Raw genomic sequence first — 288,358 nt, 5'->3', positions numbered from 1 at the left:
GATCTGATAAAATTCTGATAAAATGAGCATCAAACAGAAATAACCCGGCGCCGTATACATGTGGTGTTGGGCGCGCGCAGCTCTTAAAGGGGCCATACCTTATTTCCACTCGTTACAGCGTCCATCCTACTGAACAGGTACCGGTGTACAGGGGGAGGGGATCCGGCCGTGAGTGCGAGCCATCTCTGCGTGAGTGCTATTCACGACAGTAAAAGTACTCCACAGCGACTCTAGGGGTCGCTGTTTGACAAAAACGGAATTCTTACTGAGTGCTGCTTTAAATTAATTTACAATTAATGAAGCTACCCAGCTAATAGTTACATAAAAAATGAGCATCTGAGAATTGATTCAGAGTACTATTTTTGGTAAGTTGCAAATTGCAATTCTCTCACAAACCACATTTTCATGGCATTTGTTTTTTTAACTAAATCAAATAGTACCTTAAAACGCTCCCTGTCCCCGGGAAAGCCAGGAAATCAGCTTTTTGAAAATAAATTTTTGTATTCTTTATCAACAACATGAAGTGCATTACATATTACATTATGTCAGGGTTTCCCAGACTGGGGTTTGTGATGGAATTGCCGGGGGTTTGTTGGTTTAATAAAAAGCAATAAATCATATTTTTTTTTAAATTAAAAATAAATAATTTTTAAATAAAAACAATTAAAATAAAACACTAAAAAGATCAAATATTTTATTTGTTTACTTGCATGTCATGTGACCATTAGCCAACATCAGAAAACAGTGGACTTAATTGTATTAGTTATTACTAGTATTATTGACTTAATTTTATTAACTTAAAACGTATTAACTTAAAGTCTCAGGGTACTTTAAGTAAATAAATCAAGTCAAAGAGGTTCAGCTGTCAAAAAAGTTGGGGAATCCCTACATTGCATATTAAAATGAACAAATTCACGTCATTTCATATTTACGTGTTTTAAAGACAAAAACCTTCCAAAGACCGCAATACATGGTTAAATGACTCACTGAGTGATAATTCAAATAGTAATTAATGTGTTTGTCAGAAGCTGATTAGATGGTGCAATGTTGAGAAAACACTTCTCAAAAGTGAAATGATTTCAATAAATCTAGTGATCAAATGCTGTGGTTCTTAGTTTTCATTGATGGTCACATGACTAGTGGCTGGTCTGTGTGTGTGTGTGTGTGCAATTCCACATACATGGAAGACCTTCTGAACGTTTATAAGCTGTAGGGTTTTTATTTTTAGAAAGGAACATTTAAAACAAGTGCTTAATTTTTGGAATCTGATTTCACGTAATCATGCACTGATCACAGTTTACTGAAATACAGCTTTTGAGTTCGAAGGTGCAGCAGCTGTGTGAGGAAAGTGTGAAGATGAACGTGGTGTGTGGTGTTCTCTCTTCTTCATAGTGTTTCACAGCTGAGTGAATATCCTGTTAAAAAAAGAAAAAAATCACACCCACAGTTGAGGATTCCCCTCTGCAGAACATATTATGAATAATAAAGAAAGAGATGGTTTCTGTGCTGTTGGTTCTGGTCTATATTTATTAGCATTTTGAAAGCTTCACTGTTCATGTCTTGGAGTGCTGTTCCACATCGAAACATCTGATACTTAAGCTTGTGTATATACGTCAGTGAAAGTTTAGTGCTTTCAGTGCCCATTTTATTGTAATCAGCCAGGAGGAGTATTTATATGAACAAAACACAAAGTATGCATGTACATGAGGAAATTATCCCAAGGGCATCTGTTCTTTTGAAACAGTTACTGCCTGTTAGTTTAATGCAGAATCCGTGAAAATGGCTTATTCAGTACATTGGCTCCAAGCAGGACCTACTAATGGAGCCCTGTCTCTATTCCCCCACGCCGGCTCTGATCTGCAGCCAAAGGATGCAATGATATGGATCACAGCCTCCTTATGGGCCAATTCTGGAGTATTCAGGCTCATATACAAACACCATCAGTCTCTGCCTTTGAAGTGGGCCAACAACAAGCCTCAAATTGAGGAACCACCCCTATTATAGCCCACATTATTTGATTTACTTTTATTGCTACATTTTTAAGATGTGCCATTTTGAAAGTCTTGTTCTCCAGTCCTTTTTAAAACACCATGAAATCTCTCGACGACGGCAGATTTTTGTCCTGTGTTTCATGCGTAATTTCCTGTTTGGGAAGGGAATATTGACTGGCTCATCACTTGCGAAGGCTTTGTCAACATCAATGAAGCTTGGTTTGTCACATGTTAGTCTGTTGAGGGGGAGGGGCATTCTCATCCTAGAGAGCAATTGATTGGACAAAAACAAATCTGAGAATTACAGCAGAGTCATCAGTCTGAATTTCAAAGAGAGGGACTTTACATTTTTATTTTGTTAATTATTTATGACTAAACTAGTGTTAGGGAAAGTTACTTAAAGTTACGTAGTTACTTTTTATGAAAAGGAATGTGTTACATTTCTTTTGCTTTACTTTTTCTCACCTGGGCTGGGCTTGGTTTGATTGTTTTTTAATTTAAAAAGTTTTGGCAAAGTTTTCACAACAAAAGTGAAATAAATAAGCTTCAGATTGAATGAAAAGGTGAGGACGCAGCTCCTTTCAAACCTTTTTTTGTGCTACCATTCTATTGCAGAAGAATAAGATGCAGGAGAAGAAAGTTCAAAACTCTTATTTCAGAAAACAAAAACAAAAAAATGAAACAAACTTGTTGTTTATCCAAAGTCATTTTGCTTATTGTATGGTGGAATTGGATCATCGAAGGTCAACAACAAAGACTTTGGTTAATAAAGTGATATAAATACATAAAGTATTTGTATTATTTAACATATTTAATTATTGCAATTCTATTTTCAGTGTGCATATTACCGTTTTTATTCATTTTAAAGAATACTGAATTTGTTTTTGTGCATGTGAGATAAATAAATACATGCTCACATTTAGTCTAGAACTACAATAACCATCATGTTCACAGACAACGCCTCCCTGAGAGAGGGAACGAGTATTGCGTAGCTATACGCAGTGGGGAAACTCCTTTTCCTCGATTTACTGAAGCCTATATGTAAAACGCATTTGCAGCTGCACAGCTAGCACACTGAGCGTCTGACACGCTCATAGGCTGTGCTGCAGCAACTGCACATCCAATGGCGCGGGCGAATCTGACACACGACCAATGAGCTAGCCCAACGTGAGAGCCCGTCGAGGGGGCGTGGCCCAGCCTATATAGACCCCCGAATTCGCCATTATAGCAGGTTTATACGACTGAAGCGACCACTTCACCAGTTACCATAGTGCGGCCGGCTACGCAATACTCGTTCCCTCTCTCAGGGAACTGAGGTTACGATGGTAACCGAGTAGTTCCCTTTCGAACGGTCACTTCGTATTGCGTAGCTATACGCAGTGGGGACGCCATGCAAAACGCCGCACCCTGAGTAACTGGTTGCACTGCAACTCAGGACCCCTGAGCTAACAGAACAAGCCAGAACCCAATAACATATGCATATACATGTATATATAACAGACCAGACACAGTCGGGTCTGAATAATATATATATAACGTCAGTAACAACTAACAGAATATACTAACCAAACCAGACACCGTCGGGATTATTAGTATAACTTTATTACCGGCCGAAGCGGGTTTATATAAATATGTATGTGATTATGCACAGTAATTTTTGTAGACAAGACCAGCCACTGACAGGTCTCCATCATACCGAAAGCACCTTCGCCTGCAGGGAAGGTACCTCCATATTATAAAACTTCATAAATGTGGAAGGCGAGGACCAGCCGGCCGCATCACAAATATCTTGAATGGGAAAACCAGATGACCAAGCCCACGACGAGGCCATACCTCTGGTTGAATGGGCCTTGACACCTATGGGGCAAACCTGACCCATTGCAGTGTAGGCCAAAGAGATGGCATCCACTATCCATCTAGACAGTCTTTGCTTAGTGACTGGATCACCCTTGGATCGGCCCCCAAAGCAGACAAACAGCTGTTCTGATTGTCTAAAAGACGCAGAACGCTCCAGATAGATTCTCAACGCCCTGACAGGGCAGAGAAGATTAACCTCCCCATCCTCGGCAGAAGGGGGAAGGGCTAATAGCGTAATAACTTGTGCTCTAAACGGCGTTGAGAGCACCTTGGGTACGTAACCATGCCTGGGTTTGAGAATGACTCTGGAGTCATCCGATCCAAACTCCAAACATGCAGGACTCACAGAGAGGGCCTGCAGGTCTCCCACTCGCTTGATAGATGCCAATGCCAACAGGAGAGCAGTCTTTAGCGAAAGTGGTTTTAGATCAACCGACTGGAGCGGCTCAAAAGGTGGTCCCCTCAGGGCCCTAAGGACCGTGGAGAGGTCCCAAGGCGGCACCGAAGGGGGCCTGGAGGGGTTAATCCTCCTAGCACCCTTCAGAAACTTTACCACCAGGTCATTCCTTCCTAGTGATTGGCCAGCCACCAGAGCATGATGCGCTGCGATGGCTGCCACATACACTTTGAGCGTGGACGGGGTGCGGCCCGCGTCCAGTAGCTCCTGCAGGAAGGAGAGCACCACCGAAACCTCACATGACTCTGGGTCAATACGATTTCTCGAGCACCAGCTGGAAAAACCCGACCACTTTAAAGCATAAAGGCGCCGAGTAGACGGGGCCCTTGCTTCAGAGATAGTGCTTAAGACCCTGCCAGGAAGGTCCCCGGATACCCGTTTAGGGGCCACACATGGAGGACCCATAAATCGGGGCGGGGATGCCACATCGTTCCGTTGGCCTGTGTGAGGAGATCCTTCCTCAATGGAACAGGCCAGGGGGTCGTGTCTGACAACTGAACCAGTTCCGGAAACCAAGGTCTGGATTTCCAGAGAGGAGCCACCAGAAGGACTGGGCATCCGCTCTCCCTGACCCGCTTGATAACCTGTGGGATCATCGAGACGGGGGGAAACGCGTAAAGGGGGCGGCTGGGCCAGAGATGAGCCAGCGCATCCCTGTTTTTCGAGAAAAACACCCTGCAGTGGGTGTTGGCTCTCGAGGCGAAAAGGTCGACTTCGGCCTCGCCGAACCTCTCCCATATTAGTCTGACCGTCTGAGGGTTCAGGGACCACTCGCCTAGGGGAGTGTTGCCCCTTGAGAGCATATCCGTGCCCACATTCTGGACGCCCGGGACATGCGCTGCTCTCAGAGAGCTCAGATTGGCTTGTGCCCACATGAGGAGGTCCCTCGCCATAGCGTACAGGTTGCCTGACCTGATGCCACCCTGGCGATTTATGTAGGCCACCACAGACACGTTGTCTGTACGGACCAAGACGTGGTGACCCCTGAGGTTTGACAGAAAAGCTTTCAGGGCCAAACCAACTGCTTTCATTTCCAGACAGTTGATATGTAAGCTCTGCTCCGTGCTCGACCAGAGGCCGGAGGCAGGCTTGCCCTCGTGCAGCGCTCCCCAACCCATGTTGGATGCATCTGTAAAAAACACTTTCCTCCTGGAAACTATCCCCATGGTCACCCCCTTGCGGTACCAGTCCTGAGCCCGCCAGGGAATCAGTGTTCTCAAACACCCCTGATTCACCATAATGCGCAGGCTGCCTGACTGCCATGCATGGGTTGGCACACGGCGTTTCAGCCAGTGCTGCAGCGGGCGCATGTGCAGTAATCCCATGTGGAGTACTGATGATGCAGCTGCCATTAGACCAAGCAGTCTCTGAAACCTCTTCAGAGGCGCGCGCTCGCGCGCCCTTAATGCGGCTACCAGTGTCTGCACAGAGAGCGCGCGCTCTTGAGTGAGCCGCGCTTTCATTGTCACAGAGTCTAAAACCGTGCCCAGAAAGACCACAGTCTGGCTGGGGTTCAGTTCGCTTTTGGCAACATTGATTGTGAGACCCAGGCACTTTAAATGGCTGAGAATCAAATCCCTGTGAACTATTAGTTCGTCTCTCGACTGCGCTAGCACCAGCCAGTCGTCGAGATAATTCAGCACACGCACTCCCTGGCTTTTCAGCGGGGAGAGCGCTGCATCCATACATTTCGTGAATGTACGGGGTGCCAGAGCCAGACCGAACGGCAGAACGGTGTATTGATATGCCCTCCCCTCGAAGGCGAATCTCAAAAATGGCCTGTGACGAGGGTCGATCTGAATATGAAAGTATGCATCTTTCAGATCTATTGAAACAAACCAGTCCCCCGGGCGAACCTGCGCGAGAATTTGTTTGAGTGTTAACATTTTGAAAGGCTGTCTCATGAGAGCCCTGTTCAAACGCCTCAGATCTAGTATGGGTCTGAGTCCGCCGTCTTTCTTTGGAATTAGAAAATAGCGGCTGTAAAACCCCGAATACATTAGCGCGGGAGGGACTGACTCTATCGCTCCTTTTGCTAATAATTCCTGAACTTCGGTGCGAAGCACGTGATTCACGCCGCTTCTCACCGATGTCTCGATAACCGCCTGGAATTTCGGGGGTTTGCGAGCGAATTGGAGCGAGTAGCCTCGCTTTATAGTGTTTATGACCCAACTTGACACACCAGGGATGGCTTGCCAGGCCATCACTCATGTGGCTAGGGCGTGACACACGGAATGGGGGGGACCCCCTAACATAGGGGGACCTGATACCCTTATAATGTGATTTGTGCACATACTGAGTGTTTGACTGACTGTATAGGCTTTTGCCCGGGGGGAAGTCAGTGTTACAACAGGGCGGGGGCCGCCTAGTGAAGGGGGGACCGTGAACCCGTGTGTTGTGATTGTGAAACATGCTCTTTTTGTGCTTTATTTGGGTCGCCGTGAAAACGGCGTTTGTTTGCAGAGACGCGCTCACTGCTGTGGGCCTGTTTACAATAATAAAATCCCCAGCCGCCTGAACTGAACAGGGAGCTGTGGGAAGTTTTGCTGGTTTCTTCGAGGGTGGTCCGGCAAGCGCGAGACACGAGCCCTCTCTCTTTCCCCTCCGTGCTAGGACGACTTCGGAGGCGCCTGGTCGGCCACGGCGCTGGGTCGAGGGCCTTGACGCCTGGGGAGCGGGTAGCGCTTCGCGGGCCTTGACTGGCGCTGGCTATCAGCCGCAGGGCGGGGCTGAGAGGCCTGTTTCGCCGGCTTGGCTGGATGAGGCGAAGGCGGCGGCTTGGGCTTGCTGGACGCGGAGCTCGAACGTTTCGGCAGGAAGTGTCGCATGGCCTGGGACGCTTTCTGTGCCTCCGTGTACCTCTCCGAGAATCCCTTCACCGCCGGACCGAAGAGACCGGAGCTGGACACCGGGGCGTCGAGAAATCTCATTTTGTCGGCCTCCTTGATTTCGGTGAGGTTAAGCCACAGATGGCGCTCGAGCACGACCAAACTAGCCATATTTCTGCCGATGGCCTGTGCTGTAGACTTAGTAGGACGCAGCGCTAAGTCCGTAGCACTCCTCAGGTCCCGAAAGGTCTCCGGGTCCGGGCCAGCCTCGTCCATGGACCGGAGGAGTTTGGCCTGGTAGACCTGCAACACGGCCATCGTGTGCAGGGCCGATGCAGCCTGACCGGAGGCGGCGTACGCGCGTCCAGCGAGGGCTGAAGTGTTACGGCAGGGTTTGTTGGGATGAGCGGCTCTAGCTCGCCAGATAGCTGCAGTGTTCGGGCAAAGATGAGCTGCCACGGCCTCTTCGAGGGGCGGCAAAGACTCATAACCCTTTTCCTCTGCGCCATCCACGGAGGAGAGCGTCGCGGAAACTGCGGATCCCACACGTGCTGAGTATGGAGCGCGCCAGGCCTTGGTTAGCTCCTCGTGGACCTCGGGGAAAAATGGCGCCGGTTTGTGACGCGGGGCCTGCTGGCGCCCCTCCAGAAACCATCCATCCAGCCGACTACGAGGCGCATCCTCGGGCGAGGCCCGCTCGAGGTCCGCGACGGCCTTCGTCAGGATCCGAAGCATTTCGGCATCGGAGTTCGTCCTGGTCGCTAATCCACAGGCCACCGATTGAGAAGCGGTGACGGGGTCGAGAGAGCCCGGCCACTCGTCCTCAGAAGCGGCGATGGAAAGGCTGTCGTCGCGCTCGAGAGATCCACCGAAGAGACGAGGCCCGCCACGTGTGTGTGTGGGGGGGCGCTGGTCTCCTGCGAACAGGACCGGTGATGGCGTTTGAGTCGGAGAAAGTGAAGCACGCGGGGACGTGGCCGGCGTGCGTTCACAAATCTCCATACCCTCCGGTTGCCGTTGGCTGCGACGCTTCTTCTTCCTCGGAATGGAAAGCGTGGTTGAAGCGGCCTCGCCGTCCCGGGAGAGAGCTAGCCGATTGCGCAGCACGGAGATAGGCATGCAGTCGCAGGCCTCACATCCGCCGGCAGAGAGAGCATTCTCTGCGTGGTCGACACCCAGGCAGGAAATGCAGCTCGTGTGCTGGTCTGCCTCGTGCAGACGGCCTCCGCACGTGGCGCAGGATGAACGAGGCATACTGAAAAGAATACAAAATAATAATACAAAGGATATAGGATGTCGCCGGATAGCCACAGGTAAGACGGCGTCAGGAGACAATCGACGTGCAGGCGAAGTCTGCTGAAGAGAAGCTCGCTCAGGCTGAAAGGCTTGTTCGGCGGCGAATACACAGTAAAAAGCTCAGGGACATGTGTACTGTCGCTGAAGGAGTAAAATCTGCTATAATGGCGAATTCGGGGGTCTATATAGGCTGGGCCACGCCCCCTCGACGGGCTCTGACGTTGGGCTAGCTCATTGGTCGTGTGTCAGATTCGCCCGCACCATTGGATGTGCAGTTGCTGCAGCACAGCCTATGAGCGTGTCAGACGCTCAGTGTGCTAGCTGTGCAGCTGCAAATGCGTTTTACATATAGGCTTCAGTAAATCGAGGAAAAGGAGTTTCCCCACTGCGTATAGCTACGCAATACGAAGTGACCGTTCGAAAGGGAACTTGTACTACTTATTTTAAAAAGCAATTTTGTTGTAAATTTAAAAGTAATGCGCTACTTTAGATACTTGGAAAAAAGTAATCTGATTATGTAATTTGCATTACCTGTATTACCACCAACACTGGACTAAACCAATATAGCAATGAATTGTTTTACATTTATTGATCATAATATTAAACTGTGTGTGTGTGTGTGTGTGTGTGTGTGTGTGTGTGTGTGCGTGTATATATATATAGAGAAAATATGTGCAGGACTATACATCTTATGTTAAAAGTTAATTTTGTCAACCTATTTATACAACTATGAGACTAAACTAATATATCAAATATCAATAAATTATTTTGTTACCTTAATTTTAAATTCATTGAAATAATAAAAAAAATGAGTTAATACAATGGAAATTGGTCTAATAAATTTAAAATTTAAAATATTGTTATCTGAATCACATTAATAATTATCCAAGTTGATTTGACAAAAGAAAAAAAATTGTAGTAACAAATCATGAAAATAATTTATTACAGTGTATTGATCGTTGAAGAAAGAATAAGTACACCCCTAATTTTGATTTCATAGAGATCACCTCATAGCTTTAAAACATAATCCAGGCTGTTTCAGAAACACTTATTTTTTTGTCATGGTTTTCTGTATAAAAAACGCTGCTTGTATGTAACTGTGTTTGACCTCTGTGAGACAGACAAGGCGTGTGTGCAGAATAAACACTGTGGTTACGTTAGTTAATCATACCAGCACACCGGTTCTGTCAGCGTTCAAATGAATTACACTCGACCTGAGAGAAGATCAACAAAGTAACGTGTGGTTTTAAGGATGTGTTGAGTCTTTTTGTTGCCTTGTCACTTTTTCTAAATGCACAAATTATCACTCTTTAGTGTTTCTTCCATGTAATGTTGAAATAAACGGATTAAAGCAGCTGAAGTGTTCTTAAGATGCAAGCAGTCAGTATTTTCTAGAGATTTGAGCTGGATTTACACTAGAGAGGACGAGATGTCACTTCAGCGAGGTGAAACCAAGCAGCAGTAAGGTGTTCTCCCGTTACCCTATGCAACGGTTCAATATGTTGCCATGGCAACCAGCCTCCTCAATTAGAGAAATGTCCTCAACCCCCACTAGAGTAAGGCTTTGCCGTCTTTGCAATGCATTTTGAGATTCAAATATCCTGGTAAATTCATATATCCTGTGTTGTCATGCTTCTCTTGTCTGCAGTTGTCTCAGGCAGCGTGAAGGTTAAACGGGGGTTTGATGGAGCCGTCCACATGGGCTGTTTTGGTGTGGATGACAGGAGGACAAGCGGAGTGCGTCTGCCCTCCAGGGCAAGAGAATGCCGGCTGAATGGAGAGCAGAACATAACCAGTGCGTTGCCAAGGTAACGTGGAACAGAACACCACGGTGAGAGAAAGGGAGCAAGGGATGAGGGGGAAGGGGGATGTTGGGACAGGTAGGAGTGAAATAAGAGAACGGTGGTCACCCTCTGCATAGGCTGTTGTATAATGATCGCAGTCCCACAATTTGAGGGAAGTCCTGCTTCAAGGACACAAGGTGAAGAGCGCAGCACATCGCAGTTTTGTCAAAATGTGTCCTGCTCTTCTCTAAGGAACTCAGTGTGTCACTACTGAATAAGAGCTTGGCCGAGCTTGCGGTGATCTTGTCCTTGAAGTATGTTGTGAGTTCCTCCTTCATGTGAGCTTTTCTTGGATAGTACACACTGTTCGCTGGTTGACTTGTAAAGCTGTGTCCTATTTATTTGAGCTTTGATCTCAATGTACAGGTTTTTTTTTTGTGATGTTTTGATGAATATGGATCAGCTTGCAGAAGTGAACCATTTCATGTTATTCTGCATGTGTGTTTACTTTGTTTTTAAATTACAAACTGAACATTGTAACAAAAATATTTTTTTTTGTGCATTGTTTCCCCTCCGCCCCGCCTTTTTTTGTTGTTGTTTTTAGTACATGCAAATATAGTAACTTCAACAATATAAATCACATAAATGTTTTATTTTTAAATTTTTTTTTGATTTAGGGCTAGATTTACTAAACAAGGCAAATTAGCATGAGAGCGCAATTCCAAGAAAGCTCAGATGGGAGTGGAAAGTTCTGCGCGTGATCTACCGCGTAAGAACACAGACGCCGCCGGATCATTTCCACACAGAGCTGGACTTTTACCGTCTACAAAATCTTGCAATATCACAAAACTTTGCCAGTCACAACGACTGAATTCATTCTAAAGACCCGTTCACACCAAGGACGATAACAATAAAGATAACGATAAAGATATAGTTCTAAAAATCGTTCTCAATATTAAAGAATAGCAGAGTTCACACCACAGTTATAACGATAACGGCACAGAGAAACGATATCGTTGGGATCACTCTCCGAACGATTTTCTCTAGCTGATGAACGATAAAAACATAGACAGCCAATCAGAATCCATCTTGCTGTCACAAGCTCGAGCATTTAAAGTGACATACAAGCACGCGCTTAGAATAAACAGAACAATATCGTCCGCTGGTGTGGACGCTAATATACTTATCTTTTATAGTTATCGTTTTTTGGTATGATCGGGCCATAATAATAGACCTTCAGTCCGTTTGGCGCTCTAGCGGTTATAAACAGAACTCCATGCGTCTGTTTAAGTCCATGTATGACGAGTCACGCAGGTACTGTTAGTATGACCTGGACCAGTCTAAAATAGTCCCAATATAAACACTTATTATAGGTGTACCGTAGTGATTCAGGATGAGACAAAAACACGGTTTGGAAAATGGATTCATGTACTCGCTTATTATATAGCCTACATTTAGTCAATTTTGAACACAAAAAAAGTTACAGACTGCAGCTTTAATTTCATGACAGCAAGAGAGAGTCACATACAGTAGAAAATAACTTCTGTGTTTACATGATGTCTATCATTTAGATTTGTTCCACCATCAAACCCTTCTGTGCGATTGCTCCGGGCCTGGGAACGTAACCTCAGTGTTGATGGTGCTACCTGCTGTTAGCGTCATAGCGGTTTCTCTGTGTGATCACAGGCTGAAAAATTACTAGCATTTGGGACATGCTAAGTGTATAATAACATTCAAACTGTCCGTTTGGAGTGCTCTGCCAGAGGAATCAATTATCACAAAGAGTTTCAGATGGCTCAGATTGCTATTAAATGATGTCTTTCAGTGGTTTTGATGGGAGAATTCAGCAGGCATTTATCTCTATTAAAGCAACGTGTTGAAATGATTGGATAATTTGGGGTCAAGTTTGCCTAGCCTAACTGGAGAACACAAGATAAACAGTTAAAGATTGTGTTTTGATTTTCAGCGGTGTGTGCAGCAGCTGTGTGATATCGGTGATAAGTACTGTATTATGTTCTTGTTTACAAAGCCAAGCTGTTCTTTAAATTAGTAAAGATTAATACTTCAGCCATGCTGGAAAACTATAGCTTTGTTTCCCATGGTGCCTGTTGATATTTCCCAAATGCAATGATATTATTTTCATTTGTGTAACACACTATGCAATATAATAGTTACTTTCTCTGTGGGGGATCACCAGCAGCCCTGCAGGGAAACAGAAAAACATATTTCTCATTTTCTCTTAACCACAGTCTAATTTGTTTGCATTGCTTCTTTTTTAGTTCTGGAGTTTTGTCACAATGGTGGCTAGAGACATGAATAGAGTGTTAAAAAGTTACAAGAGTTGGAAGAAGCCAAAGAAAACAGGCTGCTGATGCTTTGTGGTGATGGATCATACAGATTCTTGGCATTGGGAAGGGTGTGCTTTGTCCTGGTTATTAATCTGTGGTGTTTACATTTGGTACAGAGAACCTTTCCAAAAAAAATCTACTTATGATTGGATTTTGATGTTTTTTTTTGTTTGCTTGTTTGTTTGTATTTGGCAGGGAGTGTTTAACATGGGTAAACGTGATTTCACCAAGTACCACATGTTCCTGGATCAACATCTTTGTTGATCCTGGATCAACTTTCCAATCAACCAATCAGATTTGAGGGACAAGTTTACAGTGTATGTCAAGTTTAGGCTTAGAACCAGGGTGAAGTACTTAAACATCAGTGTTATTCACCTATCATTACCCTATGATTTTAGGGAAAAGTTATGGGTAGGGTTAGGTTTAGGGGTAGGGATTGGGTTAGGACTAGATTTTGGGACAGGAATAATGATCCAGGATCAACACAATATGTTGATCCAGGATCATGTCTTACTTGGCAAAATCACGGTTACGCCGATATGCACCAGAATCAACCAAATAAAAATACCGAACCCAAATGATATCCGTATAAATGTTGTCGCATGTTTATTTTTATACTGATGTGGATGGAATTCCGTGCTAAAATAGTTTCTTGTGCGACGCTGCTGCAAGACCCCTACTGAATCTACAGCGTGAAACACAACAACCAAGCCAGTGTAGTCTGATTCCCAAATGAATTACTCTTATGAACCGTTTCGGTTTAGTTAATCAAAGACATTCAGTGCAGTCTGATTGTAGAACAAATCGCTTTTATGAATCGGTTCGTTTTGTGAATCAAATACATTCTGTACTTTCAACTAAAGCCCTGTTAACACCTTGTATTAAGATGTGGATCACAAGTGGATGATGCTGAATACAGGTGTAAACGGGGTCTAAAACGCTTTGAGCTTGTCCACTTTCGACCGCTTCCAGAGGTAGAAATGCCAGAGGTAAAATTACCTGCATCTCACTATAGGCTCCGCTCATTGGCGTTCAGTCACTTAACAGCTGACACTTGCTACACTGGAAGTGAGTGTCGCGTCAAAAGCAAATAGAACTCATTATAATCACTTACGCTGTCTACACTAAATATGCATGTTTTACGCTTCAGTCTGCCGACAACAGGACAAATGGAAGCGTAAAGGAACGTTCGTTTTGACGTGTCCAGTTTTAAACAGCTTGTTTATGTCTTCAGAAGGATCCCAGCATCAGGAGCAAGTGGATGGTTTATTTTTTATAGCGTCCTGGATCGCGTTGGATAATTATGTTTTTTCAGAGAATTTGACCACAGATTGTTTTGTAAATGAGGCACAGTGTAATGGAGTTCGCAAAAAAACTTTTGCTGAAAGATGAAGCAGTCGACTGTATTGAATCTGACAGCAGCTGCATCACACACCATAAGCAAATGGTTTCATAATGCTTTGTCTGCAATGACGTTAGCCAATCATAACAGCAGCCGTTTACTGACCAGCCTTAAAGGAGCCGCCTTTAAAAACTTTATTAACATTAAGTAAACCTCAAGGAACTTTTTAAAATAATAAAATAAATCCATGTCATGACCCCTTTATCGAACCGGAATCATTCAATTGTTTATTATTGCAAATCTATCCCATATCCATCATTCAAAATACCAAAGAGGAGACTCTCTGAGAGCTTTGTTTCGTAAATAAAACATTTTTAATTGATCACATATTCGCATGGCTTTCACGTCACATTTTTGTCATTCTTGTCTCATGCAGGACAACAGAAGATCTTTGACCCTTTTGACCTTTGGTGCCATTTTAAGTTGGAAAATCAGTGCATGAATCAGACGAAGCAATCAACTCACGCATGCAAGGGTGGATGCCATTCTTGCATGACGAATATCCAGAGATTTGATATGATCATTTTCAGCCCACATCCTCTTTTATAGATTAAAGAGTGCATCACACACAAAGTAAGATTGTCAGCCGATCTGATTTGTCTTGGCAGTGTTGAATGGACACAAAAGGGGCCAGCTCTTTGACCTCTGACCGTGTAATTAGCGAAATGCTTTTGGGAGAGGGCAGTCACACTGCCACTGCTAAATATAATCAATCAGCACCATACTTCATGCCTGAGAAGACTGGACTCCCTTTGTGTGAGTGCATTTTTGTAATTACTTTACAATTAACCAACATTTACGGCACTCTAAGGCTGTTTAAAATGGTGTGTATAGGAATCATTAATGCATATTTAAGTTTGAATGATGTGATGAGTTCTTCTGTGTTCTTTCATCCAATGGCTGGCTTTTAGGAATTTGGATGATCACATAGTTTATTTCTTAGTCACAGTGCATGCTAGTTTCAAATCGATTTATTGATTTAAATTTGGATATGAATGTCATTTAAAAAGCAGATTTTGAGTGAACTGTACTGGTATAGTTTAAATGAATATTACATACACTACCCTTCAAAAGTTTGGGGTAAGTACGATTTTTTTTCTATCTTTTTTTTTTTTTTTAAAGAAATTAACATATTTATTCAGAAAGGGTAAGTCAAATTGATTAAAAGCATCAGTAAAGATGTTTATAATCTTTCGAAATATTTCTATTTAAAATAAATGCTGTTAATAAAAACTTTCTATTCATCTTAGAATCCTGAATACAAAATATCAGGATTTATAATTTTAGGCAGCAATTGTTTTCAATACGAATAATAATGAGAAATGTTACTTGAGCAGCAAATCAGCATGTTAGAAAGATTTCTGAAGGATCATGTGACACTGAAGACTGAAGTAATGATGCTGAAAATTCAGCTTTGGCATCACAGGAATAAAGTACACTTTTTAAAATATATAAAAATAAAATACTGTTATTTAAAATGGTAATAATAATAATAAATGCAGCCTTGGTGAGCATTAAAAACGTACAGACTTCAAACTTTTGAACGGTAGTGAATAAATACAATTATATTAAAATTATTTTTTTAATACTTTTATTTTGATTTTTTTTAAACCTGTATAATAATTCCAGAAATTATGCCATTTAATTTAAAGTGTAATTTATTCCTGTGCAAAGCTGAATTTTCAGTGTCATTACTCCAGTCTTCAGTGTCACATGATCCTTCAGAAATCATTCTAATATGCTGATCTGCTGCTCAAGAAACATTTCTTATTATTATCAATGTTGAAAACCGTCACTGCTTAATATTTTTGTAGAAACCTGATGCATTTTATTCAGAATTCTTTGATGAATAGAAAGTTTAAAAAACAGAATTTATTTGAAATATTGTGTCTTTACTGCCATTTTGAATCAAATGAATGTGTGCTTGCTGAATAAAAGTAGTCATTTCATTATATTTGAACAGTATAGTGTAAATATGTATGGTTTTAGTTTGGTAGGTAATGTATTAAGTAATAGTTTGGATCATTTTTGCGTTCTTTTGCCATCCTTTGTGTCTATTCCCTCCTGAACCGAATCTGTTTTGTTTTCCTATTTTTCATGCAATATCATGCCAGAATTTAAGTGTAACCATTGTAACCGCATTCAACATATAATATCTTACTCATACAGGTCAACTCGAAGAGGATGGGTTTCCCTTTTGAGCGTGGGTTCTTCCCAAGGTTTCTTTCATAGACTAAGGGGCTTTTCCCTGCCATGGTCAGACATTGACACTACTTTAGAACAATCTGTAATCTGAAGCTGAAGAACTGGCACCAAGCAGAATGGCCATAATAGCAGAAAACACTGTAGCCCTCTGTTCCATTGTATTATCTCAAGGATTTTAGGCAGGACAAATCTTCACAGCTAGAGGTCAACTTCTTTTTGCCATGGTGTTTGTATTCCTGGAGCTTCTCTCTTTGCCTAAGGCATCGCCCTGTATGAGAGTTTTTGTACATGATGGAAAACAGTACAGTCTGATCCGCTTTCTGCATTCCAGTCAACCTACAACACGACATATTTGGAATGTCATTCATGGGCTCTCAAAGACACTAAGGGACTCACAAAAGACATTGGACTGTATTTTGTACCATCCTCGTCATACGTATTAAGTCCAATACGAAGCAGACAATGTTCCATTATTATTCCGGTCTGTTTGGGCGTACATGAACAACGATGTTTTATACAGTTTTGATGTGGTGAAGGGCAAACCAGCCAGTTATAATAGTCGTGGGCAGAAAAAGTCACTTAATATAAAAAAAATGACCATCAAATATAAACCATTTTTTTTAGGTCCCACGTTATATTAAATGTCTTTAACTTATTATGTGCTAATATTTAAATTAATCATTTGATGCAATGCACTTATTGCAATTTGTGCTTATATTTAAAAAATAATTTCTGACTAATTACAAGTTAATCTTTAAAGAACACTTATGATTTAATAACACTGTAAATGTAATCTTTAGCAAATCTCAACCTGAATTGCCTATCCATTTTTCATATTGTACTAAATTCACTTGTAGCATTTACAATGACTGATTCTAGTTTGTTTATTTGAATATATTTAGACAAAATAGTCATTTTATATTATCAGTTAATTCATGAAAACGATTATAATTATGACCTGGCTTTGTCTTACAATAATAGATGCAAATCGGGCCTTTTCATTGACATCAATAATGCATTGCACAGCAAGGACAGGTAGCATAAAGGTGATTGTTTTGCATCATGCTGTGAACTGATAGAACAGAGCAAAGAATGCATAACACGCTACATTCCACAGAGGACACTAAACCCCATCAATATCGTCCTCTATCTCAGAGAGTTTGAGCAATAGCATCTGCCGTTTACCCAGTCAAGAGTGCACTGCAGCAAAAGGCCATGATTTCTTCTTCAAACCCTCCATCGATTGACCAACAGCTGCCACTATTGAGAAAAATCGTTTCTATGAAATCAAGTGCCAGTGAAAACAGCGGAGGCCATTCATCAGAAGCAGGCCTGCTCTATTTGTTAGTGAGATTTTGCTTGCTGTGAATCAATGGTTTTTTTTGTGAAGGGTGTGGAATTAGCGCAAATAAATCATGATCACTTAGTTAGGTCTGCTGCAGAACAAGAAGTACTGTGTTTTCACTGGCTCAGACTCAGACAGCAGCTTGTCTTCTTGTCCCGAAAAGCAGGAGCCTCCGTTTAATTGCAAAGCCGAGCAGATTGAGGGGAACACAAAACATTAGGAAGACTTGTTCGGAGGTCTGCGTGGAGATGGACCTTTTAAATGGAATAATAGCAGAGCTCACTGGTTTTCAGCTCTCGTCACTTTTGTTTTCTTTTTCAAATGTGTATCACTTTGATGTAAAGTGGTTTTGCTCTAGCAAAGACAACTCTGAAATCTGTTTGTCAGTACTTGGCTGCAATCTGCAGATAATAGCCGGGGTCTGCTGGGCTCTTCGCAGTGCCAATCGCAGCCAGGCTCCTCCAGCTGGGAGAGAAAATTGTGTTTTTTTGGGTTTTTTTTGGTGCCGGACAAAAGGTGCTGTCAGGCTCTTCCCAAATCCCCTGTCTCTCAGTATGTGAGGTTGTGTATACACGTTGTTGTCGGAGAAGTAAATGAGTCAATATACTGGTGTGTGTATATACTGACTTGGGGAAATTAATTATTCAAACAATAAAACAAATTATTTTATTATATTTTTTATTTGTTGATTATTTGAATGTCAGTAATTAATTTCCCAGCCAGGATTTTTTAAAAATGTTTTTGAAAGTCTCTAATGCTCACCAAGGCTGCATTTTGGTTCATTTTTATTTATTTGATGAAAAAAATACAGTAAAAACAGCAATATTTTCAGATGTATTTTACTCCAGTGATGGTCATTCTAATATGTTGCTCAAGAAACATTTCTTAATTATTATCAATGTCAAAAATCGGTTTTGCTGCTTAATATTTTCGGTGGAAACTGTGATACACCAAAGAATCCTGAAAAAAGATCTGTAACATTTCCTCAAAAATATTAAGCAGCGAAAACTTTTTCAACACTGATGATAATAATATGAACCATTATTAATAATTGTAAGCAGCAGATCAGCATATTCTGAAGGATCATGTGACACTGAAGACTGGAGTAATGATGCTAAAAAAATCAGCTTTGCAACACAGGAATAAATCACGTTTTAAAATATATTCAAATAGAAAACAATTATGTTAAGATGTAATATTTCACAATATTACTGTATATACATTGTGAGCATGAGAGGCTTCTTTCAAAATCATTAAAAAAAATCCTTATTATTCAAAACATTTTTGCAATAGTGTACTAACATCTGCTGTTTCCTTTCCCAAAATGTGCTGTTTGTTTGCAACTGTAAGCAAACAGGATCAGCCTATGTCTTATACATGCGCCGTCTTATGTATTGCACAACTATAGTTTTCCCTTTCACATTCGGTTTGAAAGAGAGTTGAAAAGAGTTCATGTCCCGGTAAACTCTCATGTTCTTGTGTGGCAGTGGGTGGGGATGGAAAGGCAGTGAGTGTGGACTGTCTCTCAGGACCATCAGCCAACCACTGTGACCACATGCTCCCACATCGGCCCCTCGCTGGTCTGAAGCTACTCTAGATCCTGGGAGCCTCTTTGGCAAGAAGACTGTAAAACAGGCCACTCCTGATTCCATTTAAAAGCAAAGCAGATTTTCGAGTAGTGCTTGCCCGCCCAAAACTCGCCAACAAAATACCAGGGTGTAGTGGGTGGTTGCCAGAGCGTTGCTAGGTGGTTGTTCTGGTGTTCTGACTGAGTTTTAGTATGTTGCTATGACTTTGGTAGGATGTTTTGAATTTGGTTTTTTAGTGTTTCTATGAGAACTACCACTTTGATGCTACAAAAAGTTCATAAAGAGATCATAAAACTAATTGATATGAATTGAGCTGGTTTAGTCAAAATTTTCTGAAGAGACAGGGTCGCTTTATATGATGAACAGATTGAATTTTAGGCTTTTATTCACATATAAATATTCATCAATCTCACACATCAGTTGTGGAAAACAGAAGCTCAAGCATGTTCGCCTGACGTGCGAGAACCAATGAGGTTCATTCTCGTGTTACGCAGCACGTTTGAGCTTCAGCAAGAACCAATGAATGAATAAAGAGGAATTTATATAGCGCTTTCATGTGTACTACTGTACACCCAAAGTGCTTTACAATCATATCAGGAGAATCTCCAGCCCGATCTCACGGCAATTCGTACGAATTTTACGAGGTGGCTAATTCGTACTATTTCATACGACCTCACTCGTACAAATTCGTACGATTTTTGCTAATTCGTACATATTTTACGAGTTACCAAATTCGTATGAATTCGTACGAATGACCTACCCGTGACCCCGCCCCTAAACCTACCCATCACATGGGTTTAGACAAATCGTACTAATTCGTACGAGTGAGGTCGTATGAATTAGTACGAATTAGCCACCTTTTAATCACTCGTACGAATTCGTACGAATTGGTCGTGAGATAGCGTTGGAATCTCTCCTCAACCTCCACCAGTGAGATTATTTCTCGTGTTACGCAGCACGTTTGATCTTCCGCAAGAACCAGTGAGGTTTGTTCTTGAGTGTCAAGCAGGTTCGGTTAAGCCTCTGTTTATGTTCGCTGATCAATGTTAATATATGAATAAAAAGCCTAAATTAAATCTTTTCATCATATAAAGCGATCAAGTCTCTTCAGAAAATTTGGACTAAACCTCTCAATCTCTTTGTGAACTTTTTGAAGCGTCAAAATGGTAGTTGCGGAGCTGTCAATGGACGCACAAAAAAGTTCTCCGATTTCATCAAAAAGATCTTTATTTGTGTTCCGAAGATGAACGAAATTCTTACGGGTTTGGAACGACACGAGGGTGAGAAATCGATGACAATATTTACATTTTTGGGTGAACTATCCCTTTAGGTTTGTGCGTGTATCTGCCAATTTTTACTTATCAGACCAGCAAGCATCTCTAAAAATGTAAAGGACTGTTGTGATTTATCCAGTAATAAATGTTCCTTCTCACTGAGGGTTAGATTGCAAACTGAAAGAGATTAATATAACTGCATTATTGCATTTTCACCCGGACATCCATTATTGATGCCAAAAAGGGTGTGTGCACATATGTAAAACCATTGTGCACAGCCGTAAACACCCGTCTCAATCCGATGATAATCCATTTGACAATTCCAGTTTGAGATGGTTGCGGTGTATTTTTCCTCTGCAGGTTGTTACGTTATCAGACAGAAGGTGTAAAGGGGAGTGCCTCCTCTCCTCTCCACAGCTCTGCCTCCTCAGGAGTGGAAAGCAATGATGTAATGTGCCTGGCTGCCCCCCTCTGCTGCGTTTCATTCCCCCTTTCTCTCTCTCTCTCTCTCTCTCTCTCTCTCTCTCTCTCTCTCTCTCTCTCTCTCTCTCTCTCTCTCTCTCTCTCTCTCTCTCTCTCTCTCTCTCTCTCTCTCTCTCTCTCTCTCTCTCTCTCTCGTTCTCTCTCTCTGCCGCCGCTGCTGCTGGTGTTGGTGTTGGTGGCTGGCGTTTGTGTGAGCTGCAGCCCTGGGCATCTCTGGGGATCCCTGTGACGGCTGGGGCTCGCCCGCTCGCGGAAAAGACCCTCTCTTGTCGACCGAGGTAATTTCTCTCCAGCCTGACAAATGGCATGTGTTCAGGTTTTAAAAGAAGGAGAGCGAGGCAGGACAGCGGTTTGGGCTTAGGGTCTGGTGCACAGCTGAATGAAAAGGTCTGCGTCCCGAACGCCTGCTGTCACCGCAGCACCGGGTGCCATGGCAATAGATTGAATTTGGTTTCCCGAGGCTGCCGCTGTCAGTTGTTCTCTCGCGCGGCTCTCACACACGCACGCACTGCTTCTAGTAAGGTGTTGGTTACCATGGTTAGCGAAGGATGGATTCCTGTGCTGGCTCATAGCTGGGTCAGCATATCACCTGGAAGACTGCAGCCTTTCCAAAGGGGATTGTGCTCTGAATGGATCTTCATTGTGGCTTGAAAGTAAGAATGTCTGTTTTATTCTGTAGGCTTTAATGAACAGGTGAACTTGCGGCTGAGGTTGATTCTTGTGCTCTTTATTACCTTGTCCACTAAGATGTATAAATTATGCTGAGCTTGTGTGGGAAATATGTTCCTGTCCAGCATGAATGTGACATGTAGATTGATTTTCCTGCATATTTATGCATGAGGGACTGGGTGTGTGCGTGGACAATGCTTCATAGTATGGACAGGGTAAGCCCCTCTTGCAGCTCTTGCGTGTTCCCCATTTATGATGTGGACAAAATCTACTTAAACCCAATCGATAATTTCTAATGATTCCAGAATCGCCAGTAAATGTTTTTTTAATTATACTACAGTTGTATGAAATGCATTTTCTATCTATCTATCTATCTATCTATCTATCTATCTATCTATCTATCTATCTATCTATCTATCTATCTATCTATCTATCTATCTATCTATCTATCTATCTATCTATCTATCTATCTATCTATCTATCTATCTATCTATCTATCTATCTATCTATCTATCTATCGTAAAAGTTAAAATTGTTTCAGGGGTAGCTCACTGTAAAATCGCATACTTTGTCTTTTGCAATTTTTTAATATTTAATGTGTCTGGGCTGCTCCACGTGCATATGTGGTCATGACTAATTTATCCAAAGGATTTTTTTCCCCCCTGTTATATCAAGAGACGGAAAATACCAGCAGCCTCCATGTCAATTTTGCATAAATAATTGATTTGCTAAGTTCGAGTAATTACTGCACTGTGTGAATATAAATCCATGCATTATAGTCGTAGTGTCTAATCTAGTCTTTCATAGTCTTAATTTGCGCTCTTTCAGCCTGAGTAATTGTAGATTTCAAATAGATTAAGGGTACATGCATTTTAAAAGTCCTCGGGGGGGTTATTAAAGAAACAGTAGGCTCGTCTCAATGTCAGAATCAAATAGTGTAAAGATTTTCTTTTGTGATGAGGATCTGTGAAATCTGCAGACCTGAGAAAAATGGCCCACTGTGATTGGTGGAATGGGACCATGTGGGCTTGTCGGGGGTCAATTTATGATTTCCCAGCGGGGAGAAGGTTATGTTTACTCAGGATGTGGTTGGCTCCTGAAGCTAGCATGCTTTATCTGTGAGCAGCTGGAATATGTGAGCGTTGCTTATTCCAACGCATCAATAAATTGATCCAAAGGGAGCACACTAACCTGAAACCTCTCTCTTTTTTAAAAAAAAGATAAAGCTTAGATTTTGTCACTCTGTCCAATGAGCAAGACATGAAATGGCTGTGGCCGGAATGTTCCCTAAATGATAAGCCCATGTATCATGCGGTGCCTCAAAAAACAGTTTTCTCAGTGAGTGTTTTTATTGATTTATTTGAGTCTGAATAAAAAAAATAAAAAAAAACAGCCTTCCCCCAGGAAATGTCTAAATTTCACACAGTCGAAATGTTGCACTTGAAGGATTCCGACAGACATTTTGACTCTAAGTCGCTTAGCGTTCCTTTGCGAAGATGCGAATGCCAGGCTTTAGCTCCTCAGCAGGTGATTTCAACTGCAAAGAAGTTGCTGGAGATCTTAAAATAGAGCCGAAGGAAGGGGGTGTCCTCCAGTGAGTTCACTTCCACAGTAGGATTGTGTGTCCCCTAACACTGAGCAAGGTCAGGGAAACTCTGGAGGAATGCTGTTTGGTCTGGCTGAAGCTATGGCTCATATGGCCCTTCGTGTAGATTTGTTAGCTGAGTGGACATGACACAGTCTTTGTCTTATTGCTGTATTGTTTCTCTCACACATTCACAAACTATAAACCAGGACAAAGGCCTCTGAAAGGACAGACATAGTTGTGCGTAGTAAATTCCGAATTTGTGTGTGAGCATTGCGTTGAGCAATAAATCAGTTCTGTTAATTATAAACCTCAACTCTTTAAAAAGAAACTGCTGAATTCAGCCTCAACTGCTGTTTTAGCTGTTCAAAAGAGCCCTAAAGTGCCTCAAACCCCTCTAAAACCAGTCAACAGACCAGGCTGGGTGACTAACTAAGACCAGCAAACCAGTTTAGGATGGGGTACGATGTTCTTTTTAAGGGAGGAAGTCAAGTGACCCATTTGAAACACTACATAGGCAGAAATCCTGTGCCTCATACAAATTACACTCTGCACATAAAATGCATGAGAGTCCAACCCGATCTCACAGCAATTCGTATGTATTTTACGAGGTAGCTAATTCGTATGAATTCGTACGAATAACCTATCCTTGACCCCGCCTCTAAACCTACCCGTCACTGGGGTTTAGACGAATCGTACGAATTCGTACGAGTGAGGATGTACGAATTAGCCACCTCGTGAAATACGTACGAATACGAATTGGTCGTGAGATAGCGTTGGAGAGTCAAATGATTTCAATTCCCAGCTGAATTGGGTCACACGGTCCGCGTGCAGCCCGGACTTGTTCACGGACAACAGCTGTAGAAAAACAAAGGTTGGTTACACTTTATTTTACAGTGTCTTTGTTACATGTTACATTTAGTTACTTTTAGTAATTGTGCTTAATTACATGGAACTTAACCTAATCCTAACCCTATAGTAAAGAACATGTAGTTAATTATTATTACTCAGTGCTTAAATGTGTAATTCCACCATACCTTAAAATAAAGTCTAACCCAAAGGTGTACTTTGAATGGCTTGCACAAATACACTGAACAGAGTATCGGATGAAACAGAAGTTGTGATCGTCTTTTTCCCCCTATGTGACGTATGTCCAAGTGAAACAGCTTTTCAACTAGAAAAAAATATAGGGCGGGACTTTTGTCTATCAGAATTGATTGGATTGGTTATTGTTTGCTATTGGTGGATCTCATGTGAGTGACAGTTTGTCCCGCCCTCACGCCAGTAAACACGCCATCAGAGAAGAGAAGATATTAGCGGCAAGATGGAGGGGAAGTTACTTTGATTAAAGTTTACGTGGGCACATGAATTAAAAAATAATAATAATGTGCACCGATAAATCATTTTATATAAATACTGCAATTTGAAATATTGAAATAATGTGTCACAAAGGGGAATGTAGAGACAGTCTGCTGTGACTGAGTGACAATATGTGGGTTATAAATGATCCGTTTTGCGTTTAAAGGATAATGTAAAAATATTAGTTAGAAGAAAACAACATATCAATAATATAGAACTTGTCATCGCAAAGAGAAAGTCTCTAAAAACTCCAATAAGACCATGCATTTTATCTGCAGCACTGTGCCTTCTCTTTGTGTGTGTGTCCTTGGCGGTAATATGAATATTAAGAACTAATATTGACTGCCCAAGATTTGTTTAGTCACAGTTCATTGCTTGCCCAGGTTCATAGCTGTGCTGAAACAAAACAGATGCTCTTTTTACAGGCTCAGCACCAGAAGAAAAATGCCTGGCTACACTTTTTTAGACACGTCCTGTTTATTGGAACCCTGTCCAATTTTGCTTAAATCATACCAGGCAACAGTGTGCCAAAGTTCTTCGATTCTTTTTGTTTTCATATGATAGAGATATTTAGTGTTTTATTTGACGCCCCCCTGAGGTCTGGCTCAAATACAAGACTTCTGTTTGCTCTTGGCCCTTCTGAATGACTTGAATGGCAAGTCATTTCTCTGAGCTGTGTCCTCACCACACTGTACAGGGAGATGGAGGTCAAGTACAACCTTTTTTTACAACAAAACTTGCTTAAAGTTGTTGTCTCACACCTCAAGGCCAGTTTGTTCTGAAATTCAAACATGTTTTGCTCAATGCAGATATTGCCATACACTGAAAATCTGTCCGTATGCGTTCACTGCTGATGAATAGGGAAGCACTTAACTGACACAGCTATTGTCTGATCATTATTTTTACTGACAGGAGGGGGAGGGGGGACAAATGATCTATTACACACTGTCAGGGGAATTGTCCTGGCAGACACATGAAAGCAAATCATAGTTCCTTTGATATGGACATTTAGAGTCACCTGAGGAGAAGTGTGTCTGCTTTACGCTTGGCTTTAGTTGACTCTTTCTCCATTTCTCTGTGAACAGCAGACATTTCTCAACTCAATATTTCATATTTAGAAAAGATACATTGTGTACAGCACACTTTTCAGACAGTGTTTTGTAACAAGTGTTTGGCAATATCTTGATTTTTTTTAAAGATCTAATATTGTCGTATTTCTGTTAGGGTTTCATAAAATATCCAGTTTGGTGCTGAAACAGAAATTATTATGTATCAATTAATTAGTGAACAAGTGATTTATAATCCTTTAAAACCTTGATAATATTAAAAGTAGAGTAGTAGTTAGTAATACACACACACACACACACACACACACACACACACACACACACACACACACACACACACACACACACACACACACACACACATATATATATATATATATATATATATATATATATATATATTAGGGCTGTCAAACAATTAATCGCGATTAATCGCATCCAAAATAAAAGTTTGTTTACATAATATATGTGTGTGTACTGTGTATAATTATTTTTAATACATAAATTCCCACGCATGCATGTGTATTTAAGAAATATTTGCATGTATATACTGTATATAGACTGAATGTAGCCTATATGTAATGTATATTTTATATAAATATAATCATTTTATATATAAATAACATATTTTCTTAAATATATACATGTGTGCATTTATATACAAAATAATTATACACAGTACACACACATATAGTATGTAAACACAAACTTTTATTTTGGATGTGATTAATCGTGATTAATCATTTGACAGCCCTAATATATATATATATATATACTTTTAACATTTTATTATAAAATGTGTTAGAATCAAAATAGTATATATTATATTATCTTATAAGAGTATTTTATTATAAAATATATAAAGAATTATTTTATCATATGTTGTTTTAGTCTAATTGATAAATATTAATTTTGTTCCACCACCACACTTGGTATTGCAAATATAAAATTGTATCATTCATAACATATATACAGTACATAATTTTTTTTGCATATAAATAATTATTTTATATATGCTGTTTTTGTGCAGATATTTAAATAATTTCTTTGTTTCAACACCAAATATTGTCAGAAATACAACCATTTAATTTTGCCAGCTGACTTGCAGAAATGCAGTGTTTGCACAAACGTTCAACCAATCACGTGCTTCACGAGGAGATAAGAGACAGAAACGAACGGCTGGAGGGCTCTCGATGAGTACTGGCGTCTGCACAGGCTGATGGCAGAGCTTGTGAGGTTTTATGAGTGTCGGACATTAGTCATCCAGATGAAAGTAAATGTGAGAAGTCTTTTTTGATCTTTCACCAGTCAAAATTTAATCTGGACCCCGGGAGGCATCCTCCCTCAAATATGCTGGAAAAATAGATTAATGCCACTATATATGAAAGGAATTTTCATGATTTACACACTGCTTGTCACACAGTAAACATGAGCATTTTAAAGCAATGTGATGTACCAATTTCACTTTCTGATTCCTGTAACCAGTGTTTCGACTCTGTAATCAATGCAACCTGTAATTATTGTTTAGTGAGCAAACTTGTCCGTAGAGAATACTACAGACGTTCAGTTACTGAAGTTATGGTTTATCAATCTATAAAACTGAATCTAAATTGATTTGACTATACTTAATTTAAACAACATTAATAACAACAACAAAAGGCTGTATTTAAACATGCCGATTCAGCACGTTTCAGGCTGAAGCTGTCATCAATGTTGTGCTTTATACAACATAAGCCAAGCGTCTTTATTTGTCTCATTCTCATAATCCTGTTTAGAAGGAGCTTTGCCGTCACCTCCTGTGGTGTTGGCTATCTGTTAGTCTGTTCAGAGACACTATTGTTGATTCAGATTTAGCGAGGAGAATGGCACTTCACATCAGAACAAACTCAATGTAAAACCTATGCACAAATTTTAGCCGTTCTCAGGCTGAGAATGCGCTTGCGAGAGCAGCATTCTTTGCTAAAAGAGTAACATTCATGATTTCACAAGTCAGAGCACACTGAGGATGATTGCAATACCCATTCAAATCTATAGAGGTCAGAATAACTATTTGTCCCTGATAAGAATATTGATGCTTAGGTTATTTCAGTGTGCTTTTTTGATGGCTTATTTAAGAAAGTAATATACTTAAGTGAATACATGTTACTTTGAGAAAATACGTTTTTTAAATTAAAATATTAAGAAAATAAGCATCGCTTCCCTGGTTAAACAAGGCAGGCTTACAATGAAGATTGTTTATTTAAAACAAAATTTTTAATAATTTACTCCTGTGGGACTTTCTTCTTCTGTGGAACACAAAACAAGGTATTTTTAAGAATTTGTCTGCCCATACAATGAAATTCAATGGGGTCCAACACAGTATTGGACCCCATTGATTTATTGTTTGGCTCAAAAAGACTGAGAATGTATATATTTTTAAATATCTTTTGTGTTTTGCAGAAGAATAAATAAAGTCATACAGGTTTGGAAGGACATGACGGTGAGTATATTTTCAGAATTTTTAATTGTGGGTGAACTATACCTTTAAAGATGTCAGTTCGGAATAATCTAAACAACTCTAATCTGTGTTCCAATTTAGGGGATTACACACCCCCTATAGAGAGATTAACAGAGCCGAAAACTTTTGTGCCAATGCTTCCCCTTGCTGGGTGCACATGAAGCCCTGGGAGTTTAACTTCAGATGACAAATGAGGCCGAGGGGACCACGGCAAAGCTGCCTGGAAGATGTTCACGCCACATCAGTCAACCAAGAGGTTCAGAGGGCGGAAATACACTCGGGTGATCTGTAGGGTGCTGATGAAGTTTGCATGATTTTAGCTGCTCGTAAGTCAAATGACAAAATCTTTATGGGTGAATCCTTATATGCGAATCCTGATATGCAAGTCTAAAAGTCATGATATGTCATGATTCATGATTTGGCTTGTATGGCAAGCCACATAAGTTCTGTCCATGTTTAATTACAAAAAGTGATTAAAGTTTGCAAATAACAAAATATTTAACTCACAGCTAAATGCAAACTTGATGGGAAGGAAGTGGATGGAAATGAGTTTAGCCCACGAAAATGCATCATGACTTAGGAGAAGTGAATTTAATCATAGTGAATCATTTATTTTTTCACTTATTTTCTTAGGTCACATTATCAATTGATTATTATTATGACATATACACTCTTTAAGAGTGAAAATCTTAATTTTTCACCCAAAAAATGAAAATTCTGTCATTAATTACTCGCATTCATGTCGTTCCAAACCTGTAAGACTTTCGTTCATCTTTAGAACACAAATGAAGATCTTTTTGATGAATTCTGAGCTTTCTGTCCCTCCATTGACAGCTACGCAACTATCACTTTGACGCTTCAAAAAGTTCATAAAGAGATCATAAAACTAATCCATATCAATTAAGCAGTTTAGTCCCAAATTTTCTTAAGTCCAAATTTACCCTTTAAGGTTTTATTTGTCGTTGACGGTTCCGTAAAAAAACCTTTTACATCAATGTAACGTTTCTGTGGCGAGCAGGACGAGGCCGAGGGCTTAATTCTAAGAACTTAATTCTTTTTTTCTATCATTTTTCTTTCTTTGGTAACACTTTATTTCGATAGTCTACTTTAGACATTCTACTAACTATAACTTTGCAACTGCATGTCTACTAACTCTGATTAGGTGTTAGGATTCGGGTTGACATGTAGTTGCAAAGTTACTTATAGACAGCAGAATTTCTATTGGGGCATCAAAATAAAATGTTACAGAAGCAGATATTAAGCAGACAGTCTACTAATACTCCAATGAAACGTAGTAGACATGTAGTTGCAAAGTTACTTATAGTTAGTAGAATGTCTAAAGAGGACCATCAAAATAAAGTGTTACGCTTTTAGATTGTACTTTTTTTTTTTGTTGGTAACTACATTCAGTTGTTTTTTAAAATGACATGCGTAATGGTAGACCAGGGCTGGCTGGCGTAAAGGGGCGGAGTCTGGCGTCTGTAAGTAAGAGGCTGAAAAGTGTCTCAGCTCTGCCTCCCGGTTCTCTCGACATGCTTGTGTCTGCATTTGGCTCGTCCCCCGTCTCCTAATGACGGCATCCCGAAGCCTGACACCCCAAACCTACCATTCCATCTGCCTGCTTAGCATTTCCCCTCAATACATAATTAGCGGCGGCACTATTTCAGTCACAGGGATTCCCAACTGTGACTGTTCCTCTATTGTGCTCTGTAGTTCTCTTCCCTTTGTTAACTAGGGCATGATTAGACGATCTGTCACTGATATCTTTCAGTTGTTCTAGCACCCTCCATTTTAAGCATATAAGTGACATTTTAAGTACCGGTTTTAACACCTATGTGAGTCTTCTTTAACAACCGACATAAAAAGAAGTGTCTCTCTTTATGCTGTGATTGGAAATACTGTTTAGGGAGAAGGCTTTGTAATGCATAAGATCAATAAATATTGTCGCTTGTGTTAGGAGGTGATTGTCACTCAACCAGGAATAACACTATTCACTGAAGGTGTAACGTGAGCCGAGAGCCGGAAGTGCCAGTTGCACTTTAGGTGTATTTAGTTTCAATTAATGACCTTTATTGGTGTCTTGCAACTCATATGATGTTTAATAAAATGTTTCAGTATCTCTTTTCTTGTGGGACTGTAACACAAGCAAGGCAAGTTTATTTATTCAGCAATTTTGTTCACAGAGTAATTCACCTTACATTCACATACATCAATTAAATATATAAATTTTTCTTAAATTATAATAATAATAATAATATTAAATGTAATGATTATTTACTATAATTTACTATAATTATTATATAATTACATTTTAAATTATTTATAATAATTATTATAATAATTTAAATAGTTTATTATAATAATTATAATAGTAATTTGGATAATTTAATCATTTTGACATCGAGGGGGATAAACAATATTGAAATATTTAATTACATTTTTTAGGTTAGTGGTCGTTCAAAGTTTACATTTTTATTTTATTTTACATTTAGTTTGCCTGTAATAATAATATAAAGAAAATAAAGATTTATTTTTCTATTAATTAATTATTAATTCTTAATTAAATTAAATGAATAATTCTTTATAATTTCATTTATTCATAAATATCCCCCATTCAAATATTTAGGGTTGTGGACGGCCGATCATTGTTTTCCAAAGTTCTTAAACTTTTACATTTACTCACCAACATCGAATATTTAATTATTTTGTTGTTTGTAAGTCTTTCGTATCATAAACTAAACTCTTTTTAGTTTATTAGAGGCTCTGCCTCTAAACAGCGTGAACAATATTCAGCTTTTAGTTCCAGTTTGAAAATACTTCTGTTTTTTTTCTTCCATTCATGCAGTGTAAAAAGTGATCAGTAACTTAAAAAAAGTGAGGAAACCCATTCCCTTAAAATTATTAATTAAATAAACTCCGTGCGTAATAGAAAAAATTAAGTTATGTGGAATTGTCAAGTTCACATAACATAATTTTTCCCATTACACATGAGGTTTATTTACTCAATAATTTTAAGGCAATGGTTTCCTCACTTTTTTTAAGTCAACTGATCACTTTTTACAGTGTGATGAATGCTTTCAACTAGTTCTGCTGTCTTAATCATTTAAGCTTAGAAAGATTAGCATTGTTGAAAATTCCAGTTTAAGTAGTGTAATTCATGTTTAAGTAACCACCGGTACTGAAACTATGGCCCTGTTTACACCTGGTATTAAGATGTGTTTTGGTAAATCGGATCACAAGTAGACGAGGGAGATACATACCCGTTTACACCTGGTGTTTTACTCTGTCTCTTTTGTCCACTTTCAACCTGTCCTGATTTCTTTGAGATGAGGGTCTATGGGCGGGTAATTGTATGTTTTTTTATTTTCAGATCTTTCGATCTATAAAGACAAAATAAGCTTATGCAATTTGCATTATGAACATGCCCGAAGACGTTGGAAAAACACACGGAGATCAGCAGCTTTCGTGTCTGCTCTGACAGCCAGTCAGTTAGAAATCAGAAATGGTGAGAGAACATTGTGCTTGGTACATTTTTTGTCTTCAAACCAAACCTGGGTCTCCAGCCAACAAATTTTAAATCCCGTCTGGCTAGTGCGCTTCCCATAATGTTTATGCATTAGGTCAGTAGGCGGAGAGTAGCCATCTTTTGTGGCAGTTCGAACGCATTCGACCACATGAGCGTTTATGAAAGCAATCCGATTGAATGCGTTTTCAACTACCTCTGGAAGTGGTTGAAAGTGGACAAGCTCAAAACGGTTTAGATCCCGTTTACACTTGTATTTAGGGTCATCAACTTGTGATGCGATCGACCAAAACGATAATACCAGGTGTAAACAGGGCCTAAGGTTAGCAAGTATTCTTGTGGTTTCCCTTTAGTCTTTGTAATGATTATCAAGGGCAGTGCTGTCTACCACCCCCCTCTCTCTCTCTCTCTCTCTCTCTCTCTCTCTGCTTCTCGTACTATGTGAGCGTGAGGGGAGGAGCAGTGATTAAGCCAGAGGGAGGCTTTACTACACCAGCGTGTCAGATACACACTCAGTCTCAGACAGAGCGGGTGTGTGAGCGCTGTTCTACCAATCCCACATCCAGACATATAAACAGCTGATACTGGCAGTCTCAAAGCTGGATCTATTGACAATCCTTAAGGACTCTGATTTCCATTGGGATTTCTTTTTTTTTCTTGTGAGGAACGTGCTGGAAAACTGTGTCTGAAAGAGAGTAAGTAGTCAGCGCTACTTGCTTCAATGCCTTTAACCGGCTGCTGTTAATGATTGATTCGTGTCTGCGGGAAGTGTTTGGTTAGTGTGCAAATGAAAGGGTTTTATAGCGCCGCTCTCCTGTTAGACGCTCTAGGCGAGTGGCGTTGCTGCACGGGGGTTTGTTATTGCAAGGGGCTGCTGGGACGGGACGGGAGGGATTGAGGGGGAGGGTGTGTGCTGACACATGACAATCCCTCTACTGTAAGACCTTATCTGCAAGGTGATAGCCAGCTGTAGCGGATCACAGGACAGCGAGCTCAGTCTGCTTCTGTTTGCATGCGTGCCTCAGTTTGTTTGGGTTTGGTTTCAAGCGATTGCAGTTTGGTTTGGCCTGTATGTACGAACTCTTTGGGAGTTTGACTTGGAGAAGCTTAAAGCTCTGTCTCTTGATCTGTGGAGTTTGTATCTTTGCACACACTCTCTGCCAGCGGACGGGAGCGTATATGTGGCAGGCGGTGGTGTCGGCGTGGAGGAACTTTCCATGAACTCAGAACGGGTCTTTGCAAGTGAAGGGAAAAATTGGAAAGTGAGAAGTGTGAGGTTCTCCATTAAAAGCTTGTGTGGTTTTGGCATCTTTAGAGATCTGTGATTTGGTCAAGGGCATGTAGGGGAGTGAACACTACAGGTGTTTGTCAGGAAATGCAAACTTCTAGCCTCTTTAGTCATTCATAGATTAGTGACTATCAATGTATTACTAAAAGCCTCCCACAGAAGTAAATATGACACCATTTCAACGAAATATGGTCTTTTTTTGACATGTGGGTTGGTTTTCTCAGTAAAAAAGTATTTAGGGTGGAATATTAATTTGAAATACTGAAACTGAAATTAAACCATTACCCTCGTGAAAAAACCCCAAAAAACTTTAGCATGCCTTTACTTATTACGGAAATAATCTACTTTAAAATAGTAATTAAATGAAAATATATTATAGTTAAAATTCATATTAAATGCAATAAGCTGAACTTTGGAGTGCTTTCTGGAGTCAACACATCAAAATAAGTGTACTTTTATAAAGCGTGACAAAAGATTATTAAACCGTAATGATTTAAAATGTACTTTAAAGTAAAACGTTTAATTTTACATTGTTACAAAGTATAAAGCTTTTTAAAAATGTGTTAAGAAACATGAAAGTGTACTCTCTTTAGGTACAATTAAGTGGCCTTTTATTTCATTCATATTATATTATCTTTAAATACAGTTTTGTTTAAAACATACTTTTAAGACGTGACGTACATTGCAAGTGCTCATTCAATACAATTATGAGCACTTCTTTTTCTCAAGGGTAGTTCAAAACATTTTCATCATTATTCACCCTAATGTCATTCCTAGCTTGTATGACTTTCTTTATTCTGTAGAACACAAGAAGATATTAAGAAAAAATTTCTTTTTTTAATGTTTTAAAAAAGAATTTATTGGAAATGTCAATGGGGTCCAACCTTGTTATTTTGGACCCCATTGACTTTCTTTGAATGCACAAAACTGTTCTTCAAAATATCTTCTTCTGTGTTCCACAGAAGGAGGAAGGTCATAGAGGTTTCGAACAGTTTTGGTTTGCGCTTTAATATAAAGACCCCAGCATTGGTAGTTACTGTAGCAGGTCGTCATGAATGACCATATTTGTATTCATGTGAGCATGTGCAATAAGTGCAAATCTGCACATTACACTCATGTCCAATGAGAGATTTCTTTTCTTTTTAGCCAGCAGCTTGTTGGACAGCTGCACATGGAAGATAACCACTCCAGTCTGAGAATTGAAGGCAACGGTAACAAACGCAGCAATTTTAGCCATCTTCAAAGAGCTGAAAGTTTATGCCTTTGCAATCTAGACCTACTTCTCTGTGAAGACTTGGAGGGAATGGTAATTTTTGGAAAAGTTTTGTAAAGTTTGGAGCCTGACAGTAGAGGTGGAAAAGATGAGATGAAAGAAGAGCATCAGGGAGAGAGGGCTGACTGCACTGGTTAGCCTTTCCCCTGTGTTTTTCTTTGCTCTGATCCATAAAGACAGTAGCTGGCAATAGCATTCTGGCTACAGGAGCCTTGACAATGGTCGGCCTGTGTGAGGCTGTCAGAACGTGTTTGGCTAGTTGGTAAAAACCGGTGCCTGTTATATCAATAGCGCACAGCTTGACTGCAGCTTCTGTCACACACAATACAACACCATAAACTACCAGTGCATAAGTCTTAGACAAAGTTTATAAGTCAGGGAGTGCATTTGAATGGGTATTTGGACAAGTTACCTGGCCCTTCTGAAACATATAGACATTTAAATAACTGCCTTAACCATTTTAAGCTGGTTTGCTGGTCTTACTTGATCTCCTAGTCTGGGCAGGCTAAAACCAGCTTGGAGCAAATAAGAATAAGATGATGTACAGAAAAAAGAACCTGCTGACTTTGTAGCATTAGCCTGTTACATATTATGTCAAGGCAGGCTGTATCTCTTCGTAGTATCTTTACAGAATATAATGCTCCCCATTCTCTGGCCTCTACGCACCACCTGTTTCTCATCCCCGTCATCAGATCCCAAGGCTATTTTTCCAGCTTTAGCTTTGATTCCTCCTGCTTGGCTGGCTACTATATACCTGCCTCTGCATGTGTATATGTGTGAGTGTAAGATGGATTAAAGAACTGGGTCAGTTATCGGCTCTGGTAGTAAAATCAAGGAATGTAAATAAGCACTAGTCTTATTTGCTTCTAGATTCTTCTGGCAGGAGCTCAAACTGAGAGTTGCGACACACTCTTGAGGGACAGACACAAAAACACACAAACACAATGTCTGACAGTTATAAGTCTGTGTGACACTTCCCAACAATCTCCGCCCAAATAAACATCTTGTGTACTGTGAGTTTCTGTAATGCGTGATGTTTCGTTTCATTAAAACTGAGCAATTGTACTTAGAATGATGCTGTATATGATTGTGCCATACCGGCCAAAAAAAAAAAAAAAACCCAGCTGGTTTGCTAATCTTAGTTGGTCTCCCAGCCTGGTCAAGCTCATCTGTTGGCTGGTTTTAAAGAGGTTTTGGGCAACTAATCAGGCTGGGAAAACTAGCTGGCCACCCAAATGAAACCAGCTAAGACCAGCAAATCACCTTCGGCTGGTTTATTATTTTTTATTTTATTCAGCAGGGACAGTTGGATGAGTGTGCCGTCCCCCACTGAAAAAAAAAGAAATCAGCTTAAGGTGGTTTGCTGGTCTTAGCTGGTCTCTCAGCCTGGTCAGGCTCGCCTGTTGGCTGGTTTTAGAGTGGTTTGATTACTTTTCTACTGGTCATACCAGTTGGCTACTAGCTCCAGCTTTAACCAATTAAGACCAGTGAAGCAGTTTTTTTTCCTGCATTTTTTCCATGATGGTCTTTTGACTGGTTTTAGAGGCGTTTGGGCACTCTTTAGCTGGTCAGTCTGTAAGACCAGTTTAGCTAAACACCAGTTTGGCCATCTTAAACCCGCAAACCAGCTTAGCCTGGTTTATCAGTTTGTTTGTTTTTTAAGCATTGAGAGCTGGCAAAAACATCCTTTTGGCATCTTTTTGGTTTTGCTGATCTTATATGGTCTCCCAAGGCAAGCTGGTTTTAGAGGGGTTTTGTGCACTTTTCAGCTGGTCAGTCTGTAAGACCAGTTTGCTGCTTGGCAAGGCTGGTTTTGCTAATCTTATATGGTCTCCTATGCTGGTTTTAGAGGGGTTTTGTGCACTTTTCAGCTGGTCAGTCTGTAAGACCAGTTTGCTGCTTGGCAATACTGAGACCATCTTAAACCAGCTAAAACCAGAGAGATGAATGATTGTGCTAACCATCTTAGAATTTTTTTTGTTTTTTTTTTACCTTTTAAGCATTGAGAGCTGTATGATTGTGCTATCCCTGCAAAAAAAAAAAAAAAAAATCTTAAACCAGCCTTAGCTGCTTTTCTGGTCTTAGGTGGCCTCCCAGACTGTCTTTTGAGTAATTTGGGGTTTTGAGAACATTTTTCAGCTGGTCTGGCTGCGAGTCCAGTTGACCATCCAGCTAAATTAGCCAAATACCAACTAAAAGACTATCTAAAACCAGTTTAGACTGGTTTAATCTTTTTCTTCAGCAGAGATAACATGCATAACCCATTGAAATAACTAATAAACGCATGGTGTGTGGGTGGCAGAGAGTGGGAACGAGCGTCAGAAGCTCTGATAGGGTTCATGTGTTTGAGTCTTGTAAAGCAAGCAGTGCTTGAGGCCTGGGGGGAGATCAGCCACTGTGTTTTTACTCACTGCTGGGAACTCTTTAAACATGCGTCTTTAAGGGACGTCACAAGCCTTCCCTCTGGTTTTCCCGGTCATACTCTCTCTCCCTCCCAGGGGCTTTTACGTGGGAAATTGCTCTGGAGCTGGAAACCGACCAAAAGTTAGCATTTGCCTGCTTGTCTTTCAGTGGCTTCTGACCCTGATAAGAGAGAGCGAGCTGGAAAGAAACAGAAATAAATCCCATCAGCAGAGGGAGCTTTTTGCCATGACACAATATTGGATTTTTAAGTACTCAAACTTTTGGAGTTTTAATGGTCGTTCACTGGCACATTTGAAGGGGGCAAGAATGTCTGTTTTCTTAGTCCGCTGCTGCTGCTGTCACACACACACTTTGACACCTTCTGCCTCACACCTGTTCCTCTTGCGTGTCTGCGTTTCATGTATTATGCAGGTCTATTTTAAACAGACCGGGACATTGAAGCGTGTCCGTGACTCTTACACCAATGAGAATGTGGTATGTGTGTGCGAATCTTGTGTATTAGTTTGCATGTGTAGTTAAAATGGCATTCGTTAGTTAGTCCAGTTGATTAATGGACTTTAGCCTAGTCGTAACCCCACTAAGGACACTGACACATACACAGACGGCCTGTGATCTGATATCTTCTCAGAGCATTCCAGATTGTGGCCTTTACTCCACTAATGGCTTCTCATACCTTACCCTGACCATGCAGAGATTCACACCACAACTGTTCTGCTCCCCTTCAGCAAGCCACTTTTTATGCTACGCTACTTTTGTTTTTTTCCCCCTCTGATACCTGATCTGAGCTGACAGGTTTATTTTGGAGATATTTAATGATTTAAAGCCACTATAACCTTGCTAGTATGTATTCTGATCATGTGACTGTGAGAGTGAGTAAAGGGATGATCGGAACTGTAGCGTTTAATATTTGCTTAGTCAGTGCAAGTTAGGACGCCTGCATGCTAAAGTTTACATTCTATTAGAGAAAACTGCAAATACATTGATTTCAGAGATATAGAATGTTTCTCATCCTTTTTACTCTTGTTGTCCAGCACAACATTTGAATATACAATATTCGTTCTTCAAGGTGCAATTTCATTTACCATTGTTCATCAAATTTGTCTGTGAGCAAAATCAAGGTTGTAAGATTTCCCCAACCAAATTTTGGCATTGCCACGTTGACCAACAGAAAGCTGTTTGGTTTGAAAGTGACTTCTGTTTGATTGATATTTTTTTTTGCTTGCAAAATTTTGCTAAAGGTTTTCTAATGTGGCTGACAATTTTCATATATTAATAATCATTTATGAATGTAAACACTTAAATTAATAAGTCATTCTGTGGCCCTCTTGGAAGTTTGCTGAGGCCCCCAATTGGACCCTGGGCCCCTGGTTGAGACATAGCGGAAAAAGTTGTGCTTTTCAAAACCCATATGGCCACAAAAGAGTCCAGCAATGCCCCATTGTCACATTTTTTTAAGGCAGCCATTCACCATTTTTCTACCTATGCAGAAGCTTGAGCGTGTGTGTGTGTGTGTGTGTGTGTGTGTGTGTGTAACTGTACAGTATGTGAAGGGAAGCCAACTGGAACAATGTGCTTTAAACCAACAACAGCCTGAAAGCTTCCTGCGTGAAAAGTGCACTGCAGTCCAGGCATCCCTAACTTGTGTTTCTATAGAAAGAGGCGAGAGAGGTAGAGAGAGAGGTAGGATATGCTTGCTGTTTGAATGATTTATTAAAGTGGATCAAAGATGTGGCATGTTTATGGAGGCCGAGGTCCTGTGCTTGTGCTTTAGATGTCGACGAACAGCTTCATTCATTCTGTTGCAGCGATGACAGCATTTTGGCCTCTGCTGCTCATCATCATGAACAGGCATGGGTTCGCATGTTTATATTATATTGTTTATATTTGCATCCTTATAATTTCACTAATGTGACTCCACCTTTAGATTAATTTAACATATCAATAATCATTTAATAATTAATCTTTTCTTTTAAATATCTGTGGAAGTTTGCTGTGATTAAGTTTTAATTTTTAAGTTTAATTGAATAGGTTTTTTTATTATTATTATATTTTATATATTCAGACTAGGGGTGGGCTAGCAAATTTAGATTTGCTCTGAAAGTTAGTCTGGCAAAGAGCTCATTTAAACCCATTTCCAATCCGTCGAAATCGCGGCACCAATCAGAAACGTTGGGGCGGGCTTTACACGATGACGACAGCGCTGGGATTTTGAAGCAGATTTTGTAGCCTACATTACAAAGATGGATGCCGCCGTCGAACATCACTCGTTCCAATCAGCTATCGCGTCTGTTTTAAGCGATTTGAACGTTTCCTTTTTGTTAAAAACCCGAGCAAAGAACAACACTCGGAGATGTTTCTCCACCGCTCTGCATATGTCATCTCCTTCATCGCTCTGATTGGGTTTAGGTCTATCCACGACGTCCGTTGGTGACGCCCCTCTGGAAAGGATTTGTCTATGACGCTTTGCCAGACCATAACTCAGTTACAACTGAGAATGGTCTGGTTTTAACCAGGCTAGCAGTAAGCAGCAAAATAACTCATTCCCCAAATGAGATTGTCAGAGATTGTTTCTCAGTTCTGTCTAAGACGCACACATGAAGCCACTGCTCATAAAGCACTTAAGAACTGAACTGAGTGTTTATTGGGCTTGAACGGTTAAATACACATACTTATTTGTCAAAGTGACCATGTCTTTACAAGTAAACACTGTCATTTATGCCTTAAGTAAACAGAAACAGTTGAGAAAGGAAACACACGAGTATATTGGATCGGTCTTAAAGTGACAGCATCCAAATTTATTTTGTTACTCAAACAACAAGAAAGAGAAAAACTTAAGAATAAGTGTATATTTAATTTACACAGTGAAGACTATGCAGTGTTTTATTATACATTTGATCATTTTATACAATTTATATACACTCACCGGCCACTTTATTAGGTACACCTGTCCAACTGCTCGTTAACACTTAATTTCTAAGCAGCCAATCACATGGCGGCAACTCAGTGCATTTAGGCATGTAGACATGGTCAAGACAATCTCCTGCAGTTCAAACCGAGCATCAGTATGGGGAAGAAAGGTGATTTGAGTGACTTTGAACGTGGCATGATTGTTGGTGCCAGAAGGGCTGGTCTGAGTATTTCAGAAACTGCTAATCTACTGGGATTTTCACGCACAACCATCTCTAGGGTTTACAGAGAATGGTCCGAAAAAGAAAAAACATCCAGTGAGCGGCAGTTCTGTGGGCGGAAATGCCTTGTTGATGCCAGAGGTCAGAGGAGAATGGCCAGACTGGTTCGAGCTGATAGAAGGGCAACAGTGACTGAAATAACCACTCGTTACAACCGAGGTATGCAGCAAAGCATTTGTGAAGCCACAACACGACAACCTTGAGGCGGATGGGCTACAACAGCAGAAGACTCCACCGGGTACCACTCATCTCCACTACAAATAGGAAAAAGAGGCTACAATTTGCAAGAGCTCACCAAAATTGAACAGTTGAAGACTGGAAAAATGTTGCCTGGTCTGATGAGTCTCGATTTCTGTTGAGACATTCAGATGTTAGAGTCAGAATTTGGCGTAAACAGAATGAGAACATGGAACCATCATGCCTTGTTACCACTGTGCAGGCTGGTGGTGGTGGTGTAATGGTGTGGGGGATGTTTTCCTGGCACACTTTAGGCCCCTTAGTGCCAATTGGGCATCGTTTAAATGCCACGGCCTACCTGAGCATTGTTTCTGACCATGTCCATCCCTTTATGGCCACCATGTACCCATCCTCTGATGGCTACTTCCACCATGTCACAAAGCTCTAATCATTTCAAATTGGTTTCTTGAACATGACAATGAGTTCACTGTACTAAAATGGCCTCCACAGTCACCAGATCTCAACCCAATAGAGCATCTTTGGGATGTGGTGGAACGGGTGATTTGCATCATGGATGTGCAGCCGACAAATCTGCGGCAACTGTGTGATGCCATCATGTCAATATGGACCAAACTCCCTGAGGAATGCTTCCAGCACCTTGTTGAATCTATGCCACGAAGAATTGAGGCAGTTCTGAAGGCAAAAGGGGGTCCAACCCGTTACTAGCATGGGGTACCTAATAAAGTGGCCGGTGAGTGTATATATCAACATATAGTTTTTTTTTTTTTACCATGACAACTCTCATTTCTAGGTTAGCAAATTTGTAGGTCTCAGTTCATCCATTCAGGTGTAGGTCTTCTAGCCTTATTATAGCCTTATTTTCTAAATAATCAAACTGTTGGTTGATGGTGTTTTCCAAATTCCTTAAGTCTGAAAGACCTTTTTTTTTTCGGTGTGTTTTGAACATTTTCTGCATCATCCATGGCTAAGAGCTCAGTGCTGCTTCAAAGAGCTGTAGAGAGATGGGCCTTTATCCTGCTATCAGGACTGTAATATGAGTGAGATCAAAGCATACGTACTTATATGTCTGGCAGCTGAAAATGTCTCTCATGTCTGTTTAAAAACATTCTGCTAAGATTTTAATTTCCCTTTTGATGTTGCATGTTCTGCTGAAAAGGATCGGTTGTACTGTACCCAGCTTAATTTTGGGATCGAAGCAACGAAAAGCTCTATATCTTCTGAAAATGATCCAAATTTGTCTGATTTTCAGATTAACCTAGAAATGAGAGTGATAAAAACAGGCTACGACTGGTCCTCAGTGCAATCTCAACACGCATCTTCGGATTCCTGGCAATCTGAAGTGTTGGATCAGCTCCTATGGATCTTAAACAAAAATGATCAGCCATGTGAATCAGGTTGAGTTGTCGATTGGCAAAGAAACACCAGATTCGTATGCCTGTAACGCGTAATTTCATTTTCATCTTCCATCCCATCAGCTCTGACCTGCATAACCTGAGCTGGGTGGTGCAATCACTATTGAATTACAAACTCAGTCACACCTCAAAGGTGAAACTAGAACATGTACTGCGGTGCCTTTCACAAAAAGCACTTCATTTAGTATTTTGCTTCCTCACACCTCTAAACAATAATATGCTCATGAAAAGCGTTTCCTTTAAGCGGCTTGTTTAAGAGGTGGTGTTGGAACTTGTTGTTTCGTACTGGATTAACTGGACTTTCATCACGTCTCAACTTGAGCTGTTGTAAATCTTTCTGAACACCTACCCACCAATTAGACATCAATGTTTTGTAAATTGCCATCTGAGGGTCCGTTTACACAACACTGTCTTCAACTAAAAACTTAAAACTTTTTTTTAATATGTTTTGGCCATTCATTTACACAAAAACAGCATTTTGGGGGCCTGAAAATGCAAACTTTTGAAAACTGAAATTTTGTGCAATTCTGCTGTCAGAAAGACTGGACACACCGATCCATTATAATGTTCCATTATACACATGTGTTTTCTTTCTCAATTGTTTACATTCACTTAAAACATAACTGACTGTGTTTTGTGTATATTTGATGTATATTCAGATGTCTTTTAAAAAGACTACAATTGAAAAATGTATATATTATATATAAAATTCACCCAGCCAAAGTGGCTAGTAGGAGTTACTGCGTTACACGCCACTGCTGAAATCCACTGACCCGCATTTGGTGGGTTGGTGGGTGTTAATGTCAAGCCCTGGAGCCCCTGGAGCTCCTGGAGCCCTTTACAGTCTCTGTGCAAACTACAAAAACGTGAATTTGTGAAAACGGTGACGTCATGCACTTACGCGTTCAGTCTATAGGCATGCGCAAGTAATTGACAACCAAAACAACATGGCGGACTACAGGACTGTGTTTGTGCTGCTCAAGATTCAAGCAATCATAAATAGTAGTCTTACTTCTGGTTATGTGGCACTTTGTTTTAAAGAGGCTGTGGTGCAGCCCCTTATTAAAAAACAAAATCTGGACACTTTAGTTCTCTCAAATTATCGTCCGATTTCTAAACTTCCTTTTGTGTCCAAGATTTTAGAGAAGGCAGTTCTAGTGCAGTTGCAAGCCTATTTAGATCTCCATGGTATTTTTGAGGTGTTCCAGTCTGGTTTTAAAGCTTTTCATAGCACAGAGACTGCACTTATAAAAGTTTTTAACGATCTTTTGATTTCAACAGATTCTGGAGATTCTACAATTCTGATGCTTTTAGATCTTACAGCAGCATTTGATACAGTTGACCACAGTGTTCTTATCTCGCGTCTCGAGCACAGCGTGGGGATTAAAGGCACTGCATTAAAATGGTTTAGATCATATCTCTCAGAGAGAGTGTTTAAAGTTGAGTATGGGAGCTCTACTTCACCAGTTGCACCAGTGACATGCGGAGTACCGCAGGGCTCTATTTTGGGACCGATTCTCTTCTCCCTTTATTTGCTTCCTTTAGGATATATCTTAAAGAAGCATAATATTAGTTTCCATCTGTACGCAGATGATTTACAAATCTACCTGCCTATAAAGAGTAAGGGTGAGGATTCGACAAAAAGAATGTTAGATTGCTTTTATGACATTAAAGCATGGATGGCTCTAAATGTTTTACATTTTAATGAAAGTAAAACTGAAATTATGATTTTTAGACCTAGCAGTTCTACTAGCGCCTCCAAATTGCACCTGGGACCCCTGACGCCCTACGTCAAGTCTATTGTAACGAACCTTGGTGTAAAGATGGATATTGATCTTAACCTAGAGAAACAGATAAACTCTGTTGTAAAAGGTTTTTTTTTTTTTCAACTTAGGCTACTCACCAAATTGAAGCCATTTTTTTCTTTCAAAGATTTGGAGAGGGTTATACATGCTTTTATCACCACCCGCCTGGATTATTGTAATGCTTTATATATAGGAGTTAACCAGGCCTCTCTCTCTAGATTGCAAATAGTTCAGAATGCTGCTGCTCGACTCCTTACAGGAACCCGTAAACGGGAGCACATTATGCCAGTTCCTGCCTCTCTTCATTGGCTACCAGTTTGTTTTAGAATACAGTTTAAGATTTTATTGTTTGTTTTTAAATCTCTTCATGGGCAAGCTTCAGCTTACATAGATGACCTACTGATGATGCATGCTCCATGCTCGTCTAGGACTCATTAAGGTCTGCTGACCAATTACTCTTATCTGTTCCTAGAACAAGACTTAAAAATAGGGGAGATCGAGCTTTTTCAGTCGTGACCCCTAGGCTGTGGAATGATTTGCCTATGTGTGTCAGGGTAGCTCCCAGCCTTGACACTTTTAAATCACGACTTAAAACTCACTTTTATTCATTGGCTTTTAAACCAGCCTGAGAGGATTTTTTTTTTTTGTCTTGTCACTTGTTTAACTGTGTCTTGTCCTCTTGTCATGTGTTTATAATTTGTCTGAAATTATGTCAGTGTTCAGCACTTTGGCGAACCTCGGTTGTTTTAAATGTGCTTTACAAATAAAATTGTATTGTATTGTATAAGATACTGAGTTTATTAACGTTTATCCAGCAAAGTGTAGATTTACTGCAGCACTACTACGACCAGCAGAGACGCATTTTTAACATACGCCAAATTCTAACATCGTCAACTACACAACTCTGTGTGAACAGAGATCGTTTTGCCAACATAGATGTCTATATATATGAAAAACATGAAGGAAAAACCTTTCCATTTTTAAGTACATCATTGTCGTGTAAGCACCCTGATCCGCTGCTAATTTCCTCTGTAAATTTGGCTGGTAATAAAGCTACCTTAATTCAGTCTCCGTAATAAGTAAAAGCACTTATTCTTCAGAAGGGGAGGTAACATTCTTATGGATGCAAACATACATATCTCTAATTAATGTTTCCTCACACGGAGAAACGTGAATCGTATATTTTTCAAGTTAGAGGTTAGCATTATGCTAGTGAGCTGCCAACTTGATTGACATGACCCAAGTCGGCCCTATTAATTATGGGTCAGCCCGTCCTCCAGGGTCACAGCCCGTCGTCTAGGACTTAAATGTGCGTGGAGTGGAATTTACTCAAAATATCTTGTAGTTGTGAGGGATTGTTTGGATCACAGGAATGAGTGAGATGCCACTGCCTTGGTGACATTGCGCTCTTTGGCCCTAGAATGAGTGCGTTTCATTGAGCCGCCTGCAATGAGATCACCCACCAGTCAGTGTTTTAGTTAGGGCAGAGTAAAACCCCAAATGACCCTCTGGTTTCTTTTGTAACGGCATGAGCACTGCATGAATAAATTCCCACTACCGGTGAATCAAGAGCTCCTGCTAATAGTCAAAAATGCTGATCCAATTGCAAAGTGCTGTTGATAGATTTTGCATGCATGGTTTTGAGGGAAATGTTCCGAGATTTAATCTCAGTAATGGGTATTTGAAGTTTGCTGTCTGAAGCAGAGTGCATTTCATCTCATCGACAAGAGCTCTTGTCAGGCAGAGCACAGACTGACTGCAGTGTCGGGACTCACAGCCATAGAAACGGCTTGCCGCAGTCTTTCCGCCTCAACTCTGTTGGGGGATTATGTCATGCATTCAATCGTTTGGATGCTTTTGGGTTGCTTCCAAACGAAGGGCAGTAATTAATGGTCATCAATCTTTGATTAACAGTAACGGGGTATCTAGCTGCATGTGGAAAACCCCACATGAAATGCTTTTTAGATTTAGATCAACTATCAGATTCAGCAGAATGTGAAAATAGAGATCTAAGAGATGAGTGTGCTCTGATCCACGTAGAAAAGTGTAGAGCATCACTTAGATAAAGGTCAGGATCCCAGGTATAGCGGTTTTTTTTTACATCATTTTATTTGATTATCAAATAAAATAAAATAAATTTAATAAATTTTAGTGCTTTTTTTATTATTTTTATTTTATACATTTATACATTCAGTTGTTTTTAGTGATCAGGTGAACCTGAAGTAGCCTTTATAATTTAATTTCATTTAATTTCATTATTTAATTTCATTTTATATATATTTTTTTATTATTATTTTTATTATTTTAGTGTTTGCTGGAGTCACAACACAACTAGCATTACTATACTGCTTTATTTACATAGTGTGTAGATATATATATATATATATATATATATATATATATATATATGTGTGTGTGTGTGTGTGTGTGTGTGTGTGTGTATATATATACTGTGTATATATATATATATATATACACACACACACACATACATACATACATACATACATACATACATACAGTACACACACACACACAAACATATATATATATATATATATATATATATATGTATATATAATCATATCAAACATGTTAAATATTGTTGAAGAGCAAGTATGGCCATGGGTCTTTAGTCGCTGGGGCTTTTAACACCCACTTGCTGAGAGAGGTGTCCGTGCACACCGACTCCCTCTGACTCTTGAGTGACTAATCAAGCTCACCACTGTGACTAGCACTAATACTATAAGAGTGAAGATATTAGAAATACTGATGGCCATGGAGTTAGAGCTCCATCTGTTAGGAGGGTTCAGGAGGCACTGGCAGGAATCTGACTTACTGTGAAAGACAGTTTGAGTGATGGTGGAGATGTTGACGGCCATTAGGAGGGGCCGAGAGCTCTAAGGACCCCTCACACACACCGTGCTATTGGCCCTTTGATGTGATTGATGGGTGTAGCACACTTACCAGCACCCTAAACATCTGTCTTCTGCATGTTAAGTCCCAGGAATGCAGGCATTTTCTCCACGCTACACCATAGCAGAAAACAAACAATAAAAGAATACCCAGCATGCTTTGTTAGAATCATCAGTTGTAGGTCTGTACCCACAAAGTAATAACAAAGTGTGAGATAAAAAGAAGGAATAAGTTACAAATCGTTTGGATGATCACGCATGTATTAAAAATCACAAGCAGCCAGTGAACATAATTTTTCCTGCCTCGGGCCCTCTGCAAAAACATTATCACACACTAATAGAAAAATAAGATTGTTTTTCAACAGATTATTTTCTATGAAAAGATGTCCCAGAAGGATTTATTGTCTTGATTTAACTTTGATTAACTATATTCTGAAGCCTTTCTTAGTATGCTTTAATTTTTTGAATATACTAAGTGGTAGAAATATAAAAAATATATAGAACGTATTGGTCTATAAATATAACTATTATAGTACTGCCAGTATAGCTCAGGCATAACAGGAAGCAGTAGCACAGAACTTCTGTAGTTTGCAGTGCCCTTATCAGCTCTCAGACCAATATTACCACCACCGTAAATGATGGTGAGATAATACTGAACAATTGGAAACATTTAGAAATGGAAGTAAAGTGGTAAAGCAGCCTGTGAGCTACTTTTAAAACCAGACCACTTTTACAGATCTCCTCACCTGTGTCACGCAAACTTCACTCCATGTGTTTAAATCTGGGCTTAACTTCTAAAACAGCTGGCTCGAAACTGTGGATATCACGTAAATGCTAATGTCTATCCATTCCTCGAATCTAATTTAAATATGATGATTTTTATTTATTTATTTTTGCTTTTTATTTGATTAAATAACAAATGCAATATATAAATAATTACTTATTATTCATTTTAATATTAAAACGTAAAAACGTTTTCCTTTTGTCTGCACAAGAAACTCATGACGTGTCTGATTTTTCTGTATTCATAAACAAGTATTTATTATATTAACTTCACCACAGACACAGTGGGAGGCCGGTAGATTCCAAGACTGCAGGGTACTGGCATTCTTCCAGACTGCTTTGTATGTAATTATACCGGGATTCCAGGAGGATCTAAAGCAGAAACTTTAGTCCCCTGATAGCCATTGCATGACCCACATGTCATATCTATGCATTATATAGCAAACAGCGCAGGGAAAAAATGTGCTGACAGCTCCATGCCCAAGCTTTATTAGTGACCGTCTCTGTAATTTCCAAGTGCTCTATCGCCTCTATTGATGTTAGGCTACAAGAAAATGAACTGCCTCCACAGAACATCATTACTGGACGTGAGACCTCCGAGCACTTTTCTTCTGTCCCTGCAGTGCTTTTAAAATGCCGCTGACATAGTAATTGCGCAAATGAATTCTGTGCGAGTTAAGATTCTCAGAAGACAGATGTTTGACTTGTGCAACAGCTGTATGATGTGATTTAGAGCAGTAAGAGTTCGATACTGGCTGAAAACACGGTTTAAACGCTTCCTTAGGAGATGCCTTTTTATACGTTGCCTGTGAAGGCATTGCCTGACTGGGTAGCGATGCAGCTGCCTCTGGTTTTCCTACAAAGCCACTGTTTAAAAAGGTCCAGCTGGCATGAGAATCCTATTGGACCAAAATCACAGTGGTCCTTTAATTGAGAGAAGGCAGGTCTCTTTTCTGTATGTAAAGATGGATGTGTTAAAACTCCCATACGGTCATTGCTTATTTTAGAAATAGTCATTTGAGCAGATAGGTTATCTTCGCAGGGAATCCTCCTAGAATCCCATTGTACAGACACGCTGAAGTTGCACAGCTGTAATCAATGTAATTAAACCCTGCGCAGTGTAGATATCAAAGCAAATGTCGTCATGCATTATTTACTTGAGTAATTACACACCAACACTTATGCCAGCTGCTCCAGCACAGAAAGAACAGTCGTTGTTCATAAAATAATAAACATAGTGAGATTTGACCCAAGAACAAGACAATGTTGTAAATAATGTATGGGAGGCCCATTTTGCATCTTCATTTGAACTAAATATGGTTAAATTCATATCTGAAAACCTTCAAGTGGTGTTTTTTTTTTTTTTTAACAACTGGCAACCCCGAGAGGCTCTAATTGTATTGATGGCTTCCGTAGAATAGATTAGATTACATCAAAAGAAACATACAACCCAGGTCTTGACTTTTATAAAGGAAATCTTTTGTATTTGAGGTTGACATTCTATGCATCATGTCTCAAAGGACCCAGTGCAGAATAGATCAACTAGAGATGAGGCATAGATACTCCCTTTGCTCAAACAGGGCTGTGAGAAAGAGAGAGCTCCTCATGGATTAAGACCACTTCCAGAAAACCATCACGGTTACTTCCCTTAAGGACGATCCACTTACAGAATTACTCAAAGGATGGGGTTAACTAATAAGTGTCCCCTTTTGTACATTTTAGGATTTTTAAAGGAGCACAGTCACTTCTTTGTTTATTTTGGTATGACATGGCAGTCGTCCTGGGCTTATACTGACACGTAGCACTTATTAGTGACATTGGGCTTGTGGATTTTACAGTATTTCACAATTGCTTGAAAACTGCACCCATTTTCCCACTGTCTTAAACACTCCAGGCAAAGGAAAAACCCCTCTGGTGTGCCAGACCCAGCCTTGACAACACTCTCCACACCTTGCTCTTTCTCGTCCTCATCATCTTCCTCCTCGTCCGCCACCTCTTACACGTATACTCTTCCTTCTCTTCCTCTCAGATCGTTTCCATCCATTGTTGGCAGACACATTCAGTGCGCCTCTGCCACCTGTGCGCTCTGAGCTGGCTTATATTTTGTACAGTTGGTTTGAACACATCATTAGAAGCAAGTGTGAATAATTTCGAATCGTTGTGTGTAAACAACGTTTACCGTTTTGCAACACAACTGACTGACTGCTAATAATAGCAACTGTCAAATCTCCACACCTGTTGTTCAAGTCGCACTTTATATAACAGCATTTGTAATTGTTGTAGTTAATTTCCCCTTCTCTTCGATGTTTCTGCCCTTTTATTTTTTATTTCATTTATTTATTGATTTAGGTAAGTTGGTTGTGTGATAAAAAGAGTAGCATTTGGCTGGTCATGTGATCCCATCATGTGTGTGCCCATGATATTTTTTTAAACATGCTATTCATTTCTCTAATGTAATGCAATTTTTTTTTAAATGTTATATATAATATTTGTAATAACACACACACACACACATATGTATATATATATATATATATATATAGTACTTTTGTTTGTGTAATATTACACTTAACCCTTGTGTTCTGGTCGAATTCTGTGTACTCCCCTTATGGACCGGGTCAAATTGACCCTAATTGGATTCAATACAATTCCTCAAAAATCACACTATGAAAAACAACAAAGATTTAGATACAAACTGTAAACTTTTAATATCAGCATTTGTCAAACATTACAAAAACATTATATCTGAAGATATGATTTATGAAAATGTTTTTAAAACAGTTTTTAAAACAGTTTTGTTTTGACAAAATTGGAAAATAAACAGTATACTGATTTTTTTGCATATATTTTTTTTTCCCTTTTTTACATATTTGTTTTGTAATATGTTTTACATATTATGCTTTGAACATCGTAACTGAACAAAAAAAAATGTGCTGTATAATGAACATTTTTCATTTTCCTAAGTTAACTTTCCCTAGTTTCCTAAGACCTATTTTCCTAGTTTCATTATTCACTCACTGGGAAGTGAGAAACCAAACATAACAAAAACATACATCAAATAAATGTTTTTTATTTATTTTTTGGCTCTGTGAATCTGCCTTTGAAAATCCTACATAAAAGTTTTGGTTAAAAGCTAGGTATTTTAGATATTTTGAATATTGAAATGAGAGCTTATTTTACTATCTGTGTCTGACAAAGATTTTAATCTGTAATTTGCAAATAATTCTGAACACTGTAATTTTATCTTTTTCAAGTGTGTTTGGTTTGGATTAGAGCACTTTTAGATGCACTTGCACGTTAGAACTGGAGTTGAAGTGCCCTGACATACAGAAAATAAATGTTTTTATTTTGTGTCTGTACAGTTGCTTTTGAATGGCTGCCTATGAGGGTCAAATTGACCCGCGAACATCACGAACGTAACAGTAATTTTGTTTGTATATGTCAAAACACATCAGCATGTTGAAACTTTGAATGCATGTTCATCATGATAAATGAGAAAAAGTAAAAAAATATTAAGAAAAAAAACAAAGGTTAACCAGTATTTCCAACAACTTGAAAATCGAAACGGGTCAAATTGACCCGCAACATAACACAAGGGTTAAAAAGTCTTAATATGAGTTATAGGCTGACTTTGACTCTGAGATTTTGTCTGAGTGCCTGGAAAAAAAGGCAGAAGAAGAGAGTCAGTGCCAAATCACACTCTATCTACACTATCATAATCTTAGAAATCAGGTCACTAACACAATCTAATAATAAGTGAGACGCTTTATATTATCATCCTGTTTTAATTTAGCACTTGCGGGGGAAAATGTAAAACACATTGAATGGTGAAATGGCAAAACTCCACCTGTTGCATTCTGCTCATTGAGATTCTGGCTTCTCCATCTGAGGAGCTGTTTTATATATCCTTTTCTGAGAATTGCATTTCTTTGTAACAAATTCCAATGAGGCTGATTTCTTGGAAAACCATGGCGGTTCTTCCATGTGCTGCATGTTCTCTTTCTTTGTTTCTCTCAAAATAAATCTGAAAGAAGTGGGGATGCCATCAGAGATGAGTCAATGCTGTGACACTAGTAGCATTGGAAGTCTAATTATATTGAAATTGCTCAAATTACCCTTTGGCATTCAAGTAGGCCTACATCCCTTAACAGTCCACACATTGTTTCTGTCCTGCATGGAGCAGTAAGTAGTATTAGCCTAAAGACCTGAGTGGAGAACACAACTGTAACGGCCTGTTTCAAGAACAATAACTATAACATTAGCTATATTAGCATCCACACCAGTGGTCAATTGTACATGTATGTGTATCGTTCTGTTTATTGTAAGTGCGCACTGCAGTTTTGTTGTTTGCCACTTTAAATACTTGAGCTCATTAAAGCAAGATGGATTCTGATTGGCTGCCAGTTCATTTATTGTACATCAGCTGGAGATTTAGAGTAACTTTTAGAACTATGTCATAGTCATACCTGTCAACACTCCCGTTTTTCCCGGGTTTCTCCCGTTTTTTAGCCCTGTCTCCCGGACCATTACATTGCATTATATTCACACAATCCACACATCATATACAGTACAATTTCAACCCGTTTGTCATCTCAACCTGGCAACCTATACCCCAGTTGCGCAGTCGCGGAAAGCTCAACCCGAAAGCCAGCATTTGGTTTTCAACATTTGAAAACTATTAGTTACTCTATTCTTCTCCCTGTTTACCAGACACACTTTCATGCCTCTTGGGAGAAATAGACGAATTTACGTGTTGTAAATCCGACAGGCTCTGACTGCACGGTAGCGCACACAGTTGATCGCTAGGTGCAATTATATTTTAGCAAATGAAATAAAACCATGTTTCCTCTCTTAAAATTGCATTCCAATGACTTGTTTTAGACTTGAAGCTTAAAGTTGAGGACTTGCGCGTTCTGGGATCGATCCCGGGACGTGTCCGCGTTCACACAGAAGGCACTCTAGCAATTCTATGGCAATTTTCTTGGATCAACGCTCTGTGTGAAAGGGGATAATGACTTTGTCCCGTGTGGGTATGTGTCTGTGGATGTGTGAGTGCAGAAGCACATGTGTGAGATGAGGAATGTGTCGTGACTCAGGGGGACTTTAAAGAATAACTAGCACATGTGTGACAAAACTATGACTCATTGCTCTCAAAGTGCCTTTTGAAACAGTCCATTTCAGAAGTTCTGCAAACTTTGAGATCATATACATATGGACAGCTATGAATCAGAGAACACAACCAATGTGACTCAGTAGCACAGGTACAGAAAGTAATGCTGACACCTGTTCACATGCACTGTGTCATCAGAGTAAAGTTCAAAATTGGTTTCTATTTGACTTCATGTGCTGTATGGAAACAGTGAATCATGAAGTGCTGGATCTGAGATGGTGAAGTTTTCCTCTTTCCGCGTCTCTGAGCTGATCCCCAGACCCAGCTTAGAGTAATTAATGGCCCACTCCTCCCTGGGTGATCGGGCCAGCCTTAATTACATCCATATGTTCCTTCACAGATCTTTAATAGCCTAATTAAAATCTTATTAAATAGCCAAAGCAAAATGGAGAAAAAAAATCGAACTCAATTCAAGGCTACGTCTACATTAATCCAGAGACATTTGTCCACACTAGCGTTTTCAAGCATTTTCCAAAACTTTCTCATCCACACTGAAACGTCGGAAAACGCTAAATTCGCCTTACTGCGCATGCGTAAACCCTCAGAAAAGCTCACTGAGATGATACAGACGGAACAGACATCATAAAGTTCTCACGCTATTCTTCCTCAGGATCATTTTATTTAGCAAAATATCTCACCATTCACTGATGCGTCCAGGTCCCACTCACTCACCATTATATGTTTGGTCTAAAATGCAATTGCTCTCATGTTTTGTCGCAGGACAGCAATTGCGAGTTAAATTTTCTGTCAACTTTGCAGGACTGTGATATGAAGAGTGTGCACAGTAACACATCTTTAGCAAAAGTGTGAAAGTGAATAGCACATAACAGGCACAATAACGGTATAAACACACATATATCGGTTCAATTTTTTTTTACACAGTGACCATTTTCAAAAACGTACACTTTGAAACCCGTTTTCAAAAGTTTGCGTTTTCAGGCACCCAAAACGGTGTTGTCGTGTAAACAGCCCCTCAGTGTGAACCGAACGCCAAAACAAAGATAAAAAGATGCTTTTTCAAAAGAAAACATATTAGTGTGGACAAGGCCCAAGGTTAAAAATGTTAAAAAAGGAGCTTCCACAAATGATCAGGCTAATTTTTTAAGGCAAGACTTCTCAGATACAGTTTATATCAATGAAATGGGTGACCTAACCAGATAAATGTGGATAAAATGTAAAATATGACCATGAAATGGCCCAGGAATATCATTACCTCTCGCTCTAAAAAGGAAAATACTTCTACCAGGGACAGAGTCAGATGTGCAAATATTTCTAGCTGAGATTCATTTTGTCCTCTCGCTCCTGCCTAGAAATTTCCATAACAGATGTGAGGTCTGTGAAATGTAGAACAGCACAGAAGTGGCTGCGAAAAGACCTGCTAATGCCATCATCTCTTTGTCAGGTAAAATGATATTTAAATGAAAAGCTGTTTCTGGTATGCTCTTAATTCTGCTGCATATTTAATCATCTTTCTGGTTGAATTAACATGATAATTGCTTCCAGATCAGCATTCTTAAAGGGATAGTTCACCCAAAAATCTCAATTCATATGGAATAGTTTTTACTTTATTAAGTTTTTGTAAGTGGTAGTTGCATAGCTGTCAATGGAAGGACAGAAAGCTCTCAGATTCCATCAAAAATATCCTCATTTGTGTTCCGAAGATGAGTCTTACGGGTTTAGAAATGACATGAGGGTGAGTAAATAATGACAGAATTGGGTGAACTATCCCTTTAAGGCCCTTTTACACCAAGGATGATAACTATGATCATAGCTGTCAACATTTGGTTATCTATACATGTGTTTAATGCAAAAAAACCATTGCTTGTTCATATTTTGTCCGAAAGGTTTATTATTGCCCTTTCCATAGACATCAGTGTGTAGGCCTTTTTTTTTTTTTATTATAAAAGTTTTGTTAGTACTAATGTGTATTTAAATGTCAGAAACATAAAAAAAAAACATTATGTGGTTGAAAACGATGAACAGTTGTAATTTATGACAATTTTACTGTAATTTATACTGAGAGAGTCCCTCTCTGGCTCAGTGTCAGCCAAAGGTCGAAATCAGTGCTAATCTTTCCGGTTTTATCATATGGTATAGGGACTAGAGAGTGATCACATCTCTGATCTTTATGGTTTTCAAGGTATAGGCCATAAAGTCAAGTCTCGAGTCATTGTTGTCAAAGTTTAAGTCGAATCGCCTTCTTTAATTATGTAGTCGAGTCACAAGTCATCAAATTTGGGACTGAGTTCAAGTTAAGTCCAAGTCATGCGACTCGAGTCCACAACCCCGCCACACGCACAAACGCTGCTGATTTGGTGAATTGAGGAATAAATACTCATATTTATTAATATTTTTTATGTTATTTTTTATTTAATTTTTGTTTTAATTTGTTTTTAGTACTTATTTAATTTCTTAAGTGTTTTATCTAATATGTATATTTTCTATTTTATTTCAGCTTTAACCATAAAAAAAAAAAAAAAATAGTTTTATGTTTAGTTTTAATTAACAACACTGGTGTCTAAGGGTGCAGTGCTTTTTAGTAAATTATTATTATTATTATTTTCCTAGAAGAGGAAGATACTGTTGCATACTGCACAAAAGAAAAGCATTAGTCCTCTGGTCTTGCTTCAAGATAATTTTATCCCATCTGACAAACCTGATAATCTGGACAGCTGTTTCTGTAGTAAACCATTTCTATTTTTATGACATACAGGAAGTGACATCTGATGCCATCGTCACATATGGCTCACGTATCAGGAGAACACAGAATTATTGACTGGCCGTTGGCTGAATAGAGATTATTTATGTACTTTGTAACATTTGCTATTATTTTAATTATTCTTTGGTCAGAGGATGAAAGTTTCCTACTTTATGATGATGCAAACCATTTGGCTTCTATTTTTTTATCAGGAATTGTTTTTGCGCAATTGATAGCTTTTTACTATTTGAATAAAAATAGGACGCTTTGTCCCCAGATCCTTCCAAGAAATACCCTACAAATTATTTATTTGTTTTGATATTACAAATCATATAAAGACATTTAAGTCATAGGGTTTGAGTCCTTTTTACTGGTTTTCCTGATTAAAAATCTTAAAAAGTACCAAACAAATGTATCAATTTAGTCCAAATTAGTAGTTGTTTTACAATTGGTTTTATCTGAATGATTAACATTTAAACATCATGCTTTCTCATTGAGGTTGTTAATTTTAGGATTTGTGGATTATAAATCATTTTTCACGGTTGAGGATGAGTATTGAGATGATGTATGTCTCCTGCATTAATCCAACAGTAGAAAGAATGGGGAAATATGTATTATATCTCTGTGATGACAGAGACCTTTAGCGTCCTACTTCAGCTTCTTACGTATAGGCAGCATTTATCCTCTTCCTGTCAAAACTTGAAATTAATGAGATCACATTGCCATTGGTCAACTGGGACGTCGCTCCAGCGTTCCCAGCTCTAGGAAGGCTAATGGTGCTTGGTGAGCAAACCTCCCACACCAATATGGCTGAAGCCACAGCCTTGACCAGTGCAGGACACATTCCAACCCCAGCATATGGACAGTAGCAGGAGGAGTTTGACCTTGTAAACATATCTCTTGTCTGAGCTGAGATAGAATGCAGGGGAAGGTTGTGAAACACTGTATGCAAAATACAGCAAACACATGAAGTTTGTGAACTTTTCTAAAGGGAAATTAACTTTTTTGTGGTGGTTGTTGATGTATTATCACCAGATTATACAAAGATTGTTCTTTGGAGGCTCCATATTTTCTGGATGCGAATATAGGTTAAACTTGCTGAATCATTTGTTGTTCATAGGTATCATAGATGTCAAATATACTGCTTATCAGACATAAACATCAAGTAGTAAAGTGTTTTGTTGCTTTAGGACTTGTCTGATGTTGATAAACCCACAATCATCAATGATTCAGCAGTTCTTCAGAAACTCACTTGTGGAAACCTAAACCATATTCAATTGTAATCAGTTTATCTCCTCGTGCTGTGCCAATATGTTTTTGAGATGCTGTTTAAACAAGCAGCAGTTTTCCCGTTTGGGAGGTGAATCTTTCCTGTGGGAGTCCAAGGTCTGTCGTGCTCCAGATGGAAAAGTAGCCTTGTTTTTGTCTTCTTTTTATTTAGGGACTGTCAGCTTGTGCTGTGCTCTCATGTTGTCTATATTAGAGCAAAGCATCCTTGCTTTTTTGGCAGTTGTACAATGGTTGTAAATTGGCCTGGAGTATCACTCTTAGAGCTTGATGCCAAATTACATTAGAGTTGACGTTTAAAGTTTTGTTTTAAAGCACAAATATGGACCATCTACATATTATGTACTAATAGATTTTTAAAAGGGTTCACCCCAAAATTGAAAAATTCTGTCATCATTTACTCTCCCATAAGTTGTTCTAAACCTGCATGAAGTTCTTTCTTCTGTTGAACATAAAGGAAGATATTTTGAAGAATTTCGGTAACCAAACAGTTACTGTTCCCCATTGACCTCCGTTGTATATTGAGAGAGAGAAAAATGGGGACCAGAAACTGTCTGGTTACCAACATTCTTCAAAATATCTTCTTTTGTGTTCAGCACAAGAAAGAAATGAATACAGGTTTGGAACAACTGAGTAAATGATGATAGAATTTTCATTTTTGGGTCAACTATTCCTTAAAGCTTACATCTTTCACAATTAAAACTTAATAATTACACCTTTTAATATTTAACATACTTGTGACGTATATGTTTTAGACATATGTTACATTCTGTCTGTTGAAAGCCAGACTGCATTTTCTTCTACTTCAAATACTGATTTTATACCACATACCATTTGTTAGCCCTTAACTGTTGGCAGTTCATAACAATAAAGTATACACATTTGATGTTGATATTAAATCCTAAACCTAAATGGGTATTGAAATTGGATTAACTTTGTGGTTGTGCTTAAAAGGCTCGTCTACGTAGCCAGAGTAATGAAAACCACTTAAGTGTTCGCCCACTGACATATTGGGCTGATGACAGGGTTGGGTTCTGTGCAGTAACTATAGATCACATATCAAATGCAAAGCTATTCAACTTATTTAAAGTCCATTTCATTTGCCTGGAAGTCAAACCCCACGCCTTTATGTTTCTTATCTAAATGGGAGCAAATCAAGGTCATCTTAACAGGAGGCTGGAAATTATACATTGTATGGCATTATGTTGAAAATCCATTCTTGGAACAGTGCTTTATGAAACGGAACTGATGAATGATGATAGGTGATTATGGCAAACAACTGTTCTCCGAACTTTGCAACTTAACATGTAAACAGAAAATGAGGCATATTCCATAGTCTAATAAGCGATACCACCATTTCCAGGAAGTACTTATTTATTGCCTTATCATCCTTACACCAGAAGACCGGCTTACGTCAGAAGGATGTTGGTTCAGACTGGTTCATTTTGTTCACCAACAAATGCTAGTGCACCAGCATGATCTTTCCTGTGATATTGGTTGACCAAGGAATGGTTAGTTGCTAACACTAAAACGCAACATATTCCAGTGACCAGCAGTGGAGGTCTTTTAAACAGGGCAGTTTTCTACAAACTTTGACCCAAACATGCTCACCTAAGCGATTAGAGCTGATTAAGCAGACATAGAGCCCTGCTGATCAGTGAGTAAATATTGTGTAAATCTGTGTCCCTTAAGCCTCGCTCACACTACAGGAGTTTTAAAATCCTAACCGATTTTGAAATCTGGTTGCAGCTCACACTTAAGGAGAATCTTTGCAGATTTTCTTACCTCAAATCTTAAACATGCTCACACTACAAGATTTGAAAATCATGGCGCATCACACACTACACAATGTTATTAAGATTCGTGCCAGAGAAAGCGCCTCACGTGATCTCACGCAACAGATCGGAAGCGGAAAGGTGGATGTAGGCTAAACAAAATATCTGTCCTTCATAACAAGTCATATTCGTGAAAAGGTTGCCGTGTGACTAAGGAAAGCGAAATCTTTAAAAAAAAAAAATCATCCTTTTAATAAGGATATTTCTAATGAATGGCGTCAGCTCTGTTCAATACAATGAATCAATGCCATAGATCTCTATAAGGTAACGCATCAGCAGCGTTGCTCAATGCCCATTGCTGCACAGCTGAGCATTGTAAAGTGGAGCTCAAAGTTAAAATTAAAATAATTAACAGCTGGTTTCATTTAACCTATCTTTGAATGAATATAACTTTATAATGAATATAAATATTTTATAATGAAAATATTTTTGTGTAGGCCTAGGCCTAATTCTGTGAATTACACTGTGCAAACCAAAGTAATAGCCTACAGTAGCTACTACCCACCGGATGAAGAAAGGGCTCTCAGTCTCCACAGAACATAAAATATTCATATTATTTTATTTTTCGTGTTGGCATTTGAGGAAAAAACAATGTTACGGACATGACCGCTCTAAGCGACTTTAAAATATGCTTTAAAACTTTCACAAAGACATCAAACAGAAAGCACAAAACCTTTCTTTAAATCGAATTTCGTTTTGTATTAATTGTATCTTAATTTTAAACAATGTTTCATCAACCAATTGCCTGGATTTTTATAAATAAGAAGTAAATATAGCAGACGATAGATAATCACGAAACGGAGGCGTCGGCGATACTTGATAAATTAACCGAAACTCAGCGTATAAGATAGCCTACTTGCCTCACAGACATGTCTACTTTTAAACAGAACAATTCAAAACGAAAGAAAACAGACTACAGACTGCACTCTGCTTATGTAATCCGTATGAAATGTGCATTTCTCTCTGGCGCGTTCACTACTGAAGATCGCGAGCATCCTGCGGAAGACGGAAGAGTTGCAGATGGTTCAGGATCGATATCGAAAAATCTATATTTTTGACAACACTAGATTGTAGGCTACTTATTATTTCAGATGCCTTTATTATGCATTTAGTATTTTATTATTATTTATTATACTGTATTATGCTTATTTATTTAGCAATAAATGGATAAATGGAGATAATGCGCGCCTCGCGCTGTTGAGTCACTCAAAATTACCTCAATGGAAATTCCTTCACCATGACAGCCCTACTTATTGGCTATTGTGACAGTACTGACGTAATCACAATCTTGCTCATCCCGATAAATATCAAACATGTTTGATATGATCGGGGCGAGCCCGATTTATGTAAGAGCAGATCGGGAGGTGCAAGATTCGATCTGTGAATGCCTCACATTACCAGATAATCTGTGCCGAACATCGGAACCGATCGAGGTCCTCGACAAGATTTTTTCTCCGATTCTCGGGAGGGGAAAATCGGGCATAAATCGGCCTAAAACTCCTGTAGTGTGAGCCAGGCTTTAGGGCTACATATTCTCAATCATGCGGCAATTCTTGGCACATCCAAATCTTACTGATGATTTTCAGCGATATAACCCCACACGGAGAGTTTACCATACAGGTAGGAGACGGCTGGTTTGAACTCCCACGTCTCCTGGTGCTTTCAAGCGTGACATATTGCGACTATTTCACATCGTATTGTTGGTTTAGCGTAGCATGAAGAGGATGTTTGCTTCATTTAGAAATAGATAAACACGGACTCTATGCACATGGTCTTAATTAAGTCAAAGTTGTTTGTCAGTTTTAAAGGGGTTTTGGGCACTTTTCGCTTTTCAGCCCTTCAGCTGGGAAACGCTTTGGCTACCTTAAAGGTAGGGTAGGCAATTTGTTTTATGAACACTTTCTGTTATACTGGTTGAAACTCTCTTTACATCCTGATAGCAATCAATAATAGAAGTGGTCTAAATATTAAAACCCGCCTTTTACAGTTCCTCCTAAACCAAAACAACAAGCTTATGCTGCGTACATGTCATGTCGTAACCGTAATTTAGAGACGGGAACCCCTCAGACCCGGATTTATGCGTTTATATGTCAACACTATCAATGCCGAAATGAATCTGCACCAGTCAGGTGGTACAACTAGAGCTCTGTAAGTTGTTTACGTTCATTATTATTGAAATGTTATGTGCTTTGAGACATGAGGTAATTTAACGCCGTCTCATGTCTCGTAACGCTTTGCAGACACAGCTGTGTGTGTTCATGCGTTTTGAAGGAGACGCTCTGAAGGGAGGGTCTCATGCTTTCAAAGTTAGCTTGCTATTGCTAGCCTGTCCGAAATTGCCTACAAATGCCTGACAAATTCACACTGCACCGGCAGATGCCGACCAATGAGTTTTGTCGGATCAGTGTGTTACCCCTGTCGTTATCTTCTACAGTTGGTCGGCGCTTGTTTTCGCCGATTGAATGCGTTGAGTCGGCGTTTGTCGGGTCGTGGAATGTCTGAGAAGTGATGTATTGTAATTGTTTGTCTGCATTGGTCCGCGTCTTTCGGTGCAGTGTGAATTGGGCTTTACAAGATAATATTATTTCAGTTTGTCTACTTAAAAATGTCACGTTTAATTCAATGTGTTACGTGCCATTTCTTTGTAATTGTTCGTTCCAACCTTTGAAATATACTAGCAATGTCTGAATGAAATTGGTTTCTACACCAATTTTTTTTGATGAAACGGCTCCCACCAGTAATACAATTTTATCTCATTTTAATGTGACAATTCTTGTCTTGTTTGTTTCAGATTGTGTGAGTCTACACAAGCACATGGAGACTGAATTGGGCCGTATCGTCGTCCTTGAGGACTTGTTTCTTAGTGGAAATCCACCATTGTGAGGCCCTGTGAAGGTGACCACCGGTCATCACATCAATACGCTGCTCTCATTTCAGGAGCTTGAGGAGAAGAAGAAAAACAAACAAGCAAGGGAAAAGATCTTCATGAGCGCCAGAAAATCCAGAGACAGAACACACTGAGACACAAGGAGCAAAATGTGGACACTAAACATGACACGGTTCTCTTTCCTGTTCCTCCTCATTGTCCTCCTGGCTGGATGGGGTCAAGCAGCAGAAGACGACGTCACCCCTCGCCTGAGTTTCTCTTACAGTAAGTGCACGGACACGCACATGGACAACTCACTCTGTCCATTTACTGAAAGTGTGTAAAAGAGCCGACTGGTTCGAGACTATAAATAAAGGCTGGTGTGGAGTCGACTTAAGAGCTCTGAGGAGGCTACGGGCTGGAAACCCTGTCATCTCCCATGCACAGTAACACTTGCTGAACTGTTGATAAACAGAAAGCAGATATCAAGAGCTGATTGGTTCATGCTGGCCTCTGGCATGTTTGTATGGAGGTGGATTACCGCGTTTACATAACCACTGTGCCACTGCGAACATAATGTGCAACATACACGTGCATCTCCACGTCAGTCATCGAACAATAACAAAGCTTCTATTTAAAATTTCTGAGCCGTCTCATTATTCTCCAACAACATAATACGTCCCCTCTCTTTCAACATCTGTCATGTTAAAGACAAACCACTTCCTCTCGCGTGAATCGCTGGCACTTTTGGGTGCGTCCATTCGTGTTTTTGCAGGCTGGAGGGAATTGTAAAGAGAAGGGCCACAATGAGTCTGTAAACACAGCATACTATGGCTTTATTAAGTTACTATGGCACTATTGATCATATTAGATGATCGCTTTCATCACTAAGGTACAAAGTCTTTTGTGATGGAGAATGTTGACGCCTTTTAAGACAAAAGTGTGGTTTTGTTCAAGCAGTGGCGTGCGGCACGTGGTTGTTTTTCATTTAATAAATACAATTGCACGCTGCATTGTCAGAAAAGTAAATGAAACTAATTGTTGTTGCCATTTCCACAAATCCTCTTTGTGCAGAGACACAGACGAAATGGGCTTGCTGTGTTTGTTCTATGTTTCTTCACTCATTTATCCGAGTCACCTTTCCTCATTTATTTCTCACCTTCATTTAAACTGGCTCAGGTTGTGATGGGGGGTTACACTAAACCTGCCTGAACATGCCGACTAACTCTTTTGAGGGTCTACCTGTCCTGCATGGAGGTCTTGTTCATTTGCCAACATATCCAAAGACCATCCCGTCCTTCTCTTCTCTTCTCTTCTCTTCTCTTCTCTTCTCTTCTCTTCTCTTCTCTTCTCTTCTCTTCTCTTCTCTTCTCTTCTCTTCTCTTTTCTTCTCTTCTCGACTCGACTCGACTCATCTCGTATCGTGTTGTCTTCTCACCTTGACTCGTCTTGTCTCTTCTCATTTTATCTTGACTTCTTGTTTTCTTGTTGTGTCTTGTCTTCTCTTTTCATCTTTTCTCATTTTATCTTGACATTTCATCTCGACTCGTCTCGTTTTCATCTCATCTCATCTCTACTCTTCAAGTCAAGTCAAGTCACCTTTATTTATATAGATACTCTTCTCTTTTTTGTTTTTCCTTGACTTCTCTTCCTTTCTCATTTTGTCTCTTCTTCTCATCTAGTCTCTCTTTACTTGTCTGCTCATCATATCATTTTTTTTCTCATCTTTTTCATGTTTCTTCTTTTCCTTTTCTCTTCTTGTCTCATGCCTCAGCTCTTTCTACTGACCAGTATTTTCTTGTTGCACTTTGTTCCTTCTGTCCTTCGCCGTTTGTTCTTGTGTTGTCCTCAGGATCATGCTGTATTGTAAGAAAGAATGCAACTGTTCTTTTAACTGGTGTTTCTCAACTGTCTATCTAATAGCACGAGGAATCCTGCTCATTCTCTCCGTTTGAGTGTGTTCCGGTGTGTCTTTGTCTCTGTATACACTGTCACTCACCCTAATGGCAAATGTCATGTAGGTAAACCTGAATGAACGGAAAGTGTCCAGGGTTGAATTCACTAAACATTTGTGACCATTTAGCACACAAGCCTGCGTCTTATTCACTAAGTCAAGTTTAACCTGTCGTACATTTGCACAACAATGTAACTTGCGCTCAGCAGAGAGTTTCGTTGGTATTACCTGATTAGCATTATTATAAGTGAATTGAACATGTGCCATATAAAAACTGCTACCAGAGAGTGCGGTTTATTCTTAGTGAGTCAGTATTTTGTAGTAGACTTCTATATTTGGCTCACACTTATAATAAACAAAGCGTCTACTGTTTAAATGGCTCAAATTACTGCCAATGAACTGTTCAGTGTGCAACACTAGTTAAGTTAAATTCAGGAAACTGCTGTGGTCACACTGACTCCAGCTCACTGGTGACAAGTCTCTGCAGTTTCAAAACCTGTACAGTGATATAAAACACACTCCGATCTGTAGAACAGCACACACTTCACCAAGGGAAAAGAGCCAGGCTGTCCCTCCATCCCAATGGCACAAACATTCTCCTCGCTTTGCTGGTTTCCACCTTCCCACTATTCGAATAAAGAAGCTAATTTGGCATGAATAATGAATGTGTGTCTGTGTTCCGGTGTGAACGCTGGTCTGCTTCTCATTATGTGCCTATCAAGAAGGATCACGGGTTGAAGGAGAAGAAACTACATCTGCTCAGCCTCTCTTTTGTTCCTCTCTTTGATACACACCATGCTGCAGTGCTTAAAGCGCATTAGAAAGCTATTTAAAAAGACACCTATAAGTGGTTTACACTAGAGCACTCTGCTTATCTAGCCATTTTCTCCTGGTAAAGCTAGGAAATGGTTTTACCGAAGTAATCTCCAGGATGCTACCTGGTCTGTTTAAGCAAACCTTGGTTTACGCACTTGTAATACTTGATTTATCACCATAGCCTAAAAATCTAAATTACTGCATAGTGTGATCCACCGTATAGCATGCACAATTCATGCACATGGTATGGGGATCAAGCTTTGTGCAGTGTTTGATTCTTTAAAGGATTGTGTCTGGAGGTGATCAGACATGCCTGAAGCGGCAGAGACCTGCACTACGTTGTCCATGGAAGGTTTCCAAAACGTGCATCAAGTGTCCATTCATATCCAGCCACATGCATCACGTAGCTTCTCCGGTGGCACATTGTAACATGAGAGGAAGGAATGTCTCTTGTTTACTTGCTTAGAGATGCTGTTTTATTAACCCTACAACCAAAGTAACAAATTAACCTATACACGCTGTGCCATGTGACATTAGCTTCGTTTACATGAACCATAATAACCAATTGTAATCGCACTATAGCACAGTCGGAATAGAAAAGTCACATGTAACCATGTCAGTCGTAATGATTTGTCCAAATCTGAGTAAAAACTCAAAGGAAGGCTGCGAGTGTTTAGGGTGCCATTTGGGACAGGGCCTATGAATGAAATTCGGACGTACTACATGAGCCATGTTGTTACTGTCACATGACCTACCAGCATCAGTTATGACGCTTCACTTCTATTCATAAATCCCCCATCAAGTGTCCATCAAATGCCCACTTCAGAATCTCGGTGGAAGTAGTATGTCATCCGGGGACCTAATACTATGCATTCGGACATCCTACTCATTTGGCGTATTATTTTTTGCATATAGTAAGTAAGTGTTCGGTTTCGGACGCTGTGCGTCTACTTTTTAAAAACCAAACTATAGTATGTATAGATTGATTGACAGCCCTGTTTTTCATGCTGATCAATGCTATGAAAACTAGACTTAAGCAACTTCAGTCTCAGTACAACATTGAGGAATTTTACAGACTGCTGTGTGAGCTGCAAAATAGACGCCACTCATTTTCATTGCGCTTCCAGTGGGATTGGATTGATCTTGGCACGACTGGAGTATATTAGAGCCACATCGTGAAATGCTGTTAAGTTCTACTGATAAATCAAATCTGTCAGACAAAGCAACCACACAGACACCTACACAAACAAATATAAGTATTTCCTTGATCATTGTAACTAACTGCATACATTTATTTATTTGTTTATTGGAACCTGTTTCACGTTGCCATGGTGTCCCAAAAGCCATCTGAAACTGGACCATCCTGTACATTTTGATATATAATTATATCATACTTCTAGTGACTTTTGCAAACTGCAGGTTTGTGTAAATACAAAAGTTGTTTTGTTGTTTCATAGGGAAGATTAATCAGCCTCTATTTCCTAGGAAATGTAACCACACGGCTCATGAAAACCCTAATTACACCTTTCTTTGTGGCTTTCGAACCCTTTCTGCTATGTGAATTGCAGTAAATTCATTTAACACATATTTTTTGATCAAACCTTTAACTGCAGCACTTGGCGTCATGCACATTCATCCTCTTTCGTTTAGTTTCAGAGGCCCCCTCTGTTTGAACCAGGAGTGTTTATATGGGTTCTACTCGCAAAACTCATGTTTGACCTACCCAGAATTCCAGCGGTCACCATGGTGTCGGTGCAAGCTGCCACTTCTGTACTTCTCATGCTAACAAGAGAGACGTTGTGCCAGCTCACTAAACAAACACTAACCTCTCTCCTGAACGTCTCCACAGATTTTACTTGATGTCTTCATTTTTTTCCGTCTCTCCCTTTCTTGTCCTTCCCGTGACTTCAAACTGCTCTCTTATTATATCATCTGTTTTTTTAATATTTCATGCTGGGTGTCTAACTTTGGAGCAGGCAGACCCAGCCACGCAGGCAGGTGGAAAGAGAACACAATGTTTCTGAAGTGTAAACCGAGAGTTGCGTCATTCCTTTCTCCTCCTCTGGAGAAACTCGACAGTCATTTCTCATCAACGCAGAGCATTAATGAAAACAGAGAAGTGTGAGAAGTTTTTTTTGGGGAAAGCGGTTTGTCCTTTAAGGGGAACGACAGTAAGAGCTCACTGTAATAGAACCTAGAGTTTCCCAGGAGAACTTTGCTGACCACTTCCTTTGGAAGGAAGGGAGCATTTGAGAACAACATCAAATGTAACTTTACTGTATTTACTTTAAACTGAAATACGTTTTTGTATGATTACATCTAATATTATGGTATGAATGTGTTTGAACCAAGCGTGCCGCACAAGCCCTGAAAAGTGAAGCCAAAACGTCTCGATCGCCCCCCCCCCCCCCCCGGTGGCCGGTCCTAGTATAGGTCATAAACCCCGCCTCCCCATGTTATTCAGCGGCACGTGAGACCAACTAAACAATTAAATTACACTTCAAATATCGTTTTTCCAAATATGGTTTCTGTCATTTACTGTAGTTTTTATCACGCTGATGTAATATCAAGTGTTTGTTTCTAAAATAAGTTTGTTTTTAGTTAGTTATTTGATGCGGTGGTGGTGACGTCATGATTGACAGCTGTGATTGACAGGTTCTCTGAGCAAAGTAGTCACTGAAGCACCAACAGACTTTTTTTCGGGATCTTCGGAGGACTGAGGAGATTGGAGCTTTACATTTAATATCTAAACTTCTGGACTTTAAAAAAAAATTTAATTATATGAGCGTGTTCTTGCGATTGATTCTGCTAAAGTGAGGGCGGGGCCTTGATTTCACGGCTTTACTTCCTGCTCACTACTGCGCATGTCTGGTCCCGAAATCGCTTCTGCGCAGACTCAAGTTCCAAGATGTCAGCGCCATATCGGGATCCATCTTTTTTTTTTACAGTCTATGCTTTGAACACATGGGGCCAGATTTACTAAACAGGGCAGATTAGCTTGAGAGCGTAATCCCATAAAAGCGCAGACGGGAGTGGAAAGTTCTGCGCGTGATCTAATGACGACACAGACGTATCATTTCCAGAATGACCAACGCAATCTACCAAGACCAACGCAAATTAGTGTCTGGTTTTAGACATGCTTTTTTGGGTCGTTAAATAATGCAAATACCAGTAAATTAACGAGCGCAAACCACAGTAAATCACCTTGCATGATTCATCCTCTCATAAATTTTGCGTCTGAAAAGTATACAAATGCATATGCAATAAGGTCAGCCGTAAAAAATAACCGTCCACACCTTTTCAGCGCTAATTTTTCACTGCGGTTCTTTAGTAAATCCTGTAGTTTTTTAACGCCAAAAGAGGTTTTGTAAAGCTGTTAGTAAATCTCGCCCAGAAATTTTGGTTCAGTAAGATTTTCCACATGTTTTTGAAAGAAAAAACATCTTGTACTCATTAAGGCTATATTTATTTGATCAAAAATACAGTAAAAACAGCAATATGTGAAATTACTGCAATTTAAAATAACTAACAATTATATTTTAAAATATGATTTAATTTCTGTGATGCAAAGCTGAATTTTCAGCATCATTACTTCAGTTTTCGGTCACATGATCCTTCAGAAATCATTCTAATATGCTGATTTGCTGCTAAAGTAATATTTCTAATCAATATTGAAAACAGTTGTGCTGCTTAATATTTTTGTGGAAACCATGATCAATTTTTTCATGATTTTTGATGAATGGAAATGTCAAAAGAACAGCATTTAGTTGAAATATAAATCTTTTGTACCATTATAAATGTCTTTTACTGTCACTTTTGATCAATTCAATGCTTTCTTGCTAAATAAAAGTATGAATTTATTTCAAAACAAGTCTTACTGGCCCCACAGTACAAGTAAGTTTTATATAATTGAATTGTACTGTACAGTATACAGTATATTACGGTCTGCAGAACTCGACTAGTCAGTGAATCAATGTTTATTTATGTAAATGACTCCCGAGCCTGTGTAGCATCAGCTGTCCGGCCAATCCAGCAATGCTTTAATGGAGAATGTGTGAGTGAAGAGAACGTCCACACAGCTGAGATGAGCATGCATATGTTCTTGCCAGATTCATGTGGTTTGCATTATCATAAAAACAATGCAAAAACAGTCATATTCCACTTGCTTTTAGTTTCTGTCAACCTTCAGGCAACGATTTTCAATTCAGGGTGGTTAGCAAGAATTTTAACTCGAACATATATGAGCATTATAAATGATCTCAGATGCCTTCAGGACCAATACAGTTTCCTTATAATGTACTTTGTGAATCCAAACCGCTCGAGTGTTGACCAGCCCCTGCGTTCAAGGCTTTTATAGGATACAGGCACTATTAAAAATGTACAGGCTCTACTTAAACAATGCAAATGTTAGTTACAAACAAGGTATTAAGATCCTTCTCTGGTCTAAATCCATTCTGTTTGGGGTCTGACAAAGCCCAATAAAAAGATGTTGAAAGTGTTGTAGACAGATCGCACTGGGGATCTAAAGGCTGTTAGATGAAATTGAGATGTTTCTGTTTCAGATACACTTAGCAAACCTCAGCGGTTCAACACAACTCTTTATTTGTATTTGTTTTGTACTTAATATGAGAGCTGAAGCCTTGTATTAAAAGACGAGAGTACAGCTTTAATATTTTATTATCTAATGCAATGACATTTCTTTCATTTAAAAATGTAGTTTAAGTGTCCTTAAGTTGCTTTTCCCAACATCAAACGCAGCATCAACAGTCCTCACTTTGTCATTAAGTTAACAGGGGGCTTGGTCATTCTCCTGAGACCTGGAGATGACATAATCTCTCCTTCACCTCATACGTTGTTTACTTGGCGCTCGAGAAGGTGAGGAAAAATTCCAACTGATTCTCATCCTTTGGCGTCATATAGGTGACGCCATATGACATTTCGTCGAAATCTTACTCACATGGCATCCTTTAGCGTCAATATAACACGCACTGTTATGGGTAGGTCTGGGGTAGGGTACGGTTATAACGCCTTGGGATCTGCATCTCATATTCACGCTAAACGATGCCATATGCGTTGGATTTAGACGAGCGTCACCTGTATGACACCTTTGGTTCTGCGTCTCATATTGATGCTAAAGGATGCCATGTGCGTAAGATTTCAACGAAATGTCCAAAGCGTCACATGTATGACGCCAAAGGATGAGAATGGGCTGAAAATTCAGACACAACTTACACTTAGATTTGTCTGCTTCGCTGTTTAAAGTCATGGAACGGAAGTTGCTATAGTTTTCTTCCCTATTGTGACGTATATCTTTTCGCTATCCTTTCGTATAGCGTTTCACTCGGCTTCTTGACATTTTTTTTTTTTTGAGGGCAGACTTGCACAATGGCAATTGATTGGATCGTTGAGGTTTGCTATTGCTATGATCTCATGTTGCCCCGCCCCCGTGCCAGTAAACACATCAGAAGAGAAGAGAATCGCTGCGTCCCAATTAGCCTACTTATACTACGCCCTAAAAGTATAAGAAAAAGGACATACTTTTGAGTGTGTAGCAAAAGAGTGGGCAAGCTTTGGGACATACTTGCTACTTCATAATAATCTTTAACGGACAGATCTGTAACTATAAACTGCCCTGTCAATCATCTCGTCACAGTTAAAATCCTTAATTTCTTACTGTTTCGGAGAGAAATGTAGTAGCACGTTCACCTGCCAGTCGTGGGTCTTCCATGCGGAGACTCTCCTCGTGTGTTTGCAATTTGAATAATGATGCATTTAAAAGTTAATGGCTAAACGTATCTTTACAAAAGTTCACAATGCTGCTGCAGATGCAATATAATGTAGCAAACATTGAATAGATTAATTTTCGTGAGGTTAGATACTGATAATTAATCACTCAAACCCCTTTATCTAAACCTCTTTACACAACCGCCGGACTCGCGCATCCTCCATGTCTGTAGTTTTTTAACACTTTTCACTCGTTTTTGTAGTTCTAACCCAATCCTCGTCCAACACGCGATGGGTTGTGGGCAATATTAGCCGTTAGAGTGCGCATCGATCTGCACTCTACACTCATTTCAACATACTACGATTTGGGATGTACTAATTCTATTTTCGAATACTATTTAGGATGGATAGTATGCGAATTGGGCCGCAGCAAAGTTGTTGCCAGAGGGAGGGGAAGTTATTTTGATTAAGGATTATGAGGGCTTATTGATTTAGGATTATGATTTAAAAAATAATAATGTGCAAGTCAAGTCAAGTCAAATATATTTATATAGCGCTTTTCACAATACAGATTGTATCAAAGCTGCTTCACAGTATCAATCAAAACAACTTAACAGTGTTTGTTTATTACTGGAAAAAGACATCCAAGTTTGGTAGAGCTGATCAGTGGTATGATGGGTCATTTAATTTGAATATCCCCAACTGAGCAAGCCAAAGGCAACAGTGGCAAGGAACCGAAAAACTCCATCAAGTGACCCGATGGTGTCCTAAAACTCCATCAGATGACCCAATGGAGAAAAAAAAACCTTGGGAGAACCCAGGCTCAGTCGGGGCCAGTTCTCCTCTGGCGTTTATTAAGTAGAGGCCGAATTTACAGTAACTGTAAGATAAAATTGATATGAATGCCTGGCTAAATAGATGCGTCTTTAGTCTAATTTTAAACTGGAAGTACGAGTCTGAGCAACGAACAATATCAGGAAGGCTATTCCAGAGCTTCGGAGCTAAATGTGAAAATGCTCTCCCTCCTTTGGTGGATCTGGATATCCTAGGAATGACCAAAAGCCTCGAATTTAGTGATCTTAAAGAGCGTGATGGATTATAGGGCGATAGAAGATCCGTCAAATAGACTGGAGCTAAACCCTTTAGAGCTTTATAAGTCAAAAGCAAGACCTTGTAATTAATACGGAACTTTATAGGTAACCAATGAAGTGATGATAGAATCGGTGTTATATGATCATATTTTCTTGATCTAGTAAGAACTCTAGCGGCTCATTTGGACACAATCTCTTGATATAAAAGATGAAGTGCTTCTCACAGGCGACAACTATGAATCAACGTCAAATGCTAGTCTAAGACACTCTTCTTTGCTCACATTGAGCATTAAGTAAAGAAATCGCTGTACTTATTCAAAGAACAAGTTCTTTATTTACCCTTGCATTGCAAACAAGCAGTCCAAAATGCTTGCGGCACTTCATTCACGATAGAGGCGGGCTGGGGTTAAGAGGTTTTACCGACAGCTTGAGGCTCTTTTTAATACTTTTCATTGGTTAAATATTTACAAAACCCACAGACAGACGTAAAAAGGATGTCCAATCGTAATGATTTAGGGAAAAAAAGACGAAATTAACATGTTAGGTTTCTGCCCGACAGCGATGTCATAATAAGTTCTGAATTGTCGATTTTGATTTCATGGTGACTTTAATAGTTCAGCATTACCAGCTATACAGTGTGACTAAAAAAAGTTTTGTGTAGGATTCTAATAGGCATTTAACTTCAGAGCATTTTCCTCTGAAAGCTCAACTCATCAGATCCACTATTTACTTAAATGAGCCGTCTACTGAGGCCTAAACAAAACCGAGCTTTGATCTTTCACACTGACGGCCAGTCGCTCTTTTCCACGGGACGCTCTCGTCTCTAATTAACTTCGGGCATGTACTGTTAGCGCAGCCGTAGGGAATTCCGCTCTGAAAACCGAACATGGAAGGGTTCCCTAAAAGCCTGCATAATTAATTTCTCACTAAATGGATTAGAAGCAAATCGCTGCGGATATGGCAATCCATTTAGTAGTGGCTTTCTCCAAAAAAAAATGACATGTAATTGCATAATGGCAGTAATGATCTCATATTGCTCACAGCAACACAATAATCTAACATGGCTATAGAATACAGTAGAGTAGATGGAGGAAAAGAGACTCTGAAGATAGATGAGGGTCAACAAGACAAGGACGTACAAGTTATGATATCAGCACAAGAGACAATATCTACTTGCTTCATAAGTACCTCTCTCTCTTGTTGACACTCTCAGCCCTCTTTCCTCATGAGTGGGAACAGGATAAGCCTTTTCCCAGCATGCAACGGTGCAGTTTTGAGGAAGCAAATCTCAGCTGTCGTCATGGAACTGCCCTATGGGAACTGACCTCAGTCAACTCAAACAATAACACCACAGACTCATTGAGAGAGAGACCGTATTGTCTGTGTGGGGATTGGTAATGTTTCAAGACATGGAAATCGATGAGCAGGGCATTAGAAATGTTGGGGTTAGCCTGGGTCATTCCGCCACCCCAAGCTTATTTAAAGTTATTATAGTTCATTCGCTGGAACTGCATTCCATGTAATTCTTAATCAGTTTTGTTTGTTGCAGTTCATTTTCAATGGCGCAGTTCTTTCCTTGCGTTTCGCAATTGCACCTTTTGAAAACCACATAAGTGGTTACAGGCAGACATCTTGAACTTAACGTGCAAGCACTCAACACAAAAACTAAAACAGCCCAATATTGCCAAAGATTTTTCTTATTTGAAGTGGTCTGCATTTAATTAGTGCTGGACGTGAGCAGGTGTTTATACAGCTCTGTATATGTTTTATAGCTTGTGTTGCACCATGTAATTCCTTTAAGACATCATACAATGACTAAGACAATACTAATAGTAAATAACTGGTGCTTGCATTACTTTTACACTTGGTCATATTTAAGCCGCCTTTTTCACTATCTCAGAGGGAACTAACTGGAAGTCATTCATTTATTTATGTAGTAGGACAGGAGCTGTGTGGAGTAATAAAAAAATATTAATATAATATAAATATTAAATAAATACTTTAAGATAAAAGCTTTTATTTTATATTAACATTTGAATATAAATTGTATTATATTATTATTAATACTTTAATGTTAAAATTAAAATTGAAGCATTAATATTTAGTAGTGCTGTCAAATTGGTTAATCGCATCTAACAAAAGTTTGTAAATATATATATATAGATGTGATTAATCTATTTGAAAGCACTAATATTTAGATATCAATTTGTGATTTCCTATAAATGTGTGTATTATGGAAGCTTGTTTCCGCCAAGCTTCCATAATTCCATAATTGCGAGATAAAAAGTCGCAATTATCTTTTAAATTGTTTTATTCCGTGGCGGAAAAAACTTCCAAAGTGTTTGTATGTATGTGTATATGCACTCACCTAAAGGATTATTAGGAACACCATACTAATACTGTGTTTGACCCCCTTTCGCCTTCAGAACTGCCTTAATTCTACGTGGCATTGATTCAACAAGGTGCTGAAAGCATTCTTTAGAAATGTTGGCCCATATTGATAGGATAGCATCTTGCCGTTGATGGAGATTTGTGGGATGCACATCCAGGGCACGAAGCTCCCGTTCCACCACATCCCAAAGATGCTCTATTGGGTTGAGATCTGGTGACTGTGGGGGCCATTTTAGTACAGTGAACTCATTGTCATGTTCAAGAAACCAATTTGAAATGATTCGAGCTTTGTGACATGGTGCATTATCCTGCTGGAAGTAGCCATCAGAGGATGGGTACATGGTGGCCATAAAGGGATGGACATGGTCAGAAACAATGCTCAGGTAGGCCGTGGCATTTAAACGATGCCCAATTGGCACTAAGGGGCCTAAAGTGTGCCAAGAAAACATCCCCCACCCCATTACACCACCACCACCAGCCTGCACAGTGGTAACAAGGCATGATGGATCCATGTTCTCATTCTGTTTACGCCAAATTCTGACTCTACCATCTGAATGTCTCAACAGAAATCGAGACTCATCAGACCAGGCAACATTTTTCCAGTCTTCAACTGTCCAATTTTGGTGAGCTCTTGCAAATTGTAGCCTCTTTTTCCTATTTGTAGTGGAGATGAGTGGTACCCGGTGGGGTCTTCTGCTGTTGTAGCCCATCCGCCTCAAGGTTGTGCGTGTTGTGGCTTCACAAATGCTTTGCTGCATACCTCGGTTGTATCGAGTGGTTATTTCAGTCAAAGTTGCTCTTCTATCAACTTGAATCAGTCGGCCCATTCTCCTCTGACCTCTAGCATCAACAAGGCATTTTCGCCCACAGGACTGCCGCATACTGGATGTTTTTCCCTTTTCACACCATTCTTTGTTAACCCTAGAAATGGTTGTGCGTGAAAATCCCAGTAACTGAGCAGATTGTGAAATACTCAGACCGGCCCGTCTGGCACCAACAACCATGCCACGCTCAAAATTGCTTAAATCACCTTTCTTTCCCATTCTGACATTCAGTTTGGAGTTCAGGAGATTGTCTTGACCAGGACCACACCCCTAAATGCATTGAAGCAACTGCCATGTGATTGGTTGATTAGATAATTGCATTAATGAGAAATTGAACAGGTGTTCCTAATAATCCTTTAGGTGAGTGTACATATACACACACACACACACACACACACACACTGCGTACTGTATATACACATTTTTTACTGAAATAATTCCTAGTAATTTTTTTTTACAAATAATTACAAAGAAATGGCAGGTAAAACATAATTAAACAGAAAATGTTAAAGTAAAATTAAAAATATATATTTTTTTACAATATACTGTTAAGTAAAACTTAATAGCTGAACCACAACTCACTGTCATCATGTCGTTTTTACAGGAAAGTGTTCAGTAAAACATTCACATATGTGATTTTTCCCTGATGGGGGCCAATTATTTGCCTCATTGTGTGAGCTGCAGGGAGAAGCGTTACAGCTGTGCCACTCTGGAGGATAATCGAGGGAACGCTTTCTGTCTGTACAAATCCCACTTAAGCCCTGTTTGGTTGCAGATATTGCCCTTTGTCCTTGTCTCACTAAATCGCCATTAAATTTCTCCCCAAACCCTCTGAAATGAACGCTGCCAGTGCTGAGTGGTGCCCTGTTTCATCCTGTAATCAGAGAGAGGGGAAACACGAGACACACGGAGGCAGAGACCCCAGTAGCGTGCCACTAATGTGCCGTGTTGATCCCCTCCTGCGGTTTAGCAGACTGGATTCAGTGGTAATAAGCCCTTCTGGTTGAGGGCTGATGCCCTATTATTACCGCATTGTCTCCCCCGGGACTAAGGAAGTGAGCGCAGACCTTCTGCAGCAGCTCCCAGAGACACGGACGCTTTTAGAGTCTTACCTCAGCCCAAAGTCACCCACGGGAACATATTCATATTCAGTGTAATCATTACTTGCTCTCCAAGTAAGACCTACCAGGAGTGGATGGATTTCTAGGACTCTTTAAATTATGTAAATCAACAGCATAGGTTGTATATATGTATTACACATGGCTTGACATTAACACCCGCCAAATGTGGGTGGATTTCAGCAGTGGCCTATTCATTTCAATAGGCCTGTTTATTGATACTGAAACTCTCCGAATACTCATTATTTCCCGCAGAATAGATACACGATATCAGCTGCGCTTTCTCTCTCTCTTATCTCTCCGACAGCGAGTCGACACACAAACCCGCCTCTCCTGCACTCACTGGTTTCATTTGCTCCGGATCAATATTGTTGGTCTTACAGGGCTTGAATTTGGCATGGAATTGATCGTGTCATCGTATTGCACATAATTTTACTCATTCACGCATATTTTGTGCTCACACCCAAATTGCGCGCACATAAAGCCGCCTCTCAGTACTAAATTGAGTTCTTTTTCGCTGCTTATTGCACTTAAACAGTCAAATACACACACAAATAATGTCAAAATGCTGGTCTTGGTGAGTATTCACTTAAACACAGTCAGTTATGTTTTAAGTGAACATAAACAGTTGAGAAGGAAAATGCATGTGTAACAGTATAATGGATCTGTGCGTCAGGTCTTAAAGTGACCGCAGCCCAATATTCCTGCTGTTAATATTTAACATATCTACATGGCAGTTTTTCCCCATGGTATCAAAATTGTGGCCAGTGAAAGGATGAGTGTCTAATAACTTTTGTCATTTTTTTGGAACAGTTTTCCTTAATACTCCTTAATTTGATTTTATTTCAGAATATTAAACTGGGGAAAAAATACAGTTCAAATGTAAGCTTAATAAGATTCAAGCTTTAAGCCAATGACAGATGAGGAGAACACTGTGTTTGCCATGCAGTGCTGAAGGTTGTATTTACAGCCTGTTGACATTGATTCGACATGCATCTTAAGACCTGAGAAGCTGGTATCTTGGAATGATGTCATTGCAGCATGAGAGTGCTTGGTTATGACAGCCTATGGAGAGACATTATTTCCACACATTTCATTTCACACACATTCTGAATCACCACCAAATTCTCAAGTGGCTTGTCTGAAGTCATAAAAAGCCATGCAAAAGTATGATTTGGCATTCTGAAGGGGATTTGAGCCAATCACAGTGCCACTAACCCTCTTAGCAAACACCCCCTACTGGTAGGAAATATACTACTTTTTATTGATGCCGTTGTCACGGGAACAGAGAAACAGCCTGCAGGAGCTGCCATGATAATGATGCAGTGCAATATCTTTGATTAAGAGATGAACATCTGGCTCTGAGCTATATGTGGCCACACACAAATGCTCATTCAACAGTGATTCAGACACTGCTGTTGCAACAGGTTTTAGTTTTCTCACTGCCAGCCAGTAAACATTTGACGTTATTGTCTAATACCCTAAAGCAGGGTTTCATAACGGGTACGTCATGAACTAAAGGTGAATCTAAGGTTTGTTCAGGAGGGGGGAAATTAAATAAATAAATAATAGTGAATATATAATATCAAAACAAATGCCCTAATTAAAAATTGATTAAAAAAATATGCAAAGTATAAGAAAATACGACCTACTAAACTACTGTCAGTTTTACAGTTTTAAACTAAAAAAAAATAGAATCCAATTGCTACTAAAATCTGTTTTTTAACTTTAACATATACTGACATCCATCATAATAACACTGGTGGTAAAGAGAAAACCATAATAAATCAAAGTTCATCACCCTTAGGTTTTCCACAAGCTGAGGTAAAATATAGAAGTTAAACAAATACAAATACAAAACACATTCATGCAACACACACGACACTAATATAGTGCAATAAACATTCATTCAACAACATAAAACACTAATATACATAACTGATATAAAAAAAAAAACTAAGAACAAACATTAATTTTTTTTTTTTTTTAAACATCAAATGTGGGAAATTTCAGTTTACGGCTTTTCATTGTGAATTATTAGATCACTTGTTCTTTTTTACCGTAAAATTATCTATTATAATAGATAATAATGATCTATTACAGTTTTTACTCCGTATGGGAACTTACGTAACTTTTTAACCAATGAACAGGTTTTTACCGTTGCATTTTTACAGTCTTGGTTAAAATTGCAATCGATTTTTCGCAGTTGTAAATAAAACATTTAGATTATTGGGTTGCTTTTTACAAGACAATATCAGTTGAAACCAGCTGAAAAGCACAATCACATATCTGACTTTTGCACATTTATCTTATTTCCAGTAGTAAATCTTATTGGCTGGGTTTTGCTGACATTCCACCCTCTCCCCTCTCTTTTTTCCATATCTACTCATAGATGCAAACGAGAGGTCGGCCAAGAGATTTTCACCCAATGGAGTCTTCAATTACACCTCTCTGCTCCTCAGTAAAGAGGATAACATGCTGTACGTTGGCGCTCGAGAGACTCTCTTCGCACTCAATATCACCGATATCAGCAGAACACAGCTGCAGCGTAATGTGAGTATGTCTGTGTGTTGCATTTTGGAGAATTTATAAGCATGTGCATCAGTCTGTAATATGGGAATTATTCATTTAAGGTTCAAATGAGAGTAGAATATCATTGATGTTGAATCTAAGCATCAATTAAAGGGATAGTTCACACAAAAATTTCAATTCTGTCATCATTTACTCACCTTTATATTGTTCCAAACCCATATGACTTTCTTCTGCTGAACACAAAAGAAGATATTAAAGAATGTCGGTAACCAGACAGTTGACGGTAGCCATTGACTTTTTTCCCCCCTACTATGGAAGTCAATGGCTACTATGGAAGTCAATGGCTACTATGGAAGTCAATGGCTACTATGGAAGTCAATGGCTACCATCAACTGTCTGGTTACCGACATTCTTTAAAACATCTTCTTTTGTGTTCAACAACTCGCACACATAAGTGTAAACGCAGGTAAAGTGGGTCACTTTCTAATAATTTGTCATTGGTATTTTTAAAAAAAATATTATCCAAATGGCTACATCAATGCCATACTATGTCGTTCAATTTTGTTACGGTACATTGTATGACATTGATTATCAATGAATAATGAATTAAATTTCAATCCAATCATCACATAAAGCTTTCGTGTGATTTCAGAACACTTGAAATGTAGTGCTGAAGTCATAAGGATCACTCCTACTTTTATTGGGTTTTTGTGTCCTTTTTCATTCAGTGCAAGTGTCCTACTTTACCAGTTGTCCCACTTCCTCCTTATTGTATTTTGACATCATACTTTGCAACAAATTAACTTTTTAAGTCATAAATAGACCTTCACAGTTCACTGCAAATATTTTGTGTTGCTTGATTCATTTTGAACATAACAGAAAGGCTATGTTACAGCCAAGGTGACTCACTGAAGGCCCACTCAATGCAAATGTGCTTGTTAATGCATGATGTTTCTGTAAATGCACTATAGCTGCCGAGACCGCTCAACTCAGTCAGCTTGCGATTTTCACTTTTTCAGTTAACATGGAGCACGCCACAGAGAAAGAGAGACGAGTGCAGTTTCAAAGGGAAAGACTTACTGGTAAGTGAATGAGATATTCATCAAACCAAGTGGAGAGATGTCTGTATATTTGAACATGACGTTTCATGTCGATTCATGAACTGTAACTCAAGTAAGAAGTAGGTCTCTAAAGTAGATGTTGGGCGAAATTTGAATCTGAGAAACTGCCCGTCGCACCACTTTCAGTTCATAGGGTCCGTTATTGCCTTGACAAGTCCACACTGTAATTTCCCTGAAAGCTTGACACGGCATAAGGGCTGTTATTAGATTAATAATCCGCATGCCTAATTTGCTGCCAGATTGATTTGTCTTGAGAGCCAGGTTTGGATGGATGTTGGGACCCTGATGAAGACAGTAATAACTGCTGTTTCTTGAGGCCGATGACACGCAGCTGCCAGAAACCTCTCCCAGACTATTACAGAGGATTTAGATCAAACCTAGTGATGTGAAAACAAATTCTGAGCCACAGCCAAGCAACACTTGTGCACACAGCCTGGTGCTTAGTTACATTCACCTTTATATAACGTTCAAACAATCCTATGTAAAACAAAAAACAAAAAAAACTATGTTTTTCTTAAAGGGATAGTTCCCCCAAGAATGAAAATTCGTTATCAATTACCCTCATGCCATTCCAAACCTGTTTAATGTTTGTGGGACACAACAGGAGATATTTTGAAGTATGTTGGGAATCAAACTGAATTGGAAAATTTTTGACTTCTATTGTATGGACAAAAGATATTTAGCTAAATATCTTTTTGAAAGAAAGAAAGTCGTAAGTCTCCAACGGTGCATCCGAAATCACGTACTGAGTAGGTACTACATTTAAATTTGAACTTACTTCGTGTTTGCGACCATTAAAAAAATATAGTATAGAATTTATAGAATATATTGAATGTGTGTAGTATGAATGTAATCCAGACTATATCCGCCATGTTGTCATTATGATGTGACCTACCAGCGTCAATTGCGTCGATTCAACCCGTGGCCTCATGGGATAGTTCGGGTACTTTTCGCCTGCTGTTTTTCAAATACTATGTATTCGGATATACTCTATTGGCGTACTGTTTTCCGCATTTCCGCATTCGGGAAGTATTCGATTTCGGATGCAGCGCAAGTGATCTAATAGGTGCATCAATGCCCATCACTTTAATAACCGTCACATTCATGTCTTAAATCATTGTCTGTCTCTCCCTCTCTTATGCATTTCCTTTTTCCTTTCTCTTTCTCATTCCAGACCGACTGCTTCAATTACATCAAGATTTTACTGCGTGTGAACAGCACTCACCTGTACGTGTGTGGAACGTATGCTTTCAGCCCTATCTGCGCTTACATCGTAAGTACTGTTTCATTTTGTTCTATTCTGCTGCAGGATTTCACCACCTCCGTCCATGCTTTTAACAGACTGCAGGGGAGGAATTAATTATCCATGTAATTTACTCAGTCAATCAAAATGTCCTCAGAAATACACTCTTCCGCTTTCCCCGAGGGTAAATGCCGTTCGGATGAGAAATGATTATTGCCCTGCACTTTACTTAGACCCCTCACTCCAGAGACGATGCCTGGATTGGTCTGTGCACATGAGGGGTCGACACGGACCACTAAGATTGAAGCTTAAGGATAGTGTACTTTGCATACACAAGCTGATTCTGTGACAGCTGTCCCCTGAAATGGTTTGCAGATTTGCATTTTACCTTTATGCCCCTATAAAGACACAAACGAGAAAGTGCGTCCTGCCGCGACTCCCTCCAAACATCCTTTTTATCAGGATCCTTGGCCCACACACAGTCGATAGCACACACATCATCCCTTCGCGTTGAGTGCGTTCCCTGTTCTTGCTATCTCCTCAGACTTATCGCAATAACATGACGTTCTGTTCAGCAAAATGAGGTCCTTGTTTAGATCTGCACAGGCAGTAAGTGGTCAGGACAGTCGATACAAGAGAGTGCTGGCTGTCTTTACAAGAATGTCCCTGTGTCTTTTTCCCTCCAGAACACGTCTGATTTTTCCCTGGTGCGCAGTGAAATGGGAGAAATCGTCACCGAAGATGGTCGAAGCCGGTGTCCTTTCAACCCTGAATACAAGTCCACGGCCATCCTAGCTGGTACGTGCTACAAAAAGTGGTGTAACGTTTAGTATTTTGGCATCACTGTATAAAACTTAAACTTGTCTATTTCAGTTAGGGTGTGTTCACACCAAAAAAGAAAATGATACATTGAATCCTGATTCACTTAGGACTTCATTGAACCGCAAATGAACCGCACTGACAGAGCAATCGCACCAGAGTTTGTTTTAATCGAACCAAATCTGCCAAGTGTGAACACACTCTTAGTTTTCAAGGCAATATTTCTCATTTTTGTTTCAGTTTTTTAACTTTAATATTTATTTATTGATCTAGTATTAATCATTTATTTGATTGCAGCTTTGTTTTAATGATCCTTTAGATGATGATAGATTTAGATTTAGTTATCAATAACACTGGTCAAAGTGCATTCTTATAGATCATGCCGATACTATACGTGCTACGAAAAGTAGAGTTCGCGACACCCTTTTCTGATTTGCTTCATTAATGTCTGTTGCTTTGAATGATGGTTTTACAGATGGAGAACTGTATGCCGGGACAGTCAGTAACTTCCAAGGGAACGAACCTATCATTTACAAAAGCCTTGGCCAGGGCACAGCCTTAAAGACTGAAAACTCACTGAACTGGCTTCAAGGTAAGAGCCACATCCACTACAGACCTGCTTTTAATGGAGCGGATTCACTAACAGTCGCGCACAGTATGCTATTTAATCACTAAGTTCCCACAATTCAGTTTAACCAGGCGCTAATGTCTTAAAGGAATTTCTTCCTCACCATCGTCATTTATATTCACAGTAAAACTGCGGTCATACTCACCTTTATGTCATTCCTCTAAACCTGCAAGACTTGTGAAGATATTTTTTATGAAATCTGAGAGATTTCTATCCCTCCATGGTCCATGGAATTGTAGGGATGTCCCGATCAGGTTTTTTTTGCCCTCGAGTCCGAGTCATTTGATTTTGAGTATTTACCGATACCGAGTCCCGATCCGATACTTATATAATACATAAAAAAGAATAAAGAAGAGAGAACAAACAGATCCAGGATGTTCCTTATTTTTTATTTAATTCACCTTATTTTAACATTCAACAACTCTGTTAACAAACAGAGCACTTCTGTGAGGTAGCTTGAACAATCAAGTAATAAATAACATAAAATCTTCACTTTGGACTTTAGTGCAACAGTAAATATAGAAAAAGTCTAATATAAAAACAAACAGCACCTCAACTTAAAATACAAAAATAAAAATGTTTTAAAAGTGTATAAAAAAATAATGAGTATATATATATATATATATATATATATATATATATATATATATATATATATATATACATTCTGGGTGTAACAGTTCACAAAATTTGCGGTTTGGTTCGATACGATACAGCAAAAAAAAAAAAAAAATGCCAGAGAAATTTCCTATGAATTAAAATAAAAACTATTTTTAAATAATTTTGAGTTTTTCTACATCTTGAAACTTTCAGGTTTATAAATGGGGGTAATCATGGAAGGATGAACAAATAATGTTTTGGTAATCACATTAAAAATAACATTTAAATATATGTTTATATAATATTTGAGTTTTGAAGTGCAACATTAAATCCATGTTCATTCACAGCACAATGTTTCTCCTGGTTCCCACGTCAGCGCTGTTTGATCTAATAGAGATCTACGGTTAATAACGGAGAAATGTGAATGCTTCTCACTAGATCTCGCAGCGATGTTATTACTTCAGTGGCGAATTCAAATGTTTTCTTCACTGGATCTCTTAGCTCAGTGTCGCTTGATTTCGCGCTGCACAGATGTTGCTGGTCCGAACTGATAAATGGTCCGTTAAGCACAAAACAGGTCCTTCTCAAAAAATTAGCATATTGTGATAAAGTTCATTATTTTCCATAATGTAATGATAAAAATTAAACTTTCATATATTTTAGATTCATTGCACACCAACTGAAATATTTCAGGTCTTTTATTGTTTTAATACTGATGATTTTGGCATACAGCTCATGAAAACCCAAAATTCCTGTCTCAAAAAATTAGCATATCATGAAAAGTGTCTCTAAACAAGCTAATAACCTAATCATCTGAATCAACTAATTAACTCTAAACACCTGCAAAAGATTCCTGAGGCTTTTAAAAACTCCCAGCCTGTTTCATTACTCAAAACCGCAATCATGGGTAAGACGAGAAAGCTAATGATGTGCTCAATTGGCCTGCCATCTCTCCTGACCTGAACCCCATAGAGAATCTGTGGGATATTGAGAAGAGAAAGTTGAGAGACGCAAGACCCAACACTCTGGATGAGCTTAAGGCCGCTATCGAAGCATCCTGGGCCTCCATAACACCTCAGCAGTGCCACAGGCTGATTGCCTCCATGCCACGCCGCATTGAAGCAGTCATTTCTGCAAAAGGATTCCCGACCAAGTATTGACTATTGAGTGCATAACTGAACATAATTATTTGAAGGTTGACTCTTTTTTTTTTGTATTAAAAACACTTCTTTTATTGGTCGGATGAAATATGCTAATTTTTTGAGACAGGAATTTTGGGTTTTCATGAGCTGTATGCCAAAATCATCAGTATTTAAACAATAAAACACCTGAAATATTTCAGTTGGTGTGCAATGAATCTAAAATATATGAAAGTTTAATTTTTATCATTACATTATGGAAAATAATGAACTTTATCACAATATGCTAATTTTTTTTAGAAGGACCTGTATAATGAGTAACGCAGTTTTGTTCCGCTTTCATTACGTTTGCCATTTGATGTTGCGCAACGTTGTGGTGATCGCGCCAGCGCGGATTTTGTCTGCAGGAAAAATGGTCCTAGGAATCGCTCGGTTTGTATGCGTACCGAACCGGAAGCCTCGTACCGAAACGGTTCAATAATTACGAATACATGTACTGTACCGTTACACCCCTAATTTACCGAGTCCTGATCGGGAGGTAACGTCCGATTCCGATCGAGTCTGAAACCACGTGATCGGGCCCGATTTCCGATCGCGTGATCGGATCGGGAAATACCCAGAATTGAGTATTATTTATATACTTTTATAGTATTTATTTGTATATATAGAATGACCTGTATAGAATGTATGTTTTCAGTCTTCATTTTCTAAAAGTATTTCTGTAGCCTATTAGTTTTAGTAATTTTTGTACTTCGACTTATTTATTTCAGTTAGAAGGCAACACTACAAATTTTCATTTAAGTTTTTAAGTTTACGTTTTTCATCTAATATTTAAAATAGAATACAAATTTTGGGGGGAACTTTTCCTAAGTGACTCGGGCACTACAATAGCGCAAACAGCATGCAAGTAAATGGTTCTATAAGTCGCCCAATTCCCAATTCTGTTCTCTTTAGGCATCAGTCCCCCTGAAGTTACCACTAAGAGGCCATATTGGCACAGCAGAGAGTTATTCATATCAAGCAAGACTACAGAGAACAAAACAAATCAATTTAGTTTCAGTTTACACAGTCAAACCCTTCTCACTTTACTAAAGAGTGCTAAATAATAGCTTAATATTTTGCCATAAGTGGCAAAGTTGATGAGAGACGCGCATATGCAAAATCGATCCTGAGCACTTTGATAGTGTAACAAAAGATCTTCTATTGGGAACTACAACTAAAGATTTTCATATAAAAGGGGTTTCAGGTGGACCAGTGGCTATATTTGTGACATAAAGTCCACATCACTTAAAAACGCTGCTGTCTCGATGTACTGTCCATGGCGTGGATTGACACTTGTTTTTATTTCTCCCACAGACCCCGCTTTTGTGGGCTCAGCCTACATTCAGGAGAGTTTGCCCAAAGGCAACACGGTCGGCGATGATGATAAGATTTACTTCTTCTTCAGTGAAGCGGGAAAGGAGTTCGATTTCTTTGACAACACCATTGTGTCACGCATCGCTCGCGTGTGTAAGGTGAGGGGCGCTTCGGTGTAAACACATTGTTGAAGGGAGTTGGATAAGGGGCCATTCTCGATACAGCAATAATCCAAGTACATACACACACACCATTTATTCGGCCCTCAATTAAGTGTAAAGGAATACATGGCTTTATGTTTGTGCATGTTAATATTAGTGCACATATATGGGACATTGTGTGTGTGTGGTCACATGGCCGTGTGATCGTTTCATGTGTCACACTGAGGTGATGAGGTCCGCTGCCTTTCAGAGAGATTAGGAGGTTTGTGTTTCAAAGACACATTCCTCAATGCAGAGCTTTCCCTTTACTTGGTCCGCCTCCAATTCTTATCTCTGCTCAGCAAATATTAGCATTCATCTGTTGACTTGAGGGGCAGCTGAAAATGCGCATTGCACACACACAAAACACACATTCTTCACAGATCTTTCCAAAGAGGTCTATAATACCTGTGGAAAGCTAACCTATGGGTGCTTCCAGTTATTTTTGAGCCTATCACCAAAATCATAAATGCTGTGTGACTTATTGGCCGATGACATCATGTGTGCACAGTACCAATCTCTTCACTAGAGAATAAAAAGGGAAAAGAGCTAATATGTCATTAATATATTAGCGCAACAGCAACGGGAGTTTTCACTGTTTGTATCGCTCTGCTTGTCTGTGTATGTGTGTTTGTTTCAGACAGAATGTCTTTATGTGCAAGTCATTGAATCATTCACTCATACTAGAGCCCGAAGCCATTTGTTTTGAGAATAATGGCTGGCTGATGAAGTTATTGGCTGGCTACCCGGCTCAGCCAAAACCTAAATGGCTGCTGCAGCCGCCAAACTTTTCATAGCTGCAAATGGCTGAAGCAGGTCATTTTGAGTAAACGGGCTTTAAAGATTTATCATCAGCCAATGAGATCGCGCATTCAGTCTTTTTACTTTCCCGATTGGTTGCTGATAAAAAGGAAATGACCATATTTGGATCCAACAGGATTGTACAGAAGAGAGAGAGCTTCCTAACGGTGCATGTGATGAGAGGGTGACGGCAGAGATCTTTGTATGTTGATTAAGAACGCAAACTTTTGTTGAATTTGTGAGAAATCTACAGACGCAAACAGACGAAGTGTAGTAAAATAAAGACCTAAATGTGTATTTCGGACTTTTTTTCACCACAAGTCTGAAAGAAGACATGTTATTGAAGACAAATATCCAAAAATCTCAAAATTGACCAGTAAAAAAACCCCCGATGTTTTTGCCTGCCGTGTCTCGCCTTAATATAAACAGTACACACACTGTTATCAGTATTATTTTGGACAACGTTTTGCACATTTCACTTCAATACACTGAAGCATGCGTCGTGAATTAGCAATGTGGAAACGGTGGTTTGTTACTGCAGTAATATCACGTTCAGTGCTATATATATGTTCAGTGCTCGTGTATTGTTTATATATTTCGTGTGTGTATGTCTCTATGTGATATAATTATTATTTGATGCAACTTTGATGCAAACTTTATCAGATGGCGGCTCAATTTGGCTTATGAAATTATTGGCTGGCGGCGGCTGAAATTCTAAATGGCGCAAATGGCGGCGGCTTCGGGGTCTAACTCATACGATTTGTTCACAATACTGAATCATTCAGGAACGACACAAGTGACTCTCTTTTTGAGCGATTCAATCATTGACTTAACCAGTTTGTTCAAACCACTGATTAATTAGTGACTCTAAATAATTAAATCACTGATTCAGCCAAATTGTTCAAACCACTGATTCATTCAGGAATGAAAACTTATCTGTAAGAGTGAGTCACTGAATCATTCACTCCACCGAAACGAAACACAGGTACTAAATACAACCGTGTGCTGGATTTGTTTGAAACTTTGTTTAGCACTAAAGATAGGCAAAAACATGTCTAAAATGTAAGTACTTCTGTTTTTTACAGTGTCATAAAACCAAGCTGTTGGTCTGAATATCAGCATTGCTTGCAAAAATAAGTCAAAACTCTATTTAGTCAAAATATACACACAATTTTGAATGTCATTCAATGGAGAAAAATGCTTTTTGGGTTCAGATAGTGTATGGCATCTACTAGCAAGAGGGTGCTATGGTAACTTTGACCCGTTGATATTTTTAAACGCAGTGATGACAGTGATGAATGGAAACATTCAGCGATGGCCATGTAGCTCATTCAAATAGGCTTTTCTAACCAGCTTCACTAAGAAGAATTACCTAATGGTTTCCGTTTTCACACCAGCTAAATTACCAAGTGGCAGCCGATGGAGGGTTCACGCGCTCCAGTCTTCCTGCCTTGTAATATGGATTATCACACAGGCTGAATGAAATGCCTCCTGACAGTTAAACGGTTGCAATGCCAGGGGAACGTGTCCTGCTTTATTGGCATCCACTACCTTAAACATTATCCCAGGTTCCCTTTTTAGCATGCCCCATATTCCTCCAACCAGATCCACTGGAGCCCAGCCATGAGGAAGGGAATGCAATGATTATGTTTATAAGCTGCATTTTCTTGGTATTGTACCTTATCTCCTCTCATATAGTAAACAAACGTAATGACTCCTGCAAAGCCCATTAGTGGAGTTAATTGTTGTGCATTCTGTGATGTGACATGCAACAAAGCCAGGCTCACGGGCCGATGCACAAGCCCTTTCCTATCACATCTTTGATTTTTTTTTTTTTTTTTTTTTGATTTCCCTTTGCTTATGCTCTTCATCTCAAATCGGTGCATTTGCGCACAGGGAGTGATCTGAATCTAAAGAGAGTCTCTCTCTACGTTGCCAGTTAAAGCACTGACCCTGTCTGTTCTGAACGGTGCGGAGTGCAACATCTGCAAGATTCATTTGCCTTCTCGTCTTGCTTTTGAAGTCTGAGAATGATTTCAATTCCACTGCTCTTTCTATATTTTGGTTTCTTTTCTTTTTGACTCCTAACTTACCTCCAGTCACGTGTCACTATATGGATATTGGTGCACTTTTGCACAGATGACCATGTCAGATTCCAGTGGAAACTGTGATGCATGTCAAACTATCCATTTACGTGCTGCAACAGTTCCTTATTGTTTTAAGATTCTTTCTGAATTGCACCTGGGGTTTGGATTTGAAAGCGTACCATATCATTTGTACTCAGAATGACAATGAGCAGATCCTTTGGTTTCATTTTAAATGAATGGCATACAGTATGTGGAAGCTTCTCCTTTAAGTTTTTAAAGGTGCACTTTTCAGATACACTGTTCTGCCATTGTAGAAATACCCTAAATATATGTATATATTTATATATACATGTACATTTGATATGAATTATATATAAATAGATAAATGTGAGCATGCATTTACTCATCTCACTTGCACAAAAACAGATTCAGTGTTCCTCAAAATGAATAAAAACTGTGAATTGCAAACCTGCGATAATGAAATATGTTCAATTACACAAATGTACTTTATGTATTTAATCTCACTTTATTAACCAATGTCTTTGCTGCTGACTTTTTTGTTGTTGTTGTTGTTATTAAAAAAACAAACAAGCAATCCCAGCCCTGGTAAGAAAAAGTAATGCAAAAGTAATGTAACGCATTACTTTCCATAAAGAAGTAACAAAGTAGGGAGTAATGCAATATTGTAATGCATAACTTTTAAAAATAACTTTCCTCAACACTGAACCACATTAAAAATAATAATAATTAAAATATGTATTATATACATTCATTTGCTAATACATAATATTAAGGATTTTAACTTTTTTTAAAAATGCTTAAAATAAGCTTTGACCAAAACCAATAAAGCAATTATGGATTAATTAGCTTAGCAATTTTATATGACATTGTGAAGAACATTTACTGTATGTACGTTCATGGATTACAGTGTATCTTAGCCTTCAGCTGTTTACAGTGCTGAACTGCTGTTCAATGATGGGTGGGAGTTTCCCTTTAAAAGATTTTATTGGAATGTGTTGTTGCCGGTCCTGCTGGTATGGGAAGGCGTGCTGGATTACAATAATATTATAATTAAAGGAAAGCTCATTTTCTTTGGAGAGCAGCTGAGATGGATGAATACAAATTGTGCTTTTGGGACCTCTGCTTTACGTACCTCTGGCTGTCGTTCAGGCCATTTGTGCTTCTTGTCTGTTTCTCTGCCCTGCACTTTGCCCAAACTTCTCTTTCTGTTCCCGTCTTTGATTGTATCTCTCTGGCCATTTGTTTGTTCAGGTGTTCAGTGTGAAGTTCTGCTTGAGCGAGGGTTGACACTAATATAAAGCTTTCCTGAAGAACAAAAATATTTAGTTCTTCTTCACCTGTGTCATAGGGTTTATTATCCAACATCCCTTCCCTCAAGTTTCCACTATGAATTTTTCTTTTCCTAACTGTATTTTTATCTTTAGATCACTTTGCCTCTTATTTTTTAAACCAATATTTGTCTTACTTTTTAGGGTACTTTTTGTATAATGAACTACAGCATAGCGAATAGTGCATCATACTTAACAACAAAGGGAGAAGTCAAATCAGTATCAGATTAAGCAATTGTCTTTAATCCAAGAATTAGTTACATCATTTCCTTATATCACAACAACAGTCACATTTTCCCTTTCGTCTTTTCTTTTTTATTATGTTGAACAGCAAAACAGACCTATAATATTAATGGGGAAATTCTCATAACTGGCTGTGTTTTCTCTTCTGATAGACGTTAAAGCCCTTGAATTATTCTGCCTGTTTTGTTTAAAGGGACTTAAAAGTACCAAAGTTAAGGCCTGTACACCCTCAGGGCCTCAATTACAAAAACACACTGTCGTACTCAGTCTTAATGCACAACATGTGATAGAAGCTGCAGTCCTTGTCCAGTTTGAAATCTTTATGTAAGAGAGAAAGTTGCCATCATAATCAGCTTTTCCATTGGCTGATGCACCAGCTTGTTGGAATCGACAGCAGCTTCTAGTTCCCTCTCGTGGTCAGAAATGCTCATAACAAGTCTTTGCACATATCCTCCTCAATTTACTTTCACATTTATGGCAGACGCTTTTATCCAAAGCAACTTCAGAGTTTACATTTTGCCAGTATTTGAGTGTTTCCAGGGAATCAAACCATATGCTACCAGTTGAGCACCAGGAACACCTAACAGGGCTCATTTTTGTCAGGGTTGTCATTGTTAACTAACACTAAAACTAGTAAAAAAACAAAGGTTTTTGATCATTTAAATAAAGCTGTGGAATATATATATATATACAGTATGTATATATATTTATTTCTATATGTATAAGATGAAAAACTTAAATTAGAGATGTTGCTTTGGCAACTTACTGATAGAAATAAGTTGTAAGCTTAAGTACTAAAATTATTTTTTTTTAAAAATAATAATGTTAAAAATCTAATAAATAGATATATTAAAAATCTAATAAAAATGACAAAAGCACATAACAAAATGACTTAAACTAAAATGAAAACTAAAATTAATACTAACAAATATGGATAAATGTAATATAAAACTAAAATAACACTGATTTCGATCTGTATTTCCACAGGGCGATAAAGGTGGAGAGAGGGTTCTTCAAAAGAAATGGACAACCTTTCTGAAAGCCCAGCTCCTGTGTTCATTGCCTGACGATGGGTTCCCCTTCAACATCATCCAGGACATGTTTGTACTGACCCCCAGCAAAGAGGCCTGGAAGAGTACCGTGTTTTATGGAGTCTTCACCTCACAGTGGTAACGTATCTCCTGAAATTGCATTTAGAATACAGATAATACAGTGAATACCATTGTGGCTATGCTTGTGTTCCTCTTAAACCTTTGAGAAAAAGAAGAAATTCAGCGTTCATTTCTGTTATTGAACCCTGCCTGGCACTCAACCAGACTCCTTTTGCTGTACTTAGTGTGGGAGTTGTGGGTATTGATTGAGTGCATTAACATGGGGCACAAGAGACAGGACAGGCAGGAGATGTCAGCGAGACTCAGAATAGCCTCCCTCTTGTGTCCGCCTACGCACCTGTTATGTCTGAGGTTAAATTAGACGCTTTTGCATTTTGTGTGCACTGATTTTTCGGCTCCTGTTTCTGAGTCTTTAAGGTGTGAGTAAGTGAGGTTGTTATTTTACAGTGTGGTCATGAATATGCATATGTATACTGATTGTAATGAATGTTGTGTTTGTGTGTACAGGTACAAAGGTGCTTCAGGAAGCTCAGCTGTATGTGCGTTTACCATGGATCAGGTTGAAGAGGCGTTTAATGGACGTTACCGGGAAGTTAATCGGGAGACGCAGCAGTGGTACACCTACAACCACCAAGTACCAGAACCCAGACCTGGAGCGGTACGTTTCGTGTTATGTTAAAAAACAACTCGATGGGACGCAACAGAACCGAATGTGGGGGATTTGAGGAGTGTTTAATAAAAAAAAATAAAAAAAAACACTGCGTCAGGAAAAACACAGTGCTTAAAAGGGAAAGTTCACCCCAAAATGTCATTTCTGTCATCATTTACTCAGCCTGATGTAAAAATATTTTGAGAAATGTCCATGCGTTTTTTGTTTGCTTGTTTTGCTTATACAATGGAAGTCCAAAGCTGTTTGGTTACCAACATTCTTCAGAATATATTCCTTTGTTCCTCTGAAGAAAGAAAGTTACCGTATACAGGTTTGGAATGACTTGAAGGTGAGTAAATAATGACAGAAGTATACATATTTGGGCGAACTATCCCTTTAAGAGAAGAAACACCCAAAAAAGATACTCGAAAAAGATCTCAACAAACTAGTTTGTTGGTGGACGACTAATTGACCAAACTGACCCATCTCTTTTAAACTGTCTTGTAGCCTATATTAAAGTCGGCATGAAATAAAAATTGTGATTGTGATGTATATTCGAGTGAAATGGCTTCTCGAACGAGAAAAAAATAAGAACGGGACTTGATTTGTCCATCAGGAGTTGATTGGATCATTGTCGTTTTTTGCTGAGTGACAGGTTGCTGGAAGGGAGAGATTACTGTCCCGTTCTTGCAACGGTGCACACATCATTAGCGAATTTGGATGTTTGATGAAAAATGGGCTAAAAAATTAATGATGCATTGATAAATGCAATCCTACATACAAAAATAAGAACTGACCACATTGATTTTATAGTGACTTATAGAACATCTTCTATACTGGTCAACGGTTGTAATAAGATTTTCACATGCCAATTCTAGCTAACATATTTCATTCTAAGGCAGCATTACGCAGAGATTATTTGACCGTGAGTTCAGGTCGTCTGAGTTCAAGATCTTTGGGTCGCACTTTAGATTAAGGTCCAATTCTAACTATAAACTCCTAATTACGGCTTATTAATAGTTAGTAAGGTAGTTGTTAAGTTTAGGTATTGGGTAGAATTAAAGGATGTAGAATCTGGTCATACAGAATAAGGCATTAATATGTGCTTTATAAGTACTAACAAACAGCCAACATCCTAGTAATATGCATGCTAATAATAAGCAACTAGTTAATAGTGAGAATTGGACCCTAAACTAAAGTGTTACCGACCTTTTCAATCACACTTCCAATCTGACTTGACATTGGTGTTTGTGTTGAAAGTTACATTGATTTTGGCGTAATTAAGCTGCCACTCACCAAACATCACTGAGAAAAAGAGCGATTTAGATATTGTGCAGTGTTTCTGAAGCATCTTTTTCCATCTTCATGCAGTGCATCACCAACGCGGCCCGTGCCCAAGGGATCTCGTCCTCTCTGCACATGCCTGATAAAGTGCTGAACTTTGTGAAGGACCACTTCCTCATGGATAGCGTGATTCGCAGCCAGCCTCTGCTCCTCAAACGAAACGTGCGCTACACGCAGCTCGCTGTGCACCGAGTACAGGCTCTTCACAAGACCTACGATGTGCTCTTCATCGGCACAGGTGAAGTCTTAGAACACAGCATGTGCATGTAAAGCTCAGGAATACACCATAGCAAATCTGATTTTATACTAATATTCCTGCATTAAAGGCTTTTTGATTGTTGCCCTAATCCCCATTAAGTTTTACTATAAGGGATTTTAAGTCCAGGATATCAAACCTTTATATCAAGCAGCATGACTTTATCTGTTGCTTTACACATTCATGCTGGTTCGTAACTACCGATTCAGTGCGGGGTAGTTCACCCCAAAATGTCATCATTTACTCATTTTCTGTCAAACACAAAGAAAGATAAATGAAATAAGCTGTGAGTATGATATTTGATACATCCGGCTTTTATGATAATCACAATAATGTCTTAGTAAGATGATATTTAAATGCTTGGTTTGTATGATCAAAGCTCTGTAGATTTAATTGTGGGGGGAAAATGCAATGCAATTCAATTGTCATTGCGAGATGTAAAAATAATTGTTAATCAAAAGCATGATGTATCGGTCATCTTTGATACTCACATTTTAAGTAAACCTTAGTTGCTTCAGTCTAGTAAGTGTTAATCTTGAAATACTACTAACAATATTAAATGTATTCTTAGGTATACTTTATAAAAATCATGAAAGCTTCGTCTCACATCACTTGTGTTTCGTTTCAGATGATGGCAGGATTCACAAAGCCATCAACGTTAATCACAAGATGTATATTATTGAAGAGCTGGTGATTTTCCCCGAGCCTCTTTCTGTACAACACATCGAACTGGATGATGAGAAGGTGCCTTAAACTCATTTACTTTCTTTGTACTTGTTATGCATGCTGAAGAACATTATGCATTAGCGAAATGACAGCGCGGCCGGAAAAAGGACCCTTCAACCGTAGAGATAGCGAGGCCTGGGAGGGAGATAATTGCGTCCCTGTTTTCTGCTCTGGGGAACTGTGTGTGAACAGATGGGAAACAAACAGTGTCTGCTCTGTCTACACACTACTCAGTCTATACTTCATATGTATATGTTACACCATATGAGCTATTTTAAAAAGGCCTATTGCCTCTGTCTTTGCAATTAACATCTATTAGCATTTACAGTATGTTTTTCAAGCGTCTTTCTACACTGGATGTTTGATTGTTCTCTAGATAGATTGTCCTAAGGAGTGTCCGTCTTGAGAAAGTGTCTAATTTCTGATGTGTTTGCGCTTCCAACAGGGACTGTTGTTTGTGTCCAGCTATTCTGGGCTGGTTGAAATCCCTCTTGCCAACTGCTCCAACTACCAGAGCTGTGGAGAGTGTGTGTTGTCTAGAGATCCTTACTGTGCCTGGACAGGGAAGCAGTGTTCAAATATCAAACATGCTCCAACTAAGAGGTTAGCATATTTCCATGACTTGTTGTACTAGTATCTATTGCACTTCAATTAGTATACTAACAAGTAATAAAATAGAGTTTAAAACATTAACACATAAATTATTTTCACAAAACACACACGTACATAAATTATTAAATTATAAAATTTCAAAAGAACACCATTTATTTGAAATATAAATCTTTTATAACATTAGAAATCTATTTACAGTTACTTTTGATCAATTTAATGTCTTCTTGTCAGATTAAAGTAGTAATAAAAAAAAAACTTAAACTTTTGAAGGTTTTTTTTTAGTTTACTCTATGTATGAACTGAATTTTAGTCTCTGCTCTTTTCTTCCTAGTCAATGGCAACAAGATGTGGATGATGCCAACACTGCCATGTGCAAAATGACAATGCCAAGCCCTCGTTCTGCAAGGCCGACTCCACCACGTGAGTAAAAGCCATGCTTAAAAGCCCTTTCACACTGAGCATGACACGATAAAGCCAAGCGAATGGCTGACGAATGGCGCTTTCACTTGCCTTCAGCTAATTCACGCCGGCACGATAGGTGGCGCTGACCAAGAATACATTTCTCCTCATGTATGCATCTCGTAGGTTTTCCGCTGCACGACATACAACAGTAAATTAAGATCAATAAAGTTTGGGACTACACAGAAACCATCATCGAGTGCATGTAATAACCTCCGACTGCGATCTAAAGTGGATTTTGATTAAAGAAATGGGCAGACGTGCAGTATTTGTAGTGTTTTATAATGAACTGAACGCAACACCTGCTTAGCATTTCTCATTCTTGTTATAAAAAAGACCCCGAGCCGCATGAAAAACACAGAACATTTATCGTCGTAATCATATATTTATTTGGCTTCTCAGTTGTTTATGTGCGGAACTCAGAACGAGGAAATGAACTCAACGTCGCCATTCGGAAGGGCAGGAGTTACGATCACATAATATGATTGGAAGCTCTGGAGCGAATGAGCTCTCTGACACACTCTGTATGCTTTTCAAACTCTTCATATCGCATAATTCAGTGGAAAATGAATAGAAATGATAATCTGTATAAAGAACATGTAAGAATAAATCTGTTCCTAAACACCACTGATGACACTCAACATCCATTCATACTTTTCTTTGGTGTACACTTTTTCAAAATAGCGGCATCACTCTCACACTTTTGTGCAACAGCAGCGGCTCGGGTAAGCTGAAAGCTAATTGGACGGCTCGTTTCATCGCGGGGCAACGAAGAAAAAAAAAACGACACGCTAGCCGCGAAATCACTGCGATTGATCACTCCCGGTGGAAATAGTTCCATTGTTTCTAGAATCCATTGTTTCGATTCTAGAGCGTCATCGCGAAATACATCGCTTAATCACGCTCACCGTGAAAGGCCCTTTACAATATCTAAACAGTGTGAATCACAATTTGTAGAATTTATTTCCAACAAACCACAAAGTGCTATAGAGTGCATGAGGCTAAGGCAAGCTGTGACAGTTACAAAAGCACTGTGGCATGTGGCATGACCAAACGCATTTACATAGTGCCTCCGGCAAGATGCTCTGATAGACTGTAAGTGATTGAAGTGGTTGCGTGGTGGTTTGCTAATATGTCAGATTTATGTTTGATTTATTAGTAACTAATAAGACCATCTTTCCCACAGGTGTTCCATCATGTCATGTGGTACAAATACCTGTCAACACATTTACGGTTCTACCCTGCAAGCTGCGATCCAACTTGGCTGAGAGGCGATGGGAGTACAGTCAAACCGCCGAGCGATTCGTCTACCCTAGTCCTGACGGCGGCCTGGTGGTCGTAGCCCAAGTGGACAGGGAGGAGATCTATGAATGTTGGTCTGAAGAAGGTGGCTACCAACAACTTCTGGCCAATTATTGCGTTAAAGCAGAGCACGAAAGCACCACCCTGACTGGACGATCCCGAACGCAGCTCGTGCCCCAAGGGGAGGCGATTATCCTGCCCGGGGAAACGTGGTCGCCGCAGAAAACCAAAACGTACTGGAATGAACTGATTGTTGTGTGTGCCTTACTGGTGTTCTCCCTGGTGGTCCTGTCGCTGTTTGTGGCATACAGGAACCGAGATAGGATGAAGTCCATGCTGAAGGAAGGCGAGTGCCCCAACATGCAACAGAAGAAACCGCGAATTCCAGGGAAGCACACGGAAAGCCTTCCATTAAACGGCAACAATATCCCGCCCTCTGTGTCTGACCACAAGGGCTACCAGACGCTCAATGATAACTACATCTGCAGCACTCCAACCCACGAATGCTCCTCACCCGAGAACAGCAAGAGCTTCTCGGAATCCGAAAAGAGGCCATTGAACTTAAAAGAGAGCCACGTGGAAATCTCGCCGACTTGCCCGCGGCCTCGAGTACGACTGGGCTCGGAAATCAAAGACTCGATTGTTTAAGTTGGTTTGGGATGACTGTTAAAAAAATTAAAATAGTGGCCTCTGAACTGAACAGCACCAAGGGAGGGACAGACTGAAAATGACTGGAAACGTACCATCACTGGGTTTTATTTTGCACTTTGTCTCCTCTCATTTTGTCTTGGTGATCTGTTCACATTTCTCAGTCACTGCCAAGTCTGTGAAGCACCCAGAGCCACGACGAGCGGGACGCAAGGCCTCGGGTACACTTTGAAAAAATAAGGCGGGCATTGCGAGAGACGCCGATCCAGTCGTCCCGCCCCGGTCCTCCGTCCAAAAATGTCTGGTGGCATCTGTGTGAAAGCAATACGATGCCCTCAGGGTTCACTAACCTGTCATGCTCCCATCTCATCCCTCGGTCTGCTGCGTAGAGTTGGTCGTCCTGTGAACGAGAAGATTCAAACTTTAGTCTAGAATAGAGTCTCTGCTAAACATAGTGCCTGACGGGAGATGATTAGCTGACATTTCAACACAATGTAAGATGTAGTGGTGCATCAAAACAAAGCTTTGATGGTATATGCAAAACCTTTGCACAGTATATCATCATGACCTCAGCACATAGCAGGCATACTATGCAAATCACATAAAGGAGAAGCTTCGTGTAGAGAGCTAACAAAACAGTACACGGCTGTCCTAGTACAATAAGTGATGCCACGACCTCAGTATTCTACACCGCTTCTCAGAGGTACACATGTTAAATAAAGTATGCAAGTGAGATTGAGGCATATAAAGAGCCCACAATGGGGTTTCAATGTGTAGAGGACTCCAAAGAAGGCATGTTAGCAATACTAAGAGTACATCCCAAGGCACAAATTACATTCTGAAGATGCAGAAATATGATTCTCTCTATATTCTTTATACCCCAATCACAATCAGTTGCTAATTGATCAATGGAATTCAAAAATAATTTAAAGCAGAGGTTCTCAGCCTTTTTGACTCCAGCACCCATTGTCCACAACAAAATAAGCATTAAGCATTTAATAAATAATAATAATATTTCAAATCACACTTTTAAAATGAGGCTTTCTCATACATATATAGAGATTTTTGGAATCCTGGTTCTACAAAAAGTTTTTGGGGGGTTTATTTTTAGTTTGTTTTGACTTATTTAATTGCTTATTCAGTCTTAAGTTATCTTGAAGCCCGTTTGGTTGAGAACCTCTGGTTTAAAGCGTATAGTTCACCCAAAAATGAAAATTCTGTCATCATTTACTCACCTTTTATCATTCTCCAAAGTTCTAGCTTTTTTGTTGTTGTTGTCCTAACAATAAAAGTCAATGGGGTCCAATGTTGTTTTGGCCCTCACTGACAAAAACAGTTCTTCAAATTATCTCTATTTGTGCTCAGCATAAGAAAGTCATAGAGTTTTGGAAGAACATGAGCGTGAGTAAATGAAAGCAGAATTTTCTACATAAATATTTCTTGAATCAGTGCATAATAGTCAATAGAAGTGACCAAACGTCTCTTGAGATTGTTTACTGATACAATTTTTTTTTGTTGTGCCAAAAGATTTTAGATTCTCTCATTTCACATCTCTCAGAAGCCCAAGTGGTCTTGACGGATATGTCAAGAGCTATTCTCTTGACTCAAAAGTGTACTTCTCTCAGATTAAAGACATTTATATTGCCATGTTGTAAATTTGAATAATGAATTTGCATTCGGACATAATGAAAACGAATTTACATGCCAATTTTACGCTAAGTTATGAGACCTATGCTCCTGAAGAGTGTAAAGTGACCAGCAGATTTTTTTTTTTTTTTCATGAAAAAGTGCCATGTTCACTATAACACCTTAAGTCAAAGCAGGCTAACAGATGTTTTTGGGTGGGAGCAATGACATATAGGTATATGAAACTACGTTATAAATCATCAGCTGCCAAGAGTGACATACTGGTTCTATTTCAAACACTACATTACTTGGTTACTGCAAAGCATTGGGGATGGGGATAATAACTTCCGCGCAAATGTAAGTTAGTATAGCATCAACATAAGGATCCATGTAAAAATGTATAGTTAAGAATACACAGACACAAATAATAATTTTTAAGAAACATCTATTTCCATTATCAAATTTTCCAGGAAAATTCCCAAAGACGAGCATTGTATATTGCACCACCCAAGTGTGTAATGTTTCATTGCCATTGATCTTTAAAGATCACACAGACATTTGTATTGTGAATGTAGTTATGTATTGATTGAAAGTGTTCCAAAATTCTTCTTTCAATAGAAACATTGTGTCTTATTTAAATTTATGCTGAATGTTTGAAAGCGGGACATTTACTTTTACATGATATTGACGGACAATGACTTTGATCACAAAGTTGTACAATTGTATTTGTAAGGGAATGTTATGAACATTCTGCTTTTTTTTTTTTTTTACCAAATTGCATTACAATTCTGCTTTTTTTCCTATTGTATTTGCACAGAATGTGGCAATGGTTGGAATGAAAGTGTCTGGGGATGAATGTTCTCCTGACATTGCTGTAGCAAGTACCAACTGAATGGTTTTGTTAAAGCCTCTGAGCTTGATTTTGTGACTTAAAGGGTTTGTGGGAAAGCAAATGTAATATTGTAGCCATTTTTGTGACTAAAACACGTGAACAAAGAGCAAACCTCACATGCATGTCTGCTCTGGTGGACTACACAGTAGAATTACCTAAAGTCGAAAACCACTGTATATCTATTGGTCTTCTGTGCAACAGTCCACTGCAAGGGTATGTCTCCACTGTGCTTATTAATATCTACAGAGCTCCCCTAATATATAAATATATATATATCAATCACACAAACACAAAACACTTACTGAACATATTTCAAGCACAGAAAAAGAAAAAAACATGTATTTGTAATAATAATATAACTGTTTTACATATACTCAGACCTCTGTTTAAAAATCACATTCAAAATATCATGCAAAAATCATTTAAACTAAGCAAATTTGCTTCTGTTTTTCAGTACATCATCAGATTATTATCACTAGCGTGCCGTTTTACGGAGTAGACAATGTGAAAACTTCACTGTACATCAGCTGCTACCTACAAGCGGTAGATTTAGTTACGTATATAGATAGTCGTATAGTCACATATTTCAGTGCTGAACTGACTCGGACATAAGAGTTACTGGACTGCATTAGTCTGTTACACTCTTAAATGCTCAGATACATTCTTTATAATGGCGCACCAAGATGCTCTGATCTATTGTAAGTTAATGTCTTGTAAACTTTAATGTAAAGGTGTATTTGTACATTTTGCTGCCAATGTAAAGAAAAAAAACCTGTTGTGAAATGTATTTTTTGTATTATACATCACTACTGTTTTGTTGTTTTTATTATATTGTACATAAAAGCACTTTAATTTTAATTTTTTAAATAAAAGAAATAAACCCACTGATTTTTACTGATTCAACATTTTTCTCGGGTCAATTACAGTTTTGAAACTTGCAAACTAAAGTTTTGAGTCAAGTGGCATCAAATTATATATATGATTAATGAAAAGATATAGACCTACTGTAATATCTCATAAACACATACCACTAACGGTCAGCTTATACATTTTATGGACACTTTAGGCTTCATGGCTCTCTTTTATGAAAATATCTTTACAAATACAGTACCGGTCAAAAGTTTGGAAACATTACTAATTTTAATGTTTTTAAAAAGTATTTTATGCTCATCAAGCCTGCATTTGTTTGACCAAAAAAACAGAAAAAAACAGTAATATTGTGAAATATTATTGACATTTGAAATAATGGCTTTCTATTTTAACATGCTTTTAGAATATAATTTATTTCTGTGATGCAAATCTGAATTTTCAGCATCATTACTCCAGTCCATGATGTCTCATGATCCTTCAGAAATCATTCTAATATGCTGATTTATTATTGATGTTGGAAACAGTTTTGCTGCTTAATGTTTTTTTTTTACAACCTGTGATACTTTTCTCAGGATCCTTTGATGAATAAAAAGTAAAAAAAAAAAGAAAAGCATTTATTTATTTATGTAATAATATACACTACAGTTCAAAAGTTTAGGGTCAGTATATTTTTTAAAGAAATTAATACTTCTATTCAGCAAGGATGTGCTAAATTGATAAAAAGTGATAATAAATATTTCTATTGTTATAAAAGATTTTAATTTTGAATAAATGCTGTTCTTTTTAACTTGTTATTCATCAATGAATAAAGAAAAACTATAACCGGTTCCAAAAAAATATTTTCCAACATTGATAATAAATCAACATATTAGAATGATTTTTGAAGGATCATGTGACACTAAAGACTGGAGTAATGGCTAATGAAAATTCAGCTTTGCATCACGGAAATAAATTATATTTATAGCATATTAAAATAGAAAACCATTATTTTATATTGTAATAATATTTCACAATATTACAGTTTTTTTCTGTATTTTTGATTAAATAAATGCAGGCTTGATGAGCATCTTTCAAAAACATAAAAAATAGTAATGTTTCCAATCTTTTGACTGGTACTGTCGCCTACATAAATCTCACTTTTCAAAGGGGTTTGAGCCAAGTGCTCACGAGCGCTCTAACATTTGACCGTAATAATGCTGCCATCGTGTGGCATGTCGGTATATTAACGACTCATCCTTGATTATAGCCGTAATCGTTGTGGTCATCATCACTACCTGTTTCTTCCAGGTTAAATAAAGTAACAAACAATAGCTGACATAGTTACAACAACACGATACTCATATCCAGTTACGTAAATAATTAAGTTCCTCTGGGTTTATGCGCGTGTGTTATTTGACGCATGTTTAAAGTTAATTATGACAGAAGAACCATGTAAACACTTGAGTTAGTTTAAGGTGCGGTGCCCTGTTTGCAGAATGACACAGCCAGAGAGACAATGAAAAATAATACAATTTCATAGGCTACCTTTTTATTTAGGCTACTTTTTGATTTATTTAACCTGACCTACTCTTTAATCAGTTTGTAATTCAGAGAAAATGTCAATGAATTGTATGAAATACGAGTGTGGCTATGTGTTGTGGTGGTCATTTACCAAACAAAGGAAGGCAAATGTCCTTCAGCAGATAAAGAACAGTCCACACCTGAGAGGGAAATGCCCTCGACAGTATGAACCCACCGCGCGCAACGGCGTCTGGCGCGCGACGGAACTACGTCAACGTGACGATCATGTTCATGCTCTGTTCATTTTCATTTTGGTGATGACTTTTGCGAATTTATTTTAGATAATTTTATTGTAGTCGTTACTAAATTTAATAGTAATATAAGCTAAATGTAGGCCTATATTAGAAAAATAATTAGCCATCATCATCTATTCTTCTTTGGTTAATAACAAGCATGAAATAACATCACAAATGTGGTTTAGGGTTCTCCCAGGCTGGTCTTTTTGCTGGTTTTAAGCACTTACTAGCTGGCCAGACTGAGAGACCAATGTAAATATGGGCTGGTTCTCAGATTGTTGTACACTTTTACAGCACGCCTACCTCCACGGGTATCCAATGACACACTTACTGAGTTTAACTTGTTACACGCGAGATAATGAGCGATCATCCAATCACGCATGCCTTCATCTATAACCTGCCTCTAAGCGCGAGGTGTCCGCGCACCTGTTGGTGATGTACAGTAGGCTGCATGTGAACGCTCATTCCGCTTCACACTTTCGTCGTTTTATCACTTTCACATAGGGTATTTGGAGCGTTGTCGTTGTACACGGGTGTATTTTAAATAAGCGTTTGCTTGTCCTCGTCAAGTGAAAAGATGAACCAAACTGACCTTCGGAGACTTTTCGCAGCATGTGATGGGAATAAGTCAGGAAGAGTCGAATATGAGGACTTCACTAATGTTTGCCGAGAGCTTAATGTCCCTGCGGACGAGATCAGGACTTTGTTCAACAAGTTCGACCTGGATGGAGACGGATACATTAATTTCAATGACTTTTCGTCAAGCTTTCACGAAGTTTCCGAAGCCCTCAATCTTGCTTTGTTGGGAAACAGTTTGCAAAGTCAGAGAAGCGCTTGGGATGAGTTTGAAAACGCATTAGACGGAGATGTTGCCTTTTATTTAGGAAGGTAGGCTTATTGACTTGTGAAGTTTAGATTCACTTATTTTGTTGAGCGTTTACTTGCGTCATTAACATAAAAGGATGCACGAGACAATACAGGCTAACGTTTTAAACTTCTTAGTTTAAACTAGTTTACTTGCTAGTTTAAGGTAGCTCAAGTTCTTAGAATTAGTGTGTTTGTGTTTGTGTGGACAACTATATTTGTGAGGCTCGCTTTGAGTTTTAGACCATCGGAACGAGGACAACGAGAGTAAAGTGTAGAAATTTTTGGCTGGTCCTTACTTTCTGAGAGCTCTTTAAAGGCTTGTTTTAGGGCAACGGCTTGGTTTTATAGGGATACGGTTATAATTGGGTTTAGGGTAAAAGTTCAGTTTAGGCACTTATTTGTGATGTTAGGGTAATGAACGTCCTCCTCACAAAGATGGATGTAATGTAACAATGTGTGTGTGTGCGCGCGCACGTACATGTTTTTGGATCAGATGTGTACCCAGAAGTTAGTTAAATCTGACGACAAGCTTTTTTTTTTGGACTCCCACATTTGTAAAAAAAAAAAAAAAAAAGTATGCTATAAGTTTTTTTTGGTTCTAGCCAGTGGTGGAAATGGCCAAGATATATTTTATATTGTGGACCATATGCAGAAAATCCTACTATTTATGTATGAAATTTGCAAAGCGTTTGGAGGCTATTACGTGGATAAAAGATGGAAATCCTATGCGTTATTAACTGGGACGACTTTTCTTAATTCACTCCCTGGACTCAGTTCCTCCATATCTAGCTGTATATAAAAACAATAGTCTGTGGTTTATATCTGCCTGTTTAGATAAGTAAACTTGTGTATACACAGATGATTTTTAGTGGTTTTCATCTCCATTTAACTACCGTTTTGTATTTTTTTTTTTTTTTGCCAATGCCTGTCTTGACAACTGGCTTCATCCATCCACATAAGATGCGCTCATTCAGTCCTTGTGTTTTATTGCTGTTCCCACTTTTTTTCCTTTCTTGTCTGCAGGCAGTGCGACGCAGTGAGCGAGTTGTATGAACAAATCCACTCCACATCAGATGAGCTGTTACTGCAGCAATATGAGGATGTCATCAAAGCCTTTGTGTCCGAGAGCAAAGAACACAGGATGGAGAGTAAACAACTCGAGACAAGTCTTCGAAGGTGAGGAGCATTTCCAGGATACAGCCGGGATAGTGTGCCGATTCAAAAACAGGTTTTACAACAGCTGGTTTGGCCCTTTTTAAATTGTCTTTGCCAAGGCTGATGAGACATTATGAAAGACGATAGTAGTTGTGCCTCGATATAATTTCATGTCCCTTTATATGTTTGAAAGAATTTCTTTAGCATTTTAATTGTTTGTTATTTGAAACTTGTCATTCTGTGGCCCCTTGGAAGTTTTCTGAAGCTTTCTAGTGGGAGGAAAACTATAACAGAATTTAGTGCACAATTGTAGCAAGTACAAGAATATTGTGCTGTTCCATATCAGATTAATGAATCACTAATATTATTGTGAACTTCCTATCTACTTCATCGTATGGTGGACCGAAACACTGGCCTTTTTTTTTTTTTTGTCCAGGAAGTGTTTTTCTTTTTGCTTCTGTAAGCATTTAATGGATTCAGGTTCTAAAGCTTATTATTAAAATGAAGAAAAGCTCTTCCATTCTTAAGGAGGAAATTGAAAATTAGTGCAGAGTTACTAAGCTTGTCCTTGTATTTCTCAAGAATTTCTATGTAGGTGTGGACACAGTTTGAGGGCTCTGTTTTCTCAGTGAAACACAGTCCAGGCCTTTTACTGTGTGTTTAGCATAAGGCTGTTTGTTTCACCTCTGGTCCACCTCACACAGTTGCAGCTTGTTTTCTCAAGAGTCCTGCCTTCATTCCTCCCTTCCCTTTCGTCAGACGTTTGCTCAACTGCACCCACTTGATTATGATAAGACGGTGTAGCTTAAAGGAGTAATTCATCTCTCCAGTAGTAGCTCCTCAGGGGAACGTTTCTTTTGAGACCTGGATGCCGGTGCTCTTGGTCTTAGGAAACCCTTTAATGCATCCAAGGTTGTTTCAAACTGCTTTCTGGAGACTTTAAAGTTGCTATTTGGTTCTAAAAATTTCAGGCTATGCCTTTTGCTTTTTTGATGTCAACAGGACAGAGGAACTGACCAGCTGTCAGTTAGAAGAAATGGAGGAGGACGTGCAGCAGCAACTGGCCCGCACAGAAGAGAGGGTCAGAGAAGAGGTGAGAATTCAGACAAGCTTGATATGCAGTGACTATTTTTATTATTATGAATTGGCACATTTATGTACATTAGGGGTGGGCGCTATACCGGTATGAACGTGAATACCGGTATTATGTTGTGCCATGATATCGATTTTGCGATACCGAGGATACCGTATTCATAAATTCAAATTTTGCAGTTATATTGTTTTGTTCAATTTGGTAGCCAACTCTTTACAACTGTTAACACTAATGACGATACAGAATCGAATACGCTGTTCAAGGAAATGGCTGATTTGGCGCTTCATGCGTGAAGTTGCTGAGGCGATTAACCGCTGTCCTGTGACGCGTTCAATGAAGGACCGTAACGTAGAACACATCGCTAGTGCTAAGCGGCTGTTCATAAAGGATGCATCTTTTGCGGTGGAATGGGAAATAACAAGGTAATGAGACGCAAGTTCGACTTTTAACTTGAGCGCAGCATTTTTAGAATGCCGTTTCATTTGCGAGACGCGGGTGCAACACCAAAACAAGTTCGTCAACCACAAACAAACGTTAAAGTTTAAACGTTAAAGTACTGTATGTTTGAGATGTCATGTTTTCATGAAGGTTGAAAGCTGCTGTTATTATCTTTGTTTTTACAAAACATTTACTGCTAATAATATTATCCACGTGGAGACATTTCCCCGCAATGTAACGTTAGGCTATGAATAACAGGACACGACACACACATGAGCGCGCGCATACACACGACACACACATAAGCGCGCGCATAAACACACACTGGTCCACTATCTTTGTGGGGACTCTCCATAGACGTAATGGGTTTTATACTGTACAAACTGTAGGCCTTTATTCTGTCTCCTTACACTAATGAATTAGTTTGTATGAAAATTTTCATTGTTTTTTTTCTTACTTTTATAGTTTCTTATACTTTTAAGTTCTATTTATTTGGTGCTTTGTTTAATCTCAAACCATTATTTTATTTTTATTATTAAGATGTCTGCACAAGAGTTAACTGTAATCTGTGCAAACCTTAAACTTAAATTAAACGTCTCGCTTTGGTCTACACTGGAAGTGTTCTGCTCGCTCTGCTAAAGCTAAACTATAATTACTAAAGCTGAAACTAAATAAAATAAAAACTATATAGAAATGTGTTTGCAAAATAAAACTAAATAAAAACTAACAAAACCATTAATGAAACTAGCTAAAACTAAACTGAAATTTAAAGCAAAATTGAAAACGATATTAAAATAAAAACTAATTTAAAAAAGAAAAACTATAACAACAGATATTCCCGGAGACAGAGCACACCCAAAGACGGCTCTCACTCAGAAATCAATAAAATCTTCATTCGCTGCCGGTTCTCATTATAACAAGACGAGCAAAAAGTGGAAAGACATAAGTGCATTCAGGCCTACCTCATGTTGCACGTTTGCACTTTTTGAAAAAAAAAAAAAAAAAAAAAAAAAAAACACATTTCAGGTCTATGTCCAATGAAATGCCTCACCTGTTTCTAGTTATCTACTGTTAAAATACATATTTTGCCTGTAATTTAACTAAGGTGTACTAAAATGTGATTCCAATTTTTTTCTCATATCGCGATATAATATCGATATCGTCCGGACAGTGAAAAATATCGTGATATGAATTTTTGCTCATATCGCCCACCCCTAATGTACATTAGTTTGAATATTAACTCTTTCCCTGCCAGCATTTTTCAAAAAAAGGTGTCAGCCACTGCCAGCATTTGATCATTTTCACAATTTAATGGCCCCCAGAATATTTTGTTGTATGAATATCTAAATATGCAAACTATCAAAAGAAACACACCCTCTGCTTTTAAAGAAAACACTTTTTATTCTCGCTTAATGCATTTTTTCTATCAACACTTGTAAGTTTCATAAAAAGCAACATTTTGAGCAAAAAGCTGAGAATTTCATTTGTCAAGACCATGTCTGGATGGGATTCAGAACGATGATCAAAAAATGGCGTAGATCGAGTCCATCAACATAGCTCGTCCTCCTGGGTCGACATTTCATTTAGTAACATTAGGCAGTTTTGATTTATGTGGTTTAATGTTGATTGCCGCATTTTTACATATGTATATGCTATCGCTTGTTTCCACGTCGTTGATTTGATCAGGAGATTCAGTATTCATTCAGAAGATGCATAATTGCGCCCCCTACCGTATAACAGTGAAAACACGGAAAGCTGGAAATTTCCGTCAATGGCGGGGAAAAGTTAACAATGTAACATCTTTACATGCAGATTAAAGCAAAAGTAGGTCATGCTTTTCTGAATTCTTAATGATATTCGTTAAGATATTAGTTACTATAACCATGGTTCATACATGTAAATGTGTTTATTCTGTCTTGCTGAGTGGAAAAGAGGGATTTCGGGTTCAGCTTCTTGTTCAGTGGTTCACCTTTATTCTTGTAGCCCAGGGAGCTTTTTAACAGGAAGGCCAGCCTGACTCTGTGCACAAAGGCTTCTCTATGAGAGCTTGTAAATGCCTCTTTATTAGGCCTGTGGATATAAGGAAAACACTCTTCTTGGGTTTCATGCATACAGGAGCAGAAGAAATTGGATGAATCCATTGCTATGCTCCAAATCAAGCATGAGAATGAGCTGGCAGACCTGCAAACAACAATAGAGAGGCTCACAAAGGTTAGACAATCTGGGATTCTCATTTGAATGCATGTGGGTTTGTCTATTTTGTGTAACTTGCATTGTTTCTTACATTCTCTAATTTTAGCAGTATCAAGAGTCAAAATTAAACAGCCCCAGAGAAGATGCCATCAAATTGAGAGCACAGATTCAAGCTCTTATGCAGGTATGAATCAGATTCCTCTCCCTTCTACCACATGCAGTGCCCTTTACAAAATGTTTGAACCCTAGGGAGAGCAAGGTAAAGTCTGCCATTTTTTTTGTTTTATTTAAAATGATAGTTCACCAAAAAATATAAATTCTCACCTTCACTCCATTCTGAAACTGTATGACTGTCTTTTGTGGATAAAAAAATATTTTGAGAAATATTTTTTCTTCATTAGAAATAAAGTTCCCAACATTCTTCAACATATCTTTTTTTTTTTTTTTTTTTTTACTTGACGTCTTGAGGTGAACCATCACATAAGACCATATAAATAGAATGTGGGAATGATTTACGCGTCAAATAAAAATTTAGCAAAACAAGGGTCCTTTTTTAATGCAGTATGTGATCAAATGTAAAATTATGAACCATTTTTGTTAGAAGCACCACAGCTTATCCACTGACACATTTTAGTCTGAATTTGGTGGGGCAGATTACCCTTTATTCTGTATTTGCACCCTAAATACCAAATTGATACATTTATGACCTCTACAGCTTTCATTTGTTTCTCTGCAGGAGAATGAGGAGCTGAGGAGTTCTCTTATGAAAGCCAAAATGAATGTCTCAGTTCTCCAGGTTGAGTTGGACGGATTGAAGAATGCCTTCACTGACCAGAAACTCCAACACGAGAGGTGAGAATGCTGATGCTTCAAACTGAGTTTGTGTGTAAAGATATGATTGCTGCCATTGGTTCTCCCATACAGCCAGTGGTGGAATGTAACGAAGTACAAATACTTCGTTACTTTACTTAAGTACATTTTTCACATATCTTTACTTAAGTAGAATCAATAGTGCATACTTATTACTTTTACTTCGTTACATTTTGCAGCAATTAATATACTTTTTCTACTCCACTACATTTCTACAACGTTCTGTTTTGAAGGAGTTACACCGCACTCACGATCTTCAAGGTGCCAGACACACAAGACTAAAGATCTCAATAAATTAACTGTCCGCACACTCAAATCCTTAAAGCAAATTTAATAGACCAAGCTTTCGGTCAAAAGACCATCCTCAGGGCATCCTACAACGTTCTGTTACATTTTCGTTACATTTTCTGATCAGTTTTCCCCTCTGCCAAAACGTCATCCTGACCGTCCGTTCGTCGCACGTTTGTCTCACCAGTGAAGTTTGGTTGCCATATCAACCCGGTCACAATAAATGCGTCTCTATAGCACGCAGTGTGTTTATCGTGCAATTTATACGCGGAAATTTGTTTTTACGTGCATAGGATACGCATGGGTAGATTTAGTAGTGGTGTGGGGTGCGTGTGAAGCCTATTATTTTTGGTTAGGATTAGTATGGCAAGCCAAGAGGTTCAGAATTACGCCATAAGTTAATCACGTTTACAGCCAAACGCTGTCAAATTAAGCTTGATGTGATGTATATTGCTAATTGCAAGCTTGTTCAGAAATGGACAAAAACTTAAAAAATAACGGCTTTTCCATTATAAGTGAACATCATAATAGAAGTATTAGGTTGAATGAGTTAGAATTAACTGTTTTATTAATTATTAGAATATAGACTTTAAGAGAATAAAGTGTTATGCAAGTACTTTTACTTTTAATACTTAAGTAAAAAGTAAGAAGTACCTGATTTTAAATGTACTTTAAGTAGGGTTGTCATTGTGGTACTTCTACTTTCATTAAAGTAAATATGTCTTTGGTTATTTGTACTTTTACTTAAGTACTGAGATTCAGTACTTCCTCCACCACTGCATACAGCCTGCATAAATGTGAATTTTATTTTTCCTTCTCAGAGAAAGTGATGACCTTAAGAAGATGGTGATGGAGTATCAGTCTTATTCCAGCCATATAGAAATCCTCCAGTAAGTCAATTCAGTTGTTCTCTGTGATAGTCAAATGAATCAAAATATTGTAATGAAGAAATGGATTTCTTGCTTGCTTTGATATGAAAGGTTTGACTTTTTCCCCCTCCACATTAGGGAAGTGAACAAAACGTTGTATGACAGCAATGATGGGTTACGCTCTGCTCTGACCCAGGATAACTCCTCTACAAAAAGACGGGTAGCTATATCATTCTTTTTTTTTTTTTTTTTTAGTTGGTACTGCATTCGTTTTAACCATGGTCAAATCTTTGGATTTCCATCATAAAGGATATCAGCATTGTTTCTGGAATGCCTTTTAATGTACACTAACTATCCTCATTAAAATGTTTGCTCTTCTGTAGCTCTCACCAAAAAATGAAATTCCTCCTAGGAAGATGAAACCACTTCGACAGAGTACAATGAATCAGAGCGGGTAATTATGCCCTCTATCGTTTGCTCTGTATTGCAGTTGTACCTTGACAGAAACATATACTGAGCAAACATTCAAGATTCTTTGTTTAGGCCTGTGTCTATATTATACTATATTAATTTTATTATAAATTTTTTCCTATGGAGGATTAGATGTCTATTTAACTTGAATTTGTTTTTTTTTTTTTTGTTTTTTTTTACAGTTTTACTAATGAAGAGGATACTATGTCCTTGGTCAAGTGCTGGGCTGATAAATATTTGGACAGTGGCGTTTCCCTTCAGACGGACCCTGAGCCGATGTTAGCCAGCGATTATGACAGTGACGACAGCCATAATTCAGTGGAGACAGTGCATCATAGTTACTCTTCTCTTCCATCTGAACTGGAGGCAAGTCTTCAGCTTTCACTAGTTTTCACATTATATGGGTTGTTTCTCTGTATAATTCCTTTCTAGGTAAATAACTAATGTTTTTGTAGGTGTCGGAACTGAAGTCTGATGCTTTGGAACCTGTACCTCGTAGCAGAGTTGGCTCAATATCATCCTCACTTCGGCGACGCTTATCTGCTTTTCCTGTCAAGGTAGTTCTTGCTTACTCCAAAGATGTTTAAAAACTAGGAAGTAGACAATGTTTTTATTTAGTAAGCTTAAGGATTTGATTAGTAAGATTTTACCAGAAAGTTTTAGAATCATTTGTAAATGTAATATATCTTGTGTAATCTTAATCTGCTGTTTAAAAAAAAAAAAAAAAAGTATTTGTGCAACTCTTGTGTAACTAACTATGAAAATAGCCTCAGCTGCTGACATAACATTCAGCTCTACTACATAGTTTTGCTGAAAACTATAAAGGGCCAAAGTGTTTTGTAAAGTTATGGGCCAGTTAGCAAGTAACTAGTCCAAGGACCATTTGTAGTAGCATTTGGATCCTGTTTATAATGATCAAATGCTGTGTGTAATGTGTATAGTGATCTGGAGTCCTCAAGATCGCATAGAAACATTAAATATTATTATTATATATATATTTTTTAAATTCACTTTTTTTTTCTCTCTCTCTCTTTTGAAGGATATGATATTTGGATATGATATTGGATATGATATTTGATTTCAATACCTAGCATGAATTTACAATAATACTTGTAACTCCACGAGCGTTTGTGTACATCCTATGCGTATTCATTTCTGTAGCTATGGCAAGCTGAAAAAATATTTTATTGGCTATAAAATGGTTAATTTAATCGTTAATCTTATCTAGTAAATGACGGCACTATAAAACTGGTAAAAAAAGTAAAAAAGGTTGAGAAGCACTGTGATGGACTTTGTACATTTTGTTCTCTATAGCAAACTGAAGAAGACTTGCTTGACACAGATCTTGCTCCAGTGTATCGTCTGGTGTTGGCTGGGGATGCTGGGTCAGGAAAATCCAGCTTTTTACTACGGTTGAGTCTTAACGAATTCAGAGGAGATATCCAAACCACTCTTGGTGAGAACATGCAACCACTAATTTTGAATGAGCTTTAATGTTACCATATGAATACATTATTATGATAGAATCCAAATAGCTCAAAATTCATTCTTGCAGGTGTTGATTTTCAAATCAAGAAGATGCTTGTAGATGGAGAGAAAACAAACCTTCAGATCTGGGACACTGCTGGACAGGAAAGGTAAAGTAGTATATGACCAATTTAAGAACCAACTAGTAGGATAGTTAAAATTATGATTAAGTTACATATGAATTAAGGTGCACTGCACAGATACTAAATTTGTCTGCTGGTCCTCCCTATACGCAAAGTATGCAAGTTGTGTAAGGCCCCTGAACCACCAGGGGGCCCATTGCTCTCAAAGATGACTTGATGACTAGGGATGCTATTAATATAAATTGTTTGTTTTGATTTTGGCTTCCAATGATTATGAAAACATGATGCCGCATTCCAATCCTTTCCTGTAAAGCCGTGCACTGCCGCCCTTGCGTAACATTCAAATCAGTGAAAAACAATGAAAAATGAAAAACATTTAAAATTGTAATATTTCACACTATGGTTTTACTGTATGCTAGTTTATGCTAAAACATTGTCAACTGGGTTAGTGTTTTGAGCTGTGCCGCTATCATTTTATTGCATTCTAAGTGAGTTTTACATGGTTAAGCTAAGACTGCCCCTTCAGTCCTGTTTAACAAATACTAATAAATGTGGCATGTTGCCACAGAAAATAAATTAAACCTGTTTCCCGTTCGTTTATACATGTGATTCACAGTAAATGATGGAATATTGGCAGGCATGCAGGCCTAGGGTTTAAATGTGAAGCTTGTGTTGGATTCTTTCCCCCGGTTTCACAGACAAGATTTAAGTCTACTTTCAGACTAAAATGCATGTTTGAGCTGTTTTAACTGAAAGTAACTTGCACTGGCATATCTTTAAATGTATCAATGCCATTGTTTTGTCAAGATGAACACCAGTAATGTTTTTTTTTTTTTTTTTTTTTTAAGGCATGTTTTTAAAAGCTACTTAAATGCCCAAATTGAACTAAGGCCTACTCCTGGTTTAATCTAAGCCTTGTCTGTGAAACCGAGCCTTTGTTTGTTACTTGATCTGTAGCATAAATGTATATGTTTGAGGACTTTTTTTTACATAAAAGAATGTCTAGTTGTAAAGGGTAATTCGGGTAATGGGACGTTCAGATTTTAAGCCTTTGATTTGTCGTTGCTGCCTGGCGCCTGCTAAGTTTTCATTGTCTAATGAACCATATGCTGAAGATAAAGTACTGTTCAAATGTTTGGGGTCAGTAAGAGTTTGTTAAAAAAAAAAAAAAAAAAAGACGTGTGCTCACCAAGGCTGGATTTATTTGATCGATGCTGTAAAAAGATAATATTGTGAAATTACTATTTTATTTTTATTTTTATTAATACATTTTAAAATGTAATTTATTACATTGTTGGCAAAGCTGAATTTTCATCATCCATTGCTTCGGTGTCAGTTTTGCTGCTTAATATTTTTATGGAAACTTTTAAATGCATCTTAATAAATTAATCCTGCTGAATAAAAGTATTGAAATAAAAATATTGAAAGTTCTTACTGACCCCCAAACTTTTGAGCTGTAGTGTATGTAGACAATACTTCACTGGTAAGCACATTCATTTTCAAAAAGTTGTTACTTTTCTACAGGTTCCGTAGCATTGCTAGGTCATATTTCCGCAAAGCACATGGAGTGCTACTGCTGTACGATGTCACGTCTGAGAGCAGCTTTCTGAATGTTCGTGAATGGGTGGAACAGATTCAGGTACGGTGACAAACTCGAATGACCTTTACTTTTCCTTTGTATTATTTGTAGTCTGAATCCGGTCAATTTTCCCTCACAGGAGTCAACCGATAAGGACATCCCAATGTGTGTAATAGGGAACAAGGTGGATTTGAGGGCAGAGAGGCCAGAGGGAAGCTGTGTGAGCTCTCTCCATGGGGAAAAGCTTGCTATGGTGAGTCTCGGATTTGTGTGGAAAGACCGTATTAACCATCATGTTGTCAATTTCTAATGGCTGCTGTCCATGACAGGCTTATAATGCCCTGTTCTGTGAGGCGAGTGCTAAAGAGGGGACGAACGTCGTCGAGGCCGTTTTACATTTAGCAAGGTAAGATCAGTTCTTGCTCATTCTAAAACTGAGTAAAGATATTCAGTGTTTTGAGGTTTCAAATGTCTTCTGAAACATTTTCACAGAGAAGTAAAGAAACATGCAAAACTGGGGCGGAGGTCAGAGTCACAGGTGAATCTGAGTCTTCACAAACGGAAGAAGACACTGAGCAACTGCTGTGGAGTTTAAAACTGCTGGGGTTTAAATGTCTTCAATTTATTTTAATGTCAGTGCTTTCTAAAGTTAACTTTTTAAATAATTATTGCACCTTATAAAATGACCTTTTATTGGGAAAATGTTAATCTTTTTAAAGAATCAAGTTAGTCACTTAAGCAATTGACATCTTTTGAATGTTTTGTAAGTGTCCTTGGTGTTTTTAAGCACTGATCAAATGTATACTTGTACATTTGCCTACAAATGATCAATTCACTTCAGGGTTCAATGTTTATTTAAATGTTTTTATTTGTTATATTTGAATTACTTGTCGAAGGATGTTCATGTACATTTTGTCTAACATTGTGTTAAATAAAAGTTTTAGATGTAGTTTAAATCAACGGTCTGGAAGCCATTCTTCTGATGTTCTCTAACTCAAAATTGGAGTTTGCTGAATTTTTTTTTTTTTTTTACTTTTATTCAACCATTTTTAGTAAAGGACATAAAAATACAAAAGTATGTGATTCTAAGATGGGTCTGTTATTCTTGGTTTTTACATGGTAAATACTGCTCAAGAAAAGAGACATGATCACAGGAAAGTAAATACCCAGTCAAACTAAATTGATGTACAAAAAAAGTCTTTAAAGAAAAGTACAAACAATGGTACAGCTGTTTTTATCAGTTTTATCCGATCTTCAGATTAGCTCACCCCAAGGGCCGCTGTCTTATTACCCAACAAACCGATGTCTTTACTGTCCGGCGTCAAACTTACTCTGAAGCATCGGCAGCATCGCGAGATCTTTCGGTACAGGAGGCAATCATTTGATTGGAGGGTTAAACTGTATTAAGATTATTTTGGAAGGTTTAAACCAGAGCCGTTATATAATGGTTTAAACGGGTGTAAACTAGAAATTGTGGAAAAAATCTGGCAGCTAATGTGGTTAATACAATAACTTATATTTTGTAAATTTACAACTGACAATTAGCGCTGATTATTATTATGCATTTTATTTATAGGCGCCTTTCTTGACACTCAAGGTCACATCAAGACAATAATATTCAAGTAAAAACAAAAAGACAATGCAGTTGTGATCAGAGTGAGTAAGCTATTCTAACCAGATGGGTTTTGAGTTTGGATTTAAAATGTGAGTGAATCAATATTAGGGAGATCCGGTGAAAGCGAGTTCCAGAGCTGAGGAGCAGAGCAGCTGAAAGCTCTGCTCCCCATAGTAACAAGGTGTACATGGGGAACAGTAAAATGGATGGAAGAGGATCTAAGAGTGCGAGCGGGTGTGGGTATATGGAGGAGGTCAAAAGGGGAAAGATTATGAATGACTTTAAAAGTGAAGTGTTTTAGAGTTGATACGGTAAATGATGGGGAGCCAATGGAGCTGTTGTATAGGAGGGATGTGATGAATAGAGGGGGTACGAGTGATAATACGAGCAGCTGGGTTTTGGACCAGTTGAAGTTTATAGAGGGTTTTATGCGGGAGGCCAAACAAAAGGGAATTGCAGTCATCTAAACGAGAAGTGACTAAACTATGAACACGAATGGCAGTGGCGTGAGGAAAGGACGCAGACGGTTGATGTTTCGAAGATGGTATAGTAAGCAGACCGGGTAACATTATTAACATGAGACGTAAAAGATAGGGTGCTATTGTAGATAACACTCACTCTTAACTTGAGGGGAGGAGGAGATGAAGGAGCTATCAATGGGAATAGAAAAATTATGGAGTTTGCTTATAGGTACAAGATTAATATTAAACTGTTTTATTGCTATTTAATTTGAGGAAGTTTGAAGTGAACCAGGATTTTATGTCAAGAAGACAGTTAGTAAAGGAAGATGGAGGAAGTTTTGAATTAGGTTTGGTTGAAAGATAGAGCTGGGTGTCATCTGTGTAGCAATGGAAGTGAATCTGATATTTATGGAAAATGTAACCAAGAGGGAGAAGATAATGAACTGCAGGGGCCCCTGGACAGAGCCCTGAGGCACTCCTGTGATGACAGGGACTGAATGAGAGGTGAAGGATTTTAAATGAATGAACTGAGTGCGGCCTGAGAGAAATGAATAAAACCAGTTAAGAGGTGTGTTCGTGATACCAATAGAGGCGAGTCTATCTAGAAGGATGGTGTGTGAAATTGTTTTGCAGGCCGCATTCAAATCAAGCAGAAGGAGAATGGATAGTAAACGAGTCAGCTGCTAGGAGAAGGTCATAAGTGATTTTAAGGAGTGCTGTTTCTGTCCTACGAAGAGGATTGAAACCAGACTAGAATTGTTCTTATAGAATTGTTCATATCTATTATTGTAGGAAAGATGTTGTTTTTTTCAAGAATTTTGGAGATGAATGGAAGATTTGAAATGGGATGAAAATTAAGGTTGTTGAGATCCAAACCAGTTTTTTTTAAGAATTCCAGTGGTAAGAGGAGAGTGAATGATGTCTGTAATGAGAGGGGACAGAAAAGGGACAATGGCCTTTACAAGAACAGTAGGAAATGGGTCTAATCTGCAGGTTGAAGATTTGGATTTTTGAATGAGTTTGGAAATTAAATTTACTGAGGGTAAGGTAAATGCTGTGAGTAAGTGGGTGGGAGAAAATTAAAACTGGGACAGGTGAGTTCAGACCAGATGAAAACAAATTGCTGGTGGATGTTCAAATTTTAAAGAGAAAAAATAAAATACAGTACAAAAATCAGAAGAGTACAAGTGGTCCTGAGGTGCTGTGAAGTTTGTAATGAGGGAAAAAGGGCCTTTGAATTTCCTTTACTTTAACTGATTAAACTAGAAGAGTAAGTGGTTTTAGCTTTAGAAATAGAATCTTGTAAAAAAAAAAAAAGTGTGGTTTGAATGCATGTCCTTGTTGTGCACAGCGAGACTGGTTTTCCTGTAAAGTCTTTCGAGTTGTCGTCCTTTTGTTTTTAATTTTCTAAGAGTGGGAGTAAACCATGGTGCAGATAGAGTAAAGGAAACAGTCCTGGTTTTGAGTGGAGGAATGAAGGTTCTTGTTATGGAGGTTATGAAGGTTCTTGTTGTATTGAGAGAGCAGTTCATAGGAAAACTGTCAGTGCTGGGAAAGCTGGTGACGCTAGAGGATAAATTGTCCAAGTTGACATCCTTATTTCGGAATGTTATAGTACGTGGGAGATTCGATTTGCAGAGTGAGAGATTAACACTGAACGAGAGCAGCATATGGTCAGAACTATAGGCCGACTTCTGGGTTGGCCTACAAAAATACATAATTACTGTAGAAACTTCCTATCTTAAAAGTCTGCCATCTTCATTCCTGGTGCATGTTAAGGCAGGGAACATCAAGACACGGGATGCCAATAACGTAGCTACTGTAAGTCATAAAGCCAATATGCCTATGAAATATTTTGGGTAATATGTAGCTTGCAGAAACTCATTCTGTTATGCGTTTTGTTATTCTGTTCGCATTTAAAACAACCATTTCTGTTAAAGTCATAGTTGCACTCTAATGACCACAGCAAAGCAGAACCGACACTTCAGCCATTCATCTGAGAGAAACGCCGCCTGTGCTGTTATCAGATACAATGTCTGCATTAATAACAGTCAGGGACAGAATCTGTGATCTTCCTCCGACACGTCACACCAACAGGTTTGGCCAACAATATATTAATATTTGATCCTCTGTATGATGAGTCACTGCTCAGACTGTTTACTGGAGTGTGGAGGCGGACAGAGTAATGCTCATAGGAAACTGAACCCTGGAGTGGAACCAGAGTAATTGTGTGGGTTAGTATTCAAGGCCAGATAGAGTTCCACTTCTAAGGGCAGATGTAAAATCAACATGAAGTCAAAATAGACCTTATTTGCTTTCTTAATGCATTTCCCTGGTCTTATGAATGATTTATCGGTGCATGTTATTTGAAAGAAAATTGTCTTTGTATACTCTGATCCACTGGTTCTCAAACTTTTTTATTTGAAGGCCCCCTATAGTGCAACACTATTCAAATGACCCTCAATACAAGGGAATATATTTCCTCTGGCATTTCTTATACAAAGCTGCTTGTTTTCCAAAAAATGTAGTAACAAAAACATGTAGGGGTTGGTATTTTAACTAACCACAATTAATTTTGTTATTCCAGAAATGTTAAGAACTAAATACTTTTAAAAATTTTTTTTTTTTTTTGAATTTCAATAAACTCAGAACATATTCATCAATCTATATTGTATTAATATATTCATTTATACAATGAAACAACTTGGATAATGTGGAAGAGCAATGTAGAAGTTGTTTTACAAAAATATTAATTCCCACGTATTATTATCCAACCAATTCCTAAAGTAAAAAATAAGTGCTTCAGAATCATCTTTCACATTATGAAAGTAGAATAGGTTTAAAATAGTTCTGTAAAATCAATTAATCACAATTCATCCCATCTAACATAAAAGTGTATGTAATGTGTGTGACATTATATATTAGAAACGCACATATTATATAAACACAAACTTTTATGTTAGATGTGATTAATCGATTTGACAGCGCTGAAATGTTTACTTTAGCGGGGTGACTTTATTTGTTCTATTTTATATAATTTATTTTCCATATGTATTTTGTCATATCAATGTCAACAAATAGCTATAAAATAAAAAAAAGTTCATTAATTTTCTGCACATGGATTCATATTTAGTTTGACACACACACAAAAATCAGCAACAATTTTGTATTTCGGTTGTAATACTGATTTATTGTTATCTTAGACATTTCTCCACGCATAACTGAATCAAATATTTTCTATAATAAATAGATAACACAGCTGTTCCCCCAATCGATAATTCCATCAAGGCGCGTGATGCATTAGAAAGTGATACAAAACGCCAAACATATTAATACTTGCGTTTAAAATATTTGCCATAAAAACACATTTGCCTTGCCCCTTTTTCTGTGCGTATACTGCTTTGCATTGGTAGAGCCGCCCATGCAGCCGCTCTTTAAACAGTTCAGTGCATTTTCCCTCCGTCCCTTGGCAGCTTTGTGGAATGTTTGTTTGTGAGACTTGTAAGTTAATTTGCAAGTAGGTCGAGAGAGCTAGTTTCGTGCGGTCAGGACCACAGATGTGACTAAACTACCCAAGGCCACCACCAGAGCTCCAAGCAGAAACTTCCAAGAAATTCCCTGAAACAGAGTAAGAAACGAGATCAAACGATGGAGGCACTCGGGCGCCAGCACTGGCACACTTTGAAAGGATTTTCCCACCACTTTTATGCTCTTCACTAGGTGGTAGTCAGTCACTTACAAACGGCTTCTTTTTGGGCGGGGGTGTCAGAAAGGGCGCTATGTTTTCGCCAAACACTTGAGCTGGTTTAGCTTGCCAATTCTGGGTCTCATTTTCCCCCGCCTGTCTTTTTACCAGTTTGGACAGTTCAGCATGAATAGCCTATAAAATACATCAAGAAAAAAAAAATATCATTCAAAACCCTAATACAAGGCAAAACACAACAACTTTTTTTATCCTGTGTGAACTTTGTACAGTTCTGTGAGGAAAACATGCGCTGCTGTTGCTAACACTGACCAACAGATGGTGCCATTTCACTGACTGGAAGCTGCGTCTCAGGACAGTCATGATTGGGTTTCCACAACATGTGAAACTACACTGGCTGGCGATCGTGCTTTAGAAAAGCAACTCCACTTCATCTCAAAGGTAAAACGCATATTAAAGAGTGTTTGTTAAATAATTCTCAGAACAACATTAACTTTGTTGTTTTTGTTGTTTGTAAATGACGAGAGTGAGCTGCTCATGTTAAGTTTTAAACACTTAAAGTTCACCCAAAAATGAAAATTCTGTCGTTAATTTTTCACCCTCATGTCGTTCCAAACCCGTAAGACTTTCGTTCATCTTCAGAACATAAATGAAGATCTTTTTGATGAAATCTGAGAGATTTCTGTCCCTCCATAGACGGCGACACAACAACCACTTTGATGCTTCAAACAGTTAATAAAGAGATTGTAAAACTAATTGATATGAATTGAGTGGATTAGTCCAAATTTGATGAAGAGACTCGATCGCTTTATATGATAAACAGATTGAATTTAGGCTTTTATTCACATAAAAACATTCATCAACTCACATCAGTTGTGGTAAATGTAAGCTCATGACGTTTGAGCTTCAGCAAGAACCAATGAGGTTCATTCTCGTTTTACGCAGCACGTTTGAGCTTAATTTAAACGCTCAATTAATATTGATTATTTTTACAATCCCTTTATGAACTTTTTGAAGCATAAAGTCGTAGTTGCGTAGCTGTCAATGGAGGGACAGAAAGCTCCGATTTCATCAAAAAGATTTTCATTTGTGTTCTGAAGATAAACGAAAATCTTATGGGTTTGGAATGACATGAGGGTGAGTACTATCCCTTTAAATCTGCTTATTGTATTCTTGTAGATCAATATATTTCTTGACCTTGATTTTATCAGTTGTAGGATCTGGTCTTTGACAGATATCAGATATACTTTTTATATGCCTTATACTTTAACACCATTCAGATTTTATATCCCATTTGGAATGGGTCTGAACATTTTCCTTAGAATATAATGGGTACAGATTTGGATACATGTATAATTACAATCAAAATCCATTAGCAAAGACTGTACACTTAAGATACTGCTAACAGGCTGAAATATATAGCACCACATGTATTACCACATGTATTCGATCCCATGCCGTCTCTGACTCTATGATCTTAATTTGAATTTTGCAATGAGTTCCCTCCCGAGGAAATGTTTGCTTTGCCCTGTCTTCCAGACGGGGTGTCATTATAGCAACAGCAGATATTTTAGTTTTGTCTAGACAAAGCTCACTCTTCACCATGAGCACTCTGGGTCAAAGCTCAGTTTGGATCAAAATCCCTCCGGCCCAGATACAGTCTGTGGATTTTCTATATTATATTATTATATACAAAATATAAAATTATATAAAAATGATTAAAGCGTGAAAACTTTTATTGCATTATGGCCTTTCGTGAAGGAATCAGATCAGATATGGCATTTTGTTTTTTTGTTTTTTAACACAGAATGGGCCATAATAATTTTCTGTTTTGATTGAATGAATTGTTCTGTTTATTGATTTTCGCGTGTCATAAACATCCTCAGTGTATTAAGTGCTGATTCACTTTATTACAGGAAGGCTAGTGAGAGGATGTGTGTGTAACTTCGTGTCCATTTAGTGGCTCCAGACAGCCGTAATCTTGGTGGCTGCTCTGAGGATTTGACATAAGGCAAAGGCATGACAGAACAAGTTTTGGTTCGGTGGATTGTTGTAACACAGCACAAAAGTCATTCTCTGCTACTAGGAGTCTACCTGTAGAAACAAATATTGTTTGTATGCACTCTTACTGACTGATTTGGTGGATTTCTCAGGATGTTTGTGTTGTAAATTTATACAGACCTGTTGAAAAACTGTGATAGGGCCATACATAAAAAGAAAAAAAATGTAAGTGGCCAGCCATTTTGTTCACATCTTAACTAGGCCAAATCGATCCACAATCCTGAACAGAGCCATGAATCATTCTCTGTTCCTGGACTCATTTAAAGTATTTTTGGAAAGTACTTGTACTTATGAACACTGAAAGCTCAATAGAATCATAAGCCTAAATATTACATGCACCTTTCATTAAATACAAACACTTCATCCCTGACCCACAGTGAGTATATGAGCTGACATTGAATTTGAAATAAAACTTAATATCACTGCTCTAGTTAGGCCAGGTATTTCACAAAGGCCTTGGTTGAACTGTAAATAGCTAATGGGATTTTCTGTTGCCAGTTAACGTGAAATGTAGATGTGTTCAGGAGATACGGTGCCGTCTCTCACCTTAGTGGACGGCTCCAGTTTCAAAGCCTTCTTCAAGGTCTCCATGGCCTCCTCATAATCACCCTTGTCAGATAAAAGCTGCAGACACAGTTTACATTTCCAGATTAGGCTACAGTTAATATGACTCTGACTCATTTTAAAATGACGTTTTAGTTTCAAAACACTCTCCTTCCACAGTAATGTTTTCAAGCGTTTTCCAAATGTTTCACATCCACACTAAAATGTCAGAAAACGGCAAATTCACCTAGTTGAGCATGCGTAACAGTGTTTCCGCTACATTCATTCTGCCGTGGCGGGCCGCCACACCTAAAATCATCCCGCCACGGCTGCAGCTTCTCGGTCCGATATTGTATGTGTTATTGTTAAGCCCCACTAAAGGCATACAAAACATTGTAAAGCACCATAAAGTTTTCGCACTATATTCCAAGACTTCTAAAGTCATTCAATAGCATAATGTGAGGTAAAAATGTATATTTAAGGCGTTAAGTTAAAGTTAATGGAAACTCATCTCTCCTCAGTCATTCTCCATTCAGCATTCAAACAGCACGTCACGTTCGGGTACGACAGTAACACGACGACACTCTCTTCAAGATCAATGTTCGCATTATTATACTTTATTTATAGATAAAGATCTATAGTTTGCATAAAATTACCTTATCTTGCTAGAGTTTATAGCGCTTTCTAAATCATATTCCTTTCTCCCGGGTGTCTGTTACTACAGCACTAGAGTAGAGAGCACTATGAATTGTTCTTCAAAATGCGCACTGTAAGTTAACTGAAATTTAAAACTGTTAAAAGAAAAGGCTCAATAAATTGTTGCATAGATATAATACATTAAGCATAGATAAATATAATCTCTTCGCTTTGAACTTTTCAATGCGAAGCGCTGCACGCTGTGACTTCGCGTTGCTTCAAGTGCATCATTCTGCGCACGGGATGCGCATAATCGCTTTGCCGCTCTTATTGGCGCCTTTCATGTTATAATGCTTAGGGGAAGTTTAAACACCTGGGATAAGGGGGCGTGGCCAGTGGGAATATCACTCATGGGCCACGCCCCCTCCCCTAGCGAAATGGGCCTGCCACCACGGCTGGAAAAAATCCTAGAGGAAACACTGCGTAAAAAAGATGATACAGTCGGAACTGACGTAATGAAGTCCTAATGTTATTCTTCTGGCAGGATCATTTTATTTAGCAAAATATCTCACCATTCACTGATGCGTCCAGGTCGCACTCACTCACCATTATATGTTTGGTCTAAAACGCATTGCCCTCATGTTTTGCTGCAGGACAGCAATTGCGAGTGAATTTTCTGTCAACTTTGCAGGACTGTGATATGAAGAAACATCTTTAGCGACAGTGTGAAAGTGAATAGCAGATAACAGGCACAATAATACCGGGATAAACATAGATATCTATTGGTACAATAAGCGTTTTCAAATTCATCCACTTCGGAGTGCGTTTTCAAAATGCTCCGTCTTTGTTTGTGTGGACCGAAGGCCAAAACGGAGAGAAAAAGATGCATTTTCAGATGAAAACGTATTAGTGTGGACAAGGCTTAAGCCTGAAGGACTTGATTAGATTGATCAGGTGAGTTTAACTAGGGTAGAAGTTTAACCGTTCAGGGCTATGCATCTATCTTGTTGTTAAATAATATTCACCCATACCTTTCCTTTTCTGAATAACGCTTTGATATTCTGGGGATCGAGAAACAGCACATCTTGACTGGTGTGCAGCGCCTCATCGAAATGTCCAAGCTTCAGCTGTGCTGCGGCCAGGTTATTCAGACATTTGACCCGGTAGTCGTTCACCTCTTCTTCCTCTGCCTCACAGCTTTGACCGTCTGTAGGAGGATACAATTGTACAGACCCTCTGTAGTAATGCATAACACCAGCCATTCATTTCGAGGAAATGATAAACAATTAAAAATGTTTGTTTGATATTGATCAATCCAGCGTAAACTGTACAGTAGAATCTGATTGGTCAAGCAGTGTTCAGTCCAGCAGCACTGGAACTTTCACTAGTGATTTGAAACACTGATTTATAAAGCTTCGAAACCTTTGAAATCATTGTTTCGAAATGCATATCAAACTGCCAAAGTCAGGTGATTTAAAGGAGCTGTATGTAAGATTGTGGCCAAAACTGGTACTGCAATCACTTTCAAATTACTGTAGAGCGGTGTATCCCCTCCCCCTCCCCCCTGACTCGAGGTTGCCAGATAGGCTGCAGGATCCAGCAGGAACGTAGGCTGCTACAAGGAGCTTTCAACTAGAGCAGAGCTGGCAACCCGGATGCCGAAACACTACTGACTTCGTGATTGGTAGATAGGTGGAGGGTGGGGCTTCAGGCCAAAACACAAGATGACAACATCAACATCAGTTGAGGGCTGCAACTTCACTTTTTAAATGACAATATCGTGGCCGTACTACTGTTGTCAGTGATATAAGTATTTGAAATGAACATGATTTCTTAATGTCTAGAGACACATCAGGGCCATTTTATGATTAATTGAAATACATTTCTTACATACAGCTCCTTTAAGTTCTCTCTGAACCAATGGAGTAGTTTCTATCTGGTTTTTACCTGCCCTAGGATCAGTTTTATGCATTTTCAGACATTTTTAATGATTAAATTGTATAATTTAAAGCCAAATTTGTAGTTAATACTAATAGTCTCTTATTGGCCTGATTAACCAAACCTTTCATAAAACAAACTAAAACAAGCCCTACAATTTCATAAAATAACACATATTATACATACTCGATATTTAGATTTGAAAATTGTCATTTTAATTTTCTATTTAATAGACTACATTTTCAATAAAACATTTTCAAGTTTTGATAAAAGGTGTTTTTATGCATGTTTGGGCTGAGTTTTCATTGCTTTTACACTGTTCTTACCAGAGAATCATTTTGCAAAGCAATTGGTTCAATTGATTTAAAGGTTTGAAAAGCTTCGTTTTTCACATCATAACGTTTGACTCTTTGTTCCAGAGAGACTGTTAGCCTGTGCATTAGTGGTGGGGGATTTTTCATTGGCTCTTTCTGCAGGTTACATCATTGCACCAGTAGGTGGCGACAAGGGACTATCTTTATCATTCACTCATTCATTCAACAATGTTGATTAAGGGGGTGTTTACACGACACCGTTTACAACTAAAAACGTGAAACTTTTTATGCGTTTTGGCCGTTCGTTTACATGATAACAGCATTTTGGGTGCCTGAAAACGCTAAGTTTTGAAAACGGGGTTCAAAGTGCAAGTTTTTGAAAACGGTCTCTGTGTAAACAAACAAAAACGTGAATCTCTGAAGACGATATTACGTGTTCAGACTATAGTGTTTCATCGCCATCTAATGGCCTGGCAGCAAAATATAGCGTTTTTAGTTGTTTTTGTTGATCCTTGTGTGAATGGGAATCTTCCGTCTCTATGCGGAAGACGCAAAGTAAAAACGTATCCGTTTTAAGCATATCGTTGTCGTGTAGGCTAATCGTACCCAATTCAGGAATAAAAGTGAGCTTCTTTATGAGTGAGTCATTGAATCAATCACTTAACTGATTCGTTTAATAACACTGATTAATTTAGGAATGAAACACCTAGTGTTTGTTGCTCAGAGGCTAAGATCAAAATGCGTTCTGTGTAAATGGCCATGTGATACTGCATTAAATATATTAATGATTGATGAAATGCGATTGCTGATTGTGGAAAACATGTTGCCAACAGTAATTTTATGGATATCAGAGTGACTTACTGTGTCTTACACATAATCTTTTCCCGAAATAATTTATTAAATTCCTGCTTAGTGGGATATGTATATGAATGTAGAAAAATATTGTGTATAAAATGAAGGAGAGTCTAATATGTGATGCTTGAGTGGTCAGTGGAGACTGTGGCGATGTGGAGATCACTTCTGCATATGTGGTCATTATCAGTGTCTAACCCAGAGCGGTGCTTTGCACTTTACTGTCTCATTACTGTCAAACGTTCCTGTTAAGATGGGCCAGGCTTTCCAGCAATTACCATGATTAAGGAGGTGGAAATAACATGTAGATTTATTGCGTTTGATTAGCGTAGGGTTTAATAAGAGCGTTTCTCAGGGTGGCCACAGCTTGCGGACATGACTGAGCATTCCGATGACATGATTATTGATCAAATAGATTAGCTGAGCTGCTAGAACTGGCTGGATTGAGAGCTATTACAGGGTTTCTCCATCACCATTGAATGATTTATTAGATACCATGAAGCTGATAGAAAAATGATATAGTGTGTATGAGTATGGGTTTACTTATGGTATTGGTTAAACAGTAGTATTTGTAATTAGCAATTAGCTTAGTTTTTATAGTAATATGCAATACATTTTCTATTATTACAATGATCAAGAAAATAATACAATAATATTTATGTATAATATTAAAAATAAATATTCTATAACATAAATAGTTCTATAGCAAAATCAGTTTTATAAAGAATTTTTTATTATTATTGAGATCTGTGTCCTTATGCGTTTCTGTTTCTCCATGTACTGGCTTGTTCCTGATTAATGCATTATGTGACACAGGTGTTTGAAGGGCGCTGTGGTGTGAATTACCCAGTGTGCGTGTCGTAAGCACATCTAAAGCCATGCAGTAAGCCTGTGATGCCATGCTGTACTCTTCCCTCTGGAAGTAGAAGTTGCCTCGCTCGCGTTTCTGGTTGCCGATTCGGATCCGGTCGGGAACGGGCAGTGAAAGGGGGTCTTGCTTTTCTCTGAAGCCTAGGAGTTGCAGCTGATACAGGAGAGGTGTCCAGGCTGGTATATCAGGCTCCCTGCCAATAAAACACAAACACAGCAATGAAGCTCCATTCATTCACAAGATCTCAGACCACTGAAAGAACTCATTTTCTTTCACTAGTTGTTGAATTAGCCTGTCTGTCGTGTCTCCCTGATTCCTGGCTGTGTTTATTCTGTACTGTAGATAATTCAATTACTGTTAGACAGTTTTAGAGATGTTGGCAGTTAGTGGAAGCTATTTTTTTATTATCTCTCTTTATTTTAAATATATCGTCTTTCGAGTAAGTCTGTTATTTTTGTGCTGCGGTATTGTGGTTGTTTTTGTTTGAGAGAAGGGAAAAGAGAGAGAGGAATGGGAGAGCTGCTGTTGTGAACACTGGCTGCCTGCTGCCTTTTGAGAGGCAAAGGGCTTGTATCCTGTGTGTGTGTGTGTGTGTGTGTGTGTGCTCTGTCCTTACTTTGCCCAGATCCAGGGGCGTAGCCATCATTTCAAAAGTGAGGGGGACAGAATGTCAAGACGTGTAATACCATTTTTTTTTCAGACTTTTGTTGACAGGTTAAGTGGCTTAATATGCTATTTATTTTTAAAGCAAAACAACAGAAAGAAAGAAATGTAGATGTTCAGTACTTTATATTGCAGGGTTTTTCCTGGCTTAAATGAGGCGGAGGTGGTAAAATCCTGATCATGTATTTTAATTAGATAATAACATTTTTTTTTTTCGTAGACCATCATATAGCCTGCTGTTTTTCCCACAGTATTTTTGTAGGTGAATCTCGGTAGCCTACTTGTAGGGGGGTCCGGGGGCATGCCCCCCCGGAAGAAAATTTTGTACATTTTAAAAATAAATTCATTAATGTGGTGCACTTTGAGTCCCCCGAATCCACTGTTAAAAATAAATAAATAATCAACCGCCCAAACATATGATATTCTCTGATTTAGATATCTGATCATCGCATTACAATTATTCAAATTGTCAGTGTTACTGTTAAGCATGATAATATGGTTAAATATCACACTGAAGTAGGCTGATTTAAAAATAACATTTACTTAAAATAAAAGTTCTTCTTTTGGCAAAATAACATTTCCTTAATAGCCTATAAAGTCTGTCTTAGCCTACTAAACTAAAACTTTCCAATTGAAAACCTTCAAACGTCAAGCTTTTAAAAATACTTCAAACTTTCTAGTTAGGCTTTTTCAAGAGAACTTCAAGTTTGTCTACAAACTTTTTTATCTAATTGTAAAGTGTTACCAAATTATGGTAAACATCATAGTCTACACATGTTACTGCCTGATTCAAGCAGATTGTGGCTGTTAATGCATGAACATACAAATTCAGCATTAACAATGTTTATTCTAATTTGAACTGCTTTGATAACATATCTGTGAAAATAAAAGACATTACGAATAAAAAAAGATTGAAAATAGTGCACGTTTGTGCGGGTATAGTGAATATTTCCAATTTACAACAAAACTTGTTAATTATTCAACAAGATAAATAGACAGTTATTCATCATTGTGCAACACAATTCCGATACCACATGACAACTTACTTACAGTGCTTGACTTTTTCGTGAAAAAGGAGTGAAGAGTTTTTTTTGCCGTTTTGAACTCTATGAAACTGATGGATTCGGCGCGGCTGCGAGCATGGGCGTGTCGCACGAGCTAGTGACTGATTACCATGGAAGCGTGAAAGTCACGTATGTAGATAGACTATCCTTTCTTTGGATTTTAAATCTCGATGTAGGGCAGGCTATACACATTACACACCCGCGAAAACCTCAGCTTGTCATAGACACATTTGCCCTATGAAAAAGTGCGGGGGACGAATTTACATTTTATAAAAAGTGGGGGGGACACGTCCCCCCCGTCCCCCGCGTAATCTACGCCCATGCCCAGATCTGAACTCTAGTACTGGCAGAGGCCTCTTTAGAAGACCATATTATGCTCTGGCGGATTGAGGCTTGTGTCAAAAAAACAACAAAAACTATTCTTTCAGTATTCTTCAGGAAGGTAGAAATGAATGAAGATGACATGATGAAGAAAACATTGCTTGCTTTTCTGGTGGACTACAAATTTCACTGTGATATTCTTTGAGCATTGTTTTGAATTAACACTGTAAAAAGTTATCACACACACACACACACACACACACACACACAGTCACACAACTCTTTGAGCATTGTTTTTAATTAACTCTGTAAAAAGTTATAACACACACACACACACACACACCGGGCCACAAATCCCCACTCTTCCTCAACTGGAAAGACACATACACCAAAGTTAACCTGTATGTTTTATTGAGTTCGGCTTTTTTATGTTTGGTTCTTTGGGACTCCAATTAATTATGCGGGGGAGAAAAAAAACCTGTAATTTAAAAAAATTAACCTCATATTTTCCTTTCATATTTTAATAAGTTCCTTTCACTTCATCAAAATATTCAACACTCTAGCATTACACCTCGTAACATTTTGCCTGACTAATTATGACTTTGCATGAGACCGTGTTGGCTAATGAGGCATATTCTAAAAAAATCTAGTGAATATATTGATTATTATACATACACTCACCGGCCACTTTATTAGGTACACCTGTCCAACTGCTCGTTAACACTTAATTTCTAAGCAGCCAATCACATGGCGGCAACTCAGTGCATTTAGGCATGTAGACATGGTCAAGACAATCTCCTGCAGTTCAAACCGAGCATCAGTATGGGGAAGAAAGGTGATTTGAGTGACTTTGAACGTGGCATGATTGTTGGTGCCAGAAGGGCTGGTCTGAGTATTTCAGAAACTGCTAATCTACTGGGATTTTCACGCACAACCATCTCTAGGGTTTACAGAGAATGGTCCGAAAAAGAAAAAACATCCAGTGAGCGGCAGTTCTGTGGGCGGAAATGCCTTGTTGATGCCAGAGGTCAGAGGAGAATGGCCAGACTGGTTCGAGCTGATAGAAGGGCAACAGTGACTGAAATAACCACTCGTTACAACCGAGGTATGCAGCAAAGCATTTGTGAAGCCACAACACGCACAACCTTGAGGCGGATGGGCTACAACAGCAGAAGACTCCACCGGGTACCACTCATCTCCACTACAAATAGGAAAAAGAGGCTACAATTTGCAAGAGCTCACCAAAATTGAACAGTTGAAGACTGGAAAAATGTTGCCTGGTCTGATGAGTCTCGATTTCTGTTGAGACATTCAGATGTTAGAGTCAGAATTTAATAAAGTGGCCGGTGAGTGTATATACCGTGTATATATATATATATATATATTGTAAGGGGTATACAGTCAAAGACCCAGAACCAGATATGAAGAATGAAGACCCGGAGTCAGAATTATAAAAAATTAAAGAAAAGTTTTACTGAAGATAGTTTGCATTTTCATCAGCAGAAGTCAGCTTCAAGACTCACACAGGAGTTCGTAGGCCGCCCCGCTTACAGTTACAAAGATCACAGCAGTTATACCATTTCCAAGGTCTAAGCTACGTCATTGCTTACAGGTTGAATGATTCTCATTGGCTAAGAAACATTAAGAGCCTAAACAATTTAACACATGTGAGGAGATAGGGGTGCCTATCGCCATTAGTAAAGATAGTTGTCGTCCACTCATTGGATTTAGGCCTGTGGTGGCCTCGCAGGTTAGAGAAGGGCGCCGGGGTGTCTGGTCCGACCGTCCAGAACCTACATAGAATGTCATACGCACACACACACAAATAACAGACACTAGCAAATAACAGCTCCCATCAAGGCTGAAGAGAGTCTGAGCTCCTTATTATCAGTTAAGTATACCAAAACATACTGCTAAAACATTCACTCGTTTGGGAGAAAAACAGATCACTGGCATTTACTCCCAAGGAAGGAAATATACTGGAAAGAATACATTTTAATACAACAATTAAAGTTTGATAGTAACGCTCAATATAGCTTGACCATATGTCCAGCGAAGAATCATATGTGCCCACGCTGCCTTTAGGACCCTCTAACCTTTCTACTGATCCCAGAGAAAGAGACAAACGGCCTTGTGGGTTACGTGGCCTTCGTGTCCTGCGTGTACTACGTGCAATCTCAAAGTAAGATTGGGATGCACCTAAAAGAAACTGGTTACTTGCATCCAGAAAATATAATTTCACAGGCACAAAGAATATAAAAAGTATTATGTGATAATGAATATATTTGATTATTGATTTTTATAAAGGAAGTATATAACCATTCAAAATGATATATGATTATATATGTATTTGAAGAGGCAAGGGATTTTGACCAACCCTTCAGTCCCCCGTTTTAGACCAATGTGGGGTCCAATACCGCCACGTCTGGTCTAACCAGTGAGGTCACTACGGAAGGGAGGAGTGGTGACGCATGCTCCCCTGATGGGTCACACTTGTCTCTTCACCTCGTCATGGACATGCTGGATACTAAAAATTCCAGTCCCCATTAAGAGGCTCTCCCACCTTCCACTCACAACAGGACATCAATGTCATTCTTCCTCAGTTTATCAGTCAGGTTAAAATTTTTATAAAACACATAACTGATTACGAAACAAGTACATATTGGAAGCCAGGCTAAATAAGCAAGCACTATTGCTGTATTCCTACTAGCATGGGCTAGATCCACAGTCACTACTCAGATCCTAAATAAAGACATTGTCTATAATCATGAATACCAGAATATATGCACTAGTTTTTTTTATTTATAAAATTATGATTTCCAAATCCTTTTATTATAAACAAAGTTGGATGGTTAATCCATTATTTTCACTACCCCTTTTATAGACCCTTTAGGTTCAAAACACAATGGTTGTCTAACTAAAAATAAACAACAAACAATAAAATATGAATAATTAAGACCCATAATAATCGATGTAAGCACTTTAAGTCTTTACTGAAATCATCCTTCAGTTTACGGTCACATAGCATGTACCATTTTAATTGTATAACATCTTATACCCTTTTTTGTTTGTTTCAAAAAATAGAAATAAAATAAAACAAATTCACATCATCATTTCAGTCATTATTTTACCACTAAAATATAGGATCGTTCCCCATTCTGCTTAATAAAGCTTTTGTTCATTCCTTATCCTTATATCACTTGAATCCCTGTCAATCATACAATGTCTAACCCTAACCTTTTTCATACCATTTAAACTTAATTTGACTTCCATAAATCCTATCAGAAATTGTATTTTCATTACATACATTTTTTTTTTCTACTATATTTCTTCCATCTTGCCCTAAATGCCAGTTCCTTCTGCATCCGAGTCTCTCACCACTGTCAGCCTAGTGACACTTAAAGTTCCCTCGTTAGGGGAATCATGGTATTTTATTAATTCTTCAATACTCTTGTTTTCTTATCATTAACTTCAACTTTATTTTTCATTATAACTACTTCTCACAGTATTTGTCTCAGTTCCACTTATCTTTACAGTTTTACAGAAACCAAAATATTATGTTACTCAGATCCCAGCCCACAGCCATATAGCTGCTTTCTCTTTTTACCTTTATTACATTGTAGTTTTCTTAGACATCTAATGTCATACATACATTCAAGGGATTGAGAAATAAAACCTTTTCTTTTTAGAAGTTATATTCACTCCTTCTTTGTTCGCCCTCCGGCCTTTCAATAAAAATGAGGGAGCTCACTCTGGATAATTTGGATAGTGACTTAGCCAATGTGTCACTTTGTCTCTCTGCCGTCAAGTCTATATATATATATTTTTTTTTCCTACGTTTATCCTTATGATCCCACCTAGTTGTCTATTTAAATTTAGACCCTCAGTTGAATTTAGACAAGAGTTTTACCCCATAATGGACGGCAATCTTCTTTACAATTCCAATTTATATAAAATACTAATCCAGAGAGTAATTCAGTTCAATATCATAAATGACAAAAGCATTCATAATTACCAATAGCAGACAGAGCTGGAAAACCACTCCAATTAAAGCTCGTCCCATGTTCTGCATTGTCTTTTCATCAGATTGTCTTAGAATTATCAACTTTTTTAAAGTTGGTCATTTCACTTAACCCATCTGTAATGATAAAACACTAATTCCAGAGGTTAATGACACAATATCCTCAAAATCAGGAAATAATAGTACCCCAAACTAATACATACAAGACATAAAGTGCTGTCACCATCACACGCACTCATACTAGACACACATATGTTAACTGCTCATTTTCAATATTAATTTTTCTTTATATTATTGCTAAAAGATTTAAATTTTAAATAAGATTTTAAACTTCCCATTTTCCGGTAGCTTCTACCTAATTTTACATGGTCTCCCAACCAGTTTCAAAGCATGTCTTGTTCATTGTTCATTAGAATTTAACAAGGTCAGCTGGGTTGTTTTGTTTCATTATCATTATTTTGCTTCAGCTTGATCTAGCAGGCCAATAATGGAAAGACAGACACAGTTACCATCCCTTCCTCCGCTCAAGCAGTCTCTCTCACTATAAATAAATAATCTTTTTCAACAGCCTTCTAAGGCTGTAACTTAGACAAAATGTAATATTAAATTAATTACAATAACCTTTGACCATTCACCTTGTTATCCAGACTTTTCTCAAATCTACAAGAGCTGTCTTCATCTTTAGCCACCACCATGTCTTACGACCTTCAGGAGTTAAAACTATGTCATAGACCTATTAGTTCAAAATCAACACTATGATTTTCCTTGCCCATAAGGCAAACCAGTACATAAAAAGTTTTGCTACTGTCTCCACAACAACTAATGGGAATCACTTCATGGCCTCAGCTGGCTCTTGAAAGCCCACTCCTGTTAGCCCTTTATCTATAATCTCCATCAGGGTGTTTTCCCCTGGCATATTTGCAGACGCTTGTCACAATAAAAAAAAAACAAGCCATACAATGAATGCGGTTTCTGGTGATTGGTATTAGAGGAACACTCACGTTTCGGGGTCAGACTGTCTGTAACTCCTCACAGCGCATCCGCCCTAACGATAAAGGATGCTGCTGGCCTCACAGTCATCCGTTCCACTCTCATACCTTTCTCACATAAACACCTCCATCTTGAGATGCCCAGTGACTTTACGTGATCCACTCTGGCTTGGGTTGCCCCCTGTCTGGCCAATAGAAGGTCTTACCCGTCATTGAGTAGCCACTCGTGCCCACTGGTGACCGCTCTTTCCCATCACAGGCTGTTTGCTTCAACAGAACTCAGCTGTTTTCTAGAGCTTAGGAAAGGCACGTTCAAGAGTCACCAGAGCCATTCCGATTGCCTAATAGTGTTCACATAGGGAGACAGGTCAAAAACAACAGTATTTAATCACTTAAATCCATTAACTATCTTAAAAGCAGCAACCTAGCTACTTGGATTATACTCAGTGAATTTAGATCACAACCGTACATTCAGTGTACTTTTCCGTCGGCCCCTCCCCCGTTTCATGGTGGGGACTAAGATCAGACAAAGAAGTTACTGGTCCTAAAATAACCTAATCAAAGATGTCACTACAAATAGCTTATTATCACTTATGACACCGACTCAGGTAACAGCTTTTAGCTGACATTGACTGAGAGAGAGACATTGAATGAGGGAGGGACTGGTACACTGCACTCTGAACGTCTAACTTTATCTACCATCTTTTAACTCTATCCCAGCTTAAGGCATCTTTGCCAGATATTACATACGGTTTCAAATGAACATATTATTTATATTTGTCTTTTGCCCACACATCAGGAAATTTAGGCATTACAAATTTCCACTCAGATTGAGTCTGTTGCACTGGCAGTTTCAGCCACAGCACACATCAGATTCAGATAAGCAAACTGTTTCATTACAGCCAATAACAAACTTATCTTTTGAAAACTAAACATCAGCTTCTAGTTCTTTCATGGTCAACTTTTCAAGCTGTTTGTTTAATCAGCATTTAGCAACTGTTAATTCAGTACGGCTTCTGCTTATTTGTTTTACATAAAAATAATTATTCTAGTTCTCAATAACGTTTCACATTTCTCAATCTCAATTTTAATTGTCAAGTTCTCAACCATAGTTTAATATTTGACTTCAGTTTTCTCTTGGAGTTTATCAATCTCCAATTAGGATTCACACTAAGTTTGACGAGGCAAGCACTCTCTGCTTGTGATACTTTTGCAGTTATTGTAAATCATCTGTGAGATTAGTCTCTCTATATCATCTAAAACCTTTTTAAAATGTTTAATTACAACACAATCATCCTTTAAGTTACTTTGATATATTTTGCAACTCACATTTGTTGGAGTCATTAATTTTACATCAACCTGTATTCATCAATTCACTAAAAATTAGTATTATAGATCTTTTCTTCAAAAGGATTCACTTTAAGACTTCAATCTTTTGACCTTGTTTTATCTCTTGTTCTTTCTCAGACGACAACTTTAATATCGTCATTTAAACACTGATCTACTTTCAAACTCACATTATTACCAGAAATGTGTTGTCATTTTATCACATTTTTAAACACCTTCTCGGTGGGAATTTAGAGTTACGTATTAAATGGTCCTGATGACCACCATTAAAACACTCTCTGTCATCTGGTGGGTTCATGTGTCAGCCTCAACGGCTCCAACTTACTGCACGCCCTTGAAGCAGTGTGTCCCATTCAGGAATGCAAACAGAGCTACTGATTAAGCAGTTCTCTGTATTCTTTTACAGTCCACCAGTGGCTGATTTAATCATAATAACCCAATCATAATCTTCATCATTATTATTGGCAGAACATTAATTTTCATAAGCTGCAAAATATTCTAAGTTGTTTTCACAAAGTGTCTGTTTAACTTTAGTCGCTTGTCCAGGGAAATTATCCCTGACCCAGAATTTCTTTCACTTGCTTCTTGTAATCATCGTAAGCAATACGAGGCTAAACATTTTAATTTTTCAGTTTCTTTGTTTGTTTGTAGCCAGTCAAGTTTTTTTTTTAAATTTCCAATCAGAATCAAAATCCTGACTACCATTTACTTAATCATTTCTGCTAATTTCTTTGAAGTGAGGGCTTTAGAGCACAGCTGCTTACAGCGTTTGCTTTTCCTGACTCACTATTTGTTTCAGGACTCTTCAGGTTACTGATTAAGTTATTACATTTTTCTGCCATATCTTAATCATGGTTCATACTCACCTGAAGTTATTGCAGAAATGGAGGCGGCGATCTTTGAACAACACAGCTTGGCTTCTGCGTGATGAAACTGCAAAGTATACTCCAAAATCACAGTTACATATACTGGTCCATGCCAATTTGGGTCACAACTTTTTAAATTTTTCTCTCGGAATTGTTCCTGATGCATCCCTGGCAAACAACCCTATTATTGTTAGTATCCCTAACTGCCTGATTCACTTCACTAAGTTCGGGGATCCCCTATCTGAGATGGAAGAGATTGAGCAGGTTTACGGTGCCACTGGACCTCTAGCCCAGGGACGTGCTCTGCTGGGGTGGTGCTACACCAGTAATGCCCAGCGGGGCCCCCACAGAGCACGCTTCGCTTGCGCTGTCTGCTGCCGTTACCCTTAACGACGCTCTCAGCGACTTCTTATACTGTCAGTAGTATAATTAACTTACTCCTTCACTCGCCTCATCGGAGTGAAGCTTCACTCGCCTCATCGGAGTGAAGCTCTCCCGCTCTCCTTCAAAATCTCTTCCAGTCAGACAGCCCTAACAATTAACAAAAGCTTACTACCTTGTTTGTTGATTTGCCAGGGGTGTCACCGAGAATAATTGCCTGCGCATCCTCCACCATAACTGTAAGGGGTATACAGTCAAAGACCCAGAACCAGATATGAAGAATGAAGACCCGGAGTCAGAATTATAAAAAATTAAAGAAAAGTTTTACTGAAGATAGTTTGCATTTTCATCAGCAGAAGTCAGCTTCAAGACTCACACAGGAGTTCGTAGGCCGCCCCGCTTACAGTTACAAAGATCACAGCAGTTATACCATTTCCAAGGTCTAAGCTACGTCATTGCTTACAGGTTGAATGATTCTCATTGGCTAAGAAACATTAAGAGCCTAAACAATTTAACACATGTGAGGAGATAGGGGTGCCTATCGCCATTAGTAAAGATAGTTGTCGTCCACTCATTGGATTTAGGCCTGTGGTGGCCTCGCAGGTTAGAGAAGGGCGCCGGGGTGTCTGGTCCGACCGTCCAGAACCTACATAGAATGTCATACGCACACACACACAAATAACAGACACTAGCAAATAACAGCTCCCATCAAGGCTGAAGAGAGTCTGAGCTCCTTATTATCAGTTAAGTATACCAAAACATACTGCTAAAACATTCACTCGTTTGGGAGAAAAACAGATCACTGGCATTTACTCCCAAGGAAGGAAATATACTGGAAAGAATACATTTTAATACAACAATTAAAGTTTGATAGTAACGCTCAATATAGCTTGACCATATGTCCAGCGAAGAATCATATGTGCCCACGCTGCCTTTAGGACCCTCTAACCTTTCTACTGATCCCAGAGAAAGAGACAAACGGCCTTGTGGGTTACGTGGCCTTCGTGTCCTGCGTGTACTACGTGCAATCTCAAAGTAAGATTGGGATGCACCTAAAAGAAACTGGTTACTTGCATCCAGAAAATATAATTTCACAGGCACAAAGAATATAAAAAGTATTATGTGATAATGAATATATTTGATTATTGATTTTTATAAAGGAAGTATATAACCATTCAAAATGATATATGATTATATATGTATTTGAAGAGGCAAGGGATTTTGACCAACCCTTCAATATACACTCACCGGCCACTTTATTAGGTACCCCATGCTAGTAACGGGTTGGACCCCCCTTTTGCCTTCAGAACTGCCTCAATTCTTCGTGGCATAGATTCAACAAGGTGCTGGAAGCATTCCTCAGGGAGTTTGGTCCATATTGACATGATGGCATCACACAGTTGCCGCAGATTTGTCGGCTGCACATCCATGATGCGAATCTCCCGTTCCACCACATCCCAAAGATGCTCTATTGGGTTGAGATCTGGTGACTGTGGAGGCCATTTTAGTACAGTGAACTCATTGTCATGTTCAAGAAACCAATTTGAAATGATTAGAGCTTTGTGACATGGTGGAAGTAGCCATCAGAGGATGGGTACATGGTGGCCATAAAGGGATGGACATGGTCAGAAACAATGCTCAGGTAGGCCGAGGCATTTAAACGATGCCCAATTGGCACTAAGGGGCCTAAAGTGTGCCAGGAAAACCTCCCCCACACCATTACACCACCACCACCAGCCTGCACAGTGGTAACAAGGCATGATGGTTCCATGTTCTCATTCTGTTTACGCCAAATTCTGACTCTAACATCTGAATGTCTCAACAGAAATCGAGACTCATCAGACCAGGCAACATTTTTCCAGTCTTCAACTGTTCAATTTTGGTGAGCTCTTGCAAATTGTAGCCTCTTTTTCCTATTTGTAGTGGAGATGAGTGGTACCCGGTGGAGTCTTCTGCTGTTGTAGCCCATCCGCCTCAAGGTTGTGCGTGTTGTGGCTTCACAAATGCTTTGCTGCATACCTCGGTTGTAACGAGTGGTTATTTCAGTCACTGTTGCCCTTCTATCAGCTCGAACCAGTCTGGCCATTCTCCTCTGACCTCTGGCATCAACAAGGCATTTCCGCCCACAGAACTGCCGCTCACTGGATGTTTTTTCTTTTTCGGACCATTCTCTGTAAACCCTAGAGATGGTTGTGCGTGAAAATCCCAGTAGATTAGCAGTTTCTGAAATACTCAGACCAGCCCTTCTGGCACCAACAATCATGCCACGTTCAAAGTCACTCAAATCACCTTTCTTCCCCATACTGATGCTCGGTTTGAACTGCAGGAGATTGTCTTGACCATGTCTACATGCCTAAATGCACTGAGTTGCCGCCATGTGATTGGCTGCTTAGAAATTAAGTGTTAACGAGCAGTTGGACAGGTGTACCTAATAAAGTGGCCGGTGAGTGTATATATATATATATACATTCACTCACCTAAAGGATTATTAGGAACACCTCTTCAATTTCTCATTAATGCAAATATCTAATCAACCAATCACATGGCAGTTGCTTCAATGCATTTAGGGGTGTGGTCCTGGTCAAGACAATCTCCTGAACTCCAAACTGAATGTCAGAATGGGAAAGAAAGGTGATTTAAGCAATTTTGAGCGTGGCATGGTTGTTGGTGCCAGACGGGCCGGTCTGAGTATTTCACAATCTGCTCAGTTACTGGGATTTTCACGCACAACCATTTCTAGGGTTTACAAAAAATTGGTGTGAAAAGGGAAAAACATCCAGTATGCGGCAGTCCTGTGGGCGAAAATGCCTTGTTGATGGTAGAGGTCAGAGGAGAATGGGCCGACTGATTCAAGCAAGAGCAACTTTGACCGAAATTACCACTCGCTACAACCGAGGTATGCAGCAAAGCATTTGTGAAGCCACAACACGCACAACCTTGAGGCGGATGGGATACAACAGCAGAAGACCCCACCGGGGACCACTCATCTCCACTACAAATAGGAAAAAGAGGCTACAATTTGCAAGAGCTCACCAAAATTGGACAGTTGAAGACTGGAAAAATGTTGCCTGGTCTGATGAGTCTCGATTTCTGTTGAGACATTCAGATGGTAGAGTCAGAATTTGGCGTAAACAGAATGAGAACATGGATCCATCATGCCTTGTTACCACTGTGCAGGCTGGTGGTAGTGGTGTAATGGTGTGGGGGATGTTTTCTTGGCACACTTTAGACCCCTTAGTGCCAATTGGGCATCGTTTAAATGCCACGGCCTACCTCAGCATTGTTTCTGACCATGTCCATCCCTTTATGGCCACCGTGTACCCATCCTCTGATGGCTACTTCCAGCAGGATAATGCACCATGTCACAAAGCTCGAATCATTTCAAATTGGTTTCTTGAACATGACAATGAGTTCACTGTACTAAAATGCCCCCCACAGTCACCAGATCTCAACCCAATAGAGCATCTTTGGGATGTGGTGGAACGGGAGCTTCGTGCCCTGGATGTGCATCCCACAAATCTCCATCAACTGCAAGATGCTATCCTATGAATATGGGCCAACATTTCTAAAGAATGCTTTCAGCACCTTGTTGAATCAATGCCACGTAGAATTAAGGCAGTTCTGAAGGCGAAAGGGGGTCAAACGCAGTATTAGTATGGTGTTCCTAATTATCCTTTAGGTGAGTGTGTATAGGATTTGGTTTATAATATAGTTAAAAAAAATTGTTCTGCATATTTTTCATGTGATCATGGGTATAAATGAGGGGGTTATCTCCCCCCCAACCCCCCCATAAATTACGCCCCTGCCAATATGGCATTGATTCAATGCGTGACTCGCTGATTTTATTTCCCCGCGGCTTCCTCGTGCTGTGGAATGCTGACCAGCGCTGCTGCTGACGCGCATTTATGGTAAATACCCGTGACGTGAACGTTAAAAGGATGATACGACAAATATTTCGCTTTCCTTTGACACGGCAACCTTTTTCACGAATACATATGACTTCAAATACAGACGGAGGTAATCGCACACGCTCTGCCGATCTCTCTCATTCACTGTCTGTGCGAAGCCTCTGTAGGCTACACATCACCACGATAAACAGTCTTGTTTGTTATCATTATGAACTTGTTTAACATTCAATACACATGCATGAAGTTCAAAACAAGAAGGATATTGCCTTATAAAAAAACGTGAATATCGCGGTTGCTGCGGTTACTTGCAATCCTCTGCGGTTGACTTGTCAGTAGCGCGGTACTACAAGATTGCGGTAATCGCGACAGCCCTAATACTGCTGCTGATATACCTCTGCGTCCTCTGTCGTTTACACCAGTGCAAGTTTGTGAAAGCAGTTGTATCAACACTCTGGAAGGGGGATTGTTCTTTACAACCATCAATACTCCATTAATTTGCAGTTAAATGTCTATAATAGCCTAATAGTATCAATATGTTGGATAACTACAGTCCTGTAATTCAGGTAACAGCTGGAAAAAAACAAAAACACTTATCTAAAGATGTATTCACACCAGGAAAGTCCGATAGTTCACTTGCTTTAGTCCGGACCAAATAATTTTCGCTTTCACACTGTTCTTTTTGCAAGTGAACCAAAATTTGTAAACAAAACCACACATGTGCTAAGGTTGTCCATTCATTGTACAAGGATTATCAAGTAGGGAAATCAGGAAGTGCAAAAAAGGCTCAGCATGGAGATATTTCGTACTGCAATATTTGTTATTTTACAAATTTTGTGTTATTCTGTACAAACGCAATCTGAAGAAACTGCGCAGAAGACGGATAAGGTATAAAGTTTTCATTCATAGAGAGGGGCTATGTTCACACATTCAAATAATGAGATTCTTATTGTATATACTGCTAACAAGTGCTGTCAATGTTAACGCTTGCGATTAAGTTTGTCCAGTTTAACGCTGCATCAACCTTGTATTGTAACTATCGTTACATTATGAACTGCAAAAGCTTTTTTGCATGCGTGATTAGACTAAAGAGAACGCTCTGTATGTGAATGTCCTAATGCACACACTCATTCATTCATTCCATTCCAATGATGCACACACGACGCGCAGAAAGACGTGCAACAGTAATGGGAATGGAATTCTCTTTCGCACTTGAACAACAATAACACAAACCATTATGCCAAAATCTCCGACTACGGAAGCCTTTTAACTCAAAGGCGCAGTGCTTTCTTGAAATTGGGTCGGTTCATGTTCACACCGTAAACGAACCGTACCAGAGTTCGTTTGGAACCGTACCGAGACCACCTCTTCAGCTGGGTCTCGGTTCGGTTGTTTGGTCCGCACCCGAGTTCGATTGCTGTATTCACACTTGCCCAAAAGGTCCGCACCAAGGGGGGAAACGAACTAGAGTTCGATTCAATCGAACCAAACAAGGCAGGTGTGAATACTCGAAAATCGGATCGGATCGAATCGAATAATGATAATCGATTCAAGATCTTGAGAATCGGAATCGAATCGATTCTTGAAATTTGAATCGAAACCCAGCCCTAATAAATATATATATATATATATATATATATATTGTATATATATATTTGTGATGGACCAAGTTATCAGTTATTTGTCATTGGAATTCATAGTACATCCATGATTATTCGTTAGCCTAGAAATCTAGACGCACCCTAGCGGCAGCGAAAATTATTTCGCAGCCAGTGTGGTCTAGCAACTCTCCATAGGCTTTTGAGCTGTAAAAACCAAAAACTGGTCAGGCCAATCACATCGTGTATAGAGTCGGCGGGCGGGCTTAACACAATGACGGCACAGTTCATGACGTTCCGCGTGATTTCCATTGGTGATTTTCCTGCTACTTGAAAACAATGAAGATGCAGCGGTCTTTCGAATCGGCTTTGGCCGTGACTCTGGAGGACTTGGAGTTAAGAGAACGTCACTTAAGTCATTCTTAAAAAAGGAAGATGTGTTCGGAGTTTTACCGACCTGATACGGCAAAAGTTTAATATATCAATTAGCTCCGCTGGTGGAAAAACGCATGGGACTCACTCATCCACAACCGTTCGTTGCTCTGGTTGGTTGTAGCGCTATCCTATTGCGTGCAGAGGGATTTTGAAAGGTGACCGTTTATCCCGCCCCTCGGATTGAGGTATGTCTATGGAGAGTTCCCAGACCTAACATCTTGATGTAGGTCTGGCATGCCAGGCTAATTATTCGTGGTTGTACTATGAATTCCAAAGAAAATACCTGATAACTCGGTCCATCACAAATAGCAAGCATCCCTCTTTCCCTCTGATTGATTGCTCGATGCATCACTTCTGTCACATCTTATAGCGCATCAATACATCTGTCAATATTGGCAGTGGTTTTAAAATTGCCTCTTGCGAGATCTGTTTCATGTTTTGTGATACATCACCTACAGAACTAATTTCCCATCCACACATGGCAATGAGAATAATAATATAACCCCATGGATTTTATACCATACTTTTCTCTGCCTATAGCCAGCATTTGCTGAAAAGAGCTATATAATCCTGGGAGGCCCTGACTCTCTGTGGTCATTAAAAATCCCAGGATGTCTTTCGAAAGAGTAGGGGTGTAACCCTGGCATCCTGGCCAAATTTGCCCAGTGGCCTCTGTCCATCGTGGCCACCTAATCATCCCTATATACTAATTGGCTTTATCACTCTGTCTCCTCTCCACCAGTAAGCTGGTGTGTGGTGGGCGTTCTGGCGCAATATGGCTGCCGTCGCATCATCCAAGTGGATGCTGCACATTGGTGGTGGTTGAGGAGATTCCCCCTTCTATGTGAAGCGCTTTGAGTGCCTAGAAAAGCGCTATATAAATGTAATGAATTATTAATTATTATATAAGATCATGAGCTTGTTCGAACTGACAGAGATGTTTTAGGAGCTGAACAGGAGGATCCCAGGGGTCCGTGGGATAAACCACCTTTCCCACACAACCTAATCTGGCTTTATTATTCTCAGTACTTGGTCACATGACTGCACATAAATCAATAGACTGACAAATAAAAGGCCTGAAACTGAGTCAATTCCACTGTGCACATTTATTAAGTGTGTTCTCGTAAGATAAAAGAGGATCAAGCCTGGTGTGAAAGAGTCAGCTAACCTGTCACAGTTTGACGTTCTTCAGCAAAAACATACATGTTTGTACAGCTGGAGTTTTTCAGTACAGTTCATGGTTTTCAGTAAATTGGAGTGTTAATATCAGTCAGCTGGCGAGCTCACAAATCCAAAGCCTCTGAAACTATAACATGTAACTGTAGGTTTGTGCTGCTGCTTTGTGCAACTTAATGAGATGCACAAAACACACAATTGAACTGTTATCAGAATCAGAGTGAATGATAACTCTGTATAATATTGACTGGATAAACACCGAAGACTGGAGTAATGATGCTGAAAATACAGCTTTGCCATCAGATGAATACAAAAAACATAAATAATTATTTTTAACATTATTACACTTTTTTTTTTTTTTTTTACTGTATTTTGTAAAATGGGACTGACCACAAACTTTTGAACGGTATTAAACTACTTTTTAAATCTAAATTGTTTCATTAAAATTATTATTAAATAACAATTTAATTGAATATAATTATGTTTCTTATTATTTTAGTTCTCAGTTATGTATACATTTAATCTTGTTTAGTTCCCCATGTCTTGTTTTTGTATGATAGTCAGTGTTTCTCCTAGGATTTTTTTTCAGGGGGGTAGGACTGCTAGTGTTGCGGAGCGGGCGTGTTAGGATACGTGGTGTAAATTTTTTAGCAATCAAAAAGCATGTCTAATTAATTGAAATAGTGTATTATGAATCATTAAACGTACAACATTAAAAAAAAAATGGAAAAAAAAATTCACACTAATTCTGTGTTGTTTTTTCTGGTAATAAAATGAAGACATAAAACACAAATTTTATCATTTATCATCAATTTTAATCATATGAAATTAAATCAACTTTTTGTCAAATAACGTGCTGCACAATGAGCTTTACTGTTAAAATTAAACATGGATTGTTCCTTAAATTCAGTTTTGATGATAATTTATTTGGATTAGTGTTAGTATTATTACATTTGGGACATATCTAAATTCTACTGTACAACAGTAATATATTTCTGTCAAGTTAAACCGAACTTTTATTTTGACGGGTTGCCGTGAAGACCTTTTGAGTTTGTGTGTTTATGTCATAATGATAGTTTTTCTCAAATGAAGCGGTTAAATGATCACGAAGTGACTTTCGGAGTGGATCTAGAGAGCCTGGAGAGGAAGTTTATGCATTTGTGTCTTCATATATAGGCAAAAAAACAGCGCAAGCGTCACACGTGCTTCAGTGTGTGTGTGTGTGTGGTAAATGAAACTGCGCGTCGGCTGCACCATTCATTCACACAGAACAAGCGGGATTCGTATTTAAATAGTCTTTGTGGTTTAATATCCACACACACTTGTCTACATCGCGATTTGATTTCAAGTGTATAGGCTATGTGCACAAGCGTAATTTCGAACTTCCGCTGTTGTCAGAAGTCGGCATGTCAGTTTCCGGCTGTTCATCCGCATCCGCTATAAACGAACAAGATGAGTGCTGCTGTTGTACAAAAAAAAGATTTGTTAAACACATCTAAGTTTCTAAGAACTGTAGGTGGATCTATCATCTAACGCCCGTTTCACACATACCCCGTTTGCAGTGTGTGTTGCGGTGCAGGAGCAACGCGCGCTATAGTGCAGTTTTACATATGATGCGTTTGCAGTGAATAACTGATCCGCGGCTGTACCACAAACACATACTTACTATTTTTATTTAAAATCCAGAAGTTGTGCTGCAACTTTTATTTCAAAAAAAGTTGTCAGCATTGCGATTTGTACACACTCTTTAATGGATGTATGCACGTTTAAACACAATTTAAACAACGCAAGTTAGGGCTATTATTCCATGCATTACTTATATTAAGTTGCTCAAGCAAGTGGTCAAATTTGCTATATAAAAATGGCAAATATTTTAAATTAAAACTTAAAATTGGCAAAAACAGCCGACTCACATGCCTTTTATTTTGCATTTAAATTGTAATAGCCTATAGATCTTGCATGTCACAAAGAACTTGTTTTTCCACCTCCACGAATGAGACGAGTGTTGTTCTTTATGTCGCCTTAATTGTAGTTTTCCTTGATTTACCCCGGTTTTCACAGTCTTCAGATGACTGTGAAAAATAGTAGTACCGGTATATTAAATGCATTTATGGTGAGATTACTACATTTTATTTAATGAAACGCATTTATGGTGAAATTACTACATTTTCAGGTCAATCTTTGTGCATTTTGACCACGAAACATGCGGTGTCACTTTAATGCAGCACAGCAGAAATAAATTCGGTGCAGAAACGATCGCTGCACTGCTGTTATACGTGCCGCATCTGAAACGGTGTGAAAAGTGAAAGCCCTAACCTGTTAACATGGTGCGTTAGGAGCACTGCTGTGTGCCACTTTGCTCTGCTTCAAGTCGCTAACAGCCATTTGAGCTTCCAACGCTTCCCGAAAAACACCAACCTTCGTGCGCAGTGGCTGCACAAAATAGACATTTTGGGCGACGCGAAAAAAAAAAAAATAAGTAAGTATGTGTTTGTGGTACAGCCGCGGATCAGTTATTCACTGCAAACGCATCATATGTGAAACTGCACTATAGCGCGCGTTGCTCCTGCACCGCGCACTGCAAACGGGGTATGTGTGAAACGGGCGTTAGATGATGGATCCACCTACAGTTCTTAGAAACTTAGATGTGTTTAACAACTCTTTTTTTCGTACAACAGCAGCACTCATCTTGTTCGTTCGTTCGTATAGTGGATGCGGATGAACAGCCGTAAACCGGAAACTGACATGCCGACTTCTGACAATAGCGGAAGTTCGAAATTACGCTTGTGCACATAGCCTATACTGAACTGCTTTCTAATTATTCCTCAAAAGATTGACAAATTCCATGAAATTCTGCGTTATACAGTAAATTTCTTTTTTATGACTGGATTTCGTCAGCAATTTAGGGGGGGCGGGCCGCCCCCCAAAACAATGGTAGGGGAAACACTGATAGTGCTCTATATATTAGTCATAGTTCATAGTAAGGCCAGTTTTGGTAAACTTTAATTCATCATGTGTTCTTCTGTTTTACCAACTGTTTCATTATGTTAGATATCAGTCTAATTGAAAGTAGCCTACAAAGCAGATGTGTGTAGTTAACGAATGTTAGTACATTAACATCAGTTCATGAAATATTCCGTTATGAACTGCACCAAAATGGCTCCAATAATGTCGAAAACTGTTGTGACCAATTTCTAGCAAATTATTTGAATGTTAATTTAACAGGATGTTATTGCGCAGGAGCAGCTTTGTGTGTGTGTGTGTGTGTGTGTGTGTGTGTGTGTGTGTGTCTGGTGTGTGTATGCTTGCCAAGATGCAGTTCAGGGTCCATTTAATCAGTTAACCACTTTGGATAGTATTTGATTGGAAGGAGAGACAGAAGTAAAAAAAAAAGTTAGGTAAATATTTGATCAATTTTCCATGATCCGTGGCAGCTGTTGACAGCCATTGTTTGGGAAAACTCTTCATATATAACCTTACGAGACACAGAATAGTCTGTTTGTGCATACTGAGATTCACAGATTGCAAAAGAGGAAGTGTGTACCATATAAATCCTTATCAGTTTGTCTATATTAAAACCATTGAAGTCCAACTTTTAATGATAGCAGCTTTTCGTCTGTGTCAGTCACATTATAGAGCAGATTATAACAATAACACTTCTAAGGTTCGGCTCACTTCCTTCCCTTGCACAGTGAAATAAGATCCAGTCACTGAACTTACATTGTCATTGGCGTGCGAATCAGGGTGTAAGGTGATAGCTCTGTTATGTCACCTCATGCATATTGCAGCTACATAGTGTATTGACACATTTATGTAGGAATAGGAAATATAATAATTTGTCATTTTGACAACTTGATGTACTTTTTTTAATTTTTTTATACTTTGGTGGTCTACTTGGTGAACAATTGATGATATGAATATTTGTTTTCCTGATCAATATAGGGTTGGGTATCGTTTGAATTTTAACTATTCCAAGTCTTATTGACAATTCTACTTTCAATTCCAATTTTGTAAAAAAAACTTTGATATCATTCACATTTATTCTTATTGCAAAACATTTCATTATAGCTGAATTCCATGAACAAACATTACCAGGCTAAAGAACACTTACACAAGGAACTTTTGCCTGTATGGATTAAAGATACCATAACAAAAACAACTACCTTTACTAATATAAATTTTATGCATAATTAAAGACAAATGCTCAGTAATTAAAAAAGAACAGATAAACAAATTAGCAAACGCACATATACAACTAATATACGATTGAAATAAACAGTGTAATCAAATATAAAATAACACTGCACTTTATAAATAAAATATACATTAACAATATAGTTAGTTACAAAAGTTATTCAGTCAAGAACAGCGAGTGAATTTTCTTTGTCTTTTGTTGTTTTATTGACGTTATTATAGAGACGGCAGCAGGAATATTAGGCTACTGTCACTTTAAGAGCTGTACAGATCCAATATACTGATGTGTTTTCATTGTCAACTGTTTATGTTCACTAGGTTTTTTTCGCCACAAGAGGGCGCAGTTTCCAACAATAACAAAGGCGTAGGTTGATGACGCAGTGATGAGCTGAATGATGAGACTTGCTGTCAAGCTGATGGATCTATTAATGTTTATGGATGAGTGCAAACATTCATGTTTTTTTAACATTACAGTGGTATGAAGCAGGTCGCGATTGCTAAAGAGACAGATATCACACACGAGTCCCGCGGATATAAAGGAATAAGGACATTTAATTCTACCGAACTACCCACAAGTGCTGGATTACTCACACAGGTCAGTTTATTAGACGAATTAAACTTGTGAGGTAACGCAGCGCTGCTTCACTCGGTCTAACAGTTACACTATCACACTAAAAGGCATTTAAATGTGTGTTGAAAGTTATAATGTTATACTACGTGTTAGTTCGTTTGCTATACGAAACTACCAGTAAGCTAGATCAACATTAGAATAACATACTGACCATATTCTAACATTTCATCATGTTGAGCAAACGTTATATAACATTGATTTGTTTTATGTAGTACATTTGCTCACCTGTCTAATAAAGCTGTCAAGTCGTGACTCGTGAATCTCTGTCAAGTCCAAGTTAGTTGCGGACGTGGAGCTCTCGGCATCTCAAAAAGGGCCACGCTGATATTGATCCTAATTTTAGTTCTCCTTGTTTGTCCCAAAGTCTGCTTGCCATGGTCTATGTTGGAAAGAAACAAGAACTGCGTGCCTCTAAACATTACGCACTACGCAGTTGTCCATGTCTGTCGCCAACATGACATCATGACTTTGCGTAAACATACACGCCACTTTCAATTCAAGTGGCGTGTTATTTATACGCATTTTGAGCTATCCGCGTGTATGTCCACGCCGAAATCTTTTGCGTGTATGTCTACGCCATTAAATGTCCGAGTGATTCCGCGTGTATGTGTACGCCGTTAAATGTCCGAGCGAAACGAAACAAAATCTATATCTACATCTGTGGAGCGATATTTCTTTTCCTAGGATGGTAGGAGAAGACTCATAAATGGTATTAACCCCAGTGACGGGTAGGTTTAGGGACGGGGTTGGGGTAGGTCATATATTTATATATATACATAATACAGTAATATAACGTTAAGTGAAAGGCGTTGATAAACACGCTGAAAAGCGATTATGCGTGTTGATAGCACGCCAAAAATGGAAATACGAATTGGCGTGTCATACATACGCCATTTCATGAGATCAGTCTGCTGTCGCCATGGTTACGTCATGGCTATGGCAGTATGAACGGAAACCGAGGAGAGCGCGGATATTGCGTCAATGACAGGCGACATTTTTTTCCGGGATGGCCACTTATTTAAAATTGGAATTTCTCTGAAATAAAAAATCTTTGGAGACTTTTGGGATATTGTAAGTACACAACTGCAGGAAATATATCACACTGTGCAAGTGATTTTTGGATATTTTATTACAAAATTCTTACATATTGTACCTTTAAGACATAATCGACTGTGTTTACGGAGATATTTTGAATTTTTTTGTGTGTATTTTGTCCGTTCAAGTGCAAAAAGATGCGGAAGAGTACTCAGTTCAGTATCGCACATTATTCAGTATGAGAGTTGACTTTCTGTGCGCACGTTTTGGATGTGTGAAAACAGGGTCTTCTTGTGCTTGAATGGTTTGAAGTCATATTAAAATGCACACAAAGGAATCGATAAGAGGAATCGAAAAGTATCTATTCCTGACCTTAAGTATTCTATTCCAGAATTGGAATCGATTGAAACCCTACAGTAATAACTTCCTCTTTTTAAAAAACAAATCTTTTCCCCCCACTGATGTCAATTAGCCACACAGGTTTGGGGGCAGCATTTGGTCACGCTCCATGTAACACCCATTTTTCACTCAGAAGTATGCCACATTATAGAAATAAAATGGTTTGGAAAGTATAATTCACAATGCCTTTTTCTTAGATTTATTTTTGTTTGCTAAAACAGGTATGATACAATAGATCTGACATGGAACTCCATATGTTAGCCAGACTGTGTTGCTTTTCATTTGTTTTAATCCCGCAGATTTGATCATTTCTTTTGTAGTGCTCTTTAGTGATTTTTCATTTTTTGTTTTTCTCCCAATTAATACAAAAAGGAAGTTCATCTAAGGTACAGTTTTTGAGTAATTGATCTTTTGGCTTAGTACAACACTTCAGGCTACGATGGACTTTTATTTCAACCCTCTCTGTACAGTAGCTAATCCAGGGGGAACAATGCTTACATTCACATGAATGAGAGTTTTCCACAACACAAGCAAAACGGCCTCATATGACCATACACGACAAACAAATGCCACTGTAAATATACTTTTCTGTAAGTTAACAGGTAAATGGCCGTGAACCAGAGCAGTGCAGATCATAACATGCTGGCTAAATTTAGCTAAAGTATTCACCTCCCCTAATTTCTCAAGAGGTCAAAGTATATTCATTATGTAACATGGCACCACACTGGAACACAGCACACACTGTACTGTATTTAGATTTATCTAACAGGTTAACAACACCAATGAAATGCCCAATCATAACCAACCACTTCCCTCCTTGACCCACTCTGCAGAAAGAAACTGCCCTTGTGCCGCACAAACGTATTTGTTCCTCCGACCTTGATCCTTTTTAGCTAAGGCTAGTCTTTTATCTTTTAACTCTCTATCATTGCAGTAAGAAAAACAAGCATGCAATGAAAAGTGAAGCCTGGTCTTTGACACCGAGACATTTTGACTTTTTTTTTTTTCTTTACTTTTTCAGTGACTGTTTGTGTGGAAGTGAGTGTGTATGTTCTTTTTGTGTTTTTATCAAAGGAGGATCTGGTAACTGGAAAGAGTCCATCTCCTGTAACCACGACCCTTGCTGTGGCATGACTCGCTTCTGCCTATACTGGAGACATTACAAAACAACACATGATTTTTTTATACACGAATGAGGGCCATGTTATAGCACATAAAAAATTAAAGTAAGGTTACACGCGCTCCCAAAAGCTCATGCCGTTGACATGCAATGAATGCTTGTCCAATGTTCAGGATAATGCCGAAAGAGCTATTCTGTACTGTAATGTCATGCAAAGAGATTAATTCACACTATAGTCTCACATACATTGCCAGATCTATATAGTCTATAGTCTCAAATATACTTTATAATCAAACTATCATAACAGTTTAATTTGAATGACCTCATCTGTTGACATCGCAGAGCTGGTTCAAACAAATCTACATCACTATGATCATATGCTATTTTAACTGCTGTTCCCTTTCGATACGGTTCAGTATCTTAACCTTGACACCCTTGGGCCCTTATTCATGCGCCCTGGGCCCCAGAACAATTGTCGATCCGCAGATCTAAGCACGGCGCGTTTGGACTGGGTCTAGCGACGCAGTTCAAGTGAACCGTGTCTAAAGGGAACGTGCTTGGTTACTAACATGATCGAGTACTAACTGGAATGAGTACTGCGTCACCGGCTGTGCTTTCACGCTGCATGACGTGGCGTTCGTCGCTTCAGTCGAATTTACCTGAGTGATTCCCTATGGCAGAATGCCCGCTTATATACAGTGGTGTGAAAAAGTGTTTGCCCCCTTTGTAAATATGATCAGAGATGGCTGTAAAAAATAAATCTGCATTGTTAATCCTTTTGATATTTTATTTAAAAAATTTGAAAAAATCTAACCTTTCATTGAAGTAAAATAATTGAAAGTTGGGGGAAAATCACATTATGAAATAAATGTTTTTCTCCAAAACACGTTGGGAACAATTATTTGCCCCCTTTTATTAAATACTTTTTGCAACCTCCTTTTTCCAAGAGACCAGCTCTGAGTCTTCTCCTATAATGCCTGATGAGTTTAGAGAACACCTGACAAGAGATCAGAGACCATTCCTGCATACAGAATCTCTCCAGATCCTTCAGATTCCCAGATCCATGTTGTTGCTTCTTCTCTTCAGTTCAGCCCACTCATTTTCTATGGGTTCAGGTCAGGGACTGGGATGGCCATTGCAGATGCTTGGTTTTGTGCTCAGTGACACATTTTTGTTTTGATTTTGATGCTTGTTTTTGGATTACTGTCCTGTTGGAAGATCCAACCACGGCCCATTATAAGATTTCTAGCAGAGGCTGTCAGGTTTTGATTTTTTATCTATTGGTATTTGAACGAATCCATGATGCCATAAATCTGAACAAGATGTCCAGGACCTCTGGCAGAAAATTAGGCCCACAACATTAAAGATACAGCAGAGTATTTCATTCTACACATGGGGTACTTTTTATCCCTGTGTGCACCAAACCCATCTTAAGTGTTTGCTGCCAAAAAGCTCTTTTTTTTGTTTCATCTGACCATAGAACGTTTGAAAAGTAACTGACACTACAGGAACTTCAAATGGGATGGGTTCTATGGTCAGATGAAACAAAAAAATTAGCTTTTTTGGCAGCAAACACTTAAGATGGGTTTGGTGCACACAGGGATAAAAAGTACCCCATGTGTAGAATGAAATACTCTGCTGTATCTTTAATGTTGTGGGCCTAATTTTCTGCCAGAGGTCCTGGACATCTTGTTCAGATATATGGCATCATGGATTCGTTCAAATACCAATAGATAAAAAATCAAAACCTGACAGCCTCTGCTAGAAATCTTATAATGGGCCGTGGTTGGATCTTCCAAGAGGACAGTAATCCAAAAACAAGCATCAAAATCAAAACAAAAATGTGTCACTGAGCACAAAACCAAGCATCTGCAATGGCCATCCCAGTCCCTGACCTGAACCCATAGAAAATGAGTGGGCTGAACTGAAGAGAAGAAGCAACAACATGGATCTGGGAATCTGAAGGATCTGGAGAGATTCTGTATGGAGGAATGGTCTCTGATCTCTTGTCAGGTGTTCTCTAAACTCATCAGGCATTATAGGAGAAGACTCAGAGCTGGTCTCTTGGAAAAAGGAGGTTGCAAAAAGTATTTAATAAAAGGGGGCAAATAATTGTTCCCAACGTGTTTTGGAGAAAAACATTTATTTCATAATGTGATTTTCCCCCAACTTTCAATTATTTTACTTCAATGAAAGGTTAGATTTTTTTCAAATTTTTTAAATAAAATATCAAAAGGATTAACAATGCAGATTTATTTTTTACAGCCATCTCTGATCATATTTACAAAGGGGGCAAACACTTTTTCACACCACTGTAGTAAGATAGCCCCGCCCACTTTGGCAGGCTTTCTCCCCATAGGTTCGTGCAGCTCCGCTTCTCAGCCATTGGTAATTGGTAACACCTTAAAATGCAATCACACTTTTTTGCAATTCACAATTAGATTGATTTTAGTTCTGTTGTGACTTGCCCAGCTTGTCAAACACACAACCCTGGGCTGGTCCTCAGACAGATTGTGTTGTACTGACTGAATTAAAAGCACATTAACTAGTTTACAAAGTAGTGCTATTGAGTCTAATTGAGAAGAGGATATAAAAATGGAGGAATTTGCCTAGAATTAACCTCCATGTATTTCAAAAACAAACAAAATTCAATTTCCCGGATAAGGGAACAAACTCTGCATCGCCTCGTGTTTGCGTCTAAGAAGAGATTACCATATGACGTGACATGTAATCTTTGGCCAAAGTGCTCCCCTGGCACAATTGAAAGCATGTCTCACATGCAGATGTAAGAAGCCTTTAATGCCGCAACTAATAAGCCTTGCATTTTGCAGACAAAGCATCCCTATTAGACAAATGGCAGGAATTGGGCTTCCTCCGGGTTGAGCAAATTGACTTTGGGGACACTGGATGATTTCACTTTGATCATGAGTGTGAATCAACAGTCAGGTATTATGATAATGCTAATTGGTTTCACAGTTTAGGCTTTTAATGGGGTCTGTGATCAGTTTGAAATGAAACTCCACCTGTGAGTCATGATTTGCTGGACCATTTTCTTTGTGATGGCTTGAGTTTTTTCAATTAAAGGTTGCTGCTTCCACCTGCTTGCTCTCTCTTTTTTAAAGGTAGCTATCACATTAAACGTTTACAAACACATTAATATATGGATTTGTGCATACGATGCAATGCAAATTACTTTTAATTCACTGGAAAACACTTTAAGATATGTAGGTCAGACGAGTTAATCATTTCAAGACAGAGGATAGTAAAAATATTCAGAAAGCCACAAAAGACCTCAAGAAAGATCACACGACAAAGTATTTAAAAGTCTTTCTGCTTTTGAAACTCAACAGGTCAAAAGGCTTCAGAAGTGTGATTCTGCAACTGAACATCACAGATCTGTCCTCAATTCATAAATCTGCAAAAAGCTCCAGGCTGATAAATGAGATATTGCATAATTCCCATGGTTCGTTGCACATATTTGTTTTCCAGCCAGCATTAATGGGAAATGTGAGTATTTGATGAAGCCCTGAGGACTTGAAACTTGAGAAATTTAGGTGGCAGGAAAGGGAGGTAGTTGTAACGGCCCCGTGTATAAACCCTCAGGGCTGATTGGGCCTCTGGGGCTGATTTGAGCACAGAGGAGCCTAAAATGAGAAAGAGGTCCTGGAACTCTCCAATAAAACTGTGGCATGTCCTCTGAAACTCACAATGCTCTGTACTTTTAGCAAAGTGTGGGACCCAGAAACAAGTCCTGATTGTTCAGCTAGTTCCAAAAGATCTAAATATTTGTTATATAAAAAAAATTGTTTATAATTTGATTGCCAATACAACACTATTTTCAGGATTTTGCATGAAATCCATAAAGCTGAAGTTTACGTAATCATTTGCATTGAGACTACATAAATTGGCGTTAATGTAAAATTGCTGAAACTGGGCAGGGGATTTCTAGTTCCCCGCGTGCTTTGAATGTGACTGGATAGGAAGAGCAAATGTTGAAATATCATATTTTATGTGTTTTTGTGCAAGATGAGAAAAATGGAGACTTGTTTAATGCTTTGTTATGTTGGGATTTTATAGGAATTTTTGTTTTGTTGGAGTTAAAAAGGGATAGTTCACCCTAAAATCAAAATTCTGTCATTCATTTCTCACCCTTATGTCGTTTCAAACCCGTAAGACTATCATTCATATTTGGAACACAAATCTTTTTAATGAAATCTGAGAACTTTGTCGCTCAATTGACAGACTATACAACTACTTTAAAGCGTCGTGGTGCTCTTGTGAACGTGTGTTGGGGATTCATATTTTGTAATCAACATGAGGTTGAGTAATTAATGACAGGATTTTTGGGTGAACTATCCCTTTAAGGGATTTTGGTAAAAAGTCTCTTTCTATTTATCCTTGAACTTCCTGCCAACACCAGACGTTACATTCAGCAGGCTAATGTGCACTATTGCTATGTACTACACACTATACTGTTTTTGAAAGAAATAAATACTTGGCAGTAAAGACATTAATAATGTCACATAGATGTCTATTTCAAATAAATAGCCTACTGTTCTTTTGAACGTTCCATTTATCGAAGAATCCAAAAAAGTGTCACCGTTTCCACTCAAAAAACTGTTTTCAACATTGCAAATAATAAGAAATATTTCTTGAGCACCAAATCGGCATAATAGAATGATTTCTGAAGGATCATGTGACACTGAAGTAATGGCTGCATGAATAAATTACTCTTAAAAAGTAAAATAAACACTTATTTTAAATGTAATAATATTTTACAATGTAATAATAATTTCAGTAGTAATAATAATAAAGGTCAACTCAGTACGTTTGCATGAATGAGTCTTATGGACTGCGTTATGCCCTTTTAGGAGCCTGACAGTCCCTGGTCCCCATCCACTTTCAATGTATATGGAAAAGAGCAGCGTGAACAGTCTACAAAATTTCTCCTTTTGTCTTTCGCTGCAGACAGAAAGTCACACAGGTTTGGATAGACATGGGGGTGAGTAAGATATGACACTGAGCCTTTAAGTTCAGCCAAAGAATAATTGTTTTTCACAAGTGAGTGCAAATGACTGTTTTGGGTTATGCTGGAGCCACAACGTATCACCGCTCATCAGGAGGACGAGACTCATTCCTGCTCGGATTGCAGTCAAGGCATTTACTGGACCTTATTTTGGATGTGTCTAGGCCAGTCTGGGTAAAAACAGCCATTGTGGTTTTGTGATGGCAGCACATCAGATGGCGTGGAGTTTTCAGAGAAGGGTTTGGTTAGACACTCTGATAGTTACTCAAACAAGGAGGGGTCAGAGCTTTGTCAGTTGCTATAGAGACGAGACAGAGAGCAGCGTGGGATACTCTGGGAGAACAGATGAGCGTTTCAGGTGACGCTCGCTAACATCAGGAGGGCTATTAAAGGTGGCAGGATTCAGGTCATATTCGTATGTATTCAGGTCATATTCTTTGTGTGCTACGTATCTAGACAACCTCTTATCGAAAATATTATTGATGCTGCTCTAAAAGTAATGTAGAAATGATGTTTACATAAAATTCCGGTCAAAATATCAGGGGTTTTCTCCGAGGAGGCAAGGGAGGTAGTGTCTCCTCAAAAAAACTGGATGAGAAAATAATCGATATTACAAAAATAAAACTATAAAAATGAGTGAATTTCTTATTTATATTTGCATTAAGTAACACTGTCCATCAGAGACACCCACGGGTGAAGTTACAGCAAGGCTTGCCTCCCCTGAGCCCATTGACTTTTAACAGACCCCCTAAAGCGTGCGGTGAGTTTAAAGGGGGGTAATTGAGAATGAATGGGGGAAAGTCACGTGAGAGTAGCCAACGCCTCCATCGCGCTATGATTGGATATGATCGGTTATGATTGGACAGGATTGGTTCGTGTGATAAATCCCGCCTCTTGTTTTCATGCGTGTTCTCGCATTGGCCTGAATGAAGACAATGATGGCGTTAATGGGAAGACTAATTAAAAAGTAAGTAAACAAATCAGCAACTTAGATATCACCTCATTATGTAATGTCAAAAATCAAACTGAAAATGACCTGAAAACATGACGACTGTGTGGGTTTTTAGTGAGCAATCAGCTTGAGGAAATTAAAGGTACATCTTCGTGTCTGTGACCAGTGTGTACAAGATCGATGACTGATGAAAATAGGTTGACTATTAAAAAGATAAGCTGAACATAAGTTCACAAATAATATATATTTTTTAAATTGTTACTGCCTTTAGTTATTATTTTGGAATAAATGTTCAAATGCATAAAAACACTAACTTGATGACATTTTTTCTCGGTTTTAATAAATAGAACATAACATAGTGTAAAAATACAAAATACAATTGTATTTGGTATCTCTTTTTATGTAATGTTTATTTAACTAGGAAAATCTCTCTCTCTCTCTATATATATATATATATATATATAAATATATATGTGTGTTTGTGTATACTGTATGTATGTATATATATATATATATATATATATATATATATATACATATATATATATATATATATATATATATATATATACAGGTCCTTCTCAAAAAATTAGCATATTGTGATAAAGTTCATTATTTTCCATAATGTAATGATAAAAATTAAACTTTCATATATTTTAGATTCATTGCACACCAACTGAATATTTGAATATCAGGTCTGAAATATTTCTGCGTTGTTTTAATACTGATGATTTTGGCATACAGCTCATGAAAACCCAAAATTCCTGTCTCAAAAAATTAGCATATCATGAAAAGGGTCTCTAAACGAGCTATTAACCTAATCATCTGAATCAACTAATTAACTCTAAACACCTGCAAAAGATTCCTGTGGCTTTTAAAAACTCCCAGCCTGTTTCATTACTAAAAACCGCAATCATGGGTATGACTGCTGTCCAGAAGGCCATCATTGACACCCTCAAGCAAGAGGGTAAGACAGAAAGAAATTTCTGAACAAATAGGCTGTTCCCAGAGTGCTGTATCAAGGCACCTCAGTGGGAAGTCTGTGGGAAGGAAAAAGTGTGGCAAAAAACGCTGCACAACGAGAAGAGGTGACCGGACCCTGAGGAAGATTGTGGAGAAGGACCGATTCCAGACCTTGGGGGACCTGCGGAAGCAGAGGACTGAGTCTGGAGTAGAAACATCCAGAGCCACCGTGCACAGGCGTGTGCAGGAAATGGGCTACAGGTGCCGCATTCCCCAGGTCAAGCCACTTTTGAACCAGAAACAGCGGCAGAAGCCCCTGACCTGGGCTACAGAGAAGCAGCACTGGACTGTTGCTCAGTTTTGCATGTCATTCGGAAATCAAGGTGCCAGAGTCTGGAGGAAGACTGGGGAGAAGGAAATGCCAAAATGCCTGAAGTCCAGTGTCAAGTACCCACAGTCAGTGATGGTCTGGGGTGCCATGTCAGCTGCTGGTGTTGGTGCACTGTGTTTTATCAAGGGCAGGGTCAATGCAGCTAGCTATCAGGAGATTTTGGAGCCCTTCATGCTTCCATCTGCTGAAAAGCTTTATGGAGATGAAGATTTCATTTTTCAGCACGACCTGGCTCACAGTGCCAAAACCACTGGTAAATGGTTTACTGACCATGGTATTACTGTGCTCAATTGGCCTGCCAACTCTCCTGACCTGAACCCCATAGAGAATCTGTGGGATATTGTGAAGAGAAAGTTGAGAGACGCAAGACCCAACACTCTGGATGAGCTTTAGGCCGCTATCGAAGCATCCTGGGCCTCCATAACACCTCAGCAGTGCCACAGGCTGATTGCCTCCATGCCACGCCGCATTGAAGCATTCATTTCTGCAAAAGGATTCCCGACCAAGTATTGACTATTGAGTGCATAACTGAACATAATTATATGAAGGTTGACTTTTTTTTTGTATTAAAAACACTTCTTTTATTGGTCGGATGAAATATGCTAATTTTTTGAGACAGGAATTTTGGGTTTTCATGCTGTATGCCAAAATCATCAGTATTAAAACAATAAAAGACCTGAAATATTTCAGTTGGTGTGCAATGAATCTAAAATATATGAAAGTTAAATTTTTATCATTACATTATGGAAAATAATGAACTTTATCACAATATGCTCATTTTTTTAGAAGGACCTGTATATATATTTCCTACAAATAATTTGCATTCTGACAGACATTCATGAGACTCGTTTTTATTAAATGGAACTTAATTAAAAGGAACTGTTAGTCCCCATATGCCACAGTTATTTCTTAGACTGTTCTTTTATATAATTGATGCCAAAAATAGTTGTGTGCTCACTCGGGGTACAAATCAATGTTTTAGCTTCATCTCTTTGGAACAAATCCGATGCGTTCGCCGGTTGGGGCAGCAAATGCTCGCTGACTCATTGTGTAATCTGTCAGCCAGTCACCTTGTCAGTCTAAATGAGCTGAGTAAAAACTAATAGAGGAAGGAGGTGGAGGAAGAAAAAAAAAGATAAACAGTCGGGCCTCTGACGTCAGATGCTTTTGTCATACGAGTCTGTAAATAATGGAAATGCCCTGCAAGTGTCTCTGAGTGGTTTCCATGGCAATAACCTATCGCTGTACATGCTGGCAATAAAAATGCTAGTAGCCTACGACATGTGTTTGCTAGTACCAAGAGGGAGGACACAGGGTTTTCTTTGTGGAGCTTTGTGAATCAAATGTCACTGTTTTTTCTTCTACCGTCGAGACATGAGTTGGTTTAAGACTTAATTCCTCAATTTAGTGGCATTTACTGATGTTTTCCTCATTTTACTGTTCTTCTATTATACATTGACAACAAAAGACACAGCCTATTATCTAAGAATGGATCCTATTATCCATTCTTTACACCACAACCATATCTGAACGGTAATTTTGCTCACCAAATGCTTACAGTATTGTTTGTTTTTATTTGCTCCTCCTGCACTGAAAAAAACCCCAATACTGTGAGTAAAGTTTACTTAATTTTTCTTTGGCAAGTTTTTGCATGCATATTTTTTAAGTAAATTTCACACATGGAATTAAGTTAACTCACTAAATTAACTAAGTTAAGTGAAAGTAACACAGAAAATAAGTCATTTTAACTTGGCTAGTAAAAGGTTGAGTAATATCTATTTAGTTGAAGTTTCCTTTGCAATACATTTCACTCAAACAATATAATATTGAATTAAACCACACTTTTAAAGTATATGCTTTACTTAGAAACATCTAAGTAATTAATTCAATATATATTGTGTTAGAGACCATATCTACATATCAGAAGATATGCAACATGTGAACGCAGAGACCTCAATACTTGGTAGACAATACACAATGACGGTAACATTTGATGAATCGTTTTTGTGTTTGAATGTGTCATTTTGAGTAGAAAATGAACTCCAAATGTCACAAAATGCAAGTTAATAATCCTAACAACAAAAGCAATGATAAAACAGTGTAAATAGTAATACAGCTTGAAAACAGTGAAAAATCAACCTGATTAATTATTCAAGGCCCAGTGCATGATGGGAACACCAGTATCAGAAAAGTTGAGTAATTTAACGTTGATATTTCGTGAGTTTAGAATTATAAAGTTCTATCTCCGTTTAGGGTAGTTCTGAGATATTGAGCATCAAAGTTTTTACATCCCTGCTGTTTTGTGAGATGGAACCTTTTTATTTTATTAATAACTACTAACAACATTTTTTTTTTTACAAAAATAACACCACACAGGCATTAATAAACACCTAATGGATAAGATTATGTAAAAAACTCAATTTCGACCAAAAGTGGAGATAGAACCTTATAATTCTAAGCTCACGATTTACACTTTCAGTTCTACACGCATGAACTGAGTACTAATATAGAATTTACTTCGTTTATTTATATTATCGGCTGAACTAACTTTTTCATGTAAATTACATTGTTTTTTTTCTGTAGTATTTACTTCACCACAAAATCAGTTTTATCAGTGTGTCCGGGCAGTGAGGATGTAAACAGCAGGGATCAAGGCAGCAAAGTGCGCAGTGCCTGAGGGAGAGCTCTTCTGAAGTGCTCATAATGTGGAGCAGGCTTCTTCAGCCCTTTAAAACACAACTCAATCTCAGCCCTGCGGCCACCGGCGCCAGCTCCACTGCCTGTTTTATAGGCCTTTACTGCTGTATTTGTACGTGCATGTGTGTATGCCGCCTCTCATAAAGGCTTCTTTGAGGGCTGATTACATAGTAATCATAGATGAGGGACATGGATGTATGATGGAGGCTTTAAATATATAGCTGTCAGATTTCATGGTGAAGTGTGACCAAATGGAGTTTAAACCACAACAGATGAACAACAACAAACTAGACTTTAACTGGTCTCTTGTACATTGCTACAAAGCTGCATTTTCACTGCTGCGCTTCTGCAATGTGATTTTCTTCTTTTATACTGTAACATTTTATACAGAGAGACAAGTTTAAGTCAAAGGTTGAAAGTGTAAACACTGTGGCTCTGTGGTGCTATCAAAACATTGCTCTGTTTGTTTGACCAGCCTGACACAGCAACAGCTCAGCCAATGAGGTGCGTTCGGGCGGAGCTGTCTGTATAACTGACCAATGAATGGGGGAGTGTTCAGAGAAACCTGTTTGAAAACAACCTGATTGTTTGCAGTGTTATTTTAGTTTTTTTTTGTATTTATTAATTGGATTTTTATTTAAGTTTTAGTTTATTTGTCACTTTAATTGGTTTTTTATATATATTTCTTTTTAGCTTTATTTTAATTTTAGTTTTAGTAGTTTTAGTTAACTGCCAAGGCAACATTTCTAATTTTCATTTAAGTTTTACATCTAATATTTCAACACAGTCTCATGAAAGTGCGTATCTATACCACGAATGTCATTTCTCGTGCCATTTATACGCCAAAAATGTTTTTTGCGTGCATATGCTACGCACTGAAAACCCCTTGGGTAGGTTTAGGGGGGAGGGGGGTGGGGAGTGCGTGCGTATTACACGCCATAAAGTGCGTATCATATGCACGCGAAAACTGCGTATCATATAGACGCAAAAAACATTTTTGGCGTATAAATGGCACGAGAAATGACATTCGTGGTATAGATACGCACTTTCATGAGATCGGGCTCAATATTTATATTTTATTTTATTTTATTTTTGCTTTAATTTAGTCAACAAAAAATAATTATTTTTAATTGTTTCAGTTTAAGTTACAATAACAACACTGATTCTGCGTCTGAATATGCTTACTTCCTAAAAAATGGTATGTGAAAAACTATATGCTAAATGAGTTGTATGCCCAAAAACACAGTATTCATAAACTGCAAAAAAATAAAATAAAATACTCAGATGACCCATATTTCTGTTAAGATTCTGAAGTGTGCATCCAAGGGACACCTTACTATCCCATGAGGCAATGGGAGAGAAGTTTTCGTATACATAAATGGCATAGGAACAGTTGTCTTATGATATTGTAGGTCACAGGTCGCCTTTGTCACCATTGGCTCTTGGCTTGCTTAGTTAAGGACATTTAATTTAATATTCAACAATATTATTGATCTGCCTGCATTGACACCATTATATGATAACTGAACTGAGCTGGATGATGACATCACACGGTTTTCTCCAGAGTGGCTATATATACAGTATATAGATGAACTAAATTAAAAACTTATTTACAACAAAAATGAAACATCACTGAGCACTTAAGCTGGACTGTGACACTAGTTTCTTCAGGAAACACATTATTTTCAATCTGTATTGTAAAAAGCGCTACATAAATAAAGGTGATTTGACTTGACAAGACAACATGGCAGACGCGGTATGTAGTATCTGTATTGTATGCATACTTCAGTAACTTCTTGATGAAATGCATATGTAACGTTGACAGTATGAGATTTTGGACACAGCTATACTGTATAACATTTGGTTACACTTACAGACTATCTGAAATGACCATAATATTCACTCTGTAAGCAATGCTCTGTAAGATTTGATTACATGTCATTACTGTATATACCCTTCAATTATGTGACACAATAAACATAGAATGTGTTTGGTAATGTGAAAATGGGAATTGGTCCAAAGAGTTCATGTATACATAAGAAAATTCTTTGTAGCTCATAATGCTTTGCTTAGGTAAATAATGATGTCTTGATGACAGACTGAATATAGTTTGCATGCTAGAGGCAATAGCGACGGTTTTAGTCAAGATTAACCCTGAGAGTTTCTTACCAGCAGTATAAATATTAACTTTTATATTTGGCTTGCCTGGAATACAAATCTACACAAAGGTTGTATTGTTCTTCGATTGCTCATAGGAATGTTTATTATTTAAAGGGGTGGTATAATGCCCTTTTCACAAGATGTAAAATAAGTCTTTGATGTCCCCAGAGTGTGTATGTGAAGTTTTAGCTCAAAATACCCCACAGATATTTTTATATAGATGTTAAAGTTGTCACCTTTTGAGGGTGAGCAAAAACGCATCGGCTTTTGTGTCTGTCCCTTTAAATGCAAATGAGCTGCTGCTCCCGGCACAGAGGGCGGAGCTTCAACAGCTTGTTTCCTTTTACCTCACACAGACATGCACTGAAAATTTCAAAAACTTTTAGCCTTTTATGTTCAAACCGGAGGCAGATGATGGAGAGACTCAAGAAGGAGTGACATGTAGAATGCAACAGGACATTTCTGAATGGTTAGTTGATGAATTTATGTAGCTTATGTGGAGTTAACAATATTTTCTAGTCATTGATTAGCATATTCTGTCTTGATAATCTATAAATCGTGATCAGGGGGCGGGGTTTATGTAAATTCTAGGGTTGGCGATGTCACTAACCCAGGAGGAATGTCGTGTAGTCCCTACCAGCCGTTTGTTGTAGTCCTTAAAAAGCATTTTCTTTAAAAGCAAATATCTCCCTTTGCTTTAAACTTTGAGCGTTGTAACTTTGCAGAGGTTTATTATGCTCAAACAGCAACATTACACACTAACTAAAGTTAGAAAAGTGAAATCATAATCAACCACCCCTTCAAACGAATGTGCATTGTGACTCGTTATGATTATTAAGATTCAACACACTGTGCAGTTCAATCTAATCTGATACATTTCCACTTTGTTCCCAGATTGTTTCCAGACTTATTCAGAAAACGAACATTTGAGAAGGGTACATTCTGTGCAATGATGTTTAAATAAAAAATAAAAAAAATCAGACAGATGAGTATTATGGCTCTAAATGAAATGAATCATCCCTTCTTCACACATCTGTCTCACAGTAACACTGCAACCTGTCCCTCGTCTTCCGTCAACCGTCTCTTTGTCTCTCTCTGTTCCTCTCGCTCAGCGTCTGGGGAAAAAGACTTTTCGGTTATTTCTCATTCCGACAAAAGACGATTGAAAATCCTTGTGACAGTAAAGCACAGCTTGCTTCCACCAGATCTGCCTTTAATGTATGATACTCTGACAAGGAAACGCATGTCATCCAAACCGATATTCATCAAAAATTCATTTCCTTTCTTTTAAAAAGCCAAACCACTTGCTCGTTGCTGCGACTTCTGAAATGACTCCGGACTTCTGACTTATGAATTCTAATGAAAAGATAAGAAATGTATCCAAAAAAAAAAAATGATCAAAAGAAATATCACCCATATCATTATGAAAAATAATTAAACCAGTGGGAATAGTAAATCTTGCTCCTGAACCATCCCCTGTGAAAACATCTAAAGTTGTCTACCTGTCTTTAGACTTAATAAAAATGAAGAAGAAAGGTCATTTTGGTCAAATGTATTCTGGAATTTCGAGCACATTTAACATTACAAAAAATGTCTTGCATCCAACCATTGAATAGCTCATAAATAGCTCTGGTTTTTCGGCTGAGTGTGTCTGTGGTCTGCACACTTATCTGCTAATGAGGGGATGTGTCAGGGGTTGTCAAGGAGGAACTCTCCACATCTGGGAGGATAATTATAGAAGCCTTATTAGCCTGACCCTCACATTCTTCCTCTGATCGCTGCAGGAACGATGGCTTTTTAAGAGCTCACGGGGTCCGATAGCTAGGGTCTGACTGAACTTGACAGCTGGTCACTCACAAGTTGGCAGCATGCATTTATTGCCAAGGTCTCCAGAGAGAAACTTTCACTAGCGAGCAAGCACACGAGACTTTAGAGATCGTGAAAGATCCTGTTAAAAAGACCAGGATAGCTGGTCACTGTTGTGATTTTGATAGGGCAGCCACTGTGGTTCTAAACTAGCTTAACTTGCACATACACGTTATAAATGTCTTTACTGGCACTTTTGATTCATTTAACGCATCCTCCTTGATAACTAAATGTATGATTTAAAAACCATATCTTACTAGCCCCCAGATGTTTGGTAGTGTGTTATGCTGTTCTTTTGAACTTTCTATTCGTTAAAGAATCCTGGAAAAAATGGCATAAATGAACATTATTACTGTTTTACTATATTTTTGATCAAATAAATGCAGACTTGGTGAGCATAAGAGACTTCTTTTAAAAACATAAAAAAATGTATTTGTGCTTATGTAACCCCTCCACCCGGGTCCTTCTCACCCCACTCTGAGCGGGTCTCGAACCCGGGTGTCCGGCGTGAGAGTCAGGCGGTCTAACAAGGAGGCTAAAGACTATAGCATCTGTCGCTAGAGAGCCTTTTGCGATCAGAGGAGTGAGGTTTACTTGCACAGCGACTACTAGCTGGCCTCCGTTACACTCACCCCCCTAAACCTCACTCCCATCCGGGTCACGGCACCAATGTAACCCCTCCACCCGGGTCCCACTCGACCCACTTGCATGAATGCAATTAATGTAATTAATCTGTATGTGTCACAAGTGGGGCAGACAGAAGAATAAAGTTCCAACACGAGTTTGATTATAAATATTCAAAAGGCAAACAGATGGTGACAACACGCATAAACATAAGAGAGACCAGACAGAGTATGAACGTGAGGGTACAACTTAAATAGGAACTCAAACAAGATGATTAGTAGAACACAGCTGAAACAAACAAACTAATAATGACCGTAACCAAGGAGACAGACTAGTGGTGGGAATCTGAACAAGGAAGACAAATGAAAACAAACTGAAAGTCCATGAAAACAGAAACTAACTGAACACAATGGTAACAGTATGTCATGCAAATCATTTTACATTTAAATTGGAATTGGAATAAAGCTAAAACTAAATAAAATAAAATACTTGGTGAAATATTTTTTTTTAAATGTGAACAAAACTTAGAAATGAACAGAAATAAAATAAGTTTAAGTACTAAACTTACTAAAACTAAACATGACAAATAAATAATTTAAAGCTAAATAGAAGAAAAACTCATACAAATTAGTTTTTTACAACCAAAACTAATTTTTAACAAAATTACTAAAACTTAAAGTCCCTGTAAAGTCAAAATTAAGTAAGCATTATTCTCTGCTCTCAAACGCTGGGGCCGTGTCGGCTGGCTGCGCTGAAACCACGCCCACTCGCGGGAAAGCATTGCAAAGCTGCCGACGGTGATATTAGGTTATACCAAGGGGGTAATCCACCAGCCGGAAACTGAAGTCTCCCCAGGCGCCGCCATTGGCTAACAAGCCTTCACCTGCTGTTAGCATTCTATTGACTCCCATTCATTTTTGCGTCACTTTGACAGCGAATAACTTTACATCTGAGACGTTTAAAGAATCCATTTGTCCATTATTTATTTCTAAAGAAACACGACAATGTATAAAATGCTCCATTACCTTGTATCTTACGTTGTGGCCCCATAGAAGCAGTTGTTGTAAAAATAGGCTAACGATTGCGTCATAACACGCGACTCTCTGTCGCACAGTAGAGAAATTACCGTAAAGACAGATGTAGAAGCTCACACGCAATCGGGGGACGTGGAGGCATAAAGTCAAGGGAGAAGCCAATAGAGAGTCATAAAGTTGCTCCTGCTGCGAGCTCATGAACAGCTAATACTCACGATCTCCGGCTCTGCAAGATTCAGAAGGGAATGATTCAGATTCCTCTTGGCACCGCTACTCAAATAGAGGTCTCTGCAGACGGTAATAGGAGTTACCAGATCAGGGGGCGAGGCCATAAACAGAGGGGCGTTTTCAACCGCGTTACCTGATTTGCCCAAGTCACAGTGTGGGTAGGTCTGGGGTCGGGAGAAGGGCATCATTTTCATTGCATGATTTATAAACACCCACCAGTGTGAAAACACCCACAAATTTAGAAACACCCACTTTTGTTCCGCAGAGACCTCCTACTCCCGCTACTAGAAGACGTACAACTGTCAGTCAGATTGCTCACGTCACAACTACGTCTTCAAGCTCAGTTTGAGCATGCGCAGTGCGCTTGGCAATCAGGAAGTGAGTGCTTCTATTTGACTTCACTTTTCTCCGTTGAAGTCTATGGGGTTGCTGTGTCCATTTCTTTTACTGTCAATGGGTTATACTGCTTTCGGGATGGGGAGATGAAGGGCGAGGCGGGAGAATGAGATAGTCGGTTCGGCCCCATTCACCAGTAACAGCGGATTATCAGTGAATCAGTTGTCTCCGACGAAAGTTTATAAAACTATCCCGTGTAAAATGATCGCTACAGAGGCGGGTGTTGGCGGTGATCCTCAGCTCTCCATCAAGGTTGGCTCTTCACAAAATTAATCCACCTCTTCTTGATGTGATCGTTTTTAGGAATTTTAAATAAAGACACCGATCTGTTTTATACATGATCGCATCCAGGTAGTACGCATTTCCGTGATGAAGGCATAGCTAGCTAGCAAACTGTAGGCTGTAGCAACTAATAGTACTGACAGTAACTCGCGATTTAGCGCCAAACTGAAGCGAATGTGCTCTATTGTTAGGGGAGGGGCCGAGCCTCAGTGCGTCATCAAGTAGGGGTGTGTCCACGAGGTCAGGGGCTCCAGTGCGTCATCAAGTAGGGGCGTGTCCACGAGGTCAGGGGCTCCAGTGCGTCATCAAGTAGGGGCGTGTCCACGAGGTCAGGGGCTCCAGTGCGTCATCGAGCCCCGTTTTAGCCCCGCCCAAAAAATCCGGAAAATAGCAATGGTGAAAAACTGTTTAACGGTCTAACTCCACAATTCAGTATTTCACAGTTCACAGTCTTTGTAATATGTTTTAGCAATACATTTCTAACATTTTTAATGTGTTTAGAATTTTTTTTTTTAGAATTGCCTTAATTACAATGAAGTGTGTGTGTGTGTGTGTGTGTGTGTGTGTGTGTGTGTGTGTGTGTGTGTGTGTGTGTGTGTGTGTGTGTGTGTGTGTGTGTGTGTGTGTGTGTGTGTGTGTGTGTTTGTGTGTGTGCGTGTGTGTGTGTGTGCATGTTTGTGTGTGTGTGTGTGTGTGTGTCTGTGTGTGTGTGTGTAGTATTCAGAGATTTTCTTGTGATGGATGTGTGCTGATGCTGAGGGCCAGTGACGGTGATCTGACGTCTCAGTTTGACTCACTGCCGTCGAGTGTGTGTGTGCATGTGAGTGTGTAAGAGGGGGGATGAGACGCCGCGTGGCATTACATAGAGTCCTCTCTCTCAGCCCAGTGCCTTCAGACCATCCACCAGACTGCTGTGTGACGCACTCGCCAGACTAGCCGTCACACACATTCACACAAGCTACGGCTTCTCTTGCGGCCGTTTCTGCGTGCTCTCAGAGATCAATGTGTGCATTTGTATGCGCGTGTTTGGATCCGGTCAAACAGGTTGCTTATTTCCTGCTTTTGTTTTAGAGCTGAACATGATTATGCATATGAAGTAGTAATGCTGGGTGGCCTTGAGATGGTGAGCCTCGATCAAACAAAGCTTGCACATGTGAAACACAAGAAAGTATTGAGACCAGCTATGAAAACACAAGCCAGGACAACACTCTCTTTCTGTCCTGTAGCACAAACTTTTTGAAGCCTGTGAAAAATGTGGTCCGTGTTTCTTTTGAATTTGCAAAAGAAATATACATTTTTAGTGAACCAGGGCTCTGTTATGTTGTGTGCTAGAATCTGAAATGTTTTTTATTTGACAAGACGTCCTCAAAGGCGATCTAGCACACTTGTACATTCGGGTTGGGGATCGATACAGATTTCCAGATTCTGATCAAATTAGGTTATGATTCACAAGCTGCTGATTCAATCAGATTCCATTCTGATTAATTTGGGTATATTTCATTAATGTACATTCTACGTAAATATGAAAGAAATTCTTTATTTGCTAATTCTGTAAATTCTATTGGGCCCTTTGAAATCCGTTTCATTTTTCCCAAATTCTGTTTATTTTATCCCAAATTTTGGATTCCTTTTTTTTCTGTTTAATTTTTTTTGGGACTCCAGTCAACTTTAATGGTTAAATTAAATTAAATTTTAGTAAACAGCATGTCTAATTAATTTAAATCATGAAACTTTTACAATTTAACAACAATATATTAAAAGTTTAGCAAAAATGACAAAATTGTTTTTTTTTTCCAATGTTTTCTTTTCTGGATTCCATTTTAATGGTTTAATACAATTTTAATAAAAAGCATGTCTAATTAATTGAACTAATAAAAACAACAATTTATCATTTTTTCTCTCTAGAAATTCTGTGTTGTGTATAAAAAAATTTCTGCCAATGATTTGAAGGCAAAAACATATGAAATGAAATAAACTTTTTTTGTCAAACAAAGTGCCTTACTGTTAAAATGAATACATGGAAGAACATTTTTGATTATTCCTTGAAAAATTAAGTTTTAATAATATTTTATTATTGTAGTGTAAGTATTATTATTACATTGAGACATAGCTAAATTATACTAAACAACATTAATATATTTCTGTCACAATTTCTTTAAGTTAAATCAAACTTTTATTTTGACGAGTTGCCGTGAAGACCTTTCCGCTTTATTTCAGTTTCCAAAAAATATCACAGTTGACTGTGATATTTTTTGTGATATTTTTATATTTTTAATAGTTTTAGTTAACAATAACAACACTGCTCATGAATAGCTCTCAGTACAAAGACGTTTCTTGTCATAGGTACATATTCAAATAGTCAATATCAGAATCATTCAAATTAAAATGGTGATTTATTTTTTATTTTTATTTTTAAATAGTGCAGACAGAAACAACTTGTGTGTGAACAGCCCTTAATAACAATATTTCCTTTCAGTAAAGTGTCGTTTGCGTGTCTGTATTTATATGCATAGAAAAGCCATTTATTAGCTACAGCCCTGCTGCTCTAACCTGTAATCTCTGTATATTTGGGCACTCAAATGTGCCATTTAGCCCTGAGAGAGAGAGCATAGCTGTGCTGGAGAGATGATTCTCTCTGTTGCCTTGAAAGAGTTGGTTCCAAGGCCTCCACATGTGCACCATCGGTCCTTGCCAGTCTGTTTTTCTGCTCTTTTCGCTTTATCTTTTGTAAGGAGGGCCGGGAAGTGGTGAGGGTTCAGGGGCTCTGACGTTTATTCTGACGTGTATTGTTCTAACGCATATCATGCCATGGTGAAGATGTTATCTCATTTATGTCACTTCACAAACACCATTCTCTCCTGAGCTGATAGCAGACTTTACATCTCTTTAACCAAGGCAAATTTACCAACGCCTAGTCGTTGGTATAGTTTATTTTGGACAGGAATAAAGCATCTGACTGAGATGTGAAGCAACTGACTGCATTTTCCATTTTAATGTGACATTTACAGTATCTGAAATAATTGGCACCACAGTAAATAAAATAAAAAATATCTTGAAATAATTTGCACAGCGGAATCGGTCTCAATTGCTGTACAGAAATCACAGGACGTTTTTTTTGCAGAAACATATACAGGGCTCGAATTTCGGCGCGGGATTGCGGGTATTGCGCATAATTCTAATCATTCCCGCAGGTCTCCCATTTATAATGCGGGAAATTCCCGCAATCGTAATCCACACAGATAATAAAATAAAATCATTCTTTTAACAACTATCTTCCAGACGCAATTTCACAAACAGCGTGAGTGTTCAGCGGTGCCGCGCGTCTTCTATCTCATAATGTGTTGTGTAAGGCAAGCATCAAGCGCTGCGGCGATAATACACACTCGCGTTTAGGAGTCGGGACCATAGACTGTAAGGTCGGGACATGACGGAATATTCACTTGCACAATCGGGCCAGCAGTGCATCGTGACTGAAGTCTTTTTAAGTCTTACCAGTTTAAACATTCAAGCGATTTTAAACTAATCAGTGCTCGCGCGCTCTCTGAGATTATTTTCTATGCGCACATTCATAGAAAATCCGCCTCAAAAACAGCTGGCCAGTAACTATTTTTCGCGGATTATATTGCTTTAACACGCAAAATTGTCAATTTCGGTCTTTGTGAGTAGGCTATACTCTAAATATAGTCGGTTTTGTCTTTAATAAGCATAAAACGCATGCCAGTATAATGAACACAGGATCCGTGCACTAGCTCTTAAAGTGACGGAAGCCATATGTGTCTGTCATTAATTTTGTTGTCAAAACAACAAAAGATGGCTTTAAGTTAAAGGAATCAGGATTAATGGCCTATGTATTTAATTTATTCAGGACTAAAATACTACCCAGTGTTATTTTCCATTTGATTACTTTATTCAGTATCTGTAGGCCTATATGAATACTAGTGTTAGACCTATTCAAAAACTTTTCTCTTTAATTGTCTTTATTTGTAGGCCTATCTTTATTCTATTGTATTTATTTGTGCTACTTTTTTTCAATTTAATTAAACAATTTAAATCAAGCTTCCTTGTGATGTGTAAATTCTTAAAGTCCCTGTAAAGGCAATTTTAACAAAACATTCTAAACACATTCTAAAGGTTAGAAATGTATTGCTAAAACATATTACAAAGACTGTGAACTGTGAAGTACTGAATTGTGGAGTTAGACCGTTAAACAGTTTTTCACCCTGGCAATTTCACGGATTTTTTGGGCGGGTCTAAAACAGGGCTCGATGACGCACTGGAGCTCTTGGACACGCCCCTACTCGATGACGCACTGATACTGATCCCTCTAACAATATAAATAGAGCACATTCGCATCAGTTTGGCGCTCATTTGCGAGTTACTGTCAGTACTATTATCAGTTACTACAGCCTACAGTTTGCTATCTAGCCATGCCTTCGTCACGGAAATGCGTACTACTTGGATGCAATCATTTGCAAAACAGATCGGTGTCCTTGTTTAAATTTCCTAAAAACGACGACATCAAGAAGAGGTGGATTAATTTTGTGAAGAGCCACCTTGATGGAGAGCTGAGGATCACCAGCCAAACCCGCCTCTGTAGTGATCATTTTACTCGTGATAGTTTTATAAACTTTCGTCGGAGACAACTGGGATTCACAGATAATCCGTTGTTACTGGTGAAAGGTGCCGCACCGACTATCTCTCGCCTCGGCCTTCATCCTCCCGTCCCGCCGACAACTGGCGCCATCATCGGCAATGCGTGCCCACCAATGAGTGTAAGTTGCCTTGTCTAACTTTATTTGTCTAAGTTAGGTTAAGCTAGTTAACCTTTACTTACATATAACTTAGCTAACTTGCATAAAAGGGAGAGAAAAAATTTACCATTCTGTTGCAGAGCGAGGGGGACGATGTTGACTTCCTTGGTCAATGTCTTCTGAATCGGATTCAGGCTCTGGAGGCTCAAACAAATATGGCTTGGTATAACCTAATAACCTAATAAGCTGCTAGGAGCATCCATTTCGGCTGTAGCGGGTCCCGTCGAGTGCAGCTTTCCCGCGAGTGGGCGTGGTTTCAGCGCAGCCAGCGGACACGCCCCCAGCGTTTGAGAGCAGAGAAAACTGCTCATTTTTTCAAGATTTTGATAGCTTATTTTATGTACTTGCCGGCTTTTTTTATCATTCAAATTTGGCTGGGTGGCTAATAACACATTTTTCTGTGGTGTGACAAACTCAGAACACATACTTAATTTTGACTTTACGGGGACTTTAACAACAATATTACCCCATTGTAAAAATGCAATGAGCGCAAACATTTAGGCAAGATAAATGTAATAATTTTGTTTGGAAAAAATGCCGAATTCGGAAACGAAATTCAGGCCCTGCATATAGAAAAACCGATTTCATAACAATTATTTTATTATTATATTTTATTTGATCATTTTAGCCAGGTGTTGGAGTTTGCCCTTTTAGCCTTTAAAGCCTGTATCAGATGGCCTAAATAAAATACAGAGGAAATCCATGAAAAAGGTCACGAATTAGTCATGACATATTTAGCTAAAATGATTTTTTGCTCTAGATCATAGGTCGGCAACCCGCGGCTCTAGAGCCGCATGCGGCTCTTAAGCGCCGCCCTAGTGACTCCCTGGAGCTTTTTCAAAAATTTGAAAATGGAAAAAATATATTTTGTTTTAAAATAATTTCTGTAGGAGGAAAAACATGACAAATATTCTTAAAGTTTTTCAACGTTGTAAAAATGTGTAGGCCTATAATAAATATTTAATTTCAACATTTCTGTCAACGAAGAATTTACGTCATAGACTGTGACACACGTGTCTGTCAGATCGGCGTGATGCTAGACCGGTGGCTGACAAACAAACCGGCGGGTGTGTCATGGGCCATGGATCCCAAGGGGAAAAAGAGAAAGATAGCTGAGCACTCCCAACGCAATAGAGTGCGGCGCGGGACTAGATTTGATGGCCGAGTGCGAGCGCGTGCGGTAATGCGGTAACTCTACTAAAACAAAATAGAAACGATTTACAGGCCAGAATTTCTATTCATAACGTGTTTGCAGCGTTGAGCGATATAGCCAATCACAGACATATGTGTCGATTTCTTGAACGCAATGGCCAATCAGAAGCATTTAAGATAAAGGCCTACTCCCCTCACCGCTCAAAACTGACGTTTTTGTTCAGTGCTGAATTCTGTATGCTGGCAAATCCTCTAATTATAACGAACAACGTGTGGATATTATGAAAGATTCATTGTGCAGTCAGCTTCATTGATAATAACAGAGATGTGTGAGATCGCGATGAACTGTCAGCTTTTTAGGAATTATTAAGAGAGCGCACTTTGCGCGCATTCAGTCATGGCAAACCATGCACGCAGTAAACTGCTTGCTTGCTTTTATGTTAAATTAACAGTGGTTTGTGTTTTAATGCTTTAATAATAAATAATTTATCAGGAGGATGTATGGTGGCGACACGTCTAGACACTATCTAGAGTCTAGGTAATACCACAGAAAATGAAATATTTCCTATAGCTTTGTGTGTTTACATGGCTCTGTGTATACAGGTTGGCCTTACACACATGAATAACATATCTCCTAAAGACTTACTGTAGGTCACTAAAACTGTGATTATGAATATGCTTGATCAATTGAAATGAATGCTGTCTTAAATAACTGAGCATCAGTCTCTCAGTCTATCTTTTCATGTCATCACATACTGCATGCACATTCTGTTACAGTACTCTGCAAGTAGATAATTCAGCCAACAGACCATTCAAATACACTTGTCACTCCTCTAAATGCTTTATCCCATTCTGTGCTTCAAAGTTTAGTTAAAGTGCCTCTCTTATGCTATTCTAAAGGTTCCTGATTTTGTTTTGGAGTCTCCTACAATAGATTTACATGCAGCAAATGTTAAAAAAAAACTTTCTTATAATATGCATTGCGCACACCTCATTTCTCAAAGATCGTTTGAAGATCCGTCTGTTTAAACCCCTCCTTTCCACGAGTCTGCTCTGCTCTGATTGGTCAGATAATGTCCCAGTCTGCTGTGATTGGTCTATCCGCTTTTAGCGCGTGTCAGAAATTAAACGACTATTCCCATTGCTTGAGGCCGGGTCGAAGTAGACGTTTTTTGCAGACAGCCAATGAAGTCCATAGGCTAGCATTATGCATATTTGGGCTACACTTTATTTTAAGGTGTCCGTGTTAAAGTGTTATTGTACATTTATGAACTGAGTAATAATAATTAACTACATGTACTTAGTACAGGGTTAGCATTAGGAACAGGGTTTGGTTGAGGGTTAGTTGCATGTAATTATGCATAATTCATAGTTATTACTACAGTTACTACACGTACCGTGTGTAACAAGGACACTGTAAAATAAAGTGTTACCGAAATTTGTTACATTATGTATGTATATGTAACAGGAAGTAAGACTGTAATTGTTGTCAATTGTTGTTAGTTTCGGCAGTTCAGACTCAATTCTTTCTTTTAGGAGACAATAACTTAATTTGTCGTGCACTTTAAACTTTAAAACTTTGCATTAACAAACAGCTATATTACACCCTGCATGAAAAGTAATATTCTAAAAAGCATAATAGGGGACTTTAACCCAAATTTTTGGTGAGTGAATTTATGTGGTTAGTGCTTTTGTGATTAATGGCAGTTATTTTCTATATTCTGTCTTTTCTTTTTGTTTAGTCACTCGTGGTCGTCACTCCCAAAGGTTTGAAGTGTGTACATGACTAGTTTCGCACCATAGAAATACTAAATCATAAAAAAAGGTTAGGCTTATGGAATGGGTGTGTTGGTCCTCCATAAGTGTCAAAAGGTTAATATCCTTGAATTATGTATAAGATACAGAACAACCAAAAAAAAAAAAAATAGTTTAAGCTGTCAGGTTACTTGTGAATGTTGAGTTGATGTAGATGATAACGCACAAGCACAAGCAAATAGACAAAAGGGAAAAGAAACATTAAGGGCTGCACGTGCGCAGGTCAATCAGAAGGCAAACTGCTCAAGATCGTTCTAAACAAATGTTTAGTCTCGCATGGAACAGAAAAGAATGTTATGCAGAACATTTGCAGTCAAACTGCAGCTCTTTTTGAAATGAGGTTTCACTATGACGTGTGTCAGAGCACAATATGAGAGATGAACAGGTCTGTTATCAGCGGTGAGATTGTATCTGCGTATGGGTGTCTGTCTCTGTGCGTATGCAGTCCAGTTCACATGTCCACCAATGTTTTTGGGAACGCAGGTGGAGATTTGGGTGGGGAGTAAATTGATATGATCTCACGGGTCATGAAAGTGATGTTGAACTTTTAATGATTGCCAGTCAAAAGGGTAATAGTTCACCAGTGCAATTTTCTGAAATGAATAAACATGAATCATTAATACAGTTGAGTTTATTTACACTTGTTGTTGTTGTGAAGTCGCAGTCAAGTTGTTTTTGTGATGGAGTTCATGTTCTACTCAAATGACTCGTTTGTACCACGTTATTGTACCGTTGCACGGTATTCATTGTGCATATAAATATATACATAAAAATTATAAAGAAAAAAATAATCAAGTAAATCTGACTTGCTGAAGTGCATGTTCTGCTTTGGTTTTGAGTTACACCGCCGTTCAAAAGTTTGGGGTCCGTTTGATTTACAGTATGATTTTGTTTTTTCAGCAAGGATGCATTAAATTGATCAAAAGTGACAGTAAAGATGATTAAATAAAACATTCCTCATTTCAAATAAATGCTGTTCTTTTGACCTTTCTATTTATCAAAGTATCCTGAAACAATTTGCATGATTTTCACAAAGTATTAAGCAGCACAACTTTTTTTCAACATTAATAATAATAGAAGAATAAATGTTTCTTGAGCAGCAAAGCAGCATATTACAATGATTTCTGAAGCATCATGTGACGTTGCAGACTCGAGTAATGATGCTGAAAATTCACAGGAATAAATGGCATTTTAAAATATATATATATATATAAAATTAGAAAACAATTAGTTTAAATGGTACTATACGGTATATTACTGTATTTTTGATCAAATGAATGGAGAATACAACGCTTTTGAATGGTAGTGTTGTGTAAGTAAAATAATCTGTACATATTACATTAGGGTGGACATAAATTCTATATACACTCATTTCTATGCTTCCTGGCTTGTACATATGTTGCTGTGTGAGTGTTTGAGTAAAACTAAAAGTGATTGTTCACTTTTCATGTCAACAAGCTTTCCCCGTTTAAGTGAGCAAGTATGGCCAGAACTTTACTACTTTATTGTTCTTGAAAAGCAATATTTTATTTATACAGCAGTAGTATACATACACACAACAACACACACAAAATAGTCATTTTAAAACATGATTGCAGTGAGTATAAAGGAATTCTTGTATTAGAATAAGCAAGCTAACACAATTTAAGCTGATAGTCAAAATGCATGCATGACTCTGCTCCTAGTCACAAACTAGTCAGTTCACAGACACACATATTAATGTGCTGTTCTACGATTGCACCATTATTGAAGAATTTAAAAATAAAAATAAATATGGCAAAAATAGTTGTTACTTGGAAAGGTTTTTGTGAGTAAAATCCTTTTAATTTTAAGGTTAATGACCTTAGCAGTGGCTCACTGACCACCATCCGAGTTGTAGTGAAAGCGATGTCACTGTTTGTGGGTGTGTTTTCAGACATGCATGAACGTTTCTACCTGTGTTTCTGACCTGAGTGCAGCATGACTGCTGGGAGTGGCTCTGATTCACTCTCCTACAGGAGTTCCAGCTAGTCTTAATCTCAGAAATCACACAGCCCTTATCATGAACCTGCTGTTGGAATGTTTCCAAAACTACACATGACACTGAGTGACAATGTTTCCTCTGATATTTGCATGCATTTTAATCATACTAAAGTATTGCTTACAAACCATAAAAGCTAAAACACACACACATTTTTATGGGACTTTCCATATGATGATTTTTAGCTGTATATTCTATCCCCTAACCCCATCACAGAAAACTTTCCCACAAGGACAAGAATTTCGGATATATTGCCATCATTAGGGGGACATTTTGTCCTTATAACGTAAGCCGGTGTACCTGAACCACACACACACACACACGCACGCACACACACACACACACACACAAACAACACACACTTGGATGTTAATTTTGAGCCAATAGGCTTCCTGGCAGTATTCTCAAAAGCTCTTCATAACAATGCACTGTAGCTCCCGGGTTGCACGTCAGCAGTGATTGGTCACTCACCGTGAGTCATGCAATTTCTCAAGTTCTCTCTCTCTGAGACACACGCACACACACACACACACGCACACACACACACACACATACACTGATGCATGAGTTAAATAGTGTCACATTCCCACATCCCACTTATGAACCGCTTAAACATACAAATATATGGTCTCGTGATTTGCCAAGTAAAACATATTTTTTTGATCCTGGAACAAAATTCCTGTCCGAAAATGTAGTCCTAACCCTATCCTTACCCCTAAACCTAACTCTACCCATAACTTATCCCTAAAATTAGAGGTACATGATAGGTGAAAAACACTGATGTTGAAGCACTGAACCCTGGTTGTAAGTCTAAACTTGACATAAACTGTAAACTTGTCCCTCAAACCTGATTGGTTGATTGGTATGTTGTTCCAGGATCAATAAAGATGTTGATCCAGGAACATGTTGTACTCGCTGAAATCACGTTCACCACACAGGAACAGATGAATTTCTTTTCACCTCAGAGTTAAAAATAGAAATAAAAGAAATATCGTGATTTTAAAGTCACATTGGGATATATGAAGTTGCAATTGCGAGAAAAGTCGATAACACTGCAGTAAGGTTTCATAAGTTAACATCAGTTTCATTAATTAACATGAAAAAATAATGCTGTAAAAACACATTTCTTATTGTTAGTCAAGTTAGCTACATTAACTAATCAGATCACAATGTATTACTGTATGTGTTTCCATTGTGTCTTTCTGCGTGGAGCACAAGATTGGTTTTGCCAAAACAGATTTTTGATACTTGTGGATTTGAATTGCTGAGTCATTTTTCTGAGTGAGAGAAGCCACTGCCAGTTCTTTTCTTCTGCTCTTTCTCATGATTTGGTCCGCTAACAGTCACCAGAACCTAGAGCTGTGTGTGTTAAGCCATGCTGTGAACAGACTCATCACTTGGCTGCGCGAGTACGAGTGTGTGTGTCATTGTGAGCGCGAGCACAGAATGTGTCATATGTCAGTGCAGCCGGAAGGTTTTTATCAATGGCACATACAGTTCACTCACAAAATCCTCATCACACAATTTGACATTCAGATGATAGGAGAGACGTCTCTTCATTTCACACACCCACAGCTCGCAACATGTTTGCACCAATCTGTTTGCACCTCTTCTTTCATTCTGAGAGTGTAAGAATGCCAAGTTTAGGTGTTTTACAATAAGAGGGGAAGAGCTTCACCATGATTAATGATGATTTTACAGCTTTGTTAGAGATTGCATGGTTGAATAAAACCCAAATCGTTAGCATATGCTAAGCTAAATAATAAAATCAAGGAGAATCAATACAAATGCTTTGATTTCATCATTTTCCGTCAGATTTGTTCTGGTCAAAGTCAACAAATTTCTGACAGTAAGACAATAAACTGAAAACAGTACAATCGATTTTTTTAATTAGAGTAATATTCCAGGGTCAGTATAAGTTAAGCTCAATCGACAGCAGTATTTGTGGTATGCTATAATGTTTATTATTACCACAAAAAATATATTTTCTTTAACAAATCATCAAGGTGACGTGGAAATAAATCGGCACTTTTTTGAGGATTTAAAAGCAGAAATGTGAAGCTTATAATTGTATTATTGTATTATTTGAGCTGTAAAAATTGTCATTAACAGTCATGTTTTGTCAGCAGTGTTTTAACATTTACAGATTCACATTCACTTCTATTATGTGCCTCACTGCAACCCAGATTTGTGCTTTTTTAAAGTTGCAACATAAGGGAAGTAGTGACAGATCATTTCTTACATGTGACGCACATCCAAGTGAAACAGATTATTGAAAAAGAAAAAAATGTAGGGCAGTTGATTGTAATAATATGGGGGTGGTGTTATGAGGATGAATTATGAGTTATGAGGATGAAATAATTGGAGAAGTCCGGAATATGTCACCAGACTGTCAGTCGGTCAAGTTATGACAAAAAAAAAAAAAAAAAAAACGAAGAAAACTGCATGGAAGAACTGTTCACAATAAGATGGATTTAGAAAATGAATAGAATTTGTGAATTTTCGTCTTTAAAGAAAAGAAATACATTTTTGTCATGGTCAACATCATGCCACGGGTGCTGTCGTCGACTATGGACGCTTGATTCCACCACAGAATAAAATTAAAAAAGGTAATTGCGACTTTTTATCTCACAATTCTGCCTTTTTTTCCTCAGAATTGCATGTTTATATCTCCCAATTCTGAATTTATAACACGCAATTCTGACTTTTTATCACACAATTCTGTCTTTATATCTTGCAATTGTGAGAAATAAAGTCAGAATTGTGAGATGTAAACTCGCAATTGTGAGGTAAAAAGTCGCAATTATCTTTTTAAATATTTTATTCTGTGGCGGAAACAAGCTTCCATAGTCGACTGAGCTTAACTGATATTGAACCTAAAATATTCCTTTAATTCTAGATGAGGATTTGAGTGAGGCTCACTTTTAAGTTACCTTTAATGCCAAGCTAACTTGCAATTTACCAGCCCATGACAAATGGTAAGGATTTGTTTTTAGGTTTAGCGTATTTAACTACAGCTTTTCCCTGAAAAGGCCATAATGCAAGAGATAAGGTGTCCTTAGGCTCTCCTTGTTCAATCCCAGTCGTTCCACTATGCCTGTATATTTGCTGACTGGATCTTCCACTAGTGAGCACTGCGATTGTTAAGGGTCATTTAGGGACTGGGTTTTACTTTAAACATGAACACAACCAGTTTTTTTATGAGACAATTTCAACTTGATATTTTTGTTCGTGATCCACTCCAGTTCATCCCAAGCCATCTGGGGTTTGTTCATAAAATTTTACGACATGTCTCGATGTCCGAGTAAATACACACTTTCCTCTTTAGCACGGCTCATTGAGTCCCTCCACCAAGACCAACAAGAAGGTGGTCCTCATCTTCGCACATGCTGGAGAAGACAGCATTGTGTTTCTGCCACAACACACACACACACGGCTCTGTTTGGCTTGAGAACTTTTGTACTCGGCTCACACGCTAATTTATTATTTGCCCATGTCCAGCATGTTTATCTGTCGGGGGTGTTGGATTCCGGCAAGTATACAGATAAAAGCTTGAGAGAGAGAAAAGAGGAGCGCGGGGTTCACAGTGAGGGTGTGTTTGTCTATCTATGTGTGTTTTTAGTGTGTGCCAGTGAGAAAGCAACAATGTGTGTTTGTGTGATGGAGGGTGAGGGGGTGAGCGGTGATCTGCCATCGTGTTTTCCAGCAAAATGCGTGACTCATTTATATTAGGAGCATTTTTAAAAAGGTCTGGGATTTCGGTATCATCGCTGTCTTTGGCATATTCTATGCTAATGCCAAACATAAATTAAATGGTGCCGATGAGTCACAACAAATTGAATGTGATTGGAGGGCTTTTCGACAAACACCAGCAGCACTTTTTCTTAGCTAGGAGTAAACAGATCATATTCTCTGCCATCTGCTAGAATGACATCATAATTCACGTATAAAACAATAAACAGGAATTTAAAGGCTACTGGCATTACTTAGCGTATAGTGAATGGCCCATATTAAAGCTGTATCATCAGACATACAGACAATCACATCAGGGTTCAACAATAAGGATGATCTGTGAGAGAGTTTTGGGCCAGTGCTGCAAAAATGACTTGTGATGATAGTAAAAACTGTTTATGAATTTATATGGTTAAACATTTTGTAAAGAAACAACATTACAAAAAAAATAGTTTATCTTTTTGTGGTGCCGCCAAAAAAATGTTGGCTGTTAAAATAAATACTTCTGGCCTGGCAGGGAAAAAAAATCCTTGTTTTTGAGCCACTGTAAATCTTTTCTTATTATTATATTAGTATTATTATTTTTTATTATTTATAGTATTTATTCATATTTTTATATGTTCAGTTTTCATTTTAGTTTAATGTATATTAATTTTATTATTATTAATGTCCTTTTGTAATTTTTATTGATTTTTTACCTGTAATTTATTTATTTTTACATTTTTAGTTATAGTACTTCAACCTCAACTTTTATATTTAAATTAGTTACAAGGGAAACCTTTCTTAATTTCGTAGTGTTTTATCTATTATTTATATTTGATTCAATTTCAGCTTTATTTCAATTACCGAAAACTATTTTTAATAGTTTTAGTTAACAATAACAACACTCTCTCTAACATTAATGTACGAAGGTCTGTGTATTTTTACTTTTTTTTATTTTTTTTTACATTACTTGTATTTTTGTGTATGTATAATATTATTGATCTTGGTATTTGTTGAAAGCTTCAGAGATACTTTTTATTTGTATGCCTACAGGTCAGTGACTAAAGGGGTCCAGTCTATGTCCTCACACATTTGGAAACTATCTGCAATATTTTGATCTTGGCCAAAGCAACATTGAGATGTGATCACTTGGTTTCTCTAATGTGCTTTTCTTCGGGAGATCAACATGGGTGTGCTTTAACCTTGACCCATCTCCATTAATGAGAAAATAGTCACCTGCTGTTCCATAACTAATAAGCCACTGATGCATGCATTAGAGACGGAAAGAAAAAGCACTCTTCTACACAACGCTGCGACTCCAATCACAGTCAGTTGAATCAGTCTGTCTGCCGTCGGCTCCAACAAAAAGCTGTGAAGTGCTCTTGGTGGAGACAGCGCTGTCTGTAACAGGCTACCGACAGGGCTCAGTCAATACGTGCCACAGCCACTGGAGAGAAACTAAATGAGATTTTTTTCTCATGCTCCTTTTAACTCTTTCTTTTTTTTCACTTCTTACCTCAGTAGCTTCCTCTCAGCCACTTTCCTTTCCCTCCATCTGCCGTACTGCCACTTTGACAAGCCGTCACAGTTGTCAAATACGAAAACATGTTGGAGGTGATGTTTTTTTTTTTTTGTGAGTTCTTTTTCAAAGAAGCCTTTATCAGGCTCAGTTCTCAAATATCTAACAGCCCTGGTTGTATTATCCTGTTCACTTTTTTAAGATAGTAGAAATATATTGGGCAGTTCAAACCTACACTGTAAAAAAAATTCTGTGAAATTTACGGTAAAAAAACTGGCAGCTTAGGTTGCCAGAGATTGACCGTAAAAAATACGGTAGCAACATTTTACGTTTTACAGACTTAACTTAAATTTACAAGTATTTCATTATCTGAGATAATGTTTATTTACCAATTTATTGAAGTACTAATATCTGTTTTGTACCATTGCAATACACAGACAACCACCAATTACAGTGGTGATGAGAGTCACATGATGAATCAAAGCTCATCACAAGCAGCATTTCCACACGCTGAGAAAGAAAATACTTATATATAGAAGCTGCACAGTGTCATTCACACAAACACTAAACACTATCATGGTAACACATGCAATTTTAAAAATGGAAAAAACATTAATTTAACAACATTAAATGTAACATAAAACCCTAATGTACATAACTGTTTAGACAAAAACAAATAAAGAAATATTTTAAAAAATACATTAAATGTGAAGTGTCACGCAGGGAATTGAATGTCACTTTACGGTTTTTCACTGTAAATTATACGCCTTGTTCTTTTTCACTTCCAAAAAAACGGTACGTTTAACGGTATTTTACTGTAAAATTACATTAAATGTACGATTAGATCTATCACAGTTATTCACCGGTTATAATACGGAAACTTTCTGTTAGCCTATTAACAGTTTTTCACCGTAGCATTTTTACAGTCTTTTACCGTTAAAATCATGATCATTTTTTACAGTGTATGTACACTCTTAAAAGTAAAGGTTCTTTATTGAAGAATGGAAACCGTTTTCCATGAAGAACCTTTAGCATTCATGGAAACATTCCATTCCACAAAAGGTTCTTCATAGTGGAAAACAGTTCTTTAGATTATTAAAGAAGCCATATTATGCCCTTTTTCAGTGTCTTGATTTTGGGGTCTACTAGAATAGGTTTTCATGCTTGAATGTTCAAAAAACACATTATTTGACATTGTTGCAGCACCTCTCTTCCCAGTCTGTCAGTAGGGCTCTAGGGTGCGTTTCCCGAAAGCATCATTAGCCAATGGTCGCAAGTTCCGTCGTTATCAGCATAGTTCAACGAGTCTGTGTTTCGCAAACAGCATCGCAAAGTTGTGTGGTTAGAATGACAGCTCTCAATCTGTGGTTAAAACTAAAAGCATAGTTTCTTCTTTGCATGACATGTTGACTCAATAAATCCTTATCTTAAATCCTTAACCAAATATGGTTCTTCTATAGCCTCGTTGTGAAAATCCCCTTTTGGAACTTTTATTTTTAAGAGTGTATACTTTTAGCACCTTTGCTAAACGCAGCTGCATTTAGGGAAGCATTGTTGGTGTGTAGGTGTCTGTGTATCCGCGTGTGTGTGTGTGTGTGTGTGTGTGCGTTGTACCTATTCAGTGCCATGGGAGGAGATGTTGTCACAGTGGCTTTGCTGTCATCCTTTTAACTGCTGGCAAGAATCCTGTGAGGTCTACCTTTGGGCTAGGGCTAAATTTAAGTTTGCCGCTCACAGTCCTAATCAGTCGCATCAAAACAACCATTAACTGTTGATCGGTCTGCCTCTCACGACTGCCAGTTCCCAGCGGACGCCATTCATAACAGGGCCAAAGAGAGAGAATCACACAGGAGCATGTCCCTTCACCCCTTGGGTCTGCACTGCTACAAGCCAGAGCTAACGATCACTCCTGAGCCCTCTCACACGCTGCGCGCGCACACACACACACACACACACACACACACATACACAAGTTTGCTTGTGTAGTTAGCAACAAACAGGCCAAAGCTCAAGAACACAATCATGATACGAGAACAGCAACATAACCCCAACTCCCGGTTCCCCAGGATCTCTGGGTAATCTCTGGTCATTTTGTACTGCAATAAGTAAATCTGCAGTAAGTAAATTCATGCCTGAAATACCCTCTAAATCACAGGCAGGGATCTGCATCTCAGTAAACGCAGCTGCATATCGTCTGAACTCATCACAAATCTGATACGCAAATGTCATATTGCAATGAACTAAAGGCACTTTGAACAGGAAACAGCACATGGTTACCCGTGCAATTGATTTGAAGGCGATTCACAATGGAAAATCTCTAATTCTGGAACGTCTTCTGAAAAACACATGACCGTTCACTGCTTATCGACATGCATGGATTTACTTTGTGAACATGTGAATACAAACACATGGAAAATGAAACAGGTATTTATAACAGTACTAGCCTCATTTACTAAATGTCTAAAGCATATATATATATTATATTATTATATAATACATATAAATATAATATGTAAAAGTATATATATAAAGAAATACTTTTATTCAGCATTAAATTGGTTAAAATAATGACAGTAAAGACTTCTACATTGTTTAAATAAGTCTGTTTCAAATAAATGCTGTTCTTTTCCATTCATCAAACATAAAAAAAAGTTTTAATGGTTTCCACAAAAAAAAAAAACATGATACTTTTTTTTTTTTGGGATATATATATCTATAGTTTTTCTTTATTATCTTCTATAACAATGTTGGTCACTTACTGCATGCACAGTTGCCTACTTCTTATTTATATTTATATCACCAAATGTGTGGGGGTTGCCTGATAAGGGGTCAATTTTGCCATCATCTGATGTATGTGTCACAAATTCCAGGGAATGTGCTGATTCAGACAGCACTGTTTTTCCCTTTTTACTTCTGAAAAGATACACATCAGCCACGTAAGTAAAACTAAACTCACATTTTAGTGAGTTTTCACCCTCACGATGTAAATTAGTGAGTGAAGCAAGTGGTTAAACGAAATGATGGCCTATAGTTAAAGAATTAAGAGGATAGGGGAGGGGTTCCTGAACGTCCTCAATGGTATTTTGGGAAAGCCATCTGCTGTTGTTCATGGTTCATTAAACAAGCTACTGAGGACAGACCGTTTGCCCTGAGAGCAACAGGTATAAAAGAACTCTGTCCGGATAGAAACCGCTTGACTTTTTCAAACTGATGTGCCACCCTCCACCCTCCCGTACTTCCTTCTGAAATTTCTAACTTATAAAAGAATGTTAAAACCTAAATTCACCTTTAAAAAAACTGCTTGTATTTTAGTCCAAAACCCAGTCAGTGTGTACCTTATTGGACAAATAACAGGTATATTTTCTCTCTTACCTTCCCAGGAGTCCATAGGTGTATTGTGAGTCTGCAAGCAGTAAAGCAATCTCCCCTTGCTTCATTGAAAGGGTGCACTCTTCCAAGGCCTATACATGCAGAACGGGCACATTTTAAACTTCAGATAACACATACTGTATAGATTTTACTGTACACATATAGATTTAGTCTCAACAAGATAACTTAAGAAAACAACGCTTATTTGCAGTCTTCAAGGCTTTAATACAGTGTTGGCAAACAAGATTGACCTTACTAACTTTCCACTGAAAAGTGAATCAGCAAGGAGGTGACTTTTTCCCAGCCTTGAGTAAACACATACAGAACTCGATGTGAAAACACAGGTTAATCCCTATGGAAAACTCTGTAGGGCAGCAGGTGCGAGGTGATAGACAAGATGCAGGCAGGTGTTCCAGAGTTTCCTGTGTGTGTGTGTGTGTGTGTGTGTGTGTGTGTGTGTGTGTGTGTGTGTGTGTGTGTGTGTGTGTGTGTGTGTGTGCGTGTGTGGTTACGGTTGTCCTCCCTTTGCCTGTCTGTGTCTCACCTGGTTGACATCTCCCTCTCCGATAACGAAGACCAGCTTGCAGTCTTTCTCCACCACAGTCCTATCCTCTAGCACACCCTGCATTTTTAGCGTGACCTCTTGGCCCCAAGCCGGGGTCATGCCATTCCCGGGACTGGCCTGTAACACCTTCTTCCTGAGCAGGCGGTTATCTACAGGCGGTTGGGGTAGTGGAGTGAAAACGGGGGAGGGGAAAGAGATCAACCAGACCCTAAAGCAATAGTGTAAAACTGTGTGGTGGATGTTCTTAGTGTGGTGTCTTTCTGGCTAAGCTAGTAACCTTTTCCTTTCAACTAGCCGCTAGTTAAAAGGAAAATTTGGTTATTGTTTACTTTCAAACCTGTGCAACTTTTTTTTCTGTTGTGGAACAAAAAATAACTGTGTTTGTCCATATAAAGACTGTCAATGGGGTCCAAAACAACATTGAACTCTGCTGTTTGAACAAAAAACACAGAGACAGTTTTCTTAGTTTGGAAATGACATGGGTGAACTAAACCTTCAAGAAGATTTTTGGGGACATCAACAGCCAAAACATTATATCAGCAATACATCGTACACTGTTAAAAATAGTGGTTCTTTGTTGGCATCTATGGTTAATTGAAGAACCTTTAACACCCATGGAGCTTTCCATTGAACAAAATGTTCTTTACACAAATTCTAATGAAATATCGTGGACAAAAAAAGATCCATTGTTTATTGTCAACAATTGTTGCGTTGATTCCTATTGAAATGCTTGGATTTCTCTCACGCAAATTTGCTGATCAATGTTAAATGTGACCACAGCTTAAGACAAAAAAAAAAAAGAAGGTTATTTTAAGGACTTTTCACTGAAAGGTTCTTTTGGGAACTCAAAAGAGTTCTTATAAGCATTGGCGTCACTGTGAAAATGCCCTTTTAGGCGTTTAGCGAAGATACAGGTGTAGCAAAGATACAGGTTTTGGCTGATTTTCAATGATTTCCTGATAACAAATTGGATGGCTTGAGTGTTTTATTTGTTTCAGACTAAACAAATATGTCATCGTGGACATACCTGTAACATCCTTCCAGTCGTCTGCCAGAAACAGCTCCTCAAAGCTGGTGCTCGTCCACTCTTCATTGTCAAAATCTGGAAAAAGAGAGTCTTCTGAGCTGTCCCTTTCTTCCACTGCTTCAATGTCTTTAAACCGAACTGATTTCCCAAAGCTGGGAGTCTTTGTCAGTGTTCTCCTGTCCTCTCTGTCTGATTCATTGGTCTCAGGTGGGCTGATGGGAGTATTTGAGGGAATGGGCTCATTGGTTGGGTCGCTGATGGAGTCATTAGCATCTGTGGGCATGTTGCTCAAGTTTTCAGCACACTTCATTTCTTCTACCTCTTCATTTTCCATTTCATCTTTCCGCTCACTTCCTTCTTCATACTCTTTGTGGTCCATTGGTTTCTTCTCATCCTCCTTTCCTGTGATATTCATTTTCTGCAGTTCCATGATTGGTTCTTGGAGCACCTCCCAGGGCTGCAAAATACCTTCTTCGCTCTTCCCCTCCTCTTTGTCCCCAACTGATTTTACAAAGATTTCAGACTCCAATGTTGTCTCCTCCAGTTCTCCAGCTTCTGGTTCCATGTCCCCACACGGTGCTATGGATACCATTTATCTCTTCCTAAAAGTGCTGAATGTCTTTCTAGCACAGGCCACACGCCAGGTTTGTAGAAATTGATGTCGCTGCTTTTCAACTGCCAAGCCGATGAGCACCTGCATCCATTAGTGACAGCGCGTAGTATTTTCTAAAGCGCCACGTCCACATGGACTCTAATAGAATTACCATGGAAATGCATCGCTGCATGAAATAAATCCCATCTGTGGCCAGTCCATTTCCTGCAGATCTCGTAAAAATGGTCCTTGTTGTTATGTTTTGCAGTGAATTTGTTGATTCGGTATCGAAGGATGCAAGAAATGATCAATGCATGAGAATTGTGTTGAAACGTAAAGCCCTACTGGTCAGTAGAGTTGTGTGCAGTGATAATCTGTTGGATTAGAAGAGCAAAATCTAATCTGCCCCAACGTCTGTAAGCTTCTTAATGACTTCATCACGTCGTCCCATAATACTGTTTCCATGAATGCGTCCACCAATAAGAGGACTTCAGGGACTTGTGGTTGTTTTTACTTACAATATAATGCAATATAAACATATTTCTTAATAAATACTGTATAAAGATAAATATTCTTCCAATATAAGTATACTACCTAGTAAAGTTTAGGGTTTGGTAAGATTTTTGTCAGATTTTCTTAAAAGATCTCTCTAAGGCTGCATTTATTCGAGCAAAATATTGTGATATATTATTAGAGTTTAAAATAACTGTTTTCTATTTTCAATACATTTTAAAATGTAATTTATTCCTGTGATGCAAAGCTGAATTTTTCCAGCATCATTACTCCAGTGTTCAGTGTCACATGATCCTTCAGAAATCATTCTAATATGCTGATTTGCTGCTTAAGAAAAATTTCTTATAATTGTAAATGTTGAAAATAAGTGTACTGATTAATATTTTTGTGGAAACCATGATACATTTTTCTCAGTCTTTGATGCATAGAAAGTTCAAAAGAACAGCATTTATTTGAAAATAAATTGTAGCTATGTTTTATCACTTTTTATAAATTAAATGCAATCTTGTTGAATAAAAAAAAAATCTTACTGACCCCAAACTTTTGAATGGTAGTGTAGATATCATTCTTATGCAATTTTACTTATATTGGCAGAACAAAATTCAAACGGGTATTTGATTAGATACTGAGCAAAGGTAATAAGAAAATACCATATTCTCATGAGGAGAACAGGCATTGACCGAAGATAACCCACTGTGCGAACACATGAACAGGTTTTTCCAGGTTTGCAACATGCCAAGTGTAAAGGAGACATCAATGAGCCATGCAAGACAAGACAAGCATTTTCAATGTCCTTATGCATGATTATATTACACTTATTAAAACACACTTAAATACATATTTAAAACAACAATCAATCAACAACACTTGACTGGCAACAATAACATTTATATATAAACTTTTAATGATGCAGTTTGTTGAGTGAGAGATAATAAACATAAAATGATTGCACTATTTAGCATTGCAGCATTAGTGCAACGAATTTAAATGTAAATATACATATAAGTACACGGATGTGACTTTATATGCAGCTTTGAGAATGTTGATCTTGGATTTGTCTCTAAAGATGAAACACACTAGAGATTTGTATTTGCTTTCTGGATTCTCCAGAGGCTGCCGGCACTGTTTATGGCAAGAGTAAGATTAACCAAAGGCCACAGGACTGACTTCTTGTTTAACCTGGGCCTTAAAATGGCACTTGAACAGCTGTGGTGGAGTTCTGTGAATAGTCACTAAGCTGATGACTAAGCGACTTACTGTTTGAAAGAATGACACTTTAAATAAAATTGGTGTTTTATGTAAGAAAGACTGATGTGTGTTTATCAATTTGGTGAGCTCAAATCTTTCAAGATTGACACATAGGCTACTGTGGAAACCTTGCCAACTCTGTAATATTCTCTCCAAATGTAAAATCCCCAAACAGTTTTTTAAAAAGCATTTGGAAAGGAAGGGAGTTTCAGTGGATTTTCAATGTGTTGACCGTTTTCTTTTCAAGTTGCTTGTCCTATTTGAAGTTCAGCAGTGAATGTCATGTACTTGATCCATTCCTAAGGCTCTGACACTTCAGTTATGGCTCTGTTTGGCTAAAAATATTGATCTCATCTGTATTTTTAATGTAAATGTACACTTAACATGGGGTCTCATGTCATAATATTCCAAAGCAATTGTAGAGTCAGTGGCATGTTTTATTATAAACCACAATTCAAGATAACGTATACTGTTTGTCCAGTCGGCTTCAGATGTCCCTGTATCTCAGACAGCCATATGGCAAGTAGAGTTTCCATTAGAGACTATGAGAGAGCTCCTTAATCCAAAGGCCCAAGCACCTTGTCTGTTGGGGATTATGTCTTCCAATTAACCTAAATTCTCTATTTCCCCCCCTCACTGTCCATTTCAACTCATCTGTTTGCATGCTTAAAAGGTGCAGATGATTGCCTGGCTAGATTAAGTGAATGATTTTTCTGTATGCACATTTTAATCTAGTTTAAAATGACAGTCTGAGCTTTTCCCTCATCGTTTTTTTCACAGGACATTTCTTTAATACCACAAAATCTCCAAGATTTGCAATTGACACTGCAATTAATTTCCCTCAGGCATACCCAAATTTGTTTGCTTTATCTCAGACTGATAACTGTTGCTTTTCAACTGAACGGTTTCAAGAAAAGATATTTTGAATGATATTTATGATATGCAGGCGGAAAAGACGATTTAACATACAGAGTTTTATTCATACATGAAATTGAGATTTTTTTCAGATGACTTCATTTGATATTTTACATTACTATTACATTACTATACTGTAATTTTTTTTTTTTAGGTAACTATCTGAAATCTCGTTGGTGGGCTGTGTGGGAACATTTTTTGGTCCCCATGAGAAAAACAGCTTATAAATCAGTCTAAATTATGTTTTTTGAAAATGTAAAAATGCAGAACGTTTTCTGTGATTTATAGGTTTAGGGTTAGGGGATAGAATATAAAGTTGGTACAATATATAAAATTATTATGTTTGTGGAAAGTCTCCATAAAACATGAAAACACAACGTTTGTGTGTGTGTGTGTGTCTGTGTGTGTGTGTGTGTGTCTATGACGTCGCCAGAACGCTGTCTCGTAACCCCGCCCAGCTGAGAATGACGTTTGGACTAGAATGTCGCCACTTCACCTCAGTTCCAGACATGGCAGCGTTGAGACAGGAGCATCGATATGGACTCTCCTGTGGAAAGATTAATAAAAGCATTCCCAACAAAACCATCTTTCACGTCAAGCTAACAGACACTGCCATCCGGACGCTGGAAGCCTATCAGAATCTCAAGGTAACGCGTTTGGTTCGATTTCGTCAGTGTTTATTTGTTCCACTGATCTCAATTGGACAGAAAGAAAAGTTCAGAACTCGCAACTTCAAAACAGTTGGCTGTTTGTAAAGTGTTGATTTATTTAGGAAGAGTCGCCTACGTCACTTTAAGTGCAATATGCTGTTTGAACAGGGACACATAGTAGCCTAGGAGGAAATCGGATCCAGTTGTTAGCCTACTGTGCTGCGTTAAAGTTCGTTTTTATTTATTGTAACTTATTGATATTTTTATACTGTGACAAAATTAGACAAATGTCAATCGTTTTATTTTTACGTTAAGCCAGTTGAAATTGGCTTTACAAAATCTCCTATCTTCCACTTTAGATTCAACATAAGGCGTCTCTTAATTCTTTCTGACAAATGATACGAAATGCAATATGACACTGTCTTAATGCTGGATATTGCTTTGCCTATTAAATTATGATAATTTAAAAAAGATGGAAAAAAAATGTTTATTTTACACAGAACACTCGGATCTTACGGTCTGAGAGGGGCTCAAGGTTCAAGCTCGAACTAATCGAGTAGCAATTAGCCTAACAATTCAAATAGTCATTGAGGTTATTATTATTGTTATTTTTATTTCGCTATGAAATATTTCATTTACTCGCATTGGACATTTCAATTCGCTGCAAGATTTAGTGAACTATCCGAGAATTAAAGCTTACTTGTGCGCATTTAACCTCGTATTGTCTCTTTTTATAATAAGTTCTTGAAGTTGTTTACTTAAATGTGCCAATTGCATGGCAACAGTCAATTACATTTAAAATGAAAATATTATTATATGCTGTTACAAACCTGTTTCTTACACAAAACGGAAGATGTTTTACGGAATGACAGCCTGAGTCCCCATTCACTTTTATTGTATGCAAAAAAAAAAAACATGCACTGTAAGGAACTTGACGCAGCAAGTCATTAACATTCTTTTGTGTTCCAAGGAAAAAAGAAAGTCAGACGGGTTTTGAACAGCATGCGGGCGGTTAAATGAGTTTTATTTTTGGGTGAACTATACCTTTAAGTGCAATGTTCGCCTCGCGCAAAGGAAAGCTGCACTTTACCAGTTATCCTTAGTAATCAATACTTCTCATTGTCACCGTCGGTTCTACAGCACAGATTCCAGTAATATCAATACTTCAGCGGTAAAAAGTGTACGCCAGCTGGACGGGGCGCTTGGTCAGTCAGCTTCATCTCAACCACAGCGCTTCTTGACGATGATTGGACGATCAAGGTGTATTTTTGTTGGCATGCTCTGTCGTATTGTTGTTAGACCTTTAAACGCTTGGACGCCGTCCTGATGTCATCGCTCATTGGTCAGCCAAGCGGTGTAGTATGTCGTTTGACCCAATCAGAACACGAGAAGACTTCCTAGAGCTTGCAACAGGAGCTCTATATGAATGTTCTATTGTCAATAATATGTGACCTAGTAGATAGAGTGAAAAGTAGAGATAAACACGTTGGGCTAAGTAATATTTTGGGTTCTGGTGGGGATTCCTTAATAATCTGTTTGATTTTTTTTTTTATTCTTTGTCTATAAATTATAGATAGATAGATAGATAGATAGATAGATAGATAGATAGATAGATAGATAGATAGATAGATAGATGCATTTAATATGTGGTTTGTCATTTCCATTGTCTGTTATACATTTCAATATTCAGTTCTGAGCCTAGTTATATGTATTATCGCATAAACTATACATTTATGTCTAACTACTATTAAGTTTTTTAATTAATAATTTGATAACATGCACTTAATGTGTACACTTTTCGTTTTTTATATTGTAGCCTACTGATATTTGAAAAATACTAAACTTAACCGTATCCCACCTCAATAGCAGCAAAAGTGTTTTGCAATACAACATGAACACAATACCTAACAATTATATATATTTAGTAGATAAAGACACCTACTATAAAGTGTTTCCATTTAATTTTACGAGTAAGAGGTAATAAATTATCGACAATGTATGGTTGGAGCTGTGGCTCTGGTCGGTCTGACATATGATGCTCATGGGAGACCTTGGGTACTAGTTTATCAATTACAAATTAGGCCAGAAGTGAAAATAAAAACAGTTAATTCATTGTAATATAATCAAGAACATGGTCAAGTCAGGTCACCAGATACCTCACTGTCCTCCTCTGACCTGTGCTCATTATGTGCTTATAAGCTGCTCTAGAATTAGAAAAAACAAAGTTCAAGTTCGCTACAGCACCACAACCCCCTTCAGTAATGTTTAGCCACTAATCCGACCACAGCAACAAACGCAAAACCAATAAGCCAATATTTTTTTAATAAGCAACTTGAGCTGCGCTGTACGTCTAAGAGTGTGACATGACGGCCTCTCCCTGTAACATCCATAATAGATAAACATGCTTGTTGACCAAAGCTCCAGCTGTACCTTGAAGATAATAAGTGCTATCTTTTGACCTTGCTTAATGGTTTTGAGCTATGCTGGGGGAAGCCTAATGTTTTTCTCCCTTTTGTCTCAGTAATTTACGTCAGTGATGTGAATGAGTCTGTTTCGTATATATATGGCGTTAATGCTCCTGGACGTTGGACTGAGCTGAGTGTTAAAAGCTCAACACAGCTCGCAAGAGATGGTTATATAAAAGGCCTATTTGTACACGCTTTATGTGGCGGACAAACACCACAGGGTAGATAATGTCCAGGCCTGCTTGATTTAGTTTGATGGACCTTTAGAAAAAAAAAAAAACCCAAATTGCTTTTTGCAACTTACCTTTAGTCCTAATTAGTGCTCAAAATTTGTTGGCTAAAAGCTTTTCCCATGATGTTTGCCCTGTCCCACCCCCACTTTTCACTCAACATCCTCGCACTCATCCACGCCTCACACAATAACATTTGATTGACTCATGTTAAGTCTTTCAAGTCGAGATTTATTAATCGGACGCATTCCAGTGCAGATTAGCAAAGCCCGGCCTTGATCTTTAGGCTCGCACAAGCAGAACCATGACACTGCTGAGAGGCCAGTGACAGCCAGCCTTGCTTTCTCTTGAAAGCAACCCCCCTCACACGCAGTCTGCATGAATTAATACAGGAGAGAGCTGTGCCTCTGTCGATGAGGGCAAGCAAGTAACGGGAGACTGTAATTACTGGGAAGGGAGGCTAATAGGTAGGCATGATATTTCACTGAAGTTAGTGCCTAAACACATCTTGTGGAAATGCTGGCATTGTGGGTAAACACTTAATACAATGAAAACCCTCATTGCCGTCCTAAACCTATATGACTTTCTTTCCTCAGTAGAACACCTTCTTTTTTTTTTTTCATACAATGAAAGTTAATATGTTGTTTTGGAACCTATTGACTTACATTTATATAGACAAAAAACTTGTCACACAGGTTTGAAAGGGCAGTAAATGATGACAGAATTTTCAGTTTTGCCTTCCTTCACTCATATAAGGCCGGTACAAAAACATTTGCGTTGTTTTTCTTAAAGCATCTTGGAATCTGTTCTAGCAATTCAGCTGGAGATTCCATTTCCAGGATGTCTTTGTTTCTTTCTAATCCTTTGTATAATAATAGTAGATGCTAACCAACACCTTTTTTTCTTCTGTCCCCAGGGGTCCTTACCGAATCAACCGGCAATTTGCTTCAAGGGGAACCAGGGGGTAAGATAAATGTGTTTTTCCTCACCCCTCCTGATGCCTAAAAATTGCAATCCTTTAATTAGACCTGATTGTCGAGTCATGCAGCTAAAAAACTCACGGCACCCCTCAGCCGCCTGCATGCTCTCAATATTTCATGAGCTCCTGAACCATCGCCTGAAATGGAGAGGGAACTGTAGCTCGCAGTGACGCCACTCTGAGGGCCTGCCCGACTAGATGGGGAACATTTATATAATTATAGCAGCACGCACGTTCATAAGCGCAATTATGCGCCATAAATTAGGAGAGTGTCATCGTTTGGATGCGATTCCTGGGTTTCGTATCATTTGCGTGCCAGTGGTTTGGTTTATATGCGAGTATTGTTATTTACAGCTAGTGAAATTGGCAGTGCGGTCACACTGTACGGCCTAGGTGGATTTTTAGTAGGGGGTGCATTCCAGTGAAACGTCTGTAAAGAAAGATGCCTGTGTCTAACCGGATTAACACATTCAGCCGTAGCACAGCTCCCCATCAGCGCCTGCTAGCCACAATCAGGCCCGTCGAAAACGTACTCATCTGATCCAGAAGCGGGACAGGAAAAGGACTCAACAAACGGCGGCCTGTGCGAGTCGATTGCGGTCGGAAGCCCGGGAGAGGCTACTCAACACCCCCGAGCTGCTCGCCAGGTTACTGGGTCAGACTGGTGACTGGAAAGGCTTTGTCAAGAGCTCGAGGAAGAGGTGGGGGTGTTGGTAAACCCAAGGGAGCCTCTGTGTGTCTCTATGCCTGTTGTCTCAGTGCAGACATGAAAGACCCGCGACAAGGAGGGGGATAACCGTGGCCGCTCTGTCTCCTAAAGCATCGGTCGACCCCCACTAATTCCACAATTATAATATGCAAAATACTGTCACATGTAGTCAAGCAATATCTGATCTAATGAAGTTTCTTCCGCTTTAAAATTGGAGTAGCATAGTTGTGTCAAGTGTGTAAAACTGGAATCTGTTCTAATTGTCGAATTAGATATAGTGATTATATCTTTAGCCCATTACATATTCAAATTGGCTGCACTGAATTTGAGCATTCATCCCCTCCTCCTCAGATAATGGGCTGCTGGGCATTAATGAGGTATTTGAGCCGAGTGTGTGTGTGTTTGTATGTGTGTCAGGGTGACAAATTAAGCTATTACAGCTGGGGGTAGGGAGTGATGTTAAGTCCACAGTACTGAAACCAAGTTATCAGTCATTCTATTAGCCGTAACCTCGGGATGCTTTCACTTTAGTCAGGCTTGATATGATTTTGAGCAGCATAGTTTTACAATAGATGGATTTCTTTGAACAACACTTGTGAGATAGATGCCTTTCTTAGGCTATGTCTACATTAATCCGGATTCATTTGAAAACGCAATTTTTGTTTTGTTTTGGCCTTCCATCCACACTTTTTTACTGCGAAACTGACCTCTTCCTTGATCATTTTGACAATGACATTTTCGCATTGTAGTGTGGACTGTGAAAACAGAGGTATTTGAAAACGATGACGCTTGTTTAGTCATGTGATGCATGTAGACCCATAGATTGCTGTGGTTATACCGGCCTTGTTGTGGCTGCTATTCATGTTCATAGGGTTTTTAAAAATAAATGTTACTTCTTATGTACAATCTTCATATTACATTCAACTTCACTTCACTGAAAATTTCTGTCCTGTGGCAAAACTATAGGGCTGTACGATATGGACAAAAAATACTCAATATATATATATATTTTCTTAATCACAGTTAGCAACATTTCCTTACACACCTACTTATCTTTATCATTTTTTGGAAGCCGGTTTTATTGATGGTATTTTCAGGCACCATGTCTTTGCATAAATGATGTGTGACTGTTTTGGTTATTTATTCATGGCTTTTGAACTCTTTTCATATGTTGTGCAGTTCGCAAATGCCTGTATTATCAATTTTTATACACCTGGTTTTGGGAAGGTGCAATTGCTTTGCCACAACGATAGCTTGACAGTTCTTACAAATTACCTGGTTGTATGATACATCATCTCGAGTCCTTATCCTGCCCTGAGATCATCTTCCCGGTTTCAGTGCTTTCTTCCAAACCCATTCTGTTCTCACGCCAGGTTTAGGCGTGCTGCATTCATAGTGCACACTGAGGGGGCTGGCGGAAAAATCGTGCTTTCTACGGTTTAGAAATCACGCATGCTCACATCGTGATTTTATTACGATTTCAATTAGTCACACAACCCAAGGCAAAACATGGGCACTTGTGTTTTAGATACTGGTTGGGTGCGACCCAGATGCGTCAATAGGTAGTGAGATAGTTTGCTAATAAAATTATTATGCCAGAAGAATAGTGTGAGAACTTTGTCTGGTCTCTCGCTATCATCTCAGTGAGCTTTTATTATTATCTTTTATATATACTCAGTAAGATGATTTATAGGGATAGTTCACCCAACAATGAAAATTCTGTCATATATGACTCACCCTCATGTCGTTCCAAACCCATAAGACATTCATTCATCTTCAGAACACAAATGAAGATCTTTTTGATGAAATCTGAAACTTTTCTGTACTCTCCATTGACAGCTACGCAACTACCACTTTTACGCTTCAAAAAGTTCTTAGAAAGATCGTAAAACTAATCCATATGAATTGAGTTTAGTCCAAATTTTCTGAAGATACATGATTGCTTTATATGATGAATTAAATGAATCAAACTCACTCATACTGTCAAAAATTACTAAAACGTCATTCGAATTAGACAAATAATCAATTTTCTTGTCCCTAATAATCAACATAAAGCAGGGGAAACTGCAACAGTGTCATATAATTAACAACACAAACTATCAATGAATGAATCACACTCTTACTGAGACTGCCGACAGTTTCTTTTACACGCATAATTTTATTATATCCATGTATGTGGATGTGGTTACAGCCAAGTCGCAGTAAAATCGCTCCGGATCTCTGTCCTGTCTTGCCTCGAGACTGTGATGCGAGCTCCACTGACAGTCTTCTATTGGTTGTCGCTCGCTGCTCGTTTGCATAAAGTTAACATTTCTGAACTTTTGTCACGTGACTCCCGTCGCTTGACACGCTTACATTCTTTCGCCGGCGGGTCACTGTCGCTCATGTCGCCAGAAGTCGACAGCCCTCCATTAAAAATGAATGGGAACATGTCGTTGAGTGTCGCTGGCGGTGTGAACGGGGCTTTAGCCAGGTAATTTTCCTCCACCTACAGGAGGGCTCCCCCATACTAGGGAATTCCCATAAACCTTGTCCTGGCTTGTCTCCAGACCTTTGAAGGGACAGCGTGGAAAAGTCAGGAAGTGCCCTGCTGAGAATTGTAAGCTGCCATTTTCCACTAACTTGACAATGCTTTGATAATGCGTGTTCATGTGGCAGTTAAGAAATAATTTAGCCATCATTGGGTTTTAACAGATGGGGGAGCTTTAATTTGCTCAATTCTCACCATCTGTGGAGGATGAGGATGATGCAACTGATGAGAAATAACACAGGAAAAGATGTTTCGAGTAGTAAAATTCCTTTTTATATTACAGGGAGTGATCCCCAATCCTGGGGGATGTATAGAATCTGAATGTCTTTGATGGCTTCACTAGGGATGTTCGGGTTCAGTTCGGATTCTCAAAGACTGGGATTTCACATCCCCATTTTCTTTTGGTAATTGGATTTTTGCTGCACAAAATTAATTATCCAGAGGATACAAATATATATGTCTGTCTCAATAAACAGAAACCGTTCTCACGGGGTTAAATATGAAGGGGTAACGGCAGTGTCCTGCAGTTTGACAGGCTATATTAGGACATTTCTGTATGACTTTCTTCCAATACTTGTATTATACATGCATTTTTATGATCTCATATTAATTGAGAGACTAAGACATGGCCGTAAGTGTGAGAGCATATTAAATTAGAGAGCATATTATTATGCAGAATCACGTAAAAGTTGCATTGCACAATTTTCATAATTCTTTTAAGGGGCAGGAACAAATTAGGATGTCTGAGAATGACGAATGTCTGTGATGGTAAAAGAGAAAGCTTTTAAAAATCTAGTTTAAAACGCATTTGCCAGCAAGTTCTTAGAAATTTGATCTTTGCATTCATGTTGGTATCATAGATTTTTGGAAAACTTTTACTGTATACCATTTTCAAAATGCAATGAAACTTTTACACGATTATGCGTAATATTATGCTCTCTAATTTAATATGCTCTCAAGTAAATCTGTGTATTTGTCTCTCGATTGATAACAGTGCATGCCATGTATACAATTGTGATATAGTTAAAATATCAAGTGGTGTAACCCTCAAATAAAAAGTATTGAATATTGAATAGACAGTAGTTATTGTAGACAATCATATTTAATTAGTTGCAAATAAAAACAGGGTTGCTTTTTCAAATGTCGTCCAATTTGACATTTTAAAGCCTGAAGTAACCATAAAATAAAATAAAAACCTTGACACACAGTCCTCTAGTTGATATGATACTTTTAATAAGTATCTTTTAGTAAGACTTTTTTTTTCTTACAATCTGCAGACAGTTTTTTTTTCACGTAGACATTTCTAATTTTATGCTACACAAATTAATATCAACAATTATTTAATTCAGAAATTGAAAACGTGTTCATCATAATGCATTGAACTTTTAATGTGTTTTTGAATAACAAAAGATCCAGACTCACAAAAAAAAGTGTGTTAAGTCAGTGACACTTCTTTACCAAAAACACCTGTTTATGACTTTGAGCAGACGATCCAACAGCAACAAGAATTTATACCTCCCTTAAAGCTTTTCTGAGTGAGTGTGTTCTGTGGGGGGTAAAGCATTTCTCTCTGAGATGTTCTCATGGTAAATGTGTGTGAAGGTTTAGCTTCCCCCCACCCATCTGTCTTCTCGTCATCGCTGTGATTGTCTCAACCTCTTTCCTCTCGCTGGGATGCACCAGTTCTCCATCTCGCACCTCCGATGAGTGTGTGTACGTGAGATTGTGATGGAGTCTCAGAGAGTGTATTAGTGTACATGTCTGTATATGCGTTGTAGGGATCCTCTGTAGCTAAGCTAATTGGATCTGAGGATAAGGCAGTGCACCCATTTGACTCAAATTTGTATTGGGATGGGATCTGTGAATTTTGTTTGTATGGTTAGTTCTGTTTGTGACTGTGGTGAATGAAAGTGTGTCTATTAGTTGCTGTGCTTGTCTGAGCCAGGGCCTCTGTGTGTGTGTGTGCGAGCCTGGCTTTTTTTCCTTCTTGAAAGCTAATTAGAATGACAATAAGAGGAATGAGCGTAGAACGCAGAGTCTCTGGCAGCAGAGGCTGTGTGGGGGGAGCTGTCCCACGTGTGAATGAAAGGGCACACGCCGATTCTTTCATCCAGATGTGACGTGCTTGGCGACGTGCACAGGGACCCGAGTGCCCGTCTTGTCTGGGGCCCAGTGTTTTGACTGGCAGAGCTGTTTGCTGCACGGTCTTGACAGGCCATCTTTGACAAAGTCCTTGCAAGAGCAGGGAGGATCTTCTTTTTTTAGTGTCAGAAGAAGTCTTTTAATAATACTGTGATCTTATGGTGCATTCAAGTCAGAAAGATTGTATTTACGAGTTTGACGCACATGAATGTCACCAAGCTCAGGATTTTCTTTTCTTTATATTGCAGGTAAAAAAAAAAAAAAAAATCTAAATTGATATATAACCTTGTATGAAAATACCATATGAAAAGTTATTGCAGGATTTATTGCAGAATTTAGTAGATAAAGTGAGCGTTTCTTGGACTGCCCGTCAAAATCGCGTCATTTTACGTCACACCAGGGAGCCTCAGCCTCGGCTCAATGCAGACTCGGCCATGAGTCAGTGGGCCCTATCTTGCACTCGGCGCAAATGACTTTGTACACTGACGCATGTATCATTCATATTTTGCACCTGCGCAAAGCAGGCTTTTCCCTCCACAGATGCACGTCAGTTAACTAAGAAATACACTTGCGCTCCCCGGGGCGGTTCAGCGCAAAGAGGAGGCGTGTTCCGGCGCAAACTTTTCCTCATGCTATTTTGCTGTTCTATAAAACAATTGCGCCACTGACCAGAAAAAAACTAGTCTAAAGTCAGTTGCGCGTTGCGCGTTGTTCATTATGCTATTTTAAGCGCGCATGTTTGGCCATAATGTAGCGGGTGCACAACGCGCATACGATTCTCTCATCTAAGCAGCAGTTTTCATTTTTGCAAATCATACATTATTACGATAGAGATAGATAGATAGATAGATAGATAGATAGATAGATAGATAGATAGATAGATAGATAGATAGATAGATAGATAGATAGATAGATAGATAGATAGATAGACAATTTATTATAAAAGCATACATGTAGCTTACACATTTACCCAAATTATCATACGCCTGTTTAACAGAAGTTAATTTGGGTGGGTTTCTCCATCCCCAATGTCACTTCTCTGTGTTTTACGGCCCTGACGAGAACGTTGCTCTCCTCGGCTGTGAACCGCTCCTGGCGCGCGCCTGGCAAATCCGCCGTTATAATAGGAATCCGCTTTAGAACAAGCGCGCCTGCTCTTAAAGGGAATGTGAGATGACGCTCTGATTGGTTTGTCACGTTACGCCCAAACCACACCTATGAATAATGAAGCTACTTCAGACCAACCCCTTTTAGATTTGCGCCAGGCGCAAGAGGCATTTATCCCGCCGGGAAAATAGCAACAGCGCCGGGATCCGCCCACAAAGTTACTTGCGCTTTGCGCTTTGACACTTGCGTTTCAGATCGTTAAAATAGGGCCCAGTGTGTTTTCGGTAGTTTTTGTATTTTAATTTATCATCGTCATGGTAAATTATTGTTTGTGGAGGTTGCAAAAACTCCGGCCTGTCAGGACATCGAGTCCACAGGTTTCCATAACAAGAAAAGGGACGGTGTTGTAAATCTTTCGTGCCTGGTGCGGTTTGTGCAGGTGAAGAGACGGGATTTCTCTTCCGCATCGGCTTCGAGAAACGCGGTCGTGTGTAGCGTTCACTTCAGATCGGAGGATTATCATCCCGGCGATATGATCGAGTTCAACATGGGATGCCGAAGAAAAAATATTGATCCTCTAATAATGCGGTACCCATGAAATAGTGTGATATAGGTAGTCATGCCCTAAATAGAGGCAACTTGTAATTGAAAAACTAAATTACTCAGGTTGTTTAAATATTCAAATCTTTAATTTTCTGTTTATGTTATAACCCAGGTGAAAAATATGTATTAAAAATGTACTTGGGTATGTTTTTAGTACAATAGAAATATACTCAAGTAGAGTTTTTATACATTTAATAGTATAAATCTACCCTAAACATACTAATGTCTGCTGGCCTGATATACGATGGTAGTAATCTGTACAATATTGTGAGCACAGTGTATAGCGTTAGCGAACGTATATATCTTTAAGCACGTCTCTCACCAAGACACCTGTCCTATTCTCCACTGGTTCTCACACCACAACTCAATTTTTCTCTGACCGTTCTGTCTGACATTAGTCCTGGCCTGTCCTGCTCTCTTGGCAGCATAGCAGGCTCATAATTATATGGCTAAGTATTTCCTCAGCGTCCGAAATGTCATTGCGATCCATTGTTTTCCTGTTGTTTGAATCGACCGCTCTCCCGCCCGTTACGTCACGCCCGCCACGCCCATTTTCAGACGCGGAAGTAAACATTTCTCACAAAAACGACCCCAGAAGCGTCTGTAGCGTATTTATAAGTATATTTTTAAAGAAAATCTAGTTCCTACATTATTTTTCTATACATTGACTCGTTGGGTCCTCTAACCTGCAATATGCCCTTTAAAGGGATAGTTCACCCAAAAATGAAAATTCTGTCATTAATTACTCACCTTCATGTCGTTCCAACCCTGTAAGACTTTTGTTCATCTTCGGAACACAAATGAAGATATTTCTGATGAAATCTGAGAGTTTTCTGTCCTTCCATTGACAGCTATGCAACTGGCACTTTGATGCTTCAAAACATTCATGAAGAGATCATAAAGAGGTCGTGAAGCAGTTTAGACCAAAATTTTCTAAAGAGACTCGATCACTTTATATGATGAGCCGATTGAATGAGGTTCATTCTCGTGTTACGCAGCACGTTTGAGTTTCCACAAGAACCAGTGAGGTTTGTTCTCAAGCAAATTCGGTTGAGCTTCTGTTTATGTTCGCTGATCAATGTTAATATGTGAATAAATGTGATTAATCATAATAAAGCTCTTTATGAACTTTTTGAAGTGAAGTGGTAGTTGTGTAGCTGTCAATAGAGGGACAGAAAGCTCTCAGATGAACGAAAGTCTTGCAGGTTTTTAACAACCTGCCTTAAATTTTTAAGTACAACTAACTTTATTGTCATTTTAACTTAAATTACATTAAACTGACTTAAAAAAATTGTTGAATCTTGTATAACTTTCTTAACCTTCTATAACTTATAACGTATACAAATTTTATTTTGATGAATTAAAGCAATGTAAAAACATATTTATTGATCATAATTTTTTACAGTGCAGTTACTTCATAAAGACATGCAATATAAAAAAGAGTTGCAGTTTTAAGTTTATCTAAGAGTGATAAAACAAAATCTAAATAAAAGCTTTGGTAAAGTAAACTTTTGGTAATTGGTTAGCTGAAATCTTCATCATGTTAAGGGTGTTGTGTTCTCAGGCTATACATTAAAAGAATAATCATCAATAAGCAAACTAATTTGACATATTGCTTAATAGCATCATTGTTGGTCACGCTGAAGTGTCTCCACACTACTGACATGTAGCTAATCCACAAATAGACATTGACTCAGTCAATACACGTTATCGAAGAAGTGCTAATTAAATGTCACTGTTTCATTCAATTATTTCGTCAGAAACAATTTTTTTTTTTTTTGGTTGCCAAAATTTCGGTACATCATACTTATATAGTCAAAATGTGTGTTTCTTATCTACCAAACTTCTTGTTGCAACAGATTTGTGGAATATTCATTATGTCGAGCTGCCCGAATGAAATGATGAGTAACAAAATCATAACTGGACTTCATGTCAGAAATATGCAAATAATGGTAAAAATGTGGCTAATGGGTAAATTAGTGCTCAATGTTTATTTATTTTTATGCATACCAAGAACCTCAAGTAAAGCATATTTGGTTTCAAAAGTATCATCCTCTGAAGATAAATGTGATTAATGTGGAAAACCTGGTGTGTATTCGAAACTCTTCCAAAAATGTTGTACTGTACATCTCACAGCTTTTAAATGGCTTAGCAAAGCCAAGAATTGCAAGGGGAAGATCACAGACACTTCAGGCCTTTCATGCACGGACACACACAGTGCACGTTCACAGTTCTGACGTGTCTGGACCGACTTCTGAAAGAGTGCGGCTCTGAGTATATCACCCATTAACGGGCCGCACCTCTCAAACGTACCATCGTGATTCCATAACCCACTCATTATTTGATGCTTAAAACCTCATATTATTGTCTCCTTGGGTTTTAAATGTTCTCTTTTCTTTAAGCATGCCTGCGTCCTGTTGATGTGGATGTGGATGGGATGTGTCAGTTTTCAGTCACATGAGTGGATGCATTGATTCTGTGCCTGCAGCAGGGGGCTTTGGCTCGGCCCAGCAGGATGCATCGCTTCTAATAGTTTATAGTAGTTTTTCATCACATGGGTTGTTTAAATCTTATTTGAAGAGCATTCATGGCCACGTCTAGCTGTCACGTGAATGCAGCGTGAAACGGAAACCTCTTTCAGGTTTGTTTTTGTTCGTGTAGCTTGTCTGTCATGGCCATCCGGCAGTCTAGAGTGTGACTGCTCGGGAAATGAGCAATGGTCTTGTAAATAAACATTGGCGTAAAAACATTCTGCATTTCAGGAACAAGTTGTTTTGACCAGTTTCTGTCCTGAAGCTTTGAATGAAGACCTTAATACGACACGCTTGAGAGAAGTACCTATGGAAAGAGGTACAATAAATAAATAAAAAGGTTATTATATTGTGACTTTTATTCTTTTAGAATTTAGAAACTTTTATTTATTACAATTGTGATTTTTTTTCCTTACGAACAACTTTTTTTTGTAATCGCACCTTAAATCTCACAATATCTAACAATGGCAACTCCATATCTCATGATTGAAACTTTTCTTTTGTAATTGTGCCTTTAAATCTCCGTTTTTTTTATCTAAAATGTCACAAATACAACTTTTTACTCACAATTGCAACTTTTTCACAATTGTGACATTTTGTTTTTATTATCTAAAGATATATATATATATTTATACACGCATGCATGCATGCATACATGCATACATACATTTTGATCTAAAATTTCACAAATAAAACATTTTACTCACAATTGCAACTTTTCACAATTGTGACATTTTGTTTTTAATATATATATATATATATATATATATATATATAGTATAATGTATAATATATATATACACTCACCGGCCACTTTATTAGGTACACCTGTCCAACTGCTCGTTAACACTTAATTTCTAAGCAGCCAATCACATGGCGGCAACTCAGTGCATTTAGGCATGTAGACATGGTCAAGACAATCTCCTGCAGTTCAAACCGAGCATCAGTATGGGGAAGAAAGGTGATTTGAGTGACTTTGAACGTGGCATGATTGTTGGTGCCAGAAGGGCTGGTCTGAGTATTTCAGAAACTGCTAATCTACTGGGATTTTCACGCACAACCATCTCTAGGGTTTACAGAGAATGGTCCGAAAAAGAAAAAACATCCAGTGAGCGGCAGTTCTGTGGGCGGAAATGCCTTGTTGATGCCAGAGGTCAGAGGAGAATGGCCAGACTGGTTCGAGCTGATAGAAGGGCAACAGTGACTGAAATAACCACTCGTTACAACCGAGGTATGCAGCAAAGCATTTGTGAAGCCACAACACGCACAACCTTGAGGCGGATGGGCTACAACAGCAGAAGACTCCACCGGGTACCACTCATCTCCACTACAAATAGGAAAAAGAGGCTACAATTTGCAAGAGCTCACCAAAATTGAACAGTTGAAGACTGGAAAAATGTTGCCTGGTCTGATGAGTCTCGATTTCTGTTGAGACATTCAGATGTTAGAGTCAGAATTTGGCGTAAACAGAATGAGAACATGGAACCATCATGCCTTGTTACCACTGTGCAGGCTGGTGGTGGTGGTGTAATGGTGTGGGGGATGTTTTCCTGGCACACTTTAGGCCCCTTAGTGCCAATTGGGCATCGTTTAAATGCCACGGCCTACCTGAGCATTGTTTCTGACCATGTCCATCCCTTTATGGCCACCATGTACCCATCCTCTGATGGCTACTTCCACCATGTCACAAAGCTCTAATCATTTCAAATTGGTTTCTTGAACATGACAATGAGTTCACTGTACTAAAATGGCCTCCACAGTCACCAGATCTCAACCCAATAGAGCATCTTTGGGATGTGGTGGAACGGGAGATTCGCATTATGGATGTGCAGCCGACAAATCTGCGGCAACTGTGTGATGCCATCATGTCAATATGGACCAAACTCCCTGAGGAATGCTTCCAGCACCTTGTTGAATCTATGCCACGAAGAATTGAGGCAGTTCTGAAGGCAAAAGGGGGTCCAACCCGTTACTAGCATGGGGTACCTAATAAAGTGGCCGGTGAGTGTATATATATATAATATATACATGCATGCATACAGACAGACAGACATTATTATTTAATGGACTTGAGCTAACATGAACTAAAAATGAGCAGTTGTATTAACTAACATTAACAAGGATTATTAAAATATGTAGCAAATGTCTTTAGTTAATGTTCTCATTAGTTTGTTAGTTAACACATTAGCTAATGTTAACTAATGAGACCTTATTGTAAAGTGTTACCATACTATTTTAAACTTTCTCACTATTACCTCTTTCTTTTTTACTCCGAGGCAGAGAAAAATGCGTCTGAGAACCTGTTTGTTAACATTATTTGAAGAAGTGACTAGTAATTGTGTGTACACTTTAATATTCAGTCTGTACAGGCCTTATTATACTATCCTAAATTGCTAATTGCTCTTTGAACGTTTCTGATCTCCCTGCATTTCCCACCAATCCTGTGTATAAAAATACAAATACTACACATGCTGAGCGAAGACTGCCTTGAGCCTTTCAAAGCTGGCGTTGTGTATGAATTTTCAAAATGTGCAACATTAACCAATCAAAACGTAGAGAACTGTTCCACTATTGTAATCTCAGAGGCCAGTGAGTGTGTGGACGCCCCCATAGACCTGCCTCTACTTAATTTGCGCAGACTCGTCACTATAGTAACTGATAGGCGAGTGGAGGATGGCTTCTGGCTGCTCTGTGAATGGGGTGCATATGAAAGCAGCATGCGGGGTGCTCTCCTCCCCCATTATCAACACACACACACACACACACACACACACACACACACACACACACACACACACACACACACAAGGATGGTTATGGAGTCAGGTCGCCTAGTGCTTACTGAGCTTGACAGATTAGCCCTCAGGTGCTAGAGAGGAGAGAGAGACAGATTTTGCTTGGCATCCGAGGCAGTTCCTCAGGGGATGAGGCAGCCACCACAACCCCCCTCCACCACCCCTCTTTCAGCTCCACAACTTCTCATCGCCAACCCCCCTTTATCCTTAAACCAACCCCCATGCATCAACAGACATCCACATCCACCCCCCTCTGGTTCCTCCCCATTTAAATGTAACGGACTTCAGCCCGGTACAGACAAGCTCATGCACTGCACTCACAATACATGACTCATGGCATATTAGTTGATCATATCATAAATGGTTTGGTTGAGAACCCAAGTTTTTTTTTTTGAGAAACATGACAGGGTTTCCCAAAAGGTAGAATGCATTATCTTTCTCCCTTCTTAAGTGCCACTTGTTAGAACTTTTGTCATTTCATCTCTGGAGCCAAGACTGAAACTCTTCGATCTTTCATGTTTTAAATCTCTCAGCGCATTTAAGACTCTATAATAGATTCCACTGGTTTGAAATCTGGCCGACCGATTGTCGAGTGTACATATTGAGAGAGCAGCAAGGAGGAACCGAAGTGAAAGAGGAGGGCAAGAAAACCAGAGTTGCTATGTTGCACCATGCACCGTCTCATTCATAGTACACTACCTGAGTTTGGGCTTGGTAAGATTGTTTTTTGAAATACTTTTATTGAGCAATAATTCTTTAAATTGATCAAAGGTGACAGTAAATACATTTATAATGTAACAAAAGGTTTCTATTGCATTCGGCTGTTACTGGAAGCCAGTGGTTATAGTTTATAAAGTTATAAATATGGATATTTTTCTTACAAAAACACCTCAGAAGACCTTTTATTAACCCCCAGGAGACGTAGTCAATGTTATGATGGATGCATGCGCTTTTTTGGGGCTTTAAAATCCAAGTTTCCATTCACTCCCATTTTAAAGCTTGGAAGAGCCAAGATATTTTTTAATATAACTCTGATTGTAGATGGCTTGATGGGGAGTAAATGATGGGATAATTTTCATTTTTGGGTGAACTATCCCTTTAAATACTTCCCCCTAATGTATCTTGCATTAGATAAAAAGAACAGTACTTCAGACTGTATCAACAGCAACTTGAGCGTCAGTCTCATAGTGTACACTTAAATCAGATGTTGTGATGGTCATTTGCTCAGTTCATAATTCACATTTCCCATAATTCCTCCATCTCGCCCCTTATGTAGTGGATTATCATTAGCACTGTAATCTCAAGCTCTGTATTCTCTCTCTCTTTCTCTCTCTCTCTCTCTCTCTCTTTCTCTCTCTCTCTCTCTCTCTCTCTCTCTCTCTCTCTCTCTCTCTCTCTCTCTCTCTCTCTCTCTCTCTCTCTCTCTCTCTCTCCTCTCTCTCTCTCTCTCTCTCTCTCTCTCTCTCTCTCTCTCTCTCTCTCTCTCTCGTCTCATCACTCACTCTCTCTCTTTTTCTTTCTTTCATCCCTCTCCCCCACCCCTCTTTTTGTTTTTTCGGATGAGTGGCTCTGTCCGTTTCAGATCAGGGGGTCATGTAGTTCCGTTTGTCGGTCCTGGGCAGGATGTCCCAAACCCCACCCTTCCCCCACCCCCTCCAACAGGCCACACGTTCCTGCTGCTTATGAATAATATAGGCCAAACTCCGTGCCATCGCATGCGGCGGGAACAAAAGACGAGCGCCTCGCAAGAGCCGTAGACGAGTGTTGCTGCGTGAAGAGAACAATGGTGACGATCGCGGTGAAGGACTGACTGTAGGGAAGATGGAACCAGCGAAACTAATTTAACCAGGCCAAAGACAACTGAACTCTAAAGTAGAAGTGCTCATTACGTGACTGGTCAAAGTCAAAGAATCAGCTAGCACTATAATTGTAGAAGCAGAGATAAAAGCTGCATGATTTTGGACTGCTGGAAACTTCCCTTCTGTTCTGAAACGTAGAGATGGTTAAAGAGGTTGATTTTTTTTTTTATGGCATACTGCAGTATATATATATATATATATATATATATATATTTAATTCATATGCCCTTAATCAAAATAACTTCCTCTCCCTCTTCCAGCAACATCTCTGATGACGTGTTTATTGGCATGAGGGTGGGACAGCCTGTCACTCACATGACAAACCACAACCAATCAATTCCCAATGCACAAAATGTATTCTTGTCCGAGAAGCAGTTTAACTCTGTGTCACAATAGGGAAGAAAAGACTATCGCAACTTCTATTTCATGCTGATTTGAATCAATAGTCAACTGGCAGCAGTATTGTTTACTAGCTGGCTGTCAGTTTCAAGCCCTGACCTGAAATAATGATGCCATGTGTGAGGACGAGATGTTCTGTTTCGTCTCTTACATACACTGACCCAATACGGCTTAAGAAAGAGAAAAGAAAACAGCACCTGAAACAACACGCCAGCTTCTCTTCTTTCCAAACAGATGTGCAGGAAACAAAACACAAGCATTTAAAATCATAAAATCTCATGAGCGGAGAAAGTTCGAGTAGCCTACTTTAAATCTGGGGGCAGTGCATCTCACCACCTCATAAAAACATTATGATGTTCTTAGAGAGGGCCAGAGTTGTTGTTTTTCCATGGTTGCTACAAAGCACAGCCTTTGTCTCGTCCTCATTGGCCTTGGCCCCCGCTAAGTCGTTCTGTTCCAGCCCAGTTCACACCTTACAGCCGACTGAAAGTATTTGACATCTCCAAACACACATGGCACCGTGTGGCAGATGTGGCTGAAGATGGGCCGCAGACGAAGGCTTTCTGTTGTGCTCTGCTCCCTTGTGGCTGTTATGACGTGATGAAGCCCACCTAACGTGTATGTGTTAATGCTATTGACAGTGGAAAATGTTTAACTTACAGTACTGTTGTTTGGCGTAGGGACTTTGCTGAACTGGTCACTAACTGTAAGAATATAATTCACTAATAATTGCGTACTTGCGTGTACAAAAAAGTTCTGGCTGATATTAGAGATTTTTTGGTCTCTTTTATGGTTACACACTACCTAAACTAAAAGTTTGGGGTCAGTATGATTTAAAAAAAAAAAACCCACACTTTTCTTCAACAAGGATGCATTAAATTGATCAAAATGACAGTAAAGACATGTATAATGTTACAAAAGATTTCTATTCAAATAAACGCTGTTCTTTCTGTTCATCAAACAAAAAATGTATCACGGTTTCCATGAAAATATTAAGCAGCACAACTGTTTTCAACATTAATATTAAGAAGAATTGTTTCTTCTGCAGCAAATCAGCATATTAGAATGATTTCTGAAGGATAATCAGACACTGGAATAAATTATATTTTAAATGGAATAGACCAATTTCCAGCCGACGTCACAGTTGCGTCACGGCACTAGCTGGTGGCAGAACAAAGGGGAAAACTGGAGGCGGCAAATACAAACCAGCACAGATTCGGCTACAAAATAAGGATTTTAAAATTATTCTTCTTATTAATAAATGTCATCTTGTTGTGTTGTTGGGTGCAAGAATCAATGAAAAATGAATATGCAATCTGCAATTTTTTATTTCTAGAAAAATACTCTTTACATTGTCATCTTCATGGCGCTGGCTAGGCATGAGGTAGGTGTAGAAGTCAGGTCTCTATATCAAGTAGGTGTAGAAGTCAGGACACTCAACCGGAGGTAGCGTTAACGTTAATCCTGTCAGATCGTCCAGCGTGTGCAGTACGGGTCGCCAATCTGGTTCTGTCCGTTAAGTTAACTTTTGCAGATAACAATTGTTAAAAACAAGCTAACAAAACTTGCAGACTTTACGTTAGTGAAGCGGCCAGAATGGATTCGTTCTGCCACCACCTAAGCTCCGCCCACATAAAACGTCACCATGTTTACAACTGAAAATTGGTCTATAGAAACAGATATTTTAAATTGTAATAAAATTTAACAATATTACTCTTTTTACTGTATTTTTGATCAAGTAAATGCTTTGGTGAGCATAACAATTTTTTTTTTTTTATCTTTCAGACCCCAACATTTTACATAGTTTATATCCGTTATTGAAGGTTGAATTTTACATGCTCATTTCAGGTTCTAATTGTAATTCTAAATTTAAGTGATAATATTTAATTAGGTAAATTAATAGATTTTTGCACTATAACATTTATAAAAGAGGTTTTATGCACAAATATGTGTGTATGGTTAGTAAATGAGACTCAAAAACAAGGTGAATGACACAAAGGGCTTGGATCTCAATCATCACAAATGCACAAGGCTTGTTGAGAGAGATAACGTTTCACTAACAACCCTTGAAGCAGTCTGTATTTGCATTGTAACCTTTCTGATGTACTACGTACTGTACTGATCTAAAAGCTGATAAAATCTCACCTGCCGAGATGGGCGTTGGCTCTCACTGGAGGAATAACACAAAGAGGAGCGAAAGACAAATGCATTAACAATCAACTTGAAACACAGATAATGAACTTTGCTCAAAGTTTTAATATAATTGTATGAGAATATATAACATAACTATAACGATAAGGACACAGATGAATGATATCATTGGAATCGCTTTCAAAATGATTTATTTTCAAGCTGATGAATTATTAAAATACTAAAGGGGTAGGAGTACATACGTTTTACTTCTTCCTACTCCTTTTTGTACATGTAGCGGGTTTTTTTAAGTACTGGAAAGTATGGAGTTTTATTTTGTTGTTCATCTTTAAAAAAAAAAAAAAAAAATTTCTCTCTTTTTTTTTTTTAAATTTGTATTTACATGTTCAAAATGAATATATCAATCAAAATATTGACAGCCAATTTAAAGAGCTCAAGCATTTAAAGGTAGGGTAGGCAATTTCGGAGAGGCTAGCAATAGCAAGCTAGATTTGAAATCGTTAGATTCCACCCTCTCTTCAGAGCGTCTCCAAAGCCAGGCCTCCTTCAAAACACAAGATGCGTACAGCAGAGTGTGCAAAGCGGTACGAGACTCATGTCTCAAAGCACATAACATTCCAATAATCATGAACGTAAACAACTTACAGAGCTTTTACTTGTACCACCTGACTGCTGCAGATTCATTTCAGCGTTAATGGTGTTGACATAGAAACGTATAAATCCGGACAGAGGACATGAACGGCTCTGGGTAGAACGTCGCGGGTTGCCGTTTTTGTAATTACGGTTACGACATGGCGTGAACACAGAATTAACTTGTTGTTTTGGTTCAAGAGGAACTGTAAAAGGCGGCTGTTGTTTGTTTGCGGCACTCTGTGAATGTTTGTCTTCTCTGCATAGACTCATGGAACGCGCTGATGACTTGTAATGTCTGCTCGAGCAGGTGTATGGAGGTATGGAAATACATATGTTGACAGGCAGGTAGGACACCGTATCGAATGCAATGATTAATTTGGATGAACATTTTTTTTGATCCTGAGACCTCCACAGAAGATATATGTACATGTTTTAATATTTAGACCACTTCTATTATTGTGAAGAGAGTTTCAACCAGTATAACAAAAAGAACCAACCGTTAAAGCAGCAGACGACAAAACTGCAGTGCGTGCTTAGAATATACAAAACGATATTATCCACTGGCGTGGACGCTAATATAGTTATTGGTGTGAAGGGGCCTTTACTCAGATCTAAGTGGCTTGGTGTGATCCTACCGTCCTTATAAAACAACATTCTCCTTGGAGACAGAAGCTGGGAACCAAGGGGGTAAATGACATATGGTTATGAAGATCGAGGAGAAAACCGGGAATGGAAAAAGAGGGTTGTCCCCAGAATGGACTGACCTGCATGACATTGATTAGAATCAGAATATGAAGTGTGCATGGTGGTTGGGCCAGGGGTCGACAAGTGAATGTACCACGTGGAGGAGATGGGGACCAAGGGTTGGGGTGAACGCTTGTCTCCCGGAGGGTAGGGGATGGGGGATGTGATGCTTTGGGAAAAGGGGGCTTTAAAGGGGGGTAAAGACTGTAAATCCATGGCTGTGCTGATGCCTCAGAGGTGACTAGCTTTTGTTCGTTGGTGTGGCCATTTGAAACGCAAATGATTATTCATTCCTGTGCACCATTGATCTACTTCTGCGACCTCCTTGTAATGACTTGTTGAATTTGGGCGAAGATGTCTACCACTTTTGGCAGTGTCTTCCAGCAGGACTATAGCTGCTTTTTTTGGTTTGTTTCAGGAAAATATGCATTAGTCTGATCATGCCCTACTGCCTTGTTTTTTTGAAGCCGAGGACATAACTGGGTCATTCCCCGTCTCAACCCCCATGAGTGTCCATCGTCGTAGCCGGCTACTGTTTGCTAGCATGTTGTGACTGCTTGTGAGTGCTTGTTTTGTCGCACTGAAAACTAACAGATAATGATGGGGGCAGGGTTCGTTCTGTGGGGGTAGTGGAGCTGAATGTGTGTTTGTGAGACTGGAAGCTTTTTATTGGCTCCATGTGGCCAACAGTGCTTATGGTTGTACTGCGTGACCGGGCATTTGTGACAGCCAAAACCCTTTTCTGCGGTGACCGTACATGCTGTTTTTAGATCTGTAGGATGGTAAATTGCTTCCTAGAGTATTTATGCACTTTACTAAACACAGCTGAAATGAGTCCAGCATTTTTGTAAAAATGAAGAGGTCAGTATTTGTGTTTTCTAGAACGTTTATGAAGCATGCAGTTGTAAGAAAGTTGGAACAATGAACCTATAGGGTTATAAACAGTGCATTTTATTGATTTTTGTTGCAAGAGGCCCGCAAATATTACGATGCCTTTGCAAAAGACCCCCTTCTTACAATTATATAGGCAACCTTATATTTCATACATTAAGGCCCATATTATAATTGTTATATTTTGCTTCTGTATAGTCATTGTACACATGCGGATGAAGAGAGTTTGGCATCTGAAATCACATACTCCCTTGAGTAGGAATAAGTAATTACTTCACGAGTTTGTTTCTATATAGTATGAATGTGTATAGCATGAATATACTACTTTCACTATGCTGTCATTATCATGTGACCCACCAGCGTCAGTTACGCTGACATTCACAAATTCTCTCCCGTGGCCTCATGGGATAGTAAAGTGTCCATCGTATGCGCACTTCAGAATCTTGCCGGAAGTAGTAGGTCATCCATGTACTTTTTGCCTACTCTTTTATGAGTACTGTGAATTCAGACATTCTTATATTGTCACATACTGTTTTTCGCCTTCTATATAGTAGGGAAGTTTGTAGTTTGTGAAGTTTTGTTTGTGGTTGTTTTGTTTTTGGCCCATCTCTTGCTGTAGAAGTAGAAGCTGTAGGTTTTGATTTGTGAGTTTTGATCACTGGTGGGAAAATTGTTCACTCTCTGTGGACAAAGGTTGCACTATGCTTTTTGAGAGCTTTCATGCCCTGGGACATTGATGCATTCTTTAAACCAGTCTTTAACCAAACTTGCTCGCACAGCATAACCCTGCATATTTGAAAATACCCTGTGGCTCCATTTGACTGGGGATTTAAAGGTGCCTTGTTGTTCCCTGCCATTTCATTTATGGAAAAGTCACACACCTGAAAACTGTTTTAAATGATTTAGGTGACTTTTTGTGTCCATAGTCATTTGCCACCTCACTTTTGGAGACGTTCAGGCACAAATGATAGACTGCTGCCTCCCAAACAAAAATGAAGTATTTAATTTATGCGGACACTACCCATCCATTTCCCTCAAATCTAGGACGCTGCCTCAACTAAAACATCCATCATTATCTGCTGGAGGCTGTTTGAAAGGAAAAGCTGTTTTTAATGACAGCGCAATACCTGTTACTTAATGAGTTTGTATTTTGAATTGCCTTGTATTAGTGAAAGTAGGTTTCTAGGCCTCCCTGAAGAATACGGCTTGTCTTTTAAAATCAGAAATAGCCTGCCTAAAGTCTTAAGTTATATAGTATAGAAGCCGCCGGATGAAGGCGAGTTGAGTGCCGCGAGGTCGATTGTAGGAACCGCTTTTGCTCAGACTCGCCGTGTGGCGCTCACAGCGCTCCCTCATCATGTGTTTGGCAGTCTTGAAGCACTGCTTCTTTGGCTTTGTGCATGTAGAGTTGGACAGAATCTTATTGATTCCTTTTCACAGGACTTTACACAGGTAGTGAGGTCACGCTGCCGATGTTACTTGTTCAGGCCTGCATTTGTTTTGGTCGCCCTCAGATGACTGCGAGTATTATGTAACTGACTCAGTTACTGAGCCGTGACCCTTGCGTTGCCTCAGAACACAAACTCGGAGCTGCAGTCATTCTGGCATGAATAAGTCAGGACCCATCAAAGCACAGTTTTGCTGAAAAGTTTTATAGCACTGAAGTAGCTTACCGTTGACAACTAGGAAAGAAAATACCGGTTTCCAATTATAACTAATAATGTTGCGTAGATAAATAGACAATAGTTTAAGTAGGTTGCCTGTCTTGGAGTTTATTTTTTGCTCCGTTTGCGTTCGCCGTTTTTGGCCTTCTACGCTTTATTAAAGCTGAGCAAAAAGCACATACTCTGTTGACAAAAATAAAGGTTTCTTTGGCTCATTTGCTTATTCATGCCTCAAAAAAAAACATGTTCATTACAAAACAAGAACATATGAAAAACTGTCTCGCATTAAAGGTGCTCTATGTAATTTTTTTGCGTGCTATTTAGTAATTTAATTACTGTTGTGCAGTAGGACGCTTGTTACAAACCCACGTTAAGCTCATATAATTAGCAAATATGAGTGTCTTTTACTTTTTATTTCCAGAAATAGGCAAGGACAAATCATCCCCCCATGAAATAGGTTTGGGTACAGCAAGTGCCTTTTCTATGAAAGTACTGTAATAACTTAATTGCTTAATGAGGGCATGCAACGTTTTATGTACAAGCTGAATACGGTGTTTTGGTGAGTCGTAGGAGGAGCTCATTTGATTGGTTTACTGAATGAAAGATGTTTTTTACAAAAAGCTTTTTTTTTTGTATTTATGCATTATCTGTTTTGGAAGGGTATTTCCATTGTTTAAAATTGGCATTCTGAAGCATGGGGGTATAAAAAAAAAAATCCATTTCACAATTAAACTGTGTGCATGTATATAGTGGGCATGATTTATGTATACCTTTTATAAATGTATATTTAGAATTGAATTAAACGTTATTGACACAGGTCTGAAATGTCTTCTTTTTTTTTTTTTTCATCTAACAGTATATCAAGATTCCTGCTTCCTCGGATTCTCCTGATGCTTTCCGTGTCTTCTCCTTCTATCTGTCCAGTGACAGTAAAGACAAACCTCAGGCCAGCTTTGACTGTATTCACCAGTATGTTTCTGGGTAAGACACTGATGTAAAACTTAATCAAATAACGGAAAACACTTCACAAACAAAAGTTCAAACATTTTTATAATTTTATATAATATAATATAATATAATATAATTAAAGGGGTCATGACCTGAGAAATCAAATTTGCCTTGATCTTTTAACTTATAAGAAGTCTTCGTACCATTAAAACATTCTGCAAGTTTCATAGCTTGAAACGTCATCCTCATTAAAAACAAAGCATTTATTTAATAAAGCTCCAAAAACAGCTCATTTTGATATTGCGGGATCTGTGAATAATTATACATCATTGCACTATAGGCTCCGCCCACTGGTATTCAGTCGCTTAGCGGCTGACATTTGCTACACTGGATGTGAGCGTCACGTCAAAAACATTTAGTGCCCATTATAATCACTGACACTGTCTACACTGATACAGTATACAGATGTGCGTTCAGTTTCTGATGTACTCCATGTACTTGAGTCTGTTGACAGGACAAATGAAACCCATCCTTTTTAAACAGCTCATTTGCGTCTGTACAGACTTCAGTAGAATCCCAGCGTCGGAAAAAAGTGGGTGGTTTATGTAATTGGCGTTCCAGATCGCGTCGGAGGATTATATGTTTGTTCGGAGCATTTTATTTTGTAAACGAGACACAGTGTAATGGAGATTTCTTTTGTTGAAAGATGAGGCAGTTAACTGCAGTGTTTCCCCTACCATTGTTTTGGGGGGGGCGGCCCGCCCCCCCAAAACGACCCCCCGCCCCCCCTAAATTGCTGACGAAATCCAGTCATAAAAAAGAAATTTACTGTATAACGCGGAATTTCATGGAATTTGTCAATCTTTTGAGGAATAAATAGAAAGCAGTTCAGTGTACACTTGAAATCAAATCGCGATGTAGACAAGTGTGTGTGGATATTAAACCACAAAGACTATTTAAATACGAATCCTGCTTGTTCTGTGTGAATGAATGGTGCAGCCGACGCGCAGTTTCATTTACCACACACACACACACTGAAGCACGTGTGACGCTTGCGCTGTTTTTTTGCCTATATGAAGACACAAATGCATAAACTTCCTCTCCAGGCTCTAGATCCACTCCGAAAGTCACTTTGTGATAATTTAACCGCTTCATTTGAGAAAAACTATCATTATGACAAACACACAAACTCAAAAGGTCTTCACGGCAACCCGTCAAAATAAAAGTTCGGTTTAACTTGACAGAAATATATTACCGTTGTACAGTAGAATTTAGATATGTCCCAATGTAATAATACTAACACTAATCCAAATAAATTATCATCAAAACTGATTTTTTTAGGAATAATCCATGTTTTAATTTTAACAGTAAAGCTCATTGTGCAGCACGTTATTTGACAAAAAGTTTATTTAATTTCATATGATTAAAATTGATGACAAATGATAAAATTTGTGTTTTATGTCTTCATTTTATTACCAGAAAAAACACAACACAGAATTAGTGTGAATTTTTTTTTCATATTTTTTTTAAATGTTGTATACGTTTAATGATTCATAATACACTATTTCAATTAATTAGACATGCTTTTTGATTGCTAAAAAATGTACACCACGTATCCGTAACACGCCTGCTCCGCAACACTAGCAGTCCCCCCCCCCCCCCCCCCCCCCCGCTGAAAAAAAATCCTAGGGGAAACACTGAACTGTAGCTGTAGCAGCTGCATCACACACTGCAAGTAAATGATTTCATAATGCTTTGTCTGTAAACTATGGTTTTATATAGATAATGTTTTGTGCAATAGCGAGTAATAAATAAAAACTTTATTAACATAAGTGAACCTCAAGGAACACATTAAAAGAAAAAAAAAGTCCATGTCACGACCCCTGTAAAACAGTATAAAATAGCATGCTGTTATTTTCTCAGTGGAGCACATAGTGACAGTTCACACTAACCGGGAACGGTAAAGCTCCAAAAAGAGAAGGGAAAAAGCACCATAAATAATGAATATATTATTTAAAAAATAATTCATACAATACAAATGCAATAGGACTTATGGGGAAAGAATGAATTTGAGTCATTATTCACTGATATTCACAAAACTCTTAAATGCAATAATAAAAGTAGTAATGTATACTCCTATTACTGCCATTAGTTATTGTGTGTCTTGAATAAATCTGAGCATTGAGTGTTGGTGGCTGTTTGTTAGGATCAACATTTACTTGGACCTTTGAACCCAAGTTCCATTACAGTATTTGGCGTCACGGTCGGTTGTGAAGTTGCTGCTCTTGATCGGGGTGGCACTGATCTGTTCGCTCTCCGCTCAAAGGAGACTTGTAGTCTCACAATACTCCACTTGTCTCGCGGAAGAATAGCATTACATAGGTTTGTGGGAAAGAGGATGCAAAGCAATTCCACAAAAACCGGTTAAGACCATTAGTCATAAATTAGTCACTGACTTTCCGGCTGCTTTGTGGACAAAGGGAGCAGCTGTAAAACTTACACATGCGGAGAGAGGAATTAAACATGTCAGTCTTTTCATAGCAGGTTGATGCTCAGAGCTTTTAAGGAAATTTCTGTGAAATGTTCACACTGATTTTGATTCAGCCTTTTATTCACAATGCTGTTAACGTTATTACACAAACAAACCTTCCAAATCAGAAGTTAACTTCCATGCCATTTGCAAGTATTTTTTTAATTACTTGTAAAAATATATGTCCTTAAAAAAATTATTGATTTAATGGTATGCTTCAACTCAGTTTTTTTTCTTGCAAATTTTCAGTAGCCCTGCTATAAATGTACCTTTTTAAAATATCTATTTTTAGCAACATATAAATGCAGTTTTTTTACTCCATGTATTAAATAATCCTGAAAAGTGTGTGTGTGTATATATATATATATATATATATATATTTGTCAAATATTTTAATATATTTAATTTATAAAACAATGTTTATGTATTCAGAAATAAGAATTTTAATATAACTTATAGGTTTAATATAAATTCATAAATAAATAAATTTAATATTTATATACTTTTTCCTCAAACAAGCTCTATAGCCACGTCTCCATGACATACATAAATTCATAAACACTCTTAAAAAAAGATGACATATAGTAAGAAACATCAATTAATTGTTTGTAATGTCAATAATCCTGATAATTCAAAGACTGTAATTAAATCCCTGGAATTTCAACAAATGTATATTTTCCAGCGTGATAATTGAACTCACTGTGTATTTCCTTTTAGAGATGGCAGGGATCATCTGGAAGGTCAGGGCAGTATTCAGGACAAAATCACGGTGTGTGCCACCGACGATTCCTACCAGATGACCCGCGAGCGCATGTCTCAAGTGGAAAAAGACATCTTGAGTCGCTCAGCCATTGAGATCAAACCTGGATCCACACGTCAAAGTAAGAATCCAGCTCACACACACACACACACACACACACACACACACACACACACACACACACACACACACACAAAGGACCACTCCATATTCAAACATAATCATCTCTCATATAACTCATATCAAATAACACATTTATTTCATCCAAAAGCAAGTAATCCTACCCTAGTAGTATCGTTAATTATGTTCATATGGTTGATAAACCAGAGCGTTTGTGATCAGGGGATGGTTGTGTATATCAATCGAGGCGTGTAAGATGTGTTTCCCTCCCCCAATACCTCCTTCTCAAGCATTTATCTGCAGATGACACAGGCATGAAGCCACAGACCTGTTCCATTAATCTGATTGAGACTGCCAGAAGTATGCGCTAACAAGTCTCAAGCTGGGTGGATGAAGTTTAGCCCGGGATTTTAATTACCATGGCTCGGGATCAATTAGGTTTTCATCTGCAGAAATACTGAATTATACATTATACACTCTCTGAAGCAAAGTCTGCAATTCCCCAAGCGACGACTAGAGAGAAGGACACGCGTCGTTCTGGCCTCTCGTATCTAAAAAAGGTGGATGCGTGATGGAGTGATTGGAGAAAATAAAGTCTGTTTGATTCAAGGCAATTAAAAGCACTGAATCGCATTCACTGTGGAATGCAAATAGTGCCCTTCCAGACAAAGCCCTGCAGAATACTTTTGTTTTTTGTCCGTATGTGTCTCAATTTCCCTTGTAATGTAAACACATTTGGGCTGCACTGCTTGCTGAGGATATAATTTAGGGACGGACATTATAGGAGGACCAAAGTGGGATGATTTGATGTTGCACCATTCAGATTTCATATAATAGGTGTGTTTGGTTCACATTCATATTGCGACTGAGTTTATAGTATTTGCTTTGGCTTTTTATTCCACCACAGACAAAAAGCAAGACCGTCGCCATGCATATTTTTAACCAGCTCCAAATGCATATGGCGGTAGAAATGGAGCCATGTCCTTGCACAATTTAGTGCCTGGCAGATACATTTGTTTGGCTGAAATGAAAATAAAACGGCCTCCAACGTTTTTTCCCCATCTCTGTAGTCGAGCGCAGAAACCTCATGTGGCGACACACTGTATTTCTGTGGTAAAGTAATGGTACACTTACTGTATCTTCTAAATACTGCTTTGCCATCATAGTTCTCACAGTTGGCAGAGGCTTTGAAATGTATGGCAGGTATTTCAGTGGATGTTTAATTATAAAGAGCAGAGGTATTAAGGTCGCTCTGATTTTGCATGCTGGCGCGAGGCGTGCAGGAGAACATCATCAAACATTTAGTATGTACTTACTGTTTGATGATGTTAGTTCTCATTCATTAAGCTATCAGGACGAGTACAGTTGTCGTTAGTGGTAAACCGATATGGATTTTTTTTTTGAAGGCCAATGCCGATATCTTAAAGAGCAGGGATTCAAATGGTTCTCAGCGCTGTCAAAATAAAAGTCTTTATCGACCAAACAGAAAAACTTGTCAGCCAATGCCAAATATCGGCCGATAATATCTGCCTTGGCGATATAGATCGGCCCACCACTGGTCATCATGTGTTTGTGAATACACAAACATGTTTATAAACTAGCAATACACTGTAACATTTACTATAAGCACCTTTATCTATGTCTCAGTGTTGTGGCATATTTGAGCATGCGGGCATGATTAAACAAGTGATTACTGGGCTTTGTGAGGTAAAACAGTTTGATTTGATGAGATTGCCTGTAAGGCTAGATTTGATTAAATGTTTGATGTTGGAGTTTTGTGACATCTGTCTACAGTTCATACAGTATTACACGGAAAAGTATTTTTAATGCTTTTGCAGACAAAGTGTTTAATTCAGCACTTTTTGCAAAGCGCAACATGTTTAGTGTTTAGGCGTCAAGAGGAATTCAGTACTTTGTGTTTTTTCTCTCTTTTGTTTGTCAGCATGTTGGACTGTCCCAGTCAAATAAGTAGTCTCTCAGCTCCATGGTTATCGCAATACATCATGTTGTTAATACAACTGTTGAAATGCGAAGACAGCTCTTTTAAGTATAATGAAATGTGCGATAGAAAAAAATACAGTCTGTATTACAGTGAAATGATACATTTGAGTACTGAGTAATTTAATTACATATACTTAAAAGGTATTGTAGGTAGGAATTTTATTAAAAAACTTTTTTCCAAATTTGTTTACACTTTCTGTATTCATCAATGCATAATTAAAATGTAAGTACTCTGAAAAAGAAAGTATAAAAATCGAGTGTCTGTAGACCTCTCACGACTGTTTTAAAGACAGCTCATTATTTCCATTCACTCCACCCCCTCCCTTCTGGGCTCCTTCCAAAGCCACGCCCCAAAAACACATGAACGCGCGACTCCGACCGCTGAGCTGAAGATGCATTATTTACCTGAGACGAGCGGAGAGGAAGGAGCGCAGTGCATGTAGTGACATCATGTCAGAATCACATGTAATAACAAAATCTAACTTTATCATTATGAAGATAAACAAATAAGATGTATTTTAGTACACACTATCAAGCTAGCATATTGATATTGGTAAAGTTTAAAATATATATTTATTGATTCGCTAACGAGCTAGTTATCTATAAGGCAAAGCTAAAAACAGGTTGCATGTACACGTTTTTCCATTGCCATCATTTACACTGTGATTAAGATGAATTTCGTGTAACATTCATAACATATATGGTGTTCTGCATGTAAGAGTTTCCATGACTAAAGCATTGTTGACTGATGAGGACTACACTCCAGAGACAAGTACCGCATCGTCAGCTCGAGGACAGATCCGGGGTCGAGGGCGAAGCAGAGGAGGTCGTCACAAGGCGTTACTTTTCAGCCCCTTGAGGTTGCCATGGTTGCAAGAGAGTGACAGTCGCCTAAGCCAATCCTTTGTTTCGTCCCGGATGGAAATAATGAGCTGTGTTTAGTGCAGATTAAACGGTCTAGAGTCACTCGATTTTTATACTCTTTTTATCAGAGTACTTACATTTTAATTATGCATTGATATATACAGAAACTGTAAACAAATTTGGAAAAAAGTTTTTTTTTTTTATAAAATTCCTACCTACAATACCTTTAATATAGGGTTAGTGTTTGATGTTGAGTTAGTTTTGAAGGTTTAAAGAGATTTTTGACCCAAACATTTTTTATTCTGTCATCATTTTCTCACCACCTTAACTTCTTGTTACCAAATCTGTAATCTGCAGAACACAAAAAAAAAAAAAAAATTTGAGAAATGTCAATGGAAGTCAATAGTCACCAAAACTGAATAGCTACCAACATTCTTCAAAATATTTTCTTTTGTGTTACAAAGAACCAAGAAAGTCATACAGGTTTGTAACAACATGAGGGTGAATAAATGATAACAGACAGTACAATTTTAGGTAAACTTTCCCTTCAGGTTAATGTGAGGATTGCTTAAAATGACTTAACGTAAAATGAATTGGATTTAACCCAGTCCATTCTGATTTTAACTCGCAAGACAACAGCTAGTAGTTTCTGCAGCGATAATAAAGCCCTAAAGCAGTATAATTGGACGCATGAACGTTATGTAAAACTGGATGCGCACAGAAGCATAGCAGTCACTGTATGGACAGCTTATGCTTCACTTTGTCCTATTGCAACCTTCAAAGTACAGCTTAAACTTCTAATAAGATTAGGTATGCTTGATATCTATTAGCACTCCTGTGTCCTGCTGGCTCCAGGTGAATTGGCACACTGGTGGGAAGATGGAAAGCAGAAAAAACCGGCTCTATTTTAGGTGCTTCCGTTTCCACAGCTTAGATATTTGCACAGGAGAGAGCAACGTTTACCGTCAGCTCTCTTTTACACTCTACGTCCCGCCTGGTGCACGCCAGTTTCAGAGTGCACATCAGGAGAATGGGTCATACGAGTGCTACGGGGGCCGTAATGTTTACTCAAAGCTGTATTTCCTAAAGTGGTCCAACGCTTGCTGTTTACACTACTGTATGTGCGACAGTCATTTGTCACGGCGCCGCCACCGCTCACTCCGTCTCCGTTATGTGTGTGTCTAATTTCACCTCAGGGCGGCTCGGTTTTGTTTTGCGTAACGAGAGCTTTGGGATTTGAGTGGCCCCAGAAGTTCTGTGCTATTTGCAGAGCTCTCGGTTTATTTTCAGTGCTAAAGAGGCAGTCGGGTTAAGAAATAATCTCTCAGCCCGTTTTGTCACTTTTTTTTAAGTCTTATCAGATTCTAAGCTTGTTTTAAACTCTTGTGAAGACGTCAAAATGCATTAAGGAATAATATAAGCATTGCTTACAAATTGTAGTCCACTACTGATTGCAAATTACATGGCAAAAATTATAGTTAGTAACTATTTATTGCACTTTTAGGTAATGTAAACGGGACTACTTTTTGATTACTTTTAGATTGCTTTTTACCTAACTTGTTTTCACATAGATTTCAGCAGGAAAGTCTTGTACTATATTGATATAAAAAAAATACAAAGAGAAAGAAAATATATTCCACTTAGGGCTAGACGATATTGAAGAAAAATGCAATATGTGAAAACTCGTTAAATAATGCGATTCTTGATATGTGATACGGTAATGCTTTAAGTGTGTAAAATACATTTTAATTATATTTAAACATATTTGAAAATTGAAAATGAAATAAGCAACATACATGTTTCGCAATTTTGTGAGAAGAAAGCATCCCTACAACTTCTGAAAGTGAAACGCAGTGTTTTACTGTAGCATTACATAAAAAGTAAGTGTCGTTTACTTTAGGTTTATTGAACATCAGAAATTTAATAATCAAATGTAAAAATAAAACACTGCTTAGTCTTCACTGTATGTATTAAATATACACTGATTCTTATCAAAGCTACAAAAGTTATTCCGTCAGGAGCAGGTAGGGATTTTCTCTAATGTTGTTTGATTAACATTAAGCACACAAACGGAAGTGAGTTTATTAGGCTGCTGTCACTTTAAGAGCTGCACAGATCCAATATATATAGTTACATGCGTGCTTTCTTTCTCAACTGTTTATTCCACTTAAGATATAACTGACTGTGTTAACGTGAATAGTCACCTAGGTGGGCATTTTGAGATAATTTTGTCTGTATTTGGCCATATAAGCTGCGGAAGAGAACTGAAATCAGATTACATGCTGTCTGAGAGGCGGCTCCCTGTGTGCCTGAGTACTTTGCTCATGGCGCCTGATAACATTAAGCATGTCACATGTATGTAACAGTCATGTGTCTAGTCTGTTCTCTGCTGTCTGCATCGGCCTAAAAGTTAGCCTTATCGTAATCTTTTGAAGTTTTAAAACCATTCAGTTATCGTAAGCCATTGCAATATGCATATCGCGATATGTACATTTGCGATATTTCTATCATTTTCATTTATCATGCAGCCTTAATTCCAGTTTCCATAATTTCAGTTCTTACCCAGCACAGAACATAAGGTAATTTTTTGTTTTGTTTTACAGACCAAGTAATAATATTGAAAAACATTAGTGACCCTCTTGGTGTTTGTTTTTTTGTTCTTCCCTCAGTTAAATGTGTGAAGATTAAGAAGAAACAAGGCCTGCCTACAAGCTCTGACAACATTAACAGACATTCACCCAGCAACAAGAGGAGTGGTGCACCCAGCTTGGTGGCCCATAGGCCCTTGAAGGAACGTGTCATTCACATTCTGGCCTTAAAGCCCTACAGCAAGCCAGAACTACTGCTCTGGCTGGAGAGGGAGAAAGCCAGCCCCAAAGACAAGGCCGACTTGAGCGCTGTGCTGGATGAGGTAAAACACAAGTGCACGGCATGTTACAGTGCAAATGCTCGACAAACTAAATATTTATAATATACATAAATGGAAAAATGTGTCCAAACCTGTGCTTGTAAGTATGAATTGGTTTCAATTTGATGCTCTCACTCAAGTGATTGTACTTGTGCCATATATAAATATCACTCTTTTTTAAAAGAATATTTCTGCTTAAATTACATGTGATTAATTTACATTACATTTCAAAAGTTTGGGGTCAGTAAGATTTTTTTAATGTTTTTGAAAAGTCTCTTATGCTCACCAAGATTTCATTTACGCGATCAAAAATACAGTAAAAACAGTAATGTGAAATATTATTCGTTTAAAATGACTTATAAAACTGATAGTTCCGGTCCTTTTCTGATTGGTTGAGCCGCGTTCGAAGCCGTTGTAAATTACTCAACAAACATACACCTGTGACCGCATTACATTAGTATACGCTGATTTCACGCAGCTGCCATTTTGAAATCGCTCCGGTGGGAAGAAAACCGGAAGTGTCGCTTTTAATCATAGGAGAGTCGTGAATGCAATGGCGTATTGTTGTGTTTAATGTAGAAATTAGTTATTCTAAAAATGTACATACATTTCTTTCATACTTTAAACTATATACAGTGAAATTCATTTATAAATAAAATAATTGTTTTATATATAATGCAGAACGTAAAAAAAGAAGCAGGAACGAACTATATACATGTCCTATATTGGATATTAACATCCAATAGTGTAAATCGCGGCAGCAGCTTCAGGTTGGTAGTCCAAGGCACTGTTGTCTATCTGTACTTCCGGGGTTCTTCCCACCGGAGCCTCGCTTTCGATTTCAAAATGGCGGCTGCGTGAAATCAGCGTATTACTGCGCAACTGCCGTTTGTGATTCTTTGTTGCTGCATGTGTTGCTTGGCAACCTCTTTGGAACTACATTGCTTGGCGGAGGAATAAATGTGTTATAAATATAACGTTATATTTGTTGTTTCTGGTGTTTATTTTATGAATAATATAAATATTAAAATGAATATTTTTATTGAGTAACCGTTTTATAAAAGCAATAAGCCCCTTGAAGCCGTGTTTTGCAGTGAATTTACTCCGCTCCGCGTCGTGCCTAACAACGCCCCTTAGCTGTTCTAAATTCACTATAAATTGCTTTATTTTCTATTTTAATATATTTTAAATGTTATTTATTTATTTTTTGGGAAAGCTGAATTTTTAGCATTATTACTCCAGTCTTCAGTGTCACATGATCCTTCAGAAATCCTTGAAATATTCTGATTTGGTGATTTGATAGAAACCGCTAACTCATAAGCTTTTTCAAGATTGTTTGAATAATTTTGACTTGACTCAATAAAAAGAACCAGTTCATAAGAGTCATTTGTTCACAAATCGAAAAAATCATGAATTGCACTGTTGGTTATTGCATGCAGGAAACACTTACTGCAAATGTAATTAACTGAGGCCACCCCGCAAGATGATATCTGACCATCTGCGTATGAATGCACACAAAGTTTTCCTGACCTCCCTCGCTCACGGAGGCTAGATTTTAAATTGTTCCACGTTTTTATTTTTGTCCCCTAGCTTTCGTGACCATTTTAGTTATAGTCTGGAGCCTGTATAATATGTTGTTCATTAAAATTCTTTGTCAGTGTAACATTCTGCACCAGTGCCAAGTTTTTTTTATCTCTCCCATCAATCCTACTTCAGAAGACACAGTTCAGTACTCGGCTTGTGCAGATAATCTAGTTTATGTCCAGAGCTGCTTCTCTATTGCATTTGTGCAGGTGAGATGGCCATGGCTGATTTTGTCAGTAGGTTTATTTGCTAAGGTTTCCTGCTGGGTTTATTTTCATGAGTTCCTGCACAGTCAACAAGGGGAGGTTGCGGTGCTAGCGGTAGCAATTAGCCTGCTGTCTTAATGATATTTCAAGAATGGGTCATGTTTTGACCAGTGGCGTAACAAGCCAACACCGGGCCCTTATGCAAGATTATCAAGGCGGGCCCCCCTACTACTGCACGTGATGACGCATATAAGAGATGAGATGACTGACAAAATCAGGAGTAGCCTACGCGCACCACAACAAAATAAAAAACACTGGTGACGGCACACCATAACACATTACTCACTGCTATGACTGCACACACATAGGCTTAGGTCCAAAGATATAACAAAGATGCTCACTTGCATTACAGCGGCGTTTTCCGTGCTTTCCTCTGTGCAAAGTTGTCGATTAAATCCTTAAGATCCAGATGGTGCGCACGGGCATTCTCAATTGACAGTATGGCAAATTGAGTGACGCAATACGCATGTTCACCCGGGGATTCCCCAGTCTCAATTCGAAACAAATTACACCAAAATCCATCATTGTTCGTTTTAAACATGTATTTAATGATCAGTAAAAAATGTTTTTGTCATTATTTATTCAAATAATTTCGAGATAAAGTAAAATGCGATCAGACTAAAGTAGTCAAATGCGATAGGGGGCCCCAGCTGTCAATCAATATCTTCCAGTCACGCGGGCCCCTGATTGTGTGTGTGTCTGAAGAGATCTACTGAGACGACTAAGCAACCGCGCACCCTGCTTACCGATAGTTACGCCACTGGTTTTGACAGTGGATTGAACTGGTTTCATATCCCATTTGTAGAAGTGCTCTACAGAACGTCCCGTGCTGCAATACATTTATGGCTTCTGTTTTACATTTACGAGGTCTGAATTGAATTAGTCTCCTCTGGATGTATTTAAGAATGTCCTTAAAAGGCCTATCGTATGTTATTTTTCTTTCTCGTAAAAAATTCTGAAGTGTCATATTTCTTTAAAAAGATGCTGACTGAAGGAAAGCTTGATGGTTCAAGTCACTCTTGAAATATTGTTTACTTAAGTGCATTTGGGAACTGAGGGCAGTTTCTGATTAGGAGAATAATTCTATTGTATATTTCCTTTCAGGTGGCTAAACTCAATCCCAAAGACCACAGCTTTACTCTAAAGGATGATTTCTACAGACATGTGCGGAGGGACTGGCCCGGCTATGTGGAGGAAGAGCGCCAACTCATTCAAAGGGTGTTGGCAAGGTACATTTTCTCAGTTCTTACAACATAATTTTTTATCATTTTGTAAATATGTATTGCCGTTTTAGTGAGTGAGACCCTAATCTACAATACTTTAACTTACTATATCTTTTCTTTTCTTTACTCTACTTCCAACCTTTTTTTGTCTTGCATACTCCCACAGCCCAATTACAGTTTTTTACAACTGCTTGGACACATTTCTCAATACTTTATACATTCTGAATACATTACTCAACTCTTCACACAGTTCTTCTAACCAACTTTCAGCTTGGCACAGCATTAAATTTCACATTCAGAATGCTATCAAAACACTTAATTCATGTCACAATCAGGCCATTTTTACATTAGCACACTAGCAACGTTTCCGCCCAACAAACACACTTTGTCACTCAGAAAAACAATGACCTAAAAACACTGACCAGAGGTAGCATTATACATGTTTTCTTTTGAAAACTGTTTTTACAAAACAAGAATGACACTCTAATTTTGAGAATCCAGTGCAAAATTATTCCTTAGTTGGCCCTTCTGTAGAGATGGTAATGAAATTGAAAAGACGAACACTTGTGTAAGTGTTCAGCTACATCTAATTGTTTTGATTGTAGGGTAACATGGGGGAAGATGCCCATGAGTTATTGTAAGAAATAAATAGAAACATTTGCTTATTTAGTAGGGCTGTCAAATGATTAATCACGATTAATCACATCCAAAATAAAAGTTTTTTTTACATAATATATGTGGGTGCACTGTGTATAATTATTTTGTGTATATATAAATACACACACATGCATGTATATTTAAGAAAAAATATTATTTATATATAAAATATTTATATTTATATATAATATAAATTATATATAAATCTATATACAGTATATACATGAAAATATTTCTTAAATATATACAAGCATGTGTGTGTATTTATATATATAAAATAATTATACACAGTGCACCCACATATATTATGTAAAAAAAACTTTTATTTTGGATGTGATTAATCACGATTAATCATTTTACAGCCCTATTATTTAGTTGTAATAGAACAAAATGTAAAATTACATCTCACCCCAAGGGTCTAACTTTATCTTTTTACTTCAAAATAAAAATTGTATTCAACTAATGCGTTAAAATGTTAAACAAAATGCAGTAATTCATCAACTTTTCAGCAAGTGTGCTTGAGAAACACTGAAATGAATAGGGAATAGGAACTATTGGTTGTCCCACGACACGCATTACTTCCACATTCCTCAATTCCTATCGAAGTCTATGGGAGTGTCGCAAACTAAATTTAGTTTAGTTTAAGTTTCTTATGTAATATTTACATTTTATTTTATTTCAGCTTTATTTCAATTAACAAAAATGTATTTAATAGTTTTAGGTAAGGATAATAACCCTACTTTTGAAACATGTTCAGCTTTCATAACAGTGTTATTTCCCAACTTTCTTTGACTAAGAAGTGCTGATGACGTTTAGTACAGTATTGTCACCCAAGCCGTGCCCCCGCAGTCTGCCGAGATGATGTGTTTTGGAGGCCCTATTAAGTATGCGTTTTAGCACAGATGATGTGGTTAATAGGCCTGTCTGAGCAGGAAGCCATGCGATTCACTGTGCTGTTGAGTGGTATTATGCTGAAAGCTTCTGTGCAGCCGCATTCAGTCCCGGAACAATAGGGGAATAAACGACAGCCATCCTGCCAAATACGAGCTTGGCAGCCGTGTTTTTGGGACGTTTTCAACACTCCGCCTAACTGACGGTGTACTTCAGTTTCTCCTCTGCCTTCACCTCTGCCTCTCAATTTTTATGCGCACTGCCAGTCAAAGGGTCGTAATGGGACAGCTCGAGATGCTCTTGCAATAATCCCCAGAATGGGACTTGCACAACATGGCGTGTTTGCTGAAACGTGCTTCTGTGCATAAGTTTGTGGTCAGAATTTGTTTGAATGTTTTTGAAAGAGGTCTCTTATGCTCACCAAGGTTGCATTTATTTGAAGTAATACTGTGAAATTTTATATATTTTAAAATGCAATTTATTCCTGTGATGCAAAACTGAATTTTCAGCATCATTACTCACATGGTCCTTCAGAAATCATTCTGATTTGGTGCTTAAGAAACATTTCTCATCATCAATGTTGAAAAGTTGTTTTGCCTAATATTTTTGTGGAGGATGTTTTGATAAATAGTTTCAAAAGAACAGCATTTATTTAAAATAGAACTGTTGTAACAATGTAAGTCTTTTGACCGATTTAATGCAACCTTACTGACCTCAAACCTTTGAACTAGTGGCTTTTTTAAACATTTTATTTATTAGTTTAATAATATTTATAAATAAAAACATATTTTTTTATTTATATTTGACTCTATATTCCACAGTAGTACAGCAGGTTTGTCAGGACGCTTATGAGGAACGATCCTCCGTGTGATGAAAAGGCAGCTCTATAAGAGGAAGGAGCTGTAGGAAGCAGATTGCCAGAGGAAAGTTCCAGCAGAGTAGGAATGTCTCTGGCACCATTGTTCTCGTCACTGGACATTATCGAGGCTTTTGCCAGTCTCACTGCAGATGTTATCAGTTACCCGGAAATGCTAAGCTAGACTAACAAGCCCCGGCGCTCTGACCGTCCGAACGTGTTTTTACACTCCGCTCAGGAACGACCCGAGCAAATCCTAGACCTTGATCCTGAGCTTTAAATGTCGTCTTGTTTAGGGCCTTCAGTAAGCATAACTGCACCTATATATAGCTTTCTGGAACAAGGAAGTTTATCTCAACTTGGGACGTTTCACGGATTTGTTTCAGGATTTAATTAGCAAAGGTTTCCTGATGGCAAGCATGCAAAGAATGACATTTTGACAGCGTCACACTTTCTGATATTCCAGAAAACTCCAGCCTCTCAGCAGCAGCAGTAGCCAGTTGAAAAGCTTCCAGTCCAGCCATTCATTCCACAAAACCTCAGGGGATTCTCCATCCCAACTCAGCCCTGTCAAGAATCTCTCCATGGTAAATATGCACCTATAAAAAGAAGTGCTACTTTTTTCCCCCTGTCAGCCTCATTTGAAAGCTTTTGCATGTTGTGTAATCTCTGAAATGGACTAGCAGGTTCTTATGTGCACAGGTTTGTCGTTGAATATGTAATTGATTTTACCTGAGTTGAGTGAGAAGAGCCTCCTTTTTTTGTTGTTTTCTTGTGAAGATCATGCTTGGCGCCGTCTGCTCTTTATTTATGGAGATGCTGGAGGCGCTTCAGTCACTGCTGTTTGCAAGAGCCAATTAAGCTGCTGGTCCACACTATTGCTAGTCGTCATGCTGTTTTCCATCTGCAAACTTTGTGAAAGTCTCCTTCTTTTTTTACTCCCAGAAACGCCCAGTGCCTTCCGACCATCTAGAAAGTCAGACGCCGAAAAAGCAACGTTTATTAGACCAGAACATGCCCTTGCAATCTCCTTCCAATGGACATCTCAGCTCCTCCATGGGCCGTAGCTCTTCTGCCCATGGAAACACAAGTTTGCAAAGGGGAACCAATACAGCCCAGCAGAGCCCAGATGGTCTTTACCAGCGGCACAAGCTCAGCGAGTCCAACAGCTTGCCCAAACCAGAACAGCCAGAACCAGCACAGCAGCCTCCCAGCAGCCCCAAACACACAAGAACTGAACCAGAAATCCGCACTGACCAGCAGCTCGCGAACGGCCAGCACAAAAAGAAGAAGTCCAAGAAGCATAAAGAAAAGGAGAGGGAACGCTTAAAACCTGCGTGGGCCGAGACCAGCCCCGACCTCAAACAGAACCAAGAAAATATTAATGGTGGGTTTAAAAGGCTTCAAAGTAAATATATTGCAATAAATTGGTGGAAGATATATTATTTGCAGAGAAAGCACTATATGCACTACACTAAAAGATTAGGGGTCTGTAAGATAAAAAAAATAAAAAAATAAAAGTAAATAATAATATAATAAATTATATTTTAAAAAATTATTATAGTAAATAATACTTTTATTCAGTAAGAAGGATACATTAAATTGATCAAAAGTGACAGAAATCATTTATTTCAAATGTATAAAGATCTATGTAAAAAATCTATTTCAAATAAATGCTGTTCTTTCGAACTTTCTATTCATCAAATAATCCTAAACAAATATTCAATATGGATAATAATTAGAAATTGAGCATCAAATCAGCATATTAGAATGATTTCTGATGGACTTTCACTTAAGACTGGAGTAATGATGCTGAAAATTCAGCTTTGCATCACAGGAATAAATTACGTTTTGTCATAAATTATGTATACAAATATAGAAAAGTTTTAATCATACTACATCTTCTTTTTTTAAAACTTTTTTATTAAATGAATGCAGTTTTGTAGAGCATAAGAGAATAAATTTCAAAAACATTTAAACAATCTTACCATCTCCAAACTTTTGAATGCTAGTAGTGTGTATAATTAGAAAAGTTAAATGATTATCAATACCAATAGCGTAATTATAGCCCATAATACATTTTTGTTACGGTATATTTGCTGGCGCCATTCACACAGGATGGGTTTTCATATTCTTAAGTCTTCGATTGTTATTTAAAATAATAAATTGTATGTAATATCATTATTATTTATTAAAATAAAGGGATTATTTAACAGCTTTTTTTAAGCTCTCCTGTTAATCGGCCGAGAGATTTTTGGTATCTTCAACAACAAAAAAATTGTTGTATAACATAAAACCTCAACGTTCGATCACTTATCATCCATCTACTGTAAGTTTATGATAATGCTTGTTACATTGTACAATGTCAGGCAGTGATGTTAGCAGGGATTGTGGTGATCATGATCAATATTTACTTGCACTGCCATAAGGGCATTGGAGTCATTGTTTCTCAGAGGGCATTTCCCTAATAGATGTTTTTGATGCTTCATAACTCCTATTACATAAAAGAAAAACAAAACACCCTGTCTCGACTCTGCCACTGCAGTTCCTCTCAGAAGTAACTCGCTGCAAGATGCTTTCATTTCAAGTGAAATGATGGCGAAACAGGTTCATACATGCCAAGCAATTCAGGAAATGTTCCTGTATGTTTTGTGTGTGAATGCACAGATGTGTGTGTGTGAGGTGACTGCTTGTCTGCGCCCTTCCCTAGCGCGAGTGTGGACTATTAACTCGCTAACAGCTGGCTGAACCACTGTAAAATGTGCAGAGCCCACTTTGACGGCTGGCCCCAGATTGACGTCTTGTCAGCATCGACCGTCCTCCACGTCCCTTATCGCAACGTTTGATAAATGACTCCATCAGTATGATATGTTTGTGTAGTGAGATTATATAAACCTTTTTATGATTCTTGTCTGTGTTAATGTGTAGACCACGAACGGCCCAACACACCTGTCACCCGTGCCTCGCCTGATGAGCTGCCTGACTATTTAATGTAAGTAAGACCAGATTTGGGCTTTATTTTACTGCTTTGTGCTTCTGTACAGGTGGAGCATGTCTGTTGATTTTCATCATAAATGAATGAAGGAATCGAAAATGAACAGTGCTCCACATTTAAAGCTGTAGTGCTTGATTTTACAGACTAGAATTGAAGAATAATTTTAAAAAACACGTGTTTTTACTTTGAAATTATTTGAATTTGAACTGTCAAGGGTCACAAACAGCTCTAATCATTTCAGACAAACGCCTTAAGAGTGAGAATACTCATTTATTTTGATATGTAGTGCCACCTACTGGTTTCACCTAGTCAATTTTCTTTTCAGAAAATACAACACTATTACAGACTCTGAGCAGCGACAGAGGTACAAAGAGGATTTCTGTGCGGAATACGACGAGTACAGAGACCTTCATGAACGCATAGGGAGAGTCACGGAGATCTTTGTACAGTTGGGCTCTAAGATAAAGACACTGTCTCCTGGGACACAGGAGTATAAGGTATGGACAAATACATCATATACACTACTACCGTTCAAATGTTTGGTGTCAGTATCATTTTTTTTTTTTTTTTTTTGAAAGAAATTAATACTTTAATTCAACAAGGATGCATTGAATTGATCAAAAGTAACAGTATTGCAAAAATAGATTTTCTATTCATTATAGAGTCCTGAATTTTTTTTTATCACGTTTCCAACATTGAAGACAACAAGAAATATTTCTTGAGCATCAAACTTTCATATTGGAATGATTTCTGAAGGATCATGTGACACTGAAGACTGGAGTACTAATGATGCTGAAAATGTAGCTTTGCATCACAGAAATAAATTAAATTTTAAATTATATTATCATAGAAAACAGTTATTTGCTGTTTTACTGTATTTTCGAACAATCTTACCAAGCCCAAACTTTTGAACAGTACTGTCCATTTTTAATGCAACTTTAATGCCCTGTTTTAAAAGTTACTCGTGGAAGAATGTGTCCTTGTTTTACAAGATAATTCCTTGGCAAACTTTATGTAACAGTTAAATAATGCATGATGTCAGAGGTTATTTTAGATTAATATGTTTGATTTGTATTATTCTAGGTAATGGAAGATCAAATAATGGAGAAGTATAGGAAGTATAAGAAGGTAAGAGAATTGGATTGTGTTTGAAAAGCCCATAACTGCATATTTAATATGTTAGGGACTGTCCAAAGTAGAGCTAGGCTTGAAATATACTAACTTAACTAAGCCTTGATTTAATATTCTAATATAAATTCTTAAAATCCCATTCACTTTTCAGTATTTTCATACTGCTATTATAGTATTTATTAATATTTTTAATTAGCTATTTTTTATATATATATATTTTCATTTTTTTGTTATTTTGTTGTGCTTTTGTCATTGTTTTTAAAAAATAATAATAAATCGAATTAGCTTTAATTTATTTTAATTTCGGTTTTAGTAATTTAAGTACTTCCAACTTATTTTATTTCAGTTAGCTGCCAAGGCAACTTTTTTTATGTTCATTTTGTTTAGTTTTTTTAAAATGTTCATTCTTTTCTAAAACATTTTTTAATAGATTTTACTGTTCTCAGTTAATAATATTACTGGACCGTTTCTGCCTTGTATTCTGGGTCTAAATGAAAACTCAACATTATATGTAGTGCATCTTACGTCCTGCAGATGTCGCCATTTTTCATAGCCAGTCTGAAAGCCCCTACTTGTTTGATTTTCAACGTGTTTGTGATCTTCTCTGTCCCTGTAGAAGTTTCCAGGCTACCGGGAAGAAAAGAAACGCTGCGAGTATCTCCATCAGAAACTATCTCACATCAAAGGCCTGATTCTGGACTATGACCGCACACAAGCGCTCTCCTAGTGCCAGCCATTCCACTCTCCTCCTCCTTCCCAGTCTGCTCGTACGGACCAAAAGACTCCTCAGTGGAAAAATCCAGGACCAAGTGTCTCTCCTTGAGAACGACTAGGCATTTCCACATCTTTCCTCCGCACAAACTGTGGGTAACTGTGTGGAGCCAGAGGATCTAAGTCCAAACTATCAAACAAAGGCCAAGACCTCCGACTAGTGACTTAAGCCCTTTAAAGTTTCTGATTTTGATAAAAAAAAGTGTTGAGGAATTTGGTTAGACGTGAGACACAACCTAAGCCAAAATAGTTTTTCCCCCCACCCAAATGCAGCGCACGTGTAACTGTTGCCCTCGATCTTTGAGCTCTGACCTTCAAGGCTGCAGGCTGCTTTTAAGGTACAATCATAAAGCCTGGACGGTGAGAGATGATTATCTTATCCATGTTCGCTGTTTGTTATCGAAGCACAGATTCTATTTTGATATTTTACTGAATGTATATTTGTACACTTGTAAGATCTTGACATCTATAATAGAGCGTTTAATCACTGGATAGAATAAGGGAAACCTGGAATTTTCTCAGCTCTGGGGTGATCCTACCGAACTGTGTAGAGTACGAGGGTGCAATCCGTCTGTGTGACAGCACCTACATCAGACTCAGTTAGACCTTTCTCTTTTGTGTGTGTAGCCACATGATGAGCTCTGGGATCCAAATTTAATCTCGAATTCCTGTAGCCAATTGTGTAATGAAAGGAAAGGTGCTTAACCTGGACGCATCAAAATGAGAAAAAAAAAAAATCAAATATGACAAACATATATGGAAGAGGGTTCCATCACAGAATAAAAAAAGAAGGTAATTGCGACTTTTTCTCGCAATTGCGAGTTTACATCTTGCAATTCTGCCTTTTTTTCTCTGAATTGTGTGATATAAACCCTCAATTGTTAGTTATAAAGTCAGAATTGTGTGATATAAACTCGAAATTGTAAGTTATGAACGTGATATAAACTCGTAATTCTGTCTTTTTTCTCAGAATTGTGGGATATAAACTAGCAATTGAGAGAAAAAAGTCCGAATTTTGAGTCACAATTACCTTTTTTCTTTTTTATTCAGTGGCAGAAACGAGCTTCCATAAACATTCAGAAGTGATAATATTCTCATGATTTTTGTGTCCAGTGCTCAAACCACTACAGCACACTGTGTCCTTAAAATGATGTTAATAACATTATTGTTATATATTTTATTTGGACACTAAACAGCTGAAACAATCATGTTTTAAAGCACATTTAATTCCTTTTATCCTTTTTTTTTAACAAAAATGTATTGATTAATGAAAGAACATATTCATGACCTTATCTGTTGGATATGTTACAGGAACTTCGATGTATTTTTTATTGACATGTCGTTATTGGTTTAATCTCTTGAAGTTTGAAATAACACTGCGTTCTTTCCCTTTAAAGCATGAAGGTGTTTCTCTGAATCCAGTTGTTTTAGTTTGGGTCATGTTTTATGTGAATGAAAGTATACAGTATGTCTGTTTTCCCAGAATGTAGGACTTGATGAACACAAACTGAGGATCTCACTGGTCTTCTACTTTACATAACGGCCCGGCTCAAACACCAAACGTTGTAGAAGCAGAGTCTTTCCAAAGTCCCTCTATGTCCGTGTCATTCCTGTTCATGCCCATAGCCTCATGTACATTATGGAAGTATTTTTTGTGTCACTTTTGCGCTTTGACATTTCTCTTGTGGAGACTGCTGATCTGTTATTTATGTCACTACAGTGTTAGTTCCTCTAATCCTTGATCCTGATTTGTTATCTGGCTTGAAAACTGATAGATAAATAAATGCCAAAATAGCATTGCTCTTTATATTGTTAACAGTTTGTTTCATCCTTTCATGGGGCAACTTCATGTATGTAGATGCCTTAAATAAACTGGACCACATTAACTTAATTCTATGGACATGTCTTCTGAATTTCACTGCTTTGTGTGTTTAGCACAGTGTTGCTATTGTTAACTAAAACTATACAAATATTTTTGTTTATGAAATAAAATGTATAAATACTGGATGAAAAACTAAAATTGTCTTGGCAGCTAACTGAAATAAAATGTTTAAGTTGAAACACTAAAACTGAAAATATAAAAATAAAAGTGAATTCAAAATATTAAACACTATAGAAGTATATAAATAATACTAGAATATCATTAGTTTATCACACTGTGTACCTGATATCACTGGGTAATTAAACCCTGTAAATACTGTTGTTTCACATTTAATAGCAGTCAAAAGATCTCTTATTTTGAAGGACGAAAATGTGCAATTATACATCCAACAATCTACTAAAGGTTTTACTTTACCAAAAAGCTGTTTTAATTAATGCTGTTGTCCACCGACTTTTTCATTTCCAGTTCTGAATATGGATGGATACGGCATTTAATGCGGCATAAAATAGTTTTTTTTTTTTTTTTTTTTTTAAGCAACATAACCTGGACTTCTCCAATCATTTTTTCTGCTTAAATCCCGCCCACTTCTTACGGGGGCCGTTAACACCATGTTTGACTAAAAAATGAAAACTTATGCATTTTGGGAGCCTAAAAATTCGAACTTTTGAAAACGTTTTTTAAAATACAAGTTTTTGAAAATTATACCGTTATCTCTGTGTAAACTACAAAAACGCAAATTTGATTTCAAGCGCATGCGTATTACGTGTTCAGTCTATAGGCTCGTAGTTTTTCTTTAGAAAGTTACATCGCCAACTTCTGGCCTGACAGCATATACAGCATTTTTAGTCGTTTTCGTGGATCCGTGTGAAAAGGGAATGTTTAGACAAAGGTGTCGTTTGTATGGGAAAACGTGAAGGAAATCATTTTCCGTTTTTAGTATATTCTTATGTAAATGAACCCTCAAATTTAGCCAATCTTCCTCAATCCAATACACAAATGATGGATAGAGCAAAGTCCCCGCCTTACATTTTTTCTTTTCGATAGTTTGTTTCACTCTATGCATGTCAAAATACGAAAGAAAATATCTGATGTTACTTCTGTTACGTAGCGACTTTAAATCTAGTGAAGATTTCAACAAAGTTTAAAACCAAATCACAAGAAATTAATGTAGATCTATATTTAAATATTCTGTATCCATAAGAGATGTTTTGTGCCCATTTAGAAGTTTTTACTCTTACTATTGTGTCTAATGTGGGGGTAAAACTGCTGCAATATTCTTTTGGCAGACGTGAGAAAAATTACACCAAAATCTTTTTAACAGTGCATAAAAATTCCTTTATTAAAGTTCACAGTTTGTTAGAGCAGTTTGTGCTGACAACCAATTATGCAGAATCAGAATGTCATAAAAGTCATGATAAACCAAAATTGGAAATAACCACTAACAAAACCCTGTCTGCCACCTTAAATAAAATGTAAACAACTCTAGGATCTGTCAGGATGAGGTAGAATAGACTAATTTCACAGATGCTTCTCCACATAAAAGAGACTAAATAATAAGCACATATAAAAAAAAAAAAAAACTGTGCATCTGCCACCATAGAGAGCAGCTTTTGCCTGGAAAATAAATGTCACAAGCTCCAAACATCATCTCAATATCATCAGTACCAAAGTGATATAATCTCTATTAAAAGTAGCCTACTGAACGGTGCTTAATATACAGGTGTGTTATTTCACTAGGACTGCCATGTTAACACAACAACAGATACAGCGAGGCACTCTATTTAATGAAAGTGTACACAGCATGTGGTCAAACACACACTGTGAAATCTCATCTAAATTATGCTATTTTTTTATTTTTTGCATGTGCACTGCTGCATTATGGGTATGTTCTATTTTCCTATCTCCCTTATACAACGTTTATGTTGATCCCTTCACAAAAGCTTAATGGAAGTCTAATTTAACACACAAATGTAATCAAAACATTTGTTAGGAAAGCATCCTTATTTTCCTCATTCCCTAAATCATGGCTTGATTCTGAGGCTGGGCCTCAAGACTGACAGTATGCCTAACAGAGAGGAAACCAGCCCACAGAAGCCCACCACCCCTGCATTTGTCTGGTAAACGCCCAGTTTGTCAAGTGGAATGAAAAGATCACACACATTTTTAAGTGTATCGAGAGCCACAGATGGCTGACCTCTGAGGCTCTCGATGAGAAGGAAGAGGAACGCATCAAGCTGAGGCACTATGACACAAGCCACATCCGGGCTTTCATTAAGGTGCTGGTCGACTTTTTGCTGGTAGCGTCTGTCCCGAGACTTCAGCGCCATAAGTTGGACGATCACATAGACGTCCCTGGTTAGATTCATGACCAAGGACAGGAAATAGAAGCGAGTGGAGTTCAAGCTCCAGCGCTCCTTGTCGATCTCTTGTATTAGCCTGATACTTCTGGCCCAGAGTATGTTGTCACAGATGAAGTACAAGGCACGGCTGAGGTTGGCAAAAGTAAGGCAAAAGCGCAGCACAGGGTCAGAAATATGAAGAGTGCTCTTGGCCGCATTGATAGAGTTCACTGTGTTCCCAAGCCTGAATACTGAAAAAGAGCAAAACAGACCCATTATGGATGATATTCTTCTCATTTCTCATTTGGTTGAAGAGTCGGAATGTGTAGTTCAACTGCACGAGAAGGAACTTCAGATTTAACAAGCAAGTGGGGCAGATTATTTTGACCCCACAGATTATTTTGACGTTTAAAAACCAATTTGGTACCTTCTTTAAAAATACCTGATAATTTAGGATCACTAGAAGTAATATGCCAATGCCTATTTAAAGCTTTATGGAATTCCGCACCTAATGCTGAAAACTTAACAGTGCAAATGGGAGCGTTAAAGTGTTGCTTTTTATTAACCTTAGCTGGTAAGCACTGTATCTGAGGTATATCATCAAATTTCTTGTTAGTATTTTCGATCCATTCTTTACAGTAACCCCAAACAAGAAAATATGTAGGGCGGGACTTGATTTTATCCATCGCGAATTGATTGGATGGTTTTGGTTTGCTATTGCTGTGATCTCATGTGATTGACAGGTTGCCCCGCCCTCGCGCCAGTAAACACATCATCAGAGAAGAGAAGAGGTTTCAATGGGAGAGGGATGTAATTTTGATTAAAGATTACAATGCCACATGAATTTAAAATAAAAATGTGTACGGATAAATCATTTATAATGAATACTGCAATATTCCATGAAAATATAAGAATAGTTTATTTTGATTTTAGGGTGACTTTAAGTAGAAGAAATGTTATTAAACTGTAAAGTTAGGTTACTAGAAACTGGAGATAAGAAATGTTACTGGCATAAATAGTGTCTCATGTACTAGTGACTAATAAAAAAGTACGTTAAGCTGGAATACATACTAGTAACTACTGAGAAAGAAATAAAATAACTTTTGTGTTGTGTGTGAATATTTTGTGTTATGTAACAGTAAATGTTCTTACGCTTCCGCCCCGAACTCATATTAGACTCCAGAAACTGCAGCTTTTTCACCAGCTCTTTTCTCTTCGCTTCATTTCTCAGAAGGTATTTCGCCAACGCGCATGCATATTGGGTTGCTCTAAAGCAAACGAACAAATCAAATGTTCAGACATAGTCTAGCTCATCTTTTATAGGAAATCATTTCAGTTAAATGTTGTTTTGAGGGATGACAAGCTTCGATAAGAGGCACTGACCTGAATATGCGGTCCCTTCCTTGACTTTGGTTAGTGAAGCTAATGAAACTTTCCATGTGTGCAACAAAACTGCGAAATTCTTTGAGGAGTAAATGACTAAAAAGTCGAAAAGCAGTGCATACTCAAAGTTAAAAGATCCGTGTTGGTGTTGTCACTGTGTGTCCTGTCAAAACACGATCCTGCGCGGTTGTGGGACATGAGGTGAAAGTTCATGCAACATACAAAACACACGCGACCAAAGAACTTCAGATCGATTTAGTAAATCATTATTGTGTCGCGCTTATAAAAATGAATGCAGTTGACTAATTATAGGAGAGTTAAAAATGAATGAGATTACAAAAATGTATGACGTACAGAGTTTTATTTATATTTTTGGTCGAAAGGAAGTCCGATTCATTTTCCGGAATCGGTTCTTTCAAACAGTTCGTTTTCCAGTTTTACGTCAATACGTAATTGCGTCATCACACGGTTCCTGTCATCCCAGTCTGATTTTAATCAAAAAATTTCTAATAGGCCATTTGTAGACAGTGTTTTTATTGTAATTGAATGCATCACAGTTTTGTTTGTTGCAGTCGTAAACATATTTCCTCTACTTTTGATTTGTAACATTTCTTCTTCTCGGCTATTAACTTAGGCCTACTTTTCGCCCCAAATATACAATAACCCTCCGTGATCTGTCGTGAATGAATCGTTTACACTGCCTTTGTGAAGCAGTTCACCTGTTGAAAGATCCGACTCAAAAGAGCGATTCTTTCACGTTCACTGTAGGGTTGTTAGTTCATATCACCAACACACGAATTCGTTTTAAGAGGAATATTCGAAGTTATGTTACAATTGTAACGAACATCATTAATGCTGCTGTTTTTGTAATTTTATAAAGTTTTTATCTTAATTGTTGTCAAGCTCGAGTTTTAAATCGGATGTTTTTGGATGGTGGATCAGTCACAGTGTGTACTTCCGGATTTAACTGACCAATGAATGACTGGCTCAGGATTAGAGAACGGAAAGACCTGGATTAGAACTGCAGGTTAGTTCCAGTTCCTTATACCACTGCTGTTACATTTCAATTAAGTCTTTCTTGACGTTTATGTAGTTATTTTGTTCCTTAAAAAACGGGAAACCGTGATAATATGCAGTTGTCTCATAACAATATAACAAGAATTTATGTATTTTGAATATTATCAACTTTCATATGATGATCATTAAGGATGTTGTTATAGGCAAGTCAATTCAATTCTTTCCAGCATTCTTATTAATTTCAGAGTAGGACTCAAGCATGTTGATCAAGTTGTGAGTGTGTGTTCATGTTCTGAATTATGAAAGTGTGTTTACATTGGATTCAGTTTGGAGTTATAGTGGTAACAGATATTGGTCATAATACTGTGGGAATGCAAAATCTTTTTAGCAACTGTTTATTAAATGGTTTTGTGTGTCGCACAATACAATAGGAAATTCTTTACATAAAACACATTGTAAAATGCAGGGCCTTGACAGTCCAGCTGAGTGACTTGAATGAGATTACCAGACATATACTTTCTATTTTTATACACGATTCTGCTTGACAGTTTGAACTGCTCCCATATGATTACCAAAGTCGTTTTGATTGCCTTTTCGATGAATATGTCCAGATGATTATTTGTGCTTTGCTTAATCTTCCATATTAATACCAGATTCAATGATAGATTTCAGAATTATGATTAAGAAAACACCTTGTTTTGCTATCAGTCAAGAGATGAGATGCTCCTGAAATCAGATATAGTGAAAGCTAATTTTAGTATGATGAACGCTTCTCTTTTTTTTTTTTTTACATAAAGATGAAATAGACGGCGAAATTTTAAATGAATCATCTATGATATTTTTCCTGGCCTTTCATTATTCCTTTTGATGTGAACTATTACATGTTTTACATTTACATGTTTTTTATTATTATTATTATTTCTGATATGCAGCCTGAAAGAGAATATTTAGAATTGGGCATGTTTATTTTTTATTTTTATTATTATTACGGTATAATCGAATTAGATTGATGACCTTAAGTCTAAAATGATAAGATTAAAGCCAGAGTTTATTAATGCTGTCAATCATTGCTTCATGAAGCTTGCATAAAGTTTAAAATCACCATCTCTATTAATTACTGGTGTGTGTGTGTGTGTGTGTGTGTGTGTGTGTGTGTGTGTGTGTGTGTGTGTGTGTGTGTGTGTGTGTGTGTGTGTGTGTGTGTGTGTGTGTGTGTGTGTGTGTGTGTGTGTGTGTGTGTGTGTGTGTGTGTGTGTGACTGTGTGTGACTGTGTGTGTGTGTGTGTGTGTGGTCCATATAGAATTATTTTTACTTTTTAAAACATCACTGTACTATTATGCTTTGTGAAAGTCAGATCAGATCACACCTGCAGGGGTCAGTGTTTAATTAAGAAAGAAACTCAGTGTCAGTCTCACACAATGTTTAGTGGATCCTCAAAAATGTCTTTGCACACACCGGCCAAACACACCTTAATCATAAATCATAAATTCAACCACCTCAGGGCTGCAATATGCCATTTTGAAAGGCAGTTCAGGTAAAAGGCCGCCCCCAAGTAAAATATGCAGTGACATTTTTGTCACTTTCACGATATCACATAGTGTCCCTTATAATAAATCTGCTATATTGCCATTCTCAATCAGGCTATATGTGATGTAATGAAATGGTTTTAGAAGTATGATTTTGGCAACAGATTTGCATGCATGAGATTGCCTTAGTTATTAGGTATTCCTTGAACAGCTGAACTGAAGTTTGGGAAGGCACAGATGGTTTACCCAAGAATACGGTGTTCCTGAAGAAGCATATTAATGTGGCTTATGAACAAACTACATTTAACCAATGCATTTTCAGCTGTCATTGTGTAGATTATACAAATTCTTGGTTATATTGCCTACCAGACTGTGATGTTTGTGAGGAGTGTTGATGTGTTTTAAACTGTCACAGATGTTTAATGCCACACATTTTGAAAAGAGTTATCATTAAGATCAAGATGTGTACAACGAGTTAAGTATTTAAAGATCCATACATTGCATGTTTAAAAGCTATTTAATATGATAAAGATACACTTAGATATTTTTTTCTTAATGTACAAAATATTTAAAAGAGAGAAAACTGTAGGTATGAATTCCAGGGAAACAGAAAAAAACAAAGAACAACTTTGTAATTGGAATTATTGATCGAAGAATGGGTTATTTTAAACATGCCTGGAGGCGAGTAAAACAAAAGTATTTTTTCTGCTTTCTCCTTAACCCAAGAGTACGTTATTTTCAGATAATGATGTTCAAAACGGTTGCCAGGTGCAGTACATCTATTGTGAAAGTGTTGAGTGATTCTTTTCTGAGATTGCAGATAATGCAACATGTGCTGTGATTGTGAATGTCTTCAAATCCTGCAAGGTTTGAGCACAAAAACTGTTTGTTTGTTTATTTCCGCTGTGTTGTGCTCCAATCAGAATGAACAATTAATGTAAATGGCTCAAATGATCGAGACCTCTGGCTTTTTTGTTGTATAGTACTTTCTTTTAGCATTGACATAATGGTAACTGTTTTTACAGGTTATGGTATTTTGCCAGTAGCTGCATTTAAACCTCATTTTAACACTTAGTTCTGCTTTTAGGCTGCCTTTGGGAATATAAAGTGCATATTTATTTGTTTATTCCTTTGCTTTGAATTGCAGAAGATAGGCTTTATTTTACCAGATAAAATGCAAAGGAATCCTGTTTTTACTGGTTATAAAAATGAACTTAATAAAAAATGAACTGTTACAGTATAATGGCTGATGAAAATGTTTAAAGTAGTTTGAAATCAAATCCATGCACTCATATAACTGACTAATTATGCTAAAGTGCATTTATATCTTCACAGTTGTTACAAATATTTTATTTTATTGTTTTTCTTAAATCAATTTTGTATTGCTGTTTTGTTGGTATTTGCTTGGTTTGTTCTTTATTCAGTATATGGACTCATGGGTCGCAATTAGAATATGCATTTTACAGTTTCATCCCACAAATTACACATTGTCATCCTACATAATCTCTTATAGGCATTTTATTTTGGTGCATTTGGGGCTTTTTTTTTCCAGCACTCTTAGATTCATATTACATCTACAGTCATTATTCCAACCTCAAATATATGTCATTTAGAAAGCGAGCCTTTCATGTTTATATTGAGGCTGGCCAAAGCCGTCTAAACAAGTCGCATCAAACAGAGAACCAGTCATGAACAACAAGTCGTGAACAAGTCGCATCAAACAGAGATGCATTCAAGCTGTGTGTTCAAATGAAAGAGGCAAAGCATTCGTGCAGCTTTGTTTTGCTCAAAAGATAATCATTTTACAAAATCCACTTTTTCTTGTTTTCTTTTCCTTCAGCTAAAATTGCTTTCAGGGTTTGAATATATTACCATTGTTGTTGTATGTGACTACAAATGACACCATCAAACAAACGTGCATTTCTTTGTTTCATTAAATCTGTTTAAATGGATTTAAAGATTTTAGAGCATGTATATGATATTGAGGCTGATTTATGAACACAATTTGGGGCTGAGAGTAACTTGAGTCTAAAGGTGAAATGCATCATTCAGAAAATGAAATCCTGTTCAAATTATAATCATCTCTCTCTCTCTCTCTCTCTCTCTCTCAATTAAAAGTAAAAAAAAAAAAAAATTGCTTTATTCTTCAGTCATGGCTGTAAAGTTCTTTTATTAAGTTTGTGAATTTGTTAGAGGTCTCTGATTGAACTGTATTTGAGACAGTGAAGGAGGAAGTGCGTCTCTGTCTCGATCTCTCCTGTCCTACAGTGAACACACACCCTTTGCTCTCGGGGTAACCAGCTCTTTCTGTGTCTGCACACACACACACACACACACACACACACACACACACACACACACACACACACACACACACACACACACACACACACACACACACACACACACACACACACACACACACACACACACACACACACACACACACACACACACCCTTTGCTCTCGGGGTAACCAGCTCTTGCTGTGTCTGCCGGTCTCGATGGCTAGGCTGTGTTCACTCAGCCTTTACTTGCTCAGGATCTGTCTCTGCTTTGTGTCTCTCACATTCACACAAGAGATATTCTTCCAATTCATAATTTGATTTCAGAGTTCGATAGAATTGTAATTTACTTTGTGTTTTAGTTTCCTGATCCCAATGTTCCAGATATGTATTTTCCGACTGTTTGATAATTTGGTTTATTTTGATGTTTGTGTGAGAAGCAGTGCTGGTCTGAGACTGGTTAGTGTTAGTAGAGTTAGTCAGGTTAATAAGTCCCAGAACCAGCGGACTTGCATCCAGAATTTGAGGGATCTTTTTTGCATATTAACAATCAATGGGAATCGGCCCAATTCTGCCCTACATGCATTATTGGGTGTTTTCCTTTTGTAGTTTTAGAATACTTTTGCAGAATTTTGTATGTAGGGCTCCTGTTGGATGTCTGTCCCATCTAGTGTAGCTCCGATCACTGAGTGGACCCCAAACCTCACTTCCATACAGCGCAATGGGCTGAATTACACTATCAAAAATTTTACACCAGATTGGATTTGGTAATTCCTGATATCCTGGACTGATATCTGTGTACCTGACATCTGGGCTTCTGAAAGACCATAATGTTGGTCTTTGTGAGGTTGACTGCCAGGGCCCAGTTCTGTCAGTAGTTCTCCAGCAGGTCCAGGTTCTGCTGTAGTCCCTGTGCAGTGTGTGGTCTGCATACAGCAAGAGCTTGATGCTCCTGTCCTGAAGTGTGAGTCCAGTGCCTGTAGACTGTTCCAACTGCACCGCTAGTTCATTAATGTAGAACAGCGTTGGACTCAGGCTACAGCCCTGCTGCACTCCTCTTTTCTGGGTGAAGAATTCTGCATGTTTGTTGCCAATTCGTATTGCACATTTGTTGTTCAAATACATTGATTTTATAATGTCATATAAATTTTACCCCCTACACCACTTTGTAAAAGTTTGTAATATAATCCATTGTGCCAAATAGAATCAAATGCTTTTTTGAAATCGACAAAGCATGCAATTTTTCCATTTTTGGTCTGTTCTACATGATTATTGATTAGGGTGTGTAGGGTGTAAATGTGGTCAGTAGTTCTGTGATTTGGAACGAAGCCAATCGGACTCGAGCTCAGGACATTGTGTTCGTTAAGGAAGCTTACAATTCTATTGTTTAAAATACTGCTAAATAACTTCCCCAGATTACTGCTCACACAAATGCCTCTGAAATGATTAGGGTCCAATTTATTTCCACTCTTATGAATTGGGGTGATAAGTCATTGGCTCCAGATGTCAGGAAAACAGCCTGAACTAAGTACAATGTTGTATAATTTGAGCACAGTTTCAGCATCTCACCTAGAAGGCTGTCAGGACCGCACGATTTCTTACCTTTTTGGCTTTTGAGTAATTGTGTAATGAGAAGTCAAGTGGATTGTGATTATTTTTAATAGTCTCTTCATAAATTTGTAGATTTTGTTTGATCTGATTATAATTGTCATTGAGTTGTTTTGATGGGATTTCTTTATATAGGTTTTCAAAATGATTTGTCCAAATTTCTCCATCTTGTATTGTAGGTCTTGTGGTTTTGTTGTGCTCAAATTATTCCACATATCCCAGAACTGATTCTGATTTATTGTATACTTTTGGTCAGATGGTGTTGCTCTTTATATATTTTTAGTTTTGAAAGGCATTCAGTTCTTATGCCAGTGTTGTTTGGTTCTTTATATTTCAGATTTGATCATTTTCTAAGTTGTTTTCTTAACGTTTTGCAGTCTGAATTCACTTCTGTGCTGCTTTTTAAAATAATATGTAATTGATTTCATTTGTAGCCGAATTAACACCATCTTTAATAGTTTCAAATTTCTTACTAATAAATGTATTTATTTGATTTTTTAGTTCTTCAGAACTGAGGGCTTGAACAATTTTGTCTGCGCTGTCTGGAGCCCATCTGTATCTCTGCTGGACCTGATACATTTGGCAGGTTTCCAGTCTGTTTTTTTCTGGTGTGTGATGTGTTTTGATAGATGTTAGTTTAGTTATGGTCAGGAAGCGGAGTTTGCTGTTTGACAGTGAACGCATTGAAGGAGGATGGGTCCATGATGTCAGTGATGGCATAGTCAACTACACTAGCTCCAAGACCTGAACAACACGTGAACCTCCCTAAAGAGAGTCCCCTCTGGTCCTGCCGTTCAGTGTGTACAGGCCTGAGGCTCGGCAGAGCTGCACCAACTCTCTACCGTTTTTATTCACTGTTTGGTCAAGGTTGTTTCTCGGTGGAAGTTTTCTTGTGAGACTCGGGGGGTTTTGGCCAAAGATATTCATTGCCCTTTGGATCTATGTCCTCAGGTTCAGATCCAGTTCTTGCATTAAAGTCTCCACACATCAGCACGTTTCCCTGGGCCTGGAAATGGCTGATTTCTGTGTGGATGTTGTTGAGATATTCCTCTTCATGGTAAGGGGATTCTGCTCAGGGAATCTAGATTGCTCAGGGATATGTGTCTATAGTTGAAATGCCAATCTGGTTTAGTTTTAACCAGCAATGAAATTTTCCAACTGTAATAGTAGAAATGTGTTTGGCCAGATCCTCCCTGTACCACACCAGAATTCCTCCCGAGTCTCGTCAACGATGGACTGTACTTATTTTAACTGAGGGCACAATTACTTCATAGTAGCCTGAGGGACAGTAGTTAAGCGCATCATTTGGACACCAGGTTTCAGAGAGGATTATAATATCATCTTTGATATGTTTTAGAAATTCTGGGTCTGTGCTTTTAGAACCAAATGTTCAAGAATTAAGACCCGGAATATTCCAGCAACTTATTTGAATTGGGGGTTGTGTCTGCATGTAGGGGTGATTCCTCGCCAGGGTCGGGGGTGTGTGTCTGGGCATGTAGGGGTGAATGGGCCTGTAGTGTTCTGGAGTCGGTAGCAGATGTCTCTGTGACGATGGGGTGGGGCCCAGGGCTGCGTCTTTAAGCGTCCATGCAAAAATTAAAGTTCTTTGATCAGTACCTTAGTTCAACCAATTCTGCCTAGAGCCAGAGAATGCTTACTGTAAAGAGTTCATTAACAGTGAGTGAGGGGCGAAAACCATCTATGCTCAGGGTCAGACAGCCGAGAGAGATTAGACTCTTATTTTGTAATGTCCACTAGCCAGTTTAAAGACCCAGACACATGATTGCCTTCTAAAACCAGAGATTAGTAGCTAATACCTTTGGCCTCTGCCAAACTGCAGCATCAATACAAAAGCACTCAATTAAAACATGCTTGTGGATACAGAATTATCTCAGGCATATTGCAGGAATTATATAGTTGTCTTATAGATATATTGATGAACTATTTTACTGTATATTCTATGCATCCAGGGTGTTTCCCTGCCAACAACCCAAGACACTGGAATTTTTTATTTAATTACTGAGTATCACAAAATATACTGAATATATATGGAGTAATTGCAGAGGCGTTGTATGAATGATAGTTATTGTAGATCTAGACTAAATGTGAGCATACTCATCTCACTTGCACAAAAACAGATAAAGTATTCCTCAAAATGAATACAAAACAGTAAACTTGCAATTATTAAATATGTTAAATAATACAAATACTTTATATATTTAATCTCACTTTATTAAGCAATGTCTTTGCTGTTGACCTTCGATGATCCAATTCCACCATACTAATAAGCAAAAATGACATTGGATAAACATCAGTTGTGTTTCTTTTTTTCTGAAGTAAGAGTATGGAACTATGAATATATATATATATATATATATATATATATATATATATATACACTCACCGGCCACTTTATTAGGTACACCTGTCCAACTGCTCGTTAACACTTAATTTCTAAGCAGCCAATCACATGGCGGCAACTCAGTGCATTTAGGCATGTAGACATGGTCAAGACAATCTCCTGCAGTTCAAACCGAGCATCAGTATGGGGAAGAAAGTTGATTTGAGTGACTTTGAACGTGGCATGATTGTTGGTGCCAGAAGGGCTGGTCTGAGTATTTCAGAAACTGCTAATCTACTGGGATTTTCACGCACAACCATCTCTAGGGTTTACAGAGAATGGTCCGAAAAAGAAAAAACATCCAGTGAGCGGCAGTTCTGTGGGCGGAAATGCCTTGTTGATGCCAGAGGTCAGAGGAGAATGGCCAGACTGGTTCGAGCTGATAGAAGGGCAACAGTGACTGAAATAACCACTCGTTACAACCGAGGTATGCAGCAAAGCATTTGTGAAGCCACAACACGCACAACCTTGAGGCGGATGGGCTACAACAGCAGAAGACTCCACCGGGTACCACTCATCTCCACTACAAATAGGAAAAAGAGGCTACAATTTGCAAGAGCTCACCAAAATTGAACAGTTGAAGACTGGAAAAATGTTGCCTGGTCTGATGAGTCTCGATTTCTGTTGAGACATTCAGATGTTAGAGTCAGAATTTGGCGTAAACAGAATGAGAACATGGAACCATCATGCCTTGTTACCACTGTGCAGGCTGGTGGTGGTGGTGTAATGGTGTGGGGGATGTTTTCCTGGCACACTTTAGGCCCCTTAGTGCCAATTGGGCATCGTTTAAATGCCACGGCCTACCTGAGCATTGTTTCTGACCATGTCCATCCCTTTATGGCCACCATGTACCCATCCTCTGATGGCTACTTCCACCATGTCACAAAGCTCTAATCATTTCAAATTGGTTTCTTGAACATGACAATGAGTTCACTGTACTAAAATGGCCTCCACAGTCACCAGATCTCAACCCAATAGAGCATCTTTGGGATGTGGTGGAACGGGAGATTCGCATCATGGATGTGCAGCCGACAAATCTGCGGCAACTGTGTGATGCCATCATGTCAATATGGACCAAACTCCCTGAGGAATGCTTCCAGCACCTTGTTGAATCTATGCCACGAAGAATTGAGGCAGTTCTGAAGGCAAAAGGGGGTCCAACCCGTTACTAGCATGGTGTACCTAATAAAGTGGCCGGTGAGTGTATATATATATATACACTCACCGGCCACTTTATTAGGTACACCTGTCCAACTGCTCGTTAACACTTAATTTCTAAGCAGCCAATCACATGGCGGCAACTCAGTGCATTTAGGCATGTAGACATGGTCAAGACAATCTCCTGCAGTTCAAACCGAGCATCAGTATGGGGAAGAAAGGTGATTTGAGTGACTTTGAACGTGGCATGATTGTTGGTGCCAGAAGGGCTGGTCTGAGTATTTCAGAAACTGCTAATCTACTGGGATTTTCACGCACAACCATCTCTAGGGTTTACAGAGAATGGTCCGAAAAAGAAAAAACATCCAGTGAGCGGCAGTTCTGTGGGCGGAAATGCCTTGTTGATGCCAGAGGTCAGAGGAGAATGGCCAGACTGGTTCGAGCTGATAGAAGGGCAACAGTGACTGAAATAACCACTCGTTACAACCGAGGTATGCAGCAAAGCATTTGTGAAGCCACAACACGCACAACCTTGAGGCGGATGGGCTACAACAGCAGAAGACTCCACCGGGTACCACTCATCTCCACTACAAATAGGAAAAAGAGGCTACAATTTGCAAGAGCTCACCAAAATTGAACAGTTGAAGACTGGAAAAATGTTGCCTGGTCTGATGAGTCTCGATTTCTGTTGAGACATTCAGATGTTAGAGTCAGAATTTGGCGTAAACAGAATGAGAACATGGAACCATCATGCCTTGTTACCACTGTGCAGGCTGGTGGTGGTGGTGTAATGGTGTGGGGGATGTTTTCCTGGCACACTTTAGGCCCCTTAGTGCCAATTGGGCATCGTTTAAATGCCACGGCCTACCTTAGCATTGTTTCTGACCATGTCCATCCCTTTATGGCCACCATGTACCCATCCTCTGATGGCTACTTCCACCATGTCACAAAGCTCTAATCATTTCAAATTGGTTTCTTGAACATGACAATGAGTTCACTGTACTAAAATGACCTCCACAGTCACCAGATCTCAACCCAATAGAGCATCTTTGGGATGTGGTGGAACGGGAGATTCGCATCATGGATGTGCAGCCGACAAATCTGCGGCAACTGTGTGATGCCATCATGTCAATATGGACCAAACTCCCTGAGGAATGCTTCCAGCACCTTGTTGAATCTATGCCACGAAGAATTGAGGCAGTTCTGAAGGCAAAAGGGGGTCCAACCCGTTACTAGCATGGGGTACCTAATAAAGTGGCCGGTGAGTGTATATATATATATATATATATATGCCTCATTAGCGGCTGTTTTTATAGGCTGCTATACGTAAGCCTGTATGTCTGTAAACATTTTAGAGAAAGACTGAGCGTCTGCAACTGCAGTTAGACGCATGTATGATTAGATTTATCTGCAATAGACTTCAGGAGATGATTTTGCTAAACTAACACAACAATATATAACATGACATTTAAAGTTGCCATATTGAAAGTAAAAACATTAAAAAGTACCATAGTAAACTTTTTTTTGATTAAAAAACAAGCAAGCAAGCCCAGCCCAGGTGAGAAAATGTATGCAAAAGTTACTGTAACACATTACTTTCCATAAAAAAGTAACCAATTAATGCAATTAGTTACTTTTTTAGAAAGTAACTTTTATATTGAAACGTATTACTTTTAAAAGTAACTTTCACCATCACACGCATGATTATGAATAGAAATGTGTTATTTTAAAGCTGACTCATTCTTTAGTGTCTAATATAGTCAGAATTACTGTTTACCATAAAATTGGTGTTTTACATCCTGTTGCTTCAAAATAGACCTCCATAATAACTATCAGTTATTTGTGTTTGACTTTGCATTTCGTTCCCTCGGTTTTGACAGGTGGAAGGTATTGACCTATTCTTAAAGCTTATTACTGCATTTGACTTCACTTCAACCACAGTGTCAAATGCCGGCCATTGATTTCTGGTCATCTCATAACATGTGTTGTTTGAGCTTTCAGACTCAAAGCTCTAAATTCATAACAAGCACAGTGGAGAGCCATGATATATCATATCATAGTGGCATGGTGAACATGTAATCTTTCATTGGAATTTTGTTGAATATTTAATAGAATATCTATTATGAAACTAGAGACGTAGCACTTATACCATAACAACACCATTCATCATTTAATATGCTTTCAGTGAACCACTGCCAAGCATATAGGACAGGGTTTACTTTAAGCAATAGACAAACAAAAAAAAGAGTTAATGTTAAACAAATGTGGGTCTAGATCACACTTAGGACAAAAAGTTTCTGAATGCATTTGGTCATTTCATCAACTATGGGCACTTTTGACCCTGTAGACTTTTAGTAAATTAACTCTCTTTAATGTGCGAAAATGCATTCAGAGAAAGTGCCGTTTTTAATGTGTTTTGAATATTCATGCACTTGGACAAAGCTGGATGATATGCTTCAAGGTTACTCTTAATGGCATTCTTAAAACACACACAATACAAAGCAAGTTTGTGAATGTGCAAAAAAGACAGCCTTTTAAAAGAAGCAAAAAGCTGTTGTATATTCATTTTCGAACTCTTTTATCCAAAGGGACTTACAAATGAGGAAGTGAGCGAAAAGAGACAAAATGAATAAAAACGCAAATAAACACAAGAACTGCTCCAAAGTTTCAGACATTGTTTAGAGTAGCATAAGCTAGAATATGGAGGAATTAAAGGAAAGTGAAAGCATAGATTTTTATTTATTTTTATGATGAGGTCAAGTGCTCACTGAAGAAATGAGTTTCCAGCTGTCTTTTACAGTGAATCTGCATTCTTGATGAAGGGGGGGAGATCATTCCACCAGCAAGGAACAGTGAACGAAAATGTTCTGGAGAGTGATTTTGTGGCTCTCTGTGATGGTCCCACGAGCCGTCGCTCATTTACAGAACGCTTCTGGTAGGGTCTTCTGGTAGGGATGTAGACTTGTAAGGGCGAGTGGAGGAGGGTGCTGAGCCTGTGGTAGATCTGTAAGCAATGGACAGATGAAACAAAACAAAAAAAGAGCTTTTTGGCAGTAAACATGCTTACGGTAAGATGGGTTTGGTTCATACAGGGATAAAAAAGTACCCCATGTGTAAAATGAAATACTCTGCTGTATCTTTAATGCTGTGGGCCTAATTTTCTGCCAGAGGTCCTGGACATCTTGACATACATGGCATCATAGATTCCATCAAATATCAACAGATAAAAAATCTAAACCTGACAGCCTGTGCTAGAAATCATATAATGGGCCATGTTTGGATCTTCCAACAGGACAGTGATCCAAAAACAAACATCAAAATCAAAACAAAAATGAGTCACTGAACACAAAACCAAGCATCTGCAATGGCCATCTCAGTCAGTCCCTGACCTGAACCCTATAGAAGATGAGTGGGCTGACCTGAAGAGAAGAAGCGCCAATATGTATCTAGGAATCTGAAGTATCTGGAGATGTTCTGTATGCAGGAATGGTCTCTGATTTCTCGTCAGGTGTTCTCCAAACTCATCAGGCATTATAGGAGAAGACTCAGAGCTGTTATCTTGGCAAAAGGAGGTTGCAAAAAGTATTTAATATAAAATAATTGTTCCCAATTTGTTTTGGAGAAAAACATTTCTTTCATAATGTGATTCGCCATCGATTTTTGCATTTAAAAAAATATATATACACTCACCGGCCACTTTATTAGGTACACCTGTCCAACTGCTCGTTAACACTTAATTTCTAAGCAGCCAATCACATGGCGGCAACTCAGTGCATTTAGGCATGTAGACATGGTCAAGACAATCTCCTGCAGTTCAAACCGAGCATCAGTATGGGGAAGAAAGTTGATTTGAGTGACTTTGAACGTGGCATGATTGTTGGTGCCAGAAGGGCTGGTCTGAGTATTTCAGAAACTGCTAATCTACTGGGATTTTCACGCACAACCATCTCTAGGGTTTACAGAGAATGGTCCGAAAAAGAAAAAAACATCCAGTGAGCGGCAGTTCTGTGGGCGGAAATGCCTTGTTGATGCCAGAGGTCAGAGGAGAATGGCCAGACTGGTTCGAGCTGATAGAAGGGCAACAGTGACTGAAATAACCACTCGTTACAACCGAGGTATGCAGCAAAGCATTTGTGAAGCCACAACACGCACAACCTTGAGGCGGATGGGCTACAACAGCAGAAGACTCCACCGGGTACCACTCATCTCCACTACAAATAGGAAAAAGAGGCTACAATTTGCAAGAGCTCACCAAAATTGAACAGTTGAAGACTGGAAAAATGTTGCCTGGTCTGATGAGTCTCGATTTCTGTTGAGACATTCAGATGTTAGAGTCAGAATTTGGCGTAAACAGAATGAGAACATGGAACCATTATGCCTTGTTACCACTGTGCAGGCTGGTGGTGGTGGTGTAATGGTGTGGGGGATGTTTTCCTGGCACACTTTAGGCCCCTTAGTGCCAATTGGGCATCGTTTAAATGCCACGGCCTACCTGAGCATTGTTTCTGACCATGTCCATCCCTTTATGGCCACCATGTACCCATCCTCTGATGGCTACTTCCACCATGTCACAAAGCTCTAATCATTTCAAATTGGTTTCTTGAACATGACAATGAGTTCACTGTACTAAAATGGCCTCCACAGTCACCAGATCTCAACCCAATAGAGCATCTTTGGGATGTGGTGGAACGGGAGATTCGCATCATGGATGTGCAGCCGACAAATCTGCGGCAACTGTGTGATGCCATCATGTCAATATGGACCAAACTCCCTGAGGAATGCTTCCAGCACCTTGTTGAATCTATGCCACAAAGAATTGAGGCAGTTCTGAAGGCAAAAGGGGGTCCAACCCGTTACTAGCATGGGGTACCTAATAAAGTGGCCGGTGAGTGTATATCAAAATGATAAACAATGCAGATTTGATCATATTTACCAAGGGGACAAATTATTCTGACCAGCACTGTGTATTTCACAGAATCCTTTTTTTTTCCTTTTCTTAAAAAGCACAAATTCTTTTCTATTGGACTAATTTATTCTTAGAATTTTCAGATCAACCGGCATTGACAGAATCGCGCGAGCAAAGCTTTAGTATCTATACTGCTGCGCTCTTCAGATAACTCACTGAGCATTCCTTCAGGTTCTTTAGAAATTGTATAGGCTAAGCTGCTGGATTGTAATTTCACATTTGTGAGAGTGAAGTGTTTTTTTCTGTACGCAAACTTCAACGGAGATGTGATTGTGAATCACTCTTTGTGTTTGTGTTAATGTACATATGTGCGCATGTTACTGAAACAGCCGGGGCCTCATTTATAAAACTTATGTGTAGATTTCATCCTACCTTTTATACCTGGTATATTTTTTACAATGATGCAAAGGTCATGGATGGGTTTTCATTTGTGCATGTGTTTGTGTTTAGGTAGAAAAAACAACTAGTTTTATCTACTCGGAGCTACTGTACAAAGGGTTACCGTGTCATCTATCCAGAAAAGAGATATATCTATAGAGGGATGTCTGGTAATGTCAGTCATTACGCTGTCTTGCCACACCATCGCATATTAGATTGATTTTATTTTGACAGAAAACGTCCATTTTTGCCATTTCTGCAGAAGACAGCCAATGGGAAATTAATTGATTATAAGCCAAGAGTTCCTTTTTGTCAATCAAAACAGGTTCCCTTCCTAGAATGCTATGGAAAAGTCTTCCAAAAGCAGCACAACTAGTACCAATTTTTTTTTGGTTTGTTTTGTAACTTAGTTTAATGGAGTTTAGTGGATAATTTTTAGTTTATTACTTATCACTGAAGTCACCCAATCACAAATACAATAAAAGTTTTAAGGCTGTAGACCTAGAATGCATGTGATCAGCTAAATGATTATGCAGAACAAATTCAAGATTGAGCTATAACACACACCACACATTTGTTACTCGTATAAGATTTATTGTCGGATCACTTAGTTATAAGTGAATATCACATGAAATCACATGTTTATGTTTTTTAAAAGAAATTGATACAGTACTTAGGATATTGCAACATTTTTTTGCAAAATAACCTTTTAAATCTGTCCCAACCATTATTTCTCCATTATTTCTGTAAAAAAAAGTGTCTATAAAGGTCCAGTAGTGTAGCGCTGAATGAAGCACAGTTCACACAGAAGTCACGTTCAAACCAAGCATCTTTCTGTTGGTCAATGAGGCGAAGCTCTGTGTGGAAGTTTTTCTACTGTCAAGCAAAATTCCAGATGTGGGAGTCTAGTTTCATAGTAAAAAAGAAATAAATAAATCAGAGCAGTCAGTGGCCATTTACTGACAAGCCTTAAAGGAGCTGCCCCTTAAAAACAGGTAATTTCAGACAGTGGGTCAAAATGAAGGTTGAAAATAATCTTTTCTTGGCATATTTATATATTTGTTTTTTGTGCTTTAAGAAATCATTGAAATGTAGAGCTTTCGTATTAGCACAGTTAAAAATGATTGAGCTACTTAATGAAATGTTAAAATCACAATACAGTGTTTCATTTGTTGTTGCACATTGTCTACACTTGCATTTCTAAAATTGCATACCAGTTTTGGTGTCCGAAATGGTCAAAAAGATACAGCTTTCACTATAAACCCATCTGTCGGTTCCTTAGAAAGATGAAAGCTGTTTCATGCAGTAGTGTGCATTACAGTCTTGAAAGAGGAAAGCAAACCAGGACAGAGAGTGAAGCGAATTGCCCGGATACACAGTAAAAAGGGGACACATATTGTTTATTAAGAGTCTCTTCAAACCCCTCACTGCTGCTCAGCTGACAGCTTCATTGAACATTACACACCAAACAACAGTTTCATATGCAATAGTGAAGAGACAACTGACAAATACGAAGAAAAGTGTTGAATGGGCAACAGAATATTTAAAAAAAAACTCAGCTAATGCGTGAAGTCTGAGCATCTGTTCATTATTTGGGCATTTATTCACAAATTAAAATGAATGCAAACTGAAATATAAAAATATGATATGTTTTATGCACAAATGGTTAGCGAACTAGACTGTGTTTTGGGGAATTAGTGTACAATGTTTTGTTCAGCAGGTTCAGCTCTAGATTTTCCCAACTGGAAAGTTACTAAAATCTCAATCCTGCTCTCTCATCTTTTAGCCCTTGAGCAATGCACTAAACCTCCGGTTGCTTGAGGGAAACTGCTGCTGTTTTACTTGAAGTATTTTTGGATGAAAGCATTTGCTGCCTAATGATAGGTAAAGTAATATCTAAAAAAGAAGCACAGTCAGAGTGTAGCACAGGATATCATCATTGTTATGAGAGAAATACAAGCAAGAATAAAGATCCTGAACATCTCAATTCATGGCAAATGTAGAATGTCAATATCACATGATGAAATCAGTCTCCGAAGTATAAGCATAACAGTAGGAGATTTGTGAGTTTGTGTTGCTCCTAGAAAATGCTCCTAGAAAAATAAAGACATCATCAAAGTAGTCCATGTGACATCAGTGGGTTAGTTAGAATGTTTTGAAGCATCGAAAATACATTTTGGTTAAAAAATAACAAAAACTACAACTTTATTCAGCATTGTATTGTCTTCCGGTTCTGTTGTGGATCCGCGTTCAGTGCCGCTGCTGACGTAAGACGCTGCTGACGTGTGTCTGGTGTGTGTGTGTGTGTGTGTGTGTATTCTGGTTCTGTTGTGGATCTCGCGTTCAGTGCCGCTGCTGACGTAAGACGCTGCTGACGTGTGTCTGGTGCGCCCGAGCTTCGTTTACAGTCTGAGGGAGACGCACACTGTAAACAAAACAATCTTCGCAAACATGTCTAAGGATTTCGACACAATTTTTTGCCCAGCCATATTTATTTGAACCCGAACACACGGACGCACCAGATAACACGTCAGCAGCGTCTTACGTCATCAGCGTCACTGCAGACTCGTGAACGCGGATCCACAACAGAACCGGAAGACAATACAATGCTGAATAAAGTCGTAGTTTTTGTTATTTTTGGATCAAAATGTATTTTCGATGCTTCAAAACATTCTAACTAACCCACTGATGTCACATGGACTACTTTGATGATGTCTTTATTTCCTTTCTGGACAAGGACAGTATACCGTACATACATTTTCAATGGAGGGACAGAAAGCTCACGGACTAAATCTAAAATATCTCAAACTGAGGTTCCGAAGATGAACGGAGGTCTTACGGGCTTGGGACGACATGAGGGTGAGTCATTAATGACATGATTTTCATTTTTAGGTGAACTAACCCTTTAACTAGAGTGAATAGACTGCTCAGCATACGTGGATAAAGAACGAACAGCGTTTAATTTATTATTATTATTCAATGTGTATCAATATGAAACGGAAAGACGAAAGGTCAGCTGTGAGAATATTGCCTCCACTGAGCTCTCCATACAGATAGTTTACATTTAACAAATTACCTTGAAAGAAAACCCCAGATTATTTTAAACCTTCTCTCAATTTTTTCCGACTCTGCAGATATGTATCTGATGAGATAGCAGCTCCTGCTGTGTAATTTGGTTTCTGGTGTGTTTGTTATTCAGGTCTGACTCCCAACTAATGATGCGGCTTTCCAGACAAACATTAAAGTAAAATATGAGTGTTATAGTCTTTTTTCATAAGTGACAAGATGAGCATTGCTTAGTGCAGTTCATTACGGTATTTTAAGATACTAGGGCAGATTATTGGATGACGCAGCCTCAAAATGTTTCATGTACACTACCATTCAAAAGCTTGGGCTCAGTAAGCTTATTTATTTATTTCTGAAAGACATCAATGCTTTTATTCAGCAAACATTAAATAATAAAAAGTTACAGTACATTTATAATGTTACAACTTTCTATTATCAAAGAGTCGTAAAAATGTGGCACGGTTTTCACAAAATATGTTTTCAAACAGTTTTCAACATTGATAATAATAATACATTTTTCTTACGCAGCAAATTGGCATATTAGAATGATTTATGAAGGATGTGATTCTGTTTTGCCTCTGCAAGCATGGGCGTCGGAACTATTGTATATGGGTGGGACAAGACCCACCCACTTTTTAAGACCAATGATATTGGACCCAATCACTTTTACCGTCTCTAATCCATTCCACTTGAGGAAAATAATTTTAAGCTCTATTTTGTATTATGCCCTAATAAATTAAACTCCATTACCGCTGAATCGCTACATTATATTTCTCAACGAGCCGCAACTGACGAAAATAACCGCCCGTTGTACCCTTCCAGTCAAATATTGCGTTGCAAACATCAATAACAGCTTTAAGTTGTCAATGCATGGCAAACGATCATGGTATCAGCAGCGGGATAATCCACAGAGAGCGGAGTTTAGTTTACTTGTTTAATTAAAAGGCACCAGAATACATGAAATGGCATTTACTCCAGTAACATTTTTCTGGGAGAGGACCCACCCACTTGCTTCCGACGCCAATGTCTGCAAGGACCTTGAAGAAAGAAAAAAAACTTCTTGTAGGTCACAGTGAGTGTTCAGCCTTTGAGCAATTGCTTTTAATCTGTGTTTGGGTCTAAAATTGTCTCTCCAGTGTCTGATTACAATCCTCAGCATGTACTTGATTCATCGGTAGCCTGTGATTAATCCATGTAGAGATGTGAACTTCCTTAATGGGCCAATTTACTGTTAATTAAAAGCAATTTAATGATATAACCATATAAAAAACCTTTGTATGCAAGAATATGAAAGTCGAAGGCTGAATGTAAAATGATAATATAATTGATGATAATATGTTTAGAAGATAACCCTGAGGCTTTGCTGTTGTCGGTTCTTTCAATTCTGGATGGCTTTAGGCTGTTTATAAATCGAGAGAGAGCAAGTGCGTAGCAGAAGAACTGATTGTGTGATAACTGTCTAGCCTCAATCATTGACGTCGATATGAATTGAGTTCAGCAAGGAAAAAGGTTAATCTGATTATTTAATTTCAGTGGCGTTATCTCTTCACTCTGCGGGCAGATTTCCATGACAGTGAAGCTGAAAGCACCTTTTGGATTTGATTAGTGGTTTTCTTGGGCAAGTTAGACACCTTAGTTTAATGTATATGCTGTTTGGTTTTATAGCCCAATTACTCTTTCCAACCCATTTTACTTCAGTAGTGTGACATGTTGAATATCTAAGTGAAATGAAGAAAAATGGAAAACGGGACTTGATTTAATACATCGGAAGTTGTAGTATGCTGTGGTTGCTGGGGAAATCCACCATGTCTTTTGTACTCTTCCATTTTCATCTTCTACGAATTTGCAAGGTCTGGGTTATTAGTATTACATATTCCTTTTAAGGAATTTCAGAAGCACATGGCAGCCTCTTACTGTATCAGAAAAAGGAAAAATGGATTGTCTATTTACGCTAATGGTGCATTCAAGTTGGGAAGTCATGTTTACATCGTCAGGTGCGTTCAAGTCACTTTCGTCTGAGCAAGATGGTGGTGTACCAAAAATGCAGCAAGGTTTTTAAACACTAGGCTACTTCTAGAAAATGAAGGACAAAGAATGTGCATCAGGTGTGTTTTGCTTTTTATGTTTTTAATTAAATTAGGAAGCCACTGTAAACTTTGTCATTACATATTATATATTATATTTCTATGCTATTATGCTTTGTGCAGGCAATTAGCTTATTTAGTTGTAAACAAAAGCCTGACCTACGGTGGCCGAGAGAGCTCAACGCGCTGCAACTGAAGCAAACACATGCAAATAGAAATAAACGCGTGCAAATAGAAAAAAACACATGCAAGTAGAAAAAACCGCATGCAAATAGAAAAAAACACCTGCAAATTAAAAAAAAACCATCATCATCAGTTTCACAACACACGTGTGCTCCAAATACAGAAACGTGCAGCAAAAGTTCACAACACCACCAAATACAGAAACACGCTGCAAATAACACAGACCACAACGGAAATGTTTCCAGGGGAACCAAATAAGTGACGAACCCGGCTGGGATGTGCTTATTGCTCGTGAGCTTCCCTATGCCATAGTCCCTTCGAAGGGCAGACGGCAGAGCCCTTAAAGTGGGCCTTTGGAGTGAGCAGGGCTCTAGTGTGCCATTATAACCGTGTGGAACGCACTTGATGAAGGAGCAACGAAAGACAACATAATTCCTCATTATTTTCACTTGGGATGTTCCCATGACAACGCAGCACGGCGTCCATCAGCTGAAGAGCTGTTCTTACCACAGAAATATAATGCTGTTAACATAACGGTTGCAAATACATTTTTCTGTTTACTTTACAAAAAAGCTTTTAAAAGTTGTCTCAACTTTAAAACTTTGGACCCTACATTACCTAACATTTCTTATGAAACTTTTCTTTATGAAAATGTAAACATAACATGAAACAATTTGTACAGTGTAACTGATGAAAGATAAATTTCTTTCCTTCATGTTCTTCCTCTCTATCTTTTTTATTTATTTATTTTAGTTTTCAGCTCATTTTTCTTTTCTCATTTGTATTCTGATGACATTGAACATATTGTTAATACATTGTGAATATTGTATACAAGGTGTAGGAGAGAGCGGACAACCTAACGCATTTTTGTTTTGGCTCAATTATTAATTGTAACAGACAGAGGGGTTAGTTGTAACACTTGTGTGTAACACATAATTCAGTACTATTTTATTTGTATAGTTTGATATTGTTTGTGCATCTGTTTAGATAGATATCCATACATCCATCCCTCATCCAATCATCCTTCTATTATGGATCAATATCATGGATAGAGACATAGAAAAGGGCAGCACAGTTTTGCAATAAATAAATAAATAAATAAAATCATCAAACATTGTAATTGCAATTTAATTAGATTTGTGTGTGGCAATTGCATGTAAAATAATAATTATTATTATTAATAATAACAGTAATAACAATACAAATGAGCTTAAAATCAAAATTTAAAGGGTTTATTGCATTAAAAACAGGCAATATTTTTAATAAATAAACAAGTGATCAATGCATAGTAAACAAAATTTTAAACATTTTAAATTCCAACATTGTTTGTGAAAGTCCAACAAAGTTAAATATATAAATAAATACTCAAACCTGAAAAGTTGTGTGGCTCCCTGTTTTCATTTGATTATCATTGTACACTTGGCGGCTTAGTTGTAACACTGTGCTACAACTAACCCCGCTGTGTAAAGCAAATTTTAAGCCTAGCTAACTGTTGCTAGGAGTTGCTGACATGTTTCAAAACGCTGCTATGTTTTAGCAAACAAGACAGTGATTAAAGCAATATAAAGTTAGATTTGAAAACGTACACACCCAACTCAGAAACCGAAAAAAACGTATGATGAAAAAACACCCTTTGTCCAGTATCTTCACGAAATATTATCAACACTTTCCACAAATTCGCGGGAGACCGTCTTCTGGCAGCGAGAGAAAAAGAGCGGAAACACAACCTGCTTGATCCTGACTAACTATGTAAAAGGTCGGCGTTACATTTAACCCTGCGTTAGGTTGTGGCCCGCGCTCCCCTATGTCATAAAAATTTCATCTCTGTATGTTTTGCAAAAATAAATAAATACATAAAGTAGAATTTTAAGCTGTAAGCACCAGCACGCATCGATTTATGGATATCTATGCCAGCACGTCCCAGCCGGGTTCGTCACTTATTTGGTTCCCCTGGAAACATTTCCGTTGTGGTCTGTGTTATTTGCAGCGCGTTTCTGTATTTGTGTTGTGAGCTTTTGCAGCGCGTTTCTGTATTTGTGTTGTGAGCTTTTGCAGCGCGTTTCTGTATTTGGAGCTCATGTGTGTTGTGAAATTGATGAAGATGTTTTCTTAATTTGCGGGGGTGTTTTCTATTTGCATGCGTTTTTTTCTATTTGCATGTGGGTTTTTTTATTTGCATGCGTTTTCTTCTATTTGCAGAAGAGCAAATAGATCCCCCCCCCCCCCCCCCCCCCCCCCCCCCCCCCAAAAAAAAACGAAAATCTCAAGCTTCCCACTGGTATCCACTGCCAGGGCATTACCTTTTATCTAGCTTGTTAAAACGAGTCCAGTTTTCTTGTTTTTTTTTCCGGAACAGGTATCTTGTATCAGGGAGCAGCAGAAACAGTCTATGTAGTCAAAGGGTCATGATCACTACTACAGATATAAGTCGACCAACGTTACTTCTCTGATAGCAGCTTAGGTTTGGTCATGGCATGCCATGGTTTCCCACGTAAGATTACATTAAACAGAGGTAATTAAGCCCAATTTATACTTCTGCGTCAAACTCACGCCGTAGCTGTGTAGCGCGCGTACCCTGACGTGCATCTCTCCAAAAATGAAACGTCAATTCTACGCGTACCGCAAGCGCTGTGATTGCTAGAACCGCTCCTCGGGTTTCACACTCTCCCTCTGCATGTGTAATTGCACGTCAACGCGGACAACGACGCAGATATATAAATGGAAACCAACGCGTAGTCTATAGCGTAGAGGCTCCGGCGTAGGTCTGACGCAGAAGTGCCTAGAGTGAGGTGAAGTGGTCGAGCACAGGTGCAGCGACAAGCGGGTGCGTTCCTGTGAAACTGTTGCGGTCATGCTCGCCTCACGCACGCGCCCGCGCGTTGCCGAAGTTTAATTGTCTAACTTTTTGTACACGACGCGCAGCACAAATCATTGGAAGAGAGACTGATCCTCGGCTCGCTGTTTGTGAGTTTCCAGAATCTAAATAGTTATCAGGACATCAACAGGAGGGAATTCGAGCCCGATCTCATGAAAGTGCGTATCTATACCACGAATGTCATTTCTCGTGCCATTTATACGCCAAAAATGTTTTTTGCGTCTACATGATACGCAGTTTTCGCGTGCATATGATACGCACTTTATGGCGTGTAATACGCACGCACTCCCCACCCCCCTCCCCCCTAAACCTACCCAAGGGGTTTTCAGTGCGTAGCATATGCACGCAAAAACCATTTTTGGCGTATAAATGGCACGAGAAATGACATTCGTGGTATAGATACGCACTTTCATGAGACTGTGTTGGGGAATTCACATGGCAGAGCATCCCCGCTAAAATAAACGCAGGCCTATCAGGTAAAGTTATGTATCATTTTAATTTAAGTTAAAAAGGCTGCGTAGCGCACAGAAGCCGTTGCCATGGTTACTATCCATAAAGCGCCTGTCATTCACTCGCGGAGCGCTGTCTCCCTTTCTGTTCACCTGAGAGAACCTGCCAAAGCCCCTCCACTGCTTGTTTGGGTGGGCTATTTGCTGGCTGACCAACATCCCACCCCTCCTGTGATCATGGTTTGACTGTAGGCCTATGTGTATTGAGCCAGTGAGCAACGGACTTTCAAAATAATAATAATAAAAAAAAAAACTGCGTTAACGCGCGATAAAAAAATTGTCGGCATTAATTAATAAATGCGTTAACGCGATAATAACGCGTTAACTTGCCCAGCACTAGTAAAAATTTAGGTAAAAATATCCCAAAAATGAGCTACACGTATCAAAAGAATGAGAAGAAATAAATGCAATGATGTCATTAAAAAAATGACAAGTTATAGTGCTGCCGAGATATAAACCTGAATTAGCATGCTAAATTACTAGCCCCGGCCCGGCCGGTGTCATAATACCAGTTTCGGCCATGGGAGGCGGTTTGCGGGCAACATAACCACCAGCCAACTGCAGTACACGAATAACTCGCACGGCTTGTGGGCGTACTTGAACCTGATGTCAGTTCAGCGTCTATATGAGACCGGCCTTTATAATTTAGTGTTGAGATGTTGTTCATTGAGTCTCTAATCTCTAAAAAATCTCCAAATGAACTGCGGTCTTACTATCGTGTCAATTGATTTGATTAATATGCGCGAGGGAGAGAGAGAGCAGGAAGACTGCGCTCGTGTTGTTTGAAGACGTGAGAGTGCGCGCGCGCGGCCGGGGCGCTCTCTCTTCTCTCTGCTCGTTATAAGCCCTGTCAAGCGCAGCAGTCATTCTATTCTACATCACTCACCGATCAAAATAGGCTTTGGCGGGACAAAGCGGATGATTTGACGGTTTTAGAAGATTAACAACCCGAAACTAAAAAACAGACTAGAGTAGGCCAACTTTCTGGAGGTATACTGCCCCCATCTGGTATGGAATATGTGGATTTTGAATTGATTTTTTGACACAGGGCACCTTTAAAGGTATTGAAGGTAGGAATTTTATAAAAAAAACCTTTTTCCAAATTTGTTTAAACTTTCTGTATTAATCAATGCATAATTAAAATGTAAGTACTCTGAAAAAGAAAGTATAAAAATCGAGTGTCTGTAGACCTCTCACGACTGTTTTAAAGACAGCTCATTATTTCCATTCACTCCACCCCCTCCCTTCTGGGCTCCTTCCAAAGCCACGCCCCAAAAACACATGAACGCGCGACTCCGACCGCTGAGCTGAAGATGCATTATTTACCTGAGACGAGCGGAGAGGAAGGAGCGCAGTGCATGTAGTGACATCATGTCAGAATCACATGTAATAAAAAAATCTAACTTTATCATTATGAAGATAAACAAATAAGATGTATTTTAGTACACACTATCAAGCTAGCATATTGATATTGGTAAAGTTTAAAATATATATTTATTGATTCGCTGACGAGCTAGTTATCTATAAGGCAAAGCTAAAAACAGGTTGCATGATACACGTTTTTTCCATTGCCATCATTTACACTGTGATTAAGATGAATTTCGTGTAACATTCATAACATATATGGTGTTCTGCATGTAAGAGTTTCCATGATGAAAGCATTGTTGACTCTGATGAGGACTACACTCCAGAGACAAGTACCGCATCGTCAGCTCGAGGACAGATCCGGGGTCGAGGGCGAAGCAGAGGAGGTCGTCACAAGGCGTTACTTTTCAGCCCCTTGAGGTCTCTCAGTTCTCGCCATCACTGGAAAGCCACGCCGATATTGACACGCGTTTTATTTCGTTGTTTATCCAAAGACTTTTTGTTCATTACCTTTTCTAGTAACGTTACTGTCTTCCTTTTTTTTGCCTGGTTTGCCTTCGCGAACTGCATATGTGAATTTTGATTGGTCTTTCTCTGCCATTGTTTTGCTATTCCTAGGTTCCGTGCCTCTTGAATTCCTCAAATCAAACGGGTACGCGCAAGTGGGCAGGTCCTGTGTGGCAAAAGGGTGGTTGCCATGGTTGCGAGAGAGTGACAGTCGCCTAAGCCAATCCTTTGTTTTGTCCCGGATGGAAATAATGAGCTGTGTTTAGTGCAGATTAAACGGTCTAGAGTCACTCGATTTTTATACTCTTTTTATCAGAGTAGTTACATTTTAAGTATGCATTGATACAGAAAGTTTAAACAAATTTGGCAAAAAGTTTTTTTTATACAATTCCTACCTACAATACCTTTAAGTGTCACAACCTAAGCAAGTCAATGGCGACAGTGGCAATGAACCCAAACTCCATCAGGTGCAGAAATGGAGGGGAAAGAAACTTGAAACCAGACAAGACAGTCGGGGGCCATTCTCTGTGTCTGCCAGTCACTATTTGCACTAAGTTTAAGCATCTAACACTATTAGTACATTGAACAATGTTGACTTAAAATAAGCCACCATGGATTTATATGAACATTTTCTAGAGACAGATGAAGTGGTAATGACAATACATCCTTTTGTCATTTATTATTTGCATAATGTGTTATCTTTTTCATCCCCAGACCTGATAGAATCACTTTGTAGACACTGGAGTAATTCTTTAGTTCTCAGCTGAAATAATAACCTCATAGTGTCTTGACAGGTGATTAATGAGTATGGAAGACATGACATGAAAAGATTACAATTGTCAGGCATTTAAATGCTTCATCTGGTCCTGTGCATCTCGAAGTGTTCCTTTTATACTGTTTTAACAGTTCATTGAGTTTTGGAGGTGTTCTTTAAAGGGTTAACATGCATCCAAGGAAAAAAAAAACGTACATTTTCTCATAATATTCATTGTAGCATTACCTCTTGTCTGAAACAATTCAATACAAGATTCGGTCTCCTTAAACCCCTCCGTTAGGAGAGACTACTCTGCTCTGATTGGTCAGATAACCCAGTCTGTTATGATTGTCAAGTCAAGTCACCTTTATTTAAATAATGCTCTATAGATTGTTTCATCAGTGATAACAGGAAAATGATTCAATGATGCAAACAGAGATCATTTCGGCTGTACAGCTAGCCTGGACGCCAGCCCGAACCCCGCTCACAACATTTTTTGATCGGGAAGTTCGGTCTGGACTCGCTCCATTGAGGAGTAATTATGATCGGTTCAGAAATCGTCGGGCCAATCAAATTGCCAGGGCGGGCTTTATACGATGATGGACAGATGATCTGCAGGGACGTAATCCTCACGTTATCAAAGAGCGCTTGGGTTGAACTGGTTTCCCTCACAGATGACTGCCGCTGGAGAACTGATGTAGAGATTCCGCTATCGCGTCCGTTGTAAAAGAAATCGACAGCGCATTCATTTTAAAAGACGAACAGAGAACTGCAATCAAGGCATTTGTCGATCGGAAAGATGTGTTTGCCGTCCTTCCTATGGGATTCGGCAAAAGTTTAATTTATCAGCTGGCTCCGATGGTAACTAAGAAAATGGGACGCAATGAAAATGTGGTTTCTCCTTTGGTCGCACTCATAGAGGGCCAAGTAAAAGAAGCAACACTCGTTATTTTACTTCTTCCAGCGTGCGTGCATTTGAGTTCTGTAGTTGACAACTGTGCTATGCAAAGTAGTTGACTTACTGCGTTGCTCTCATTGGTTGTAGGTCTATCCAATTGAGTGCAGAGTTTTTTTTTTTTTCTGGTTCGGTTAAGACACGCCTCATAATCAAAGCCCAATGAAGCAGTATCAGACTCACATTCTGACTAGAATATGAGTATGACGAAGTCAGGCTACTGTACAGCAGCTCTAAATAAAATAGTGTCATTGTTCAGTGGTGATTCAGTTCCATTGTAAAGATCATCAATTATTAAATTAGTTCATTTAATCTATAAAGCACTTCTGCAGATACTGTGATGTCATTGTCCAGCTCAGTTCGGTTCTCATCCAATAGTGTCTGTGTAGTCAAATCAATAATATTGTTGAATATTAGGGTAATATTTACCGACAGCTTGCACCAGCGCAAATCCTCTTTTGCCGTTTAAAAACTACTGTCAGGATTTCCTAAAGAAACGCAGTGAAAAATCAGCGCTGAAAAGGCATGGACAGTTATTTTTGCGGCGGACCTTATTGCATATGCAGAGTTTGCCTTTCAGAAGAAACATTTATGGTAGGAGAGTATTTAAATGAATCTTGCAAGGTGATTTACTAAGGTTTGCACTAGTCAAATTTACTGGTATTTGCGGCATTATTTACCGGCCAAAAAAAGTATCTCTTAAAGCAGACGCCAATTTGCGTTGCTCTTGGTAGATTGCGTTGGTCATTCTGGAAATGATCCGGAAGCGTCTGAGTTTTTTAATTTGCGTGTCGTCAGTAGATCACGCGCAGAACTTTCCACTCCCATCGGTGCTTACAGCGCATCGGAAACAAAACGCCCATTATATCTGAATTTCAGCTCTGGACGCTTTCCTCAGCACTTAATACACACAGTGATACAAACGATGCCGTTGATTTTACCGTATCAATTCCAGCACAAGTCTTCATCCTTTTCAAGTGTATGTGAAGTGGATTCACAGCACTGAAAACAGCGTCTTCTTGACTTGTCGACAACATGAACCAAACTCAGTGTTTGAAGGTGGGTCAAAGTAGACGTCACTCGCAGGCAGCCAGTGAAGACCATAGACTGGCATTATGCAAATGTGTTACATTGTTACATCGGTATGTAACCGGGAGTGAGACTAGAATTGCTGACGACTCGTTTCAGCAGTTCAGAATCGATTCTGTCTTTTAGGAGACAATAACTTAATTTGTCGTGCACTTTGAATTTTGTAACTTTGCAAATCTTTTAAATTCACAAACATCTATATTACATGAAAGGTAATATCTGAAAAAGCATAATAGGGGCAATTTAAGAAATTCTGATATTTATGACATCAAATCACTGGACCATGCATTTCACTGCTGAATTGAATAAAAGAATAAAGATGTGGTGTCCTGCTTTTCAGAAATAGACCAAAGTCTAGAGCAGAGACTGAGAGTATGCATGTCACCACAGTTCATCAGAAGTGTCAGAGCAACTACTGTCACCTTTAGCATTTCATGCAGAGCACAGGTAGAGACTGTGCCTTCCAAATCTCACTTTCATGTAAAGAGCAGCACTAGCTGTCATATCCCAGCATGTACCCAAAGTGCTGAGAGCACAATGAGTTCCCACAGTTTCCTCTTGAAATTATCCAAAGAGAAAACTTGACACTAACTTCCAAAAAAAGAGGTAAGGTCATGTTCAATTAGGTGCTCTTTGATTGGTGCACCTGTTCACACGTTCTTTTTTTTTTTAATAAGGAGGACAGGTCTGCTGTTTTCTACTGAAGCGTTCATTTTCAGGTCAAAACTTACTGACTGAGGTTGACTTCGTTCTTTCATACGAACTGGAATGAAAGTGTTTTGTGACTCGTCAGTTCAGAGGTCGTCAGTTTGTCTTAAATGAAAGGAATAGTTTCCTTTATAATCATGCCAAGAGCTATTTCATCACAGACTGGCATATTAACTATTTGACATTCATTAGCCCTCTTACAAAGCTTTTGTGATTTATGGAGAATATTGTGGAATTTTAATCTTACAGAGATCAAAGATGTCAAAATAATGGAATTGGGATGAATGTCACCATGTGTTTTGCAAAGAATGTAATAACTTAATCTTTGCCGATTAGTCGTTCTAGACCTTTTGTGTGAGATTTTGTGCATGAATAAAAAAGTCAAATAATGTTCGCTTTTATGTCTTTAAATGTTTTTTCCTCACCAGCAACACTAAAATGTTCATGCATAATTGCACAATTTATCTATATTTAAATGCATTTTATCTGTGAAATAGGAAACTTATGCTATTACAGACTATGGGCATAATTTATTAAACCATTGTTTTGGTCAACGGAAATTGTAATACTATAACATGATGATATTGGCTTTTAGTTTGGAAGACAGACATTACAATGTACAGTTTAAGTGCTAATTTTAAAGTAGGTGGTTGATAATCACAGTGTTGTTATTGTTAAATAAAACTCAGAAAAATTTAAAATTTCAAGTAACATAAATTATTTTTGATATGGACTTTTAGTTAGTTAGTTCCCGTTTCCTGTTTTCCCTATGTCTAGTTTGTTCCCCTGGTTACCGATTGTGTTCACCTGTGTCTTGTTTAGTTTATCCTGTGTGCATCCTCTGTCTATCCTCTGTTTGGTTCAGTTCACAGGACGTGTCCTTGCAAACGTTTGTAAAGCTGCTACATTATCTCCTGCGCCTTAATATTTTTTGCGTTTACACGCACATTCTTAACCCAATTATGTTAATAAGCCGATATCACGTGTGGTCATGTAAATGCGTTAAACCGTTTTCCTCTACCGGCGTAAGGTAATAAACGGCTTAAAGGGGAAATGAAGCAGTCAGTCAAGTTTACATAATTTACAAGATGGATTACCACTATAATCAAAAATTATATAAGAAACATGACAAATGTTAACATATAAAAGAAAAAAAGAAACACCGTTATATCTTTCGAGCGGCAAGGGCGCCGCCATTGTGCGGTATTATAACTGGTGACGTCACGGGGTTGGTTGGCTCTGTGCTGAGTTCAGTAAAATACAGTGAAAGATGCATGTAAGCTGGTCGATCCAGCGAACAACTAACGTTAGGTACAGTCATTGTTAGCTAACAGCTGTAAGCATGAACTAGCTAATGATAACTTAGTGTTTAGCTAGTGAACTTTATTAGACAAAAAGACGACGTCTAACGTTAACAAACTGCACATGGAAACATTGTTCGTGATGTCTGCAATCATATTCCTGTCTCTTGTCAACACCATGGTCAAGATCAGCGTCTTGACAGTAGATGGATCGTGCTATCGTCGCGTAATAATCTGTTTGGTTGTAAAATGTATTACCTGAATGAAATGAAATCGAATGTATCGTCCTGTGGAATCATTCATTCACAGACAGCATACGAAGATGTTCAACTAATAAAGATCTTCATCGCTGGCAAACAATATGATAGATTTGCCGATTTGCTTTCACTAGACTACTGTAGGTCCACGGTCGGCCACTTCATCCAACGCTCTTGATGTTCTTAAATCTTCCTGTTTAACTCCGTGTCGAGTGTGAATTGAAAGCGCTTAAGTGATTCAGTGCGTGCAGAAAACTGAACAGATCATTCAAACTGATTCGCGAACCGATTTAGACAGATCTGCCAACTTGTTTAATGAAGTCTTTGAACAGAATCGACAAAAAAAAAGTGTGATTCAAATTGAGCATCGCTCGTGCCCATAAAAAAAGATACAGCCCAAATGGCCAAAATCTCGTTATATGCAGGGATGCAAACGGCGCACTTTATTTTAATGCAAACATGTTGTTAAAAGCGCAGTTTATTCCAAGCGCGCTGTATCTTTTTTATGGGCATGAGCGATGCTCAATTTACAATTTTTTTTTTTTTCGATTCTGTTCAAAGACTTCATTAAACAAGTTGGCAGATCTATCTAAATCGGTTCGCGAATCAGTTTGAATGATCTGTTCAGTTTTCTGCACGCACTGAATCACTTAAGCGCTTTCAATTCACACTCGACACGGAGTTAAACAGGAAGATTTAAGAACATCAAGAGCGTTGGATGAAGTGTGGACCTACAGTACAGTCTAGTGAAAGCAAATCGGCAAATCTATCATATTGTTTGCCAGCGATGAAGATCTTTATTAGTTGAACATCTTCGTATGCTGTCTGTGAATGAATGATTCCACAGGACGATACATTCGATTTCATTTCATTCAGGTAATACATTTTACAACCAAACAGATTATTACGCGACGATAGCACGATCCATCTGCTGTCAAGACGCTGATCTTGACCATGGTGTTGACAAGAGACAGGAATATGATTGCAGACATCACGAACAATGTTTCCATGTGCAGTTTGTTAACGTTAGACGTCGTCTTTTTGTCTAATAAAGTTCACTAGCTAAACACTAAGTTAAGTCAAGTCAAGTCAAGTCAAGTCACATTTATTTATATAGCGCTTTTCACAATACAGATTGCATCAAAGCAGCTTCACAGTGATAACATGAAAGTAGTACAACACAGTTCAATAATATTGTTGAATATTAAATATCCCCAACTAAGCAAGCCAAAAGCAAGGCGACAGTGGCAAGGAACCAAAACTCCATCAGATTGGATGGAGAAAAAAACCTTGGGAGAACCCAGGCTAGTCAGGGGCCAGTTCTCCTCTGGCTAACAATCATAGGGTTTTAAAGAAGCTTTACAGTAAGTCCATATCAGAGAGTACCTGGAAAAAATACATTTAGTTAATCATGTAATATTTAGGGGATAACATATCGCCGGCGTTGAGTCGTCTCTTCGCAGGCGTTGAGTCGTCTCTTCACAGGCGTTGGTCTTCTCATCACAGGCGTTGAGGCATCCGAAATCCCCGTGAGAGGCAGGATACCAAACTGGAGCCTACGAACGCCATTTTTCTCGGGACAAGCGTCCCGAGATAACAGCAGAAAGGCAGATGGGAAATAATTAGCATAGCTGATGTTCATAATGATTTCCATTACACGGGAGTAGGTGTTAGAAAACCATAATCTCACAACTCTCCGTAACCCAAACTCTCCGCAACCCAACCGCAACCATACGGACCGACCCGTTTGTCTATAAGGCTGTCAAGCCCCACTGGTGCGTTAAGCAGTTTCAGTGGCAAACGGTTCCGTATGGCATAGCAGAGGACTAAAAGGTAAGCATTATGTGAATGCTTGACTAAAGAGACACGTCTTTAGTCTAGTTTTAAACTGTGTCAGCGAGTCAGAGCATCGGACCGTATCGGGAAGGCTATTCCAGAGTTTTGGAGCTAAATGCGAGAATGCCCTCCCTCCTTTCGTGGACTTCGATATCCTAGGAATGACCAGAAGCCTTGAATTTAGTGATCTTAGAGAACGCGGTGGATTGTAGGGCGAAAGAAGGTCCGTTAAGTACATAGGAGCTAAACCATTTAGGGCTTTATAGGTCAGTAGTAGTACTTTGTAATTGATACGGAACTTAATAGGTAACCAGTGCAGAGATGATAAAATCGGTGTTATATGATCATATTTTCTTGATCTAGTAAGAACTCTAGCGGCTGCATTTTGCACTAACTGTAGCTTGTTTATTGAGGATGCAGGACAACCAGCTAATAAAGCATTACAGTAATCTAGTCTCGAGGTCATGAATGCATGAACTAACTTTTCTGCATCAGAAACCGATAGCATGTTACGTAATTTAGCAATGTTTCTAAGGTGGAAAAAGGCTGTTCTTGTAACAGATGAAATATGATTTTCGAAAGACAAGTTGCGGTCTAGTATAACACCCAGGTCTTTTACTGTAGTGGAAAAAGTAACAGGGCATCCTTCTATATTAAAGTCGTATTGTAAGAGGTTTTGTGTGTAGTTTTTTGGACCAATAAGTAATACCTCCGTTTTATCTGAATTTAATAGCAGGAAATTACGCGTCATCCAGCATTTTATATCTTTGAGACATTCTGTCAATTTAGATGAGGTAATGTTTTCATCTGGTCGTGATGAAATATATAATTGAGTGTCGTCAGCATAACAGTGGAAATTAATTCCATGTTTTCTTATAATATTACCAAGTGGCAGCATATATATTGAGAATAGCAGAGGGCCTAGCACCGATCCTTGCGGTACTCCGTAGTCTACTGACGTTAACTTTGATTTTCCCCCGTGTAAAGAGACAAAATGATAACGGTCAGATAAGTACGATCTAAACCAGCTTAATGCCTGTCCCTGAACACCAGTGTAGTTTTGTAGTCGATCCAAGAGTATTTTATGATCTATAGTGTCGAACGCGGCGCTAAGATCAAGTAGGACTAGTATTGAGATACAGCCTTGGTCAGAAGGATAAGAGTAGATCATTTGTAATTTTAACTAGCGCAGTTTCTGTACTATGATGCGGTCTGAATCCTGACTGGAATTTTTCATAGATATCATTTTCTTGCAAAAAAGAGCACAGTTGAGCGGATACAACTTTTTCTAGTATTTTGGACATAAATGGAAGATTTGAAATGGGTCTGTAATTTGCTAGGTTATTTGGATCTAGTTGCGGTTTCTTAATGAGAGGTTTTATTACTGCCAACTTGAATATTCTTGGAACATGACCTAAGAATAAAGACGAGTTAATAATATTAAGAAGAGGCTCTTCCACTACAGGTAACACTTCTTTCAGTAGTTTAGTGGGTATCGGATCTAATGAGCATGTTGTTGGTTTAGATGCAATAATAAGTTTATTTAGCTCTTCCTGTCCTATCGTTGCAAAGCGGTGTAGTTGTTCTTGAGGGACGATAATTGAGGCTGAATCATAAGAGACCATAGAGGATTGTACATTTATAATTGTGTTTCGAATGCTTTCTATTTTCTCATTGAAATAATTCATAAAATCATTACTACTAAACTGTAACGGTATATTTTGCTCTGGTGATGTCTGTTTATTTGTTAGTCTAGCCACGGTGTTAAATAAGAACCTTGGATTATTTTGGTTATTTTCTATTAGTTTGCGGAGGTGCTCAGCCCTGGCTGTTTTTAGAGCCTTTTTATAACGTGACATACTGTCTTTCCACGCGATTCTAAAGACCTCTAAATTAGTTTGTTTCCATTTACGCTCTAGGTTACGAGTTTCTCTCTTGATATCATTCGTAACACTGTTGTACCATGGTGCTTTAGTTTTCTCTTTAACCTTTTTTAATCTAATTGGTGCAACAATATCTAATGTACTAGTGAAAATGGTGCTCAAACTGCTAGTCATTTCCTCTAGTTCATCTGATAAGTTATCATTAGCTAGTTCATGCTTACAGCTGTTAGCTAACAATGACTGTACCTAACGTTAGTTGTTCGCTGGATCGACCAGCTTACATGCATCTTTCACTGTATTTTACTGAACTCAGCACAGAGCCAACCAACCCCGTGACGTCACCAGTTATAATACCGCACAATGGCGGCGCCCTTGCCGCTCGAAAGATATAACGGTGTTTCTTTTTTCTTTCATATGTTAACATTTGTCATGTTTCTTATATAATTTTGATTATAGTGGTAATCCATCTTGTAAATTATGTAAACTTGACTGACTGCTTCATTTCCCCTTTAAGAATAAACCGATCGACACAGCTAGATTTTTGCCCAGTACCCCAATTTCGCCAGGCATGTAAACACCTTAACCTGCGTTCTGTCAGCTTATTGAAGTGCACATGTGTGATATGTGACTGGAAAATGTCCTTATACGGCAGATTTAAGAGCATCCAGCCACAGTAAGTGTTTTGCGCTTTTTTTTCTTGACCCAATTGTGTTATCTCATTCAGCCAAAGGACAAGTGGTACAGTAGTAGAAACTTCAAATATGAGAGGAGAATGAGTCTGTGCAAGTTTCACGCTGACATTTTGAAATACTCTGGGGTTTTTAATGCTGTATTTAACATCACAACTCACATTATAAATAGAATACTCTGCGTGAAAATACATGGATGCTTGCGTTCTGACGTCACGTCACCATAATAATAACCTGTTTTTATTACAGTCTTGTAAACGCTGTTTACTTGCATTGCCAAGTTACTGATTTGCATGTAAACCGGTAAATCGAGGCTATTTCAATAAACTGATTTTTTGTATTCATCAGTGTATTGGTGTTGCAGGTCTGCCAGGTTCCTGCACTACACTTCCCATCACTCTCGACTACATTACCCACAACCCACTGCCCAGACTATCAGCCATGATTGTATTCAGCTGTTGCTTGTTAGTTTCTGCCTATAAATCTGGTTAATTCAGTCACTCTTCACTAGGTCTTGTTAGTCTGTAAGTACTGCATTTCTGAGCCTTGTTCCCTGGATCTTTGCTCTTCTGATCCCTGGATATCCTTGGTTTTGCCTTAACCCTGGACATTGTCTTTGTTTGGACTGCTCATGTGTTTTGACCTTTGCCTGGCCTTTGTGTATGTCTGTGGATTAACCCATTAAACTGCCTTTGCATCCTCAACCCTCGAGTCTCGGAGCAGTTGTGCGACAATTGGTGTACGTAAACAGAAATGAAGCTGAAATCAAATCTAAATATCAGATGAAAAACTTAAACAACAAAATTCAAATGTAAACTAAAATAAAATGAAAATTCAATCATTCATTCAAAATATTAATAAATACAAGATATATAAAACTAAATTACATAGCCTATACTAAATAACACTGAAAAACACACCTTTGTACATCTGGACTGTTTTAGTTACAGAGTCTCTCCTATTCATAAAATTACATAATTAACAACGTACATTACTGTTTAATTAAAATGTCTTGTCTAAATAATTCATGCATAAATGTCAACCCACGTCTAGACAGCAACAGTGTTGGCAGATCTTTGTTTAATGAGACATTGATATGTGACAGCATTTCCATCTTGATGGATTGTTTACAGACACCAGAGGTGGAGAAATGAAATAGAGCTACAGAATTACACATGAGATTTTGATTGAGAGTAATAGGTGCCCTCAAGTAAGCAGGAAGATTCTTTCTCACTCGTCATTTATTCATAGGCCTATATATTATCTGAAGACTTTTCAGAACAATTTTAACAACATTTTGACAAGCATTACTGAGCGTTCACTAATATACTTCAGAATCTTGTCAAAAATGTAGTTTAATTCAGTTAAAGCTAATTCAGAGAGGCTAGCAATAGCTGATGACGTGTGATGTCTGCGCGAGCAGGGTGTGCGAGGGAGGTAAATACTGTACATACGTCGACAGCTAGGTAGAACATCCTATCATTTCATTCTGAGACTTCCACAGAGGATACATGTAGACCACTTCTATTATTCATTGCTATCGGAATGTGAGTTTCAACCAGTATAACAAAATGTGTTTATGAAAAACATTGCCTACCCTAGCTGTAAACCGTGAACCCCACCCCAAGACTTTAAAGAGGATGAAGAGAGTTAAGACCTCAGAAGGCCTTTAATTGCTTCTTTGATCCTATTTGCCATCGTTTAATTCAGCTACTTCTTGATAAATTTAATTAGACTCACTCTCTTACAAACCAATAAAATGACCTTTATGACATCAGATGTGTAAAGCAAAGGTTAGGAAATGGAAAGTCTAAAGTGCCAACAATAAGCGGTTAGACATCTTTTGCTGCTCAGTATATAAGACAAAACCTTTATTTTATCATTTTTAATTGCTTTTTTTCTTCTCATAGCCTTGTTTTAATTTGCAGCTGCCTCTGGTGGGGGATCTGAATCACACCCTTTACAAACCCATGACCTTTGTGACATTTAATCTTAAAAGTACAGATAATAAAGTAATATGACTACTGTAAAATATAGAACAGCAGTTTGATGTAATTTTGAATGAGACATCGTCCATCATTTTTTGACTGAAACTTGTTTATCTTGACGAATGAGCTTACATGAACAGATGGATTTATGTGTTGTGCTCTAGAGGGAAATTCTGCACTCTAGTATCTAGTATATTACATTATTAAGCTGATCTATTCCAATTTGAATACAGATTAGTATTCAAACAGAACTCCATTTTGTGCTATATGAACAGAAAAACTTTTTCTTTTTTCTTTTTTTTTTGCTGTTTTCACTGTCATTGATTTAATGGAAACCAAAGAATAAGCTAAACAAAATATTATTATTAATATCATTTTAAAGGCACCAAAGAAGATATATATTTCATAATGCATGAACAGAAATTGTTTTATAGACATGCAGTGTTTTAATTTGTTTTAAATCCTTTCCTTTGCTTTTTTTGGTCAACCCCTGGGTCCACAACAGTACTGCAGGGGGCCTGCAGATTGTTGTTTGATCTATGTCTAATAGTGTGAAAATAATGTATTTTTCACACCCATTTTCATTTAAGTGTCTCGGTTGGTGGTAGCAGTCAAACATAAATGACGAAGGAATTCGATATAAATAGTCTTTAAACCACAAACAGAAATACACTGGAGAATCTCAGGCGATCATACATGCAAACCACACTTAATAATGATGATAACCGACCGTCAACTGAACAAAACAGGGAGTATTTATACACCGAGAACTAAACACACAGGTGGGGGTGATCAGTAACCTAGGTAACAAATTGGCATGCACTGGGAATCTAGGTCAACTAAGAATGACAAGGAACAGAGGAAAACAGAGCTGAAGGAGGTGAAGACCTGGTGGATCAGATGAGGTGACGAAGGGGTGGAGGGACGAAGTGCAGCTGAAGGACCGGAAGCCAGAGCGGCGTCGGGAGTCCACTGGAGCCGCAAGGACGACGGCCCAAGGTGGAGCCGAGGGAGGAAGGAGGCAAGGTGGAGCCATCTGGTCAACGAGCCGAGGTGGAGTGACGGGCTTGGCGGTTGGAGGCGGAGCCAGTGTATTCACTTGCAAAGAGGAATTGTAGACTGGTAGACCCAAGGCAGATCCGAGTCTCAGGGTGGAGCCAATAGGGCCGAAGGACTGGCTGTCTTTGGTAGTGGTAAGGCCAGGTCTATAAAGTCTCACGAGTGGTCCTCTTTGGAACAATGCTCCCGCTTCAAGCAGAGCAGATGGACAGCTAGTAAAGCCGAGTTTACATTGCACAATTTTAGATCAGATAACTGTTCTTTTTCCCACTGTACGACTATCTGGGGTAGCATTCAGTTGCTGCTGTGTGCACATTGGAGAATGGATCGGCAACAGGGGGTTACACATTGTATGACTTTACAATAGGAAGAATCTCCGACAGCTCTGTCTGGTCTGCAAAAAACGTTTCACAACCAAACACACGAGAGAAGTGATAAGGAAACAATGCAAGATCCCGGACAAGTGGGCCCGGACTTCTCGTGCGAGACTGGAATTGTTAAAAATGGTAGCCTGCAGAGAAGCTCGCAATCCAAATTGTCTGTGCGCTGATTTGCAGTGAAAAGGAGAGAAAGAAAAAAAGATGATATAGGAGGAAATGGTTGGGGAGACGTGGGGAGCAAGGGTTGTGTGTTCTGCACAGAGAGTTGGAGGTAAATAATTGTGCAATGTGCTGCTGTTGGTTAACCAAATGTTTGTGTTTTTTTTTTCTGTTTGATATAATTGTACATTTTATGTCCACGCTAATATTCTGGTCTAAAACTCCCCCCTGAACTACCAGCTGCGTTGTATCTTGCTGAAATTCTTGCTAAATCTTTCAGCAAGTGAAAATCTGGGCTAAAATCGTGCAGTGTGACTTCGGTACAAGTCCCTATGTTTACTCGTTAGAGGATTGGTTATTCTGTCACGTTCTGGCAGTTGATTGTAGTAAATTACAAAACGTAGGAGAATCCAGCAAGAACAGTCTTTAATAACAAATCAGAAATCAGAAAGAGCCTTATTGACAACTATGTTTATACACACAAGGAATGTGTCCTGGTGACAGGAGCTTTCAGTGCAGAAGAAAGTACGGACATAGTTCAGACATACATGAGTTAGGCAATAAAAATGCAATATAACCCAATAATAATATTATAAAAAATTAAACAATATAGTATAGTAATAGAGAAAAATATAGAATATATATATATATATATATATATATATATATATATATATTTTTTTTTTTATGTACAGATAAATGCTATTTACAGGTGTACAGTTCTGAGATGTTATGTACAAATGTCCAGTTGAGAGTTTTAATTGTTCAGATTGAATATATGGGGAAAAACTGTTCTTGTGCCTAGCTGTTCTGGTGCTCGATGCGCTGGAGTGCCGGCCAGAGGGCAACAATTCAAAGAGAAAGTGGTCTGGGTGTGTGGCTCCAAAGTGATTTTCTTAGCTCTTTTTCTCACTCTGAAGGTGTAACTATCTTGGAGGTTGGGCAGGGGGGCACTAATAATCCTCTCAGCAGTCCTGACTGTCCGTTGTGCTCTTCTGATGTCTTTTGACTAAAGTCTCTGTAGTCTTTTTATGTCACTTTCCAGAGTTATCTAAAGGGTTTTTACTTTATATATGGTTACTCCAGTACACTCTTAAAAATAAAGGTTGCAAAAGAGGGTTTTCTTAGCGATGCCAATAAAAAAATCACTAGATTTCACAAAGAACCTTTCATTGAACAGTTCTTAAAAGATCCATGTTTTTTCTTTAAACCAACACTTTAAACCAAAGTGTTAGGAACACTTTTGAAATCCAAAGAACCTTTTTACCACTATAAAGAACCTTTTGTGTGATGGAAAGGTTCCTTAGATGTTCAAAGTTCTTCATGGAACCATCAATGCCAGTTAAGAACCTTTATGTCTTTATGAGTGAATATGAATATGAACAATTCTTTTAACCTATTCATTTGAAACACTGATCCATTCTGGAGTGAAAAAAGTGACCGTCTGCATATAAATAAAAATTATTGCATATAGGGATAAACATAGTAGGTAAAAAACAGTGTGAAAGGAGGAGTATGTCTGAATTCACTCTTACAGTACTCATAAAACAGTATAGGGGAAAAGTACACAGATTACCTACTACTTCCAGATTTTGAAGTGTGTATCCAGTGGACACTTTACTAACAGGCCACAGGAATGATTTGTAAATGGCAGTGAAGAGACGCAACTGATAACTTTAATACTACACCCTTTCACTTTCACACCATACTTTTTTAACAGTCACAAAGTAATTACCAGGGGTGGGACAAAGTCATTGTTATGCAAGTCACAGGTAAGTCTCAATTCTTTGCCCTCGAGTCCCGAGTCAAGTCGAGTCAAAGATGAGGCAAGTCAAAAGTCAAAGCCAACAAGTCTCAAGTCGAGTCCAAAGTCCTACCATTTTAGTTTCGAGTCATTTCAAGTCCTCTTACCACAGAAATAAAATTTATACAAATCATGTATGTCTGTAAGATTTGTATTTATTTAAACCTCTTTTTATACAATGACATTAATCAAATACAGTAAAAAACTGAAAATTTAATTTTCACAAAAAATGCTTGTATTTCAACAGCATATTGCACTAGAACAATGCACAGCAGCTTCAGCCCTGTATTGTATTGACCTCATATTGCAAAACAGTTTAACTTTCAAATAGACATGGGTCCTTTTGGCCAAAACTTTTTTAAACATGTCATTAATAAAATCCTCACTCCTCAATTATCACTTCTGAAAAACTGGACCAACCTGATAATATAATTGGAATGCCTCCATAGAAGAGAGAGAGAGAGAGAGAGAGAGAGAGAGAGAGAGAGAGAGAGAGAGAGAGAGAGAGAGAGAGAGAGAGAGAGAGAGAGAGAGAGAGAGAGAGAGAGCGCGAGCGAGAGCGAGAGCGAGAGAGCTGTGTGGACATATAATCCGGGTTCAAAAATGCCTATTTTTGTAAGCATGAACCAGCAAGGGAGACGTGCGTTTACTGTCTCGTTGATACAGTAAATATGCAGCAGCTAGCTAGTAAGTTACGGTAAGTAATGCTTAGCATTCGTTCAAAATGTACCTTTCTTTGTGCAACTTCAGGTGTCGAACAAAGTTGGACGTTGTGGCAGCTCCGTCTGTAATCTTCGACCCGCTTGTTTTGCAAATTGCAACTCGTTTTTTGTCGACTACCTCGTAATTTTTATAGCCAAACAAAACTATCTTCGGTATCATTTTGCCAACGGGCGCGTTGTTGCTTGTTGCGCTTCATTGGTTGTCTTGCAATGTGCCTGCTTAGATGCTGTCGAATCAAAACAACGTGGGACTACAGTGATTGGATGTCGTGCAGGCAGCGCGCGTGCTCTCTGCATGCATACAGGTGGTGCACATTTTTTTCACAGATGCAGATAAACTGAGAGCGGCGCGGCCGTGTGAATTTTTTTTAGCAAGTCTTCTCAAGTCAAAAGGCGCAAGTCCAAGTGAAGTCACGAGTCATTGATGTTAAAGTCCAAGTCGAAATGCAAGTCTTTGTACATTTTGTCGAGTCGAGTCTGAAGTCATCAAATTCATGACTCGAGTCTGACTAGGGTTGCCACCTGTCCCGGTTTTACCGGGATTGTCCTTCTTTTTAATAACCTGTCCCGGGAAATTTACGCACTCTCCCGGGACACTGAATGTCCCGGTTTTCAAAGGGCTACGTGAATATGTATGTTCAAACTGTGTAGCGCGCGCAACGGCAGAGAGGGAGAGAGCGAGAGACCTTGCGTGTGTGTGCTAGTGTGAGTCGAGTCTGCCTCAAGAAGCGCATAAGAAGCGCATGTAATCGGAGTGTGGAGCGCGCTTGCTGCACGAGGCGCGGGCGCGAGCACTTCCGTTTTTCTATCAACAGTGGAAACAACTTAAAATAGGCCTACTACTCTATCATTTCTGGTCATAGAAAATAAACATCATTCGCAACAATACATCATTCGCAACTACTTTTATTTGTGTAAACTCACAATAACAAGAAAACGTTGTGCTTTTGTAAAATAAAATAAAACAATCAGTCGCGCTCTTTTATGGTCTCCGTGAACTGGATCGCGTCTCAAAATAAACAAGCCCATAGGCTAAAGCTTGAAATGTCCACTTTTAAACGAACAAATTCGAATCAAAAGAAAATACAGTCTGATTATGTAATCCATATGAATTTCTTATCTAAAGGCGCATCTGCTTTACAGCGGAGATGGAGATATGTTGCAGCCGATTTAGAAAATACTAGTTTATTAATAAACAATTAAAATGCCTCGTTACTTTTTCAGAAACATTTATAATAGCCTATAAATCATCTATAGCCTTAGAAATATAGTGTTTGGCCTTAGAAAACCATTTTATCCATATAATTTGTGAATATTTTAAATGCTTAATAAAGGGGCAAAAAAAAATCATGAACAAAAATCTGAAAATACGCGAATATAGGATATATTTTTGCGCAGCATTCGGTGTATAGGCCTACAGTTAAAATTTAAATTTTGGTGTTCAACCGTTCATTTTTGGTCTTCAAACACCCCCCCCCCCAGTTGGGCGGGTAATCGATATGTCCCGGTTTTTTATCAGACATAGGTGGCAACCCTAAGTCTGACTCGAGTCCAAGTTACCTCTGGTAATTACTTATTCTGAAGAAGTAGTACCTACTCATAGAGTAGGCTGAGTCTGAGTCATTGAATCATTCATAGAACTGATTTGTTCAAAAATGCTGATTCATTGAGAAATGAAACCATAACTTTGTGTTGCTCAAAGACTTGTGACGGTTCTGATGTGGCGTCATTTGGAACTATTTTTGTTGATGGAGAAAAAAACAGACAAGGTAACTGGCAATATCTAGTAATTTTCCAGTTTGTCTCTAAGCAGATTACTTTTGATTAAAGGTGCCCTAGAATGTTTTTTTATTTTATTTTATAATGTTTCCTGGGTTACCCTTATAATGTTAGTATGTTTTTTAGATAAAAAATAATCATAATTTAGAAATAAATGGCATTTTTCCTAGCCTGCTTTTAGCCTCTGATTTGAACACTCTGTTTGAAGGGGCGTGTCTGCTGTGGGATTCAGTGTAACCGTGGCCACTGCTGTGATTGGCTGACATGCTTGCATATGAAATAGCTACGCATTACATGTGAAACTCTCTCCCGAATACTTTTACTACTGCTATTATACCTTTTTACTATAACAGCTATCGAGATTAACGAATCGTGAGATGTTTTTAAAGTATTTAGATCTATTCCCATCACATAAAATGTTGCCGTGATGAGCATTGAGCAGATGACAGTGTGTTGATCGCGAGAATGAAGATCTTATCATTGCAAAGCAGTTTCTGCTCTCTCTCTAATGCTTTCACCAATGCAAACACGATGATGTAAATACAGTAAGAGCTTCGTTGTGCAGTGTAATGTGCGTCATTGATTTCATAACGAGTTTGGCAAGTGTCCAGATAAACTCGTGCTGTGTGGAAAGATTGTTCTTTGATCGCTTTCTGTATATAATTTGTTCACAATTTAAATACGATTATTTTCATCCTACTAAAAGAAACGATGTGAAGCTGATATTTTAGTCACTGGCTTGACTTACTGATGCATAAACAGTATTGAACGATTTTGAGAGAAAGATTACCTGTCTGAACTTGAACAATTACACATCAGAAAGTTTTGCTTGGTAGCTCGATCCGAGGTCAGCTCTGTATTGGCCCAAGTTGAGGAAACAGTCGGTGAAATGTTTGTAAATTTCCAGAGAAAATAAAATTAACCCATTGTTTCTTCAGAGGCTCAGATGAAGGAACTAAAAAATACTTTTGTGTTCATGTGTACATCCACACTGAGCAACTGCCATGCTTCGGCTGCGCAGTTCCGCCTGGCATTGAGGGCTGGCATTATGCAAATATTTGGAGGCGTACATATTAATGATCCCGACTATTGCGTCACAGTCGGTATTGTGTGGAGAACCGACCGTTTTTCAGGGGTGTTTTTCATAAACGTGAATTAAATGAGAACGCGAAAACAGTCCAGTTTGAGATTCACTCTATGTCATGTCCATGCACTGAACTCTTGTTATTTGACTATACCAAGGTAAATTCAATTTTGAATTATAGGTCACCTTTAAAACGGCTGCATTTGAAAACACGCTGTTTTGTTTTCTGAATACACTACATTTACTCAAATGCAGGATAGAAGTCCATGTTTGTGTCATTGGCGAGTCATCTTTCGTTTATTTTCCTCTAACTCTCCCCTCTTTATAGATACGCTCTCAGCTGTGTTGTGTATGTCATGGAACCTTTCACTTTGACCAACACATTTCTCTTTATATAACTTGGTCTCAGATGCCCTTTTCTATCTGTTTCACCCTCCCCAAGTGATATGGTGCTTTGATTCCTCAACGCATTCTGTAACATAGTAACATAGAGTCAAAATGCAAGTTAAATTAAACCGCAAAAGTAAAATCTTGTTCTGTGACTGTCTGGTGGATGTATATATAATAATCATAATTCCATGTGATTAAAAAGGCTTGTAAAGGATATTTCAAACACCAATTGGTCTGACATGGGCATCAGACAGAAACTTGACTGTGTCTAGAAATCTCACACATTTCTTGTTCTACTGTTTCAGTGAATTTGCTGTGTCCTCATTTACTCCCGCGTGGTTATATTAGATCATGGTATTACTGACCTTTATTCGTTCAAACACATGCAAATGAACTACACCCATCATTGTGAAGTTTAATCTTCTGTTCTCTCAGTTTCATTATTGGCATTATTTATTCTTGTTATTTATATGATAATTAACTAAATAAAAGCACTGCAGTGATTGGAATGGGAGGTTTCCAATATTCAACCCGAAGACAATATTTGACATTGTAAAGCAATAAAGTGAGAACTCCACCATTGAATTAGTAATAGAATCAAAGCTTCAGTTTCTGACATGAAGTGTAATTGCTGAAGACATTTCTAAGAACTGTAATTAACAGTTTGACACTTGGCTGTGTTTGTAATAAATTCTGTTTATTCGTGTGTGTGTTTTTTTATTTATTATTAATGTGCCGTGCTTTTTGACCAGCTCCCTACTATGAATTCCATGGAATATATATTGGACCTTGTTTATTATGATCAAAGTCTATGTAGGTTGAAATCATTCAGCCTGACTCGATCGGCCTTTCCTTGATGTGAAGGAATAAAAATGGTTATTTCTCTGATCCAGTGGACAGATGTTTAAAATCTGTACCGATCCCTCTGACTATATGACAGACCTTTTTAATCATTGGTGTGAAATGCGAACCATCCACCATAGATGATTACCAAATGGCATGTATTTTTTTTTGTCATTTTTATGACAACATGAATTCAACATGGTGCACAAAGTGGTGTTACACAAAGTGCCTCTCTGTACCCAAGTAATATCTGCCTCTATCAGGACATCCAAACAAGTGAAAAATAGTTTTTAATGGAATAAGATGGAAGGTCCACTTAGATTCACTTATCTTTTCTCTCCATATTATATTTATTCTTTGGAGCTTATTCCAAGACAATAAAACAATTATTCAGCCTTTACAAGGATATTAAAGAGGTCATGACATGACATATATACACTCACCGGCCACTTTATTAGGTACACCTGTCCAACTGCTCGTTAACACTTAATTTCTAAGCAGCCAATCACATGGCGGCAACTCAGTGCATTTAGGCATGTAGACATGGTCAAGACAATCTCCTGCAGTTCAAACCGAGCATCAGTATGGGGAAGAAAGTTGATTTGAGTGACTTTGAATGTGGCATGATTGTTGGTGCCAGAAGGGCTGGTCTGAGTATTTCAGAAACTGCTAATCTACTGGGATTTTCACGCACAACCATCTCTAGGGTTTACAGAGAATGGTCCGAAAAAGAAAAAACATCCAGTGAGCGGCAGTTCTGTGGGCGGAAATGCCTTGTTGATGCCAGAGGTCAGAGGAGAATGGCCAGACTGGTTCGAGCTGATAGAAGGGCAACAGTGACTGAAATAACCACTCGTTACAACCGAGGTATGCAGCAAAGCATTTGTGAAGCCACAACACGCACAACCTTGAGGCGGATGGGCTACAACAGCAGAAGACTCCACCGGGTACCACTCATCTCCACTACAAATAGGAAAAAGAGGCTACAATTTGCAAGAGCTCACCAAAATGGAACAGTTGAAGACTGGAAAAATGTTGCCTGGTCTGATGAGTCTCGATTTCTGTTGAGACATTCAGATGTTAGAGTCAGAATTTGGCGTAAACAGAATGAGAACATGGAACCATCATGCCTTGTTACCACTGTGCAGGCTGGTGGTGGTGGTGTAATGGTGTGGGGGATGTTTTCCTGGCACACTTTAGGCCCCTTAGTGCCAATTGGGCATCGTTTAAATGCCACGGCCTACCTGAGCATTGTTTCTGACCATGTCCATCCCTTTATGGCCACCATGTACCCATCCTCTGATGGCTACTTCCACCATGTCACAAAGCTCTAATCATTTCAAATTGGTTTCTTGAACATGACAATGAGTTCACTGTACTAAAATGGCCTCCACAGTCACCAGATCTCAACCCAATAGAGCATCTTTGGGATGTGGTGGAACAGGAGATTCGCATCATGGATGTGCAGCCGACAAATCTGCGGCAACTGTGTGATGCCATCATGTCAATATGGACCAAACTCCCTGAGGAATGCTTACAGCACCTTGTTGAATCTATGCCACGAAGAATTGAGGCAGTTCTGAAGGCAAAAGGGGGTCCAACCCGTTACTAGCATGGGGTACCTAATAAAGTGGCCGGTGAGTGTATGTTTCTTGAGGTTCACTTATAATGTTAATAAAGTTTTAATAAAAAAATATATATGTGGAAAAACATTAATTTTCAATCATCGTTCTGACCCTCTGTCTGAAATGATCTGTTCTTAAGGGGCGGCTCCTTTTAAGGCTTGTGAGTAAACAGCCACTGTTATGATTGGCTAATGACATTGGTTTGAAACCAGTATCAACGCTCTCTCGCTATTGTACTTGAGTAAGTGTTTTGAAAACCTTATTCCAGCCCTGGCTCATTAGAAAAAAAAAACGTACTTGTGGCAACATTTTTGCAAAACGCAAAATACGTTGCATCGTGCACGTTTTGCGAGCGTTTAAAAGCGTGTTTAGTTGGAGGGTTACCTGCCAAACCGAATGGAGCTATTTATTTCCTTTTTATTGCATATTCTTAAGAACAGAAAAGCTATGTGAG

General features: G+C 38.5%; 5 protein-coding genes across 6 annotated transcripts; 3 read left to right on the top strand and 2 right to left on the bottom strand.

Annotated features, from left to right (window-relative positions):
* Nucleotides 1-60,634: 60,634 nt before the first annotated feature.
* sema4ba (sema domain, immunoglobulin domain (Ig), transmembrane domain (TM) and short cytoplasmic domain, (semaphorin) 4Ba) lies at nt 60,635-95,878 on the top strand. The gene is made up of 14 exons (XM_056255706.1): nt 60,635-60,986; nt 77,012-77,172; nt 78,171-78,233; nt 79,447-79,545; nt 80,202-80,313; nt 80,810-80,926; nt 84,058-84,215; nt 89,725-89,906; nt 90,357-90,507; nt 91,870-92,080; nt 92,727-92,842; nt 93,270-93,427; nt 93,768-93,856; nt 95,082-95,878. Exons 1-14 carry the CDS (start codon nt 60,872-60,874, stop codon nt 95,843-95,845), a joined length of 2,496 nt encoding a protein of 831 aa, XP_056111681.1. The 5' UTR covers nt 60,635-60,871; the 3' UTR covers nt 95,846-95,878.
* Nucleotides 95,879-101,454: 5,576 nt separating this feature from the next.
* On the top strand, nt 101,455-113,418 carry zgc:162879 (ras and EF-hand domain-containing protein). Its single transcript, XM_056255719.1, has 17 exons — nt 101,455-101,917; nt 102,920-103,072; nt 104,054-104,144; nt 106,698-106,793; nt 106,882-106,959; nt 107,512-107,627; nt 108,755-108,823; nt 108,941-109,022; nt 109,186-109,256; nt 109,456-109,639; nt 109,729-109,830; nt 110,588-110,729; nt 110,829-110,910; nt 112,408-112,522; nt 112,602-112,715; nt 112,792-112,868; nt 112,955-113,418. Exons 1-17 carry the CDS (start codon nt 101,607-101,609, stop codon nt 113,055-113,057), a joined length of 1,986 nt encoding a protein of 661 aa, XP_056111694.1. The 5' UTR covers nt 101,455-101,606; the 3' UTR covers nt 113,058-113,418.
* A 4,527-nt stretch (nt 113,419-117,945) lies between these two features.
* Nucleotides 117,946-186,879, bottom strand: fkbp16 (FKBP prolyl isomerase 16). The gene is made up of 8 exons (XM_056255753.1): nt 186,213-186,879; nt 185,165-185,334; nt 184,624-184,712; nt 125,432-125,649; nt 122,513-122,688; nt 120,849-120,926; nt 118,278-118,418; nt 117,946-118,156 (listed from the first exon to the last, which is right to left on the bottom strand). Exons 1-8 carry the CDS (start codon nt 186,802-186,804, stop codon nt 118,070-118,072), a joined length of 1,551 nt encoding a protein of 516 aa, XP_056111728.1. The 5' UTR covers nt 186,805-186,879; the 3' UTR covers nt 117,946-118,069.
* A 3,024-nt stretch (nt 186,880-189,903) lies between these two features.
* On the top strand, nt 189,904-235,291 carry LOC130088760 (RNA polymerase II elongation factor ELL). 2 transcript variants are annotated; one of them, XM_056255739.1, is made up of 12 exons: nt 189,904-190,127; nt 193,742-193,789; nt 215,419-215,543; nt 218,758-218,915; nt 224,455-224,696; nt 227,648-227,772; nt 230,637-230,757; nt 231,116-231,557; nt 233,099-233,162; nt 233,491-233,662; nt 234,249-234,293; nt 234,913-235,291. In XM_056255739.1, exons 1-12 carry the CDS (start codon nt 189,945-189,947, stop codon nt 235,021-235,023), a joined length of 1,836 nt encoding a protein of 611 aa, XP_056111714.1. In that variant the 5' UTR covers nt 189,904-189,944; the 3' UTR covers nt 235,024-235,291. The 2 variants fall into 2 exon arrangements, with proteins under 2 accessions (XP_056111714.1, XP_056111706.1); XM_056255731.1 differs by having other exon boundaries at nt 218,758-218,921.
* Nucleotides 235,292-238,525: 3,234 nt separating this feature from the next.
* On the bottom strand, nt 238,526-240,766 carry pex11a (peroxisomal biogenesis factor 11 alpha). Its single transcript, XM_056255765.1, has 3 exons — nt 240,672-240,766; nt 240,441-240,556; nt 238,526-239,539 (listed from the first exon to the last, which is right to left on the bottom strand). Exons 1-3 carry the CDS (start codon nt 240,725-240,727, stop codon nt 238,971-238,973), a joined length of 741 nt encoding a protein of 246 aa, XP_056111740.1. The 5' UTR covers nt 240,728-240,766; the 3' UTR covers nt 238,526-238,970.
* Between the last annotated feature and the right edge of the window lie 47,592 nt (nt 240,767-288,358).

The sequence above is a fragment of the Rhinichthys klamathensis genome, unplaced genomic scaffold (genome assembly GCF_029890125.1).
Source record: "Rhinichthys klamathensis goyatoka isolate OS25496 unplaced genomic scaffold, OSU_Roscu_1.1 h1tg000005l_1, whole genome shotgun sequence".
Lineage (NCBI taxonomy): Eukaryota > Metazoa > Chordata > Actinopteri > Cypriniformes > Leuciscidae > Rhinichthys > Rhinichthys klamathensis.
This window is presented reverse-complemented; position numbering and strand designations above follow the sequence as displayed.

Bases quoted from the DNA above. Each gene is read 5' to 3' on its own strand.
- pex11a (XM_056255765.1), bottom strand. From the start codon at position 240,727: ATGGAAAGTTTCATTAGCTTCACTAACCAAAGTCAAGGAAGGGACCGC. The intron at 240,557-240,671 runs GTCAGTGCCTCT...CGTTTGCTTTAG, and splicing joins GGAAGGGACCGCATATTCAG to AGCAACCCAATATGCATGCG. The intron at 239,540-240,440 runs GTAAGAACATTT...GCTCTTTTTCAG, and splicing joins TATGAGTTCGGGGCGGAAGC to TATTCAGGCTTGGGAACACA.
- sema4ba (XM_056255706.1), top strand. From the start codon at position 60,872: ATGTGGACACTAAACATGACACGGTTCTCTTTCCTGTTCCTCCTCATT. The intron at 78,234-79,446 runs GTAAGTGAATGA...TTCTCATTCCAG, and splicing joins TCAAAGGGAAAGACTTACTG to ACCGACTGCTTCAATTACAT. The intron at 93,857-95,081 runs GTGAGTAAAAGC...TCTTTCCCACAG, and splicing joins TGCAAGGCCGACTCCACCAC to GTGTTCCATCATGTCATGTG.
- fkbp16 (XM_056255753.1), bottom strand. From the start codon at position 186,804: ATGGTATCCATAGCACCGTGTGGGGACATGGAACCAGAAGCTGGAGAA. The intron at 122,689-125,431 runs GTAATTCACACC...ATCCTCCTACAG, and splicing joins GCTTACGACACGCACACTGG to ACGGTCAAAGCTGTGAGGCA. The intron at 118,419-120,848 runs GTGAGAGACGGC...TGTATTTTATAG, and splicing joins AACTGGAGCCGTCCACTAAG to GCTATTCATGCTGAACTGTC.
- zgc:162879 (XM_056255719.1), top strand. From the start codon at position 101,607: ATGAACCAAACTGACCTTCGGAGACTTTTCGCAGCATGTGATGGGAAT. The intron at 106,794-106,881 runs GTTAGACAATCT...CTCTAATTTTAG, and splicing joins CAATAGAGAGGCTCACAAAG to CAGTATCAAGAGTCAAAATT. The intron at 112,523-112,601 runs GTACGGTGACAA...TTTCCCTCACAG, and splicing joins AATGGGTGGAACAGATTCAG to GAGTCAACCGATAAGGACAT.
- LOC130088760 (XM_056255731.1), top strand. From the start codon at position 189,945: ATGACGTTTGGACTAGAATGTCGCCACTTCACCTCAGTTCCAGACATG. The intron at 193,790-215,418 runs GTAAGATAAATG...TTCATCTAACAG, and splicing joins GCTTCAAGGGGAACCAGGGG to TATATCAAGATTCCTGCTTC. The intron at 230,758-231,115 runs GTAAATATGCAC...TTTTACTCCCAG, and splicing joins CTGTCAAGAATCTCTCCATG to AAACGCCCAGTGCCTTCCGA.